The sequence below is a fragment of the Pristiophorus japonicus genome, chromosome 12, assembly GCF_044704955.1.
Source record: "Pristiophorus japonicus isolate sPriJap1 chromosome 12, sPriJap1.hap1, whole genome shotgun sequence".
In the NCBI taxonomy this organism is placed as follows: Eukaryota; Metazoa; Chordata; class Chondrichthyes; family Pristiophoridae; genus Pristiophorus; species Pristiophorus japonicus.
The window spans coordinates 190,274,060-190,481,477 of record NC_091988.1 but is presented as its reverse complement, the minus strand read 5'-3'; the positions used below and the strand labels follow the sequence as shown (position 1 = coordinate 190,481,477).

At 46.9% G+C, this 207,418-nt stretch overlaps 1 protein-coding gene across 1 annotated transcript; it reads left to right on the top strand.

The window, feature by feature from the left end:
* The first annotated feature begins 20,543 nt into the window (after window positions 1-20,543).
* plcg1 (phospholipase C, gamma 1) lies at window positions 20,544-206,124 on the top strand. Its single transcript, XM_070896334.1, has 32 exons — window positions 20,544-21,295; window positions 90,716-90,880; window positions 91,673-91,766; window positions 102,026-102,073; window positions 104,923-105,007; window positions 108,315-108,398; window positions 111,768-111,790; window positions 114,537-114,609; window positions 116,127-116,228; window positions 124,901-125,019; window positions 128,278-128,363; window positions 129,783-129,903; window positions 134,489-134,657; window positions 142,576-142,695; window positions 145,003-145,104; window positions 148,168-148,355; window positions 149,311-149,511; window positions 156,218-156,337; window positions 157,106-157,286; window positions 159,161-159,238; window positions 169,836-169,939; window positions 171,837-171,933; window positions 174,661-174,730; window positions 176,391-176,554; window positions 178,315-178,411; window positions 181,203-181,427; window positions 183,293-183,441; window positions 186,743-186,857; window positions 191,462-191,623; window positions 192,267-192,361; window positions 196,601-196,782; window positions 205,624-206,124. The coding sequence occupies exons 1-32, from the start codon at window positions 21,061-21,063 to the stop codon at window positions 205,661-205,663; spliced, it is 3,894 nt and encodes a 1,297-aa protein (XP_070752435.1). The 5' UTR covers window positions 20,544-21,060; the 3' UTR covers window positions 205,664-206,124.
* Window positions 206,125-207,418: the final 1,294 nt, after the last annotated feature.

Below are 207,418 nucleotides of genomic sequence, written 5' to 3'. Positions count from 1 at the left end.
GGGAAAAAGTCATTAGTGGGCGTAGTTTATAGGCCCCCAAATAATAACCTCATGGTGGGGCGGGCAATAATCAAGGGAATAATGGAAGCATGTGAAAAAGGAACGGCAGTAATCATGGGGGATTTTAACCTTCATATCGATTGGTCAAATCAAATCGCACGGGATAGCCTGGAGGAGGAATTCATAGAATACATACGGGATTGTTTCTTAGACCAGTATGTTACAGAACCTACAAGGGAGCAAGCTATCTTAGATCTGGTCCTGTGTAATGAGACAGGAATAATAAATGATCTCCTAGTAAAAGATCCTCTCGGAATGAGTGATCACAGTATGGTTGAATTTGTAATACAGATTGAGGGTGAGGAAGTAGTGTCTCAAACGAGCATACTATGCTTAAACAAAGGGGACTACAGTGGGATGAGGGCAGAGTTGGCTAAAGTAGACTGGAAACACAGACTAAACGGTGGCACAATTGAGGAACAGTGGAGGACTTTTAAGGAGCTCTTTCATAGTGCTCAACAAAAATATATTCCAGTGAAAAAGAAGGGCAGTAAGAGAAGGGATAACCAGCTGTGGATAACCAAGGAAATAAAGGAGAGTATTAAATTAAAAACCAATGCGTATAAGGTGGCCAAGGTTAGTGAGAAACTACAAGATTGGGAAAATTTTAAACGCAGCAAAGAATGACTAAGAAAGCAATAAAGAAAGGAAAGATAGATTACGAAAGTAAACTTGTGCAAAACATAAAAACAGATAGTAAAAGCTTTTACAGATATATAAAACGGAAAAGAGTGACTAAAGTAAATGTTGGTCCCTTAGAAGATGAGAAGGGGGATTTAATAATGGGAAATGTGGAAATGGCTGAGACCTTAAACAATTATTTTGCTTCGGTCTTCACAGTGGAAGACACAAAAACCATGCCAAAAATTGCTGGTCACAGGAATGTGGGAAGGGAGGACCTTGAGACAATCACGATCACTAGGCGGGTAGTGCTGGACAGGCTAATGGGACTCAAGATAAACAAGTCCCCTGGTCCTGATGAAATGCATCCCAGAGTATTAAAAGAGATGGCGGAAGTTATAGCAGATGCATTTGTTATAATCTACCAAAATTCTCTGGACTCTGGGGAGGTACCAGCGGATTGGAGAGCAGCTAATGTAACGCCTCTGTTTAAAAAAGGGGGGCAGACAAAAGGCAGGTAACTATAGGCCGGTTAGTTTAACATCTGTAGTGGGGAAAATGCTTGAAACTATCATTAAGGAAGAAATAGCGGGACATCTAAATAGGAATAGTGCAATCAAGCAGACGCAACATGGATTCATGAAGGGGAAATGTTTAACTAATTTATTGGAATTCTTTGAGGATATAACGAGCATGGTGGATAGAGGTGTACCGATGGATGTGGTGTATTTAGATTTCCAAAATACATTCGATAAGGTGCCACACAAAAGGTTACTGCAGAAGATAAAGGTACGCGGAGTCAGAGGAAATGTATGAGCATGGATAGAGAATTGGCTGGCTAACAGAAAGCAGAGAGTCAGGATAAATGGGTCCTTTTCGGGTTGGAAATCGGTGGTTAGTGGTGTGCCACAGGGATCGGTGTTGGGACCACAACTGTTTACAATATACATAGATGACCTGGAAGAGGGGACAGAGTGTAGTGCAACAAAATTTGCAGATGACACAAAGATTAGTGGGAAAGCGGGTTGTGTAGAGGAAACAGAGAGGCTGCAAAGAGATTTAGATAGGTTAAGCGAATGGGCTAAGGTTTGGCAGATGGAATACAATGTCGGAAAGTGTGAGGTCATCCACCTTGGGAAAAAAAACAGTAAAAGGGAATATTATTTGAATGGGGAGAAATTACAACATGCTGAGGTGCAGAGGGACCTGGGGGTCCTTGTGCATGAATCCCAAAAAGTTAGTTTGCAGGTGCAGCAGGTAATCAGGAAGGCGAATGGAATGTTGGCATTCATTGCAAGAGGGATGGAGTACAAAAGCAGGGAGGTCCTGCTGCAACTGTACAGGGTATTGGTGAGGCCGCACCTGGAGTACTGCGTGCAGTTTTGGTCACCTTACTTAAGGAAGGATATACTAGCTTTGGAGGGGGTACAGAGACGATTCACTAGGCTGATTCTGGAGATGACAGGGTTACCTTATGATAATAGATTGAGTAGACTAGGTCTTTACTCGTTGGAGTTCAGAAGGATGAGGGGTGATCTTATAGAAACATTTAAAATAATGAAAGGGATAGACAAGATAGAGGCAGAGCGATTGTTTCCACTGGTCGGGGAGACTAGAACTAGGGGGCACAGCCTCAAAATACGGGGGAGCCAATTTAAAACCGAGTTGAGAAGGAATTTCTTCTCCCAGAGGGTTGTGAATCTGTGGAATTCTCTGCCCAAGGAAGCAGTTGAGGCTAGCTCATTGAATGTAATCAAGTCACAGATAGATAGATTTTGAACCAATAAGGGAATTAAGGGTTATGGGGAGCGGGCGGGTAAGTGGAGCTGAGTCCACGGCCAGATCAGCCATGATCTTGTTGAATGGCGGAGCAGGCTCGAGGGGCTAGATGGCCTACTCTTGTTCCTAATTCTTATGTTCTTATGTAACGATCTGAGATTAGCCTGGTCCCCGTATTATGATGAGCAGCTAGCTCGTATCTGTCGGCCTCGGTCGGTGGGATGCTCGCTCGCGCAGTTTACAACCTCGCTAACACTGCTGTTACCTTGTAGCCACTAGCACTTGGCAACTGCAGATTAAGTGCATCTGTAGCAACATTGTATCTGGCAACTGCTGTGAAAACGCAGCAATTTAAGGGAAAATCTCCTGGGATTTACATAGCTTGAAAACACCATCACCTACAGGGGGCGCAGTTGTCATTTGTGGTCGAGAAGGGAGTTCAACGAAATGCCAGGTGATCAATGCCCTGATCTGGGTAGAATTTACGGCTCTCAAGGAAACTATTCGTATTTGTGCCAGCCGAAGAGCTATCCAACCTAATCCCACTTTCCAGCTCTTGGCCTGTAGGTTAGGGCACGTCAAGTGCATATCCAAGTACTTTTTTTAATGTGATGAGGGTTGCTGCCTTTCAGGCAGCGAGTTCTTCCAAATGGGTGAAAAAAAACATTTCTCCTCCACTCCTCCTACCAATTACTTTAAATCTATGTCCCTGCTTATTGATCTCTCTGCTAAGTGAAATCGGTCCTTCCTATCCACTCTATCTGGGCCTCAAAGTGGGGGAACTTGTCTGGGAAGCAGGCTCAGAGGTTTGGGCCACCTGCTTTGTATAGCCAGACTTTCTACTTTAGGTGTATATAGCATCAGGTCATGTCCTTTCCACAGTTAACCACTACTTTTTTTATATACGTTCCTGGGATTTATTGCCCACCCTAATTGCCATCGAGAAGGTGGTGGTGAGCTGCTGCTTTGAACCACTGCAGTCCCTTTGGCCAGTTTTATTCTTATTATTTTTGTTTTATTCTTGTTTTCTGCAGCAGTTTGGTACAACTGAGTGGACACAGTGGCTTGCGAGCCCATTTCAGAACATTGCTGTGGGTCTGGAGTCACGTATAGGCCTGACTGACCAGGTAAGGACGGCAGATTTCCATCCCTAAAGAGCATTAGTGAACCAGATGGGTTATTATGACAATCCTGTAGTTTAACCATTACTGATACCCCTGTAATAGATTTGCATTCCAAATTTTTATCTAATTAATTGAATTTAAATTCCCCAGCTGCCGTGGTGGGATTTGAACTCGGGTCTCCAGATTATTAGTCCAGGTCTCTGGATTACTAACCCAGTAACATAACCATTATGCTACCGTACCCTGCCAATTGATCAATTACTATCAATGTTCCGAGACTGCAATAACCCCAGTAGCTTTCCTGGATAATGTTTCTCTTCTTAAATCAGTCTTGTTGCTGTTTTGTGATCCAGGGGCACAAGTGTGTGTACTCCCAGCCTCCATCGATGGTAAATTCCCCCTACCCCCCCAATGTCTACCTATCTGCACTTTGTATTAAGATGCTGCTCGGGCAACACTATTTAAAAAGCTGCTCAACCTCTCACCAACGTCCCATGTTTGGGAATTTGTGTAAAAATAACCAAATGGAAAGGAGCATGGCTGTGAAATATTGCCCTTTCCACATTAATGACATGGGCATCGCCATCCAGTTGATGACTTACATAGAAACATAGAAACAAAGAAAATAGGTGCAGGAGTAGGCCATTCGGCCCTTCGAACCTGCATCGACATTCAATGAGTTCATGGCTGAACATGCAACCTCAGTACCCCATTCCTGCTTTCTCACCATACCCCTTGATCCCCCTAGTAGTAAGGTCTACATGTAACTCCTTTTTGAATATATTTCGTGAATTGGCCTCAACAACTTTCTGTGATAGAGAATTCCACAGGTTCACCACTCTCTGGGTGAAGAAGTTTCTCCTCATCTCGGTCCTAAATGGCTTCCCCCTTATCCTTAGACTGTGACCCCTGGTTCTGGACTTCCCCAACACTGGGAACATTCTTCCTGCATCTAACCTGTCTAAACCCGTCAGAATTTTAAACGTTTCTATGAGATCCCCTTTCATTCTTCTGAACTCCAGTGAATACAAGCCCAGTTGATCCAGTCTTTCTTGATATGTCAGTCCCGCCATCCCGGGAATCAGTCTGGTGAACCTTCGCTGCACTCCCTCAATAGCAAGAATGTCCTTCCTCAAGTTAGAAGACTAAAACTGTACACAATACTCCAGGTGTGGCCTCACCAAGGCCCTGTACAACTGTAGCAACACCTCCCTGCCCCTGTACTCAAATCCCCTCTCTATGAAGGCCAACATGCCATTTGCTTTCTTAACCGTCTGCTGTACCTGCATGCTAACCTTCAATGACTGATGTACCATACTATAGATGAAGTCCTTACTACTAGGGGAATCAAGGGGTATGGTGAGAAAGCAGGAATGGGGTACTGAAGTTGCATGTTCAGCCATGAACTCATTGAATGGCGGTGCAGGCTAGAAGGGCCGAATGGCCTACTCCTGCACCTATTTTCTATGTTTCTATGTTTCTATGACACCCAGGTCTCGTTGCACCTCCCCTTTTCCTAATCTGTCACCATTCAGATAATAGTCTGTCTCTCTGTTTTTACCACCAAAGTGGATAACCTCACATTTATCCACATTATACTTCATCTACCATGCATTTGCCCACTCACCTACCCTATCCAAGTCACTCTGCAGCCTCATAGCATCCTCCTCGCAGCTCACACTGCCACCCAACTTAGTGTCATCCGCAAATTTGGAGATACTACATTTAACCCCCTTGTCTAAATCATTAATGTACAATGTAAACAGCTGGGGCACCAGCACAGAACCTTGCGGTACCCCACTAGTCACTGCCTGCCATTCTGATAAGTACCCATTTACTCCTACTCTTTAGTTCCAACTGGTTGGCAGACAGGAAGCAATGTTGTTTATTAGTTCAGTTTCTCGTGTCTCGCGTTCTCCCTTTTCCTTTGGTAGGAGAAGCGGTCAGGCAGCCCACTCTCGGCTATCTGTCAGCAATCACGGAGAGGGAGCATTCCAAGGGATCCCATAATCCCTTGGGAGCACAGGTATTTAAGGAGGCTTCACAGGTTGGAGAGGCATTCTGGAGACCTGCAATAAAAGACTATGGTCACACTTTATTTTGAGCTCAGTGTTCAGTCTGACTCTTTCTCCATACACAACAACTGGCGATGAGATACGGATAGCGAACCCAAAGATGCAGAGAACAGTGGGCATCCTGAAGAAATTCTCGGAGGGAGATGACTGGGAAACTTTGGTGGAGCGACTCGACCAATACTTCGTGGCCAACGAGCTAGATGGGGAAGAGAGCGCTGCCAAACGAGGGGGATCCTCCTCACCATCTGTGGGGCACAAACTTATGGCCTCATGAAGAATCTGTTCACTCCAGCGAAACCCACGGAGAAATGGTACGATGATTTGTGTACACTGGTCCGAGAGCATTTGAACCCGAAGGAAAGCATTCTGATGGCGAGGTACCGGTTCTACACCTACAAAAGGTCTGAAGGCCAGGAAGTGGCGAGTTATGTCACCGAGCTTAGACGCCTTGCAGGACATTGCGAATTTGAAGGACATTTGGAGCACGTGCTCAGAGACTTTTTCGTACTTGGCATTGGCCATGAAACCTTACTTCGCAAACTTTTGACTGTAGAGACCCCAACCTTGAGTAAGGCCATAGCGATAGCCCAGGCATTCATTGCCACCAGTGACAATACAAAGCAAATCTCTCAGCACACAAGTGCTGCTACAAGTACTGTGAACAAAGTGATGTTGTTTTCAAATCGTAACGTACAGGGCAGGTCACACATACCTGCAGCTGCACGTCCGCAGATGTCCCAGAGTCCACCATCAAGGTTGATGAATGCAAGGCCATTAACACCTTGTTGGCGCTGCGGAGGTGATCATCGTTTCCATTCATGCCGATTCAAAGAGTACATTTGCAAGGGCTGTGGAACAATGGGACACCTCCAATGATGTGCAGGCAAGCTGCTAAGCCTGTTAAACCTGCAAACCACCATGCTGCAGAGGAGGACAGATCCATGGAGGATCACGACGAACCAGAGCCTCAAATCGAGGAGGCAGAGGTACATGGGGTGCACACATTCAAAACGAATTGTCCCCCGATAATGCTGAATGTTGAACGAAATGGACTACCGGTGTCAATGGAGCTGGACACGGGCGCGAGCCAGTCCATCATGGGCAAAAAGACTTTCGAAAGGTTGTGGTGCAACAAGGCCTCAAGGCCAGTCTTAACTCCAGTTCGCACGAAACTAAGAACTTACAGGAAAGAACTGATTCCTGTAATCAGCAGTGCTACCGTGAAGTGGTGCACAAGCTACCACTCTGGGTGGTACCAGGCGATGGTTCCACTCTGCTCATCAGGAGCTGGCTGGGAAAAATACACTGGAACTGGGATGACGTTTGAGCGCCATAGTCCGCTGATGACACTTCGTGTGCCCAGGTCTTAAACAAATTTCCTTCGCTGTTCGAACCAGGCATTGGGAAATTCCAAGGAGCAAAAGTGCAGATCCACCTAATTCCGTGGGCGTGACCCATCCATCACAAGGCGAGAGTAGTACCATACATGATGAGATAAAGGGTAGAGATCGAGCTAGACTGACTGCAAAGAGAGGGCATCATTTCCCCGATCGAGTGGGCCAGTCCTATCGTCCCAGTCCTGAAGAGAGACGGCACCATCATAATCTGTGGCGATTACAAAGTAACTATCAATCGTTTCTCCCTGCAGGACCAATTCCCACTACCAAAGGCCGACGACCTCTTTGCAACGCTGGCGGGAGGAAAGACGTTCACGAAGTTGGATCTGACTTCAGCCTACATGACGCAGGAACTGGAGGAATCATCGAATGACCTCAACTGCATCAACACGCACAAAAGTCTTTTTGTTTATAACAGATGCCCGTTTGGAATCCGATCGGCGGTGGCGATATTCCAGAGAAACATGGAAAGCTTACTGAAGTTGGTCCCGCACACCGTGGTCTTCCAGGACAATATCTTGGTCACAGGTCGGAACACAGTCGAGCATCTGCAGAACCTGGAGGAGGTTCTTAGTCGACTCAACCGCGTGGGGCTCAGGTTAAAATGCTCAAAGTGTGTTTTCTTGGCGCCTGAAGTGGTGTTTCTGGGAAGGAGGATTGCGGCGGACAGCATCAGGCCCACCACCGCAAAGACGGAGGCAATCGAGAACGCACTGAGGCCACAGGACGTGATGGAGCTGCGGTCGTTTCTGGGACTCCTGAACTACTTTGGTAACTTCTTACCGGGTCTCAGCACACTGTTAGAACCACTACATGTCTTACGACAAAAAGGGGACGAATGGGTTTGGGGCAAAAGCCAAGAAAATGCCTTTGTAAAAGCGAGAAAATTGTTATGCTCAAACAAATTGCTTGTGTTGTATGATCCATGTAAGCGTTTGGTACTAGCATGTGATGCGTCGTCATATGGTGTCGGGTGTGTATTGCAAAAAGCTAATGATTTCGGGAAACTGCAACCAGTTGCTTATGCATCAAGGAGTCTGTCTAAGGCTGAGAGAGCCTACAGCATGATTGAGAAAGAAGCGTTAGCGTGTGTCTATGGGGTAAAGAAAATGCATCAATACCTGTTTGGGCTAAAATTCGAATTGGAAACTGACCATAAGCCACTTATATCCCTGTTTTCTGAGAGTAAAGGGATAAATATCAACGCACTGGCCCGCATCCAGAGATGGGCGCTCACATTGTCCGCATACAACTATGCCATCTGCCACAGGCCAGGCACAGAAGACTGCGCCGATGCTCTCAGTAGGCTGCCATTGCCCACCACAGGGGTGGAAATGGTGCAGCCAGCAGTTCTAGCCATGGTTATGGAAGCATTTGAGAGTGAGCAATCACCCGTCACTGCCCAGCAGATCAAAACCTGGACAAGCCAGGACTCCTTATTACCTCTAGTCAAAAGCTGTGTGCTTCACGGGAGCTGGTTCAGTGTCCCAGTGGAAATGCAGGAAGAGATAAAGCCGTTCCAGCGGCGCAAGGATGAAATGTCTATACAGGCAAACTGCTTTCTGTGGGGCAATCGAGTAGTGGTCCCCAAGAAGGGCAGAGACACCTTCATCAATGATCTCCACAGTACCCACCCAGGCATCGTAATGATGAAAGCGATAGCCAGATCCCACGTGTGGTGGCCCAGTATCGATGCGGACTTAGAGTCCTGCGTTCACAGATGTAATACATGCTCGCAGTTAAGCAATGTACCCAGGGAGGCGCCGCTAAGTTTATGGTCTTGGCCCTCCAAACCGTGGTCTAGGGTACACGTCGATTATGCAGGCCCGTTCTTGGGTAAAATGTTCCTTGTGATTGTAGACGCGTACTCCAAGTGGATTGAATGTGAGATAATGTTGGCTAGCACGTCCGCTGCCACGACTGAAAACCTGCGGGCCATGTTTGCCACACACGGCCTACCCGATGTCCTGATGAGCGACAACGGGCCATGTTTGACCAGTGCTGAGTTCAAAGAATTCATGACCCATAACAGGATCAAACATGTCACATCTGCCCCATTTAAACCAGCATCCAATGGTCAGGCAGAGAGAGCAATGCAAACCATCAAGCAACGCTTGAAGAGGGTAACTGCAAGCTCACTGCAGACTCGCCTATCCCGAGTCCTGCTTAGCTACCGCACGAGACCCCACTTACTCACTGGGATCCCACCTGCTGAACTGCTCATGAAAAGAACGCTCAAGACAAGGCTCTCGTTAGTTCACCCTGATCTACATGAACAGGTAAAGAGCAGGCGGCTTCAACAAAGTGCATACCATAATAGCGCAAATGTGTCACGCGAGATTGAAATCAATGATCCTGTCTATGTATTAAATTATGGACAAGGTCCCAAATGGCTTCCCGGCACAGTCGTGGCCAAAGAGGGGAGCAGGTCAAACTTTCAAACTTTCGGGTCAAACTTTCACCGGAAACACTTGGACCAAATCAAACTCAGATTCACGGACTATCCTGAGCAACCCACCTTGGACACTACCTTTTTTGATCCCCCAACATACACACCAGTGGCAACCGGCACCACGGTTGACCACGAAGCAGAACCCATCATCCACAGCAGCCCAGCAGGGCCCAACACGCCAGACATCCCAGCAAGGCCAGCTGTACAGCAGCCCAGCGAGGGCCCAACAAATGATTCAACAACACCAGCTTTCACACCGAGACGATCAACCAGGGCAAGAAGGGCCCCAGATCGACTCACATTGTAAATAGTTACACTATTGACTTTTGGGGGGTTGGGGGGGTAGTGTTGTTATATATGTGGACTTGTATTTACTGTGTACAGAGGCACTCTGGAGACCTGCAATAAAAGACTACGGTCACACTTTACTTTGAGCTCACAGTGTTCAGTCTGACTCTTTCTCCATACATAACAAAGGTAAGATTATAGTTGTTGCTCTACATCTCCATCAGCTATACGAAGGAGTAGTACAGGTACAACATCCCGAATCCGGGATTCAGAAAACCGGACATTTTTGAGGCGGCCAAGATGGCGACATCAAGGGATGAGGAAACCGGTAAAAACGCAGCGGGCGAGGAGCGGAGGATTGCCGGCGGCGAGGAGTACCAACAGCGAGGTCTGAAATCTGGCAAAACCTGAAAACCGGCACGGACTCGGTCCCGAGGTTGCTGGATTTCAGACGGTTTACCTATAGTAGTATTAATTCTCTGATGGGGTGTTTTTTTCACTTCTATTGCACATGGACTTTAAACCTGGTGGGGAAGGACAGCTATCAGCGTGTGTTTGTGGTGCAATGCCTAGTTTCTATCCTGTGAAAGCATAAATTATTAGCACGGATGTTCTGGTGTTACCTCATCGGCCTCTGCTCGGTAATGACAAATAAAGGGCCTTTTTGTTATAATGGCAAGTTTGCATTTTTATCGCACCATATCACCCCTCGTAGCACACCCAAAGTGCTTCACATACATGGATTCCTTTGAAGTTGCCTTGTAGGTAAATGTGGCTGCCATTTTGTCCACAACAAGGTCCCACTACCAGCAATGTGACAAATTACCAGTTAATCTGTTTCTGTTGGCGTTGGTCGGGGCAGCACGATTGGCTCCGAGTTCCTGCTAAGCCGTGTGGCCACACGGTGGTCTGGAGGTTCCGCGCAGACCGCTCACCGGCTTTTCAATGCAAGAAATCACGGGTGCGGGAAAGTTTGAATGGACCGCACAGCCCGTTAAAGGGACCATGCACCAACAAGTAATTATTGGGAGCATTGGCTCCTCTAACCGATTTTTGGGGCTGTTTCCCATTGGCTGCAACAATATCCATAGGTACGAGTAATCTGGGTTTAAGGTAAACCTGCTGCTGAACATTAAACTCTATGTAGGTAGTGTTTTGTTAGAACAAATAAGGGGAACTATTTCCTCTGGTTCGAGGACTTTGTGACCGGGAGTCATTCATTTAAGAAAGTGTGCAAAGAGATTAATAGAAATTTCTTTACACAGTGGTTTGTTGGAGCATGGCGAGCTTTGCCACAGAGCGAAGTTAAGGCAGCTTCCTTTAAAGGAAACTTGTCAAAGTATTTGGAGCAGAGGAGATACAGGGCCATGGGAGAGTATGGGACAGTAGGAGTAGTTTTGGACTGCTCTATTAGAGTGGCATAGACATGATGGGCAGTAAACCTTTATGGCCTATTTTCGACAAGTGAACTATTTTGTTTTGATAACGTCTTGACATCTTATTTCCTGTCTTTAAACCCCCAGGAAATGATTCTGAAACAGAGACACAGAAAAAGTTATGCATCTGACCTTTTATGATTTGGAAAAAGAAAGTGCAGCATAGTGAAACTCTTGCGATCAAATCCCATTCAGCAGCGATGTTATCTTGATGACAATGCTGCTTCAAAACTGCCATTAGCCATCACCAGCTCACCTAATACTCTAAAACGTTTGAACCTTTCCATAGCCTCCCTGTCGATTCCCTGTCTCTGAAGGATCATCCTCGGGTATGTTTCCACTGATGCTATTAATCCTCCAATATTGCAATCAAATGACTATTCTTTGTGCAAGAGTCAGACAGTGCATGTTTTTATTACATTCATTCTCGGGATATGGATTTCGCTGGCAAGGCCGGCATTTATTGCCCATCCCTCGTTGCCCAGTATAAGGAGCTGAAGGCACAATATGATTCATGGTGCACGGTCACTGTTGTAATGTGGGAAATGTGGCAGCCAATTTGGGTGGGGAAGAGAAGGGGGAAAAATCAGTCAGGATTCCTTCTCCTGAGACGATCTATTGCCTTGTGGACATTGGGTGAGGAGAGAATAAGGCTTGGCTATGATTTTCCCACTCCACAATCACATAGCTTACAACATTTAATGTTCGCTGAGTCAAAATCCTGGACCCACCTACCCAATGAGAGCATCCTCACCACACGGACTGCAGCGGTTGAAGAAAGTGTCCGCGCAGAGGTCTGGAGGTTGTGCGGTCCATTCAAATTTTCTCGCACCCGTAACTTCTTGCATTGAAAAGCCGGTGAGCGGTCTGCACAGAACCCACCCAAATTGGCTGCCACGTTTCCTACATTACAACAGTGACTACACTTCAAAAGTACTTCATTGGCTATAAAGTGCTTTGGGACTTCCGATGGTCGTGAAAGGCGCTATTTAAATGCAAGTCTTTCAGAGCAGACTGTTTAACTTAGTTTAATGTCATATCCGAAAGACGGCACCTCCGACAGTACAGCACTCTCTCAGTACTGCATTGGGAGTGTCGATCTGGATTATGGTCTTAAGTCTCTGGAGTAGGACTATGAACCCACCAACGTCTGACTCTCAGGTGAGAGTGCCACCAACTGAGCCAAAGCTGACACCGATCAACTTAAATGTCAACTTAAATCTTGTATAAAATGTAGATATCTGATATCTGCAGATTCTAATCAATGGAATCTTCGTGCAGAACCAACCTCTACGCTTGAGGAGCATGAAAGGCTGATTGATCTCTCTTCATTCCAAAAAGTCTTGTATTGTATTGTTATATCCGCCCGTGAGTTATGGAACTATGTTCACCTGCGTCACAATCCACGTGGTCTTCTTGCAATGAAAATTTACCACCTCTCTTTAGTGTGGGTGTAAATTGTTGGAAAGTTAAAAGGGATTCAGTAGATGCACTGTAATAAATTTTCAGAAGGCATTTGATAAGGTGTCTCACAGGAGGCTTAGGTATATGATGCAAGAAGAAATATAGCAATATGGATAGAAAGACATAACTGTTACTCATTGGAGAAAGATTGGAAGTGATGTACCCCATGGGTCAGTGCTGGGCCCACTTTTGTTCTCACTGTATTTGTGTGCGTGTGTGTATGAATTTGCGCTAGGGTATCAGAAACACAATCTTGAAATTTGCTGATGCACAAAAGTAGAATGTATGGCAAACAGCAAGAAGGAGTTCAGACGGATACAGGTGAGCAGGATAGGCAGAGCAGGAGGGAGATGCAATTTAATGTGGAGAAATGTGAGGTCATACACTGTGGGAAGAAAAACCAGGAATGTGAGTATATATTACAATGGAAGGACACTTAAGGGTATGGATGGACAGAGAGACCTAGGGGTTGGAATGCATAAATCTCTGAAAGTGCAGCGAGAAATGGCTATAAAAAAGGTCAACAGTATCTTGGGTTTTCTAATTAGAGGCATAAGAATAAAGAAGTAGTGACACAAATCATTGATTAGGCCACAGGTAGAATATCGTGAGTAGTTTTGGGAACTCCATTATAGAATGTACAGAACACAAAAGGAACACATCTGGTCCATGCCGGTGTTTATAAGAACATAAGAAATAGGAACAGGAATAGGCCATATGGCCCCTCGAGCCTGCTCCGCCATTCAATAAGATCATGGCTGATCTGATCATGGACTCAGCTCCACTTCCCTGCCCACCCCCCATAACCCCTTATTCCCTTATCGTTTAAGAAACTGTCTATTTCTATCTTAAATTTATTCAATGTCCCAGCTTCCACAGCTCTCTGAGGCAGCGAATTCCACAGATTTACAATCCTCTAGAGAAGAAATTTCTCCTCATCTCTGTTTTAAATGGGCGGCCCCTTATTCTAAGATCATACCCTCTAGTTCTAGTCTCCCCCATCAGTGGAAACATCCTCTCTGCATCCACCTTGTCAAGCCCCCTCATAATCTTATACGTTTCGATAAGATCCCCTCTCATTCTTCTGAATTCCAATGAGTAGAGGTCCAACCTACTCAACCTTTCCTCATAAGTCACCTCCCTCATCCCCAGAATCAATTTAGTGAACCTTCTCGGAACTGCCTCCAAAGCAAGTATATCCTTTCATAAATAAAGAAACCAAAACTGCACGCAGTATTCCAGGTGTGGCCTCACCAATACCTTATATAGCTGTAGCAAGACATCCCTGCTTTTATACTCGATCCCCTTTGCATTAAAGGCCAAGATACCATTAGCCTTCGTAATCACTTGCTGTACCTGCATACTATCCTTCTGTGTTTCACGCATAAGTACCCCCAGATCCCGCTGTATTGCGGCACTTTGCAATCTTTCTCCATTTAAATAATAACGCTCTTCAATTTTTTTTCTGCCAAAGTGCATGGCCTCACACTTTCCGACATTATACTCCACCTGCCAAATTTTTGCCCACTCACTTAGCCAGTCTATGACCTTTTGCAGATTTTTTGTTTCCTCTTCACACATTACTTTTCCTCCCATCTTTGTATCATCAGCAAACTTGGCTACGTTACACTCAGTCCCTTCTTCCAAGTCATTAATATAGATTGTAAATAGTTGGGGTCCCAGCACTGATCCCTGCAGCACCCCACTAGCTACTGGTTGCCAACCCGAGAATGAACCATTTATCTCGACTCTCTGTTCTCTGTTCGTTAGCCAATTCTCTACCCATGCTAATATATGCTCCACACATGTCTTCTCTCACCCTTCTTCATCTCACACTATCAACATAATGTTCTATTCATTTCTCCCTTGTGAGTATCTACCTATCCCTTAAAGACATCTATGCTTTTCACCGTAACTATTTTTTGTGGTAGCGAGATCCACATTTTAACTACTCTCTGGATAAAGAACTATCTCCTGAATTCCTGATTTGATATATTAGTGACCACCTCGTATTTATGACCCCCAGGTCTGGTCTCCCCCCACAAGTGGAAACATCTTCTCTACGTCTACTCTGCCAAACCATTTTCTAATCTTAAAGACCTCGATCAGCCCACCCCTCAGCCTTTTTTCCAGGGAAAAGAGCCCCAACCACTAGGTATAACCTCTCAGTTCTGATATAAACCTAGTAAATCACTTTTGTACCTTCATCAGTGCTTCTATATCCTTTTTGTAATATGGACACCAGAACTGTGCACCATACTCTGGGCTCAAAATTGCCCAGGAGTTGCTCCGTTTTTTTTTTGGGAGCAACTTGATTTTTCTGGAGTATCTTAAAAATTTCCATTTTGCACATTCAATTTGCGCCAGTGTAAGCGAGTTAGTTAGGATTGTTTTAGTTTAGTTTTTTTGTTCAAAAGGGGACGTTACCAGCCACCTACACCTGTTTTGGCCATTTAGGCCACTTTGGACAGCTGATAGTTGCTCCAAACTAACTTAGGCCAGCGTATGTGGCCACACAGAAAACCCTTGCCGAGAGTTAAGAAATCAGCGCAGGTAGTTACATCAGAGACCATTCTGCCAGAGATAGGGACGGGGAGGGAAGCGGAGAGGACCTTGCAAAGCACTAAACAAAGCACAACAAGTGGTAAGCATTCAAGAAGACATAAAAACATTCAAGAAGAAATAAAAAATAAAACTAAGTCCGACCTTCATATCAAAACTCCGCCCGGGAAGTCAGCGGGCCGGCCAGTGCAACAGAAGTAAATCAGTCCACAATAACTTGCATTTATACCTTCAGTCCAGATTCCAGTCCCAGGGAGCCCTATCTCAGCCCCAGCTCCAATCCCTTCCCAAAGAATCCTCTCTGTCTGACCCCATTCCTGTCCCTACTCAGCTTATCTAAAGCTAGCTTTAGGATGTCTTGCCTGGCACTTTTTGTTTAAAGAAGTGAGGAACATTGACGAAGTCTTCATTTGAAACACTTTTGTAGCATTGTTTTTCATATTTTCTGTTATGAAGAAAGCCCCCGGCTTCATAACCCTCACACTTGTAAACATCGGGATCAACCTCAGTCCGTTCCACAGCGGGCCTGGCCGGTGCGTGAGACCACTCAGCCAGGGATCGGGGCGGCGAGTATCGGGTCCCTCCCACACAAGCTGCAGGACGCGCTGGGGGCGAGGAGCTACTGCGCATGCGCGCACACTCCAATGCGCATGTAGAGAGCTGCCGGCACTGTTTCTCGCACAGGGCCCTAGTTCCGCCCCCCAATCGACTGGCCACGCCGCGCCAAGCCCCGGGAGAGGCAACACAGCAGCCAGAATCAGGGGACATTTTTTCAGTGCCATTTTCAGCTCACAAAGTCGGCACATCTTTGGTGAGTGCGCCGAAAAAAGGGGTGGGCCAAATTTGAGCCCTCTGTGTGGTCTAACCAAGGTTCAATACAAGTTTAACATAACTTTTCTGCATTTCAATTCTATCTCTCTAGAAATGAACCCAGTGCTTTGCTTTTTATGGCCTTATTAGCTGCTACTTTCAGTGATTTGTGGATCTGTAGCCCTCGATCCATTTGCTCCTCTACCCCATTTAGACTCCTATTATCCAAGCAGTGTCTGGCCTCCTTTATTCCTCCAACCTAAATGCACCAGCTCATCCTTATCTGTATTGAAATTAATTTGCCAATTACATGCTCATTCTCAAAGTTTATTAATGTCTTCTTGTATTTTGCCACAGTCTTCCTCAGTATTAACTGTACCCTCAATTTGGTGTCATCTGCAAATTTTGAATTTGTACCAACGATTCCAGAGTCCAAATCGTTTATATAAATGGTGAACAGCAGTGGTTCCAGCACCGATCCTTGTAGAACACCACTTCACACCATTTGCCAGTCTGAGTAACTGTGCTTAAGCCCAACTCTCTGTTTTTTGTTTTATCGCCAGCTTGCTAATCAATCTGCTACTTTTCCCTTGATCCCATGCTCTGAATTTGAGACATGAATCCAAAAGACGGCACCTCTGACAGTGCAGCACTTCTTCAATACTGTGCTAGAGTTTAATATATTAATGACTTGGATGAAGGGACCAAGTGTAATATATCCAGGTTTGCTGGCGATACAAAGCTATGTGGGAAAGTAAGCTGTGAGGGGGACACAAAGGGATAGAGACAAGTTAAGTGAGTTGGCAATGGAGTAAAATGTGGGGAAATGTGAGGTTATTCACTTTGGATGGAAGAATAGCAAAACAGAATATTTTTAAATGGTGAGAAACTATTAAATTCTGGTGCTCAGAGAGACTTGGGTATCCCTGTACATGGAACACAGAAAATTAGCATGTAGGGTACAGCAAACAATTAGGAGGGCAAATGCATGTTAGCCATTATTGCAAAGGGTTGGAGTACAAGAGTAAGGAAATCTAGCTGCAATTGTACAGGGCTTTGGTGAAACTACACCTGGAGTGCTGTGCACAGTTTTGGTCTCCTTATCTGAGGAAGGATATACTTGCCTTCGAGGCAGTGCAACAAAGGTTCACTAGATGGATTCCTGGGATGAAAGGGTTATCTTGTGAGCAGAGATTGAGCAGATTGGGCCTATACTTTTCAGAGTTTAGAAGAATGAGAGGTGACCTCATTGAATGATATTAGATTCTGAGGTGGATTGACAAAATAGATGCTGAGATTGTTTCCCCTGGCTGGAGAGGAGGCACAGTCTCAGATTAAGGGATCTACCATTTAAGACCGATGAGGAATTTCTTCACTCAGAGAGTTGTGAATCTTTGGAATTCTCTACACCAAAGGGCTATGGATGCTGAATCTCTGAATATATTCAAGGCTGAGATCAATAGATTTTTGGAGAATCAAGGGATATGGGGATCGGGCGATAAAGTGAAGTTGAGGTTGAAGATCAGCTATGATCTTATTGAATGACGGAGCAGGCTCGAGGGGCCGTATGGCTTACTCCTGCTCCTATTTCTTATCTTCGTACATTCTTAGAGTGTCAGCCTAGATCTTAGTGTCAGCTGTGGCTCAGTGGGTAGCACACTCGCCTCTGAGTCAGAAGGTTGTGAGTTCAAGTCCCTGGAGTGGGCACATAAATCTAGGCTGACACTCCCAGTGCAGTGCTGAGGGAGTGCTGCACTGTCGGAGGTGCCGTCTTTCGGATGAGACGTTAAACCGAGGCCCCGTCTGCTCTTTCAGTTGAAATAAAAGATCCCATGGCACTATTTTGAAGAAGAGCAGGGGAGTTATCCTCGGTCTCCTGGCCAATATTTATCCCTCAATCAGCATAACAAAAACAGATTATCTAGTCAGTATCACATTGCTCTTTGTGGGAGCTTGATGTGCACAAATTGACTGCCGCATTTCCCACATTACAATGGTGACTACAATCCAAAAGTACTTCATTGGCTGTAAAGCGCTTTGAGGCGTCTGGTGGTCATTAAAGGCGTTATATAAATGCAAGTCTTTCAAGTCTCTGGAGTGAAACTTGAACCCACAACCATCTGACTCTAATAATAGCGAGAGTGCTACCCACTGAGCCTTGGCCTGACACTACTATTACTACAACCACTAAATTCCAGTCCCTCAGCTCACCAGCAATGATGGGACCGAAGAATTCATTCCAATCTTGTTACCTCTGAGTTAGCCGGGCCGCTTCAGTCATCTGTCTCCCTTTCTGTGCCAAGTGACTCGCGACATTGTCCAGCCAGCGCTGCCTTGGCCATTTGTTTCCTGTCGCTCTGTGTGCACGGGCCGTGAAAAGCATTCAGACTGTTTCCGTTCTTGAAACGTGCCCAAACCATTGCAGCCGTCTTTCTTGGATCCTCTGTATCCGTGTCGTTTCTTGTGGTCAAAGTTTGGAACTCTCTTCCGCAAATGACCATTGATGCTAGATCAGTTGTTAATTTTAAATCTGAGATTGATAGAGTTTTGTTAACCAAAGTTATTAAGGGATATGGGGCAAAGGTGGGTATATGGAGTTAGGTCACAGATCAGCCATGATCTCATTGAATGGCGGAACAGGCTCGAGGGGCTAAATGGCCTCCTCCTGTTCCTATATCCCTATGTCCAAGCCATGTTTTTATTATACAATTCTTGATTCTTTGCATCCTGGATACTCCCAATATTCCTCTCAACCAGCTCATCTCTGCTGTTAATATCTTTTGCTCGTCAACTTTTCTTTTATGTCCAAACTTCCGATCCGTTTTGCTGGATTTGTTAAGGGATATTGCACCCTGCCCTACTGATGGGCTATCTTTATTTTTATTCATTCACATCATGTGGGTGTCGTTGGCAAGGCCAGCATTTATTGCTCCATCCCTAAGTGCCCTTGAGAAGGTGGTGGTGAGCCGCCTTCTTGAACTGCTGCAGTCCGTGTGGTGAAGGTGCTCCCACAGTGCTGTTAGAGAGGGAGTTCCAGGATTTTGAACCAGCAACGATGAAGGAACGGGCGATATATTTCCAAGTCAGGATGGTGTGTGACTTGGAGGGGAACTTGCAGATCGATGGTGGTGTTCCCATGCGCCTGCTGCCCTTGTCCTTCTAGGTCGCGAGTTTGAGAGATGCTGTCGAAGAAGCCTCGGTGAGTTGCTGCAGTGCATCCTGTAGATGGTACACTCTGCAGCCACGGTGCGTCGGTAGTGCAGGGAGTGAATGTTTAAGGTGGTGGATGAGGTGCCAATCAAGCGGGTTGCTTTGTCCTGCAGCATGGAGGACCTGACCTGCATGAGAACACCAGCGGCAGGTCGGGGCCATAAAAGGAGCAGAGGTGCAGCGGCCTGGGAGCAGTGCGGAGGCATACTACTTCCGGGAGCAGTGCGAGCTGGTGCAGGAGGGCGACAGTAGCGAAGAGTGACATCATCAAGGTCCAGGTCGGTGATTGGAGCGTGGGCAGGTACAGCAGGAGCGAAGGAGCGGCGAGAGACTGTGGAGGGACGTGATCGGGGCCCAGTGAAGGCGTGAGTTTCAGGGCCAGGGGCCCAGGGGCAGCACGGGCCCAGCCCACACTGCGATATGTGCACGCACTAGGTCCGTGCAGCAGTGCAGCAGAGCAGGACTCCAGTCGTCTTGGTTAACCCTTGCCACTGGACCAAGACCTAGCTCTGTCAAGCCCGTGTGGTGGCTGGCGTGCAAACAATTCACGCACAGGCATCTTCCACCCTTCAGGATGTAGTTCGGGACCTGGAATATTAGGCCCTTCACTGAAACACCTGTGAACTCATCCCTTTATTGGTGTGGAATCAAGTCATCCTCGCTTCGAGGGGACGCCTATGATTTGTCCTGGATGGTGTCGAGCTTCACAAGTATTGGTGCACTCATCCAGGCAGGATGGAGAGTATTCCATCACACTCCTGACTTGTGGCTTGGAGATGGTGGAAAGGCTGGTGTGTATAGGTGTATGCAGCTTGAAAAGTTCAAAAATGCACCGTGTCATGTGTTGCATTCCACCTCCTCCCTGCTAATGCTGCTTTGGATGTGTCACTTGATAAGGAGGAGTGTCGGGGTGGGGGCGGAGGACTGTAGTGGAGAGGAGGGGGTGGGGGTGGGGGTGGGGGGGTTGGTGATCGATTTGGTTGAGCTGTGCTTGCAGTGAAAATCCTGGTGATGCAGGGCTGGTGAGCGCTCGCAGAAAGCGAGATCTGAAGTGCGGCATTCATTGTTAGGACGTGGTGGGGGCGGGGGAAGAGTGGAACGTATCGCATTTGTGAATCATTTGGGCCGTACGGGTTGTGAATGCAGGCTCCTTGGCAAGATGCACGCAGCAATCGGAGTGCAGTGAGGATACCAAAACACGCTTGGAAAAGGAGCTGATTTTTGTGTGTGTGTGTGTGTGTGGTGGTGGTGTTGTTGTTGCTGCAACAAAAAAAAATCATTTGAGATTTCCAGTCTGGAGGGCAGACGGGGAGAGAATGTGAAATCACCAAGAAACTGCCATCAGCCATACTTCCGGACCCGTCGCCTTTTGCATTTTAATATATATATATACATATTTATATGTTGCTGCAGAGAGCTGTATCTTTTATATATATATATATAATCGATAACTACAGCGGAGATCGAGGAGGAAAGGGTGGTTGTTAAAATCAAGGCGTTTTGTGAGGTTTAAAGGGCGCTCGGTGCACACAGCGAAGTTTGAAGACGAGCTTTGCGGCTTTTCTGGAGCTTTGTCTCCCGGTCCTTGGATCGCGTGTACCGGACAATAGAAAGTGACGCTGAAATCTCACTGTTGCAGTGCTCCGGGCTGCGTGTGAAATTGAAAGGGTTTTAACAACAACAAAAATCAATCTTTTTTGGTATTTCCCCCCAAATTTTCTTTTTTTGTGTATTATTATTTTTTTGAACACACACACACACACAAAGAGAGAGGGAGAGAACATGGCTGTTGCAGGGGGGCTATTCCACAACGGGTTGCTGCAGCAGCAACAGCCGGATCATGGAGTCCAGAGCGAGTCGCAGATCGCCGAGCTGTGCAGAAGTTTGGAAGTCGGCACCGTCATGACTTTGTTCTACTCCAAGAAGTCGCAGCGGCCCGAGAGGAAGACGCTCCAGGTGAAGCTGGAGACACGCCAGATCATCTGGTGTCGGGGAGCCGACAAAGTGGAAGGTGAAAGTAAGTGACCGGTTAATGCACTGTGTGTGTGTGTGTGATCTGGAATCCTCACAAAGGGTGGTGGAAGCAGATTCCATAGTAACTTTCAAAAGTGATATTATATTGTATGAAGACTTGCATTTAGATAGCGCCTTTCGCCACCAACCGGACATAAGAACATAAGAAATAGGAGCAGGAGTAGGCAATTTGGCCCCTCGAGCCTACTCCGCCATTCAATAAGATCATGGCTGATCTGATCATGGACTCCCTGCCCTCTTCCACATACCACTTGACTCCCCAAGGAGTGCCTCAAAGCACTTTACAGCCAATGAAGTAATTTTGGAGTGTAGTCACTGTTGTAATGTAACGCGTCAGCCGATTTGCGCACAGCAAGCTCCCACAAGCAGCAATGTGAAAATGACCAGATAACTGTTTTTTTAATGTTGATTGAGGGATAAATATTGGCCAGGGCACCAGGGAGAATTCCCCTGTTCTTCTTCGAAATAGTGTAATGGGATCTTTTACGCCCCTCTGAGAGAGCAGACGGGGCCTCGGTTTAGCATCTCATCCAAAAGATGGCACCTCCGACAGTGTAGTGCGCCCTCAGCACTGCGCTGGAGTGTCAGCCTAGATTTTTGTACTCAAATCTCTGAAGTGGGATTTGAACCCACAACCTTCTGACTCAGAGGTGAGAGTGCTACCCACTGAGCCACAGATGACTCGTTTAGTTGAAAAGGGGAAAAAAAATTGCAGGACTATAGGGAAAGAGCAGGGGGTGTGGGAATAATTGAGCAGCTCTTTCGAAGAGCAGGCACAGGCAGTATGGGCTGAATGAGCTCCTCCTGTGCTGTGATTCTATTGCGGGGGAGGGAGGGGAAAGGCGGGAAACCATATTTTGGGGACCAAAAAAAAAGCATGGCAAAGTACCCACCTTTAAAAAAAATCCCCCACCGAATTTAAAAAGAGCAATGTTCATTAAAGAGGGAGAGAAGTAAATCTGTTCTGCCTTAAGTTTGTTGAAATTATTGTTTCCCACACTGTATAGGAGTTAACTTTTGATCCATTCATAGAATCATAGAAATTACAGCACAGAAGGAGGCCATTACGGCCCATCGTGTCTGTACCGGCCGTCAAGGAGCTATCCAGCCTTATCCCACCTTCCAGCTCTTGGTCCGTAGCCTTGTAGTTTACGGCACTTCAGGTGCATATCCAAGTAATTTTTAAATGCTATGAGGGTTTTTCTGCCTCTACTACTCTTTCAGGCAGTGAAAATAATTCTCTTCAAATCGCCTCTAAACCATCTACCAATTACTTTAAATCTATGTACCATGGTTGACCCCTCTGCAAAGGGGAATAATTTCTTCCTATCCACTCTATCTGGGCCCCTCGTAACTTTATACACCTCAATTAGGTCTCCCCTCAGCCTCCTCTGTTCCAAAGAAAACAAACCCAGCCTATCCAATCTGTGCTCATAGCTAAGATTCTCCAGTCCAGGCAACATCCTCGTAAATCTCCTCTGTGCCCTCTCTAGTGCAATCACATCTTTCCTGTGATGTGGTGACCAGAACTGCACACAGTACTCCAGCTGTGGCCTAACCAGTGTTTTATACAGTTCAAGCATAACCTCCCTGCTCTTGTATTCTATGCCTCGACTAATATGCCTTCTTAACTACCATCTACCTGGCCTGCTACCTTCAGGGATCTGTGGACATGCACTCCAAGGTCCCTCTGTTCCTCTACACCTCTCACTGTCCAACCGTCGTGTGTTCTTCAGTCACTTGGTGAGACTCAGCTGCAGCTCTGGGAGGTGGTGCATGTCAAATCGAGAACCCCACAGTCTGCTTGCAATTCTTATACCCTGCATGCAGTATTTTAATTGGAGCTGAACTTAATTCTCGTAGAAGAGAGCTTCTACCCACATTTACTCCCAATGTATAGCATTCTAGTGGGACAGCCACTCCATGGAGTTCTCGGGACCATTGTTTGCAGCGCAGATTTACCAAAGTGATACCGCAGCTAAAAGGGTTAAGTGGCAGTGAATTAAACACCAATACAAAAACAAAATACTGTGGAATGCTGAAAATCTGAAATAAAAACTGTTCTAATTAAAGATCTCGCTCCACAGATGCTTTCAGACCTGCTGAGTATTTCTGGCATTTTCTGCTTTATTTTAGATTTCCAGCATCTGTTTTTGTATTAATGTTAAATTATGAGTTTAGCTGGCATAAACTTGGGTTGTATCCCCTATAGTTTAGGTGATCTAATTGAGGTGTTTAAAACGATGGAAGGGTTCAATAAAGTCGGTACAGAGAAGCTATTTCCTCTGGTGGGGGAATCCAGAACAGGGAGGCACAAGCTTAAAATTCAGAGTTGGGCTATTAAGGAGTGAAATCAGGAAGCACTTTTTTCACCCAAAGGATAGTGGAAATTTGGAACACTTCTCGAAAAGGCTGCATATGCTGGGTCAATTGAAACTGTCACGACTGAGACTGATAGATTTTTGTTAACTAAGGGTATGGATCAAAGGCGGGAAAATGGAGTTGAGGTACAGCTCAGCCATGATCTAATTGAATGGCGGAACAGGCTCGAGGGGCTGACTGGTTCACTCCTGTTCCTCTGTACTAAACTACATTTTATTCACCCGCATTGTATAGACTTCAATGGATGAAACCACCTCCCGTTTGCGCCTTTTGTACAGATTTCTAATACTGTCGGCGATCAAACTAATTCAAATTCAACTCATTGTAAAGGATTCCTGTAAAAGTATAGTGCTTAAATGCCAGATCTGATGTAGGGTTACACACTTGAAACGTTAACCGATCTTTTCTCTTTGCAGACACTCCCTAACTTGCTGTGTGTTTTAAGTATCTTCCGTTAATTGTTTCTGATTTCCAGTATTTGTGATCTTTTTATTTGCATCCCCATTATCGTGCGTGTTTTTCTAAAGTACTGAACTCACCAACAAATGTAATTACTCCATTGCCACAAATGCCACCCAACACAGCAGCACGGTTTAAAAAATCTAAGCACCTTTTTTGCAAAATGCGAGGTTTTATACAGTGCTGGTCTATTAAGATTGAATTGCTTGAGCCCTGCTCGTTGGTCAGTGAGTAAACGCAATTGTCTGGTTTTATTATTAAGCCGTGCAGGCCCGTGGAGATCAGCTGGCCTCGAGGGTTGGCAGTAGTAGTGCAACGAAAAGAGAGGGGGAGAATCCATCGAGTTATTTGCAACTCATCACTATCCAGGGGAGTCCTGTTAGAAAATGTGCACATGGGAATGTTAGTTGGCATTACGATGGGGCTCCGCTGTGAAGACAGGCCTTTTGCCCCTCGGGCCTCAAACCCTGCTGGCATTCGCTGTGTAGGTTCAACCAGGGAGAATTGCTGAGGGCATCTTATTTCATTACAAGTTGCTCGGTACAGGAGAGAGGGAGGGGAGAAACTAAATTGTCGATTGTTCACTGTCATTGCTACTAGAATGCTAACGTTATATTTCTACCGCTAACGATCTGCCAAGAGAAAATAATACCGGTAGCTTTTAAATTCTGGTTCAAGCGTCTGATACCACATCCCGTGTTCTGATGAGCTCAGCATGCTCCTGCAGGCAGGTCCTGTGCCGTTGGCAGGAACGAGGCGCGGTTAACTTGTGTGTCTGTCATTCCAGTTAATCCAGGTGGGACAGGCTGGATTTGGTGACCGTGATTCCCAAATTGGGGGGAAAAATAAAACACGGCGTTCAAATGACCTGTGGACTGGAATTTGCAGGGGCGGGGTTGTTAATCTGTGGTGGATAGACATTATGATCCAAGAACATTTTTTTTGGCAAAGTAGTTGTTTGTGTTTACCAGGAAGTGATTTCAGCATTCTTAGCTAGCCTGTTCTAAAGAAGTGAAGTGCTGACCTTAAGTAGTACTGACATCCACACCTGTGAGGGCTGGGGACAGTAATGGTGCATCGCCTTTGGTAAATGGAAGAGGAATCTACTGATGAAAAGGTGGTTGTGGACGAGTGCTCCAATCGTTTATCATGTACTGCCGAGTTTTTGTTGCCCCGCTTTTACTCTGTGCCAGTGTGACCATGGGAGAAATAAGTCGATGGTTTGAGGGTGACCAAGGTTGTAGTGCAGTGCCTGAGCATCTGAAAGATGGATTTAATCAACTTGCTCTGGCTTTCTCCCAGCCCCGATGAAAGTGTAGCAAGCTGTAGGAAAAAGGGCACATCTCGGGCACAGTCTGAACTTTACATTTATTTATGTATGTATTTTTAACCTTCCCGTGTAACCTGATTTCCAACTCAATTTGGTTTGGCCTTTTTTTGCTGTTGTTAAATGTGGATGACCCTTGCCCTCTTGGATCCACCACTTTTAAAAGGCTGAAATACTTTACGTTGGTCACAATTAAAATGGCGGCCCTTTGCAAACAGTTCTGTCAGGGATCAATGATTCTATGATTCTATTCTATGAACGTATGCCTGTGTCCTAACTCGCGTCAAGTCCTTCTCACCCATCACCCCTGTGCTCACTGACCAACATTGGCTCCTGGTTAAGCAACGCCTCAATTTTAAAAGTCTCATCCTTGTTTTCAAATCCCTCCATGGCCTCGCTCCTCCCTATCTCTGTAATCTCCTTCAGCCTCGCAACCCACCCCGAAATGTCTGCACTCCTCTAATTCTGCCCTCTTAAGCATTCCTGATTATAATCTCTCGACCATCGGTGGCCGTGCCTTCTGTTGCCTCGACCCTAAGCTCTGGAATTCCCTCCCTAAACCATTCTACATCTCTTTTCTCCTTTAAGACGCTCCTTAAAATCCATCTGTCTGAATTTCTCCTTATGTGGGTCAGTATCAAATTTTGTTTAATAACCCTCCTGTGAAGCACTTTGGGACGTTTTACTACGTTAAAGGCGCTATATAAATACAAGTTGTTGTTGTTTGCGGAAGCAAAGGTGGAGAACAAGCGTCACAAACACTTGCACTGATTTCTGGCTCACGGTTGCGACTGTTTCACGGGATATGTTTCAGCTGTGGGTTGGAATGGGACGGAGAATTACCTTTATCTTTAGAAAATTTCTTTGGAGAAGCACAAATGGCTAAAGTTTGTGCCTAGAATTTCTGACTCTGGAGTAATTTGCTGTTATGTAACGTTCATCTTTGCTGTGTAGAAAGATGAACCAAAACTGCTTTCGCGTTGGCTGCCACATCTGGCATGGTGAATACCAATGACCTCACCATCTTTTGTTGCTAAGTGTAGGAGTGTAACAGCCTTTCCAGAATCCTCCCTTCTACATATCCCATGCCCCTTGTATAATGGTGCGTTGCAAATCGTCTACAGTTGCAAACCCTGTGCTGGTCAAGAGTGGTTTTAAAGAAAGCCTCATCATTGGAATCCATTACAGACATTCGTTTTTTTTTAATTAAAATCGATGTTGACGACCTTTTTGGTTCTATCTATTTTATTTTTTTGAAAACTCGTTTTAGTCAGCTCCTCTGATGAGCTTAAGTGATTTATAGCAATGAGTAGCTAAAGGCAGAGCCCAGCTTCAACCCCTGGCCTCTGCTGAGGTGGATGGGCTCATTAGGGGTGGTGCTGGAGCTGTTATAATTGCCTCAGCATCCCCCCCCGCCCCCCCCGCCCCGTGTTAGGTGGGGGGGGGGGATTCCTTGTCCGAGCATGTTTGTAGATATACGGTGAAGACATGATCAAGCTCGACTGCAATGTCCTCTGGGCTGTTCAATATCCTGGCCCAGACAGGAATAATGGCTTCATGTGGGATTACCAGAGTGCATGTGGTACCCGTGGGACTGTAGGCCAACCGGAAGGAAAACAAATTGGTGCAGAAAAAGGAATAACAACGACAACTTACATTTATATAGCGCCTTTAACATATAAAAACATTCCAAGACGCTTCACAGAGGTGTAGCCAGACAATAACTGGCACGAGCCACAGAAGGAGACATTCGCAGGGCTAGCTAAAATCTCTTGCCAAAGAGGTAGATTTTAAAGAGGGTCTCCGAGATGGAGGGAGAGGTGGAGAGACGGAGAGGTTTAGGGAGAGGATTACACAGCTTTAGGGCCCAGACGGCTGAAGTCACGGTGGGGGGCGAAGGAACTGGGAGATTAACAAGAGGCCAGAGTTGGAGGAACGCATAATTCTGGAAGGCTGTAGGGCTGGAGGAGGTTACAGAGATAGCAAAGAGGGGAGGCCATGAAAGGATTTGAAGACAAGAATGAGAATTTTAAATTGGAGGCGCTGGGAGGGATTTGAACACCGGGAGCCAGCGTAGATCAGCAAGCACTGAGCTGATGGGTGAACGGGACTTGTTACAAGTTAGGATGCAGGCAGCAGAGGTTTGGATGAGCTGAAGTTTATGGAGGGTGGACAGTGGGAGGCCAGTCAGGAGAGCTTTGGAATAGTTGAGTGTGGAGGCGACAAAAACGTGGATGAAGATTTCAGTATATATTTTGTTTAAACAGTTGTGAGCTAATGAGATCACTGGCCTTGAAGGAGTTGCTGAGCCCGACTGTGAGAGAACTGAATTATAATCAGTAGAGTTACTGTCATATATCGAAGGGAGTGATTCAGCAACTGCTCTGTGCACAAATTCATCTTGTTTCTGTCAGACTCGGTAACCTTTCCAATCATGTCATCTATTTAAACAAAAATATTAAATGAGAACATGGACAACAGCAAGGGATTTTTAATGTTTATCATGAATGTAAGTAACTGACTATTAAAGGAGGCCAGATGCTGAGCCTTCTCCTGGTAGGTTGACCAAGGGGTGACTGACTGTCGCAGTCTGTGCATTGCTTGACTGTCTCTCGGGTCAGAGTGTGGAGGGCATTGAGCGGAAAAGAAGGAAACGGCATTATGAATCATTTTCCGTTCCCTGTTTAATGGTCTTGTCTCTTCCCGTGTGTATGTGCTGGATCTTTTATCGTTTTCCTGTTTATTTTGTTCAATATTTAAGTATGTATCCTTTTTTCCATTCACGGGATGTGGGCATCGCTGGCAAGACCAGCACTTGTTGCCCATCCCTAGTTCCCCTGAGAAGGTGGTGACGCAACTGAGTGACTTGCTACGCCAGTTCAGATGGCAGTTAAGAGTCAACCATCTTGGCATGGGACTGGAGTCACATATAGGCCAAGCCAGAAAGGACATCGGTTCTCCTTTCCTGAAGGACACGAGTGAACCGACTGGATTTTTACAACAATCTGACATCTCCAAAACAACATTTCCAGACCTGTCATTAATGTACTTATTCATCTCACCACTGATCCCCTGGGTTGACTCCTATTTTCCTTCTTTTTCTCTCCCAGTTTTTCTTTCTTCACCCTCCTCCCCTCTTGGTTAGTTCTTTGAGTTGTGGTGGCCACTCTTCACGCATGAGGCTAGAGAGCGAGAGCTGTTGGGCTGTTTTCAATTTCATAGAATCACAGACATCTACTGCACAGAAGGAGGCCATTTCGGCCCATCGTGTCCACACCGGCCGACAAAGAGCTATCCAGCCTAATCCCACTTTCCAGCTCTAGGTCCGTAGCCTTGTAGGTTACGGCACTTCAAGTGCACATCCAAGCACTTTTTAAATGCGATGAAGGTTTCTGTCCCGACCACCCTTTCGGGCAGTGAGTTCCAGACCCCCACCACCCTCTGGGTGGAAGATGTTCTCCTCAACTCCCCTCTAAACCTCTTACCAATTACTTTAAATCAATGTCCCCTTTGGGCATAGGTTTGCCTTTGGGCTCAGCTTAGATCCCTGTAACGTCCACACATTTTCAGTAGGAAGGCACTGATAGTGTTTGGGAGCAATATCCCTTGCACCATGGTATTTATCCTGATCCCAGAAACTTTAGGTGAGCGTTCGGTGCGTAGAAGTCCTGTCCTGCCATACAGATAAGATCATCTAAATCTGCAGTGTCAGCATCAAGCACTTCGAGGTCTTGTGCAGCAAAGCTAGTTGCTAAAGTAAAGCGACTTCACTTCAGTCCCACCAATGTGCCTTAGTCCCAATCATAGAAATGCCCCTTCACTGTTCCATTGTGAGGTGTCCAGCTTCCGCATTATTACATCTCTGTGGCTCTTGAGAAGATTGGCAATTCTGTGTTTTTCTGTATTAAGGCTGCTCCAACTCATTTTATGTAGCATCTTTCGGACCAGTTGAGAGAGGCTATATTCATTCCATTGGTATATGGGGGTAGCCTCACTGCCTAGATTTCTTCATTCAGAACCATTTGATTTTAACTAAGAGTGAAACCTTAATTATCGATGTTTTCGATGATATTTTTCATGCCAGTGGCACTCAGGTCCACGAGATCCTTTCTTTTTTTGGTTTCTGAGCATGATCTTCTGCCGGCAAGGTTTGCCGACTGATCGCAAACTGCGCTATCAGCTGATCTGTTGGCTCAGAGCTTCCCTTGTGTCTCTGTGCACCAATCCCACCGCTGGGGACTGCCACTGACCCTGCGCAGAGCTGCCAACTCCCAAAACCAACCCAGAGCCATCAGCTCTAAGGCTGAGAGACCAGGTAGGTGGAATGGGAGAAGATCCATGTGGCGTATAAACACCAGTGCAGACAAGTTGGGCCGAATGGCCAACTGTGGCTCAGTGGGTAGCACACTTGCCCCTGAGTCACAAGGTTATGAGTTCAAGTCCCACTCCAGGGACTTGAGCACAAATAATCTCGTGCAGTGCAGTGCTGAGGGAGTGCTGCACTGTCTGAGGTGCCGTCTTGCGGATGAGACCTTAAACCCAGGCCTCTCAAGTGGATGTAAAAGATCCCATGGCACTATTTCGAAGAAGAGCAGGGGACCTGGCCAATATTTAGCCCTCAATCAACATTACAAAAACAGATTATCTGCTCATTATCACATTGCTGTTTGTGGGAGCTTGCTGTGTGCAAATTGGCTGCCGCGTTTCCCACATTACAACAGTGACTACACTCCAAAAAGCACTTAATTGGCTGTAAAGCGCTTTGAGACGTCCGGCAGTCATGAAAGGCCCTATATAAACCAAGTCTTTCTTTATATTCCAAGTTGACTCTAAAACCTACCCAGAGCTAGCCACCAGGGACGTTTTGGTTTAGATGCTGCCCAGTCTACTTTTTGTTGAGAAATTTTGCCCCTTGAGTTTTCAGAGAGGAGAAACAGCAAACCGGCATCTGCAGCTACTGACTAGTTGCGGGAGATTGTTGTTGCAGGTGAACTTTATTTACATGGGGCACGGAAATTGGAGCTGGGGAAAGAGCTGCATCTTCTGTTTACCTTTTTTAATGTAAAAGAAAAGATTCTGTTGTTAGTTATGGTGTGGTAAATTTAACCTGGAGTTGTTTTTTCTGAGCCAAGTGTATGCAGTTTAAAATAGCAAAATCTGACCTGCCCTCAGCTGATGCAGCAGTTTGGGGTACTCATTGGTCATTGGCTCCTGTGGATGCAGGAAGAGGGAAACACTAGTTTCATTCTGTATCCAGTGCTCTGTGTGAGTATACTGGCTTGTGGTGCCCTCCACTGTCCAATAGTCTGCCAACATTCCCTGAATAGGTTCACACATGAAGAGTGGCAGCTTAGACAAGGTACCATAGGGCTACTGGAGACCATGAAACTTTCCCAGACTTGCTGCCTTCGTGGGAAGAAGGTTAAAAATGAGAAGCCCTCACCAAAAAAGGTCATTATTGCATTTAGTGCTTAAACTTAAGGGAGCGTTTAAAAATTTCTTACTCCTACAGAAATGTACAGGCCTTTAAAAGCTGTTTATAGTTGCACTCTGAAAAGTGAGTTTGCTGTTGCTCAGGAGTCCAAATTGGCTCGATGCTATTTTGTTCTTCATAAAAGAAAGAAAGACTTCCATTTAAAAAGCACCTTTCATGACCACCGGATGTCTCAAATCACTTTACAGTCAATGAAGTACCTTTTGGAATGTAGTCACTGTTGTAATGTGGGAAACGCGGCAGCCAATTTTCACACAGCAAACTCCCACATACAGCAATGTGATAATGGCCAGATAATCTGTTTTCAGTGAAGTTGATTGAAGGATAAATATTGGCCAGGACACCGGGATTAACTCCCCTGCTCTTCTTCGAAATAGTGCCATGGGATTTTTTTTTACGTCCACTTGAGAGAGCAGATGGGGCTTCGGTTTAATGTTTCATCCGAAAGATGGCACCTCTGACAATGCAGCACTCCCTCAACACTGCACTGGAGTGTCAGCCTGGATTGGTTTTGTGCTCAAGTCCCTGGAGTGGGACGGGAACCCACAAAAAGTGCAAAGAGGGCACCTTCAGCCTGGCGGAAGTGGGTTCTGTATTTTCCGCAAAGCTGCTCCTGCCCAAGGCGCCTGATTCTGAGCCGAATGTGTCCGCAGACCCATTAAGATAAGTTCACTAGCTGTGCAAGAGCAGTTTTGTTGCTGCTGAATGAAGGAATTGATTGAGTGGCTGTATGTACAGTGCGGTGACATTGGTGCCACTCCATGAAATACATATCTACGTTGCTGCACCCGCAGTGTGTACCCTCGGTTTGGACACCTCTAGTACATGCCCCACCCTTTCCATCAGGCCCTTGGTTTGAATGCAGCCTTCACTATCAGGCTAATATGACCGACCGTATCTCTTGCTTTTGACCTTATCTCTGATGCTTTATGCAATATTATAGTACATTCATCATCGCATGCACCTTGTTGAACATCAAGTGCTTAGTGCCAGAGGGTAGTAATATATTTACTGACAATGTACCTGCCAAAACCACATTTTCCCAAAATAGTCACCGTCTGTATTTCTTGCATAATGCAGTGACGGTTATATTCCCAGGAAAGTAATACATGTGCCCCGATTGCCTTGTGCCATTTTGTAGTTTACTGCTGTGTGTTTTTTCCAACAATGGTTGAGTGAGAACAGAAGGCAGAGTCTGTGCGTGTAACATTGGGAGTTAATCTGTAAAGTATAATTGAATATTTAAAAACAAAGTTACCTGCGTAACAGACTTGTTTTGAAAATTAAGACACATGAAGGTTTTAAAGGGATTGGAGCTGAATGGATGTGTTTCCACAGTATTTACAGCACAGAAACAGGCCATTCAGCCCAACAGGTCCATGCCGATGTTTATGCTCCATACAGTCCTTCTCCCAACCCTTTTCATCTAACCCCAACAACATATCCTATTGCTTTCTCCCTCATGTGTTTAACTAGCTTCCCCTTAAATGCATCTATGCCAGTCAAACTACTCCTTGTGGTAGCAAGTTCCACATTCTAACCACTTCTAGGTAAAGAAGTTTCTCCTGAATTGTCTATTGAATTTATCAATGACCATCTTGTATTAATGGGCCCTAGTTCTAGTCTCACCCGCAAATGGAAACATCTTCTCTACGTCAACCCTATCGAACACTTTCGTAATCATAACGACCTGGATCAGGTCACCCCCTCAGTCTTCTCACAAAATCGTGGCCTCACCGGCTGCGTACGAAGTGCGCCGCTCCTGGCGAGGCCTAGCAAATGCCTTTTGACGGATCGAATGTCTCTCCGCAGGCTGGACATCCGCGGGGCAGAGATTGGGCTATTTACCCAACTCTTGCCCAGCGAATGTCCTTCAAACTCTTTCACCTGGTAAAAGCAGGCATATAGCTTACTTTTACCAGCGTAAGAATTTATAAACATAGAAAAATTAAATTTAATCATTCATTTTTATATTAACAACCCTGTCCATTAAGTTTAAGTTTATTTTTAAACCTATTAAAACATAGACACATAGAAAATAGGTGCAGGAGTAGGCCATTCGGCCCTTCGAGCCTGCACCGCCATTCAATGAGTTCATGGCTGAACATGCAACTTCAGTACCCCATTCCTGCTTTCTCACCATACCCCTTGATCCCCCAAGTAGTAAGGACTACATCGAACTCCTTTTTGAATATATTTAATGAATTGGCCTCAACAACTTTCTGTGGTAGAGAATTCCACAGGTTCACCACTCTCTGGGTGAAGAAGTTTCTCCTCATCTCGGTCCTAAATGGCTTACCCCTTATCCTTAGACTGTGACCCCGGTTCTGGTCTTCCCCAACATTGGGAACATTCTTCCTGCATCTAACCTGTCTAAACCTGTCAGAATTTTAAACATTTCTATGAGATCCCCTCTCATTCTTTTGAACTCCAGTGAATACAAGCCCAGATTGATACAGTCTTTCTTGATATGTCAGTCCCGCCATCCCGGGAATCAGTCTGGTGAACCTTCGCTGCACTCCCTCAATAGAAAGAATGTCCTTCCTCAAGTTAGGAGACAAAAACTGTACACAATATTCCAGGTGTGGCCTCACCAAGACCCTGTACAACTGTAGTAACACCTCCCTGCCCCTGTACTCAAATCCCCTCGCTATGAAGACCAACATGCCATTTGCTTTCTTAACCGCCTGCTGTACCTGCATGCCAACCTTCAATGGCTCATGTACCATGACACCCAGGTCTCGTTGCACCTCCCCTTTTCCTAATCTGTCACCATTCAGATAATAGTCTGTCTCTCTGTTTTTACCACCAAAGTGGACAACCTCACATTTATCCACATTATATTTCATCTGCCATGCATTTGCCTACTCAGCTAAACTATCCAAGTCACTCTGCAGCCTCATAGCATCCTCCTCGCAGCTCACACTGCCACCCAACTTAGTGTCATCCGCAAATTTGGAGATATTACATTTAATCCCCTCGTCTAAATCATTAATGTCCAATGTAAAACACATTAAAAAAATTCTAAAAAATATAATTTTTTCTAAAACATTTAATTACATTCAATTTCAATTAGTTTTAAATATGTGTGATGGTTTTTTAAAATTTGTTGTGTATTGTTTCGGTGTTTTAGAGTGTATTCTCATTGATAGTAATGGGAGCTCGTAAAAACAGAGCTCCCATTATTACCAATGAGAATACTACATAGTGATTGGTGGTCCAGGCTCACGTGACTCCAGCATATGCGCCCGTATCTGGAAGATGTGTTCCCGTACGCTGCGCAGCGAATGGAGGCCTCCGTCTGGAATCCTACGTTCCTCCGGGACCACCAGGTATTTTCGTAGATTTTTTTCGGGTTGGAGGCGTTCGTCCGAAGGAAACCTCCGACCGCAATTTTCCTCCCAATAATTATTATTGAGTCATAAAGACATAGAAGGTGCCACATTCAATTCCCAGTGTCAATCAGGGCAATAAATTGGTGTCAGTGTCAACTTGGCAACGAGAGAAAAAGAAAGACTTGCATTTATACAGCGTCTTTCACAACCATCGGACGTCCCAAAGAGTATTGGCGAGGGGCAGAAAGCAAGGGGTAAGGCTACATGGATGTTTTTCAGATTGGCAGGATATGGACAGTGATGGAATTTCCTTTAATTTCCACTGCATAGATGACTTGACTATAAACACAAGGGAATGATAGTGAAATTTGCCAGAGATACCACATCATGGATCATGGCAAACTGGAAGGAAGGTTGCAAGATGTAGACAGATTAGAGGATTGGGTATGTAGGTGGCAGATGCAGATCACTACAGAGAAATGTACGGCATATACTCTGGGAAAAGGCAGTAAGGTATACCTTAATTGGTAAGATTTCGAGTGGAGGAACAAAGGATGTTGTTACGAGGTGAAGTCCAGGCTGAAAAGGCCATAAACAGGCAAATGATGCATAGGGACATTGAATATAAAAGCAAGGAAGTGATTTAATCTTGGAAATGGCATTGCTTGGGCCATAGTTGGAGTACCACAAGCAGTTCTGAGCGCTCACTATAGGAAGATGCACCGAAATGGATGGCATTCTCCATGACTGAGACTAGTGCCTTTTCCCTTCCAGTTGCTCTTTAACCATTCATCCAGCTCTGTGGAACTGCCCTTGCACAGTTCCCCTCCTATCTGTTCATCTAAAGAATTCTTGTCCGAGTTCCCCGGTTTTTAACCTCGGCCCTGCTTTTCGGCCTTTATGTGCTGCTCCTTGCTTATATTCGCGACAGGTACCTGATCAGTTTCCGGATATATACTGGGGACATCCAGATCTCCCACTCCTCTAGACCTCTCACGACCGGACAAGAAGCCGGGGTTGGGGGGAACTAAGCGCTACTGCTCTTTCAAAGAGCCAGTGCAGGCGAGACGGGCTGAATGGCCTCATCCTGTGCTATAAGATTCTAACTCGGAGAGGTGTGAACATTTTTTCCAACTGAACAGTACGAAGACCAGAGCCATAATTTTTGGCCACCACAAAAAATTCCCCTGTCGTCGATCCAACTTCCTCCCCGACCCCTTCCTTGGGCTCAGTCAGGCCAGGTGAAACCCTGGAATTAGGTTGAAACCAGAACTGAGCTTCAGCCCTTACATCACACCCTTACTTTCACTTCCAATTCACCGCCCACCTCTTTCCCTATTTCACCTCTACCGCCACTGAAACTCTTCTTCACTCATGAGTTGCCATTGGATCTGATTTCCCCTCCGCCCCCACCCAATGTCCTCCTCATCTGCCTCCCAACCCTCACCTTCCATAAATCTCAACTTGTGAAAGATGCATGTGCGAGTACCTGGTACCGTTTTAAGTCCTGCTTGTCCTTCATCCCTGATTATAATTGCTAAACCATCAGTGGCCGTGCCTTCAGCTGCCTGGGCCCTAAACTCTGGAACTCCCTCCCTAAACCTCTCCGCCTCTCTACCTCTCTTTCCACCTTTAAGACGCTCCTTAAAACCTACCGCTGTGACCAAGCACCTACCGTAATTTCTTCTTATGTGGCTCGGTGTCAAATTTATTTGTTTTATCTTATAACACTGCTGTGAAGCGCCTTGGGACGTTCTTACTTTAAAGGCGCTATACTAATACAAGTTGTTGTTGTTGCCCTGATTGATCTCCCTATCTCCCGGTAAATCATTTGTCTTCATCGTTAAGTACCTCATAGTCTCAGCCTCCTTCAGCCTTACAGCTCCCCCCACTTTGGCCCTCCAATTCTGGCCTTCAACTGCCTCAGCTCGAAGCTCTGCACCTCTTCTCTACCTTCAGAACAGCTCCCCACCCCCAAACTGCTCCACTTCTCCCTTCACCTTTTAAAAACCTTCCTAAAACCCATTTTAACCAACTTTATGTCACCTTTCCTAGCTCTTGACCACTGTGACTTGGTGTCTATGTTCCTTTTTATTTATTTACTTCCCTGTAAAGCGCTTTGGAACCTTTCTACATTAAAAATGCTTAACAAATTGCCCCCCCCCCCCCCCATCCTGCTGCGGTGCCCCGAGCCACCCCCACCAGGAACTCTCCAGCTTTGATCTGATTGCTGCGATCGGCGCAATACCCAGTTACAGATATGCCTTGCCGTGTGCGTTACTGTACACGGATAATCCGATGGCATGCTCTTGATTAACTGTGTGCGCTGCAACACAGATCAATCCACGACTCCATCTATATCGCAGAGGAGTGAAAGCCGACCCGGGAATATGTTTCAGTATTAATCACTGGTGGTGTCGCCTGAATGTTCTTACATTGTTGAGGATCAATATGTGCCGAAACCTGCATCCCTCCCACTCGTTCAGTAAGTCTGTGAGAACAGGGCAGCTTTCCGGGCATTGTGCGCCTTATTGATCTCACTTTTGGTACCTTGTGAGTGTATCTTCCAGGGTTTCCAAGTGCTAAAACGCACTGGCCCTCATGGGAGTCTCGACAGGATGGTCACAAGAAGGCCCCAGACCAATATCAGGTACACAGGCGCAATGATTTGGGGGTTGCGGGCGGAAAGCCAGCTGAAATGGTTCCCAATCCAATTTGTAGGCCTTGAAATTGGGTTACAGCAATTCTGTGTCAGTGTCTGTGGGGATGAGCAACTTTCCCTCATTCTGATAGGGAGAATGATAGGGCTGTGGGAAAGTGCACACGCACACTTCCCTGCTCAAAATTTATTTCGGCATGTCTGCAGCTGCGGCGAGGGATTCGTAGCCTTGCTGGGCTGTTGGCATTTGACCCAGAGGGGAGGACGTGGTACCTGCCACAATATCTGCAAGGTTGGCACCATTCGCGGGTTCCAGGAACGCACAGTTCGGGGGGGGTGGTGGGACAAACTTCAAATCACTAGCTGCAAGGCTTGGAGACAATGGGCGTGATTTGAAGAATCGAGGGATTTTGCAAACACAATGGGACAGCAGAGCGAGGCTCTACTTAACTCTAGAGGGCTGAGATTGTGTGCGACCTTGCAATGTGCCATTCCTCTCACCGGCTCTTCCCTCCTCCCCTTCTTAAGGTGCCGTTACTGCTATATACATATCGGTCCCCGAATTTATTTGCTGATTTTGGCTTTTCGGCGGCCCGGAATTGCTGTAATCCAATTTTAAGGCCTGCACATTGGGTTGGGAGCAATTTCAGCTGGCATTCCGCCACCCCCCCTCCCCCCCCCCCCCCCCCCCCTGCAACCCCCCAAATCATTGCACCTGTGTACCTGATACTGGTCTTGGCCTTATTGTGACCATCCTGTCGAGGCCTCATGCGGGCCAGTGCGTTTTAGCACATGGAAACCCTGGAAGATCCACTCGCAAGGCACCAAGAGTGAGATCAATAAGGCGCCCAATGCCCGGAAAGCTGCCCTGTTCTCACAGACTTACTGAACGAGTGGGAGGCGTGCAGGTTTTTGCACGTATTGCTCCTCAACAATGTAAGAACATTCAGGCGACACCACAGTGCTTAATACTGCAGCACATTCCCGGGTCAGCTTTCACTCCTCTGCGATATAGATGGAGCCGTGGATTGATCTGCGCCGCCCCTCAGGGCCAGTGCGTTTTAGCACGTGGAAACCGCTGGAAGATACACTCGCAAGGCACCGAGACTGAGATCAATAAGGTGCGCCGGGCCCAGGCGACAGCGTGAGTGAGGGCCTTTTGGGCCCAAAGAGTGCAGAAAGTTTGATTACGGATCACCGGAGCTGGGACAGAGATTTTGCAGTGTTTCATTTCGCACCTAGACCATGCTGGACTTGCCTCTGACTGACTGTGAGACCACAGAGATATTTTTCCTCCACCATTGAATGAATAGTATGAAGGAGCAGGGATTCCCAATGGGCAATGATTCCTTTGTTTGTCTTGTGAAGGGTTACAGCGCAGATGCACCAGAATGTTGCCAGGGCTTAAAGGGTTCAATTATGAGGACAGGTTGCACAAACTTGGTGTGTATTCCCATGTTTATAAGGTTGTGGGGTGATCTAATGGAGGTGATTAAATAGAGTACAGAGAAGCTGTTTCCTCTGGTGGGGTGAATCTAGAACAAGTGGGCACAATCTTAAAAGTAGAGTTAAAGCATTCAGGAGTGAAATCAGGAAACACTTTTCACACAAAGGGAAGTGGAAATGAGGAATGATTTCCCACAAACGGTTGTGGCAGCTAGACCAATTGCAATTTTCAAGGTCGACAGATTTTTGTTAGATAAGGTTATAAGAGTACGAGAAATAGGAGCAGGAGTAGGCCATTCGACCCCTTGAGCCTGCTCCGCCATTCAATAAGATCATGGCTGATCTACCTCAACTCCACCTTCTCGCACCATTCCCATATCCCTTGATTCCCTGAGTATCCAAAAATCTATCGATTTCTGTCTGAGCATGCACAGCCCTCTGGGGTAGAGAAATCCAAAGATTCACCACCCTCTGAGTGAAGAAATTGCTCCTCATCTCAGTCTTAAATGGCCTACCCCTTATTCTGACCCCTGGTTCTAGACTCCCCAGCCAGGGGAAACATCCTCCCTGCATCTACCCTGTCAAACCCTGTAAGAATTTTGTATGTTTCAATGAGATCACCTCTCATTCTTCAAAACTCCAGAGAATAAAGGCCTAGTTTAGTCATTCTCTCTTCATAGGACAATCCCCCCATCCCAGTCTGGCGAACCTTTGTTGCAGCCCCTAATAAAGGGATCAAGGGCAGATAAGTGTATTTGAGGTACAGATCAGATGTGATCTAATTGAATGGCGGAACAGGCTGAATGGCCAACTTCTGTTCCAGTGTTCCTACTTGTTTATCTGAGAAAAGAAGTTACTTTCTTGAGTCCACCTCCGGCACAGAAATTAAATTCCTGTCAGAAATCAATTTACCCTTATCTGATCTTGTCGTGAGATGAGCCATTCTGTGCCACTGTAACGTTTTGATCGTACTTTTATTCAAACTTGGCCATAATTCTTCCACTCTTCGGGGTTGGGGGGTGGGAGGGAGAGGTTGAACCATCAACTTCTCTTTAAGAGAGCGGCCACGTGTACAGCATCGAAATGAATCCCAGGCGTTGGATTCCAACACAGGCGTTGGACTACGCCCACAGTAAAGGATGCAGTCACCAACCCGTTTGCATTCCAGGAAAATAAAAAGGAAATGGTTTAAGGAATACTGGGCGAGTCTCGTAGAAGGGTGTATGTTGAGCAATGGCCTAGTCTCTGGCTGATTCTGGGGTTAATGATTAACCATAAAACTACCCACATAATGTTTTTCAAGCATCTATACCAACCCCCGCTCCCCAATTACATTCTATTCCTGTGCTAAGTGCCTGCGAGTGTCGGATCATGTCTCTTATCAGCAGAGAGCCAAGTGCATTGGGCCAATGTATATGTGACTTCCTTCTTGTCCTCCTCCCCACTCTCCCTCCCCCAATAAGGAGCAACTCTTTTACCAGTTTCTTCCGATTGCAAATGAGTCATGTCAGCTGTGTCACAAATTCTCACTCGCAACAGATACCCTCTTTTTTTATTCGTTCGTGGGATGTGGGCGTCGCTGGCAAGGCCGGCATTTATTGCCCATCCCTAATTGCCCCTTGAGAAGGTGGTGGTGAGCCACCTTTTTGAACCGCTGCAGTCCGTGTGGTGAAGGTGCTCCGAGAGTGCTGTTCGGGAGGGGAGTTCCAGGATTTTGACCCTGAAATTCCACTTATGGGGGAGAAAATCCCTCGACATTCTGCTGTTGTTTTCATGTGGAAATCTGGTGTTCTGGGAGCAGAGGGGCAAGGAATTGGGGCGGAGCTTATTTGCACCAGGTTTCCGTCCCCTACTGGCTCCCATGAGAACTTTGAGCGGGAAGGCGAGGGGACCCTAACCCTAAATGCAGGCCTACTGCCTGCTAACCCTCCCCACCCCATCATGATGTCACCTTTGATGGTGTGTCTGGCCAGATTCCAGGCTCCTGTAAGACCTACTTGCAAGCCTCCCAGACCAATATGTGACCCCATCCACTATGCTGGACTAAAATGGCAATCGAACCGAGAGCGATCGATTCCGGTTTGAATATGGGCCTACCAGCAAGGGTGCAGAGGGGATAAAGCAACTCCAGGCCCTCAAATCTTTGACCAGACTGGTCCGAGCTCCCTTATCCTCTCAGGTATTGGTGCCGATGCCGGCCCTGGAATATTTTAACCCAGGATTTGCAGGGTCACAGTGAGATCAAGTGGTTGCCAGCCGCACATCTGGCAGCACAATAGCGCATCCAAAATTCCTAGGCTTGTGTCTTTTTTAAAAACGATTTGTGCTATAAGGATGTGGGAGAGCCCCTGCGTAAACACACTCTTCAGTTTGGTACGGGTCTCGGCTTCGAAACCTGCTCTTTACCCGGTTGGATGAGCTCAGCCATGGATTGTGGTTGGGGACCTAAAATTGACATCCGCCATCTTGAGCGCAGGAACGGGAAAAGTCAGCCAGGGGTTCCTCCTCTTGAATGCCACCCTATGACGAATAGGAAGTGAGTACGTGTGATGGGATGTAACCATAGACGTTTAAAGCACTGAAGTAGGCCACTCGGCCCATCCTGTCTGTGCTGGATCAAGCCACCACAAATCCCAAAGCCCTGTATCCTTCTCCGCCTGAAATATTGATTCAACCTTCCCTTAAATGGGGCAATGTTCTCTGCCTCAGCCACTCCCCGTGGCAAAACGGCCCACGCTCCAACAACACGCTGCATAAAATACATTTCTGTCCTGCTGTGGTACCTTTTCAATGATTGAATAGCCCACTGGCACTTTCTGACCCGGATCACAATGGTGTGGAATTGTGCCTTCAGGAGAGGAGGAGAGGGAACAACGCTACGGGGTTGAAGAGCTTACTTGCGGCAAAGGTCAGGTGGCCAAGCCATTTGGCACTAAACAGACCCTCAGCATTTACAGAGTGTGCTGGTGGAGCTAGTTGGCACCAGCCAGCAACTTGCAGTCACCTTTGGAAGCTCTGTATTTACCTTTAATTACATGTTATCCGAGCGGGTTGTTGTAGTTCTGTGTTCTCTTGCTGAAGAATAGTCGTTACCATGACAACGTGTGCGACAAGATGCTCTGATGCTGTGCTCATGCATGGAGGAGCACGCAGTGACGCAGGAGGTGCCATTATAGAAAGTCTTGACTTTGTATAGCGCCTTTCATGCCCACCGGATAACCCAAAGCGCTTTACAGCCAATGAAGTTCTTTTTGAAGTGTAGTCACTGTTGCAATGTAGGAAACGCGGCAGCCAATTTGCGCACAGCAAGCTCCCACAAATAGCAATGTGATAATGACAAGATAATCCATGTCTTAGTGATGTTGATTAAGGAACAAATATTGGCCAGGACACTGGGGAGATCTCCCCTGCTGTTCTTCGAAACAGTGCCATAGGATACTTTCCGTCCACCTGAGAGGGCAGACGGGGCCTCGGTTTAACGTCTCATCTGAAGGACAACACCTCTGACAGTGCAGCACTCCCCTGGCACTGCACTGGAGTGTCAGCCTAGATTTTTGTGCTCAACTCTCTGGAATGGGTCTCTGCATGTTGTTTAGTGTAACAGTTTAAACTAAAAGATGAGAGTTGCCACACAGCTTGTAACTGAGCGATACGAACCAGAAAAGCTCCAGGTTCAGTCTCTCATTCCTGTTGAGTTAAGCTAGTTGGACTACAAATGGGCTATGGAAGGATGAATAGGAATCAGCTAAGTTTTCCACTCATTGCTGTCCAGGTCCAGCACCTGCTGGAAGGTGCTTCTGTGTAAAAGACACGACCAAGCTTGGCTGTGATACCTACCGACACTCACTGAAGAATGACAACTAGGCCGCAGCCTGTACCTTTTTTGGGTGAAGTTCTTGGCAGTGGATGACATTTTACTAAGTCGTTCTGTATTCATGTTCCACCTCACTTGATAAATAGTTCAACACAACAGGAGTGGACACTTGATGGTTAGTTTGTGAGCGGTAATTTGAGTTACACTTAAACGCCAGTGTATTGTAGCACCATTTACATCATCTTGGAGCAAGTCCTCAACTGGAATTTGTTACAGTGAGATCGCCGCTTTCTGTATGGCTCTTGCACGATAACTCATTTATTGAAAAACCTTGATAGAATTGAGAGCGTCTTGGGGCTTCCCTCACCAGATAAATGAAAAGCAACAATAACAGCAAAGATTACTGCCACTGTCGTTGGTGATATGATGATGCCTTTTGTTTGTATGTAAGGAGAACGTATGACATTTTCATATCACGACAACGTGCACTGTTGAAACACCCTTGCAACATGATAGATTTTGTCCTCAAATTTCTTGGGTTGTGTCTGAAGAGAGATGTGCAACACTGTGGGGAATTACTGGGCCACAGATCGACCACCAATGTGAGAATATGGAGAGCGTTTCACACAATCATATTGCACAATATAAAGTGTACTAAGTGTGAATAGTTTCCTAGAGTGGGTTGGTACCAACACTGAAGCAATCTCTCTGCCCTGCTTGCTTCTGGAATTTTTTGAGGATGTTTCCAGTAGAGTGGACAAGGGAGAACCAGTTGATGTGGTGTATTTGGACTTTCAGAAGGCTTTCGACAAGGTCCCACACAAGAGATTAATGTGCAAAGTTAAAGCACATGGGATTGGGGGTAGTGTGCTGACGTGGATTGAGAACTGGTTGGCAGACAGGAAGCAAAGAGTAGGAGTAAATGGGGACTTTTCAGAATGGCAGGCAGTGACTAGTGGGGTACCGCAAGGTTCTGTGCTGGGGCCCCAGCTGTTTACATTGTACATTAATGATTTAGACGAGGGGATTAAATATAGTATCTCCAAGTTTGCGGATGACACTAAGTTGGGTGGCAGTGTGAGCTGCGAGGAGGATGCTATGAGGCTGCAGAGTGACTTGGATAGGTTAGGTGAGTGGGCAAATGCATGGCAGATGAAGTATAATGTGGATAAATGTGAGGTTATCCACTTTGGTGGTAAAAACAGAGAGACAGACTATTATCTGAGAATGGTGACAGATTAGGAAAAGGGGAGGTGCAAAGAGGCCTGGGTGTCATGGTGCATCAGTCATTGAAGGTTGACATGCAAGTATAGCAGGCGATTAAGAAAGCAAATGGCATGTTGGCCTTCATAGCGAGGGGATTTGAGTACAGTGGCAGGGAGGTGTTATTACAGGTGTACAGGGCCTTGGTGAGACCACACCTGGAATATTGTGTACAGTTTTGGTCTCCTAACTTGAGGAAGGACATTCTTGCTATTGAGGGAGTGCAGCGAAGGTTAACCAGACTGATTCCCGGGATGGCGGGACTGACATATCAAGAAAGACTGGATCAACTGGACTTGTATTCACTGGAGTTCAGAAGAATGAGAGGGATCTAATAGAAACGTTTAAAATTCTGACGGGTTTAGACAGGTTAGATGCAAGAAGAATGTTCCCAATGTTGGGGAAGTCCAGAACCAGGGATCACAGTCTAAGGATAAGGGGTAAGCCATTTAGGACCGAGATGAGGAGAAGCTTGTTCACCCAGAGAGTGGTGAACCTGTGGAATTCTCTACCACAGAAAGTTGTTGAGGCCAATTCACTAAATATATTCAAAAAGGAATTAGATGTAGTCCTTACTACTAGGGGGATAAAGGGGTATGGCGAGAAAGCAGGAATGGGGTACTGAAGTTACATGTTCAGCCATGAACTCATTGAATGGCGGTGCAGGCCCGAAGGGCCGAATGGCCTACTCCTGCACCTATTTTCTATGTTTCTATGTTTCTGCTCTCTCTGCCAAACTTGTGGGCTGTGATGCATGACCTGAAAGAAAACCTTTGGGTTCATAAGAACATAAGAAATAGGAGCAGGAGTAGGCCACCTGGCCCCTTGAGCCTGCGCCACCACTTAATAAGATGATAGCTGATCTGATCCACTTCCCTACCCGCTCCCCATAACCCTTCACTCCCCTTATCGCTCAAAAATCTGTCCATCTCTGCCTTAAATATATTCAATGACCCAGCCTCCATAGCTCACTGGGGCAGAGAAGTCCATAGATTTACAACTCTCTGAGGGAAGAAATTCCTTCTCATCTCAGTTTTAAATGGACGGCCTCTTATTCTGAGACTATGTCCCCTAGTTTTAGTTTACCCTATGAGTGGAAATATCCACCTTGTCGAGCCCCCTCATTATCTTATATGTTTCGATACGATCACCTCTCATTCTTCTGAACTCCAATGTATATAGGCTCAACCTATCTTCTTAAGTCAACCCCCTCATCTCCGGAATCAACCCAGTGAACCTTCTCTGAACAGCCTCCAATGCAAATATATCCTTCCTTAAATACGGAGACCAAAACTGTACGCAGTACTCTAGGTGTGGCCTCACCAATACCCTGTACAGTTGTAGCAGGACATCTCTGCTTTTATACTCTATCTCCCTTGCAATGAAGGGCAACATTCCATTTGCCTTCCTGATTACTTGCTGTACCTGCATACTCACTTTTTGTGTTTAATGCACAAGGACCCCCAGGTCTCTCTGTACTGTTCATCTTGCCCCTCCCTTCCCCCCATGATTACTCTCCCTCTTTCTCTCTCACACGCATTCTCTCTTGCTCGTGCACGCTCTTTCACTCATTAACTCACTCTCTCTCACTCTCGCACTCTCTCTCTCTTACACTAGTTTTCTCTCGTTCTTACACTCACTCTCTCTCGCTCTTTTTCACTCTGTCACTCTCGTTCTCTCTCACACTCACTCACAATGTAAAACTATCATTTTTACAACATTCAGCTCTGCAAATAGAAGATACATCTGATTTTTTTTTTAAAGGTCCTTTTTAACAAGCATATAAAGCTGCTTTGTGAGATGTGCAGGTAGAGCTAACCTGAATCTGCTTTTCTGACTCATCCTGCTCATATTTGTGGTTTGATGTTTGGTATTTCTCATTCTTCTGCTCACCGACAGGATGTAGCTGCTTAACAATGAAGTCGAGGTTTTAAAAAAAACACGTTTTGCTTCTCTGGTTTTGAGAGGAAGAACTTTACAGGGGATGCACCAAAGACGGGGTGATTAGGTGGACAACCACGTGCCCATGTGCTCCTAAGCTTAAATAAAGGGGACTACAAAGATATGAGGGCAGAGTTGGCTAAAGTAGACTGGGGAAAATAGACTAAAGTATGGGACGGTTGAAGGGCAGTGGCAGACATTTAAGGAGATACTTCATAACTCGCAACAAAAATATATCCTAATGAGAAGGAAAGACTGTAAGAGAAGGCTTAACAGTCTGTGGCTAACTAAGGAAATAAGGGAGGGTGTCAAATTGAAAACAAAGGCATACAATGTGGCGAAGACTAGTGGGAGGACAGAGGATTGGGAAATTTTTAAAAGCCAGCAGAGAACAACTGAAAAAATGATTGAGAGGGAAGATAGATTATGAAAGTAAACTAGCACGAAATATAAAAACAGATAGCAAAAGTTTCTACAGGTACATAAAAAGGAAAAGAATAGCTAAAGTAAATTTTGGTCCCCTGCAGGATGAGACCGGGGAATTAATAATGGAGAACAGGGAAATGGCAGAGACGTTGAACAAATATTTTGTATCAGTCTTCACGATAGAAGACACTGAAAACATCCCAATAGTGGATAATCAAGGGGCTATAGGTAGGGAAGAACTTCTTACAATCATGATCACAAATGAAGTAGTACTGGATAAAATAATGGGACTAAAGGCAAACAAATCCCCTGGACCTGATGCCTTACATCCTAGGGTCTTAAGAGAAGTGGCTGCAGAGATAATGGATGCATTGGTTGTAATCTACCAAAATTCCCTGGATTATGGGGAGGTCCCAGCAGATTGGAAAATCGCAAATGTAACGCCCCTATTTAAAAAAGGAGGCAGACAAAAGGCAGGAAACTATAGACCAGTTAGCCTAACATCTGTCGAAAAATGCTGGAGTCCATTATTAAGGAAGCAGTAGCGGGACATTTAAGAAGATATTTCATAACTCACAACAAAAATAACAGATTTGGAAAAGCATGATTCAATCAAACAGAGTCAGCATGGTTTTATGAAAGGGAAATCAAGTTTGACAAATTTGCTGGAGTTCTTTGAGGATGTAACGAGCAGGGTGGATAAGGGGGAACCAGTGGATGTGGATTTTCAGAAGGCATTTAATAAGGTGCCACATAAAAGGTTACTGCACAAGATAAAAGCTCACAGGTTGGGGGTAATATATTAGCATGGATAGAGGATTGGCTAACTAACAAAAACAGAGAGTCAGGATAAATGGGCCACTTTCCGGTTGGCAAACAGTGACTAGTGGGGTGCCGCAGGGATCAGTGCTGGGTCCTCAACAATTTACAATCTATATTAATGACTTGGATAAAGGAACCGAATGTAATGTAGCCAAGTTTGCTGATGATGCAAAGATGTATGGGAAAGCAAATTGTGAGGAGGGCACAAAAAATATGAAAGGGGTATAGACAGGCTAAGTGAGTGGGCAAATATTTGGCAGATGGAGTATAATGTGGGAAAATGTGAGGTTATCCACTATGGCAGAAATAATAGAAAAGCAAATTATAATTTAAATGGAGAAAAATTGCAAAGTGCTGCAGTACAGAGAGACCTGGGGGTCCTTGTGCATGAAACACAAAAAATTAGTATGCAGGTACAGCAAGTAATCAGGAAGGCAAATGGAATGTTGACCTTTACTGCAAGGGGAATAGAGTATAAAAGCAGAGAAGTCCCGCTACAACTGTACAGGGTATTGGTGAGGCCACACCTAGAGTACTGTGTACAGTTTTGGTCTCCGTATTTAAGGAAGGATATAATTCATCGGAGGCTGTTCAGAGAAGGTTCACTAGGTTGATTCCAGAGATGAGGGGGTTAACTTATGAAGATAGGTTGAGTAGGCTGGGCCTATACTCACTGGAGTTCAGAAGAATGAGAGGTGATCTTATCGAAACATATAAGATAATGAGGGGGCTCGACAAGGTGGATGCAGAGAGGATATTTCCACTCATGGGGGAAACTAAAACTAGGGAACATAGTCTCAGAATAAGTGGCGCCCATTTAAAACTGAGATGAGGAGAAATTTCTTCTCAGAGGATTGTAAATCTATGGAATTCTCTGCCCCAGCGAGCTGTGGAGGCTGGGTCATTGAATATATTTAAGGCAGAGATAGACAGATTTTTGAGCGCTAAGGGATTAAAGGGTTATGGGGAGCAGGCAGGGAAGTAGAGCTGAATCCATGATCAGATCAGCCATGATCTTATTGAATGGCGGAGCAGGCTTGAGGGGCCAAATGGCCTAATCCTGCTCCTATTTGTTATGTTCTTATGTTCTTATGAATTGCCTCAGGATTGGTGTGCATGTGCAATGAGGAGATGGGTTAACGCACATGATGGGGTTGCTTTATTTGTGGCTAGCTGTAGTAATAATCTTGTGAGCTCCTGCTGCTCCAACTAAGAATTGCGCTTCTTGGAAATTTGGTTAACGGTTCAACAATGTGTGAGACTGGCTCAGTTGGTAGCACTCTCGCCCTCCTGAGTCAGAAGGTTGTGATCTCAATCCCCACAGTCAGGATTTCAGCAGATCGAACTGCCCAGTGCCCAGGATTTTGCTACACTATCGGAGGTGCTCAACCGAGCCCTGTCTGCCTGTTCTGATGGTTCAGGCTGGAAATGGAACACTTCAAAGAGCAGGGAGTGCTCCCAGTTTCCGCGCCACCACTGCGTAACTAGCCATTTGTCTCCTGGATGTCTGTGGGATCTTGCTGTGCACAAATATACCGCCACAACAGCCTCCACAACAACCATTGCACTTCAAAGCCAGTCTATGGGGGGGCCTTTGTGAGGTTTCTGAGAAACGTCATGAATTTCTGTGTAAATTGAGGCTTTCTTTTCTTTATTGAAAAAAACCACGAGGATGTCGGGGGTGGGGGGGTGGGTGTGGTGCGGGGGGGAAGGGGTGGGAGTGGTGGTGGTGGTGGAAAGAGGCCAATACTCAGCACACGATGCGTGGATATGAATCTCATTATATAACACAGGATCTTAAAACCTCCGAGATCTCTTTCACTGATGGGCCTCTCTCGAAACCACTTTCTCTTCTCCTTCCTGATCCACATCCCCTTGACAGTCCAAACCCAATCTGTGTTCTGCCCTTGGGAAAACCTCTCTGAGCAGCACTTGGCAAACTCCAAACTTTCACTTCTGGGATGTGAAAACTGCACGATATTAAACCCCTTGTTAATCACCTCCATGACTGCCTCACCACCATCTTTCATGGACTTGTCCCCATTAGATTTTGCACGGCCTCTCACTGTTCTTCTCGATCTCTCCATTTCAACTGATTGATATGGAGTCTGAGATGAATCACAATTTCCTACACTTTAATATAACCATCCTTTTCAGCTGTTGTCAGCTCCCTTGTGCCTCCGCCCTCGACTCCATTCACCTCCCCAAGCGCCATCTCTGGCCAGGCTGGCTGTTGCGGGTCAACCCTGTGTTGTTTGATCCAGCGTTGAGATTCCTTCTCCACTTCTACTTTGTTAATGAGAATGCTGCCTTCAACAATGGAGCACTGCCAGAATCCATCCCTAATTCTTTCCCCAGCAGTCCAGACTCTTATCCATGCCGTGGATATCAAGGCTCCAATCCCCGATATTTATCGCTCACCCTTGAACAGCCTTGCTCTGATTTTAAGCTTAACCCCCCCCCCACCCCTTGTTCTGGACTCTCCCAATTTCCCAAAGATATAGGTCACAAAGATAAATCAATTTGGGAAGGGAGGATGATGAATTCTCTCTCGCTCCCAACTGCTTCCGCAAGAGGCTGAGCAGACGCCCAGGTCATCATCGTAGGCAGTCCCTCGGAATCGAGGAGGACTTGCTTCCACTCTAAAAATGAGTCCTTAGGTGGCTGACAGTCCAATACGAGAACCACAGTCCCTGTCACAGGTGGGACAGACAGTCGTTGCGGGAAAGGGTGGGTGGGACTGGTTTGCCGCACGCTCCTTCCGCTGCCTACGCTTGATTTCTGCATGCTCTCGCCGACAAGACTCGAGGTGCTCAGCGCCCTCCCAGATGCACTTCCTCCACTTAGGGCGGTCTTTGGCCAGGGACTCCCAGGTGTCGGTGGGGAGTGCCCAGGTAGTGAAATGAGGATACTGCACAGAGCTTTCCACTGGGCTGGCCCTCATGGCATTGCATGCAAGCCAGTCTGGGGAGAGGTGTTGGGGCAAAGGAAGAGGATGAATATGTGCATCCTCACAAGAGGGTATATGCACTCTGTGTTAAAAAAACTGATGATAATTGCTGCCCCTCTGATTCATTGGCCTCTCTTTCCCCCAAACAGCTCCCCGCGGGGGCTGCGCTGGTACCTCTTCCCCTGAACGCAACTGCTGCCGGCTGACAGGAAACAACCCAGCCCACAGCCAAGTGCTGACTACAGCTGGCTCGCACAGAGCTTGCTGACATCTTGCCCGCCCTGCGCTTGCAGTTGTTCGCACCTCTCGCGTTCACACACACCGCAGAGCAGCCATGCTGCTTACCAACTTCCTTTCGGTGCTGCTTGAAATATGACTTACAAAGTTTCATAACCAAACAATTTGCTGCCGTACGAGAAACCATCTTCCACTGTTCTTAGAAACCTGTCAAAACACTCCGTTTACTGTGGAGAAGATGTCTCACAGTGCACCTGCTAGAAACTGAAGAGCACAGAATGAGACAAAGCCATTCAGCCCATCACTTGGTACTATTTTGAGACTTGAAAAAGCAGCTTTTCATTGTTTCCCCCAGCTGCGTGCCCATATCCCACCAGCTCCCAATGGATTAGAAAGAAGAAGAAAGAAAGACTTGCATTTATATAGCGCCGTTCACAACCACTGGATGTCTCAAAGCGCTTTACAGCCAATGAAGTACTTTTGGAATGTAGTCACTGTTGTAATGTAGGAAACGCGGCAGCCAACCTGCGCACAGTAAGCTCCCACAAACAGCAATGTGTGATATTGACCAGATAATCTGATTTTTGTTATGTTGATTGAAGGATAATTATTGACCAGGGCACCGGGGACAATTCCTCTGATCGTCTTCGAAATAGTGCCAATGGGGTCTTTTATGTCCACCTGAGAGAGCAAACGGGGGCTTGGTTTTACGTCTCTTCCGAAAGGCACCTCCGACAGCACAGCACTCCCTCAGCACTGCACTGGGAATGTTGGCCTGAATTTTTTTTTATTATGTGCTCAAGTACCTGGAGTGGGATTAGGAACTTTTCCAATCCCTTTTGAAGGCTCCCCTGATAAATTGATCAAATGAGATAAAATGCCTGGTATAATACTAACCAGCAGGCTTCGAAACTGGATCCCTAATTTGATGCTGAGTTAGCCAATCTCCGTTGGGTTGCGACATTTGATCTCAGTGGTCCTGCCCAAGGAAGGAAGGAAGGGCGAACTGGCTCCTGCTGTTGATAAATGTCTCCTTTCTAGAAAGGACATGGGTGCGTGTCGTGCCAGGGCAGCAGGCAGGCTCATCCTCGATGGGGTATGGCGAGAAAGCAGGAACGGGGTGCTGAAGTTGCATGTTCAGCCATGAACTTATTGAATGGCGGTGCAGGCTAGAAGGGCCGAATGGCCTACTCCTGCACCTATTTTCTATGTTTCTATGTTTCTATGCCCCTCACACGTGGGAAAAGCCTGCTGCTGCTCACTGTCTGGGCTCAGGCGTGGAGAGCAGGCGCTCGGGTGAAGGTACCCGTGGAACTATAGCTCCAGTTAAACTCAGCACCTCTTCGGGAGAAATGCAGCTCTCTGTTCTGCAGCACATAGGCTGTTCTCAGACGGTGAGCATTGACATGGACCTCCTGCCAGCGGTCCCTGGATAACGATCGTGAATGGGAATATCTAACTGATCTTTACTCCACACAGCCAATTTCCTAAGGAAGGATAAACTTGCCATACTTGCAACGAGGGTTCACCAGACTGATTCCTAGGATGGGGGAAATGTCCTTTGAGGAGAAATTGAGTAGACCAGACCTATATTCTCTAGCGTTTAGAGGAATGAGAGGTGATCTCATGGAAACATACAAAATTCTTACAGGGCTTGACAGGGTAGATGCAGGGAAGAGGTTTCTCCTAGCTCGGGAGTCTAGAACCAAGGCTCACTGTCTCAGAATAAGGTGTTGGCCATTTAGGACAGGGACGAGGAGAAACTTCTTCATGCAGAGGGTTGTGAATCTTTAAAATTCTCTAGCCCCAGAGTGCTGTGGAGGCTCTTTCTTTGAGTATATTCAAGACAGAGATCAATAGATTTTTGGATATTAAGGGATATGGGGACAGTGCAGGAAAGTGGAGTTGAGGTAGAAGATCAGCCATGATCTCATTGAATGGAGGAGCAGGCTCGAGGAGCCGAATGTTCAATTGTGGTCAATTGTATTTTCTTCACCATTGCAAGTTTCCGTTCAACTGTTGTAGGATATTGAAGGATAGATTCTAAGGGCCCAAGTTTCCACACGCGCCTAGAACGGCGCAGTCCCGACCTGGACGCCCGTTTTTCACGCCACAAAGTGCGCCTAAAAAAATCCTCCGTATTCTCCACCTCCCTGCAGGTCCTCTGGCCCTCGGCGCAGCCAGCACGAGCTGTGGGGGGGCGGAGCCAGGTCCCTGCACTGAAAACAATGCCGGGACCTCTGCACATGCGCGCTACAGTGGGCACGCAAGTGCAGTAGCTCCAGGCGCCGAACTGTGTGGGAGGGGCCCGAAGCACGCAGCCCCTAGCCCTGACCCAATGGCCTCACTGGGGCTGCGTGAATAAGGCTCCTCCCACGGCCAGCTCCTGCTTCCTCCCCCCTCCCCCGACCAGACCCGACACCCGCTCCCCCCCCCCCCCCCCCCCACTGCCTCCGGACCAGATCCGCTCCCCCCCCCCCCCCCCGACTGGACCCGGCTCGACCCGACCCGCGCTCCTGTTCCCGCTCCGCCCCCCCCGACTCGACCTGACCTGCGCTCCTGTTCCCGCTCCGCCCCCCCCCCCCCGACTGGACCCAACCCGACCCGCACTCCTGTTCCCGCTCTCCCCCCCCCCCCCCCCCCTTGACTGGACCCAACCCGACCCGCGCTCCCGCCCCTCGACCCAACCCGACCCCCTCCCCCACTGGACCCGACCCGACCCAACTCCCGCTCCCGGACTGGATCCGACCTGACCTCCCCCCTCCCTCCCTCTTCCCCCCCCCTCCCTCCCTCTCTCTCCCCCCCCTCCCTCTCCCCATCCTCCCTCCCTCTCCTCCCCCCTACCTCCCCCCTCTCCTCCCCCCTACCTCCCTCTCCTCCCCCCTCCCTCCCTCTCTCCCCCCCTCCCTCCCTCTCTCTCCCCCTCCCTCCCTCTCTCTCCCCCTCCCTCCCTCCCTATCTCTCCCCCTCCCTCCCTCCCTCTCTCTCCCTCTCCCTCTCCCTCTCTCTCCCCCTCCCTCCCTCTCTCTCCCCCTCCCTCCCTCTCTCTCCCCCTCCCTCACTCTCTCTCCCCCTCCCTCCCTCCCTCTCTCTCCCCCTCCCTCCCTCTCTCTCCCCCCCTCCCTCTCTCTCCCTCCCTCTCTCTCCCCCCTCTCCCTCCCTCTCTCTCCCCCCCTTCCCTCCCTCTCTCTCCCCCCCCCCTCCCTCTCTCTCTCTCCCTCCCTCCCCCCGAACCGAACCGAACCTCCCCGATCCGACCCAACGCCACCTACCTGTAAATCTGGTGCTGGGGACGGGCCCTGCCTGAAGTCTCGGGCCGGCCCGTTCAGCCTTCGGTCCCGAAAGGCCTGCCTGAAGCACTTTCACACAGGTCGGAAGATGGTTTATTTAATCTTTTCTTTGCTTATAAATGTTTATTCAGGTTGGATTTATTTGTATAATATTTGTATAAGTATAAATAAGGATTTATTATAGAATTTAATGAGTTCCCTTCCCCCCCCCCTCCCCCCACCTCGTTCTGGACGCCTAATTTGTAACCTGCGCCTGATTTTTTAATGTGTAGAACAGGTTTTTTCAGTTCTACAAAAATCTTCACTTGCTCCATTCTACTTTAGTTTGGAGTACGTTTTCACTGTGGAAACTTTCAAATCAGACGTCAGTGGCCGGACACGCCTCCTTTTGAAGGAAAAATTCTGTTCCAAAGTAAAACTGTTCTACCTGACTAGAACTGCAGAAAGAAAAATGTGGAGAATTGCGATTTCTAAGATAGTCCGTTCTCCACCAGTTGCTCCTAAAAATCAGGTGCAAATCATGTGGAAACTTGGGCCCTAAATGTCATGTTAAACAAGTCCTCTTAAAAAATCCCCAGTCATCACTACACTAGTGTATATGTCAAGTGCATCAGAGGACACCTTGACCATAAGGCCACAAGTTCTGATTCTTGTGGTGTGTTTCAGCAGCAAATGAACTGAGGCAAGTGCGGAGATTGTGCAATGTTATGAAGGTGGAAATAGGCAGTCTGGTGATGGGGAGGATATGGGGTTCGGAAACTCGGCTCGGGTTCAAAACGGGGCATCACGGTTGCGGGGAGTCTGCTTCAGCCTCAGATAGTGGCCAGGGAGGGGGATGGAATCGGTGGCTGGAGAGCGGAGTTTGTGGCGGGTCCCAATATTTAATTGGAGGATACTTCTCGTCTAATACCAGATGGTGGACAGGCAGCGTGACAAATCCGAAGCAGTGGAGGGGTTGAGTTAGTTAGAGCTGCAGTTAGGGCCATCGGCTCTCAACAGGCAGGTCTGGCATGTCTGGCACAGCCACTGGTGACCTCAGGGCAAGCTTGTTGGATTCAATAAGGCCACCCGCCTTGAACACCCAGTTTAAAAATAAAGGCTGTCCTTGGCAAACGTGGCAAGTTAACTCTGAAGATAATCCTGGGCGCGTGGGACCCTTGTGTTACTTAGAACGTGCCTTTGGTCAGTGTCTGTAGGGTACATGTTTCCCATAAGGCATACCTCACGTCAAAGGTCCCTTTAAGCAGTGTGGCCGCGCAGCGCTCTGGAGGTCCCACTCAGCCGGCTCGCCGGCTATTAAATAGAATAAAAACGCGCATGCGCAGAATTTTGAATGAGCCACACAGCCAGTTAAAGGGGCCATGCAGACCCCCAAAAATTTGAGGGAACTTTGCCTCACGAAGAATTGGATTGGATTGAAGGCAGCACAGACAGGCAAGTACAAGGTCTCCGTTGGGGAGGGCAAAAAAATAGTAATATATAAGATGATATACTTAAAACAAATCATATAATAAAGTACTTTTTGAAGTGCAATGCTTGCTATGTAAGCAAAATGGGATGATGCTTATCTGCTTCTGCGTTTTATGTTACTATATTAAAACAGGAAGGCTGGCTGGGTGGGGGAAGGGATGGTATTTAGGAGCTCGGAGTCAGAGGTCACCAGCTTGAGTACACAGTTAGTGCACTCCTGTATTCCATCACTGCTACAGGCTAACCTGAAAGAAGAGAGTTGGGATTATCGACAGCTGTAAGCTGCTTGCTCACCCACAGACACACCAGGCAATGTGCATCGCTGGGGGGAAGGGAGGGCAGAGCGGGAGGCAGGGCCTTTTGAAGGGCTGTAATTGCTGTTTGCAATGGATGGGGATTCTAAGGATCTGACGGCCAGTCGCTGTTATGTAGATGTTTGGTCAGAAAATTATGTTTTGGGAAAAAGGGTAAATCTTGGCATCAGTTGACAAGCTGGCCCGACGATTTATAACTTCACATCGATGGTGCCACTATCACAGATCACGTAAAGGTGAACCAGCAGGCCTATCGACCATCCCAACCCCCTCATGACCCTCAGTCCCTAACCCAATCCTCCCTACCCCTCCCGACCATCCCTACCCTCCCTAACCCTCTCCCAATCCTCCCTACCCTACCCAACTATCGTTACCCCCTCCCTACCCTTTCCTAGCACTCCCTACCCTTTTCTAACACTCCCTCCCCCTCCCTCGCCCCTCCCAGCCCTCCAGTTGCAAAAACTCGGGACGGATCAAGCTGCACATTATAAGACACGTGCACTTCATTTTTTGTCACCAGACTAACCACAGTTTAATTACTTCCTCCTTGAGCTGCTTCTGTCTCTCAGAATGTGCTCAATTAGAAAGTGTTGAATCTCTAACGACTGGAGTTGAATTTCTTCCTTCCTCTTGCAGACTAGAGAAATGGCTGCATTTGTTAGTTTTAAGTTATTAATATGTCAAAGTCACTGTGGATGGTTTTAAATAGAAAGCACCTGGATTATTCTTGAGTGCCCTCTCACCACCCGCCCCTGAGGCGGCAGGGAGTTGGGGCCCAGCCTATCTATTTGGTAACTAAGGGCATGATGTATTTCGTAACTCAGGGCATGACTGGGGCACAGGGAAGAGAGAAAAATGCTAATGTGGTGGTGAGGCTCACTGGAACTGAGCTTTCATTTCAAGAGGAACCAATGGTACCGGGGATAACTCTCCGGCCCTTCTTCGCATTGTGCCATGGGATCTTTCACACCCAGCCTCAGTTTAACGCCCCAGCCGAAAAGCCTTCAAGATCAATTGCACTATGAATCCCGACCCCACCACATTACAGAAATGGCCCTTATTAAAAGTCACAAATGACATTCCTTGTGACTGTCGCCGTGATAAACTATCCCTCCTCACCCTTCTCGACCTGTCTGCAGCCTTCAACACAGTTGATCACACCGTCCTCCTCCAACGCCTGTCCTCCGTCGTCCAGCTGGGTGGAACTGCCCTTGCTTGGTTCCATTCTTATCCATTAATTGTAGCCAGAGAATTGCCTGTAACGGCGTCCCTTCCCATTCCCACACCGCAACCTCTGGAGACCCCCAAGGATCTATCCTTGGCCATCTTCTATCTCATCTATCTGCTGCCCCTCGGCGATATCACCTGAAAACACATCAGATTCCACATGTACGCTGATGGCACTCAGCTCTATCTCACCTTTAGACCCCTCCACTACCTCTAACATTGCTTATCTAACATCCAATATTGGATGAACAGAAATTTCCTCCAACTAAATATTGGGAAGACTGAAGCCATTGTCATTGGTCCCCTGACAACTGTTTCCGTCCCTGGCAACTGTCTAAAGCTGAGCCAGACCGTTTGCAACATTGGGTGTTGTGTTTGACCCTGAGATGAGCTTCCGGCCACATAGCCTACTTCCACCCAGTAACATCGCCCGACTCCGTTCCTGCCTCAGCTCATCTGCTGTTACCTCTAAACTTGACTACTCCAATGGTCTCCTGACCGGCCTCCCATCTTCCACCCTACATAAACTTGCGCTCATCCAAAGCTCTCCTACCGTATCTTAACTCACTACAATCTCGTTCACCCATCACCCCTGTGCTTTCTGACGTACACTGGCTCCTGGTCCGGCAGTGCCTCAATTTTAAAAACCTTATCCATTTCAAATCACTCCATGGCCTCGCTCTTCCCTGTCTCTGCAACCATCTCCAGCCCTACAAGCTTTTGAGTTCTCTGCGCTCCTTGCATTGGAGGCTGTTCAGAAAAGGTTCACAAGGTTGATTCCGGAGATGAGGGGGTTGACTAATGAAGATAGGTTGAGTAGGCTGGGCCTATACACATTGGAGTTCAGAAGAATGAGTGGTGATCTTATCAAAACATATAAGATAATGAGGGAGCTCAACAAGGTGGATGCAGAGAGGATATTTCCATTCATAGGGGAAACTAAAACTAGGGGACATAGTCTCAGAATAAGGGGCCGCCCATTTAAAACTGAGATGAGGTGGAATTTCTTCTCTGAGGGTTGTAAATCTGTGGAATTCTCTGCCCCAGAGAGCTGTGGAGGCTGGGTCATTGAATATATTTAAGGCGGAGATAGACAAATTTTTGAGCGATAAAGGAGTGAAGGGTTATGGGGAGCGGGCAGGGAAGTGGAGCTGAGTCCATGATCAGATCAGTCATGATCTTATTAAATGGTGGAACTGGCTCGATGGGCCAAATGGCCTACTCCTGCTCCTATTTCTTATGTTTTATTCTGGCCTCTTGCGCATCCTTGATTTTAATCGCTTCATCATCGGTGGCCGTTAGCTGCCTGGGCCCCAAGCTCTAGAATTCCCCTCCTAAACTTCTCCGCATCTCTACCTCTCTCTCCTTTAAGATACTCCTTAAAACCTACCTCTTTGACCAAGCTTTTGGTCATCTGTCTTGATATCCCCTTCTGTGGTTCGGAGTCAAAAATGTTTTTATTGATATCGCTGTCGTTAAGTGTCTTGGGATGCTTTGCTACATTAAATGTGCTATATAAATGCAAGTTGTTGCTACTAACTGAGCCACGGCCTATGCTACCATTTACTTTGGGTTAATGGGCTCCTTCCCACAGGCATTTGCATCGAGTAAAAGGTGGAGCCGGCCTGGTGTGTCTTTGGGATTAGGGAAACTAAATTGAGAAAATTTTCTTACCACAGAGTCCAAACTGATGCAGTCCTGATTCTGAGTCTAGCTCACATATTGGCCCCTGTTTCATCAGAATATGAATTCTAATCTAATTCTGAAATCATATGAGGAGGATTTGGTGACATAAGAACATAAGAAGAGCAGGAGTAGGCCATTTGACCCCTTGAGCCTGCTCCGCCATTCAATAAGATAATGGCTGATCTGATCTTGGCCTCAACTCCACTTCCCTGCCCGCTCCCCAAAACCCTTGACTCCCTTATCAGTCAAAAATCTACCTCCACCTTAAATATTTTCAATGACCCAGCCTCCACAGCTCTCTGGGGTAGACAATTCCAAAGATTCACGACCCTCTGAGAGAAGAAATTCCTCCTCATTTCTGTTTTAAAAAGGCGACCCCTTATTCTGAAACGATGCCCCCTAGTTTTAAGATTCCCCCACGAGGGGAAACATCCTCTCTGCATCTACCCTGTTGAGCCCCCTCAGAATCTTATATGTTTCAATAAGATCACCTCTCATTTTTCTAAACTCCAGTGAATATAGGCCCAACCTGCTCAAACTTTCTTCATAACACGGTGACACGGTGGATTAGTACACAGGTCTTTCAGTTGTGGGACCTGCCTTTGATTCCAGTCCAGGGCAATGGGATGAAAGTTTTCTCTGTCTATAGGCTATAATGATCCTATTTGAAATGAGTTTAACAAGCCTAGACCGAGTCCCCACTTGGGTCCATTGCATTTAACGACCCCTAATTTGGGACTAAATTGGCAATCTCACTCCGACATGACAGGATGGCTGATGTGTGTGGGGGGGAAGTGGGGGGAAATGGAAAATGTTGCATCAGAGCAATAGGAAGTGCCTTTCTGACGTAAAGGGCTAAGGCACATCGTTGGGGCTGAGTCGATGGAATTTAACTGTTTGTGCTCAACTCATGATGTTGACCCTGAGCACCCAGTGTTCCATTCCCTAATGCACGTGTCGCTTATCTTGATGAGCACAGAGGAAAAACCGAGCGTGTCTTTTCTTTGTAAAGGCCGCTTCTTTGCTCCTCGTATTTTTAGGCCGAGTCGACGTTTTGGATTTCCGTGGTGGGAAGACACTGCCTTTATTGGGTGATTCAAAGAAAAACCTCCTGCGTTTCGAAAGGCAGGCGCTCTCAAAGATGTCATAGAAAATTGTGCCTTTGCTTACATCATCAATATTAAGTCACGTTTTGATCGGGCAGGAAAACAGAAGGGACTTTCTTGCAACTGTCCCAACGCATTCCATTAAAGATTCATTATAACTCATGGAATCAGGAGGCTCCGTCCCACATTACTATATCGGGTGAAGCCCCCTGTGTCGTCACGATGTTAAAATATAGGAACGCGGGGGCAATGGGCTGACATCCAGTAAAGTACTGATAAACCGTTCGATTAAGAATGGCGGAGCACGCCTTGGGGACAAAAAGGTTAAGGAGGTACGAGAAACCACAGATGACGGAGAAAGGGATGGCGTAGATGAGGGAAAAGAAGAGATCATGGCTGTGGGGTGACATCCTCAACCTGATGAGGGAAAGAAAGAAAGAAAGACTTCGATTTATACAGCGCCTTTCCTGACCACCGGACGTCTCAAAGCGCTTTACAGCCAATGAAGTACGTTTGGAGTGCAGTCACTGTTATAATGTAGGAAATGCGGCTGCCAATTTGTGCACAAGCAAGCTCCCACAAACAGCAATGTGATAATGACCAGATAATCTGTGGAGGAAAGAAATGGGTGAATGTGTTACTGTGCCTTTAAGAATGCACTTTCAATGTGGTGAGTTTGAGTTGGTCTGCAAAGTGTTCTGGTTGTACCCGACCGGTTTCTTTGGAAGCAAGTCATCAGGAGGAGCCAAGTCTGCTCTCTTCCGATGCAATCCGATCCCGTTCCCTTGGTGAACGGTTGTAAGTGCCAGATGTGATAAAAGTATAATAGCACCGATATCTGGCCCCCTAGGTGATGGTGGAACTTGTTTGTTTAAGGGCTCACCTTTCTCAAATATTAATTTATCTGCTGCTCCAAATTAGGAAGGCCTGTAGGTAACATTAAGGAGAAGGCCTATCTTTGTGAACGACGGATGACACTAAGTTGGGTGGCAGTGTGAGCTGCGAGGAGGATGCAATGAGGCTGCAGAGTGACTTGGATAGGTTAGGTGAGTGGGCAAATACATGGCAGATGAAGTATAATGTGGATAAATGTGAGGTTATCCACTTTGGTGGTAAAAACAGAGAGACAGACTATTATCTGAGAATGGTGACAGATTAGGAAAAGGGGAGGTGCAACGAGACCTGGGTGTCATGGTACATCAGTCATTGAAGGTTGGCATGCAGGTACAGCAGGCGGTTAAGAAAGCAAATGGCATGTTGGCCTTCATAGCGAGGGGATTTGAGTACAGGGGCAGGGATGTGTTACTACAGTTGTACAGGGCCTTGGTGAGGCCACACCTGGAGTATTGTGTACAGTTTTGGTCTCCTAACTTGAGGAAGGACATTCTTGCTATTGAGGGAGTGCAGCGAAGGTTCACCAGACTGATTCCCGGGATGGCGGGACTGACATATCAAGAAAGACTGGATCAACTGGGCTTGTATTCACTGGAGTTCAGAAGAATGAGAGGGGATCTCATAGAAACGTTTAAAATTCTGACGGGTTTAGACAGGTTGGATTCAGGAAAAATGTTCCCAATGTTGGGGAAGTCCAGAACCAGGGGTCACAGTCTAAGGATAAGGGGTAAGCCATTTAGGACCGAGATGAGGAGAAACTTCTTCACCCAGAGAGTGGTGAACCTGTAGAATTCTCTACTACAGAAAGTTGTTGAGGCCAATTCACTAAATATATTCAAAAAGGAGTTAGATGTAGTCCTTACTACTAGGGGGATCAAGGGGTATGGCGAGAAAGCAGGAATGGGGTACTGAAGTTGTATGTTCAGCCATGAACTCATTGAAACATTTAAAATAATGAAAGGAATAGACAAGATAGAGGTAGAGAGGTTGTTTTCACTGGTCGGGGAGACTAGAACTAGGGGGCACAACCTCAAAATAACGGGGAGCCAATTTAAAACCGAGTTGAGAAGGAATTTCTTCTTCCAGAGGGTTGTGAATCTGTGGAATTCTCTGCCCAAGGAAGCAGTTGAGGCTAGCTCATTGAATGTATTCAAGTCACAGCTAGATAGATTTTTAACCAATAAGGAAATTAAGGGTTACAGGGAGCGGGCGGGTAAGTGGAGCTGAGTCCACGGCCAGATCAGCCATGATCTTGTTGAATGGCGGAGCAGGCTCGAGGGGCTAGATGGCCTACTCCTGTTCCTAATTCTTATGTTCTTATGAATGGCGGTGCAGGCTCGAAGGGCCGAATGGCCTAATCCTGCAACTATTTTCTATGTTCTATGACTCCTTTCAAAACCTCCAATAAGCAAATGCACTGCGAACCTAACTTGTAATAGTTCCCCTGTTTAGTTTGTGGTTTTATCGGGTTTGGTCATTTGTGGAAACCGCAGTCCTAATAGTGTGTCTGTGGTGTTGTATTTTTACATTTTATAATGATTGAGAAATATATTATCTGTTAATGTGACAGTTTCACAGAGTGAGCCTCCAAGCGCGTGTAAAATGGAGACATGCTAAACATCGGCATTTTGTGCTGATACTCCTCGTTGTGAGGCCCCGGGCAATGTTTGCTGATACAAATCAGGGCAACTAGGCCCCCCTTGCCAGCCTCCCCCCTCACTCTCCTGCTCCATCTGTGTCTGCTGGCTCATTCACTGGACCATCCCACTCCCCTTCTCAACACATTCTCAGCACTAATGGCCCCGATTGCTGCCTATATATAAACATAGAAAACATAGAAACATAGAAAATAGGTGCAGGAGCAGGCCATTGAGCCCTTCTAGCCTGCACCGCCATTCAATGAGTTCATGGATGAACATGCAACTTCAGTACCCCCTTCCTGCTTTCACGCCATACCCCTTGATCCCCCTAGTAGTAAGGACTTCATCTAACTCCCTTTTGAATATATTTAGTGAATTGGCCTCAACTACTTTCTGTGGTAGAGAATTCCACAGGTTCACCACTCTCTGGGTGAAGAAGTTTCTCCTTATCTCGGTCCTAAATGGCTTACCCCTTATCCTTAGACTGTGACCTCTGGTTCTGGACTTCCCCAACATTGGGAACATTCTTCCTGCATCCAACCTGTCCAAACCCGTCAGAATTTTAAACGTTTCTATGAGGTCCCCTCTCACTCTTCTGAACTCCAGTGAATACAAGCCCAGTTGATCCAGTCTTTCTTGATAGGTCAGTCCCACCATCCCGGGAATCAGTCTGGTGAATCTTCGCTGCACTCCCTCAATAGCAAGAATGTCCTTCCTCAAGTTAGGAGACCAAAACTGTACACAATACTCCAGGTGTGTGGCCTCACCAAGGCCCTGTACAACTGTAGCAACACCTCCCTGCCCCTGTACTCAAATCCCCTCGCTATGAAGGCCAACATGCCATTTGCTTTCTTAACCGCCTGCTGTACCTGCATGCCAACCTTCAATGACTGATGTACCATGACACCCAGGTCTCGTTGCACCTTCCCTTTTCCTAATCTGTCACCATTCAGATAATAGTCTGTCTCTCTGTTTTTACCACCAAAGTGGATAACCTCACATTTATCCACATTATACTTCATCTGCCACGCATTTGCCCACTCACCTAACCTATCCAAGTCACTCTGCAGCCTCATAGCATCCTCCTCGCAGCTCACACTGCCACCCAACTTAGTGTCATCCGCAAATTTGGAGATACTACATTTAATCCCCTCGTCTAAATCATTAATGTACAATGTAAACAACTGGGGCCCCAGCACAGAACCCTGCGGTACCCCACTAGTCGCTGCCTGCCATTCCGAAAAGTACCCATTTACTCCTACTCTTTGCTTCCTGTCTGACAACCAGTTCTCAATCCACGTCAGCACACTACCCCCAATCCCATGTGCTTTAACTTTGCACATTAATCTCCTGTGTGGGACCTTGTCGAAAGCCTTCTGAAAGTCCAAATATACCACATCAACTGGTACTCCTTTGTCCACTTTATTGGAAACATCCTCAAAAAATTCCAGAAGATTTGTCAAGCATGATCTCCCTTTCACAAATCCATGCTGACTTGGACCTATCATGTCACCATTTTCCAAATGCGCTGCTATGACATCCTTAATAATTGATTCCATCATTTTACCCACTACTGAGGTCAGGCTGACCGGTCTATAATTCCCTGTTTTCTCTCTCCCTCCTTTTTTAAAAAGTGGGGTTACATTGGCTACCCTCCACTCGATAGGAACTGATCCAGAGTCAATGGAATGTTGGAAAATGACTGTCAATGCATCCGCTATTTCCAAGGCCACCTCCTTAAGTACTCTGGGATGCAGTCCATCAGGCCCTGGGGATTTATCGGCCTTCAATCCCATCAATTTCCCCAACACAATTTCCCGACTAATAAAGATTTCCCTCAGTTCCTCCTCCTTACTAGACCCTCTGACCACTTTTATATCCGGAAGGTTGTTTGTGTCCTCCTTAGTGAATACTGAACCAAAGTACTTGTTCAATTGGTCTGCCATTTCTTTGTTCCCCGTTATGACTTCCCCTGATTCTGACTGCAGGGGACCTACGTTTGTCTTTACTAACCTTTTTCTCTTTACATACCTATAGAAACTTTTGCAATCCGCCTTAATGTTCCCTGCAAGCTTCTTCTCGTACTCCATTTTCCCTGCCCTAATCAAACCCTTTGTCCTCCTCTGCTGAGTTCTAAATTTCTCCCAGTCCCCAGGTTCACTGCTATTTCTGGCCAATTTGTATGCCATTTCCTTGGCTTTAATACTATCCCTGATTTCCCTAGATAGCCACGGTTGAGCCACCTTCCCTTTTTTATTTTTACGCCAGACAGGAATGTACAATTGTTGTAATTCATCCATGCGGTCTCTAAATGTCTGCCATTGCCCATCCACAGTCAACCCCTTAAGTATCATTAGCCAATCTATCTTAGCCAATTCATGCCTCATACCTTCAAAGTTACCCTTCTTTAAGTTCTGGACCATGGTCTCTGAATTAACTGTTTCATTCTCCATCCTAATGCAGAATTCCACCATATTATGGTCACTCTTCCCCAAGGGGCCTCGCACAATGAGATTGCTAATTAATCCTCTCTCATTACACAACACCCAGTCTAAGATGGCCTCCCCCCTAGTTGGTTCCTCGACATATTGGTCTAGAAAACCATCCCTTATGCACTCCAGGAAATCCTCCTCCATCGTATTGCTTCCAGTTTGGCTGGCCCAATCTATGTGCATATTAAAGTCACCCATTATAACTGCTGCACCTTTATTGCATGCACTCCTAATTTCCTATTTGATGCCCTCCCCAACATCACTACTACTGTTTGGAGGTCTGTACACAACTCCCACTAACGATTTTTGCCCTTTAGTGTTCTGCAGCTCTACCCATATAGATTCCACATCATCCAAGCTAATGTCTTTCCTAACTATTGCATTAATCTCCTCTTTAACCAGCAATGCTACCCCACCTCCTTTTCCTTTTATTCTATCCTTCCTGAATGTTGAATACCCCTGGATGTTGAGTTCCCAGCCCTGATCATCCTGGAGCCACGTCTCCGTAATCCCAATCACATCATATTTGTTAACATCTATTTGCACAGTTAATTCATCCACCTTATTGCGGATACTCCTTGCATTAAGACACAAAGCCTTCAGGCTTGCTTTTTTAACACCCTTTGTCCTTTTAGAATTTTGCTGTACAGTGGCCCTTTTTGTTCTTTGCCTTGGGTTTCTCTGCCCTCCACTTTTCCTCATCTCCTTTCTGTCTTTTGCTTTTGCCTCATTTTTGTCTCCCTCTGTCTCCCTGCATAGGTTCCCATCCCCCTGCAATATTAGTTTAACTCCTCCCCAACAGCACTAGCAAACACTCCCCCTAGGACATTGGTTCCGGTCCTGCCCAGGTGCAGACCGTCCGGTTTGTACTGGTCCCACCTCCCCCAGAACCGGTTCCAATGCCCCAAGAATTTGAATCCCTCCCTGCTGCACCACTGCTCAAGCCATGTATTCATCTGCGCTATCCTGCGATTCCTATTCTGACTAGCACATGGCACTGGTAGCAATCCCGAGATTACTACTTTTGAGGTCCTACTTTTTAATTTAGCTCCTAGCTCCTTAAATTCTTTTCGTAGGACCTCATCCCTTTTTTTACCTATGTCGTTGGTACCAATGTGCACCACGACAACTGGCTGTTCTCGCTCCCATTTCAGAATGTCCTGCACCCGCTCCGAGACATCCTTGACCCTTGCACCAGGGAGGCAACATACCATCCTGGAGTCTCGGTTGCGTCCGCAGAAACGCCTATCTATTCCCCTCACCATCGAATCCCCTATCACTAACGCTCTCCCACTCTTTTTCCTGCCCTCCTGTGCAGCAGAGCCACCTACGGTGCCATGAACTTGGCTGCTGCTGCCCTCCCCTGATGAGTCATCCTCCCCAACAGTACCCAAAGCGGTGTATCTGTTTTGCAGGGGGATGACCACAGGGGACCACTGCACTATCTTTCTTGCACTGCTCTTCCTGCTGGTCTTCCATTCCCTATCTGGCTGTGGACCCTTCTCCTGCGGTAAGACCAACTCACTACACGTGATAAGTCCGGAACCCATGCGACTTTTGGGTGTACCTGCGGAGACAGTCCCGGCCATTATTACCGGGAGTGTGCGGAGAGGAGCAGGACCTACGCAGCTAAATTCGAGTAGTAAACTTGAGGTCATCCAAAACTATGCTGCCGGTGTCCTAACTTGCACCAAGACCCGTTCACCCATCAGCCCTGTGCTCGCTGATCGACGAGATATCTGCACTTCTCCAAATCTGGCCTCTTAGGCATTCCTGATTTTAATTGCTCCACCAATGGCAACGTGCCTTCAGCTGCCTCGGCACTAAGTTCTGGAATTTCCCCCCCTAAACTTCTCCACCTCTCTACCTCTCTTTCGTCCTTTAAGATGCTCCTTAAATCCTTCATCTGCCCAAATATCTCCTTATGTGGCTCAGTGTCAAATCTTGTTTGACAACACTCCTGTGAAGTGCCTTGGGAGGATTTACTACGTTAAAGATGTTGTTGTAATCCTAGCGGCCAAGGAAAGGGAGAATGGCTAGCAAGGGGAGAGGACAATGCAAGGCAACAGGAAAGGAAGGGAGCAGAAGCCATGGCAAGGGAGGAAACGGAAGGGAGGCAAGAGCAAAATGCATGGCAATGCGAAGAGGAGCTGGTCAGCAAGGGGATGGAGCAGAAGGCGATGAAAATCGGGAGAGGTTTGTAACTAGCAGCTGATCCGATATCACCCAAAGTCAAAATGACCCCCAGTGAGTTTTGATGTCTCAGGTTGTTGTGAGGAGATGGCAAGCAGATGTCAAATGACAGTACTTTTGCCACATGCACTTCATGTAGACATAAAAACATGACTTGCATTGGAAGGTCCACACTCGGGAGTATTGGCCCGAGTTTATTAGGTCATGGGACCTCTCTTGTGATCCTTCAGTGTTGTTTATGTCGTCAACGATACCAATGAAAGACAAAATGGCCTTTATCAGGAAGATGAGATGACCAAAAGCGACCTTTTTGGAACTTAGTTGATAGTGGGAAGCATTTCTGAAAATGATGGATGGTGCAGGGGAAGAGACATAAAGAAAGACGTGCATTTATATAGCGCCATTCATGACCTCAGGATGTCACAAGGCGCTTCACAGCCAAAGTAGTACTTTTTGAAGTGTAGTCACTTGTTGTAATGTAGGAAACGTGGCAGCCAATTTGTGCACAGCAAGCTCCCACAACAGCAATGTGATAATGACCAGATTTTTTTTTAGTGATGTTGATTGAGGGATAAATATTGGCCAGGACACTGCGGATAAATCCCGTGCTCTTCTTCGAAATAGTGCCATGGGATCTTGCATGTCCACCTGAGAGAGCAGACGGGGCCTCGGTTCAATGTCTCACATTCAGCGTCACCCCCTCAGCACTGCACTGGAGTGTCAGCCTAGATTTTTGCGCTCAAGTCTCTGGAGTGTGAATTGAACCCACAACCTTCTGACTCAGAGGCGAGAGTGCGACCAACTGAACCACAGCTGACGGAGGGGAAAAATCAATGCCTTATTCAGAGAAAGGATGTGTTTCAGATATTAAACTATTAAGGCTGGTGTTTTCAGGACTTCTATTGTACTTTTTCTTTTGTGTGGTGACTCAATTTTGCAGTAAAACATTTTTCTCGGCTGGGCACATATTTCAAAAGCAGAATGATCTAGTTGGGATGTTTATCGGTTGCTATCTCGCACTTGGGGGGGGCAGTGGTTACAGAGCAACACCAGGGGAAACATAGAAAATAGGTGCAGGAGTAGGTCATTCGACCCTTCGAGCCTGCACCACCATTTAATAAGATCATGGCTGATCATTCCTTCAGTACCCCTTTCCCGTTTTCTCTCCATACCCCTTGATCTCCCTAGCCATAAGGGCCATATCTAACTCCCTCTTGAATATATCCAATGAATTAGCATCAACAACTCTTTGCGGCAGAGAATTCCACAGATTAACAACTCTCTAAGTGAAGAAGTTTCTCCTCATCTCAGTCCTAAATGGCCTACCCCTTACCCTAAGACTATGTCCCCTGGTTCTGGACTTCCCCAACATCGGGAACATTCTACCCGCATCTAACCTGTCCAGTCCCGTCAGAATCTTATACGTTTCTATGAGATCCCCTCTCATCCTTCTAAACTCCAGTGAATAAAGGCCCAGTTGATCCAGTCTCTCCTCATATGACAGTCCAGCCATCCCTGGAATCAGTCTGGTGAACCTTCACTGCACTCCCTCACAGCAAGAATGTCCTTCCTCAGATTAGGAGACCAAAACTGAACACAATATTCCAGGTGGGGCCTCACTGAGCCCCTGTACAACTACAGTAAAACCTCCCTGCTCCGAGACTCAAATCCCCTAGCTATGAAGGCCAACATAACATTTGCCTTCTTCACCGCCTGCTGTATCTGCATGCCAGCCTTCAATGACTGATGAACCATGACACCCAGGTCTCATTGCACCTCGCCTTTTCCTAATCTTCCACCATTCAGTTAATATTCTGCCTTCGTGTTTTTGCCCCCAAAATGGATAACCTCACATTTATCCACATTATACTGCATCTGCCATGCATTTGCCCACTCACCTAACCTGTCCAAGTCACCCTGCAGCCTCTTAGCATCCTCCTCACAGCTCACACCACCATCCAGTTTAGTGTCATCTGCGAACTTGGAGATTTTACACTCAATTCCTTCATCCAAATCGTTAATATATATTGTAAATAGCTGGGGTCTCAGCACTGAGCCCTGCGGCACTCCATTAGTCACCGCCTGCCATTCTGAAAAGGACCCGTTTATCCCGACTCTCTGCTTCCTGTCTGCCAACCAGTTCTCTATCCACGTCAGTATATTACCCCCAATACCATGCGCTTTGATTTTGCACACCACTCTTTTGTGCGGGACCTTGTCAAAAGCCTTTTGAAAGTCCAAATATACCACATCCAATGGTTCTCCCTTGTCCACTCTGCTAGTTACATCCTCAAAAAATTCCAGAAGATTCGTCAAGGATGATTTCCCTTTCATAAATCCATGCTGACTTGGACCGATCCTGTCACTGCTTTCCAAATGCGCTGCTATTTCATCCTTAATAATTGATTCCAACATTTTCCCCACTACTGATGTCAGGCTAACCGGTCTATAATTACCCGTTTTCTCTCCCTCCTTTTTTAAAAAGTGGTGTTACATTAGCTACCCTCCAGTCCATAGGAACTGATCCAGAGTCGATAGACTGTTGGAAAATGATCACCAATGCATCCACTATTTCTAGGGCTACTTCCTTAATACTCTAGGATGCAGACTATCAGGCCCCGGGGATTCAATCCCATCAATTTCCCTAACACAATTTCCCACCTAATAAGGATATCCTTCAGTTCCTCCTTCTCACTAGACCCACTGTCCCCTAGTACATTCGGAAGGTTATTTGTGTCTTCCTTCGTGAAGACAGAACCGAAGTATTGGTCTGACATTTCTTTGTTCCCCTTTATAAATTCACCTGAATCTGACTGCAAGGGACCTACATTTGTCTTCACTAATCTTTTTCTCTTCACATATTTATAGAAGCTTTTGCAGTCAGTTTTTATGTTCCCTGCAAGCTTCCTCTCGTACTCTATTTTCCCCCTCTTAATTAAACCCTTAGTCCTCCTCTGTTGAATTCTAAATTTCTCCCAATCCTCAGGTTTGTTACTTTTTCTAGCCAATATATATGCCTCTTCCTTGGTTTTAACACACTTCTTAATTTCCCTTGTTAGCCACGGTTGAGCCACCTTTCTTGTTTTATTTTTACTCCAGACAGGGATGTATATTTGCTGAAGTTCATTCATGTGATCTTTAAATGTTTGCCATTGCCTACCCACCGTCAATCCTTTAAATAACCTTTGCTAGTCTATTTTAGCCAATTCACGCCTCATACCGTCGAAGTTACCTTTCCTTAAGTTCAGGACCCTAGTTTCCGAATTAACTGTCACTCTCCATCTTAATAAAGAATCCTACCATATTATGGTCACTCTTCCCCAAGGGGCCTCGCACAACAAGATTGCTAATTAGTCGCATCTCATTACACATCACCCAGTCTAGGATGGTCAGCTCTCTAGTTGGTTCCTCGACATATTGGTCTAGAAAACCATCCTTAATACACTCCAGGAAATCCTCCTCCACCGCATTACTACCAGTTTGGTTAGCCCAATCAATATGTAGATTAAAGTCGCCCATGATAACTGCTGTACCTGTATTGCACTAATGCCTTATTTCTTGTTTGATGCTGTCCCCAACCTCACTACTACTGTTTGGTGGTCTGTACACAACTCCCACTAGCGTTTTCTGCCCTTTGGTATTCCGCAGCTCCACCCATACTGATTCCACATCATCCAGGCTTAATGTCCCTCCTTACTATTGCATTAATTTCCTCTTTAACCAGCAATGCCACCCCGTCTCCTTTTCCTCTCTGCCTATCCTTCCTAAATGTTGAATACCCCTGGATGTTGAGTTCCCAGCCTTGGTCACCCTGGAGCCATGTCTCCGTGATGCCAATTACATCATATCCGTTAACTGCTGTCTGCGCAGTTAATTCGTCCACCTTATTCCGAATACTCCTCGCATTGAGGTACAGAGCCTTCAGGCTTGTCTTTTTAACATACTTTGCCCCTTTAGAATTTTGCTGTAATGTGGCCCTTTTTGTTTTTTGCCTTAGGTTTCTCTGCCCTCAACTTCTCCTATTCTCTTTTCTATCTTTTGCTTCTGCCTCCATTTTATTTCCCTCTGTCTCCCTGCATAGGTTCCCATCCCCCTGCCATGTTAGTTTAACACCTCCCCAACAGCACTAGCAAACGCTCCCCCTCGGACATTGGTTCCGGTCCTGCCCCGGGGAGACCTGGGAGTAGGCCTGACAGCCACTCTGCCCTTGTTACCAGGGTTACCAACTCTGGATGAATTCCTGGAGATTTCATCACATGACCTCCTATCCCCATGTTCCTGCCATTGGTCGCCTGATACGTCCATCCTCGTGACGCACGGCCTTCCCAAGTCAATTGGAAAGTGGGTAGACTCCTACTTACCAGATTGAATGATTTTTGATTGCTGCTGGTCATACAGCTTTTTAACAATCTCCAATGACTGCCAAACAAAAGTGGTCAAACAAAATAAAATAAAACACCCAATTTTATTCATGGACCTCTCCTGGGATGCTCACGGCAGTATCCTGGAGATTAAACTTTAATTCCTGAGGACTCCAGGACCATCCTGGAGGGTTGGCGACCTTAGCTGTGACATGCGGTGATGTGGCCTAAAGGAAGGGATTTAAAGGAGCATCACCATGTGTGGTGATGAGCTGTACAAGCCAAGAGAAGGTTCACGAGGTTGATTCCTGAGATGAGGGGGTTGACTTATGAAGAAAGGTCAACCGGTTGGGCCAATACTCATTGGAGTTTAGAAGAATGAGAGGTGATCTTAGTGAAACATTTAAGATTCTGAGGGGGTTGATCGGGTAGATGCAGAGAGGATGTTTCCCCTCGTGGGGGAATCTTAAAACTAGGGGGCATAGTTTCAGAACAAGGGGTCACCCTTTTAAAACGGAAATGAGGAGGAATTTCTTCTGAGGGTCATGAATCTTTGGAATTGTCTTCCCCAGAGAGCTTGGGATGCTGGATCATTGAATATATTTAAGGTGGAGATTGACAGATTTTTGAATGATTAAGGGAGTCAAGGGTTATAAGGAGCAGGAGGGGAAGTGGCGTTGAGGCTAAGATCAGATCAGCCATGATCTTATTAAATGGCGAAGCAGGCTCAAGGGGCCAAATTACCTACTCCTGCTCCTATTTCTTATGTAAGAGCGTCCCAAGTTCTAACCCTGGTTGAGTTGGGCTCACAGCTGAAGTGCTTCCATTAACTGAGGCTCTTTGAATGCAGCAGCGATTTATTCAGCCAAGATTCATCCTCCCTGAACATTTTCTAGTGAACCGTGATACAGAGTGTGCCTCTGGGCATCGGGTGAGAAGTGGATTGGGCTCGGCTGTAATGCTTCTCATGGTTAAATAGCCCACCGACCATCACTGTCCAGGCCCACGTGAGGAATGTCGGCTTGGCCGAGATACAGGGAAGGCAGTCGACAGCCATGGGAACCGTAACCCTAGCAACAGCCAGAAGAAATAATAAATTGGAAAAAAATAAACTCTTTGTTATCTCTTTGTTCTTTGAAGGATGACCTCATTGTGACCCAGGCAGTAGAGTGGAAGTTACGTTTTCTGGGACACATTTTAAGAAGAGAATCACAGTGCACAATGTATGTAACCTTGCAGGCTAGCTGCTGCACCAGTGATTGGACAGTGTCAGACACAGGAGGCCAAAGTAATTATCCTGTGTTCAGCCTTACTGGTGATTTTATTTCTCTCTGGTACTGCTTCTGTAATGTAGCATCGATTGTCTTATACCTGTAACCTGTGCCCAGCACGGTTCCTTCCTGTGCCTGCTGACCCGCCTGCCGCAGTGTGAGGCTTGCTTCTGTATTTGTTACGAGTTTCCTGTATCTCAGGGCGTTTCAACGCAGCTCCTTGGGATACAGCGAAACCCCGAGCTTTGTGCTGTTGCTTTAAGGTTAAATGTCGGAACTTTAGGAGATCCTCTGTGGGGGAAGATTCAAGCAGTCTTGATTCGCACCGGTGGGGAGACCACAAAGTGGCTCGAAACCCAAGCAAGTGAACACACGGGCAGGGGGGAGGGGAGCAAGGTGAAGTTTCTGCTTATCGATTCCGCAAATTCCCAGGCCCGGTCCAAAGTATGTGGGAGAGGGGGGGACACGACTGTGGAGAGGGTGGGCTGATCAGTCACATCACCATGCCATTCTGTCGTGGCCCACATGTTAAGTTCTGATCTTGAAAATTCACAATAGTGTAATTTTCTCTCTCTCCTGCTTTCCTTCATTACTTCATTCAAGTGGCAGATTTTTTGCGCAGCGAGTGGTTATGATCTGGAATGCACTGCCTGAAAGGATGGTAGAAGCAGACTCAATCGTAACTTTCTAAAGGGAATAAGAAAGAAAGAAAGACTTGGATTTATATAGCTCCTTTCACGACCACTAGATGCCTCAAAGCACTTTTGAAGTGTAGTAATGTAATGTGGGAAATGCGGCAGCCAATTTGCACACAACAAGCTCCCACAAACAGCAATGTGATGAGGACCAGATCATTTGTTTTTCTGTTATGTTGATTCAGGTATAAGTATTGGCCAGGACACCAGGAAATATGGCCCTTACAGCTAAGGGGATCATGGGGTATGGAGAGAAGGTGGGAAAGGGGTACTGAAGGAATGATCAGCCATGATCTTATTGAATGGCGGTGCAGGCTCGAAGGGCCGAATGGCCTACTCCTGCACCTATTCTCTATGTTTCTATAACTCCCTTGCTCTTCTTCGAAATAGCTCCATGGGATTTTTTATGTCACTTGAAAGAGCAGACGGGGCCTCAGTATAATGTCTCATCCGAAAGATGACACCTCCAACAGTGAAGTGCTACACGCACTGGAGTGTCAACTTAGATTTTTTGTGCTATTAGTTCCTATTGAACCCACAACCTTCTGACTTAGAGGTGAGAGTGCTGTCCACTGAGCCACAGCTGACACCTTGAAAGGGAAAAAATTGCGGGCTATGGGGAAAGAGCAGAGGAGTTCAAAGAGTCGGCACAGACATGATAGGCCGAATGGCCTCTTTCTGTGCTGTAAGACTTTATGAATCTTCAAACAGGAATGTCAACAACCAGTTTGGCAGGAGGCAGACATCGAAGCCAAGCCCGACCCATTTTTCTTTTGTTGCTCAAATGCATGCACTTTAATCAGGGATCAATGGATAGCAAACAGGAGTGGGAACCTTGACTGGTTTTTCATCGGCTTAGCTCAGGGACACAAAGGTCAAAGTGCACAAATGGTGGCCTGGCCAAGGGACACTGAGACCAGTTGGAGTGCTGAGATTGAATAACTCAGCACAGAATGCAGATTGAACCTGAATCCGCCCTAATCTACATGGCTCAGCACTGATCCATTAGAAGCTCAAATGGGTTTTACTATGTTTTGGGGTTTGCTTTTATTTTGATGCTAATTGTATATGCCATGTTATCTTCACACAGAAGTAATGACTGTAAGATCATTTTCGCTACCATTAATTAAATCTGTTTATGCCGTGATCATTTATATTTGCATGCTAGTTCTTCTTGCATGTTCTCTGTATTGTATGGCCTCACTAAACTACAAACAACACCTTTACAGATAGTCACTCAACCATTCATGCGTGACTGGAGTCACAGACAGTGAATGTGAATAAATATTACAGTCTTTCCATTACTATCTCAAGGATTGAAGGCAACTGGTAAGAAAGAAAGTCTTGCATTTATATAGCACCTTTCAGGACCACTGGACATCTCAAAGCGCTTTACAGCCAATGAAGTACTTTTGGAGTGTAGTCACTGTTGCAATGTAGGAAATACGGCAGCCAATTTGCGCACAGCAAGCTCCCACAAACAGCAATGTGATAATGACCAGATAATCTGTTTTTGTTATGTTGATTGAGGGATAAATATTGGCCAGGACACCGGGGGTAACTCCCCTGCTCTTCTTCGAAATAGTGCCATGGGATCTTTTACGTCCACCTGAGAGGGCAGACGGGGCCTCGGTTTAACGTCTCATCCGAAAGACGTCACCTCTGACAGTGCAGTGCTCCCTCAATACTGCACTGGAGTGTCAGCCTGGATTTATGTGCTCAAGTCCCTGAAGTGTTGAACCCACAACCTTCTGACTCAGTGGCGAGTGTATTACCCCCTGAGGCACAGCTGAACAGGAGGCAGATCTATTGTGGCAGATTTTGTTTGACTGACTTTAGAATAAAATAACCCTGTAGTGCTCCAGTGAATTTAAATGTTGAGAGCCTTCTCTTGTCAGCTGGGCTAATATTTCTTAATTGCACTGTAGCAGCAAATTCTAAAGCAATCTGCAACAGAGGAATGTTTCTAGGTTTTATTGTGGCTCACCCTGGTGCACCAACCCCTCCTAGCAGGTAGGTTATAGAGTGGCCTTGTATGCCCTGTGGAGGTTGGGCATAGAGTGGTTTTGGACAAGAGACCGGGGACATAAGTAACATTCGTGCCACACAAGTGCCAGGCAATGACTATCTCCAATAAGGGAAAATCTAACCACCGCCCCTTGACATTAAATGGCATTACCATCGTTGAATCCCTCACCATCAACATCCTGGAGGTCACCATTGACCAGGAGCTTAACTGGATCTGCCACATAACTACTGTGGCTACGAGAGTGGGTCAGAGGGTAGGTATTCTGCGACGAGTGTCTCAGCTCCTGACTCCCTAAAGCCTCTCTACCATCTACAAGGCACAAGTCAGGAGGGTGTGGGAATACTCTCCACTTGCCTGGATGAGTGCAGCTCCAACAACTCAAGAAGTCTGATACCATCAAGAACAAAACAACCTGCTTGATTAACATCCCATCCACCACCTTCAACATTCACTCCCTCCACCACCGGCGCAACGTGGCTGCAGTGTGCACCATCTACAAGATGCATTGCAGCAACTCGCCAAGGCTTCTTCGGCAGCACCTCCCAAACCCGCAACTTCTACCACCTAGAAGGACAAGGGCAGCAGGTGCATGGGAACACCACCACCTCCACGTTCCCCTCCACGTCACACACCATGCTGAGTTGGAAATATATCGCTGTTCCTTTATTGTCACTAGGTTAAAATCCTGGAACTCCCTCCCTAACTGCACTGTGGGAGCACCTTCACCACATGGACTGCAGCGGTTCAAGAAGGCGGCTCACCACCACCTTCTCGGGCAAAAAGGGATGGGCAATAAATGCTCGCCTTGCCAGCAATGCCCACATACCATGAATGAATTTTTTTTAAGTTATAGAGTGGTGTTTTGGAGAGATTGGGGAGGTAGGATTATAGAATGGAGCTGGTAGAGACTTGGAAGAAGAATGTTTGCCCGATAACTTGACCAGGGAATGGCAGGTGGCTAAAGAAGACGTAATAAAGTTAGGGAGGGGGAATGAAAGTGAACTACCTCTATGACTCTCCCCAAGAATAATGGAAGGTGAGATTTAGGAGTAAAATGATAATTAGTGTTAACACCTGTCTGTTTTGTTTAGTGCACTGTCAAGAAGTTTCTAAATTTTAATCCAGAAACCAAATTTTTGAAATAAGTCTGCTATTCTTCTGATTGGTTATTAAAGTTTTAAGTTCATTTTTTTCATCAGCAAAGACAATGATCCCATCCCTTATACCGCTTCTGTCGAGCTTTGGACGTGACCAATATAGCAGCTCCAGTGGGTGTTATGTCTTTCCTCCCTCTTTCCTTTGCTAGCTTGGAGCAGGAACAGTCAAGAGAATTTATGCACTCTCGGGCTGCCTCGGCCTATAGGGACCCCGAAGCTGGGTTGAAGCACTCGGTTAAGGGACACAACAGCCAAGCATGCCATCCAAGAGAACAGCAGACAAGAGGCCTGGATCTTTTCTGCTACTCTTTCCCCCCCGCCCCCCCCCCCCCCCACCACCACCACCACTGAGCGATAAATGGGCAGTAAACATGTTTACGCATTGTATGGTTCAATTCACACAAGGCATGTTCTGAGGGGGAGGGGTTAGCTGGCTCAACTGTAAATCCTTTCCCCCATGCAATGTAATTTTCCAGTATTCGCAGAGAAGGCAAGAGGGGTTTCTACTATTTCCATTTTAGCAAAACTTCTGCATATTTTCTTTGTGGGGGAGGGGGAGAATGTGTATATAATATCTATATGAAATAGTAAAAATCTTGCTTCCGTGTACACCTCCCGTCAACATTTTCCACTCGAGCTTCCAATTTTCACATTTTTAATGGGAACAGCTTATGTAAACATGTCACGCTGTCACGACACACTTTCTCCAGTGGTGTTGCTGCATTGCCACAACTGGTGAGAGGGTGTAATTACAGAATGTCAAGGTTCGCGAAGTATTTTTTTTCTATGATAAATGTCGACCTAGCAATTTATAATGGAAATGTAACAAATTTACATCTGCGCTCTCAGGACCATTATGGTGCCCCACCTTTTAACCCCGCTTCACCAGATGTTTACATTTGATGTCAGCCAGTGGGTAGCACTCTCGCCTCTGAGTCAGAAGATTGTGGTTTCAAGTCCTACTCCAGACCCATAGAAACATAGAAAACATAGAAACATAGAAAATAGGTGCAGGAGTAGGCCATTCGGCCCTTCTAGCCTGCACCGCCATTCAATGAGTTCATGGCTGAACATTCAACTTCAGTACCCCATTCCTGCTTTCTCGCCATACCCCTTGATCCCCCTAGTAGTAAGGACCTCATCTAACTCCTTTTTGAATATATTTAGTGAATTGGCCTCAACAACTTTCTGTGGTAGAGAATTCCACAGGTTCACCACTCTCTGGGTGAAGAAGTTCCTCCGCCTCTCGGTCCTAAATGGCTTACCCCTTATCCTTAGACTGTGACCTCTGGTTCTGGACTTCCCCAACATTGGGAACATTCTTCCTGCATCTAACCTGTCTAACCCCGTCAGAATTTTAAATGTTTCAATGAGGTCCCCTCTCATTCTTCTGAACTCCAGTGAATACAAGCCCAGTTGATCCAGTCTTTCTTGATAGGTCAGTCCCGCCATCCCGGGAATCAGTCTGGTGAACCTTCGCTGCACTCCCTCAATAGCAAGAATGTCCTTCCTCAGGTTAGGAGACCAAAACTGTACACAATACTCCAGGTGTGGCCTCACCAATGCCCTGTACAACTGTAGCAACACCTCCCTGCCCCTGTACTCAAATCCCCTTGCTATGAAGGCCAACATGCCATTTGCTTTCTTAACCGCCTGCTGCACCTGCATGCCAACCTTCAATGACTGATGTACCATGACACCCAGGTCTCTTTGCACCTCCCCTTTTCCTAATCTGTCACCATTCAGATAATAGTCTGTCTCTCTGTTTTTACCACCAAAGTGGATAACCTCACATTTATCCACATTATACTTCATCTGCCATGCATTTGCCCACTCACCTAACCTATCCAAGTCGCTCTGCAGCCTCACAGCATCCTCCTCGCAGCTCACACTGCCACCCAACTTAGTGTCATCCGCAAATTTGGAGATACTACATTTAATTCTCTCATCTAAATCATTAATGTACAGTGTAAACAGCTGGGGCCCCAGCACAGAACCTTGCGGTACCCCACTAGTCACTGCCTGCCATTCTGAAAAGTACCCATTTACTCCTACTCTTTGCTTCCTGTCTGACAACCAGTTCTCAATCCATATCAGTACACTACCCCCAATCCCATGTGCTCTAACTTTGCACATCAATCTCTTGTGTGGGACCTTGTCGAACGCCTTCTGAAAGTCCAAATATACCACATCAACTGGTTCTCCCTTATCCACTCTACTGGAAACATCCCCAAAAAATTCCAGAAGATTTGTCAAGCATGATTTCCCTTTCACAAATCCATGCTGTCTTGGACCTATCATGTCACCTCTTTCCAAATGCACTGCTATGACATCCTTAATAATTGATTCCATCATTTTACCCACTACCGATGTCAGGCTGACCGGTCTATAATTCCCTGTTTTCTCTCTCCCTCCTTTTTTAAAAAGTGGGGTTACATTGGCTACCCTCCACTCCATAGGAACTGATCCAGAGTCAATGGAATGTTGGAAAATGACTGTCACCGCATCCACTATTTCCAAGGCCACCTCCTTAAGTACTCTGGGATGCAGTCCATCAGGCCCTGGGGATTTATCGGCCTTCAATCCCATCAATTTCCCCAACACAATTTCCCGGCTAATAAGGATTTCCCTCAGTTCCTCCTCCTTACTAGACCCCCCGACCCCTTTTATAACCGGAAGGTTGTTCGTGTCCTCCTTCGTGTGACCGAACCAACGTACTTGTTCAATTGGTCCGCCATTTCTTTGTTCCCCGTTATGACTTCCCCTGATTCTGACTGCAGGGGACCTACGTTTGTCTTTACTAACCTTTTTCTCTTTACATATCTATAGAAACTTTTGCAATCCGTCTTAATGTTCCCTGCAAGCTTCTTCTCATACTCCATTTTCCCTGCCCTAATCAAACCCTTTGTCCTCCTCTGCTGAGTTCTAAATTTCTCCCAGTCCCCAGGTTCGCTGCTATTTCTGGCCAATTTGTATGCCACTTCCTTGGCTTTAATACTATCCCTGATTTCCCTTGATAGCCACGGTTGAGCCACCTTCCCTTTTTTATTTTTATGCCAGACAGGAATGTACAATTGTTGTAGTTCATCCATGCGGTCTCTAAATGTCTGCCATTGCCCATCCACAGTCAACCCCTTAAGTATCATTCGCCAATCCATCCCAGCCAATTCACGCCTCATACCTTCAAAGTTAGCCTTCTTTAAGTTCTGGACCATGGTCTCTGAATTAACTGTTTCATTCTCCATCCCAATGCAGAATTCCACCATATTATGGTCACTCTTCCCCAAGGGGCCTCGCACAACGAGATTGCTAATTAATCCTCTCATTACATAACACCCAGTCTAAGATGGCCTCCCCCCAGTTGGTTCCTCGACATATTGGTCTAAAAAACCATCCCTTATGCACTCCAGAAAATCCTCCTCCACCGTATTGCTTCCAGTTTGGTTAGCCCAATCTATGTGCATATTAAAGTCACCCATTATAACTGCTGCACCTTTATTGCACGCACCCCTAATTTCATGTTTGATGCCCTCCCCAACATCACTACTACTGTTTGGAGGTCTGTACACAACTCCCACTAACGTTTTTTGCCCTTTGGTGTTCTGCAGCTCTACCCATATAGATTCCACATCATCCAAGCTAATGTCCTTCCTAACTATTGCCTTAATCTTCTCCTTAACCAGCAATGCTACCCCACCTCCTTTTCCTTTTATTCTATCCTTCTTGAATGTTGAATACCCCTGGATGTTGAGTTCCCAGCCCTGATCATCCTGGAGCCACGTCTCCGTAATCCCAATCACATCATATTTGTTAACATCTATTTGCACAGTTAATTCATCCACCTTATTGCGGATACTCCTTGCATTAAGACACAAAGCCTTTAGGCTTGTTTTTTTAACACCCTCTGTTTAAGAGCTGGGCAGGCCAGTTGCATTGAACCTATCCGATCAAAGCGAGTGAGAGGAAATGCTGTCCGATCCTTGCACACAAATCAAGCTGTGATAAACTATTTTTGTTTGTGGTATATTTTGATTTTAAATAGCAAGGACAGCTAAAATAAAAACGTGCATTTGTTCAGCGCCTTTCATGACCTCAGGATGCCCTAAAGCGCTTTTCATTCAATGAATTACTTTTGAAGTGTCGTCACTATTGTCATGTAGAAAAGGTGGGCGCCCAACAAGATTCCACAACAGCAATGTGATACAACCAGATAATCTGTTCTTTCAGTGATGTTTGTTCAGGAATAAATATTGGGCAGGGCACTGTGGAGAACTCTCCTTCGAAACAGTGCCTTGGGATCTTTTAGATCCACCTGAGAGGACAAATGTCTCATCCAAAAGGCGGCACCTCTGACAGTGCAGCACTCCCTCAGTACCGCCCTGGGATCGTCAGCCTAGATTTTGTGCTGAAGTCTCTGGAGTGGGGCTACGAACCCACAACCTTCTGACTCAGAGGTGAGGGAGCTACTCACTGAGTCACAGCTGACACTGGCAGGAACCTCGGCTAGGCCCATTCATGTTCAGGGAGCCGAACTTCTGCACACAGTTAAAAGTGAAGCAGAGGAAGAGTGCAGGCTCTTGTGGTTGTGAAGTATTTTGGTTTTAATTCAAGTGCTGGCAGCAACTTCACGCATCTCCATACCCGAGAGGGCCAAGTGTTCTCCCCCATCTGGTGCTGACACGCTTGTACACATCGAGCCTCGTGTATCGCTCACCTCTCGGGACTCTGTATAAACAGCAGTTTCCTTGTTGGAATCCCATCCCTATCTATAGCATCGGAGCGTCTCGGAATGCTCCACTTTAATGATCCTCTGTATAATCTATTGGGGGTAACATAGAAACATAGAAAATAGGTGCATGAGTAGGCCATTCGGCACTTTGAGCCTGCACCACTATTCAATATGATCATGGCTGATCATGCATTTCAGTACCACATTCCTGCCTTCTCTCCATACCGCTTGATCCCTTTAGCCGTAAGGGCCACATCTAACTCCCTTTTGACTATATCTAACGAACTGGCCCCAACAACTTTCTGTGGTAGAGAATTCCACAGGTTCACAATTCTCTGAGTGAAGAAGTTTCTCCTCATCTCGGTCCTAAATGACTTACCCCTTATCCTTAGACTGTGGCCCCTGGTTCTGGACTTCCCCCACATCGGGAACATTCTTCCTGCATCTAACCTATCCAATCCCAGGGATATGAGATGCCGGTGACTCCTTTCGTATATTGGTGGCCGACACCCTTGTGGAGAAACCGGGCCAAGAGCGCCTTTCTCGCCACTGACTGGGTGTGATGCCCTTTTATTAAGTTGGGCCCAGATGTGAGCATGGGGTCCAGAGAGTGCTGCACAACTGCCCAGCAGCCCTTGAATAAAAGCTGATACTGTAACCGCGCCTGGCATTCAGCATATCCTGACTGGCCGCCGTGAGGCAGAACAGCCGTGGGAGAAGGACTCCACATATCACACATTCTCCGTTTCAGCCTTGCAGTTACACGGGGTGAGGGAGGGTACGAAAGGTAGTTTTCTTGATAAAATATTGCAGCCCGTGGGAGTGAGAAACCGTGCAGCTCCACTTCTATCAATGCCCCGCTATCATTCTGCCCATACCCCGCCAGTATATCGCCCATCAATGTTTCCTCTAATCTTTGGAGGGCTGCACGAACCATTCAAAAATCTATGCCTGTGCGGGGTTTGCATATAAAAGCCGGTGAGCGGGCTGCGTGAGAGCCCCAGAGCGCTGCATGGCTGTGTTGCCAGGCAACAACGCAGCTTAAAGGGAACATTGCGCCCAATTCCCCTCCATTGTACCGTCCGTACCCCTCTATTATACCTTCTTCTTTTGTATGGTACTAGCAACGCAAATCAAATGTCAATATCTATGTCAGATATCCAGGCCAAAGCTTCCAGTGTAACAGCGTGGATATCTTGCAGGCTGCCTGCAAATTGCCTCTGAGGGCAGTGCTCGATGATGTGCTCCGGGGTCTGATTAGGAGCTCCATGTCACAGGATGGGGATGCTTTAATCTTCCACCTATGAAGAAGATGGCAGCATCAACAATTCTGAGGCGGTTGATGGTTGTCCACTGTTTGCGAGGAAGGTTTGATCCTTCAGGTTGTACTGTGGGGTCCTCTATAAGGAATCCTATTGTACCGATCATACCGTCTAGTGTACAGCATGCAGCAGAGCTTCTTGGGTAATCCTTGCCACTGGACCAAGACGTAGCTCTGACAAACCCGTGTGGTGGCTGGTGTGCGACAGTCAACCCACGTTAAAAAAATTCACGCACAGGCATCTTCCACCCTTCAGGATGTAGTTCGGGTCCTTCATTGAAGCACCTGTGAACTCATCCTCTTTTTGGCATGGAAGTAAGTAATCTTCATTTCAAGGGACCGCCTATGATAAGTATATAGCCCATACCCCTCTCGTGTACAGTTCATACCCCTCTAGTGTACCGATCATACCCATCTAGTGTATCAATCATACCCCTCTAGTGTACCAATCATACCCCTCTAATGTACAGCTCATACCCCTCTAGTGTACCAATCATACCCCTCTAGTGTACCAATCATACCCCTCTAATGTACAGCTCATACCCCTCTAACGTACAGCTCATCCCCCTCTAGTGTACCAATCATACCCCTCTAATGTACAGCTCATACCCCTCTAATGTACAGCTCATACCCCTCTAATGTACAGCTCATACCCCTCTAGTGTACCAATCATACCCCTCATGTGTACAGCCCATGCCCCTCTCATGTTCTGCACATGATGGAGTCCCCAGCCATGCTGATGTAAAATCTCTCAAGAAAGCAGTTTGAGTTCGATGGCTTGACTGACCTGTCTGCCTTGCAGTTTGACTGGAGTCTCAGTGAGGGTGTCGATGGCTGCGCTCGTCATGGCTCTTCCTTTAGTGGCACATTGAAAGAACTTACACCGTTAATACAGTCCCCATCACTTACACTATCCTCACTTATCACAGTCGCTTATAATCAGGCAAATGGCGCCAACCATTAATCGTTCCCATAGGCTTCAATGTATTAAGCGCGCCGCCTATTTCATGCAGTCCAGTACTTACTGACTTTTTAAAATACATGTTTGTTATTTTATGGATGCACCTAATCAACACCCACTTTGCAACATAAACAGCGGATGTTAGAACCACGGAGACCTGTTCTCGCGTTGAACGTATCAGCTGAATGAAGCTGCCCGAAGTCTCCACTGCCTCCTCCTCAAAATTCTCATCCTTATTTTCAGATCCCTCCATGGCCTCGCTCCTCCCTATCTCTAAGCCCCCCCCCCGGGATATCTGCGCTCCTCTAATTCTACCCTCTTGAGCATCCCTGATTATAATCACTCAACCATTGGTGGCCGTGCCTTCTGTTGCCCCAAGCTCTGGAACTCCCTGCCTAAACCTCTCCGCCTCTCTGCCTCTCTACCTCTCGTTCCTTCTTCAAGACACTCCTTAAAACTGACCGCTTTGAAGAAGTTAGTCACCTGCCCTAACTTCTCCTTATGTGGCTCGGTGTCAAACCTTTTAACTTATAATACTTCAGTGAAGCGCCTTGGGACGTATCACTATGTTAAAGGCGCTATATAATTACAAGTTGTTGTTGTAGTTGTTCACAGTGCGAACAACTGAGGGAGACTTGGGGGTAGTTTCAATCGGCTGATGCGTTTAAGATCAGGTCAATCTCTGCTACAATGTCTTGGATTATTCAGATGGATTTACCGGTCACCGCGTATAGCGGGCGAATTGCGTTTGCACGAACGTGCCCACTCGATGTTGTGGGGACTATAGAAACTTTGCCAGATAATCTTACACCTTGCCTTCTTCCATCAGCCTTGCTGCTGTTGGACAACTGTGAACAGTTATTTTGTTAGCTGAGATCTTCAGTTCTCCTGAATGTAAGATGACACTGCACCTTTGAAGTGTACGGCTTTTGGTTTGTCCAGACAAACATTGGGAAATAATTTTTTCCAATTTCCTGTCTGGATTTATTTTCTCTAGCAAAGAGAAGGCTGAGGGCAATGTTAGCTGTGTTTCTTTTCATCGTGCGTGGGCCCTTCAAGTGGCTGCGTGGCCAATTCAATGTTTCGCGCACGCGCGGTTGTTTCCACGGTAAAGCCGATGAGCGGCCTACACGGTCGCGCAGCTTAACGGGAACGTTGCTGCGGGATGGCCTGATCGAGGTCTTTGATAGGATAGGTGTAGAGAGAAAGTTCTAAACTAGATATAGGTTCGTCACTAATAAATCCAATAGAGAATTCAGAAGACATCTTTAGCCATGGAGTAATAATAATGTGGAACACCCAAATACGTGGAGTAGTTGAGGCGAGTAGCATTGATGCAGTTCTGGTCACCACATTACAGGGAAAGCTGTGACTGCACTGGAGAGGGCACAGAGGAGATTTACAAGGATGTTGCCAGGGCTGGAAAACTTTAGCTATGAGGAAAGATCGATAGGCTGGGGTTATTTTCTTTGGAACAGAGGAGGCTGAGGGGAGATTTAATTGAGGTGTATAAAATTATGAGGGGCCTAGATAGAGTGGATAGGAAGGACCTATTTCCCTTAGCAGAGGGGTCAATAACCAGGGGGCATAGCTTTAAAGTAGTTCGTAGAAGGATTAGAGGGGAGTTGAGGACATTCTTTTTCACCCAGAGGGCGATGGGGATCTGGAACTCACTGCCTGAAAGGGTGGTAGAGGCAGTAACCCTCATCACATTTAAAGTACTTGGATGTGCACTTAAAGAGCCGTAACCTACAGGGCTATAGACCTAGGGCGGGAAAATGGGATTAGGCTGGGTAGCTCTTTTTCGACCGACAAGGACACGATGGGCCGAATGGCCTCCTTTTGTATCGTAATTTTCCATGATTTTATGATGCATTTAAGGGGAAGCTCGATAAGCAGATGCTGGAGAAAGGAATAAAATATGCTGACAGAGTTAGATGAAGAGGGGTAGGAAGAGGCTCGTGTGGAGCATTATTGCCAGCATAGAACAATTGGGCCGAATGGGCTATTTCTGTACTGTGGTGTCGATAACACTCGATGTAACATTGACTCCTGCGCCGGCTCTTTCGAAGAGCAACCAGTTAGTCCCACTCCCCCACTCTTTCTCCTTTTCCCTGCAATTTTGGTCTCCTTCAAGTACAATCAAGGACTGTATGGCTTGGCTACTTGCTGTGTAAATCGTCTGTGCGGGGGAGGATAACCTTTAACCAATTTAATGATGAATGCAGCCCTGGGGTAGGAAGGGAGAAATCAGCCAACTTTCCCACTCCTGGTACATTCCAGCAGGCATGATTGGATAAGAGTGTGTGTCTGCGAGTGTGTCTGTGTGCGCGTGAGTGTGCATGAGGGTGTGTGTGTGCGCATGTGTGTGTGCAAGTGTGCATGTGTGTGTGCAAGTGTGCATGTGTATGTGCGAGTGTGCGTGTGTGTGCGCGAGTGTGCTTGTGTGTGTGCGCGAGTGTGCTTGTGTGTGCGTGCGAGTGTGCATGTGTGTGTGCGTGGGTGCATGTGTATGTGCTTGTGTGTGCGTGCGAGTGTGCATGCGTGTGTGCACGCGTGTGTGTGCGAGTATGTGTGAGTGTGCATGAGTGTGTCTACGCGGGTATGAATGAGTGTGTGCGCGTGACTGTGTGCACGAGTGTGCATGCATGTGTGCGAGCGTGTACATCAGATAAGGACAGAATCAGACTCAGACGTGATGCCCGACAAGGGAGAAAAGCTGCCGATGCTCACCGTCTGACCCCACACATGAAGAATAGCCACGTGGATGAGCTAATAAATGATTGAATCTCAGAGGAGGCCAGGCACAGGCTTAACTGTGATGCCCCCATACGGTTAAACCACCTGTCGTAGAATTGTATCCCCTTATCGGTCATTATCTTTTGGAGAGGAGGAGGGCTGTAAGTTATAGACCTTCAAGAGTCTAAAATGGTTTGATATTTTAGTGACTTTCCAATGGTACATCAGACATAAAACATACACACTACTGAATTCCTGTCAATGAAATACAGTCGAAGAAACTAATGTTATTAGTTAATAAAATATTATATTTCTGGCAATTGAGTAATGGTCATATACTGTGTATAGAGTTACAGAACAGAAACAAGCCATTAAGCCAAGTAAGTCTGCTCATTAGATTTCCCTTTTTTCGAGCAACTATCTATATCCTTTTTACAAGTACTTTTGAACTCTGCTCCAACTGTGGTTTTGTGGGAGAGAATTCTGCATTCTAACCATGCTCTATATAAAGATTATTTTTTCTTCTAAGCTCCCCTTTAATTTGTTTTTGTGGTCATCCGAAATCTGTGCCCTCCGGTTATTGCCGTGCCCTCTCACTGTCGTTTCAGGGAACGCTCGGGCACCCATTTCTTCTCAAACCTTTTGCAAATGTGTTCAGGCCCATGTGAAAGAGGCAAGGGGGGAGTGGGGGGTGGGGAGGGTTCCCCTTGCAGAAGTAGGTTATGTATCTGGGGAGAAATCTGGCGGAGTTTCAAAGCTGCAGGGTTTGTCAGCTGACCCTGCAGCAGCAGTGGAACAAAGCTGCCTCTGTTGAAGGCGCCCAGACATCTGCCGAAGCGAGGGTGCCTGCCAGCCAGAGCCGTCGACGCGAAGCCTGCACTGGATGCTAATTCATTCCTTGTTGTGCTTGTCAATCGGGCGTCCCCTTACAGCCAGGGCCCACTGGTCAACGTACAAGCCAGCTGAATGTCCTCCAACCCCCTCCCCCCCACCCCCCCCACCCCCCACACCCCTCAGTAGTTGAGCTAAGCAGGAGGGCATCATCTCCGATTCATCGCATACGTTTTTGTACAGCTCTGCTCAGCACCTTCCAATTAAAGAAAGATAGTGCATTGGAATCTGAGCAACGCTGGTCCTCGTCTCTTCGCCATTTTTATCCGTGGAGGGAGTGCAGCGAAGGTTCACCAGACTGATTCCTGGGATGGCAGGACTGTCGTATGAGGAGAGATTGGGTCGACTAGAAACAAAGAAACATAGAAAATAGGTGCAGGGGTAGGCCATTCGGCCCTTCGAGCCTGCACCACCATTCAATAAAATCATGGCTGATCATTCCCTCAGTGCCCCTTTCCTGCTTTCTCTCCATACCCCTTGATCCCTTTAGCCATCAGGGCCATATCTAACTCCCTCTTGAATATATCTAACAGACCCATTTATCCCTACTCGCTGCTTCCTGTCTGCCAACCAGTTCTCTATCTGCGTCAATACATTACCCCCAATACCATGTGCTTTAATTTTGCACACTAATCTCTTGTGTGGGACCTTGTCAAAAGCCTTTTGAAAGTCCAAATACACCACATCCACTGGTTCTCCCTTGTCCATGCTACTAGTTACATCCTCAAAAAATTCTAGATTTGTCAAGCATGATTTCCCTTTCATAAATCCATGCTGACTTGGACCGATCCTGTCACTGTTTTCCAAATGCACTGCTATTTCATCTTTAGTAATTGATTCCAACATTTTCCCCACTACTGATGTCACGCTAACCAGTCTATAATTATCCGTTTTCTCTCTCCCTCCTTTTTAAAAAAGTGGTGTTACATGAGCTACTAAGCCTGTATTCACTAGAGTTTAGAAGAATGAGAGGGGATCTCATTGAAGTGTATAAAATTCTGACTGGGTTGGATAGACTGGATGCGGGGAGGATATTTCCCCGGGCTGGGAAGCCTAGAACAAGGAGGTCACAGTCTCAGGATATGGGGTAGGAAATTTAGGATCGAGATGAGGAGAGATTTTTTCACTCAGAGGGTGGAATTCCCCACCACAGAAGGCTGTAGAGGCCAAGTCACTGAATATATTTAAGAGGGAGAAAGATAGATTTCTAGAAACAAAAGACATCAAGGAGTATGGGGAAAAAGCAGGAATATGGTGTTGAGATAGAGGATCAACCATGATCATATTGAATGGCGGTGTAGGCTCAGATCCAAGCATTGTAAGGGGGATGGAGTATAAAAGCAGGGAAGTCCTGCTACAACTGTACAGGGTATTGGTGAGGCCACACCTGGAGTACTGCATACAGTTTTGGTCTCCTTATTTAACTAGGGATATACTTGCATTGGAGGCAGTTCAGAGAAGGTTCACTCGGTTGATTCCTGAGATGAAGGGGTTGACTTATGAAGAAAGGTTGAGCAGGTTGGGCTTATACTCCATCTTATTGAAACAAACAAGATACTGAGGGGGAGGATGTTTTCCCTCGTGGGTGAATCTAGAATTAGGGGGCATAGTTTCAGAATAAGCGGTTACCCATTTAGAACTGAGATGAGGAGGAATTTCTTCTCTCAGAGGGTTGTAAATCTGTGGAATTCTCTGCCCCAGAGAGCTGTGGAGGCTGGGTCATTGAATATATTTAAAGTGGAGATAGAAAGATTTTTGAGCGATAAGGGCGTGAAGGGTCATGGGGAGCAGGCAAGGAAGTGGAGCTGAGTCCAGAATCAGATCAGCCATGATCTTATTAAATGGCAGACAGGCTCAAAGGGCCAAATGGCCTACTCCTGCTCCTATTTCTTATGTTCTTATTGTATTCCACGTACTGCTCCTATTCAATCTGTCATCTGTGGCTCAGTGGGTAGCACCCTCACCTCTGGGTCAGAGGATTGTAGGTTCACAGACCCACTCCAGGGACTTGAGCAAATAATCTAAGCTTGACACTCCAGTGCAGAGCTGAAGGTCATCTGTCGAATGAGACGTTAAACCGAGGCCCCGTCTTCCGTCTCAGGTGGCTCCCTCTGAGATTCAAGAGCAGGGGTGTTCTCCCTGGTGTTGTGGCTAATATTTATCCCTCAACCAATACCACGAAAAATGGATTATCTGGTCATTATTACATTGGGAGCTTGCTGTGCGCAATTGCTGGCCATGTTTCCTCCATTACAACAGTGACTGTAAAGCGCTTTATACTGCACTACAGGGTGGGAATAGGATCATTTCAAGATAATTATGGATGAAGAAGGCCGTTCGGCCCATCTTAAAGTATCCATGTAGAAATCCCCTAAAGTCACCACATTGCAGAATCCAGTTACTTCTTCACGAACCATTTCCACCTACTTTTCTAGCGATACAAAAGAAGGGGAAGGTAGTTTGAGTTTGGAGGTTCGAGAATTACCATGAAGGGACACCTTGCCCAGCATTAGCGGGTCTTCCCCATACCAACATTCCCAGCACTGCTGCCCAACCTTATCTGTCCCACTGATTGCCCCTTCCCCAAACTCACAGCTGATGCCAATAAATGGGAAGAGAAGTTTTGAGAGAAATAAAGAGTATGAGTTTTTTTTTAAAGATTCTTTGCAAGTCAACCAAACAAGATACTGAAATAAAAACAGAAAATGCTGGAAATACTTCCCCCACCCCCATGCTTTCTCACTCTCTTCCTCCTCCACCCCCCCCCCCCAAGCTCTCTCTCTCTTCCCCCACCTCCCAGGCTTTCTCACTCTCTTCCTCCTCCCCCCCCAAGCTCTCTCTCTCTTCCCCCACCTCCCAGGCTGTCTCACTCTCTTTCTCTTCTCCCCTCCACCCCGCCCAAGCTCTCTCTCTCTTCCCCCACCTCCCAGGCTGTCTCACTCTCTCTCTCTTCTCCCTTCCTCCCCTCCGCAAGCTCTCTCTCTCCCCAACCCCCAGGCTCTCTCACTCTCCCTCTCACCCCCCATCACCTCCCAGACTATCTCTCTCTCTCTCTCCTCCCCGCCGCTCTCCCCCCGCTGCTGCGGCTCCGCGGGAAGCTCGGGGCCTGGTCGGTTCAAAATGAACGTGTTCGGGACCCATTTCCGGTTTGGTGGGGGTGGGGGGGGGCGGAGTCGGGAGGACGCATGCGCAGAAAGCGGTTAGTACAAATAGTTAGTCTGTAACAGTATACAAGGGTTGGTGTGTATGAAGGGAGGTAAATAAATGCTGGTATGTTGAATGACTAAGTATGGGGTTTAAAGTTGACCCCAACGATGTGTCACAGTAGCTCAACATTGATCATCTTTGTGTTTTTGAGCTTTCCTGCAAATGATTAGAACAGTGCGGAGGAGCGGAGTGTAGCTTTAAAAAAAAGTTCTCAACAAAGTAATATTCTGGTTTAGGTAGCCTCTTAAGAATCTAGTGCGGTGTAGGCCATGGCTCAGTGGGCAGCACTCTCGTCTCTGAGTCTGAAGGTTGTGGGTTCAAGTCCCACTCCAGGGACTTGAGCACAAAAATTTAGGCTGACACTCCAGTGCAGTACTGAGGGAGTGCTGCACTGTCACAGGTGCTTTCATTTCAACGGAGATGTTAAACCGAGGCCCCGTCTGCTCTCTCAGGTGGACATAAAAGATCCCATGGCACTATTTCGAAGAAGAGCAGCAGAGTTATCACTGGAGTTATTTATCCATCAACTAACATCACAAAAAAAAACAGATTATCTTGTCATTATCACATTGCTGTTGGTGGGAGCTTGCTGTGCGCAATTAGCTGCTGTGTTTCCCACATTACAAGTGATTACACTTCAAAAGTACTTCATTGGCTGTAAAGCGCGTTGGTATGTCCTGAGGTCGTGAAAGGTGCTATATAAATGCAAGTCTTTTTTCTTTTTTTTTCTCTCATTCTCTTTTTTTTCTCCTTTATCTCTCTTTCATTCACTTTGTTTCTCCTTTCTGTCTGGCTGGTGCATCATTCTTCTCCTTCTCCAACCGAAGACCTCAGTATTTTCTCGATTGAGGATTGTGCCTGGCCACTATTTTGAATAGTAATCTGAACTCTAAAATGAAGATTTGCTGGCATGCATTGAAATAAAACCTGTTTAAGACAGTTTTCAGCTTTGCCAGGGCGGTGTTGTGCATCTTCCTTCCTCCTGCCCTGGAAAACCTGACCTCCGAGAACAGCTGCGTTAGCCCCTGCCCAACCAGGACACACACGAGCAGCCGTGCTGCGATTAAGGCCTGAACCTTTCAGTGTACAAACCAGGGCTGCACGGAAACAGATGTTCACCGAAAGGCCCAACCAGCTCTCCTGATTTGCTAAATCTGTCTCTCTTCTCTCTTCAGTTGATATTCGGGAAATCAAAGAGATTCGATCAGGAAGGAATTCCCGGGATTTTGAACGATACCAGGATGATGCAGCCAGGCCTGATTCATCCCGGCCTGATTTAGCTCACTGTTTCGTCATTCTCTACGGAACGGAATTCCGGCTAAAAACTCTCAGTCTGGCAGGTAATTCTGTAATTTGAGTCCCTCAAGGCTCCTGTCGACGCTTGCAATCGGTTCGCTATCAGGTCATTTTTTCCAGTTCTGACTCGTGCCTGACAGTAGTTTTACCTCAGTTGCCGCCTTCAACTTTGCATTTACATTCCTGAAGCATCTTGATTATTTTCTCGTCCTTTTCAGCTCATCCTGTGCCACGTGGTGCCCCTCGCTCAGACGATCGGCAAATGGCCTGATGCCCACCTTTGTGTGGCATTCTATCCAGTTGCCAGGCGATGGTCAAGGTCAGCTGATGGGGGGGGGGGGGGGTGGGAGGCAAGAGGGAATGGGGAGAGGGAAGACACTTGTGTAAAGATGCTCACTCGCTTCTAATTGCCTCAGCACGGCCAAACTTGGGAAGCCGCCATCCACGCACACCAGCTTCCAGAGTACAGTTTAATAGGAAGTTAATGGGACTTTTGGAAGTCTGATGCAATATCCTTACACTGCCAGTAACTGGCTCCAGTATGTTTTATACAAGAGTCAACAAAGTGTCACGGTTTATTAGTGAGAGATCTAAACTGCTATAGAAGGACAATTCTGTTCTAGCGAGCCAGCCAGCCAGTCTGGGGCAATTGTAAGTGCAGATATGAATGAACGATTCACTGACTTATGTTAAGTTGAATTGCTTGATTACATGCAGATGCTGCACGGATTTGACACCAGCGCGTCGTAAATCTGCAGGCAGCTGAGCGTGGCTCAGTTTTGAGGCTGGCTTTGTGCTCATTCTCATGCTTTCCTCTTGTCCCCGCTCTCTCACAGCTACTTCCGAAGAGGAGATGAACATGTGGATAACTGGGCTGAACTGGCTTTTGACAGACACCACAAAATCGCCAACACCGCTTCAGATAGAAAGGTAACACCCAGCAGCCCCTTGGAATGGCAGCAAGGCAGCAGAGTGTGTTTGCACCGGACAAGTCTTTTGGTTTCCTGTCGTGCACCATTGACAGTATCTCTTGACAATGGGGATACTCGATGCATCTGAATATTCACGGAGTGGATTGCCCCTTCTCGGTAACTTGTTCGTAGAATCATACATCACAGAAGGAGGCCATTTGGCCCATCAAGTCTGTGCCAGCTCTTTGAAACAGCTATCTATTCAGTCCCACTCTCCTGCTCTTTGCCCATAGACATGTACATTTCGGTTTTTGAATTCCCTTTTGAAAGTTGCTATTGAATCTGCTTCCACCACCCTTTCAGGCAGCGCATCCCAGGAAATCACCAGCAGTAATGATTAGAAACCTTCCTACCCCACCTTCACAAGCTGCCGCATGATCAGCCAGTCACACGTGCCTGATTCTAGGACTCTTTCAAGCCATTCTGCAAAATTGTTGGATGGTTTACACCCTTAAGTGACATTGCAACAACTTTCATGCAATGTTCCCTCCAATTATTTTTTTTCATGCATGGTCCCTTTAAGTGGCTGAGCGGCCCATTCAAATTTTCGCGCATGCGCGGTCTCTTCTATTTAAAAGCCATGAGCAGCCTGCGTGGGACCTCCAGAGTGCTGCGCAGCTTAGCGGGAATACTGCCTTCATGCCTTACATGTTTGCGTCTAAAAACTCTTGAAGGTAAGTAGTCTTTTAATTCAAGATATCGAAATAATCTGGTAATTCCGTTTATCTTACACTTACATTCCCACTTCACTGCACTATTTATGTTGCTGAAAATCAAATTATTAGATAATTCAAACTTTTGTGCATACAAATGACTTTAAATTATTATGAGCAGACTGTAATCTGACTACCAGTCACAAAATAACAGGATCTCTGTTTTACATGTTCCATTTTATTACATGGGAATCTGGGATTGTTACTTGTGTTTTCAGGATCGTTTTCCAATATGCCTTTTGAATTCGACCCACTAGTTTTTTGTGACGAATAAGTCCAAATTCAGCTTCAATTAAGCGAGATTATCATTTTTGACTCCCATATGCTCAGAAGAAATCTTACCCCCATATTGGATAACTCAGCTGCAAATGTTATCAGTAATGTTCCACAACGCTTGTGTCTGCAAGCACTTCCTATCACCTGAACTACACTTAGTCCTCACTCCCTGTGTGCAACACCTTGGCAGATCAACCAATTAATTTTTTTTAAGTTGAGAAATTCTTTCTTGCTATTGCTTTCTCTCTCTTCCCCTCCCACTCTTCTGTCTGTCTTTCTCTCTGTCATTTTGTCTCTCTTTCTTTCTGTTTCTCTCTCTCTCTCTCTCTCCCTTTCGATCCGTCTCTCTGTCTCTTTCTGTTTCTGTCTCTCTCTCTTTCTCCCTTTCTTTCTGTCTCTCTGTTTCTTTCTGTCCCTCTTTCTGTTTCTTTCTGCCTCTTTCTCCCTTTCTATCTCTCTCTTTCTTTCTCCCTTTTCTTTCTCTTTCTCTCCTTTTCTCTCTCTCTCTCTCTCTCCTTTCTCTTTCTCTCACTTTATTTTTTTCTATCTTTCTTTTTCCCTCTCATGCACTCTCATATTCTCTCTCTTTATCGCTAAGTGCCTGTGATGGCATTATGGGCTTCTCAGCAGAACTTCCTGCAGGTCCTGGCTGAAAAGCCCAAGGGTGGAGAACAGTGGTTTATCTGTAGGAGGAGTACGTGGCGTTTGCAGTTCCTGAAGATGTGCCTTGTGAGAGGTTCAGATCTCAAAACAGCTTTACTATTCTCTGGGAATGCTGGAAATCTCAGCGGGTCAGGCAGCATCTGTGGAGAGGAAAAACAGAGTTAACATTTCGGGTCGATGACCCTTCGTCTGGACTCGGCATTCTTTGTTTTTATTTCAGATTCCAGCATCCGCAGTGTTTTTCTTTTATATTACTATTCTCTGGGTTTGGGGTTTCCTGCCAATTACTTTGTGTGAGGAAACAACCTGCACCTTTAAAATGAAACGCAATAACTTTGGCAGCTTCTGTACATTGTGCGGGTTCCAGTAATCACTGTGCAAGCTCGGCTAATTTTCATTGTGCAAATTACAACTTGCTCAAGAGGTATAATCATTTTTTTGCCATTACGCAAGAACCACCTTCCAGCATGAGCCGAATGCTAGCTGGAAGGAATGAACACCAGGTGAGAGAATAATGTACCTAGTCGCCAAGTATGGGTCAGAGTTCCCACCTGATTTGCTCGTGACTGCGGGCTCTCGGATGTTCGCAACGTTGTGGAAAAAATACACTTTTTTTTAAATACACAGTTTTCCCTCCTCTACCGAGGATACCGACTCGAGCTGAGGTGCAGTTCCATTTGGGGCGGCCAGTTGTCATCTGGTACCTTGCCCAAGTGACTGCTCTTCATGCAGAGGCCGAGACACCGAGCATTGGCAGCCCATCGCAACCAAACCTATCGTTATCCTCGTGCCGATCATCCCCAATCACTTCGGAACAGGAGTGGAGCTAAGATACACATCAGCCATGCTCTAATTGAATTGGTACAGGCTCGAGGGGCTGAACGGCTGTATCTTAAGTCCATTTTAATCCGTCTTAGTTCTGTACCCCTTAATAACCATGCCTGACAAAACCCTGTCGGTCTCAGCTTTGACATTTTCACTTGAACTGAGCCATTGGAAAGTAATCTGAAGCAGAAGCCATGGCTGATTTTTAATCACCCCTGGCCCAGAGGTTTTTGAGGCCAGTTATAGCACTCCCGACAGTAGCTAACTCAGCACAGGTGAGGGATCAAAGATGGGACCTAATTTAAAGAAGATGTCCCCTTGTTCTGCATTCCTCCATCAGAGGAAATAGTTTCTCTGTGTCTACCCTGTCGAATCCTTTTACCATTTTAAACACCTTGACCAGATCACCCCCTCAAACCTCTATACTCTGGGGAATACAAGCCTAGCTTATGCAACCTGTCTTCAGAATTTAAACCTCTTCGCCAAATTCAAATAATTTATTTACTTATAGGTTGGTTTCCATTATCAGAAGATTATTTCAGCATTCAAGTTTTTTTATATAATCACTGATGCACTTGCCGTCCCTAAAGTATTGGGCAGAATTAGCAGAGAGTCCGGAAGGGATGAAATGCGCTGACGTGGTAAGAAATGTGCACTCATGACGATTTTACAAGCCTAAACACATTTCCCAGGGTTTGAAGTCACGATGCGCTAATCTGCACGGGCTTGTGTTCACATCCTGGGAGATCTGCACAAGCCCGTACAAACCTATCACTTGTACAGACTTCCTGTCACACCAGCACTACTACTTTGAATCACTCACACAGCCAGACAGTTCATGGTCAATGCAGATATATTGTGTGAGCAACATTTGCACTAATTTTGCCGGCATCTTGTAAGGAAAGAAAGACTTACATTTATATAGCGCCTTTCACGACCACCGGACGTCTCAAAGCACTTTACAGCCAATGAAGAACTTTTGGAGCGTAGTCACTGTTGTAATGTAGGAAACAATGCAGACAATTTGCACACAGCAAGCTCCTACAAACAGCAATGTGATAATGACCAGATATAAATATTGGCCCAGGACACTGGGGAGAACTGCCCCTGCTCTTCTTCGAAATAGTGCCATGAGATCTTTTACGTCCACGTGAAAGAGCAGACGGGGCCTTGGTTTAAAGTCTCATCTGAAACACGGCACCTCCCGCAGTGCAGCACTCCCTCAGCACTGCACTGGAGTATCAGCCTAGATTTATGTGCTCAAGTCCCTGGAGTGGGACTTGAACCCACAACCTTCTGGACTCAGAGGCGAGAGCGCTTCCCACTGAGCCACAGTTGACACAGGAATGCAAGAGAGAATTTTTTCAAGCCAGCGTGACATCTCAATTTGATGGCAACATGATTACTGGTTCTGTAATCATATATTGCAATCAATAGTGTGATTATATGCCTCCCCACTCTCATTAGATTAAAAATGTGTGTGAGGTGAATTGAGTTAGAGTTTGAGGAGTCTCAGCCCTAGTTCCTAGTGGGCTTCAATTTGCAGTGAATGGCATTAAGTTGTCCAAGTCACCTAAAGATGGCTGGTGTAGAAAATGGAACTGACGCACTGCTCCAGTAGCATTTCGAGTACTTATGATTCTCATCAGGAGTCCCAGCACAGCACCCAAGTGAGGGTCTCGAGTTAGGGCTGAAGTGGTCCGAACAAACTGAAGTAGGACTGTTCCGGCTCAGCTTTGCCATTCTCTCCAGACTCCCACTTGGCTGTTGCCAGTGAGAATCAAGGGCTCCCGTTGTCAGTCACAGGTGTCTCCACTGCCCCCACACCAATGTCTCCAGCGCCACATCTTTAAAACATCTGGCCCTCTCCTTTGAAGGGGAATTCGCAGCAGCCATTTCAGAACAGGTCTCAGAGTTGCTGAGATGCACAGATCACTGACTCGAGTGCAGCAATGCTGAAAATGAGCAGCAGCAGGTTCAAATGGCATCCCCTTTTAGAGCCAGGTCCAGCTGGAGTCAAGGATTGAAGTCTGAATGCTGATTGGAACTCCGCTGAAATTGGGTAACTGTCTATGAATAGTGCCCCTGCAGTGCCCAGCTGAGGCATTAGTACCTCATTTACTGCCCCGCCCCCCTCCCCCCACCTTCACTGCTGGGCCAAAAATGCATAATTTCACAAAATTTGGCAAGGCATCTAACTGGACGCTAAATTTTCTAAATATGAAAAGTTAACGCCCCAAACGGATAGCTCCCAAATTTTGTCCCCTGAGGGGCTGAAATTGGTCGACATACCGCACGCGTACCAGCGACATACCGCCCAAAAATGGGATTTTGGTCAAAAAACATCAACATACCGCTGACATATCGCGCGGCGGATTATTCATCATTGACATACCGCCGAGCGGTATGCACACTGTCCGCCGTGCAGGACCGCCCGCAGACCACCCAAAAAGTCCGATTTTCATCGCATACTGCCGACATACCACCGGAGCTGCATACTGTCCTGGAAAAGGTGGTTTTACACGTGGTAAGTGGGCGGGAATGGGCGGAGTCCACGGAGCCGCCATTTTGGAAATCGGAAAGCTAAAGCAGCACCTCTGTATCTCTGAGGTGACCAGTGATTTTACAGTGCGATTTTGATTGGAAAAGGTATATTTACGATTGCTGAGTAACTTACTAAGATAGAAAGGCATTTTAGTTCTATTTTTTTCATCAAAAAATATTGTGGAGATTTAACAAGAATGGGGCCTGTATTATGTCAGCCTGTATTGCTGACTACTTGCCTAATGGAAGAACCAGATGTGAGGAAGTTTATTGAGCAGAGATATAAGGGTAATGGAAGAGGTCGCAGAATGATCAGGAGGAGGAGGAGGCCTTACCCACAAAGGATCTTCAGGGAAAAGTTTGACACTGTACAAGAGTGCTTAAATTCAATTCAAACGTTTATGTAAAAATGTAAAAAATATACAACAATTTTAAAACTTTGTAAAATTTCTAACTATAAAACAACTGTTACAACTTTAATAACAACTTTAACAAAACTTTTACAACTTTAATAAAAGACCCTTTGCTTTCCCCACCCACACCCTCTGGCCCTTACACACCCGTGTGCTACACCACCTTTGGGATTATTCCCTCCTTTCTTACTCCCACCCTTCCTTTTCCCAGTGCCCATGGGCATGGACCTCCCCGGGTATATACCAAGCCGGCATGCAACACCGCACCCCCCGTGCCATTGCTGTCGTTGGGGTGGGGGGGGGGGGGGCGTGGGGTCAGACATTGCAGGCGCAATAACTGGGGCCTCAGGAGATGCTCTTGATGTGGAAGGCGAGGCTTCAGGGCTGGGAGATGATGTCAGCTCCCGATCTTCAGGCACTGTCGACCTGACTACCACAGCACCGGTGGGATTCCGCGCCATGGACAGATCCCGTCGATCGCCGCATGGCGTTGGCAATCCGCTCCATCGTGGTGATCATATATGACATATCCTCTGACTGCCGCTCTGGTAGAGCCGCGATGTTTGTGGCTATTGTAGTCATGGCCTTGAGCAGCTCTTGACCTGTGTCGACGCTGGCCTGTGACAGACGCAACATGTCCTGGTACACGCCTACAGCAACCGACCTTTCCTGCACCAGCCTCTGTCGCTGCGGCAAAGGCGCTGCAACACTGGGGGTGCCTTGATGCGCACGGCCTGGTCCGGCAGAATCAGAGGAGCCACGGGGGGAATCCCCTGAATACAGACTCGGTGGTGGAGGATGTTCCAGCTGTCCCACATGAAGCTGGTGTATCCTTCTCCGTCTCCACCCCCCACCCCCACCTCCACTGGCTGCCGGATCAGCGGCTCTTCCTCTTTCTCTTCGTCTTCCTCGTCAGGAGAGGGCTGGCTGACGCCAGACGTGGAGGCAGTGGGTCTGTCGTCTGTGTCGCTGTGGTCTGAATTATCCGAGTCTGGAAGTATAAAACAACATTTAAAAATGCTTGGCACCATGGGAGGGGTCAGGGTTACATTAGTACATAGTACAGTGACTTATCGCAGTCTTACTTAAATGTTCACCACTGCTACAGTACTGCATTACATATTGCAGACAGAATACATATATGCATTGCGTTACATGCTCCCAGCATTCCAGTACATCACATAAGGCCAACATTACAGTGGAATAAACTTGCATTACATTACATCAGGCCAACATACAATTACTGTTACATTACATGACATGAGAGGACTGCAACACAGACTGTATTTTATTCAACTTCCCATCCTGTGTGGGTGGGTCAGCTCCAATGCCGGTGGTGGCATGATTGCTATCCCCAACCAGGGACAGGGCACGGATCTCAATATCAGTAAGATGTTCCTGGGTTGTGGATCCTCCCCCTGAACGACGCTGATCGGCTGCTATTGCAGATGTCTTCTTCTGCAGAAAGTAAAGTAAATCAAAGTAAAAATCTTCAATCCATTTAACATCGCACGGACACAGACGCATGCACACACACACACATACACACATAAAAAAAGCACTGGGTTGATCCTCTCGTTATTGCCTGAAAAGCACAAATACATCGCCGTAACCTTAAGATAAATAACATCATCCGGGTGACACTGAACCTACATTTACATGGTACATGGGGGGGCGGGGGGGGGGGGTGCATAAATAAAATCATTACTACCCATTACTAATCATTGCTACCCCCACCAGGTCTTTCCACCTATTATGGCACCTTTCCCCGGTGCGTACCATTGTACTTTTAGAGGACACAGCCTCCCCGATCTCGTCCCATATTCGGTTGTACTTCTTTAAGGGGGGGGCGCTTTCCATCACCATCCTTGGTTAGCTCGGAGCGCCTCTCTGTTATGTGCTGCAGAAGGGCAGGTAACTCCGTCTCATCGAAGGCAAGCGCCCTCAACCTCCCTTCCTTCTCGATGTTCCTGCGCTTTGATGTATTTTTTAACATTGCCATAATATTTTTACTGGTATGAATTTTGGTTTGTTAAATATCTCTTCTTGTCTTCAAAGTGAAGAATTATTAGTTGTTAGCAATATATTTTCACTGTGCTATGTATTTTTAAACTCGCTGCCCATCGACTATCTTGCCGCTCCTTCTCACTCTCGCTCTCTCCTCTTCAACTCACTGCGCATGCGCGGGTGACCCCTGACCCCCGAAATTGTGGGTAAAACGCTTGCGTAAAAAAAAAAACGGGAAAAAAAATTTGCGCATGCGTAGTTCCGTGCCGCACCACCCATCTGGATCGACTACTGAGATACATACCATCCAGTGCAGACCGTCAACATACCGCTGCCATACCATTGAAAACATTTTGACCAATTTTGTCCTCTTCGGTCTCAGCGGTATGCCAGCGGTGTGAAACGACATACCGCCGAGAAATGGGCAGACGTTAGGTATCGACCAATTTCCGGCCCTACGTGATTTATCTCTTGCTGTTCAATGCCAGGAAGGGAAGGCCTGCCAGACACAATGGGTGTGAGCCGGTTATCGATGACCGCGGCAGACTCACAAACTGATCATTATCCGCATGCCTTGGGGAAACAACACCAAAGCTGGCTCACCAATGTCTTAATGACCTATCATCTCCGGGAAATTAAAGCTTGGGCCCCACAGCAACTGCAACTGACTCCATGCAGAAAAGCTCTGCAGTTTGATATGTTTCTTTAATGTCATCTCTCTCCGCCCACCTCCTCTCCCCCAAGGCGTGGGTGGGCAACATTAATGATCTTCAGGAAGAGAATTGCGAGGCGCTGTGATCTGATTGCAGAGCCTTTACTTGGAGTTGCTGGCAGTCCTAAGCTTTAATTTCCCGGCGATGATGGATAATTAAGACATTAATGAGCTAGCTTTGGTGTTGTTTCCCCAAGGATTGTGGATAATGATCCGTTTGTGAGGAAGATGGTAAAAGACTTCAAGAGGACATGGACAGGCTGGTGGAATGGGCGATCACATGGCAGATGGAATTTAATGCAGAAAAGTGTGAGGTGATACATTTTGGTAGGAAGAATGCGAAAATAGAAAGTCTTGCATTTATATAGCGCCTTTCACGACCTCAGAAGGTCCCAAAGCGCTTTACAGCCAATGAAGTGCCTCTGAATGTAGTCACTGTTATAATGTAGGAAATGCAGCAGCCAATTTGCGCACAGCAAGCTCCCAAAACAGCAATGTGATAATGACCAGACAATCTGTTTTAAGTTATGTTGATGGAGGGATAAATATTGGCCAAGACACTGGGGATAACTCTGCTGTTCATCTCAAATTACTGCCATGAGATCTTTTACATCCACCTGAGAGGGCAGAGGGGCCTTGGTTTGTCTCATCTGAAAGATGGAAAGAGAGGTGAGACAGCACATGCTAAATGGTACAATTTTAAAGAGGGTGCAAGAAGAGAGAGACCTGGGGTGCTTGTGCACAAATCTTTGAAGGTGCCAGAAAAGATTAACGAAGCAGTTAATAAAGCATGTGGGATCCTGGACTTTATAAATAGAGGCGTAGAGTACAAAAGCTAAGCCTATCTAAAGCACTAGTTCAGCCCCAGCTGCAGTATTGTGTCCAATTCTTGGCACCACACTTTAGGAAGGACGTGAAGTCTTTGGAGAGGATACAAAAGAGATTTACTAGCATGGTTCCAGGGATGAAGGATTACAGTTACGTGGACAGACGAGAGAAGCTGGGGTTGTTCACTTTAGAGCAGAAAAGGCTAAGAGGAGATTTGATAGAAATGTGAGATAGAGTAAATAAAGAGAAATTGTTCCCAGTGGCTGAAGGGTCATTAACCAGAGGGCACAGATTTAAGGTGATTGGCAAAAAAACAGGCGACATGAAGAAAAACTCTTTTACACAACGAATGTTAGGATTAGGAATACACTGTCAGGTAGGGTGAAGCATACTGATTCAATTGTAGCCTTCAAAAGGAAATTGGATAAATAAATCATTGGAGGAAAAAATTGCAGGGATGTTGGGGAAGAGCAGGGGAGTGCCGGTGCAGATTCAATGGGCCGAATGTCCTCCATCTGTGGTGCACTATTTTATCACTCTACGATTCTGTCTAAGTCATGCTATTGATGTATTCCTGGACTGCTGTTACTGTTGGAAACGACTGTGCTTTTGGGGCTTAGTAGGGTTACTCACTTTGTGATTCCTAAACTCTGAGGTTTGTAAGATGTTTTTCACTCTATTTTTAATGACGGTTTACAGAATATTGCGAGTATTTCCGTGTGTGGAGCGAGATGTGATTTGCAGTCATAATCCCATTTATTGAACATCATCATCATCATAGGCAGCCCCTCGGAATCGAGGAAAACTTGCTTCCACTCTTAACATGAGTTCTTAGGTGGGTGAACAGTCCAATACGAGAACCACAGTCTCTGTCACAGATGGGACAGATAGTCGTTGAGGGAAAGGGAGGGTGGGACTGGTTTGCCGCACGCTCTTTCCGCTGCCTGCGCCTGATTTCTGCATGCTCTCGATGATGAGAATCATTTATGATTCAGAAAAGGCAGGAGCAATCTGGGCCATTCTAAAGCGCAAGTCACCATCTGCGGACTTCGCTGGCGTCCCATTATGCTGCACCGGACAAATTTACAAAAATGCATTGTGCTTGGTTTACCGTACAGTGCAGTCCTTGACTATTTTGGAGAGTTATTCCAATGTGGATAGAGGTTCTTTGCTCGGAGCTGAAACCAGAAGTGTGAAGAAGAGCGTGGCCGACTGAATTTGTTGTCTTCTATTGCAGGTGGCTGAGGAAGCAGTTCTACAACGTGGATCGAAATCGAGAAGACCGGTAACACCGACTAGTGTTTTTTTGGGGTTGGTGGTGGGGTGTGGGCGGGCCCCCTCCAGCCAGGATACTCACAGTCCAGGCTGAATACTTCGAAGATAATCGAAGATTATCGAAGATAAATGTTTCGATGGTGCTGCTGGGTTTAAAGATGCCCAGTTTGAAGAATCGCCCATCACTTCAGCCATGACTGTGCTTACTCTGGAACAACCTGAGATCCAACCTGATCGAAACAGCACAGATTGGGAAAGATGGAGAATAGATCCAAGTTATCATTGGGTTTCTGTGACTGTGTCTGACTTAATGTTCCAACACGTGCGTGAGATTGCAAGGCAGTGTTATTGAGCTTTATTAACATTCAGGACGAGAATTAAGAGGGGTGCAATCTGGCCTATGGGGGGACCATCACCAGGAATTTCACTGGGGTTCCTCTTGAGCGACTGCTGGATCTTCAGCAGGCGATCAGCGGAAATCTTGGCTAAGTCGCGCAAGCAGCCCAAGTTACAACAGCTGATCGGGAGAAGCACCGAGGAGATTCCCGGCCTGTGTGTATGTGGCTGTCCTGGCATAGAATCATAGAAGTTTCCAGCACGGAAGGAGGCCATTTCAGCCCATCGTGCCCATGCCGGCCAACAAGAGTCTATCCAGCCTAATCCCACTTTCCAGCTCTAGGCCCGTAACCCTGCAGGTTACGGCACTTCAAGTGCACATCCAAGTACTTTTTAAATGTGGTGAGGGTTTCTGCCTCTACTACCCTTTCAGGCAGTGAGTTCCAGACCCCCATCATCCTCTGCGTGAAGAAATTTCCCCTCAAATCCCCACTAAACCTTTTACATAAGAAATAGGAGCAGGAGTAGGCCATTTGACCCCTTGAGACTGCTCCGTCATTCAATAAGATCATGGCTGATCTGATCTTGGCCTCAGCTTCATTTCCTCGCCCGCTCCCCATAACCCCTGACTCCCCTATCATTTAAAAATCTGTCTATCTCCACCTTTAAATATATTCAATGACCCAGCCTCCACCGCTCTCTAGGGCAGAGAATGCCAAAGATTCACAACCCTCTGAGAGAAGAGAATCTCTTATGTTATAAGGTTGTGTAGCTCCCTCTTAAGGTTGCTCTTTGTCATATGGTAGTGTCTCATCCAAGGGGAACCATCCGGGACCAATGTCTGATGATTGGGGATTTGGTGGCCCCACAACCCATGAATGTGGGGCCAGGAATGTGGCTTTGGTTCCATGAGCCCATTTCTGTGAAGCGTGTGTAGTTCACAGCTCTGTGCTTTCCTATCTCCCACGTACTTCCTGCTCTTAATCCCCAAGTAGAGTGAGTAAGTCATTTATCAGGATCTGGCATCTTCTCAGACCAGCTTCCCAGATTACAATCCTCTGTGTATCCTACTTTTGAGTGATTATCTACTAATCACAGATTTGGATTGATATCTATCCAAGTCCAGATCATTGAGACAGCCAGTGATCAATTATGGAGTACCTACTGTACATGGTTTGATGAAGCGATAATTGAAGACAATGTCAAATATTTTTTTCTGGAGATGATTTCACTTTGTTCTATTTTCTTGCTTTTAAAATTCTCTTGCAAGCTGCCCGATAGTTCAGAGAATGGAGGTCTGGCACTGAGCCGCACAGATCAAAGAAGGTCCCAGGTTCAACCTGTGCTGAGTTAGCTGACCTTGACCGTGATAAGAACATAAGAATTAGGAGCAGGAGTAGGCCATTTGACCCCTCGAGCCCGCTCCGCCATTCAATAAGATCATGGCTGATGATCGATCTCAACTCCACTTACCTGCACTATCCCCATATCCCTTGATCCCATGATAGTGGTATTGTAACAGGCTCCCGGGACCCTGAAGTGGAGATGGGGGACAAAATTGGCCCAGGTTTACTAGTCCTGATCACTGTCCAGTGACTGTGGCTGAAAAGGTGTGTGTGCGCACGTGCGAATGTTGTGGGGAGCAGGATTGAGCTGGGCTTTGATACCCTTAGTCTCTTGCTTGGAAGTATTGGCCACTTGGTGGAGATACTAAAGGCCACCCCCATCCCGTGGATTCCTAACCTCAGCTTCAGGAAAGGAGGAAGGAGGAAATGCTGCAGCCTCCCCAGACAATAATCACACCTTGAGCAAGTGAGCACGGCACTGCGCCATCTATTTGCATCTTCATTTACGTGTAGATTTGTAAGCTTTGCATTCATGGCCGTGATGGTGGTGGGGGGATGGTGCCTAAGAAGAAGGAGAAGATTAGCTGCACTATAGATGATGTGGAAAACCCCTAACCGATGTTGTCTCAACAGGGCCCTCCCTTCCTGCACCACAGGTTAGACATTTAGCGGGCATGCGATATTATTATTTAATACAGAACGTGTTTTTAAAGAAAGGATGAGCCCACATTTTACCCAGGAGCTCGATGTCGGGAATGAAAAATAAAAGACGGCACCATTCTAAATTTTAAAAAAACGCCCCATTTTGTTACTTCTCGAACTGAAATGACAGAATATCTGTTCGCAGAACATCAACCTTGGTCACCAGCTGAGAGCTCCATCTGAGCTAACTCTGCCTTCGGCGTTTCTCTTGCTTTCTCTGAGGATGTGTTTCACTCATCAGGGCGACTTGGCTGGGATGGACCTGTGACCGGGCTAGGGTGTACAGGCCGTGCGCTCACCACGTCAAGCTGCCAGTCACGTGGCCCCCTTTTCCGGGTTCTTTCAAATAACAGGGGTTTCCTGCCTCATCTGAGCTGGGGGAAGTGACAATTCCCCAGTAAGCAGCCTTATTGCATGGTACACACCAAAGTTCACGAAGGACTTGGAGGGTAACTGTATACTTTTCCTCTCATAGGATCACGGTGAAGGATCTGAAGAGTATGCTGTCCCAGGTCAACTACCGAGTGCCCAACATGAAATTTCTGCGGGAAAAAATTACAGTAATTTGAATTCTTTCTGAATTTAATCCATTCGTCAAGGCAACATTTTTTATCTCGTCTATTTATCTTATAATCAGACTTTGTCTATAATGTAATGTTGCCGATTGGTGTATACTAACCCTGTGACACAATGGACATAAGAACATAAGAATTAGGAACAGGAGTAGGCCATCTAGCCCCTCGAGCCTGCTCCGCCATTCAAAAGGATCATGGCTGATCTGGCCGTGGACTCAGCTCCACTTACCCGCCCGCTCCCCGTAACCCTTAATTCCCTTCTTGGTTAAAAATTTATCTATCTGTGATAAACCAGACCCCAATATAATCCATCCAAACTATTTGATGCCTCAGACCAATAGGGTCCCTACAAAAGCAGCTTTTAAAAGAAATGCAACTCTTTTAATTATTTTCAGCTTTTCTACCTACATTTTAATTTATCTCTCCAGCACAGCCCTGCTCAGCTTCGCTGTCTGGCCTGAATCTCTTCTGCCCTCCGAGTCCAGCTGTACACTGATGTTGTGGCCTGCACAGCCTCTGTGGCTAAGCCAGCCTCTATGCCCTGCCCCTCCCTTGCTTGACCCGATCCTCTTGTCAACGAACAAATTGCTGGGCTATGTAATTAATCAGAAGATTTACCGGCTAGGATCCTATTATAAATAACTTTATCATCCAGTGCCTCCATATGATGCTGTACAATCCAGTGTCTCGGCTGTGATGCTGGATCTTGGGGCTCCTGATGTGATCCTGTGCCAGTTGATTCTACCTATGCAATCCAGTATCTCCGATATGATCCTGTATCAGCTGGAATCTCCGGTGAGATCCTGCATTGGCCTGTGTGATGTATGTACCTGTGAGGATGCTCACAAGGTGGGAGAACTATTGAATTTCTGCGATCTGGAGGAGTCAGTGTTCCAAGTCTATGTTCAATGTGTGAGGTTGCAACCCCATATTTGAAGTATAATGTGGATAAATGTGAGGTTATCCACTTTGGTGGTAAAAACAGAGAGACAGACTATTATCTGAATGGTGACAGATTAGGAAAAGGGGAGGTGCAACGAGACCTGGGTGTCATGGTACATCAGTCATTGAAGGTTGGCATGCAGGTGCAGCAGGCGGTTAAGAAAGCAAATGGCATGTTGGCCTTCATAGCAAGGGGATTTGAGTACAGGGGCAGGGAGGTGTTGCTACAGTTGTACAGGGCATTGGTGAGGCCACACCTGGAGTATTGTGTACAGTTTTGGTCTCCTAACCTGAGGAAGGACATTCTTGCTGTTGAGGGAGTTCAGCGAAGGTTCACCAGACTGATTCCCGGGATGGCGGGACTGACCTATCAAGAAAGACTGGATCAACTGGGCTTGTATTCACTGGAGTTCAGAAGAATGAGAGGGGACCTCATAGAAACATTTAAAATTCTGACGGGGTTAGACAGGTTAGATGCAGGAAGAATGTTCCCAATGTTGGGGAAGTCCAGAACCAGAGGTCACAATCTAAGGATAAGGGGTAAGCCATTTAGGACCGAGATGCGGAGGAACTTCTTCACCCAGAGAGTGGTGAACCTGTGGAATTCTCTACCACAGAAAGTTGTTGAGGCCAATTCACTAAATATATTCAAAAAGGAGTTAGATGAGGTCCTTACTACTAGGGGGATCAAGGGGTATGGCGAGAAAGCAGGAATGGGGTACTGAAGTTGAATGTTCAGCCATGAACTCATTGAATGGCGGTGCAGGCTAGAAGGGCCGAATGGCCTACTCCTGCACCTATTTTCTATGTTTCTATGTTTCCTCAAATTCTGGTTGCACTTCAGTCCCACACTCCAGATCTTTGGGTACCCTGTGCGGAGGGGAGCGGGCAGGTCGGAAGGCCTCCTCGTAGGACTGCTCCTGGGCACGGCCAAAGTGGCCATCAGCCGGTCCAGGCAGCGGGCGGTCGAGGGGGCCATTCAGCCTGACTGCCTGCCACTCTTCCACGGTTACATCCGAGCCAGGGTGTCCCTGGAGATGGAGCACGTGGTGTCCACCGGTATGCTCGCGGCCTTCCGCGAGAGGTGGGCGCCGGAGGGACTGGAGTGCATCATCACTCCTGGCAACCAAATTTTGATTTGAATTAAGTTTACTGCCAAAAGATAATTTGATTATTGTATCGGTTTTAGTGCCCCCCCTTTAATCAGGGGGCACTTGTATTAAAGTTTGCCATCTAATTTACCCCTTTCATAAGGGGGCATTTGATTTACAGGTGCAACTAAAATAGTTGTAGAACTGTTGAATTTCTGCGGCTTGGAGGAGTCCGTGTTCCACGTCTATGTTCAATGTGCGAGGTTGCAGCCCCTCTTTCAATATTTGAAGGGGCTGCTCCTCAAATTCTGGTTGCACTTCAGTCCCGCGCTCCTGATCTTTGGGCACCCTGTGCGGAGGGGAGCAGGCAGGTCCGAGGGCCTCCTCGTAGGACTGCTCCTGGGCATGGCCAAAGTGGCCATTAACCGGTCCAGACAGCGGGCAGTCGAGGGGGTCGTTCAGCCCAACTGCCTGCCTCTCTTCCGCGGTTACATCTGAGCCAGGGCGTCCCTGGAGATGGAGCACGCGGTGTCCACCGGTACGCTCGCGGCCTTCCGCGAGAGGTGGGCGCCGGAGGGACTGGAGTGCATCATCACCCCCGGCAACCACATTTTAATATGATTTAAGTTATGGTAAAAAGTTAATTTGTTTAATTGTCGGTTTTAGTGCCCCCGTTAATAAGGGGGCACTTGATTTATGGGTTTTACAAAAACAGTTGTAGAACTATTGAGTTGGGAGTGACTTAGCCAGTCACATGATGTAACAAGACTCAATAAAACCCCAGCAAGTTGGGTTCGGGGGATCCACTATGAGGCAGTGGTAATGTGTAGTGTGATTGTTAAAAATTTTGCTAATAATCCAACTAGTTTTTAATAGCAATGTGTTGCTCCGAATTCCTAAGCAAAGAACCCATGAAGCAAATACATTACAGCCTGTGACTCCGATATGATCCTGTATCAACCGTTGTCTTCAATATGACGCAGTAGTAGCCACTGTCTCGAAGTCTATTATTGTGATGTAGGACCAGCTGCTCATTTGGATGGGGTATTGGTTGTGACCCTACATTGGCCACTCATCACCTGGATCACTCAGTTCCACACTGTGAAGGGAAGCAGGCAGCTATGAGACATAGCAGCTTCCCCTCTCCCCTTCTCCAGAACGAGCCCGCTACCAGTGACATCAGGGCATATATTGTACTGGGAAGGAGATGGTTACTGGCCTAAATTGGGTGCCCTGATTCCTTCTCTTTATGCCCCCAGGACATGGAGTTGCGGAGTGGAGATGTCACGTACTGCCAGTTTGCTCAGCTTTATCGAAGTCTGATGTACGACGCTCAGAAACATGTAAGTGTCAAATGTGGTGGATGGGTTTTTAAAAATAAATTGCGATATACAGCATCTTTCACATCCTCAATGTGCCCCAAAGTGTCTTTCAAGTGTAGTCACTGTTGTCATATAGACAACTACAGCAGTCAGTTTGCGCACAGCACAGGTTCCCCAAACAGCAGTGAGCTGAATGACCAGCTCATCGCTTTAGATGGTGGAGGTTAAAGGATAAATGCTAGGCAGGAGATTGGGAGAATCATAGAATGGTTATAGCATGGAAGGAGACCATTCGGCACATCGAGCCCATGCCGAATTAGAAATATCTCATTTACATTAAACACCAAAAAACCCAACTGGAGAATTTCCATCCAATCAGCAAAAAGAAAATGAACCCCACAATCAGCTCAACGATAGAGACATTACAGATTACTATAAACACTGACAGCAGCCAGTGACAATCAATCAAACCAAATGGAGATACAGAATCGGAAATTGCTTCTGAATGAATCCTCCCAGTAACACAGCAAGTCCGGAATCCAGTTCCAGTGAACTTCATTGGGATCAGCCTCAGGCCGGGGCTGAGAACTCCCCTACTCTTTGAATAGTGACATGGGATCTTTTACAGCCATCTGGACAGGTTTAACTTCTCTGAGAGATGGGACTTCCAACAGTGTAGCACTGTTGTCTCACTACTGCACTGAATTATCAGCCTGCAGCTTGTGCTCAAGTCCTTGGATGGGGCATGAACCCACAATCATCTGACTTATAGACGAAAGTACTGATTGAGCCAAACAGCAGAAACCTAATACAATCACACTGGCGGAGCATAGTGCAATATATGAGTTGAAATCTCCCTTCTTTGTTCCAAATGGGTAGAAGTAACATTGATCCTATTTTAACTTTTGTGATATGAAATGATTTGTGCCTTTAGCAATCATTGGTGATCTAGCTGGACAGGTCTACAATGGAACAAAAACTAAATACTGGGAATCTGAAATAAAAACAGAAAATGCTGGAAAAGCTCAGCTGATCAGGCAGCATCTGCGGAGAGAGAAACAGAGTTAACATTTCAGTTTAACGACTTTTCGCCAGAACATGTCCATAATGGATCTGGCTGTCCTATTATTCACTGTGCCTATGATGGTGCCAACTTTCTTGGGTACAAAACATGAGTGAGTGTGTCTATAGCTCGACGGACTGTCCCATTGGTGACTGCATGTAGCGCAACTATACCATTACTGACTGTATGATACTTAAACAGAAAGAAGAAGGACTTGCATTTATATAGCGCCTTTCACGACCACCAGATGTCCTAAAGTGCTTTACAGCCGATGAAGTATTTTTTTTAAAGTGTAGTCACTGTTGTAATGTAGGAAACACGGCAGCCAATTTGCATACTGCAAGCTCCCACAACCAGCAATGTGATAATGACCAGATAATCTGTTTTAGTGATGTTGGTTGAAGGATTAATATTGGCTAGGACTCCAGGGAGAACTCCCCAGCTCCTCTTAAAAATAGTGCCATGGGATCTTTTGCGTCCACCTGCAAGGGCAGACAGGGGCCTCAGTTTAACGTCTCATCCGAAAGACAGCACCTCCCTCAGCATTGCACTGGAATGTCAGCATAGATGTATGTGCTCATGTCCCTGGAGTGGGACTTGAACCTGCAACCTTCTGACTCAGAGGTGAGAGTGCTACCCACTGAGCCACAGCTGACACTAGAACAAAGCAGTTCGCCTCTCGACTTTCATCCCCGCTACCGCTGTTGAGCTTCAGTCTCCACTCCGTCTGTCCAGCCTACTCTGCTGGAACTGATGTTAAATCTGCAGTCGGTGCTGGGAATGGGGGGGGAGCAGCTGCTACTTAAATATCACAGGATCTCTCCTATTCCAGAGGAGCAATCTGTTTAATGTTTATTTCCTTAGATTGAGCTCAATTTGCCATTTTGATCCCATGGAGCGGGAAAGGCATTTATATAGCGCCTTTCATAACCACCGGACCTCCCAAAGCAACTTACAGCCAATTAAGTACTTTTTGAGTGTAGTCACTGTTGTAATGTGGGAAACACGGCAGCCAATCTGCGCACAGCAAGCTCCCACAAACAGCAATGTGCTAATGACCAGATAATCGGTTTTTTGATGACATTGATTGAGGGGTAAATATTGGCCAGGACACCGAGGATAACTCCCCTGCTCTTCTTCAGGAGGAGCTGAATGCATATATAACTTTATAGAATCATTTTAACTTTGCCTGTGCAGGGATTTGGGACCCCTCCCCATTACTGGGGTAGGGTAAACAATTTGTTGTGACGCGGCATCCCAGGAATTGCTACATTTGCCACCTGTAGTGTGATTTGCTGCTTGAGAACTACGATCTTGCATTAAAAACCTGTCGAAGAAGAAGAGAATTTCTGGCTCCTCAACTGATCGGTGCAATGACAAATCACTTGCACTGACCGTGACTAACCGCCGATGTAACAGACTCTCTGTCTTGTTACGTCACCGTGTGATAAAGGTCTGCTTCTGCCTGATTTGCATAGAGTGCAGTTCACTGTACTGCAATTTGATTGCAAATTGAATCATAGAATCGTAGACTGACAGCACGGAAGGAGGCTGTTCGGCCCGTCGAGCCCGTGCCGGCTCTCTGCAAGAGCACTTCAGCTAGTCCCACTCCCTCTGCCATTTCCCCATGGCCCTACAAATGTTTTTCTTTCAGGTCCTTATCTAATTCCCTTTTGAAAGCCACGATTGAATCTGCCTCCACCACCCTTTCAGGCAGTGCATTCCAGATCATAACCACTTGCTGCGTAAAAAGGTTTTTCCTCATGTCGCCTTTGGTTCTTCTGCCAATCACCTTGTTATCATTCTACACAGCTTAGGATAATTACAGATAAAACTGATAAACTGACTGTCCCAGTAAAGTGCCAGCAGAACATCTACTAAGTACCACATTCCCTATGTTTTTCTGGATGTCACACCGTGTACCTGAAAGAATCTTAAATGCATTTATTAATGACGTTCTTCCTGCACTGGTTCCATGGTTAAAGCACTACCTGGTGTAGTACTCAGGATTGATCATTGGTCTATGCTGAGTTAGCTAATTCCAGTGCAGGATAGGTGAGGTCTGATTCTGTGCTGTTAAGTTCTATGTATGTGGCTAAACTGGCCACTGTTGCTGTGTTGGGATTGAGCGCCGAGTGACGTTTCCCCAGTGGGTCAGGCCTGGATGGGAATAAGAGAGGAATACCTCACAGAGGTGCAGCACTAAACAGTATGCGGGCTGTTCTGTTTCTCATTGCCGACAGTGTGAGCAAGGGGGAAAACTTTTTTATATATATCTTAAAAAAAAAAAATTTGTTTCTGATTGTGCTTTGTTTCTCCCTCTCCAGATGGAAGTCCGCTTTCTTCAGAGGTAAGTGGACAAAGCACTTGATATCGGTTTGGAGAATGTGATGTGGGAGACACTTTAATGTTTCTTCCAGGTCAGCAGGTACTTGGCTTATTGGCTGCTATTTCTGTTGCTATATTACAGATACAGTCCCCACCGCTTATACTGGTCCCGTTGGTCTCAATGGGGTTTACCCGTTATACACGGTTAAATAAAAACTCTTGTCTGTCTAAACCTTTAAAAGACATTTTCTGTCTGTGCTTACATCTGGTCCAGGTTCCTTGCTTTAAGAACATAAGAAATAGGAGCAGGAGTAGGCCATTTGGCCCCTCGAGCCTGCTCCGCCATTTAATAAGATCATGGCTGATCTGATCCTGGGCTCAGCTTCACTTCCATGCCCGCTCACTTCACTTCCTTATCGTTCAAAAATCTGTCTATCTCCACCTTAAATATATTCAATGACCCAGCCTCCACAGCTCTCTGGGGCAGAGAATTCCACAATTTGCGATCCTCTGAGAGAAGAAATTTCTCCTCATCTCAGTTCTACATTCTTAAACTATGCCCCCTAGTTCTAGTTTCCCCCACGAGTGGAAACATCCTCTCTGCATCCACCTTGTCGAGCCCCCTCAGAATCTTATATGTTTCAATAAGATCACCTCCCATTCTTCCAAACTTCAATGAGTATAGGCCCAACCCACTCAACCTTTTTTCATAAGACAACCCCTTCATCTCAGGAATTGTTGGCGCAAAAGCTTAAAGGATACTGCTCTTAAGCAGCTGGCTGTTAGACTGAAACAGGCTGACCACCAATGTTCCCGTTGAACCGCGCTGCCGTGCAGTCACCTGAAAGGTCCCGCGCAGAACGCTCACCGGCTTTCACGTTGTCGATACCGCGCACGCGTGTAGAAATTTGAATAGGCCGCACAGGGACCACCAAGTGCCACTGAGCATCCAGTACAGGTTCCCGTAGGAGACCTCTGCTCATCGCTCAAGGGACGATTGGCACTGCGCCCTTCTCACAGGCCTCCGTCAGAATGGCAATTAAAGCCACGTGCAAACTGGCCCCACAGGACTGAGTCACTCAGCCCCACTAGTGAAGAGTCGACTATAGTTAGTCACACATTAACGAGCTGCGAAAAGTTTATTGATCTCCCAAAAATAGCCGGGGCACTTTATGTGTTACAAACGCCTTTATAATTGGCTTCAGTGGAAATGGCCAACGGTTGCCGCCATTTTCCCCACACAACACGGTAAACGGTGGGAACTGTATGAACACAAAAGTACTTTTGTGGTAGCTCCTGTTGCTGTATGGATAGATGTCTTCCTCGATTTCGAGGGACTGCCTATGACGATGATGGATAGATGCCACCAGTGGCAGAAGTTAGGGCATGGGAGTTCCCAGAAGTCAGCCAATTTCTACCCAGCTAGTATTTCAAGAAATACGGTAAAATATTGGCCTTGGAGACCAGCTGGGAAATTCTTGCCGGCACAGTAAAGCGTCCCCCACGCAGGAGAAGCTTGAAAACCATCGCAGTCGTTTCCAAGGACAATAAGATCCTCCTGAGCTGTGCCAGAGCCTAGAGCTGTTTCTCAGACTTCAGTCTCTGGTGTTTGGCAGAAGTATCGTAATGCTGTTCTCCCGCTCGGAGTACCTTCGACACGCGCACTGCAGTGGCTCAAGAGGGCGGCTCGTCGCAACTTTCCCCAGAGCAATCGGGGATGGCAATCAATGCTGGGCTTACAGCGAAGCCCACAGCCCAGGAAATAATTTGCTTTAAACTGAAATCTTTCCAGTTATTTTATGTCGATTTGCCACTCCTTGCATTGTTCTTTCAGCATGTCAGCTCTGTATGTGCGAATCCCCAGGTATCTCTGTTCCTGCACCTCCCCCCCTCCCCCCTTTAAAATTGTACCATTTAATTTAGATTGCTTCTCCTCGTTCTTCCTTCACACTTCAGTACCAGTGTGCCCAGTGCACGTACCTCAGTGCCACACTGCCCACATCAGCACCATGCCACACGCTGTTCCGTCGGGAGTGTCGGGAAATGATTGCAAAGTCACGCTGTTCTGAACTAGTCGTTGGGATTTTCTTTTTTTGTTGGAGCTTAAGAAATAGGAGCAGGAGTAGGCCATGCGGCCCCTCGAGCCTACTCTGCCATTCAGTAAGATCATGGCTGATCTTTGACCTTAACTCCACTTTCCTGCCTGATCCCCATATCCCTTAATTCCCCAAGGGATCAAAAATCTAGCGATCTCAGCTTTGAATACACTCAACGACTCAACATCTACAGCCCTATGGGGTAGAGAATTCCAAAGATTCACAACCCTCTGAGTGAAAAAATTCTTCCTCATCGCAGACCGATGGCCGACCCCTTATCCTGAGACTGTGACCCCTGGTTCTAGACTCTCCGGCCAGGGGAAACATCCTCCCTGCATTTACCCTGTCAATCCCCTCCAGAATCTTATATGTTTCAATAAAATCACCTCTCATTCTCCTAAACACCAGAGAGTATAGGCCCAATCTACTCAAACTCTCCTCGTAGGGCAACCCACTCACCCCAGGGATCAATCTAGTGAACCTCTGTTGCACCGCCTCCAAGGCAAGTATATCCTTCCTTAGATAAGGAGTCCAACTCTGTGCAGGCAATTAAGTGCAGGCAAGGAGGAATAAGCCTGTAATCCCTCTCCCAGAGGGAGTGGTTCGACATCTGTTTCTGGTTTAGCCCAGGTGCCTGTCCTGGGCTAACGCTTGTGATCTTTTATTCTGCAGGAGCTGTGAGAGGCCTGAACTCAGCCAAGTCTCACTGCAGGATTTTCAGCAATTTCTTCTGGAGCATCAAAAGGTAAGCGTGATTGCCAGCTTCTGCGGAGAAACTAGTCGGGGCATGCCATCTGCACATACTTTCCAGACTTGTCAGGATTAAGGTTCACCCTGAGGTGGTTCCCAGTTAGCATTAACATAAGAACATAAGAAATAGGAGCAGGGGTAGGCCATTTGGCCCCTCGAGCCTGCTCCGCCATTCAATAAGATCATGGCTGAACTGATCCTGGCCTCAACTCCACTTCCCTACCCGCTCCCCATAACCCTTGACTCCCTTATCGTTCAAAAATCTGTCTATCTCCGCCTTAAATATATTAAATGACCCAGCCTCCACAGCTCTCTGAGGTAGAGAATTCCAAAGATTCGTGACCCTCAGAGAAGAAATTCTTCCTCATTTCCGTTTTAAATGGGCAACCCCTTATTCTGAAACTATGTCCCTAGTTCTAGATTCCCCCACGAGGGGAAACATCCTCTCTGCATCTACCCTGTCAAGCCCCCTCAAGAATCTTATACATTTTAATAAGATCACTTCTAAACTCCAATGAGTAGAGGCCCAATCTGCTCAACCTTTCTTCATATGACAACCCCTTCATCTCAGGAATCAACCTCGTGAAGTTTCTCGGAACTGCCTCCAGTGCAAGTATATCCATCCTTAAATAACCTATTTTTCTTTCCTTAAACAGGTTGTTCTCCTTTAATCAGGAGGGTAGGGGAGGGGGGGAGGCGGAACAAAGGGTGATGTAAATTCAAGAGCGAGAGAACGAAAAAGTGATCAAGGGTGGTGGTCCATTGGCGAGTATTCAGGCGCTAGCATTTTCAAACGCGGTTTCCACTGCTTACCCATTCTGTGTGCAGTGGAGCAGTTCAGCGCCAATCAGGGGAACCGCTACGTGAGAGTGAAGTAAAAAAGAAAGACTTGTATTTATAGAGCACCTTTCACGACCACCGGACGTCCCAAAGCGCTTTACAGCCAATCAAGTGCTTTTTGAAGTGCAGTCACTGTTGTAATGTGGGAAATGTGGCAGCCAATTTGCGCACAGCAAGCTCCCACAAACAGCAAGGTGATAATGACCAGATGATCTGTTTTAGTGATGTTGCTTGAGGGATAAATATTGGTCAGGTCACCAGGGTTAACTCCCCTGCTCCTCTTCGAAATAGTGCCTTGGAAATTTTTACATCCACCTGAGAGAACAGATGGTGCGTCGGTTTGATGGTCACATGCGAAAGACGGCACCTCCGACAGTGCAGCACTTCCTCAGCACTGCACTGGAGTGTCAGCCTGGATTTTTTTGTACTCAAGTCTCTGGAGTGGGACTTGAACCCACAACCTCCTGACTCCAAGGCATGTCTCCCATAAGGAAAAATCAATCGCAGCATGAATCAGGCTGGGTCATTCTTACGACCCCCCCCTACTGTCCTATTCCAGTCGCCTTTGATTGTGCCACCGTGAGCTTCTTGACAGAACATTCGGTAACGTGAGATTTGCAAGGATGTACATCATTCGTTTAACAGTTTCGATGTTCTGTTTTCATTGTCTAGGAATTGTGGGCGAAGGACACCCATCGAGTGCGGGAGTTCATGTTCAATTACCTCCGAGACCCTCTTCGAGAGATTGAGGATCCATTTTTCTACCTCGATGAGGTAAGATTGCCGCCAACGGTGAAGAACATCCCAGTCGTTGTGGGCTTCGGTTACTCGGCTGGGCCACGACGTCGCAGTGAGGCACAGGGGTGCCCAGCACCCCGGCTGTAAGCAGGAAGCCCTCACTAAAAGTAGAGGCGAGGAAGTGGTGGGCTGATAGTTGGGAGTTTGTGGGAGGGGGGGTGGGGTAGGTCTGAGCAGGTTGTGTCGTCAATGCAGGATTTACCGAAAACAAGCAAAGCCCAGGAAAACGGTCTCCTGATGGGTAAATACACCACTGGTACTGAGCTGTGTAGATCAGGAGTGGCTTCAATGTGATCCCCAGTCTGTATTGTGCACAGGAGGGCAGGAAAAAGAGTGGGAGAGCGATAGTGATAGGGGATTCAATTGTGAGGGGAATAGATAGGCGTTTCTGCGGCCGCAACCGAGACTCCAGGATGGTATGTTGCCTCCCTGGTGCAAGGGTCAAGGATGTCTCAGAGCGGGTGCAGGACATTCTAAAAAGGGAGGGAGAACAGCCAGTTGTCGTGGTGCACATTGGTACCAACGACATAGGTAAAAAAAGGGATGAGGTCCTACGAAACGAATTTAAGGAGCTAGGAGCTAAATTAAAAAGTAGGACCTCAAAAGTAGTAATCTCGGGATTGCTACCAGTGCCACGTGCTAGTTAGAGTAGGAATCGCAGGATAGCACAGATGAATACGTGGCTTGAGCAGTGGTGCAGCAGGGAGGGATTCAAATTTCTGGGGCATTGGAACCGGTTCTGGGGGAGGTGGGACCAGTACAAACCAGACGGTCTGCACCTGGGCAAGACCGGAACCAATGTCCTAGGGGGAGTGTTTGCTAGTGCTGTTGCGGAGGAGTTAAACTAATATGGCAGGGGGATGGGAACCAATGCAGGGAGACAGAGGGAATCAAAAAGGAGACAAAAACAAAAGACAGAAAGGAGATGAGGAAAAGTGGAGGGCAGAGAAACACAAGGCAAAGAACAAAAAGGGCCACTGTACAGCAAAATTCTAAAAGGACAAAGGGTGTTAAAAAAACAAGCCTGAAGGCTTTGTGTCTTAATGCAAGGAGTATCTGTAATAAGGTGGATGAATTAACTGTGCAAATAGATTTTAACAAATATGATGTGATTGGGATTACGGAGACGTGGCTCCAGGATGATCAGGGCTGGGAACTCAACATCCAGGGGTATTCAACATTCAGGAAGGATAGAATAAAAGGAAAAGGAGGTGGGGTAGCATTGCTGGTTAAAGAGGAGATTAATGCAATAGTTAGGAAGGACATTAGCTTGGATGATGTGGAATCTATATGGGTAGAGCTGCAGAACACCAAAGGGCAAAAAACGTTAGTGGGAGTTGTGTACAGACCTCCAAACAGTAGTAGTGATGTTGGGGAGGGCATCAAACAGGAAATTAGGGGTGCATGCAATAAAGGTGCAGCAGTTATAATGGGTGACTTTAATATGCACATAGATTGGGCTAGCCAAACTGGAAGCAATACGATGGAGGAGGATTTCCTGGAGTGCATAAGGGATGGTTTTCTAGACCAATATGTCGAGGAACCAATTAGGGGGGAGGCCATCTTAGACTGGGTGTTGTGTAATGAGAGAGGATTAATTAGTAATCTCGTTGTGCGAGGCCCCTTGGGGAAGAGTGACCATAATATGGTGGAATTCTGCATTAGGATGGAGAATGAAACAGTTAATTCAGAGACCATGGTCCAGAACTTAAAGAAGGGTAACTTTGAAGGTATGAGGCGTGAATTGGCTAGGATAGATTGGTGAATGATACTTAGGGGGTTGACTGTGGGTGGGCAATGGCAGACATTTAGAGACCGCATGGATGAACTACAACAATTGTACATTCCTGTCTGGCGTAAAAATAAAAAAGGGAAGGTGGCTCAACCGTGGCTATCTAGGGAAATCAGGGATAGTATTAAAGCCAAGGAAGTGGCATACAAATTGGCCAGAAATAGCAGCGAACCCGGGGACTGGGAGAAATTTAGAACTCAGCAGAGGAGGACAAAGGGTTTGATTAAGGCAGGGAAAATGGAGTACGAGAAGAAGCTTGCAGGGAACATTAAGACGGATTGCAAATGTTTCTATAGCTATGTAAAGAGAAAAAGGTTAGTAAAGACAAACGTAGGTCCCCTGCAGTCAGAATCAGGGGAAGCCATAACGGGGAACAAAAAAATGGCAGACCAATTGAACAAGTACTTTGCTTCGATATTCACAAAGGAGGACACAAACAACCTTCCGGATATAAAAGTGGTCAGAGGGTCTAGTAAGGAGGAGGAACTGAGGGAAATCCTTATTAGTCGGGAAATTGTGTTGGGGAAATTGATGGGATTGAAGGCCGATAAATCCCCAGGGCCTGATGGACTGCATCCCAGAGTACTTAAGGAGGTGGCCTTGGAAATAGCGGATGCATTGACAGTCATTTTCCAACATTCCATTGACTCTGGATCAGTTCTTATTGAGTGGAGGGTAACCAATGTAACCTCACTTTTTAAAAAAGGAAGGAGAGAGAAAACAGGGAATTATAGACCGGTCAGCCTGACCTCAGTGGTGGGTAAAATGATGGAATCAATTATTAAGGATGTCATAGCAGCGCATTTGGAAAAAGGTGACATAATAGGTCCAAGTCAGCATGGATTTGTGAAAGGGAAATCATGCTTGACAAATCTTCTGGAATTTTTTGAGGATGTTTCCAGTAGAGTGGACAAGGGAGAACCAGTTGATGTGGTATATTTGGACTTTCAGAAGGCTTTCGACAAGGTCCCACATAAGAGATTAATGTACAAAGTTAAAGGACATGGGACTGTGGGTAGTGTGCTGACATGGATTGAGAACTGGTTGTCAGACAGGAAGCAAAGAGTAGGAGTAAATGGGTACTTTTCAGAATGGCAGGCAGTGACTAGTGGGGTACCGCAAGGTTCTGTGCTGGGGCCCCAGCTGTTTACACTGTACATTAATGATTTAGACGAGGGGATTAAATGTAGTATCTCCAAGTTTGCGGATGACACTAAGTTGGGTGGCAGTGTGAGCTGCGAGGAGGATGCTATGAGGCTGCAGAGTGACTTGGATAGGTTAGGTGAGTGGGCAAATGCATGGCAGATGAAGTATAATGTGGATAAATGTGAGGTTATCCACTTTGGTGGTAAAAACAGAGAGACAGACTATTCGGCCATTCTGAATGGTGACAGATTAGGAAAAGGGGAGGTGCAACGAGACCTGGGTGTCATGGTACATCAGTCATTGAAGGTTGGCATGCAGGTACAGCAGGCGGTTAAGAAAGCAAATGGCATGTTGGCCTTCATAGCGAGGGGATTTGAGTACAGGGGCAGGGAGGTGTTACTACAGTTGTATAGGGCCTTGGTGAGGCCACACCTGGAGTACTGTGTACAGTTTTGGTCTCCTAACTTGAGGAAGGACATTCTTGCTATTGAGGGAGTGCAGCGAAGGTTCACCAGACTGATTCACGGGATGGCGGGACTGACCTATCAAGAAAGACTGGATCAACTGGGCTTGTATTCACTGGAGTTCAGAAGAATGAGAGGGGATCTCATAGAAACGTTTAAAATTCTGATGGGTTCAGAGAGGTTAGATGCAGGAAGAATGTTCCCAATGTTGGGGAAGTCCAGAACCAGGGGTCACAGTCTAAGGATAAGGGGTAAGCCATTTAGGACCGAGATGCGGAGAAACTTCTTCACCCAGAGAGTGGTGAACCTGTGGAATTCTCTACTACAGAAAGTTGTTGAGGCCAATTCACTAAATATATTCAAAAAGGAGTTAGATGAAGTCCTTACTACTAGGGGGATCAAGGGGTATGGCGAGAAAGCAGGAATGGGGTACTGAAGTTGCATGTTCAGCCATGAACTCATTGAATGGCGGTGCAGACTCGAAGGGCCGAATGGCCTACTCCTGCACCTATTTTCTATGTTTCTATGTTTCTATCTGAGATCAGCTTGGATGGTCTTTGAGGTGTTATAACTGTGCGCACTAGGTCCGTGCAGCAGAGCAGGTCTCCAATCGCCCTGATTAACTCTTGCCACTGGATAAAGGCTTAGCTCTGTCAAGCCCGTGTGGTGGCTGGTGTGCAACGGTCATCACACATTAAAAAAATCCACGCACAGGCATCTTCCACCCCCTTAACTGGAGTTCAGGACTGGAACTTCGAGTCCTTCATTGAAACATCTGTGAACTCTCGTGGAAGCAAGTCATCCTCGTTTGAGGGATCGCCTATGATGATGATAACTGGCCTTACTGCCTGAGGGTTAGGTACCAACAACCACAACTTGTCGAGAACTTAGTAAAACGTCCCAAGGCGCTTCACAGGAGTGTTATAAAACAACATTTGACAACAAGCCACATAAGGAGATATTAGACCAGATGACCAAAAGCTTGATCAAAGAGGTCAGTTTTAAGAAGCGTCTTAAAGCAGGAGAGAGAGGTAGAGAGGCAGTCAGGTTTAGGGAGGGAATTCCAGAGCTAAGGCCTAGGCAGCTGAAGGCATGGCCACCAATGGTTGAGTGATTAAAATCAATGATGTTCAAGACGCCAGAAATAGAGGAGTGTAGATATCTCGGCGGGGGGTGGGAGGGGGATTGTGGGGCTGGAGGAGATTACAGAGAAAGGGAGGGGCGAGGCCATGGAGAGATTTGAAAACAAGGATGAGAATTTTTAAATTGAGGCGTTGCTTAACCGGGAGCCAATGTAGGTCAGTGAGCACAGGGATGATGGGTGAATGGGACTTGGTGCGAGTTAGGACACGGGCTGCTGAATTTTGGATGACCTCAAGTTTACAGAGGGTAGAGTGGGAGGCCAGCCAGGAGTGTGTTGTGATAGTCAAGTCTAGAGGTAACAAAGGCAACCCGAGCAAGAGTTGGTGCCTTTATAGGAGAATTTTTTTTTTAAAAAGCAGATAATCACCAGTCTGTTCTTTGGGAGAAAAGTGGCACTATTGTATGGAAAGCTTCTGTCATGTTGTCGAGCAGTGGGCACAGCCCTTTGTGGCCTCATTTTCCAATCACGGCGGAGTAGAACCCAGGTCATTTCCTAAAGTACATAGGGACAGGAAGGAGTAGGCCATTGAGCCCCTCAACCCTGTTCTGCCATTCAATGAGATCGGCGAGCTAACTCCATATACTTGCCTTTGGCCCATATCTCTTAGTACCTTTGGTTAACAAATATATATCAATCTCCGATTTAAAATTAACAATTGATCTAGCATCAACTGCCGTTTGCGGAAGGGAGTTCCAAACTTCTGCCACCCCTTGCGTGTAGAAGTATTTCCTAATTTCACTCCTGAATGGTCTGGCTCTAATTTTTAGACTATGCCCCTAGTCCTAAATCCCCAACCAGCAGAACTAGTTTCTCTCTATCTACCCTATCTATTCCCCTTAATATCTTGAAAACTTTGATCAGATCACTCCTTAACCATACAGATTCTAGGGAATACATCCCTAATTTGTGTAATCTCTTATCATGATTTAACCCTCAGTGTAAACCTACACTGCACTCCCTCCCAGACCAATATATCCTTCCTCAGCTGCAGTGCCCAGAACTGCTCACACTGCTCCAGGTGTGGTCTAACCAGGGTTTTGTATAGCTGCAGCATAACTTCTACTCCCTTGTACTCTAGTCCTCTAGATATAAAGGCCAACATTCTATTAGCCTTTTTGATTAGTTTCTGTACCTGTTCATGACATTTTAATGATCCGTGTACCTGAACCCCAAAGTCTCTTTGGATTCCACTGCTTTTAGCTTTTCGCCATTGGCCTCACCCACATTAAAATCCATTTGCCACAGTTTGTCCCATTCATTAATCTGTCAATATCCCTTTGTAATTTTATGCTTTCATCTACACTGCCTACCGTGACGCCTATCTTTGTGTCATCGTCAAATTTGGATATATGCCTTTCTATATTTTGGTTTCCATATTTACGAAAAGATATACTTGCTTTGGAGGCAGCTCAGAGAAGGTTCACTCGATTGATTCCGGAGATGAGAGGGTTGACTTCTGAGGAAAGGTTGAGTAGGTTGGGCCTCTACTCATTGGAATTCAGAAGAATGAGAGGTGATCTTACCAAAACGTATAAGATTATGAGGGGGCTTGACAAGGTGGATGAAGAGAGGATGTTTCCAATGATGGAGGAGATTAGAACTAGGGGGCATAATCTTAGAATAAGGGGCCGCCCATTTAAAACTGAGATGAGGAGGAATTTCTTCTCTCAGAGGGTTGTGAATCTGTGGAATTCGCTGCCTCAGAGAGCTGTGGAAGCTGGGCCATTGAGTAGATTTAAGACAGAGATTGACAGTTTCTTAACCGATAAGGGAATAAGGGGTTATGGGGAGCAGGCAGGGAAGTGGAGCTGAGTCCATGATCGGATCAGCCATGATCGTATTAAATGGCGGAGCAGGCTCAAGTGACTGTATAGCCCACTCTTGCTCCTAATTCTTATGTTCTTAGGTTATATCATCATCTAAGTCGTTAATAAATTCCGTGAATTGTTGAGGTCCCTGCGGGACACCACTAGTCACATCCTGCCAATTAGAGTATCTACCCATTATCCCTACTCTCTGTCTCCTGCCGCTCAGCCAATTTTCTGACCAGGCCAATCATTTTCATTCACTTCCAAGGGCTTCTACCTTAGTTAACAGTCTCTTATGTGAGACTTTATCAAATGCCTTCTGGAGCCTGGTTCAGCTCTCTGTAGTCCAGGTACTGCCATCCCTGCTATCTCTAGAGTCTAGTGCTCAGCCGCCACACCTGGGTTATACTGCTGACTGCGCATTGTACTGGACGACAGCGGAGCTCTGCAGCCATGTGCTTGGGACACAGTGCAAGGCTCATCATGCCGGGAGGCTAATTTGTAATGTTCTGAAAGTGGTTGTGAGCGATGCTTCCTCTACAAAGAGTCACATGTAAAGGTCTAACATTTCCCCCAAGAGCTATTTCTAAAATATGACTTTGGAACATAGGCACAGCAGTGGGCCATTCAGCCCTTCGAGCGTGTTCCACCATTCTGTGAGTTCATGGCTGATCTGTACCTCAACTCCATGTACCCACCTTTGCACCAAATCCTTTGATACCTTTACCCAGAAAAAACATAGAAACATAGAAAATAGGTGCAGGAGTAGGCCACTCAGCTGTTTGAGCCTGCACCGCCATTCAATGAGTTCACGGCTGAATGTGCAACTTCAGTACCCCATTCCTGTTTTCTCGCCATACCCCTTGATCTCCCTCGTAGTAAGGACTACATTTAACTCCTTTTTGAATATATTTAGTGAATTGGCCTCAACAATTTTCAGTGGTAGAGAATTCTACAGGTTCACCACTCTCTGGGTGAAGAAGTTTCTCCTCATCTCAGTCCTAAATGGCTTACCCCTTATCCTTAGACTGTGACCCCTGGTTCTGGACTTCCCCAACATTGGGAACATTCTTCCTGCATCTAACCTGTCCAATCCCGTCAGAATTTTAAACGTTTCTATGAGATCCCCTCTCATTCTTCTGAACTCCAGTGAATACAAGCCCATTTGATCCAGTCTTTCTAGATATGTCAGTCCCGCCATCCCGGGAATCAATCTGGTGATTTCAGCCTTGAAAGTTTCAGTTGACCCAGCAGGCACAGCCTGTTGAGGGAAGAGAGTTGCACATTTCTGCCAAGCTTTGTTTCGAATTTGAATTAGATTTCACATAGTGCAATCTCAATTGATGTACGACCTGCGAGAGTGATTTCGCAGTGCATGGCAGTTGGGTCAACTGAAAAAAAAAAAAGGCACTTTATGACAACTCCTCGCACGCAGGTAGATGTCGCAGAGTGCTTTACGGTGAGGAGGAAAGTGGACACACAACATGAGGCTAGGAGGAACAAAATGGAGAGAGGACAAGATGGGCAACCAAAGGCAAGGTGCAAGATGGTTATTGATTGAGGAGGTTTTTTTGAAACGGGCTGGGTGGTAGCAAGGCAGAGGGAACTGGGTATACTTCCAGAGGGCAAGAACGTAGTGGCTGAGTGAGCAGCTGGAGTGATGAGGGTCAGGGAGAAGCCCAGTGCTAGGATGGCAGAGAATGTGACTGTATCATTATCATAGGCGGTCCTTCGAACTAGGATGACTTGCTTCCACATGAGTTCACAAATGCTTCAATGAAGGACCCGCTGTTCCAGTCCTGAACTCCAATTGAGAGGGTGGAAGGTGCCTGTGCGTGGATTTTATTAACGTGTGGTGGCCATCGCACACCAGCCACGACACGGGCTTGACAAAGCGAGGCCTTTATCCAGTGACGACTGGAGACCTGCTCTGCTGCACGGACCTAGTGTGCACACATATCGCAGTGTGGGCTGGCCCGTGCTGCCCCTGGGCTCTCGGCGCGTTTGGGCCCTGTACCTTCATTCACCGCACTCCCACCACAATCTCTCGCCGCTCCTCCGCCACAAACATTCGCCGCACCTCCACCACGATAATTGCAGTTTAAGTGACCTATTCCGCAGCTTGACTCGCACTGCAGCTGACGGAGCAAAGCGACGGGAGCGTTGCTAGGGTCCCTTGTTAAGAATGGTTGTAGCCCTTGTGTAGGGTGCAGTGTTGGAGAGCTAAAGGGGGAGGAGGGGGTGGTTCAATGTTGTTTAAAACCTTTGACTGTTTTATTTCCTTATCCTTTTAGTTCCTGACTTTCCTGTTTTCCAAAGAAAACTCCATTTGGGATTTGAGGTTTGATCAGGTCTGCCTGGAAGCGATGAGCAATCCCCTGTCTCATTATTGGATCTCCTCATCTCACAACACGTGAGTAATTGCCTCTACCCAGCCATAATCTCCACCGAGTGGAGCAGCTCTGAGCCGGTTCCACCCACATCGTACCAAACTCTTTCAAAGCACTTTGCCAGGTTTCGGGTGAATTCTTAAGTAACCGTGTCACCAGCGTGCATTTTAGTTAGTGCCTGTCCATTGGAGTTAATTTTCCGTTCTTAAACTGTACTCTATTCGCACCCCCCCCTCCCCTCTCGCTCTCTCTGCTATAGGGTACAGTTCCACAGGCACAAGGGTTATGCACGACCCATTCAAAATACTGCACGTGCGCTGTTTTTCGCATTGAAGAGCCAGCTGCACGGGAGGTCCCGAGTGCTGTGCGGTCACGTGGCTTAAAGGGAACATTACTTTCTAGTATCTCACCCAATGGCGTTTCCTAGCCAATCACGATCCTCCTTTTAAAGGGTTCACCAGACTGATTCCTGGGATGGGGGGATTGTCCTATGTTGAGAGATTGAGCAGACTAGGCCTATGTTCTCTGGAGTTTAGAAGAATGGGAGGTGATCTCATTGAAACATACAACATTCTTACCGGGCTTGACAGGGTAGATGCAGGGAGGAGGTTTTCCCCTGGCTGGGGAGTCTAGAACCAGGGGTCACAGTCTCAGAATAAAGGGTCGGCCATTTAGGACTGAGATGAGGAGAAACTTCTTCACTCAGAGGGCTGTGGAGGCTCAGTCTTTGAGTATATTCAAGGTTGAGGTCGATAGATTTTTGAATATTAAGGGAATCGAGGGATATGGGGATAGTGCAGGCAAGTGGAGTTGAGGTAGAAGATCAGCCAAGATCTTATTGAATGGCGGAGCAGGCTCGAGGGGCCGAATGGCCTACTCTTGCCCCTAATTCTTATGTTTTTACTTCCTTTACCTTTTTTATGTACACATTGTGCAACAGGAGTAGCTGGTTAGTGATCAAGAGTGGGGGAGCACTAGTCAATTTGTATTCCCTCCCTAGCTCAGGGATGCAGAGGAAGACTGTACGTCCATACCCAGTTAAGATCAGCTAACTCCGCATAGAACAGGGATCAAACTGCCGATGTTAGCGGTTATTTTTTTCTTAAGGGGCTTTGTGCATGAAACCTCAGGAAGTAGCACCGTGCTGAATCTGACTGGGTAGCATTGGGCTGACTGGGGAGCGAGGGTTGCTTTATAGGCTGTCTCTGGACTTTTGCCCCGTCAGCCTACTTTGTGTTTTTATTACTATACAGTTTATTACTGTCCTCCTGCTGGCAGTGATAGTGAGGAGCAGATTTCATGAGCTAGAGTCTGTTGTCAAAAGCTGCACCTGCGACTGTCACTTTCAGCATCGGGGGCAGAGATAGGACTGTCAACAGGAAGTGACACAACACAGCTTTGGACGCAAAGGTGATATAAAGAAGCTGTTTGAACTGTATGTCTGAGTCGCAGGAGGGAAAGACATTATTGTATCAAGCAGCTTAGAAACATGGAACATAGAAATTTACAGCGCAGAAGGAGGCCATTTTGACCCATCATGTCCGCGCCGCCGACAAAGAGCCGCACGACCCTCGGTCAGCAGCCCTGAAGGTTACATATAAACCTATGAACAATGGTGGAAAGGTAAAGAGCACCCAGCCCAACCAGTCCGCCCCACACAACTGCGACACCCCTTACACTGAAACATTCTACACTCCACCCCAAATGGAGCCATGTGATCTCCTGGGAGAGGCAAAAACCAGATTAAAAACCCAGGCCAATTAGGGGGGAAAAAAATCTGAGAAAATTCCTCTCCGACCCATTCAGGCGATCGAAACTAGTCCAGGAGATCACCCTGGCCGTATTCGATTCCCTGCAGTACTTGCCATCATATCTGCGCCAGCCAACAAGAGGTTATCCAGTCTAATCCCAATTACCAGCTCTAGGTCCGTAACCCTGCAGGTTATGGCACTTTTAAGTGCCCATCCAACCACCTTTTAAATGTGGTGAGGGTTTCTACATCCATCACCCTTCCAGTCAGTGAGTTCCAGACCCCCCACAACCCTCTGCATGAAGAAGCCCCCCCTAAAATCCTCTCTGAACCTTCCACCAACCACCTTAAAACTATGCCCCTTCGAAATAGACCCCGCCACCCAATGGAAATAGGTCCTTGCTTAGCTTAAGCATTCATTGTAGGAATGGGACATATGTCACCTTATAAGAACATAAGAAATAGGAGCAGGAATAGGCCACACGGCCCCTCGAGCCTGCTCCGCCATTCATTCAATAAGATGGTGGCTGATCTTCGATCTCAACTTCTCTTTCCTGCCCGATCCCCATATCCCTTGATTTCCTGAGAGTCCAAAAATCTATCTATCTCAGCCTTGAATATACTCGACTCACATCCACAGCCCTCTGGGGTAGAGAATTCCAAAGATTCACCACCCTCTCAGTGAAGAAATTTCTCTTCATCTCTGCCTTAAATGGCCAATCCTTTATCCTGAGACTGTGCCCCCTCGTTCTAGACTCTCCAGCCAGGGGGAACAACCTCTCAGCATCTACCCTGTCAACCCCCCTCAGAACTTTATACTTTTCAATGAGATAATTATCCAAACCAGCAGAAATTCAGATTGCAGTTCAAATGCAGGGAGACACTCTTTTCAGCTACATTTTCACCAAAAAAAATCACAGCAGACTGTCACTTTCCACTAACCTCGCCACCTAATATTATCATGGCAACACAATCACCACACGGACTGCAGCAGTTCAAGAAGTAGGCCCATCACCACCTTCTCAGGGCAACTAGGGATGGGCAACAAATGCCGGCCTTGCTTGCGTCACACACATTCCAGCGATCAAATAAAAATGTTTCGGCAAACTGGCCTGAGCAGCAGTATCATCAATGTCATATTATAGTGGTGTGGCGAACAGTGCAACATCTGGATGTGATGGTACTGAGGCATTTCTGTGTGTTGCACATGATATCTCCTAATCCAGCCCTCTGCGTGACGGATTGGTCTTAACACTCACATCGCAATCACGCGCACACAAGGTTTTCGGGAGGCCTGAATCTGGCAGCCAACTGCATGGTCACTTTCAGCTGCTGTGCTGAATGAATGAATGTGCCGTCCTTCCATAAAAAAAAGACCCCTCTGTTGAATGAATAATGTGCCATTTGAGAATCGCTGTGTTACTGCCTGTGGAATGACTTCCCCCTCTATGCACATCAACTTTGAACCGTACTGCTTGACTGTCTACATGCCAATACACGCCATCACTGACTCCTGCTGTCTCTGTTGCAGCTATCTAACCGGGGATCAGTTTTCCAGTGAGTCTTCGCTGGAAGCCTATGCTCGCTGCCTGAGAATGGGGTGCCGGTGTATTGAGTGTAAGTAAACCAAAATGTCTTCTTGTGACACGCCTGATTTGTTTTAGAGAACAACAAAACCATCGGGTGGACATCACTGGCGGGAGAAATAGAGATGAGGAGAGTGTAATAAGAACATACATAAGAAATAGGAGCAGGAGTAGCCCATTCAATAGGATCACGGCTGATCTGATCTTGGCCTCAACTCCACTGTCCTGCCTGTTCCCCATATCCCTTGATGAATGGTTTAGCACATTGTCTGTTCCTGAGCCTGAGCCCAGCCTGGACCAATGGCATGAGAGCCTTATCTCACTGTTGGTATTGAAGGCCTTGAGTCATTTTTCTTTTTTCATCGAAAACCAGTTTCCAGCGGACTTGAGCAGACAGCATAACATCCATTCACAAATTAGCTCAAAGAATGGAGGAAAAGTGCCTCGGCAGGCCCTGCCGATCAACGTTCCCTGTCGGCTGCATGGCCGCACAGCGCTCCAGGGATCCCACACGGCCAGCTTGCCGGCTTTTCAATGTAGAAACTGAGCATGCCTGGTATTTTGATTGGCCCGGTATTTTGCCCGTTAAAGGGGCTGCGCGGGCCAGAAAAAAATTCTCGGGAACATTGATGCGGAAAATGCACCCGTTTGTATTGAGTAGATTAAGGACATACATTGGCAGACAAAGACTTGAATCTAATGGTCTGCCCTCCCACCAAAGGAACATTTCAGTGGTGGGCATTTTCTGTCTGGACCTTTTGGAGGGTTGGATCGAAAAGGAGGAATTAAAGAAAGTATTTTATAAGATAATCACAATTAAAAGTTGATTTCTTTTTCTCTTGATCTTGTCTCTTAAAGGCACTGGCTTGTGTTTGGGTGCTGAGCATCTTCCACTGCTTCACCAAAGTGGGTGTCCTTTAAGGTGTGTGCCTCGACAGTCCGTGTCAGCAGGCCCGAGAGGACATTGTGGCCGAGCCTCCTCTGATGGTCTCACTTGCCCAGTAAAGGTCACTCAGTGGTGATGGGGAGCAATCATCTCCCAGTCTGCATTCCCGCTTCTGTCTGGTGTCCACTGGCCCCCTGCTGGGAAGAGCAAGCGTGTGGACGTCAGATGACGACAAAGCTCAACTGTGATAGGCTCCCATGGTGGATGACATGAATTGAGGGGATTACATTTGAAGATTGATCATTTGAAACAAAGTATTGGACAGTAGCTGGCACGCCATCTGGAGTCAGCACCTTGAGGAGAGGAGGAATGAGGTGGGGGGGGTGGGGGGGTGGGGGGAGAGATTTACTCAGAATAAGATGAAGATGGCCTTTATACCATTTCAGTATTTGGTAGAGGCGTAGGTGCGGAGGATGCTTGATGTAGTCGGCAGTGTGAGTGAGTGAGGGGAGCACAGTACGTGGTTGGATCAGGTTAATGAACCAATTGTAACCTTTCTTACAGTGGATTGCTGGGATGGACCTGAGGGAATGCCAGTTATCTACCATGGCCACACTCTGACTTCAAAAATCAAATTTAACGACGTTCTGACTACAATCAAGGAACATGCCTTTGTGACTTCAGAGTAAGATGCCCTTTTGTTATCTCCTTGTGCCGTCGTTCCCTTTAAACAGAAGCACTCGACCAGCAACATTATTACATCAGCCATTTGAAGTTAATAGTCTTCTGGTGGTATTGTGCATGTCAGTTTAAAGTGGTGAAAATCTGACAAAATTTAAACCATTCCTTTTCCGTTTTCTCTTTTCATTGTGATTTATTTTCAATCTTTCTAGTATTTTTATTCTGTGGAAAATCCCCCTCGACTTTGGCAACAGTCGGAGGTGCAGCTTTCCCCAGTGTCGCTCTTTAGTTATCTGAGCTCAGTGAAAGGTCATCTCCAATGCTGCCCTGCTGCCTGCCCTCCATTTGCACTGCCCCCTCCCCCACAGCTGTGTGGATCAGATCCTGACCCAAGTGACTGCAGAGATCAAGATCGAGCCTCCATGAGCCTTCACAATGCTGTGGGTCACCCTTCCAGTGCATTCCATCGCAGTGCCACCAGATCAAACAATTGTCAACATCTGTGGTGGAGCGAAATGTCCGAAAGCCATCATTTACTTGCCTCTTTGGGAGGTGATCAAGTCCATTAGTAATAAAAACAAAATGGCCTTCTTCAGTCCAATACTTCTGTCTGTGGTTTGTGTTGAGTTTGCTGGCTGACTTCCCTCACTGCTGCTATCACCATGTCCTCTCCCACTCCGGGGACTTTAGCACAAAAAAATCTAGGCTGACACTCCCAAATGCTGCACTGTCGGAGGTGCCGTCTTTCAGATGAGACGTTAAACCGAGGCTCCATCTGCTCTCTCAAGTGGACATTAGCGATCCCATGGCACTATTTTGAAGAAGAGCAGCGGAGTTATCCCCGGTGTCCTGGGCAATATTTATCCCTCAACCAACATAACAAAAAAACAGATTATGTGGACATTATCACATCGCTGTTTGTGGGAACTTGCTTGTGTGCAAAATTAGCTGCCGCGTTTCCTACATTACAACAGTGACTGCACTCCAAAAGTACTTCATTGGCTGTAAAGCGCTTTGAGGCGTCCGGTGGTCATGAAAGGTGCTATATAAATGCAAGTCTTTCTTTCTCTCCACAGTTCAAGCACAGTGTTTAAGTTCATTAAGCTCCAATCCGGGTTTCAATGTTGATGGCTCATTAAACACTGCCACTGTTGTACGAGATAGTTGTACAAAGGCAGCTCACTTACCCCAATATCTTACGCCAATATAATGTTAGAATGTTTCTTGCGGGAGTTCTCGGCTTGCTCCTGTTTTCCGCTCTTTAAGATTGGGGTCTGAGATCCTTTCACACCTGTCGAGTGCTTCACTAATGCCTGTACATCGAACCACAGCAAATGTTGGGCCTTTTTTCCTCAGCTCATCAAAACATCAGTGGGCCGGCCTTCCAATTGCTGTAGTTCAGATATAAATTTTTAACGTGCTGCTTTCCTCAGTGTGCAATTTTTACACAAGTACTAACAGATTTTAACACCTATGTGACAACAACACATGCAGGAATGTAGTACCAGCCTTTGAACGTGAGCTGTGCTGGTCTGAAATTCTACCCTCGTGTATATAAGGTGGGTGCATTGGTTACAACACTCAACACGACCAGCCAAGGCAGAGCACCAATCAGCAAAGCCAATAGAATGTTGAACTGTATTATTTGCTAATACAGTGGAATGGAAGTCAGAGTAAGTTACAGTGCTCTGGTCTGACAGCATCTTGTTGTATGTCCAACTCCAGTCAATGAGGCACGAGGGAGACATGGTGCCCTGGATGTGGTGCAAGGGGGCTCATTTCTCTAGAAAAGAGAAGCAGGGGGGGTGGGTGGGGGTGGGGGAGGAACCAAATAGAGGTCTTTAAAATTATGAAATGGTTCGATGGGGTGGACGTTGAGAAGATGTTTCCACTTGCGGGGGAGTTCCAAAACTAGGGGCCATCAATATAAGAGAGTCACTAATAAATCCAGTAGGGAACTCAGATGAAACTTCTTTACCCAGAGAGTAGTAAGAATGTGGAACTACAACAAGGTTTTATCGCAGTGCCACCTGACCAAATGATTGTCAACATCTGTGGTGGAGAAAAATGCCCCAAAGTCATCATTTACCTGCGGGAGGTGATCAAGTCCATTAGTAATAAAACAAAATGGCCACCACGGGGAATAGTTGAGGCGACTAGCATAGATGCATTTAAGGAGAAGCTAGATAAAGACGTGAGGGAGAAGGGAATAGAAGGATATGCTGATGGGGTGAGATGAAGAGGGGTGGGAGGAGGCTCGCGAGGAGCATAAACACCGGCGTGGAGCAGTTAAGCCGAATGGCCTGTTTCTGTGCCGTACATTCGACGTAATTCTGTGTAAGGCAGATGCTCAGTCTCAGATTATATGGGTTATGAGGAAAGACTGGAGAATCTTGACTGAGAAGTGTTCGTATAGTGGTATTTAAGATTATAAATGGTATTGCAAAGGTAAATATGGAAAATGCCTTCAAATTTCAAGAGTAGGGCAAGGGGTAACCAGTTCAAACGAGTAAAAAGGCAAATTTAGGGCTAATATCAGTGAATCACACTTGGATTGGACTCTCAGATAGAGTAGTGGATACAATGACTCCAGAATCATTTGAGATTCAATTGAATGCAGACTTCAGGGTCATTGTGGATGGATGAGCTGAGATGGATCAAATGGCTTTCCTCGTCTGTAATCATCTTGCTGTGACCAATGCAGGGTGCTTCCTCTAATCTCAAAGCATGCTACTGCAAGGAGACATCACACACACAAGAGTGGCATTGCTGGAGGCCTTGGCAGCTAGTCAGCCTTTGCTGCAGTCAGACAAGAGGCACAAATGGCACAAAAAACATCACACACATTGGTTTAGAAAACAGTTCTGCATCGCCTGTGGTGTGCAGAAGATTTTTTGACTTGCTTTAAAAGCCAGTTTGTCTTGTGTGGATTACGATTGTATAAGCTGTGCTACAAAGGTTGGCAGCTGCGTTGAAAGTGCTTGTAATGTATTTGCTTCATGGGTTCCTTGCTCAAGAATTCATAGCAACACATTGCTATTAAGAACTAGTTGGTTTATTAGCAAAAGGTTTAACAATCACACTACACATTACCAGTTCATCCACCAGGCTCACAACTGTATGCCTCATCGTGGATCCCCCGAACCCAACTGGCTGGGGTTTTGTTCAGTCTTGTGTACATCACGTGACTGGCTAAGCCACTCCCAACTCAACAGCTCTACAACTCTTTTGGGGACAAAAATGAACATTAAATCAAGTGCCCCCCGATCTGGGGGACACTCCAAACATTTTTCAAGGCCCTTTTTTGTGGGTTTTTTTGTAGTTTTTTGGGGGGTTTTTTGGCACTAAAATCATAATGTTTTACAAGTGCCCCCTATAAAAGGGGAGGGGGACACTAAAACCGGCATTTAAAACAATATAAAATCAAATTAAAATTTGTTTGCCGGGGGGTAATAATGCACTCCAGTCCCTCCGGTGCCCACCTCTCACGGAAGGCCGCGAGCGTACCGGTGGACACCGCGTTATCTAGAGTGGCATTGCTGGAGGCCTTGGCAGCTAGTCAGCCTTTGCTGCAGTCAGACAGGAGACACAAATGGCACAAAAAACATCACACACATTGGTTTAGAAAACAGTTCCGCATTGCCTGTGGTGTGCAGAAGATTTTTTGACTTGCTTTAAAAGCCAGTTCGTCTTGTGTGGATTATGATTGTATAAGCTGTGCTACAAAGGTTGGCAGTTGCGCTGAAAGTGCTTGTAATGTATTTGCTTCACGGAGTTCCTTGCTCAAGAATTCATAGCAGCACATTGCTATTAAGAACTAGTTGGTTTATTAGCAAAAGGTTTAACAATCACACTACACATTACCAGTTCATCCTTCAGGCTCACAACTGTATGCCTCATCGTGGACCCCCCGAACTCAACTGGCTGGGGTTTTATTCAGTCTTGTGTACATCACGTGACTGGCTAAGCCACTCCCAACTCAACAGCTCTACAAACCTGTGAGCATCCTCACAGGTGCATACATTTACAGTGCTGGATAAACTAATTTAGTAGCTATGTTCGAAGGGCTTGGTAAAAGAAATTGGCGGCAGTGCTGGTGGGACTCAGTAGCTGGAGAGTGAAATTTAGGGCGAAACGAGGCATCGTTGTGACCTGAGGTGTCATGGGAAGATGTTGCCATCTAGTCTATCGGATGACACATTAAACCCAGGCACCGTCTACCCTCTCGGGAGGACGTAAAAGATCCCATGGCACTATTTCGAAGAAAAGCAGGGGAATTCTCCCCGGTGTCCTGGCCAATATTTATCCCTCAATCAACACAACAAAAACAGATTATCTGCTCATTATCACATTGCTGGTTGTGGGAGCTTGCTTGTGCGCAAATTGGCTGTTGCATTTCCGACATTACAACAGTGATTACACTTCAAAAAAAGTACTTTGTTGGCTGTAAAACGCTTTAGGACGTCCGGTGGTTGTGAAAGGTGCTATATAAATGCAAGTCTTTTCTTTCTCTTGGATCAGCTGAACTCCTGCCGCTCATGTGTGCCAGCTCGTAGAATCTTACCCTTGTGCTCTGGTTTGCTCGGCAGGTATCCTGTAATCCTATCCATCGAGGACCACTGCAGTATCCTTCAACAGCGCAACATGGCCAACGTTTTCAAGAAGGTGTTTGGCGACATGCTGCTGACCAAACCCATCGACATCACAGCAGACGGGCTTCCATCGCCCAATCAGCTGCGGAGAAAGTTCCTGATTAAGGTCAGCTGGCTGTCACTAATGTCAGCTGTTTGCTTTGACGTGTTTGATGGGAAGCTAGATAAAGGAATGAGGGAGAGGCGACAGTTTCTCAAGCCACGTGCCCTCCTCCCCTTAAGACATGTTAACGTGACTCACACATCACATCTATCAAGAACATCGTTACGTATTATCAGAGCAAGTAAAGGCATTTCATAACTGAGTTTATTTAGTGTTTCGGCAGCAATAGCTCCAGGAAGAAACTCCCCGTCCCCCCTCCCTCTGTCCCGCTGTCCCGCTGTGCCAGTTACCTTCAGAGTTGTACCAATTTGCCGCTCTTTAATTCATCACTTAGAACTTTGACAAATCTGTAGCCACTTAGCACTTCACTCCAATATGTTATACAACTCAAACTGCTCTCCAAAGATACAACTTATGATTGGATCTAGTTGGAGATTGCAGTAGGAAATGGCTCTTGAGTTCGGAGTTCAGAGGTCAATGGAGCCATGGGCTGAGGATGTCATTACACATGCATCATGATATAAGCATTGTAATTCAAGGAAGATGTACCAGTGGTCTACTGTTTAGGAGCACAGGGATGGAGGCGGTCAATGGCTGCAGTGAGGGCAGGGGCCTGGACTCTGGTGGTGCTGCGGAGAGAGAGGTGGTCTGAAGATTAGCTGAATTTGGATGGGCTTTGACGGCACTAGGGAAGGAATTTTGGGGTTTGGGACGAGTGGGGATCCTTGGATTTTGCCACACTGTGTACAGGAGAGGCCAAAATTCAGGGTCTCGCTAAGGCCAGTTACCGCCCGTTTGCGGCGGAGTCCAATGGCCGTCGATTGGCCGCCACAACCGAAATTTAGGGCGGGAGGTTTTTGCAGCGGTGTGCACTTCCGCCCCGATCGACCGACATTCGTGGCGGTGTGGGACTTGCGGCAGTGATGACGTGATCAAAGTGCCACTCTCTCATTTTCAGGATAAAAAAGCCGGTCTGCTCAGTGACAGTGACCCCGCCCGCCTTTCAGGTCCGTGCACTGTTGGAGACCGCCAGCTGGTGTGTTGCGATCGGGTTTGTGTGCTTCAGAATTTTTCGCCGATTTTTGTGGAACATTCGAAAAACGACGGCGGCATTCTGAAAACCTTTGCTGAGTTATCAGACTTTTTCCCCCCTCTCTCATTAGTCGTGGCCAGTGGGAGTGATTCTCTGCTCCACAGAGGCCACCAAGTGAGGGTCGAGCCTGCAGCCATGGTGGGCTTAGTGTTGGCAGGGGAACAGCTGCTGCACGTTGTCAGAGGCAGGGAGGCACGCAGGAGGAGGTGTCGCCCTCACCAACGGGCACAGAGGCAGCGGGCAAGGGAGGCAGCAGCCATGGATGCCCAACATGGAGAAGGGCGGAGGGCCGCAGACGCCAATGTCCAGAGGCTGGGCAGCAGGGAGATGGCGTGAGGAGAAGGGTGAGGTACGCTGACCCCCCCCTCACCAGATAGCGGGCGAGGAGCCTCGCCAGCAGCCGCCTGCAGAGACTCCGCAACATCAGCAGCAAGAGGGACAAGGCGCTCAGCCAGCTGGTCTGGGAATGGCCCAGCACATACCTCTGGCAAGGCGGTCCTACTGTTCAAGGGTGCACTGGCCTCAGTTCTCCTTCCTACAGCTCAGCAATGAGCAATGTGTGCGGAGGCTGCGATTCACAAAGGACATCCTGACCGAGCTCTGCAATGTCCTTTGGCCAGATTTGGAGCCTCACATAAGGCTGAGGACAGTGCTCAGTGTGGAGACCAAAGTAACGATAGCTCTGAACTTATATGCAACGGGCCCGTTCCAGTCTGCGAGTGCAGACATCTCCAACATCTCCCAATTCTCTGCTCAGCGCTCCATCCGGCAGGTCACCAATGCACTGTACAAGTGAAGAGTGCAATAATATCTCCTTCCCCATGACCAGGGAGAAGCAGGTGGAGCGGCAGGCCGGACTTGTCTGGATGGCAGGGTTCACCAGGGTGCAGGGGGCCATCGACTGAACGCACGTTGGCCCGAGAGCACCACAAAGCTATCCCGAGCTCTTTATCAACAGAAAGGGGCACGACTCCCTGAATGTTCAGTTGGTGTGCGACCCACCAGCGAAGGATCCTGCCAGGTATCCAGGCAGCAGCACCGCTCTGGTGGCGCATTGCAGTACATCGTCTGAATGGGTCTCCATCTTTGTGGTCGTCTGCTGCATGCTGCATAACCTGGCTGTCAATAGTGGACGGTAGCTCGAGGTCAATCCAGCAGTTCCACCGCAGGAGGAGGCACAGCAGCCGAAGGGAGGGAGGGAGGAGGAGGATGATATAGATGTAAAACCAACAACTAACAGAACAATAAACAGTGCTGAAAAGTAACAGATATACATCAGCCACCCTTGTGCATTTCCATATAACCCCTCTTACCCGTGCCTACCCTACTATTGTGCCTCAGTGTCTCCCCTGTGGCTGCCTCATGGGTCGGGAAGGCTGCTGTGTTCCCTGTGTGGAAGCTGCAGATGTCCTTCTAAGACGCCCTCGAGCAGCTTTGGGCCTGGAAGGACCGGCTGGAGACTGGTCAACAGCCTCCTGGGAGGGTTCAGTCTGGCTTGGCTCGGGCGAGGCCGTGCGTGGAGGCAATGGCGGAGTGACAGGGCCAGGGCCGGGAATGCTGCGAGCCGGAGGGAGCGTATCATCCGTATCCTGGCCCGAGGAGCCTGAATAACTCACCGGGGGCGGCACAATACCACCACCACCAATCTGAGGGAGCTCAGGTCGGTGCTGTGGCACCGCACCGGAAGGTCCCCCGTGGCCCGTGGTGGACCCAGCCGCGAAAGCAACACTGAGGTCTCGGGGGGGGGGGGGGGGGGCATCCAGCTGAGACTGCATGCGAGCAACAGTCTGAAAGGCACCAGATATGACAGCACTTAGACACTCCACGACTTGTTGCACAGAGTGCGTAAGAGCATTCTGAGCTTCCAGGGCCGCGGTCATTTTCTCCAAACCGGCACCGATATGCTCGTTCCCTCGCGCCTATGCTGCAATGACAGCTGCCACATCACCTGCAGGTTGTGGCCTCACATCTGCATCCATACGGTTTCTCTGGGAATCCACCATCGCCTGCACACTGGCAATGCTGGGCTCCACGGAGTGCGCAGAGCGGTTGACGATGCCGGAGGCGGACTCCTCCACGCTGATCACCACTTCCGACAGCCTGTCCGGCAGTGCCCCTTGCCAGTGCCCCCAACACCTGGGAATGCATGGCCTCCACCCTCCTCTCGTAAGCCGCAACATCGATGGGCTCGTCTGAGTCCTCCTCAGCAGAACTCCGGTGCGGACTCTCCCTCCGGAGAGATGGCACCTGAGGTTGCCTGGCCCCGTCACCATGCTGCAGCCCGCTAGGCTCCGGTGCAACACCCAGTGCAGAGCCCTGAACTATCTGGACTAGACCGGACCGCGTACTCCCAATATCTGAGCTGGCGCGTGTGGGTGGAAGCAGTGACGCGGTGCTGCCAGCAGTGTCCTCCTCCTCCTCTTCCACATTGGAGAGGTCCCCAAAAGATGGAGTGAGATCCAGGGTGTCAGCAAGGCGCGAAAACTCAGTATCCTCAATGCTGTCAGGATGCTCATCTCTCTGGCTCTCATCAAGGGTCTCCTCCAGGCCTGGCGACTGTGCCTCATCATCCCTCTCAGGAGGATCCCCTCCTCGCCTCGGCTGCCACTCAGCCTCTGATCTGCAAGCATCAATGGGAGAAGGGCTGCCGTGAGGGGAAGGTAGGGGATTGACGCATGGAGGCTGAAACTAGCACACTTCGAGAGGGAAAGGCACAGTGTATGCTGTCGCTTTCAGGGAGAGAGAGTATTAAAGGAAGGCCTTCACTTACCCACGCTGCCCACATCGGCATCGCCAGTACCGGAGGCCACCAGGGGATGCTCATCCGCAAGCATAAATGGGAGAAGGGCTGCTGTGAGGGGGAGGCAGGGGATTGACGCATGAAACCTGCAAGTAGCAGACTTTCAGAGGAAAAGGCACAGTAGGAGCTGGAGCATTCAGGGAGAGATAGCATTAACGAAGGGCCTTCACTTACCCTCATTGGCATCGCCAGTGCCGCCCTGGGCCACAGGGAAGGCACCATGTCTGTCGACCCGCGCCTCAAAGGGTGTGAGGACTTGTATCTCGGCCTTGCCACCACCAGTCCTCCTTTGCTCAAAGCGATTATGAGCAAGTTTGGCCTGCAAAACAAAGAATGGTTGGTTTGTAGCACCGTGATGATGCATCAGAAATGAGAGCACAAGTGTGTGTCCCTGACGTGCAGCTGTAAATGTGAGATGAGAGGGCCTCCATTGCAAACACACACACACACACACATATATCTATATATAGAGGCCTCAGCAATGAAATGCTGAGTCAGTGACTAAAGAATGAAGGTGGAAATAAGAGAAGGCTGAAGTAGAGGCTCACAGATGGAAGGTGAGCAGGTGCTGGAACAGGTACTCACTTTCATCAAACGAACGATGTCGTTCAGCCTTTTCCTGCATTGGGTCACCGTCCGATTACAGATGGAGGTCCCCGACACCTCTGCAGCGATCTCCTTCCAGGCATTGGTGAACACTTGGTGAGTGGGTCTTCCTGCGGCTGGGTACAGGACCTGCCTCCTCCCCTCCACACCCTGCGTCAGTGTCTCCAGCTCCGCGTCCGAAACTCTCGCAGCCCGTCTTCCCACAGCAGCACCAGCCATCCTTGCACATCACCCCTTCCCTCCTCAGGGCCTCGCTACAAACCCCGGCTCATTGGCTGCAAATCACCCTAAGGGTGAGTTTCCCCGTGAGAATATTGCCCCAATCAACCCACCCACAACGCTGCAAAGTATTAAATCTGATGGGCATTTAGCGCTGGAGGATATTTTTGCCAAAAAAAAGCTGAATATGGATCCACTGGCCGCCGCAACCATAGAAACATAGAAACATAGAAAATCAGTGCAGGAGTAGGCCAATCGGCCCTTCTAGTCTGCACCGCCATTCAATGAGTTCATGGCTGAACATGCAACTTCAGTACCCAATTCCTGCTTTCTCACCATACCCCTTGATCCCCCTAGTAGTAAGGACTATATCTAACTCCTTTTTGAATATATTTAGTGAATTGGCCTCAACAACTTTCTGTGGTAGAGAATTCCACAGGTTCACCACTCTCTGGGTGAAGAAGTTTCTCCTCATCTCGGTCCTAAATGGCTTACCCCTTATCCTTAGACTGTGACCCCTGGTTCTGGACTTCCCCAACATTGGGAACATTCTTCCTGTATCTAACCCGTCTAAACCCGTCAGAATTTTAAACGTTTCTATGAGATCCCCTCTCATTCTTCTGAACTCCAGTGAATACAAGCCCAGTTGATCCAGTCTTTCTTGATATTGTCAGTCCCACCATCCCGGGAATCAGTCTGGTTAACCTTCGCTGCACTCCCTCAATAGAAAGAATGTCCTTCCTCATGTTAGGAGACCAAAACTATACACAATACTCCAGGTGTGGCCTCACCAAGATCCAGTACAACTGTAGTAAAATCTCCCTGCCCCTGTACTCAAATCCCCTCGCTATGAAGGCCAACATGCCATTTGCTTTCTTAACCGCCTGCTGTACCTGCATGCCAACCTTCAATGACTGATGTACCATGACACCCAGGTCTCGTTGCACCTTCCCTTTTCCTAATCTGTCACCATTCTCAAATAATAGTCTGTCTCTCTGTTTTTACCACCAAAGTGGATAACCTCACATTTATCCACATTATACTTCATCTGCCATGCATTTGCCCACTCACCTAACCTATCCAAGTCACTCTGCAGCCTCATAGCATCCTCCTCGCAGCTCACACTGCCACCCAACTTAGTGTCATCCGCAAATTTGGAGATACTGCATTTAATCCCCTCATCTAAATCATTAATGTACAATGTAAACAGCTGGGGCCTCAGTACAGAACCTTGCGGTACCCCACTAGTTATTGCCTGCCATTCTGAAAAGTACCCATTTACTCCTACTCTTTGCTTCCTGTCTGACAACCAGTTCTCAATCCATGTCAGCACACTACCCCCAATCCCATGTGCTTTAACTTTGCACATTAATCTCTTGTGTGGGACCTTGTCGAAAGCCCTCTGAAAGTCCAAATACACCACATCAACTGGTTCTCCCTTGTCCACCCTACTGGAATCATCCTCAAAAAATTCCAGAAGATTTGTCAAGCATGATTTCCCTTTCACAAATCCATGCTGACTTGGACCTATCATGTCACCTCTTTCCAAATGCGCTGTTATGACATCCTTAATAATTAATTCCATCATTTTACCCACTACCGATGTCAGGCTGACCGGTCTATAATTCCCTGTTTTCTCTCTCCCTCCTTTTTTAAAAAGTGGGGTTACATTGGCTACCCTCCACTCCATAGGAACTGATCCAGAGTCTATGGAATGTTGGAAAATCACTGTCAATGCATCCGCTATTTCCAAGGCCACCTCCTTAAGTACTCTGGGATGCAGTCCATCAGGCCCTGGGGATTTATCGGCCTTCAATCCCATCAATTTCCCCAACACAATTTCCCGACTAATAAGGATTTCCCTCAGTTCCTCCTTCTTACTAGACCCTCTGACCCCTTTTATATCCGGAAGGTTGTTTGTGTCCTCCTTAGTGAATACCGAACCAAAGTACTTGTTTCAATTGGTCTGCCATTTCTTTACTCCCTGTTTTGACTGCCCCTGATTCTGACTGCAGGGGACCTACGTTTGTCTTTACTAACTTTTTTCTCATTACATAGCTGTAGAAGCTTTTGCAGTCCGTAGCGGCGCTAATCGTGGGAAAAAAGCTGTAAGTGCGCCAGCTCTCTGTCGCCACTGAATTTTAGCCCCTCTGGGTTTTAAAGGACTAGGGGGCCGAAATAGCCCTGTTTTGCGACCACCGTTAGGGGGGGGGGGGAGAGGGGCTACCGGCTCCCACGAAATTGCACAGGAGTTGGTGGAGGTGCCGGCACGATAGCACCTCGGACTGTCGCGCATCCGCTGATGACGTCATCGCCGTGCGCTATGACCCCTTAGCGCGCGCACCGATCCCTTTCCGCCCAGCGGGTGGCGAACCAGGCTGACATCCGCTAGCGGGGCGGAGCTTTATAGGGAAGGCTGGGAACGCCGCGCGCCGCCATTTTGTTCCAGCCAACTCACCAGTCTGCCCCTTCTTTGTTTCTTTGGCGTGATCCGGGCTGCCATCGTATAGCCCGGCACTGCCGTTTGGGTGCCGGGCTGTGGGCTCGGCACCATGCCGCCCCCGGTGGCCGAATGGAGGCCATCAGAGGCCCGGCAGAGTACGCAGCGGCCCTCCCCTTTAACCGAAGGTGAGGGGCGCTGGAAACACGTCAGCGCTACGTGGAGCAGCCAATTAGCGCTGACAAACGCACAGGAAAGTCCCACCCCGCGTTAGTTACCCCCCCCCCCTCCTCCTCTGATCGGGGCGCTGAGAAATGTCACTCCTTACGTGTTAAAATGAGAAGTTTAGCTGACTTGCTGGCTGTGATTTGGAAGTACTGGTTGGGGTCCTAGGAGGTGGCGTTCGTCTGAGTTTGGGCTGAGACAGAGTGGAGGAACCTTTATTTTGTGTCTGTTGTGCTGTGCCTGAGCTGGGAGTGCTTAATGCTGGCAATGGGTATCTGAAATGGGGAGAGTTCGATTTTCCCAGCAATAATGCCCCTCATCTTAATGAACACAAAAATGACTGGTATTTATTTGAAATGTTCACCCTCCTGTGCATGGTAGGGATGCGTGCTCTCTCTGTCTGTGTTTGGAGGTCCTTGCTCTGCCCTGTACATCAGCCACCTCGCTGGCCCATGTATGCCCGAGTCGATCGCTCTGAGGTATATTTGAGTGCGAGCTGTTGCCCTACACATTTCTCACATCTCGCCCTTTCTCGCAGCACAAGAAGCTCGCCGAGGGCAGTGCCTACGAGGAGGTCTCGACCTCAACCTACTCGGAGAATGATATCAGCAACTCGATAAAGAATGGAATCTTGTACCTCGAGGACCCTATCAATCACGTGAGTGTCAGATTTGGAATTTCACTCCAACACTTTACATCCGTTTGCTGACTGGTAGAGCTGCAGATTCTCATCTATCCTGGTACAGGTACTTCTGCTGCAAAACTTAATGCTTCTGTTCGCCGTTGTCGATCCCTTACTCTTTTTTTTCTTCTAATTTCCACTCCTTACTCCCCCCCCCCCCCGCTTTTCTGAAGTTGGTGACTCAGTTCCACAGACAGCAGCCTTCCAGTACTTCACTCTAGCAGCCGTTCTTCATGCGTGAGCCTAGTAGTGAGTACTGATGGGCTCTTTGACCACAGGGGGCATCACACTTAATCCTAATCCTGGATGTCCATCTGTGCACTTCCAGCAGATGGCACGAGCTAGCAACCAAGAGTAGGAACCCTCGGATCATTTAACTCGGGGATTCAAAGTGGCCCTTTTCTCTTTGAAATATACAAGATTCTGAGAGGGCTTGACAGGGTAGATGCTGAGAGGCTGTTTCACCTGGCTGGAGAGTTTAGAACCAGGTGGCATAATCTTAAAATAAGGGATTGTCCATTTAGGACTGAGAGGAGAAATACCTTCACTCAGAGGGTTGTGAATTTTTCGAATCCTCCAACCCAGAGGGCTCAGTCGTTGAGTATATTCAAGGCTCACTTTAATAGATCTTTGGACTCTAAGGGAATCAAGGGATTATGGGGATTGGGTAGAAAAGTGGAGTTGAAGTTCAAGATCAGCCGTGATCTTACTGAATGACGGAGCAGGCTCGCTGGGCTATATGGCCTACTCCTATTTCTTGTGTTCTTTCCTGCTCTTTTACGGCTCAGTAACGCGACATCCAGTATATTCACCTACTGGAGCCTTGGAAGTGGTGAGGACAATCAGTCACTCCTGACCAACGGTTCACTGCACTGGGAAGTGTTTTGGGCCTCAGACCAAAGAGTGTATAACTGTCACTGCGTTTCATCCTTCCCAGCGTTCCGAAACTTTGTGTAGAAATAATCTTCCGATTGTCCCGTTTGCCTTTTTAAAAAACTAATTAGTTGGCATGCTTGTACGTTTCCCTGAGGTGGCATTTGCAGAAGGATGCATTCGCTATAATGTTGGTGTAATTGTGAGTCACAGATGCCAGGAGTTAGTTGACCACAAGGGGGCGTAGCTGGACTTGGCGCCATTACTTTTTCTGTGGAGCTATGAAACAGGGCTCACCTATCTGGGCACCGTGCCATTAAGCAGGGCCCCAGTTTGTGCTGGTTGAGAATTGGACACATGGTTGGTGCATGTCCCCCTCACACCTGTCTGCACCGGCTGAGAATTAAACCCATAAAACATTGCTTGTATAAAGAAATAGATGTTGTAGTAAAATTTCTGTCAATCTGTCTATAGCCCAGGGGTGTTTTTTAAATAAGCGTTTGAAACTCTCTTCCACAAATGACAATTGATGCTAGATCAATTGTTGATTTTAAACCTGAGAAACAAAACACCTTCGTTCAGTCCGTAAGCGTGACCCCGAGCTTCTGGTCGCCTGTCACTTTAATTCCCCGCTCCACTCCCACTCTGACCTCTCCGTCCTCGGTCTCCTACACTGTTCCAACGAAGCTCAACGCAAGCTCGAGGAACAGCACCTCATCTTTCATTTAGGCACTTTACAGCTTCTGGACTCAACATCGAGCTCAAAAATTTCAGAGCGTAACCGCTGCCAATCTTTGGCTCTTGCCCATCTCAGAGCCTGTCTCTTTTTTTTTCTCCTTGTCTCTAATGGCAGTTGGTCATTATTCCCACCATTCACACCCTATCTTGACTAATGTTTTTCTAACTCCTGGCATTACCATTTGAATTTGGGCCACCATCCCTTTTGTCTCTCTAATCTCTCCTGTCTTCCACCCTCTCACAGACCTTCCCTTTTGTTCTTTCTTCCCCTCCCCCTTTCAGTGCTTGTTAAGAATCTGTTCTTTTCGAAAACTCTCCAGTTCTGACGAAGGGTCATCGACCCGAAACGTTAACTCTGCTTCCTCTCCACAGATGCTGCCTGACCCGCTGAGAGTTCCAGCATTTTCTGTTTTTATTCCAGATTCCAGCATCCGCAGTATTTTGCTTTTGTATTGATAGTTTTTTGTTAACCAAAAGTATTGAGGAATATGGACCTAGCTCTATGGGGCTAGGTCACAGATCAGCCATGACCTCATTGAATGGTGGAACAGGCTGGAGGGGCTGAATGGCCTGTTTATGTTCCTATGTGTTGCTAATGACCGGGTCGCTCGTGCTACACTCGAATGTTTGGTGTCTATCGGTAACCTGTTTGTTTTCCTGTGGTCTGTCTAGGAATGGAATCCACATTTCTTTGTCCTCACGAGCAGCAAGATTTATTATTCCGAGGAGACGTCAGGAAATCAGGCCAATGAAGACGAGGAAGAACAGAGAGAGGTGAACGTCAAACAGCTTACCTTTGGACACAGAACACATTCAGAATGCCCTCGACAGCAGCTTATTGCGCCACGTAGTGGTACATGCGGTCTGAGGATGTGACCAGGGTCTGGGTAACCAAAAAGGAGCACAGAGTAAGCTAGAGTGCGCGCGCGACACAGCAGACCTCAGCTGGACTTCTTCCTCTTCTTAGGCAGTCTCATGGAGTCGAGGATGACTTGCTTCCACACTAATCTGAGTTCTGAGGTGACTGATGAGTCCAATGCGGGACCTACAGTCTCGGTCACAGGTGGGGCACACGGTGGTTGGAGGGACGGGTGTGTGGGGTGCTTGGGTTGTCGTGCGCTCCGTCCGCTGTTTGCGCTTGGCTTCCGCGTGCTCCCGGCGAAGAGACCCGTGGTGCTCGCCGCCTTCCCGGATGCACTTCCTCCACTTTGGGCGGTCTTGGGCCAGGGACTCCCAGGTGTCGGTGGGGATGTTGCACTTTTTCAAGGAGGCTTTGAGGATGTCCTTGAAGCGTTTCCTCTGCCCACCTGGGACTCGCTTGCCGTGTTGGAGCCCGAGTAGAACGCTTGTTTTGGGAGTCTGGTATCGGCCATGCGATACTAATTGTATTTAATTGATTATCACTCAGTTTAACAGCCACGTCTCGCAGACTGTTTCTGATCAAGATACAATTAAGCTCTGATTGACCTTCACACTCACACTTAAAAAAAGAGAGAATATCTGATCCGGAATTGATTTCAAAAACTTTTGCTGGTACAGGGCACGTCGGGCCTAATGGCCTCCATTTTTTTATTCGTTCATGGGATGTGGACGTCGCTGGCAAAGTCAGCATTTATTGCTCATCCTTAATTGTCCTTGAGAAGGTGGTGGTGAGCTGCCATCTTGAACCGCTGCAGTCCGTGTGGTGAAGGTGCTCCCACAGTGCTGTTAGGGAGGGAGCTCCAGGATTTTGACCCAGCGACGATGAAGGAACAGGCGATACATTTCCAAGTCAGGATGGTGTGTGGCTCGGAGGGGAAGTTGCAGGTGATGGTGCTCCCATGCGCCTGCTGCCCTTGTCCTTCTAGGTGGTAGAGGTCACGGGTTTGGGAGGTGCTGCTGAAGAAGCCTCGGCGAGTATCTCCTCTGCTGTATCACTCTATGAGTCAATGGTAAGAGAGTTGCACCGATCTATATGCAAATCTGTGTGCCGCACTTGCAATTGGTTGGTCCTTAACAATAAGGGAATAAGGAGTTATGGGGAGCAGGCAGGGAAGTGGACCTGAGTCCATGATCAGATCAGCCATGATCGTATTAAATGGTGGGGCCGGCTCGAAGTGCCGTATGGCCTACTCCTGCACCTATTTCTTATGTTCTTATGTTCTCAGATGCGGCACATCAACCACGAGAGTGAGGAGGTCTTGCTGCAATTGCACAGGGCTTTGGTGAGACCACACTTGGAGCACTGTGTACAGTTTTGGTCTCCGTACCTAAGGAAGGAGATACTTGCCTTAGAGCGGGTGCAACAAAGCTTCATTTCACTGATTCCTGGGATGAGAGGTTTGTCCTCTGAGGAGAGATTGAGTAGAATTTGCTTATATTCCCTAGAGTTTGGAAGTATGAGAACTGATCTCATTGAAACATGCAAGACCCTGAGAAGGCTTGACAGGGTAGATGCTGAGAGGGTGGAGAGTCTGGCACTAGGGGAGCATAGTCTCAGGTTAAGGGGTCAGACATTTAGGACTGAGATGAGGAGGAATTTCTTCACTGAGGATTGTGAACCTTTGGAATTCTCTACCCCAGAGGGCTGTGGATGCTGAGTCTCTGAGTATATTCAAGGATGAGATAGACATGTTTTTTGGGATTAGGGATATGGGAACAGGGCGTGAAAGTGGAGTTGAGGTCAAAGATTAGCCATGATCTTATTGAATGGTGGAGCAGTGGGCCGTATGGCCTACTCCTGTTCCTAATTCTTATGTTAGAATTGAACAGGTAGCAAATGTACCAATCAGCAAGTACCAAGAGTCAGGAAGTCCGAAAAGCCAACAGTCAAAAATGGGCAGTCAGCAGTAAGTACAAAAAAACAATGAACCAATCACAGAGAGTATTTCTTCACTATCCTTTCAGTTACCTCCCAGTCCTCTAATAAGTTGAGGACTTACTGCAGGAAGTAAGGTTTTTTAAACAAAATAAGGGCATAAAAATTGCAAGAAAGAAATATTTAAATTACTGGCATCATCTCTAAGCAAATCTCTTACAACATTCTTTGAGTGGAAATGTGTACCCCTCCCTCACCCTAGCACACTCGTCCCACTCCCCCATTTGCAAACCACTATCAGCAATGCCATGGGAGGTTGACTTGTATATGATAAAAAAATATTAAATATTGTGCAGCTCTGAATAGTTGAATGTTACACATTGACCAAGTGCAAGTTGTTACCTGGCTTAAATTGGGGGTGGGGGGAGGGGGCAGATATCCGTGTGAGTCCCTCACTCCATCCCCCCCTCCCCCCTCCCCTCCATCCATAAATATAACAAATAAAAGAAAGACTTGGATTTCTATAGCTCCTTTCATGACCACCGGACGCCTCAAAGCGCTTTACAGCCAATGAGTACTGTTGGAACATCGTCACTGTTGTAATGTAGCAGCCAATTTGCGCACAGCAAGCTCCCATAAACTGCAATGTGATAATGACCAGATAATCTGTTTTTTTGTTGTGTTGATTGAGGGATAAATATTGGCCAGGGCACAAGGTATAACTCCCCTGCTCTTCTTTGAAATAGTGCCGTGGGATCTTTTACATCCACCTGAGAGAGCAGACGGGGCCTCGGTTTAACATCTCATCCGAAAGACGGCACCTCCGACAGTGCAGCACTCCCTCAGCACTGCACTGGGAGTGTCAGCCTCGACTTTTGTGCTCAAGTCTATGGAGTGGGACTTGAACCCACGACCTACTGACTCAGAGGCGAGGGTGCTACCCACTGAGCCACAGCTGACACATTATTTATTACATAATATAAGGACAAAGTGTGAGCAGTTGCTAACCCCGCAGTGTTTATTGTTCTTCAATGTCTCAGCCCTGCAGTGGCACCGACCTCCACGTAGCGGAGAAGTGGTTCCATGGGAAGCTGGGTGCAGGCCGGGACGGCCGACAGATCGCGGAAAGGCTGCTCACCGAGTACTGCATTGAAACAGGAGCCCCCAATGGCTCATTCCTGGTGCGTGAGAGTGAAACCTTTGTGGGTGACTACACACTCTCATTCTGGTAAGTCGTGGCAAAATGTGCATTCGGGTCATGTGTGAGATAATAGGCATATGGCTTGGGTGGGGCGTGGTATACCGTAATGGGTTGTGGTACAGCGGGAGGTGTCGTTTATCAAAGATGGTTTAGTGGGATGTGCTATCGGGAGAGGTGTGGTATTTCAAAGATGGTTTAGCGGGATGTGCTATAGCGAGAGGTATGGTATATGAGAACTGGTTTCTTGGGGTGTGGTATATGAGAAATATCTTGTCGGGAGAAATGTGTACAACAAATTCTTTATAGGGACGAGCATAGTACAATAGAGCTGGTTCATAGAAAGAGATGTGGTATGTCCAAGATGATTTAGAGGACAAGTGTAGTATATAGAAGGTTTATAGGACCGGTGTGGTATATGAGATGGGTTATAGGAGAGGTGTGGTATAAGAGATGGTTTATAGGAGAGATTGTGGTATATGAGATGGTTTATAGGAGAGGTGTGGTAGATGAGATGGCTTATAGGAGAGGTGTGGTATATGAGATGGGTTATAGGAGAGGTGTGGTATATGAGATGGTTTATAGGAGATGTGTGGTATATGAGATGGTTTATCGCAACGGTGTGGTATATGAGATAGTTTATAGGAGAGGTGTAGTATATGAAAAGGTTTGTAGGGGAGTTGTGTTATATAAGAAGGTTTATAGGGCAGGTGTCGTATATGAGAAGGTTTATAGGACAGGTGTGGTATATGAGAAGGTTTATAGGACAGGTGTCACATATGAGAAGGTTTATAAGGGGTCTGTTTGTCAGAGATGGTTTATAGGGAGAGATGTGGAGCTATAGAATAAAGTATAAGTGCGGAGCTGGCTAATGAGTTTCTATTTGTCTTTCAGACTGTGAAGCTTTATTTCATGGTGAGCTTTACCGATAACACATTGAAAAGGTTTTAACTGTCCTATGTGCATGTGTTTCTGGTCCCCTCAGGCGCTCGGGCAAGGTGCAGCATTGCCGAATCCATTCTCGGCAAGAAGCAGGCAACCCCAAGTTCTACCTGACCGACAACCTGGTGTTCGACAGTCTTTACGCCTTGATCACGCACTACCAGCAGGTGCCGCTTCGCTGCAACGAGTTTGAGATGCGCCTGACGGAACCGGTGCCTCAGACTAACGCACACGAAAGCAAAGAGTAAGTACCACCTTGGCCCCTCGCCTGAAGCAAGGACAGTCAAGGACCGGCAACCAGTGCTGCACAAGCATTTGCTCGTAGAAAGGAACTGGCGCACAATAAGTATTACAACGCCCAAACATTTATTAAGATTGTTTCACGCTGGTAATTCCACAATCCGCCCAGTCGGGTGGGAGCTCTCCCCTTTAAGGGCGGACACGCCGCCCTGCCACACACAGCTTCCCACCAGGGAAAGCTGTTGGAGACACCAAGCGGTGGCTGATCCGCTCCCGCGGGGCAGTTTCCCGCGGGGCAGTTTCCCGCGCGGGGCGGATAGGGGTCGCCGCCGGTTAGTAAGGGGTCGGCGCGTGCCCGGCGGGATGGCAGTATGGGCGGCACGGTGACGGGCAACGCTAGGGAAAAAATGACGGGCAATTTATGAAATGTCGGCGACTCCGTGCCGACTAGGCAGTGAGTCCTTACCAGCCCATGTCGGCGGTCACGGCGCTTATAGAAAGGGGGACCTTCGGCCCCCTTGTCTCTTTAAAGTTAACTTTCATTTATAATTATTGCATATATTATTTAATTTTGTGTAATTATAATTAATCTTTATTACACTGATTTAACTATTGTACACTCATTGTATTATTTACAATGTCATTTGAATTTCTTTTTTTAAGTTTTTTCGCCTGTGTCTATCTGCGTGCGCATTTTAGCTGCTGCTTCGGACCCGGGCCTTTAACCTCTTTTACACTTCCTTCTGCCTCTTTTTCTCTCTTTCGCTCCCTTGTCAATATCGAACGTGTTGTAAGACTGTTGTGAAGCACCTTGGGACGTTTTACTACGTAAAAGGCGCTATATAAATAAAAGTTATTATTATTATCATCCTCGTTCGAGGGACCGTTATGATGAGTATTATTATTTAAAATCTGTATCCCATTTGTTTCCACCAGGTGCCACTGGATCAGCTCCGTGTGAACGGAGCAGTTTTTTGCCGGAGCCAGTAGGGGGCACTGCTGGCCTCTACAGTGTTTAATATAGAACTTAACACTGAAAACAGCCTCTGCTCTGTCATCAAATCCATTTGACAGGCAGCAATATTTGCTTGTGCGCCTTGCACAGCTATCAAACTGCTGCTCCCAGCCCACAGGCGTCTCCCCCAAAGACTGAATTTCTCAATGCCACTGAAATACAAGAGCATGTGTCCAGGGTAAAGGGAGGTGGGAGGATTCAGGAAAGACTTCATTTAAAAGCAGTGAGAGAAATGTCAAGGCTCTAGAGCAGAGCAGAGTTTTGGGTAAAAACAAGCAGAGTGGGTCAGGAAGGGACAGAGAAAGTAACAACAGGGCATCAGTGACTAAGGTGACATCAGAGAAAAATAGAAAAAAGTCAAAGCTAAAGGCACTATATTTGAATGTGTAAAGCATTTGTAACAAAACAGATGAATTAATAGCGCAGATTGAAATGAATAGGTTTGATCTAATAGCCATTACCGAGACGTGGTTGCAAAGTGGCCAAGATTGGGAACTAAATATTCCAGGATACTTAACATTCAGAAGCGATAGGCAGAATTTAAAAGGAGGAGGGGTTGCTCTGATAATAAAGAATAGGATAAAGACAATAGAGAGAAAGGATCATAGCTCCGAAAATCAAGAGGTAGAATCAGTTTGGGTGGAGCTAAGAAATAGCATGGGGCAGAGAACATTGGTGGGAGTTATTTATAGGCCCCCCCAAACAGTAGTGGTAATGTAGGCAGAGTATAAATCAGGAAATTAGAGGTGCACATAACAAAGGTAATACGGTAATCATGAGGAACTTTAATCTACATATAGACTGGGCAAACCAAATTTGCAGTAATAGTGTGGAAGACGAATTCATGGAATGTATACAAGATAGTTTTCTCGATCAGTATGTTGAGGGAACCAACTAGGGAACAAGTTATTTTAGATCTAGTATTGTGGAGTCAGAAGGGGTTAATTAATAACCTTGTAGTAAAGGGGCCCTTAGTGAAGACTGACCATAATATGATAGAATCTTATATTAAGTTTGAAAGGGGTTTAGTTAAATCCGAAAGTAGGGTCTAAACAAAGCAAACTACGTAGGTATAAGGGGTAGATTGGGAAACTAACTAAAAGGTTGATAATAGACAAGTAATGGTTGGCATTTAAAGAATTAATACATAATTTACAACAAATATACATTCCTTTAAAGCACACACGAAAAGTGGTCCAACTGTAACTAACAAGAGAAGTTAAAGATAGTATTAGATCAAAGGAAGAGGCTTGCCAAAAAGAGCAGTAAGCCTGAGGATTGAGAGGATTTAGAATTTAGCAAAGGAGGACCAAGTAATTAATATGAGAGTAAACTTGCAAGAAACATAAAAACAGACTGTGAAAGCTTCTGTAAGTATGTAAAAAGGAAAAGATTAGCAAAAGTAAATGTGGGTCCCTTACAGGCTGTGACAGGAGAAATTATAATGGGGAATAAGGAAATGACAGCAAAATTAAACAAATACTTTATGTCTGTCTTCATGGAAGATGACGCAAAAACCCTCCCAGAAACAGTGGAGTACCAAGGGTCTAGTGAGAATGAGAAACTGAAAGAAATTAGTATTAGTAAAAAAATAGTACTGGAGAAATTAATGGGACCGAAAGCCAATAAATCCCCTGGGACTGATGGCCAACATCCTAGGGTTTTGAAAGAGAGGGCTATAAAGATAGTGGATGCATTGGTTGTCATCTTCCAAAATTTCATAAATTCATAAACGGTTCTCAAGGGAGAGAGAAAATGGGGAACTACAGACCAGTTAGCCTGACATCATAAGAACATAAGAAATAGGCCATACGGCCCCTCCAGCCTGCTCTGCCATTCAATAAGATCATGGCTGATCTTCCACCTCAACTCCACTTGCCTGCATATCCCTTGATTCCCTTAATATCAGTAGTAGGGAAAATGCTAAAATCTATTATTAAGGATGTGGTAACAGGACACTTAGAAAATAATAATAGGATTGGGCAGAGTCAACATAGATTTATGAAAGGGAAATCATGTTTGACAAATCTGTTAGTGTTTTTTGAGGTTGTAACTAACAGAATAGATGTGGTGTATTTAGATTTTCAGAAGGCATTCGATAAGGTGCCACATAAGAGGTTATTAACTAAAATTAGGGCTCATGGGATTGGGGGTAATATACTAGCATGGATTGAGGATTGGTTAACGGACAGAAAACAGAGTAGGAATAAACGAGTTATTTTTGGGTTGGCAGACTGTAACTAGTGGGGTACCACAAGGATTAGTGCTTGGGCCTCAGGTATTCACAATCGATATCAATGATTTGGATGAGGAGACCAAATGTAATATATCCAAGTTTGCTGATGATACAAAACTAGGTGGGAATGTAAGTTGTGAGGAGAATGCAAAGAGACTTCAAGGGAATATAGACAGGCGAAGTGAGTGGGCACGAACATGGCAAATAGAATATAATGTGGAAAAATGGTGAAGTTATCCACTTTGGTAGGAAAAATAGAAAGGCAGAGTATTATTTAACTAGTGAGAGATTGGAAAATGTTGGTGTTCAGAGGGACCTGGGTGTCCTTATATACAAATCACTGAAAGTTAACATGCAGGTACAGCAAGCAATTAAGAACGCAAATGGTATGTTGGCCTTTATTACAAGAGGATTTGAGTATAAGAGTAAAGATGTCTTACTGCAATTATATAGGGCCTTGGTGAGACCGCACTTGGGAGTATTGTGCACAGTTTTGGTCTCCTTAACTAAGGAAGGATATACTTGCCATCGAGGGAGTGCAACAAAAGTTCACCAGACTGATTCCTGGGATGGGAAGATTGTCCTATGAGGAGAGATTGAGCAGACTAGAGTTTAGAAGAATGAGAGGTGATCTCATTGAAACATACAAAATTCTTGCAGAGCTTGACAGGGTAGATGCAGGGAGGATGTTTCCCCTGGCTGGGGCATCTAGAACCAGGGGTCACAGTCTCAGAATAAGGGGTCGGCCATTTAGGACTGAGATGAGGAGACATTTCTTCACTCAGAGGGTGGTGAATCTCTGGAATTCTCTACCCCAGAGGGCTGTGGATGCTCAGCCGTTGAGTATATTCAAGACAGAGAGCGATAGATTTTTGGATATCAAGGGATATGGGGATAGAGCAGGCAAGTGGAGTTGAGGTAGAAGATCAGCCATGATCTTATTGAATGGCGGAGTAGGCTCGAGGGGCCAAATGGCCTACTCCTGCTCATACTTATGTTCTTATAACAGACCATGTTCCCTGTATGAGCGCCATCTGTTGGCACATTCGGCGCATTAGTGGAGTGGCAATTTAAATCTGACCAAAATGTTGGAGATAAAATGCTTCCTCATACTCAGACCAACTGTTAACAGATTGCAGAGTGGGTGCCGTTTAGCCTTGTGTCCCCAGATCAGATGACCAGATGATGCCAGCTCGTACACATCAGAAAACTGACAATGTCAACATTTTCAGAACCACTGGCAGGAGGGCCGGTAACCAGAGGACACCGGTTCCAGATAAATGGCAAACAAACCAGGGGGACAATGAGGAGAATTTTTTTTATTTTACCTAGTGAGTTCTTATGATCTGGAATGCAGTACCTGAAAGGGTGGAGGAAGCAGATTCTATAATAACTTTAAAAATGGAATTGGATATATACATGTAAAGGAACATTTTTCAATGATATGATGAAAGAGCAGGGGTGTGGGCCTAAGTGGATAGCTCTTTCAAAGAGCTAGCCGAGGCACGATGGGCCAAACAATCTCCTTCTGTGCGGTATGATTCTATAGGGATGGTTTTTAAACTACTAGACTTCAGAGCAAGATTTTATTAAGGAATGAAAAGACTTGCATTTATATAGCGCCTTTCACTACCTCAAGATGTCCCAAAGAGCTTTACAACCAATGAAGTACTTTTGAAGTGTAGTCACTGTTGTAATGTGCAGCCAATTTGCGCACAGCAAGCTCCCACAAGCAGCAATGTGATAATGACTAGATAATCTGTTGATTGAGGGATAAATATTGACCAGGATACTGGGGCTAACTCCCCTGCTCTTCTTCGAAATATTGCATCCGCCTGAGAGGGCAGACGGGGCCTGGGTTTAATGTTGCATCTGAAAGACCTCCGACAGTGCAGCACTCCTTCAGCACTGAAATGGAACATCAGCCGAGATTATTTTGCTCAAGTCCCTGGAGTGGGACTATGAACCCACAACCTTCTGACTCAGAGGCGAGTGTGCTACCCACAGAGCCATGGCTGACAATCAGTTAAACTGTCGAGGAAATTTCGATCCATTAATGACCACCATTCACTCTGGGGAAAAGGGACACAGATTGGCCAGAGTTCCTTGCAACTGGAGGCAGTTGCGGAATGTTTAACATCACCTGGTGACAAAAGACTGCAAAGGAGCTCACCATGGCAACCCATGGCTGGTCTGTATAAAGCACACAGTGGGTAGCTGGGAATGAGTAATAATGCACACGCGCAACGACTTCCGGGTCGTTGGCAGCAGTCGCGACCAAAATATAACGGGCCAGAAATCCTGCTCGGCTGCTTCCCACGGGCGATCGGGCAAAAAACGTTTTAAAAATGCGCTTGTCTTGCTGCACCCACACGAGTTGCCGGTCCTGAGGCCTCCACTGACTGCGCGTCAGAGCACGTGCACGTCGGGACGTGCGCAGGGCTGGAGCTGGAGTCACATGGCTCTGGGCAGCCAATCAAGTTAAAGTATGTTCTCCATTCATAATTATGGGAACTCTGTAAGTTGGAGTTCTCATTATTATGAATGAGAAACAGCCGCCAAAACACACAATACCAATAATAAAAGATATAAAAAAATACACCACATATTTTTATTAATTTAAATTAAAGTTATTAATGGCCTGGAAATTCTGGTCTCCCTGGGTCCGTCTGAATGCATATTGGGAGCGAGGACATTTGCATGGGCAAGATTGCGGTATTTTTCCGATTTTTAAAGACGTTTTTTAAATTATGGTTTAAAATAAATTTACCATAGTGGGGAGGGTTTTTAACAATAAAATGTGTTTTGATCATTTTATTTTAAAATGTTTTGGTGTATTTTAAAACTCTTACGCCTGTAACAGTAGGCTATGCGCCTGCTTTTATCAGGTGCAAGAGTTTGGAGGGCATTTGCTGGGCAAGATATGGGTAAATCTCGTAATCTTGCCCAAGCTAATGTCCTCGCTCCCGTGATGCAGAGGATCTGTCAAGCTCCAGCTTGGCAGATTGAAAAAGCCGGTTTTCTGCACGTGCGCATTGTGCACTGCAAACTAGCTTTTGCGATGTCTTCCAGGGTCCGTAGACACTCCGTACGGACCCGGGAGGCTGGAATTTCTGCCCCAATATGAACACAGTGATGTTTAAATATCCCTCAAGATTTGAAATAGAAACAAAAAATGGTGGAAACATTCAGCAGGTCAGACAGCATCCGTGGGGAGAGACACAGAGTTAACATTTCACATCAGTGACCTTTCATTCGAGTGTTTCCAGCATTTTCTGTTCTTTTTTTTTCCAGACTTCCAGCATCCGCAGTATTTTGCTTTAGCCTCAGATTTTGATGCTGGATTCTGGTCATGGTGTATGCTCTGAGACTTACAGGCTGGGAAAATGGGCCTGGACTTTAATGATTAACGTAAGCTTTCGTTTTATGATTTTACCATCTTCGCTCTTTGTTGTCCAGGTGGTACCATGCCAACCTATCTCGTGCGCAGGCAGAGCACATGCTGATGAGGGTACCACGCGATGGAGCCTTCCTTGTGCGTAAAAGGAACGAACCCAATTCATATGCAATCTCATTCCGGTAAGTGTTTTTTAAAAAAAAATCATTCTTCAGACGTGGCCAACACTGGCAAGGCCCCATTTACTGCCCATCCATTGTTGTCCTGAGGGCATTAATTGTGGACTAGAGTCTCGTGTAGGCCAGAACGGGTAGGACTTGGCAAGTTTCCATCCCTGGAGGCCGTTAATGAACCACTTGGGTTTCAACGACCATCTGGCATTTTTCTTGAATATTTCTTCTGGTGCCAGCCCATAAATTGTCCTGATTTATTGAATTCAGTTTGCCAACTTGCTGCAGTGTGACTTGAACTCACCACCTCTGGGGAGGGGTGGGGTGAACTCACCTGCTCTTCTTATAGCGCCACGGGATCTTTTAGGTCCATCTGAGAGCAGACGGGGCCTCGGCTTAACGTCACATCTGAAAGACGGCACCGCCAACAACTGAAGCGTCAGCCTGGATTTCGTGGTCAGGCCTCGGGAGTGAGACTTGAACCTGCAACCTCGGACTCAGATGGGAAGGTAACACCTAGTAATACCTTTTCACAACCCTCTTCACTCAGAATTCTCTGCCCCAGAGGGCTGTGGATGCCGAGTCATTGAATATATTCAAGACGGAGATCGATAGATTGTTGGACTCCAGGGGAATCGAGGGATGTGGGGATCGGGCGGGAAAGTGGAGTTGAGATCGATAATCGGCCATGATCTTATTGAATGGTGGAGCAGGCTCGAGAGGCCATAGGGCCTACTCTTGCTCCTATTTCTTACGTTCTTTGCTGACTTTTCCTTACAGAGCCGAAGGAAAGATTAAACATTGTCGTGTCCAGCAGGAGGGTCAGATTGTCATCCTGGGGAGCTCGGAGTTTGACAGCCTCGTTGACCTGGTCAGCTACTATGAAAAGAATCCGCTGTATCGGAAGATGAAGCTCCGCTACCCAATAAACGAGGAAACCTTGGAAAAGATCGGCACAGCGGTAAGTAGGTACAGGCCGTATGTCGCCATTCCAAGGGAACGATCCCTTCATCGCGCGTACGTTACAACTACGATGACCCATCCAATAGGAAATCCCCAGCTTTGACTTAGAATATTTTTTAAACTTTGGTCAACGAAAGGATTCCTTTCTAAACCAATGGTCGAAGGCCAGGTCACGTGAATGTGGACTGTCAAAATGACACCGTGTCTTTTGAATCACGTCGCTGATGATGGGTTGGGACTAGAAAGAAAGAACGACTTGCATTTATATAGTGCCTTTCGACTAGACTCAGATACCATCAGGGGAACAGCCCATTGAGGATAGAGAGGAGCATCAGCATAAATTTATAAATAACATTGAATGTATATATCGTGGATTTTAAATTGTATAATAGATTCCTGTGTGTGTTGCTAATTTTATTTGGGGATTAGTTCGGAAGAGTTCCTTAACTTCCCAGCGAGCAGGCGCCAGGTCCCTTGGTCCCTCGGATATTGTGCTTTTAACTTTTAGACCACTCTGAAGGTGGCACTGCCATGGTGTGGTAGGATGAAATTTTATTCTAATTTGTTCTCGAGACGCGGACAATGCTGCCAAGTCCGCATTTACTGCCCGACCCTAGTTGCCCTGCGAAGGTGGCCGTGAGTCTTCTGCTTGAACCATTGCGTTCCTTGTGGTGATGGTGCTCCTACAGTGACGCTGGGTGAAGAATTCCTGGGTCACTGATCCAGTGACCAAAAACACTGGTGGTGTGTGACTTGTGAGGGGAACTTGAAGGTGATGGTGTTCCTGTGTTTCTTAGCTACGCTGCCCCATAAGGTGAATAGCTGATCTCGACCGGGTGTTGAGTCGGAGGCACTGAGGCTTTGCACTTTCCCATGGAAAGAAAAGAAAGACTTACCTTTATACAACGCCTTTCACAACCTCAGGATATAAGAACATAAGAATTAGGAGCAGGAGTAGGCCATTCGGCTCCTCGAGCCTGCTCCGCCATTCAATAAGATCATGGCTGATCTTCTACCTCAACTCCACTTTCCTGCACTATCTCCATATCCCTTGATTCCCTTAACATCTCAAAATTATTTTACAACCAATAAAGTACTTTTGAAATCTAGTCACTGTTGTAATGTAGCAAGGACCCACAAAGAGCAATATAATAATGACCAGATAATCTGTTTGTGATGTTGGTTGAGGAATAAATATTGGCCAGATGTCCCCTGCCTTTTGAAATAGTGCCGTGGGATCTTTTACGTCTATCTGAGAGAGCAGATTTATAATGTTTAATATCTCATCCGAAAGACGGCACCTCCAACAGTGCAGCGCTCCCTCAGCACTGCATGGAGTGCCAGCCTAGACTTGTGCTCAAGTCTCCGGAGTGGGACTTGAACCCACAACCTTCTGACTTAAGAGACGAGCGAGTGCTGCCCACTGAGCAAAAGAAGTTCAAATGAGCTGGGATTGTTTAGCTTCTAGGAGAAAAGAAGGGAGGACCGAAGAAGGAGAGGGAGGAGATAAAGCAAAGCGAGATAGTGGGGCAGTAAATCTGTCGGCCTGTCATGGCTGAGCTGAGCAGGGCCAGGCTGGGAGGAGCAAGGTCTGTGATTCTAACTACAGCCTCGAGATTCATTCACGGCTATCGGTGGGAACAACAATGTATCTCGCTGACAGCGCAAAGTTCAAGGCTGATTTATTCCTTGGTTATTTTTGGAAAGTACATGAAAATTCAATCTTAAAAACTGAGGGCGGGTTGTGAAGGGGTTCCTAGGCTTGGTTGGCAAGCTGTTGTTTTGGCAGGACTGGTCTACATTAAATCATGTTTGAACAAAAAAAAAATAAAGCTGGAACATTTTGACTTACTTTCCCCTTCCCTCCGACAGGAGCCAGATTATGGTGCCCTTTACGAAGGACGGCAGCCGGGATTCTATGTTGAAGCCAACCAGATGCCTACATTTAAGGTTGGGATTTACAAACGGATACTGCTTTTCACTCTGCGATAGCTCGGTTATAAAAAGCTATTCTGACTACTGTTTCCAGGTGACATTGCATTGTGTTTCATGTGGTGCTGCGAGACATTGTCTACGGTGACTAACTTGTTTGAACACTTAACAAACTGCATGGCTTCTGAGGGATGTGTTATAAGTAGGGCAACCGATTTGTTTTAACTCCCATCTGCTTCATGTACAAGCATTTTCACTGCACTCAGGGTTTTTTTATGCACACGGCGGATGGTGTGTGACTTGGAGGTGAGCTTGAAGGTGGCAGTGTTCCCATGACATTGCTGCTCTTGAGTTTCTTGATGGTAGAGGTTGCAGCAGAGTAAGGTGCTGTACTGCATCCTGTAGATCGGATATACTGTAGCCATGGTGGTGGAGGGGTGCATAGAGTCATAGAATGTTTGCAGCACAGAAGGAGGCCATTCGGCCCGTCGAGCCCGTGCTGACTCTCTACAAGAGCACTTCAGTTAGTCCCCCTCCCCGCACCCTTTCCCCTTGCTGTGAAAAAACATTTTTAACTCTACACTGTTCCCTGTCCTTTTCCATTGCTAATCTAAACCTATGATCACTGTTCCCTAAATGTTCACTTACTGACACTTGCTTCATTTGACCCACCTCATTGCCCAGAACCAGACTCACCAATGCCTCCTTCCTCGTTGGGCCGGAAACATACTGCTCAAAAAAGTTCTCCTGAACACACTTCAGGAATTCTTCCCCCTCTCTGCCCTTCACACTGTTACTATCCCAGTCTATATTAGGATAGTTGAAGTCCCCCATTATCACTACTCTATAGTTCTTGCACCTAATTCCTCTGCAAATTTGCTCCTCCATATCTTTCCCACTATTTGGTGGTCTATAGAATACACCTAGTAATGTAATGGCACCTCTATTATTTCTTAACTCTAGCCATATAGATTCTGTCCTTGACCCTCTCCAGCACTGTAACATTCTCCTTAACCAATACTGCACACCATCTCCTATCTTTTCTTGCCTATCTTTTCTGAACACCTTATAACCAGGAATAATTTGTCATGTATGTAACCTCTATGTAACACCACTGCAATACTGTATATACTTAAGCAATGCACACCTTGACCACAGGGGGTGAACTTGTGGGAGACACTCCTTACCTGGTCATCCAGGTATATAAAGGGAGGTCCCAAGCAGGGTCATCACTTCTTGGTCCTGTGAATAAAGGTTCAGGTCATAGAGTGACCTTGTCCATAGAAAGTGCCTCGTGTGGCATTGAGAAAGGACATTACATTGGCGACGAGAAACGGGGATCAATGACCCACGAGAATGGCCACCGATAGCACAGAGGAACGGTACTGTGTTGGTGAAGACTGGGACGATTTCATTGAGAGGCTCCAGCAAAGCTTTGTCACGAAAGAATGGCTGGGAGATGCGGCAGCCGACAAGCGAAGGGCCCATCTGCTGACCAGCTGCGGACCTAAGACTTATGCGCTCATGAAGGACCTACTAGCACCCGAAAAGCCGGCGGACAAAACCTTTGAAGAGCTCAGCAAACTAATCGGTGAGCACCTCAAACCGGTGAGCAGCATACACATGGCCCGACACAGATTCAATACCCACCGACGTCATGCAGGACAGAGCATACCGGACTTTGTTGCAGACCTCCATCGTTTGACCAGCCTCTGTAAGTTCAGGCGCCTGCAGGGGGGAGATGTTAAGGGACTTCTTTATTGAGGGCATCAGTCATATGGGGATTTTCCAAAAGTTAATTGAGACCAAGGACTTAACTTTGGAAGCAGTGGCGTTGATGGCTCGGACTTTAATGGCGGGGGAGGAGGAAACCAAAATAATATATGCGCGCAATTCTGCCTCCAATGCGGCGGGGGATCAGGGAGTCAATATCATAAATGCGACTCAGAGCCCCGCAGGCAGGTAAGGGCAGTTCGACACACCCCAGGCAGCAATAGACCCCAGAGTAGGTTTTCAACAGAGGCAATGGCAGGCTGAACGGACATTTACGCCATCACAGTGGACAATGCAGTCTGGGATGGGGCCATTGACACCCACTAACAGGGTACTCAAGAGCAGTCAAAGGGACAATCAGCGAGGAATGCCGGGTCATAGCTCCTTTGTTCACAACAATGGGAATCTCAGCTCATGCTGGAGGTGTGGGGGCAAACACTCTGCCAGGACTTGCAGCTTTCAACAATTTGTCTGCAGAAATTGCAACCTCCGTGGCCATTTAGCTGGAATGTGCAGGAAGCCTGTAACCAGGCTAATTTACGAGGTGGATGGACCAGAAGAGGAGTCTGTGAGGCAGGATGACTCTTTGGGCAAAGCAATGGATGCTGAAGTTCAGCGGGTTCATGTGGCAAATATTCACAGCTCATATACCAAAATGCCACCAATGATGATGAAGGTTTTATTAAATGGCATCCCTGTACGCATGGAGCTGGACACGGGGGCCAGCCAGTCACTCATGAGCATTTAACAATTCGAAAAGCTATGGCCACTCAAAGCCAGTAAACCCAAACTAGAACGCATTGAGACATAACGACGGACGTATACCAAAGAAATCATTTCAGTACTAGGCAGTGCAATGTTGGCAGTCACACACAATGGATCAGTGAACCGGCTGCCGCTCTGGATTGTCCCAGGCAATGGTCCCGCACTGTTGGGGAGGAGCTGGTTAGCTGAGATGAACTGGAAATGGGGGGATGTGCACACAATGTCATCTGTGGAGCGAAGTTCATGCTCACAAGTCCTACAACAATTTGAGTCACTATCCCAACCTGGCGTCGGGACGTTCAAAGGTACCAAAGTACTGATACGCATCACCCCAGACACCAGACCAGTGCACCACAAAGCCAGAGCGGTGCCGTATGTGATGCGGGAGAAAATTGAGAGCTAATTGGACCGTTTGCTGAGAGAGGGCATCATCTCACCCGTTGAATTCAGCGACTGGGCGAGCCCCATCGTTCCTGTCCTAAAAGCGGATGGCTCTGTCAGGATCTGTGGTGACTACAAGGCCACTATCAATCGAGTGTCCCTACAAGACCAATACCCGCTCCCGAGAGCGGAGGATCTTTTCGCCACACTGGCAGGCGGCAAGTTGGATCTCACTTCAGCCGACATGACCCAAGAACTGGCCAACGAATCTAAACTACTGACCACCATCACTGCGCACATGGGACTGTTCATTTACAACAGGTGCCCGTTTGGCATTCGATCAGCGGCTGCGATTTTTCAAAGAAACATGGAAAGCCTGCTTAAATCCATTCCTGGAACAATCGTATTTCAGGACGACATCCTCATCACGGGTCGTGACACCGAGGAACACCTCTACAACCTGGAGGAGGTGCTATGCCGACTGGACCGGGTAGGCCTGCGACTCAAGAAGTCTAAGTGTGTGTTTTTGGCTCCTGAGGTTGGGTTCCTGGGCAGGAGGGTTGCTGCAGATGGGATTCGGCCCACAGAATCCAAAACAGAGGCGATTCGACGAGCGCCCAGGCCCGGCAACACATCGAAGTTGCGTTCATTTCTGGGACTCTTGAACTATTTCGGGAACTTTCTGCCGAACTTAAGCACCTTGTTGGAGCCGCTTCACGTGCTCCTACGTAAGGGCTGTGATTGGTTTTGGGGGAACTGTCAAGAACGGGCTTTCAATCGGGCGCGGAACCTACTTTGTTCAAATAAGTTATTGACCCTGTACGACCCCTGTAAGAAATTGGTTCTGACATGTGATGCATCGTCCTATGGGGTTGGGTGTGTGTTGCAGCAGAGTAATACTGTGGCTTATGCTTCCAGGTCGCGCTCTCAAGCAGAACGGGGATATGGGATGGTTGAGAAGGAGGCACTTGCATGTGTCTATGGTGTAAAGAAAATGCATCAGTACCTTTTTGGCAGGAGGTTCGAATTAGAAACGGACCACAAGCCGTTAACATCCCTGTTGTCAGACAGTAAGGCTGTCAATGCCAATGCGTCAGCCCGCATACAGCGATGGGCTCTCACACTGGTTGCTTATGACTACTCCATCCGGCAATGGCCTGGCACCGAAAATTGCGATGACGCGCTCAGCAGGCTTCCACTGGCCACCACCGAGGGGGCAGTGGAACAAAGTGCTGAGATGGTCATGGCTGTCGATGCCTTTGACAGCGCAGGCTCCCCCATCACAGCCCGCCAGATCAAAATCTGGACAAACAGGGATCCCCTCCTATCTCCGATTAAGAAATGTGTCCTGACTGGGGATTGGGCGCCTGCACACGGAGCATGCCCTGAAGAGGTCAGACCGTTTCACAGGCGGATGGATGAGCTCTCCATCCAAGTTGACTGCCTACTATGGGGCAGCCGGGTAGTCATGCCCCAGAAGGGCAGGGAGGCATTCATCAGGGAACTCCACAGCGAGCATCCAGGCATCGTGCTGATAAAGGCCATTGCCCGGTCACATGTTTTGTGGCCAGGAATTGATTCAGACCTGGAACACTGTTCGCAGGTGCACGACGTGTACCCAGCTGGGTAATGCCCCCAGGGAGGCCCCGCTCAGCCCGTGGCCCTGGCTCACAAGGCCATGGTCATGCATTCATGTAGACTACACGGGCCCGTTCATGGGAAAAATGTTTCTCGTTGTGGTAGATGCGTACTCGAAATGGATCGAGTGCATCATTTTGAATTCGTGCATGTGTGGAGAGTTTACATGCGGTCTTTGCAACCCACGGCTTGCCGGACATCCTTGTTAGCGATAATGGCCCATGTTTCACGAGCTACGAATTGCGGGAGTTCATGTCGGGCAATGGCATCAACCATGTCAGGACGGCACCGTTCAAGCCGGCCTCCAATGGCCAGGCGGAACGTGCGGTCCAAATCATTAAACAAGGCATGCTCAGGATTCAAGGACCCTCCTTTCAATGCCGCCGATCGCGCCTCCTGCTGGCCTATAGGTCCCGACCGCACTCGCTCACGGGGGTCCCGCCCGCGGAGCTACTTATGAAACAAACACTCAAAACTCGGTTGCCCCTCATTCACCCAGTCTTGACCGACATAGTTGAGGGTAAGCGCCAATCCCAAAATGAATACCATGACCGAGATTTAAGGGGGAGATGTATAGAAATAAATGACCCCGTATTTGTCCTCAATCACGCCTTGGGGCCCAAATGGCTTGAGGGTACTGTAATAGACAAAGAGGGGAATAGGGTCATCGTGGTTAAACTTAACAATGGGCAGATATGCTGTAAGCATCTGGACCAAGTAAAAAAAAGGTTCAGCATAGACACTGAGGAACCCGAGGAAGATCATGAGACAGTGCTCACACCACCGCCAGTGAACGAGCAACAAGAACATTCAGCAGCATGCACAGTCCCGGTGGTCAGCCCAGACAGGCCGGAATCACCACAGGTGACAGATACACACGCCAAGGCTCAACAACCAGAGCCCCAACTGCGGCGCTCCACCAGGGAGCGTAGACCACCCGAAAGACTTAACCTATGATCCCAATAAGACTTTGGGGGGGGGGGGGGGAGGTGATGTCATGTATGTAACCTCTATGTGACACCACTGCAATACTGTATATACTTAAGCAATGCACACCTTGACCACAGGGGGTGAACGTGTGGGAGACACTCCTTACCTGGTCATCCAGGTATATAAAGGGAGGTCCCATGCAGGGTCATCATTTCTTGGTCCTGTGAATAAAGGTTCAGGTCATAGAGTGACCTTGTCCATAGAATGTGCCTCGTGTGGGTTTTGTGCCATTGAGAAAGGACATTACATAATTAATACCCAAACCTGCCCTTTTTTGAGCCAGGTCTCAGTTATTGCCACAGTGGCTATCCCATGTGGCTATTTGTGCCTGCAGCTCACTTATCTTGTTTACTACGCTTTGTGCGTTCACACACTGTAAACCCATCTTAGACCATCCTGTATTCTCTCTTAGATTGACCCCACCTAATACCTTACTATTTCTTACTTTAGTGTTCTCTGCCTCTCCCAATCCTTTGAGCACTTTATTTCCCCTTTCTAATGTTACATCCTGGTGCCCATCCCCCTGCCAAATCAGTTTAAACCCTCCCCAATGGCATTAGCAAAACTCCCAGTGAGCAAATTGGTTCCGGCCCTGTTGAGGCGCAACCTGTCTGGCCTGTACAGGTCCCACCTCCCTCAGAACCGCTCCCAATGCCCCAGGAATCTGAAGTCCTCCCTCCTGCACCATCTCTGCTGCCACGCATTCATCTGCTCTAGCCTCCTATTTCTATACTCACTAGCCCATGGTACCGGGAGTAATCTGCTTTTTAATCTCTTTCCTAGTTCCCTAAAATCTGCCTGCAGGAACTCATCCCTCTTTCTACCTATGTCATTGGTACCAATATGGACTACAACCTCTGGCTGTTCACCCTCCCACCCCATAGAACCTCCTGCAGCCGCTCAGAGACATCCTTAACCCTGGGACCAGGGAGGCAACCTACTATCCTGGAGTCACGCCTGCGGCCGCAGAAACACTTACCTGCTCCCCTGACTATGAAATTCCTTAACATTCTTCTTTTCCCCCTGTTTAGCTGAGTCACCCGTGGTGCCGTGGACTTGACTCTGGCTATACTCCCCAGAGGCACCATTGCTCTCCACCAGTACTCAGAACAGAGTACAGATTGGAGAGTGAGATGCACTCCTGCAATACCTGCCTGGTCCTCCTCTTCTGTCAGGTAGTCATCCATTCCCTCTCTGCCTGCACACTCTTAAGCTGCGTGGTGACCACCCTCTGAAACATGCTATCCACAAAGCTCTGAGCCTCACGGATGCACCCCAGTGACTCCAGCTGCTGCTCAAACTCCGAAACCCGGAGCTCGAGCTCCTCCAGCTGACGACACTTCCTGCACACGAGGTTATCGAGGACACGAGAGGTGTCCTGAAGTTCCTTCATGGCACAGGATGTGCACTCCGCAATACTGAGCTGACCTGCCATGCCTCTATTTAATTGACTAAGAACTAACTTAGAAGAAATAAACTTAAATCTTAAAAAAAAACACCACCAATCAGCTCCTTCCAGGTTTATTATCCAGGTCCTGCTGACATCATTTTAGTTTTTTTTACTCTTGACGTCACTCTTTTAATTTCAACCTGTTTTGAGTTGCTCCTTTATCCCAGCTCCAGCCCCTCACAGGTCCGCACGTGGACTCCAGTGGCAGGGGCATTGATCAAGTGAACTACCCTTCCTGGATGTTGAATTTCTTGAGTGTTGTTGCGGCTGCACCCACCCAGATAAGTGACAGGTATTCCATCGCACTCCTGACTTTGAGGGCTCAGAGATGAGCCACCTGTTACAGAGTACCCAGCCTCTGACCTGCTCTTGTAGCCATGGTGTTGATATGAATGATACAGTTAAGATTCTGGTCAGTGGTAACCCGCACAATGCTGTTGATGGGGGAAATCGGTGATGGTAATGCCATTGAAGGTCATGGGGAGATAGCTGGGCTTTCTCTTGCTTGAGATGGTCACTACCTGCCACTTTTGCGGCATGAATGTTATCTCTACTCGTCAGCCCAAGACTGGATATTATCCAGGTCCTGCTGTAAGCATCATTATCTGAGGAGTTATGAATGGAGCTGAATATTGAGGAAACATTAGCGAACAGGCCCACTCCTGAGCTTGTGATGGAGGGAAGGTCAAAGATAAAGCAACTGAAATTAGTTGGGTCGAGGCCACTTGCCTGAGGAACTGTTGCAGCGATGTCCTGGGGCTGAGACGCCCTGGAGTCTAACAACCACAACCATCTTACTTTGTGTCAGGTGGAACTGGACATTTTGATGGGTTTTCCCTTTGATCCCTATTGACCTCAGTTTAGCCAGGGTTCCTCGGCACCACAGTTGGTCGAATGCTGCCTTGATGTCAAGGCCAGCTACTCTTGCCTCTCATCAAGCATTCAGCTCTTGTACCCATGTCTGGATAAAGGCTGGGATGAGGTCAGGAGTTGAGCATCAGTGAGCAGGTTATTGGTGAGTAGGTGCTGCGTGATGGCATCATAGAAACATAGAAAATAGGTGCAGGAGTAGGCCATTCGGCCCTTCGAGCCTGCACCACCATTCAATATGATCATGGCTGATCATGCAACTTCAGAATCCTATTCCTGCTTTCTCTCCATACCCTTTGATCCTTTTAGCCGTAAGGGCCACATCTAACTCTCTTTTGAATATATCTAATGAACTGGCCTCACCAACTTTCTGTGGTAGAGTGAAGAAGTTTCTCCTCATATCGGTCCTAAATGGCTTATCCCTTATCCTTAGACTGTGACCCCTGGTTCTGGACTTCCCCAACATCGGGAACATTCTTCCTGCATCTAACCTGTATAATCTCACCAGAATTTTATATGTTCCTATGAGATCCCCTCTCATTCTTCTAAATTCGAGTGAATATAAGCCTAGTCAATCCAGTCTTTCTACATTTGTCAGTCCTGCCATCCTGGGAATCAGTCTGGTGAACCTTCGCTGCACTCCCTCAATAGCAAGAATGTCCTTCCTCAGATTAGGAGAACAAAACTGTACACAATATTCAAGGTATAGCCTCGCCAAGGCCCTGTACCTATATTCAAATCCTCTCACTATGAAGGCCAATATGCCATTTGCCTTTTTCACCGCCTGCTGTACCTGCAAGCCAACTTTCAATGACTGATGTACCATGACACCCAGGTCTCGTTGCACCTCCCCTTTTCCTAATCTGTCACCATTCAACTAATGTTCTGCCTTTCTGTTTTTGCTACCAAAGTGGATAACCTCACATTTATCTACATTATACTGCATCTGCCATGCTTTTGCCCACTCAACTAACCTGTCCAAGTCATCCTGCAGCCTTTTAGCATCCTCCTCACAGCTCACACCGCCACCCAGCTTAGTGTCATCTGCAAACTTGGAGATAGTACATTCAATTCCTCCTTGATAGCTCCTTCCATCACTTTATTGATGATGGGGAGGAGGCTGGGATAGGTCAGGGAATGGGTGAGTTAGATTTATCCTGGGCTTTTGTGGGTAGGACATACCTCGGCAATTGTCCACACTGTTGGGTAGATGCCAGTGTGAAAACAGCACTGTGTTCTTGATCAAGAAATTGTGACTTTTGTCTTGTTGCTGGGGTCTGTCATTCTGCCCACCAGGTGGCAGTATAACTATTGGAACAGTTTGTACGTAGTAACTGGTGGCAGCCATGGTCGGAGTCTGTGTGAAGCCACCATATGGTAGGAATTATACACTGCAACAATCAGGCTGGCGTGGCAGGCTTGTAGCTCATTGAAAGGGTGAGCTGGCAGTCGACCCACGAGAGGAAAGGTCGAGTGGCCCCCAGCCCTGGGATGTCTTCTGGCCCCGAAAGTGATTATTCTGCACAATGTAAAGATTGAGAACAATTTAGGTGTTGCAGCCTCACTTTACAGTGTAATTCTCTTAGTTCAAAGTTGCTTAATTCAAATTATTTCAATTGAAATCGTGCTGTTTCATTCAAATTATTTAATGCAAACTACTGCAAGATTTGTTGGGTTTTTTTCACACCCAAACATTAACAAGGGTAGATAATCCTTGTCCATTTAGTTTTTATTTTGGTCTGGGTGGGGCAATGATGAATGTCTGAATTTTACATGCGTATCATTTGGTTTGGCCTCCGTGTGCATAGACTAGAGTAGCTGAGAGGTGGGAGCTTAGGTTACTGGCTTAATATAAGTGGATGCAGGAAATGCTTTAACATTCAAGGGGGGTGACGTTACCCCTTTTTTGTGCCCCTGTTAGCGCTGCCAGGTGGCGCAATTGCCTTTTCGCCTGGGGGCAGGCGGCGGTTACATCTGGGGCGAAATTGCTCCCGAGATTTTGGAGGCGATTTGAAGTTAGCGCTGCGCCCCACGATTTGCATTCCAGGGCGCTAACGGGGTGATACGCACGGCGATGACGTCACGATCTGCGGGCACAGGAGATCGGGACGCAACGCTGTAACGCCGCCGCTAAACTCCCTCCCAATATGGCAGAAGTCAATGTCAGTGCCGCGCCAGGTCGCAAAGCCATTTGCGCCCCATTAGCGCTCCCCGGGGCCGGGAACGGGAGGCACAAATGCACCCAATTTCTAGCCCATATGATTTCAATGTAGGAGCTGGTTACAGCGCCACATTCTGGGAACCATCTGGTACTACAGCACCTATGTCAATTGTAACTTCGATGTTGAAGAATTGATTGTTGACCTAACATCAACCTCATCACCCCCATCTCCCAGAACTTATTTCAGGAAATATATGCTAGTGTTTCCCTTCTACACAATAATTAATGAGTGTGTCAAATTAACTCTCAAACCTCCTTCCCCTTGGCCCAGATTACTTCCTCAACAGGCAGTGTTGACACAGGGGGCTGGTATGTTGTGCAATGCGATTGAGTCAATAGCTAGATTACTCCAAGTAGCCACTGTTTCTGTTTATAGTGAGCATGAAGGAGGACGGAGACAAGTGTCACTGTATCGTTGCTGCGGCTTTTATTTATATGTACGCCTGTGCGGTCTGTACCAGGGCCCCTCTGAGGACAGTGGTCAGTCAGGGATTGTAACGTGGCCTCTTGCTGATTTTGTGTTGCAGTGCACGGTGAAAGCGATGTATGACTACAAGGCACAGCGGGATGACGAGCTCTGCTTCTGCAAGCACTCCATCATCCAGAATGTGGACAAACAGGATGGGGGATGGTAAGCTCACGGCATTTACAATGCGACGCTTCATTTTAACTGAAGTAAGGCCTGGAATAGAAACAGAAAACGCTGGCAATACTCAGCAGGTCGGGCAGCATCTGTGGAGAGAGAAACAGAGTTAGCGTTTCAGGTCGGTGATCCTTCGTCAGAACTGGGAAAAGTTAGAGATGTAACAAGCTTTAAGCAAGTGCAGTGGATGCTCAGTCGTTGAGTATATTCAAGACAGAGGTTGATACATTTTTGGGAACTAAGGGAATTAAGTGATACGGGGATGGTGCGGGAAGGTGGAGTTGAGGTAGAAGATCAGCCATCATCTTGTTGAATGGTGGAGCAGGCTCGAGGGGCCAAATGGCCTACACCTGCTCCTATTTCTTACGTTCTTATGTACAGAAGCAGGAAAAGTTGGGGGGGGGGGGGTGAGGGGGTAGAACAAAAGGGAAGGTCTGTGATAGGGTGGAAGGCAGGAGAGATTAAATGACAAAAGGATGATGGTTGCAAGATGAAAGGAGATGGTACTGGGACAAGTAAAGAAGCAAAAGATGGGTCTAGAGGAGGTGTAAGTGGAAATATCAGAATCATCAGCAACAGCAGCCATCTGAAAAAATGGGGCCAGAGGTTATGGTCTGAAATTGTTGAACTCGATGTTGAGTCCAGAAGGCTGTAAAGTGCCCAATCGAAAGATGAGGTGCTGTTCCTCGAGCTTACGATGAGCTTCATTGGAACAGTGTAGGAGGCCGAGGTGGGAGTGGGAGTGGGACGGAGACTTAAAGTGACAGGCGACCGGAAGCTCGGGGTCACGCTTGCGGACTGAACGCATTCCAGAACGTTCTGTGGCTACCAATTTTTTTTCTCTCGTAAGTCTTACTTTTTTTTCTCAGACACTAGTTTCAGTCCATTTGGGCCTGAGCATGTTTGATCTTCAGATGATCCCTCGGCCTACTGCAGGCTGTGGGAGTGTTATCGGGCTGCGTGTAAAACAATGACTGTACTGATTGTGGACAATTTCTAAATATTCCATTGTTTGCTGTGCTTGGCCACATTCAATAAAGTTTAAAAAAATGTTATGTTTGGCGAACCTCCTTGTTTGGTTAAGTGTGCAATGTATACATAACTTTTAAGATCTTGGACTGAACAATTTCAAAATGATCTCAGTTTAATATGTAAGCAGTGTAGAGGTCTGAGTACAGAAGGATTGACACCTTGACCTTTCACCTCCAGAACCAAACTTCAATTCTAGTGCTTGCTAGGGCCTTAAAAAGAAAGAAACAGAGACGCGCATTTATTGGGCGCTATATAAATGCAAGTCTGATTGTCTGTATATAGCACTATTCATGACCACCGGACGTCTCAAAGTGCTTTACAGCCATGAAGTACTTTTAAAAATGTAGTCACTGTTGTAATGTGGGAAACGCAGCAGCCAATTTGCGCACAGCAAGCTTCCCTCAAACAGCAATGTGATAATAACCAGATAATCTGGGTTTTTTTGTTATGTTGATTGAGGGGTAAATATTGGCCAGGACATCAGGGATAACTCCCTTGCTCTTCTTCGAAATAGTGCCATGGGATCTTTTACGTCTACTAGAGAACCAACAGGGCCTCAGTTTTACATCACACCCGTAAGACGGCACCTCCAATAGTGCAGCACTTCCTCAGTACTGCACGGGAGTGTCAGCCTAGATTTTTGTGCTCAAGTCCCTGGAGTGGGACTTGAACCCACAACCTTCTGATTCTGAGGCAAGCGTGCTACCCACTGAGCCACAGCTGACACTTGACACTTTGTGGTGGGGGGAGGGTGTTATCCAACATCTGGAGGGCACGCGACGACCCGTAATGACACAAATTGACCTCTCCCCAATTTATATCCTGACTGATCTCTCCCCAATTTATTAACCAGGTGGAAAGGAGACTATGGAGGTAAACGACAGCTTTGGTTCCCTGCTAACTACGTGGAAGAGATAACGAGCCCAACCACGTCGGAACCAGACAGACTGGTAAGACGCTTTGATCTAGCTTCGCTCGAGACCATGTGCCTCTGAAACAAAAGAATTGCGATATTTCCATTGATATTTGCATTCCAAGCAAAATAATAAGTGTTGTCCCATGAGGTTAGCATCTTTAGGCTCCATATGTGATAGATTTAAACCCTGTTGCATTTGCGTACAGGACAGGATTTTCATAACATAAAAAGAAAGATGTACTTTTATCTAGTTCCTTTCACGACCACAGGATGTACCAAAGTGTTTTGTAGCCAATGAAGTGCTATTTGAAGTGTAGTCACTGTTGTAAGATATGGAAAGGGCAACCAAATTGTGCACAGCAAGGTCCCACAAACAGCAATGTAATAATGACCAGATAATCTGTTTTAGTGATGTTGATTGAGGGATAAATATTGGCCAGGACACCGGGGATAACTCCCCTGTTCTTCTACAAAATAGTGCCAAGGGATCATTTACGTTCCTCTGAGAGGGTAGACAGGACCTCGGTTTTAATGTCTCATCCGAAAGATGGCACCTCCGACAGTGAAGCAATCCCTCAGCACTGCACTGGGGTGTCAGCCTAGATTTTTGTGCTCAAGTCTCTGGAGTTTGCCTTGAACTAACGTTGTTGTGATTCAGAGGTAACTGTGTTACCCACTGGGCCACTAATGCAAAGCTGGAAGGTAGCGGCTGGGCTGGGGAAGGGAGGGGAGCAGTGAATGAGAAGTGGGAGAAAGGAGATGTCACTGTGACTATCTGACATGTCAATGCTTTGCCACTTGGTTGTTGTTGCTTCATGAAGACATACAAAGGACCGGTCTTATCTTTTATGCTGGAGGAAGCTTTTACTTCTTTCTGGAGGGCATGTACCCTTCCCCCCCCCTCCCGACCTCCGGTAATAGTAGACGTGAACAATCGCACAGGCAAGAATTGTCACTATTATGGACTGCATGTATCTGTGCACAACCCTGGAAACAACTGTTGAGGATGTGGTTGTGCTTCTTGGTACAATATACATTGGATTCACAGAGAAAACCAATAGTTCCTGTGACCTTGCCAGGTAGACACGGACCTAAACCAGTGCCATTTGTAGCATCAACCTGATCTAATTCCATGCAGAGTGGGGCCTTGGCATCCTAACTACGTGAGCCCTAATTTCTCGAAAGCCAGTATTGGGTGGGTGAAATAGCTCTCCCATTGGTTGTTGATTAACTGTCAGTAACAACCTGGAAGATCTCGCTTTTAATCCTTTATAAAAATTGATTTATTTTTCTGTTTTAAAATTATTTTCTGTTCCTGCTTTAAGGTATTTGTCTCCCTTCCACCGCTTTCTCCGTGCAGAATCGACTCTAGTTATGAGGTCTGCTCTCGGGCCTTGGCTGATATAACTCGATCTCGACCTTATGTAAATGAGCAATTCCTTATTAATTGGGAGTTTTTTTTTTAATGTTTATCTAGGTGAACCATTTTCATTCTGAAAAATGGAACACTTTTTCAAATTTTGGGGCCCAGTGTCAGTATAAGAACATAAGATTCTGAGGGGGCTGGACAGGGTAGATGCAGAGAGGATGTTTCCCCTCGTGGGGGAATCTAGAACTAGGGGGCATAGTTGCAGAATAAGGGGTCGCCCATTTGAAACAGAAATGAGGAGGAATTTCTTCTCTGAGGGACATGAATCTTTGGAATTCTCTACCCCAGAGAGCTGTGGAGGCTGGGTCATTGAATATATTCAAGGTGGAGATAGTCAGATTTTTGTATGATATGGGAGTCAAGGGTTATGGGGAGCGGGCGGGGAAGTGGAGTTGAGGCCAAGATCAGATCAACCATGGTCTTTATTGAATGGCGGAGCAGGCTCAAGGGGCCAAATGGCCTACTCCTGCTCCTATTTCTTATGTTCTTATAGGAAATAGGAGTACGAGTAGACTATATGGCCCCTTGAGCCCACTCCACCATCCATGGCTGGATTTCTACATCAACTCCACTTTCCCGCCTGATCCCCATAGTCTTTGATTTCCTTAGTGCACAAAAATCTATCGATCTTAATCTTGGATATACTCAATGACTGAGCATCCACAGCCCTCTGGGGTAGAGAATTGATTCACCACCCTCTGAGTAAAGAAATGTCTCCTCATCTCAGTCTTAAAATGGCCGACCCCTTATCCTGAGGCTGTGACACTTGTTCTAGACTCTCCAGCCAGGGGAAAAGGGCTTCTCAGCATCTACCCTGTCAAGCCCTCTAAGAATTTTATATGTTTCAAGAGATCACCTATCATTCTCCTGAACTCCGGAGAATAGAGGCCCAATTACTCAATAGAATATCCAACACTCCCTGGTCGAGTGGAGAGTAAAGCTCCTCTGTCCCAACAACTTGCCTCAGTCCCGACATCAGGGGAGCACTCGTACTGCAAAATGCGATACTGTTCCCATTCCCTCATCAGCCTTTTTGTCACCTTTCTGGGTGAGGTTGCCAATTTAGTGCTGAATTAGGGACAGAGTTGTTCCGTAGAAATTTGTTCGGTCGAAAAGACCAGGGGGAATTGAAACGAGGCTGGAAAAACGCAAGTCAGAGTGTTTTAAATGGAGAATTTCTTTCTCTGTTTAAAACTCGAATTTGACGCAACAGAAATTTCCACAAACTGTAGAAAAGGCATCTTTGCTGCCGTGAGCTTGCGCAGCACAAAAGGATTCCAGTGAGTTGACTTGCACAGTACTCATTCTCTCTGTTCTTGCCTCCACCTGCAGCCCCTTAGTGAAAACAGCCCTCTTGGAGACATGCTGGGCGGAGTTCTGGATGTACCTTCCTGTCAGATTGGTGAGTAGTGCAGATCACGTTACTAACTAACCCCTCACCCACCTCCTTCAGACACTGCCAATAACGCTGGCTGGAGTCCGTCTGAAGGGCAGCTTTGCTGGTATAATGAGAAATGGGAGTGTCATCTGAGAGGAGGTCTCCAGTTCCATTGAAATAATGAATTCAGCCTCTGACCTTGAGTGGAAATCGAGCACTTCCTCAGAGCGAAGGGAGAGAATGTCAACCCATAAAGAAAAGAAAGACTTGCATTTATATAGTGCCTTTCGCACCTCGGACATCCAGAAGGGCTTTACAGTCAATGAAGTATTTTTCAAGTGTGGTCATGTAAAGAAAACACAGGGGCCAATTTGCGCACAACAAGGTCCCACAAACAGCAATGTTAATAGATGAAGTGTAGCTTAGATAGAGGGCTGTAAATGAGACATCAGGCTTCTAACTTAAGCCCAAAAGATATGCACTTAAAGAAAGAAAACTTGCATTTATATAGCGCCTTTCATGACCACCAGATGTCTCAAAGTGCTTTACAGCCAATGGAGTACTTTTGGAGTGTAGTCACTGTTATAATGTAGGAAACGCGGCAGTCAATTTGCACACAGCAAGCTCCCACAAACAGCAATGTGATAATGACCAGCTAATCAGTTTTAGTGATGTTGATTGACGGATAAATATTGGCCCAGGACACCGGGGATAACTCCCCTGCTCTTCTTCAAAATAGTGTCACAGGATCTTTTACGTCCACCTGAGAGAGCAGACGGGGCCTCGGTTTAATGTCTCATCTGAAAGACGGCACCTTCGACAGTGCAGCACTCCCTCGGTACTGCACTGGGAGCGTCAGCCTAGATTTTTGTGCTCAAGTCCCTGGAGTGGAACTCGAACCCACAACCTTCTGACTCAGAGGCGAGAGTGCTACCCACTGAACTGTAGCTGACACTGTAATTTAGCGGAGTGGCGCAGTTACAATTCATGATTCCCACGTGGCGAATTCAAATCTTGGTTGCCTCATCATGGGAAGGCCCTGAGCCAGATACTTCCATGAAGGCCAGTGGAGACAGTTGCATCCATTTTGAGAGACCGCTGTTGTACATCTGCCAGCCGATTACAGGGCAGCATTGGCAAGGACCCACCTTTCCAACCTCTCAGCCAATCAGTTGCCTGGCACTCAGAGTTAAATGGGCAGACGACGAGGGCGAGCAGTTACTGGCCTCATGTCAAGAAGATTTGTGCTCCTTCCAGAACCCGTCGTCCGTATATATTCAGCATAGTGCTTGGGCTCTTTCAGCCCGGGATATTTGGAGCATCAGCTTAACGAGCTTAAGAGTCTTTGGAACAAGAGAGAGAGAGAGGATTTGATTTGGCTACAGGACTGGCCATTGTTCTGAAAATCAAAGCAAGTTTCCGCGCTAATTGGAACTAAATCGTTTTTATTGAAAGAAGAAAGAAAGACTTGCATTTATATAGCGCCTTTCACGACAACCGGACGTCTCAAAGTGCTTTACAGCCAATGAAGTACTTTTGGAGTGTAGTCACTGTTGTAATGTGGGCAGAATTGGTGTCGGGAGGTGGGATGTGTTTCTGTAATCAATTTCTTTCAGCCTGTCGGATATTGGAGCTTTGGATGGGTGGCATCGATACCTTATTCCCTCCTCTTGCCTCATTACAGCTGTCCATCCGGATGGGAAAGGCAGTCGTCAGTATGTTTTTAAAATAAATATGGGCTCGTTCGCCCGTTCGGGCGGAACGATGGACCTGGCAGCAGAAACGCCGGAAGACCTGAATGATTGGGTGACCAAGATCCGGGAGGCAGCACAGACTGCAGATGCCAGGGTAAGTTCACCCACTGAACGGAAACAGCGCCACAGTTGGCTTCTCCTCTCCTACTTTAGGGTCCGTGGACTTTTTTTCTTACAGCCCTCCATTTGGTAACTGGGATCTCACTCAATTAACTTTCACATTCAGGGGTAGGTTTTCCCCTTCTGGGTTGGCCGCGATGATTTTAATGGATGTACAGACAGTGGGTTTTCTCTCGCACGCTGCCTGGTGCCAGGGGAGCTGCCTGTATAGACTCGGAAAATGTATGCTCCACTTTTCCCTCTCCTCCCCTTCCGACTCAAGCTATCTGCAGGATACGCTGCAGCAACTCGCGATGGTATCTTACCCCAGTAAAGATTGTCATCGCAGAACCTGTACCCCAGTAAGAACAGACGTCCCAGAACCTGTACCCCAGTGAGAACACACCTCCCAGAACCTGTACCCCAGTGAGAACAGACGTCCCAGAACCTGTACCCCAGTGAGAACACACCTCCCAGAAACTGTACCCCAGGGAGATCAGACCGCCCAGAAATTGTATCCCAGTGAGTACACACCTCCCAGAAACTGTACCCCAGTGAGAACACACCTCCCAGAAACTGTACCCCAGTGAGTACACACCTCCCAGAAACTGTACCCCAGTGAGAACACACCTCCCAGAAACTGTACCCCAGTGAGAACACACCTCCCAGAAACTGTACCCCAGTGAGAACACACCTCCCAGAAACTGTACCCCAGTGAGTACACACCTCCCAGAAACTGTACCCCAGTGAGAACACACCTCCCAGAAACTGTACCCCAGTGTGAACACACCTCCCAGAAACTGTACCCCAGTGTGAACACACCTCCCAGAAACTGTACCCCAGTGAGAACACACCTCCCAGAAACTGTACCCCAGTGAATACAGACGTTCCAGAACCTGTACCCCAGTGAGTACACACCTCCCAGAAACTGTACCCCAGTGAGAACACCACCTCCCAGAAACTGTACCCCAGTGAGAACACACCTCCCAGAAACTGTACCCCAGTGAGAACACCACCTCCCAGAAACTGTACCCCAGTGAGAACACCACCTCCCAGAAACTGTACCCCAGTGAGAACACCACCTCCCAGAAACTGTACCCCAGTGAGAACACACCTCCCAGAAACTGTACCCCAGTGAGAGCACACCTCCCAGAAACTGTACCCCAGTGAGAGCACACCTCCCAGAAACTGTACCCCAGTGAGAACACACCTCCCAGAAACTGTACCCCAGTGAGAACACCACCTCCCAGAAACTGTACCCCAGTGAGAACACACCTCCCAGAAACTGTACCCCAGTGAGAACACACCTCCCAGAAACTGTACCCCAGTGAGAGCACACCTCCCAGAAACTGTACCCCAGTGAGAACACACCTCCCAGAAACTGTACCCCAGTGAGAACACACCTCCCAGAAACTGTACCCCAGTGAATACAGACGTTCCAGAACCTGTACCCCAGTGAGAACAGGATCCCAAAAACTGTACCCCAGTGAGAACATGTATCCCAGTAACTATCCCAGTAAGGATTGTCATCCCTGAAACTGCATCCCAGCGAGAACTCAAAAGTTTTTGGGGGGTATGGAAGGCAGGTGGGGGAGGGGGTGGGGGTGGGGAGGATGGTCTGGGTTGAAGAAAAAATAATAAACAGAGCCTTTCGTTTAATGAGGTCACGGAGGTCATGGATAATCAGTGTGTTCAATAAATGTGTTGGAAAATCTTATTGTAAAGCTATTGACATGTGGTTTGGTCATTCCTTAGAAGGAAGAAGGGAAAATGATGGAGCGTAGAAAGAAGATCGCCCTGGAACTCTCTGACCTGGTTGTATACTGCAGACCTGTCCCCTTTGATGAAGAAAGTAAGTGATGTTAAGGAAAGCGACCAGCCAGTTCGCTGTAGGTCACAGGCACGGTTGACTGGTGCCCCAGTTGAAATTCTGGTGTTCTGTTGATTTATGATTTGATTGCAAGCCCTCTCTCACTGGACGAGCCCCTGCCCTCTGGGCTGGGCAGAGTGCTGCCTGGACACAAGTCCTTGTCTTGTGAGTGGGCAGTGTGGGAGGGGAGAGCTGTTAGTGTCATCATCATCATCATAGACAAGACTTGCTTCCACTCTAAAAGTGAGTTCTCAGGTAACTGAACAGTCCAATATGGGAATCACAGTCTCTGTCACAGGTGGGACAGACAGTCGTTAAAGGAAAGGGTGGGTGAGGAGTCTGGTTCTTCCACTGCCTGCGCTTGTTTTCTGCATGCTCTCGGCGAATAGACTCTAGGTGCTCAGCGCCCTCCCGGATGCACTTCCTCTACTTAGGGCGGTCTTTGGCCAGGGACTCCCAGGTGCCGATGGGGATGTTGCATTTTATCAAGGAGGCTTTGAGGATGTCCTTGAAACGTTTCCTCTATCCACCTGGGGCTCTCTTGCCATGTAGGAGTTCCGAGTAGAGCGCTTGCTTTGGGAGTCCTGTGTCAGGCATGCGGGCCCGCCCAACGGAGCTGGTCGAGTGTAGTCAGTGCTTCAATGCTGGGGTTAGTGTAGGTTTGAGGAGGTGGAACACTCTACTCTAAAATCAGGACATACCGAATAGTATGGGGTGAACAGAATTACTGGAATGTGTGCTATTCTGGATTGGTTCGTTCAGTGTGAGAGTTACTCTGCCACGAACATTGCTAACATGACCAAACCCTCCTTCAGTCAGTATAACTCTGTAATCAGAAATGCCTATCCCATAATGGATCACTGCCAGTGTGTTACTGGGCCACAGACATCAGACAGTCCTAAATAGATCCTTGATCAGCAGTTGACCAATTGGCTATTATCTATTGGCTTAAATGCCCCCAGGCTAGAGAGAGAGAGAAAACAAAATGGAGTTTTGCTCCTGCTTTCTATCTAGTGAAAACTACACTTCTCACCTCCTCCCCCCACTCCCCCCCTCCCCCCACCCCCACCCTACCAAACCCAGCCAGAATGTCAGGGCATGTGGCTGTTAACTAAAAGCAGAATTGTGATCGCCCCTATGGTCAAACAATGATCTGACTCTCAAAACTATCCTAATAGCAATTACCACTCAGGACCACGTGGTGGATTTAAATTTTTATTGTGTGCATGGTGACAACAGAGCTGCGGAAGGGACTAAAGTAACTCGGCCCACAGAGCCACCTAGTGGCCATAGCCTACAATTATATTGTGACCGTTGACAGTGAAAAATTGAATGGGGAATGTTGACACAGCGATTTAGACTGATAAATGTTGACAGAAAAAGTGTGAGCAGAAATTGTAACAGCAGGAAGTTTTGTTCCCAATTGGATCAAAGGTACAGGTCTAATGGGGATCGGTGTGGCGGTTAAGTTTTTAGCAGAAGAACTGAGAGGGGCCATTAGCAGAAGAACTGAGAGGGGCCAGGTGGTGCAGAAACAAGTGGGACAATTGTGGCCGTTAAGGAGCTACAACTAATCATAGAATCATAAAAATTTACAGCACAGAAGGAGGCCATTTCGGTCCATCGTGTCCATACCTGCCGACCAAGAGCTATCCAGCCTAATCCCACTTTCCAGCTCTTGGTCCATAGCCCTGTACGTTACGGCACTTCAGGTGTAGATCGAAGTACTTTTTAAATGTGGTGAGGGTTTCTGCCTCTGCCACTCTTTCAGGCACTGAGTTCCAGACTCCCACCACCCTCTGGGTGAAGAAATTTCTCCTCAAATACCCTGTAAACCTCCTACCAATTACTTTAAATCTATGCCCCATGGTTGTTGACCCCTCTGCTAAGGAAAATAGGTCCTTCCTATCCACTCTGTCTAGGCCCCTCATAATTTTATACACAATAAGATTTCTCCTCAGCCTCCTCTGTTCCAAAGAAAACAAACCCAACCTATCCAATCTTTCCTCATAGCTAAAATTCTCCAGTCTAGGCAACACCCTCGTAAATCTCCTTTGTACCCTCTCTAGCGCAATCACATCTTTCGTGTAATGTGGTGACCAGAACTGCACACAGTACTCTAGCAGTGGCCTAAATAGTGTTTTATACAGTTCAAGCATAACCTCCCTGCTCTTGTATTCTGTGCCTTGGCTAATAAAAGCAAGTAATGCCTTCTTAACCACCTTAACTACCTGGCCTGCTACCTTCATGGATCTGTGGACATGCACTCCAAGGTCCCTTTGTTCCTCTACAGACTCAATGTCCTACCATTTAATGTGTATTCCCTTGCCTTGTTAGCCCTCCCCAAATGTGTTACCTCACACTTCTCCGGATTGAAATGTAGGAGCTCGAATCGCAAAATGTTGGCGGGATCTGGGATCTTGGGGCTGGTCATGGCACAAGCAAGCTCGGGGATGAGTGGAGTACAGACAGGCCTTGGACTAAAGAGCAATCTGGTCGTGTTGTGCGTTTTTCTAGAATTGTTTCTCCAGGGATCGTCAGTTCATGCTAACCACGTGGTGTTGGTCACATGGTCAGCACGGACCAATCAGCAGCATGGCCGGGATCGTACAGTCTTCCAGACACGAAACGTGAGGACTATGATCGATGGACAAGGTGCATGGATTCTGAGTAATGGCAGTGACTGTCCCTCCCGCTGAGAACGATGAGTGAGTATAGAGCGTGCAGGAAACATTGAGGCAATAACCTTTCCCCGTAATTCTTTGTGATGCAGAGATTGGGAGTGAGCGGGCCTGCTACAGGGATATGTCGTCGTTTCCCGAAACCAAGGCGGAGAAATACGTCAACAGAGTCAAGGGGAAGAGATTCCTGCAGTACAACCGTCTGCAACTGAGTCGCATCTATCCCAAAGGCCAGCGCCTCGACTCATCCAACTATGATCCCCTGCCCATGTGGATCTGTGGCAGCCAGTTAGTGGCGTTGAACTTCCAGACCCCAGGTACCTACTACTATTCTACTTTTGTCCTCTTTCTATACAGCTGCACCTCCTGCTCACACACTCCCAAACACACACACACACACACACACACATACACACACTCACACATTCTTCTCAGTTTTCTCATCGGTCTCTGATTCCCTACCCAATGAAGTGTCCCTCATTTCACCAGCAAGGTCCCCATAGCATGACCACACTCACCCGAGGCAATCCCACAACATTCATATGCAATCACACGGAAGGGACGGACGGCAGGGTGACAGGGCCAGGGGCGGAGAGGCTCATGGGAGGGAGCACAGAGATTGTCCCCATGACCCCTTTCTGAAAGTTTGAATTATGTCTGGAGTGTCCTTATGAATGACTCCACGAGGCAATGTGTTGTACTCAAAACTGTAATGACCTTGGTCCTTTATATCAAACTCCAGAGTGAGGCAGCCACGTGGTGGCTCCCCTTTTATACAGTCCCTGCCACCAGGGCAGGAAACCCCGGTCTCCACCAGTTGCACCCTCTAGTGGTGCCAGCATAGTATATGCACAGTGTAAACCTTATTGATAGTACATTAGGTAAACAAGTCTCCATCTTATGTAACTATACAGTGACTACACAGTGAGTATATCTATAGCCTGCATATATAACAGTTTGCATCAAGGACTCTGTGCAGTAATCGGGGGCTTAAAGGAAAACCCGGCTTCCCGGATCACAACCGGTATCTAGTATCTTGTTTCCAGTACTCATTTCTTTTTTGGATTTCATCTGCACTAGTTTCACGTAGCGTGTTGGTCGCGGGCACTGCTTTTGATTGTGGCAGAGTGCGCACTGAATTAGTTCCTCTTTCTCAGCACGGCTCGGTTTGTAGCGTTACACTGGCGCAGAATCTCATCCCTCACTCGAGTCTCGCACTGGATTAGAAATAATAGGTAATAAAGCTGATCGGATACAGGCTGTACGCAATGTTCCCTCCAATGTTGTTTGGCCCTGTGCGGCCTGTTTAAGGGGCCATTCTAAATACCGTGCATGCGTGGTGTCCATATTGAAGAGCCGGCTGCACGGGTTCCCTGCAGCGTTGCACGGCGGCGCAGCTTACAGGGAACATTGGGGGCGGTAACCGAGGAGAGGCCGGACTTCCTGCGCCCGGCTGCAAGATTCCGGTTACAGCCCCTCGCAGGAAGTGGATCGCAATGTCGCACACTCCACTTCCTTTAGGGGCGGGTTCGGGAACTCTAAGCGATTCAATGCCCCTCCCCTTCCATTAAAGGGGAGGGGTGCTGCGAGCTCTGCAGGCCTTTTGAAAGCCTCCGCTGGGCCACCAGGGCCAAGGGGTGCCATGGCCACAGCCCGACACCGAGACGGAGCGTCGGGCGGCACAATCGCGGCCCGGACCACACGAAAGAAGCGGCGGACGGCTCGGCCGGTGGGGAGGGGGGAAATAAAAGATGGCGGCGCAGCGCGCAGCCCCTTTATAGTTCGCCCCGCCTTGGCTGACCAGCCTGGTTTGCGACCCACGAGGCTGGCGCGAGCAGACGCAGGGTGGAAACCAGCCACCACGGTGCGAAAAGGGGTCACCGCATACGGCAATTACGTAATCGCTGGAGGCGCAGAGGCCCAGGGCACTACCGGTGCGGCGCCTTCGCTAACTCCCATGCAATTTCGCAGGAGCCAGTAGCGTTCCCCCACCACAGGCCAAAATAGTTTTTCGCCCCGTTAGCGCCCCCAGAGGCGTCAGCGGGAGGCACAGAACAGGGGACTTTCGGCCCCATTTTCTGTAGGCCAGTTGCCGCCGAAAAAGGGTGTAAAACGGGCCGTTTGTCTTTGGTATCTTGTCCTAATCTTTATTCCTTGTGCTTTTTTATCCCCCCTCTCTCAGACAAACCCATGCAGATGAATCAGTCCTTGTTCATGTTGAGTGGAAAGTGTGGGTATGTCCTGCAGCCGCCCATCATGAGAGACGAGCAGTTTGATCCCTTTGACAAGCACTCGGTGAGGCCGACAGAGTCACTCGTCATCCAGCTACAGGTCAGTCATATCGTCGGCATCAATACTCTGCTTTCTGCTTCCTTTCATGTGAGTCCTGAGAGTGGGCACTCTCAGGTTGTCAGGCTCTGGAACAGAATTAAAGGGGCGGTTTTGCAAACACGTTGCTGTGTTTCTGTACAGAGGAGGGTATGATGCAGTAATCCGAGAGACAGTGATAACATAAAACATCAAAATGAAAATAGTGTAAAAGTAAGAAACTCCTGCTATAGCGTTTAGCATCTTCAGTAGCGAACTTTTAGGAGGAGGGATCGTTTGCGAAAGGAAAACTTTCATTTATATATCACCGTTCAACACTTCGGGACATCCCCAAAGCGCTTTACAGCCAATTAAGTACTTTTGAAGTGCAGTCACTGTTGTAATGTAGGAAATGCAGTAACCAATTTGCGCACAGCAAACTCCCACAAACAGCAATGGAATAAATGACCGGATCATCTGTTTTAGGTCTTAGTGGAGGGATAAAAGTTGGCCTGAACACTTAAGCACAAAATCTAGGCCGACACTCCCAGTGCAATACTGGGGGAGTGCTGCACTGTTGGAGGTGCCGTCTTTTGGATGCGCCATTTAACCGAGGCCCCATCTGCTCTCTCACATGGACGTAAAAGAATCCACGGCACTATTTTGAAGAAGAGCAGGGGAGTTCTCCCCTGTGCCCTAGCCAATATTTATCCTGCAACCAAAATCCCTGCTGTTATGTATGTAAACTTCACCAATGTGTAAGGCTTGCCACCAGGGGGCGCACATGTGGGAGACCCAAGGGTCACCTGCACACCCTGGGCAAGCAGGTATAAAAGGCAGCCTACCATGCTGCTTCCTCACCCTGGAGTTACATTAAAGAGACCAAGCATACAGTCTTGTGGAGTTATTCTGAACATAACACCTGCAACAGATTATATGGTCGTTATCACATTGCTGTCTCTCTGAGCCCTCTGAGATAATCTGTCCCTATGGATTGCTTTGTTTTGGGCTTTTTTAGTCTGTCTAGGATTTCTGTCTCATTTATATCGAAGTCATTAATGCTACGTAAGTTATCACTATTTAAGGAGGGCATGTTGCTGATTTCCCCCTTGTGAATACTTGGAACTAATCAGAACTTATGCCAATGTTAAAAACAAAAGATGCAATATTACAGCTTTTGGGTTTGAGAATTCTTGCTAAGTAGCTGATTGTCTGACGGGTCCCTATCTGGGTCCATCTGGTTTAAGTGTGGCCAACGGGAATTCAAACTCTACCTTCCTTTTGGTTTAATAAAATATACAAAGTGACCATCAGATGTTGCTGTTGATTCTTTTCCTGTTAATTTCTCCTCGCTTTCGCTGGCGCGACTACCACTTGAGTTAAAAGTAAGCTGCTGTCCCAACAACTTACACTGAGTGCACAGATCATTTCTTCATGGAAATTGAACAGCATCAACATGAATGATGGTGACCTGCGCAGCCAGAAAGTGTGAATTAGGATGTTGGACTGGAGGAGATTGCGGAGGGCGGGTGGGAAGGTGATTTTGGTTTGAAGTCATCTCTGTGGGGGATGGGGAGCCACTGTACAGAGGTGCAAGCGGGATATAAGCGGTGTTTTTAGAAATTCGTTCACGGGACGTGGGCATCGCTGGCAAGGCCAGCGTTTACTGCCCATTCCGAATTGCCTTTGGGAAGGTGGTGGTGGTGAGCCACCGCCTTGAACCTCTGCAGTCCGTGTGGTGGGGGTGCTCCCGCAGTGCTGTTGGGCGACTTGGTGTTAATGTGCGATGGATCGCAGAAGGCCAGCGTAGAGATAGTTGGAGAAGTTGTGGATGAGGGTAGGGCTGGAGGCAGGCAGTATTACGGAGCTGGAAATAGAAGGTTTTGACGGTGGATTTTGAAGCATCGTTCAGATCGCACACCATCAGTCTCAGCCTGGGTAAGCAGCCAGGAAGGGGGGGGGGGTTGAATCGCAGGGTAAGGTACAGTGCCTCCAGCAGAATCAGAACCAGATGGGTTCAGTGTTGCCAATGTTAAGTTACTGAAAGTTCTGGCTCATCCACAACTTGGTGTCGAGCAGCGTAGTAACAGTGCAGATTTTGAGGGTGGTGGTGGAATGATAAAGCTGGCTATCACCAGCATACATATAGAAGCTGACCCCGTGCTTATGGATCCCGTCACCAAGTGGCAACAGTTCAATGAGATATAGGTGGCGGGGGCCAAGGATGGAACCTTGGCCCGATCCTGGAGGTAACCATGTGGCCTTGGAAGATAATGGCCCGGATTTTCCAGGGCCTAAGACTGTGTACACATAGCGTACGTGGTTGTAAGTGCCGCGCAAGTTCTGAGGATCTGCATGCAATGCACTTGCGCGAAAACCCAGAACTTGCGATCTGTCAAGTTTCAGCTTGACAGATTGTACGAATCCGCATGGATTCGTTGGCAGAGTTTTGAGCTATCTGTCCAGCGAATGCCCACAAAACCCTTACTCCTGGTAAAAGCAGACGTAAGGCCTCCTTTTACCACCGTAAGGGTTTAAATAAATATTAAAATAGATTTTTTTTTAATGATTTAATCATACAAAAACCTTTAAAGTTAGTTTAGATTATTTTTGGCCCCTTGAAAAATGTTTACATTTATTTTTCAAAAAATTAAATTTTTGTTTTGAATGTTTAAATTGTATTTTAATTCCTTTTGAACCTGTGATCATTTATTTTTATTTAAGTGCTGAGACATGTATTTTTCAGGGGATTCCTATTATGCTTATGGGGATTCTGTGTGTAAATGGAATCCCCATAAGCATAATGGGAATCCCCCCCTTTGTGATTGGTTGGGCTGGCCCATGTGATCCCAGGGATGCTTGTGAACCGCCTGCGTCCCTGGGATACGTGGGCCTTTACACAGGCCTAGCCTGCAAACCCAGGAGCGCGAGTCTTCGAAGGTCCGGAGGCACCAGGTAGGTGTGTACTTTGCACGCGGTTCAGAGGTATTTGCCCGCGGAAAGCCTCTGACTGCAATTTCCAGCCCGATGAATGTATGTGATGAGTGTAGAAATTCCTGGAATGTGTTGCAGTGCGCCACAACACTTACCTTGCAATGATTCCACTCTTTGCCCCTGTCTGATTTGGACTTGACGGAAGGTGGCAACTCTTAAGTGTGTGCCCATGACAGTTAATGGATACGCTCGAGACCTGAAATACATCAGGGTCGGGGGACCTCAGTATTGGAGGTGCGCGCGCAAGTTGTTTGGAGAAACAAGTCACTGTGTGACAGAGGTGCAAGAGGTGGTTAACTTTTTTACCCCCCCTTAAAATCATTTTCACCAGGTCTTGGGGGCTCGTCACTTGCCTAAGAATGGAAGAGGCATCACCTGTCCATTTGTAGAGGTCGAGGTCTGTGGAGCCGACTACGATAACTGCAAATACAAGACTGAGATCGTAGGTAAGAATGTCTTTCTTAAATCTAATCCTGGGACAGCCGAGGCCCTGCCCCAGTTCCTGTGGTAACTTCCGCAATGACACTGGTGTCACATTTTCGCCAATTATTTCCCTGTCTGTGGTGTCGCTGCTATTGTGGATCTCTTTCCGAACAGTCTCACCAGCTGCACTTTCAGATTTCAAGTAACAGCACACAAAGGCAAGGCTGCCGTTCCCTCGAGTTCCGTTCTATAGTTAGTCCTGGATTATGGTTACACATGTAGAGGGCATTGCTGTAAAACCGTGCCCCTGCAGTTGTCTGTTGGACAATCTGTTGGGGCCTTCCAATCAACTTTCATAGCTCCAATGTTACAGGAAGTGCTGGGATGCAATGTCCCCCCTAATTTTGGGGGGGAGGGGGGGGGGGGTGGGGGTGGGGGTGGGGGGGCACGGCCCCTTTAAGGAGCTGCACGACCCAGTCAGAGTTTCACGTTTGCACAATATTTAACATTAGAAAAGCCGGTCCCGGCAGAGAGCCGTTCAGCCGTGCAGCTTACAGGGAACGTTGCTGGCATGTCATTTCATGAGCACAATTTTAATGAGACAGATCAAATAGCATTGCCTGGCATTGCTTTCTACATGAGCGTAGGACACTTGAAATAATCTTTTGCAATAAGAGAAAGAACTCGTATTTATAACCATTTTGTTGAAAACTTAAATCAAATGCCCCCTTTTTGGCAAGGGCACTAGAACCCAAACATTAACAATTTTAAACTTTAACGAAACCTTAAATCAAATTAAAATTTGGTTGCCAGGGGTGATGATACACTCCAGTCCCTCCGGCGCTCACCTCTCGCGTACTGGTGGACACCGCGTGCTCCATCTCCAGGGGCACCCTGGCTCGAACGTAACCGCGGAAGAGAGGCTGGCAGTCGGGCTGAATGACCCCCTCGACCGCCCACTGCCTGGAGAACTCGTAGTTATATAACGTCTTTCACATCCTCAGAACGTCCCAAAGCACGTCATAGTCGATGAAGTATTTTGGGATATGTAGTCACTGTTATGTACCATATTAGAACAAGTCCTTTGTAGATTTAACATATCAACCATCGCCCCACCCCCGTGATATCTGCGCTCCTCCAATTCTGCCCTCTTGAGCATCCCTGATTATAATCGCTCAGCCATTGGTGGCCGTGCCTTCTGTTGCCTGGGCCCCCAAGCTCTGGAGCATCCTCCCTAAACCTAGGATGAGTTTTGAACCCATAACCTTTTGACTCAAGGCATGAGATTGCTTCCGCTGAGCCTGGGCTGATATGTTGAAACATAAATCTAAACCTGCAAAGGACTTGCCCTCATATGGTATGCCCTGATGGACCACTCAGACCACGAAGGTTACAGGTTCGATCCCCAGTTTGTGCTGAGTTACTAGATTTCACCCAGGATTTTGATAAGGAGTTATCCTCAATGCCCCTTGGGTTAAAGAGGAGAAATTGGCCGGGTCCATGCCTCCAATTGTTATCCATCGTCTAATGTTCCCTCTAACCTGTGCGTGTGTGCCGGTATGCAGCAAACTTGCAGGTACCATGCGGGCTGTCCACAAGCTGTCAAATACCTGCATTGAAAGAACTAGCCGCGCACAACAACATTTTTGAGGGAACATTGCCGAGTCTCATGCTGGAAAATTTGTGTGTGTACGTCAGACGAAGACAGGCGGTTCTGGACTTGGTTTTGGGGAATGAAGTTGGGCAGGTGGAAGGGGTATCAGTGGGACAGCATCTTGGTGCGAGTGATCATAATTCAGTTAGCTTTAGGGTAGTTATGGAAAAGGACAAAGATAAATCAGGAACAAAAGTTCTCAATTGGGGCAAAGCCAATTTTGCTGAGCTGAGATGGGATTTGGCCAAAGTGGACTGGAAACAGTTACTTGACGGTAAATCAATGTCAGAGCAGTGGGAGGCATTCAAGGAGGAGATCCTGAGTGTACAGAGCACATATGTACCCTTAAAGAAAAAGGGTGGGGCTAACAAATCTAGAGCCCCCTGGATGTCAAGGGACATATAGGGTAGGTTGAAGAAAAAAAGGGAGGCTTATGACAGATACCGTGGGCTCAATACAACAGAAAATCTAGAGTATAGAAAATATGGGGGTGCAATTAAAAAGGACATGAGGAAAGCAAAGAGAGAGCATGAAAAAATATTGGCAAGTAAAATCAAGGAAAACCCAAATATGTTTTATAAATACATTAAGAGCAAGAGGATAACTAGAGAAAGAGTGGGGCCTATTAGAGACAAAAAAGGTCATCTGTGTGTGGAGACAGAAGACATGGGTATGGATCTGAATGAATACTTTGCATCTGTTTTCACAAAAGAGAGGGGCGATGTAGACTTTGCAATCATGGAGGAGGAGTGTGAAATAGTAAATGAAATAAACATAGTGAGAGAGGAAGTATTAAGAGGCTTAGCAGCTTTGAAAGTGGATAAATCCCTAGGCCTGGACGAAATGTATCCCAGGCTGTTAAGAGAAGCAAAGGAGGAAGTAGCAATTTTCCAATCGTCTCTGGCTACAGGTGTTGTACTGTTGTTTAAAAGGGGAGAAAGGGTTAGACCAATAATTACAGGCCAGTCAGACTAACTTCAGTGGTGGGAAAATTATTAGAAAAAATTCTGTGGGACAGGATAAACCTTCATTTAGAAAAACATAGATTAATCAAGGACAGCCAGCATGGATTTGTTAGGGGTAGATCGTGTCTGACTAACTTGATTGAATTTTTTGAAGAGATAACACGGAGGGTCGATGAGGGTAGTGTGTCTGATGTGGTGTATATGGATTTTAGCAAAGCTTTTGATAAGGTCCCACATGACAGACTGGTTACAAAAGTAAAAGCCCATTTGATCCAGGGCAAAGTAACAAGTTGGATCCAAAATTGGCTCAGAGGCAGGAAGCAAAGGGTAATGGTTGATGGGTGTTTTTGTGACTGGAAGGATGTTTCCAGTGGGGTTCCGCAAGGCTCAGTACTAGGTCCCTTGCTTTTTGTGGTATATATTAATGATTTGGACTTGAATGTAGGGGTTATGATTAAGAAGTTTGCAGGTGATACTAAAATAGGCTGATTGGTTGATAATGAAGAAGAAGAAAACTGCAGACTGCAGGAGGATATCAGGTCAGGTGGGCAGAACAATGGCAAATGGAATTCAATCCGGAGAAGTGTGAGGTAATGCATTTGGGAGGGCTAACAAGGCAAGGGGATACACACTAAATGGTAGGACACTGAGAAGTGTAGAGGAACAAAGGGACCTGGAATGCATGTCCACAGATCCCTGAAGGTAGCACACCAGGTAGATAAGGTGGTTAAGAAGGCATACGGAATACTTGCCCTTATTAGTCGAGGCATAGGATACAAAAACAGGGAGGTTATGTTTCAACTCTATCAAAACACTAGTAAGGCCACAGTTAGAATACTATGTGCAGTTCTGGTCACCTCATTACAGGAAATATGTGATTGCACTGGAGAGGGTACAGAGGAGATTTACGAGGATGTTACCTGGTCTGGAAAAATGTTAGCTATGAGGAAAGATTGGGGTTGCTTTCCTTGGAACAGAGGAGGCTGAGGGGTGATCGTATTGAGATATATAAAATTATGAGGGGCCTAGACAGAGTGGATAGGAAGGACCTGTTTCCCTTGGCAGAGGGGTCAACAACTAGGGGACATCGATTTAAAGTAATTAGTAAGAGGTTTAGAGGAGATATATGGAGAAATGTCTTCACCCAGAGGATGGTGGAGGTCTGGAACTCACTGCCTGAAAGGGTGATAGAGGCAGCAACCCTCACCACATTTAAGGGGTGCTTGGATGTGCACTTAAAGTGCTGCAGGGCTACAGACCAAGAGCTGGAAAGTGGGATTAGGCTGGATAGCTGTTTGCCGGCCGGCGCGGACACAATAGGTTGAAATGGCCTCCTTCCGTGCTGTAAATTTCTATGATTCTATGAATTGGGCTAAGCTGTGATACCCTTTCACAAGGTTAATAGGCTGCTGTCAGTCACCATCTAGACATACCCACGAAGAACAACCATTTGAGGTACTGGAGAATAGTTAAACTCCTTAGAGGCTCATCCCAACAAGGAGTCGATATCTACCAAAGAGGAGGGCAGAAAATAAAATGACCAAGAAAGTAGGAGAAATAAAAAAAAATTCTGAATCCAGAGTGAAGCTTATTATAATTGAATATGGTGGTTCAGTATTACTAGTGAACAACAACTTGTATTGTATTTATATAGCGCCTTTAATGTAGTAAAACGTCTCAAGGTGTGTCACAGGAGCGTTAACAAACAATATTTGATACCGAGTTACATAAGGATATATTAGGACAGGTGACCAAAAGCTTGGTTAAAAAAAAAGTAGGTTTTAAATAGCATCTTAAAGGAGGAGAGAAAGGTTTAGGGAGGGTATTCCAGAGCTTGGGGCCAAGGGAGCTATAAGCATGGCCGGCAATGGTGGAGCGATGGAAATCGAGGTTGCGCAAGAGGACAGAATTGAACATGCTGGGCTCAGTGAGCTGAGCCTTTTGCGGTTCCTAAAATTCCTTTGCGTCAAATAGTGTAGAAAATAAAGGTTTTGATATTCCTTTATAGCGGTGAATGGATTAAACCCCACCTGGACGGCAAAACCATTTTCTATAAACATCAACAACCCTGACTTCAGCTTCTTGCGATTTGTTGTCTATGAGGAGGATGTGTTCAGCGACCAGAACTTTCTGGCAGAAGCAACTTTCCCTGTCAAAGCCATAAGGACAGGTAAAAAAAAAAAGTTATTTCTCCTCTCCCCATCCCTCATGCTGTTTAACGTCGGTCCCTTGTGCTGGTTCACTGCTGTCCTCTTTTTGACACCTGTTCCCCGTGTTATTTTGGTGACCATCCCTTGTGATGTTCAGCCGCCCCGCGCCCCCTGTTGTCTCACCGTCGTCATTGTTCGTCTCGTTTTCTTTGAACACCCATCGTCCCTTGTGTTGTTTCCTCACTCCCTGAGTTGCTTCACTGGCCATTCCCAAGTGGTTTCGTCCCCCTGGGAATCCCTGACCAAAGACCGCCCTAAGTGGAGGCAGAGCATCCGGGAGGGCGCTGAGCACCTCGAGTCTCGACGCCGGGAGCATGCAGAAATCAAGCACAGGCAGCAGAAGGAGCGTGCAGCAAACCAGACTCCCCACCCACCCTTTCCTTCAACCACTGCCTGCCTCACCTGTGACAGAGCCTGTAATTCCCGTATTGGACTGTACAGCCACCTGAGAACTCACTTATAGAGTGGAAACAAATCTTGATTTCGAGGGACTGCCTATAATGATGACCTGTGTTGTCCCATTGCCTGTCCTCGTGTTCCCCTCCTATCCTTAGTGCTATTTCCTTTCTAACTTTTTTGCCATTGTCTCCCATGTTGTCACAGGTTACCGATCCGTGCCTTTGAAGAACAGCTACAGTGAGGACCTGGAATTGGCGGCATTGATGATCCACCTAGAAGTCTTGGAATCAATGATTAAGGTAGAACAGACTTGCAATTCAACTTGGTTTATCCAATGTAAAATGGGGGCGCTGTGGTTCACCCAGTATAAGGATACATTTTTGATCAATTACCCAATCTGCTTATATGCTGAATGAGATCATAGAATCATAAAATGATTACAGCACAGAAAAAAACCATTCGGCCCATCGAGCCTGTGCCGGCTCTCTGCAAGAGCACTTCAGCCAGTCCCACTCCCCTGCCCTTTCCCCATAGCCCTGCAAAATGTTTTCCTTCAGGTACTTATCCAATTCCCTTTTGAAAGCCACAATTGAATCTGCCTCCACCACCCTTTCAGGCAGTGCATTCCAGATCCTAACCAGTCGCTGCATAAAATGTTTTTTTCTTATGTCGCCCTTGGTTCTTTTGACAATCACCTTAAACCAGTGTCCTCTGGTTCTCGACCCTTCTGCCAATGGGAGCAGTTTCTCTCTATCTGCTCTGTCTCGACCCCTCCATCAAATATCCTTTCAACTTTCTCTGCTCTAAGGAGAACAACCCCAGCTTCAGATGGTGCTGAGTTATGGAAAATCTAACTCACGATATCACAGGAACAATGAGGCCCCTTGGGGGAGAGTGACCATAATATGATAGAATTCTTTATTAAGATGGAGAGCGACATAGTTAATTCAGCGACTAGGGTCCTGAACTTAAGGAACGGTAACTTCGATGGTATGTGACATGAATTGGCTAGAATAAACTGGGGAATGATACTTAAAGGGTTGACAGTGGATAGGCAATGGCAAACATTTAAAGAGCACATGGATGAACTTCAACAATTGTACATCCCTGTCTGGAGTAAAAATAAAACGGAGAAGGTGGCTCAGCCATGGCTAACAAGGAAAATTAGGGATAGTGTTAAATCCAAGGAAAAGGCACATAAATTGGCCAGAAAAGGCAGCAAACCTGAGGACTGGGAGAAATTTAGAATTCAGCAGAGGAGGACAAAGGGTTTAATTAGGAGGGGGGAAATAGAGTATGAGAGGAAGCTTGCTGGGAACATTAAAACTGACTGCAAAAGCTCCTATAGATATGTGAAGAGAAAAAGATTAGTGAAGACAAATGTAGGTCCCTTGCAGTCAGAATCAGGTGAATTTATAATGGAGAACAAAGAAATGGCAGACCAATTGAACAAATACTTTGGTTCTGTCTTCACGAAGGAAGACACAAATAACGTTCCGGAAATACTAGGGGACAGAGGTTCTAGCGAGAAGGAGGAACTGAAGGAAATTGTGTTAGGGAAATTGATGGGCTTGAAGGCCGATAAATCCCCAGGGCCTGATAGTCTGCATCCCAGAATACTTAAGGAATTGGCTGTAGAAATAGTGGATGCATTGGTGATCATTTTCCAACAGTCTATCGACTCTGGATCAGTTCCTATGGACTGGAGGGCAGCTAATGCAACACCACTTTTTAAAAAAGGAGGGAGAGAGAAAACAGGGAATTATAGACCGGTTAGCCTGACATCAGTAGTGGGGAAAATGTTGGAATCAATTATTAAAGATGAAATAGCAGCACATTTGGAAAGCAGTGACAGGATCGGTCCAAGTCAGCATGGATTTATGAAAGGGAAATCATGCTTGAATTTTTTGCGGATGTAACTAATAGAGTGGACAAGGGAGAACCAGTAGATGTGGTGTATTTGGACTTTCAAAAGGCTTTTGACAAGGTCCCACACAAGAGATTGGTGTGCAAAATTAAAGCACATGGTATTGGGGGTAATTGACGTGGATAGAGAACTGGTTGGCAGACAGGAAGCAGATAGTCGGGATAAACAGGTCCTTTTCAGAATGGCAGGCAGTGACTAGTGGGGTGCCGCAGGGCTCAGTGCTGGGACCCCAGCTATTTACAATATATATCGATGATTTAGATGAAGGAATTGAGAGTAATATCTCCAAGTTTGCAGATGACACTAAGCTGGGTGGCAGTGTGAGCTGCGAGGAGGACGCTAAGAGGCTGCAGGGTGACTTGAACAGGTTAGGTGAGTGGGCAAATGCATGGCAGATGCAGTATAATGTGGATAAATGTGAGGTTATTCACTTTGGTGGCAAAAACACGAAGGCAGAATATTATCTGAATGGTGGCAGATTAGGAAAAGGGGAGGTGCAACGAGACCTGGGTGTCATGGTGCATCAGTCATTGAAAGTTGGCATGCAGGTGCAGCAGGCGGTGAAGAAGGCAAATGGCATGTTGGCCTTCATAGCTAGGAGATTTGAGTATAGGAGCAGGGAGGTCTTGCTGCAGCTGTACAGGGCCTTGGTGAGGCCTCACTTGGAATATTGTGTTCAGTTTTGGTCTCCTAATCTGAGGAAGGACGTTCTTGCTATTGAGGGAGTGCAGTGAAGGTTCACCAGACTGATTCCCGGGATGGCAGGACTGACATATGAGGAGAGACTGGATCGACTGGACCTATATTCACTGGAGTTTAGAAGAATCCGAGGGGATCTCATAGAAACAAATAAAATTCTGACGAGACTGGACAGGCTAGATGCAGGAAGAATATTCCTGATGTTGGGGAAGTCCAGAACCAGGGGTCACAGTCTAAGGATAAGGGGTAAGCCATTTAGGACTGAGATGAAGAGAAATTTCTTCACTCAGAGAGTTGTTAACCTGTGGAATTCTCTTCTGCAGAGAGTTGTGGATGCCAGTTCGTTAGATATATTCAAGAGGGAGTTGGATATGGCTCTTACGGCTAAAGGGATCAAGGGGTATGGAGAGAAATCAGGAAATGGGTACTGAGGTGAATGATCAGCCATGATCTTATTGAATGGTGGTGCAGGCTTGAAGGGCCGAATGGCCTACTCCTGCACCTATTTTCTATGTTTCAATTATGTTCCTTCTGCTTCTTGCAGTGCTGCAGGGAAAATCCAACTCAACGCTCACAAATTCCTCCTGGTGAGGGATGTAAATCGGACCGCAAATAATTGACTGCAGGGCGGTCTTGTGTATCGCAGCACTCTGAGAAAAATAAAGGCCCGATATTTGCGGGGTGGGTGAAAACAAGTTGTTATGATCTGGAATGCGCTGCCCAATTAGGGTTACAGTAGCAAAGTGGTTATGTTACTGGGCTTGTAATCCAGAGGCTGGGCCAAGGGTCTAGTCATGAGTTCAGATCCCAGCATAGGCAGCTGGGGAATTTAAATTCAATTAAATAAATTGGGAATAAAAATCATCATTGAGGATGGGGAGATTCTGGGAGCCTCCTCCTCCCGTTAGCTGCTTAATTATCCACCAGCATTCACAACTGGATGTAGCAGGACTGCAGAGATTTGATTTGATCTGTTGATTGCGGGATTGCTTAGCCCTGTCTGTAGCATGCTGTTTCCGCTGTTTAGCATGCATGTCATCCTGTGTTGCAGCTTCCCCAGGTTGGCACCTCATTTTTAGGTATGCCTGGTGCTGCTCCTGGCATGCCCTTCTGCACTCCTCATTGAACCAGAGTTGGTCCCCTGGCTTGATGGTAGTGGTAGAGTGAAGGATATGCTGGGCCCTGAGGAACAGTAGCATAGTGGATATGTTATTGGTCTAGTAATCCAAAGGTCTGGACTAATGATCCAGAGACCTGTGTCCAAATCCCATCACCGCAGCTGGGGAATTTAAATTCCGTTAGTTAAATTAACAGAATAGAAATCTAGTGTTAGTGGTGACTATGAAACTGCCGGATTGTCATAAAAACCCATCTGGTTCACTAATGTCCTTTAGAGAAGGAAATCTGCCGTCCTCACCTGAGTCTGGTCTACACGTGACTCCAGACCCACAGCAACGTGGTTGACTCTTAACTACCCTCTGAAATGGCCGAGCGAGCCACTCAGTTGCACCAGACCGCTACAAAGAAGTATACTCACCACACGGACAGCAGCGGTTCAAGAAGGTGGCTCACCACCACCTTCTCAAGGCCAAGTAAGGGTGGGCAATAAATGCCAGTGAAGCCCACATCCCGTGAATGAATTTTTAAAATTGTGACTTTCAATGGGGAACCGGATCTCTACTTAAAAAGTAAAAGATTTGCATGGCTATGAGGAAAGAACAGGGGAGTGGGACTAATTGGATACCTCTTTCAAAGAGCCACAGGATGGGCACTATGGGCTGAATGGCCTCCTTCTGTGCTGTACAAATCTACAGTTCTATTTACTCCTTCTGTGCTCCCTCTCTGTCTAACGTGCCCTTTGTCCTCTGGCCCATTCCCCTCATTAATTTTAACGACTGTTCTCTACACCCAGGAAAATGGTGACACCGTTCTGTGTGCTTCGAATCCGTCCCTCCGGGAGCGCAATGCTGACCATTGCAGCCAGCTGCTGGCCTACAGGGGCAGGGAGGGCTCGTTCGATGCCCGGTACCAGCAAGAGGACCTGCGGCTTTTCCAAGAACAGCAGCTGGAGCAGGCGGAGACAAGAGAGAGGAGGTAAAGCTTGCTTCAATTAGAAACGCAGCAATAATCCCAGGAAGAGAACTAACTCAATTCAGCTGCCTGAGGCCCTGTCAAAATGGTGGTGAAGACGCAACACACTGGCCCAGAAATCCCGGCCTCCGTGGGTCCGTACGCAGTTTCTACGGACCTCGGAAGGCATCGGCAAAGCCGATTTTCAGCTCACAATGCGCATGCACTGAAAACCGTTTTTTCCAATCTGTCAAGTTTCTGGCTTGACTGATCTTCCATATCTCGGGAGCAAGGACATTTGCCTGGGAATGATTGCTGGATTTACGCATATCTTGCCCAGCAAATGTCCTCATAACTCTTGTGCTTGATAAAATTTTACAGGCGTAAGAGTTTTAAAACACACAAAAACATTGTAAAATGAAATTTTAAAAACATATGTTATTGTTAAAAACCCTCCCCACTACAGTAAGTTCATTTTAAACCATAATTAAAAAAACGTTTTTAAAAATCAGAAAAATATGTATTTTTTTAACTACATAAATAACTTTAATTTAAATTAATAAAAATATGTTGTGCATGTTTTCTATCTTTTATTATTGCATATTAGTGTTTTGGGGGCTGTTTCTCATTCATAATAATGGGAACTCCAACTTACGGAGTTCCCATTGCTATAAATGTGAATATACTACACCTGATTGGCTGCCCAGAGCCATGTGACTCCAGCTCCAGGCCGACGCACGTCCCAACGTGAACGCGCTCCATTGCGCAAGAAGAGGTGGCCTCGACTCCAGGATCTCTGGCGCACATTTGACCAAAAGGTAGGTGCGCATCTTCTGTCCTATTTTTAGTTGAATGCCCGCGGGTAGAAGAAACCGGGATTTCTGGGCCAATATTACTAATCTGGTGCAAATAGCATAGAATCATACAGCACAGAAGGAGGCCATTCGGCCCATCGTGCCTGTGCCGGCTCTTTGAAAGGCCCATCCAATTAGTCCCATTCCCCCCACTCTTTCCCCATTGCCCTGCAAACTTTTCCTTTCAAGTATTTATCCAATTCCCTTTTGAAAGTTATTATTGAATCTGCTTCCATCACCCTTTCAGGCAGCGCAGTCCAGATCTTAGCTCGCTGTGTTTAAAAAAAAAAACTCTCGTCACCTGTCAGGTTCTTTTGCCAATTGTCATAAATCTATGTATTCTTCTGCCAGTGGAAACAGTTTCTCCCTATCTACTCTCTCAAACCCCCTCATAATTCTGAACACTTCTTTGGAATAGAGAATAATAGGATCACAAAAATCTTCCACAGTTTTTTACCGGCAAGTCGCTGAACCCAGTTCTTTGAACAGTCGGGATAATCAGATAGAGTGTGACTAAAGAGGTACTATCAAAAGATGGTGATGGGGTTGGGGGGGAAATCGTCAAGCTGCCTCAGTTCAGTAATGGCCCTCAATGTTAACTGAGCTCTGACTGAGCCATGCCAAACCCCTGCTGCAGCATCCTTGTGATCTTGCCCAATGTGGTTCAGCTTCTACCCCAAACATCAGTGACTCCTATTAGGATCCAGTTTGATTGGACCCAGTCGCCCATCAGCACGTTGCCAAAGTGCCCATTCTTTTCTTTTTTATTCGTTCATGGGATGTGGCCGTCGCTGGCAAGGCCAGCATTTATTGCCCATTCCTAATTGCCCTTGAGAAGATAGTGGTGAGCCGCCTTCTTGTACCGTTGCAGTGGTGACTGTACTCCCATAGTGCTGCTAGGGAGGGAGTTCCAGGATTGTGACCCAGCGACGATGAAGGAACGGCGATATATTTCCAAGTCAGGATGGTGTGTGACTTCGAGGTGAATGTGGAGATGGTGGTGTACCCATGTGCCTGCTGCCCTTGTCCTTCTAGGCAGTAGAGGTCGCGGGTTTGGGAGGTGCTGCCGAAGAAGCCTTGGCAAGTTGCTGCAGTGCATCTTGTAGATGGTACACACTGCAAGCCTGTGATGGAGGGAGTGAATGTTTTAAGGAGGTGGATGAAGTGCCAATCAAGCGGGCTGCTTTGTCCTGGATGGTTTCGAGCTTCGTGAGTGTTGTTGGTGCTGCACTCATCCAGGCAAGTGGAGAGTATTCCACCACACTCCTGACTTGTGCCTTGTAGATGGTGGAAAGTCCTTGGGGAGACACTAATTGCAAAATACTCAGCCTCTGATCTGCTCTTGTTGCTACAGTATTTATGTGGCTGGTTCAGTTAAGGTTCTGGTCAATGGTGGCCCCCAGGATGTTGATGGTGGGGGATTCGGCGATGGTAATGCCATTGAATGCGGTGGTTAGATTCTCGCTTGTTGGAGATGGTCATTGCCTGGCACTTGTGTGGCGTGAATGTAACTTGCCACTTATCAGCCCAAGCCTGAATGTCGTCTAGATCTTGCTGCATGTGGGCATGGACTGCTCCATTATCTGAGGAATTGCGAATGCAACTGAACACTGTGCAATCAGCGAACATCCCCACCTCTGACCTTATGATGGAGGGAAGGTCATGAATGAAGCAGCTGAAGATGGTTGGGCCTTGGACATTGCCATGAGGAACTCCTGCAGCGATGACCTGGGCCTGTGATTATTGACCTCCAACCATCACAACCATCTTCCTTTGTGCTTCAGCCACTGGAAAGTTTTCCCCTGGTTCCCATTGACTTCAGTTTTACTCAGGCTCCTTGGTGCCACACTCAGTCAAATGCTGCCTTGATGTCAACGGCAGTCAATCTCACCTCCCTTGAATGTTCTTATGTTCGTACCAAGGGCGTTGTACAAATTCTAATCTCTCATACTGGAATAATATATATATACATATATTCTCCAACATTCTTAGGGCTCAATTTTCCCGGGTCATTTGCGCCATTTTTTCTGGTGTATTTATTTTTTTCAAAGTTTCCCCCTGCGATCTGCAGTTAATTATGATTTTTCTAGGTGAGGTTTTTTTTGACGTAATGTCTGCGCCGGTTTTCATAATTTTTCGCAGTTTAGCCAGAAGTTATTCCTCCTAGGTCAGCGTATCTGGCCACTCCCGAAAAACCTTCTGGTAAGTTAGCAGAAAGCAGCGCACATTGACAAATCGGCGCTAAACGAAGCCATTATTTTTAATCGAAGATTTTGGAGGGAGTCCAGAACACTCTTTAAAAAAAAAAATCAATAATAAAGTTCAATTTTTTGTACCTGTCAACGTAGTAAATGGAAGTTTTTTAGATTTCAGAAGTTTTCATTTTTTTTCCAACTCACACGCCACCACCGAACGTCTTCAAGAAGGGCTGGAGGATCGTAGCTTTGGCCGGCAGAATCGACTCCGCGCCCGGACACAGGTGCTTGGGGCTTGGCTGGAAAACAATCCCGGGAGGGTGGGGGGGGGAATAGAGACGGAGATGCTGACCGATCAGAAGGCATATGCACTGAGCCCGGGGAGCGAGGTGCCAATCGGAAGCCTTCTGCACTAAACCCGGGGGCGAGGTGCCGATCGGGAGGCTTCTGAAGACTGCAATGGGTTTGGGGGGGGGGGGGGAGCAGAGCGGCGGGAGGGGGGTGGTGGGGAGAGTGAAGGGGAGAAGTCACAAGACTGCAGTTAGTTGGGGGGGAGGAGAGGGGAAGTTTTAATAATCGAACAAATAATAGAAACATAGAAAATAGGTGCAGGAGTAGGCCATTCGGCCCTTCTAGCCTGCACCGCCATTCAATGAGTTCATGGCTGAACATTCAACTTCAGTACCCCATTCCTGCTTTCTCGCCATAGCCGTTGATCCCCCTAGTAGTAAGGACTTCATCTAACTCCTTTTTGAATATATTTAGTGAATTGGCCTCAACTACTTTCTGTGGTAGAGAATTCCACAGGTTCACCACTCTCTGGGTGAAGAAGTTTCTCCTCATCTCGGTCCTAAATGGCTTACCCCTTATCCTTAGACTGTGACCTCTGGTTCTGGACTTCCCCAACATTGGGAACATTCTTCCTGCATCTAACCTGTCTAACCCCGTCAGAATTTTAAATGTTTCTATGAGGTCCCCTCTCATTCTTCTGAACTCCAGTGAATATAAGCCCAGTTGATCCAGTCTTTCTTGATAGGTCAGTCCCGCCATCCCGGGAATCAGTCTGGTGAACCTTCGCTGCACTCCCTCAATAGCAAGAATGTCCTTCCTCAGGTTAGGAGACCAAAACTGTACACAATACTCCAGGTGTGGCCTCACCAATGCCCTGTATAACTGTAGCAACACCTCCCTGCCCCTGTACTCAAATCCCCTTGCTATGAAGGCCAACATGCCATTTGCTTTCTTAACCGCCTGCTGCACCTGCATGCCAACCTTCAATGACTGATGTACCATGACACCCAGGTCTCTTTGCACCTCCCCTTTTCCTAATCTGTCACCATTCAGATAATAGTCTGTCTCTCTGTTTTTACCACCAAAGTGGATAACCTCACATTTATCCACATTATACTTCATCTGCCATGCATTTGCCCACTCACCTAACCTATCCAAGTCGCTCTGCAGCCTCACAGCATCCTCCTCGCAGCTCACACTGCCACCCAACTTAGTGTCATCCGCAAATTTGGAGATACTACATTTAATCCCCTCGTCTCAATCATTAATGTACAATGTAAACAGCTGGAGCCCCAGCACAGAACCTTGCGGTACCCCATTAGTCACTGCCTGCCATTCTGAAAAGTACCCATTTACTCCTACTCTTTGCTTCCTGTCTGACAACCAGTTCTCAATCCATGTCAGTACACTACCCCCAATCCCATGGAAATGATTCAGTTTTAATGTAAAGTATATTTTATTCAAAAGTTTAACAAACAGTTTGTATTTAACTTTAATAAAATGATTCTTGTATCAAACTTTAAAGTTTTCAGTTACGATCACTTACAAACTTTAAAATCACTTACTAATAAATGTGTAAATTTACATCACTTACAAAAAACTTTTAATTTGAGAACAGTTACAACAGTAACAATAATAATAACAACAGCAGCAGCAAAGAAAGGCTGCACCCATCTCTCCTCTACCTTATTCTAAGACCGCCCGCCACACTCGTTTTTGGTGACTCCACCACCCCTGCCCGCAGGCGTTGGCGCAGTGTTTCCGGGGTTGGTACCAAGTTTATTCTTCCTACGATCTCGTGTAGTGCGCACCTGTTGAAGGGGGGGGCGGGGGGTGGAGCGGGGAGCGGCAATGTGGAGGGCCCAGGAGGCAATGTGGAGGGCCCAGCTTGGGGCCCTTCAGAGGCTGGTCTGGGGATTGGAGTGGGTGAGGCAGTTGATTCTGTCAATGGCCACAGGGTCTGGGCGTGTTCCCTTATTGCAGCAGCTAACTCCAACATGCCGTCCCTCATGTGCCCTGACAGTGTCTCAACTGCCTGTGACATTCCCCCCCTCATGTTGAGCAAAACTGTCTCAACTACCTGCAACATTCCCTCCCTCATGCTCAGTGACAGTGTTTGCACTATCTCTCACATTCCCTCCCTGATGGTCACTGACAGCGCATCAGCTACCTCTGACATTCCCTCCCTCATGGTCACTATTCCCTCACTGATGGTCCAGGACATCGTTCCCATTTCTCGTGTCATAGAAACATAGAAAATAGGTGCAGGAGTAGGCCATCATTGCTGTTACTTCTCCCGACAGTCCCGCTACCTCACCACTCACCCCACGGATGGTGTCCAGGAGCGATCGGGTAAGGTCAGTGGTCTCCACACTCAATGACATCATGTGACCACATGTGTTAGATCCTGCACCCCAACACTGGATCCGCAGCCTCGGAAGGGTGGGGCCCTGGGTGTGCTCTGCTGCACCACACCACTGAGACCCGCAGACTCGGACATTCGGAAACAATAGATTGTCCCAACACCACTCAAACCACTAGCCACGGAAGGGGCTGTCACCGCAATGAGCAGCACCTCCTCCAAAGTCAGTAAAACAATGGGGGCTTCATTCAGCTCCATCCCCTCCCCCTCCCTCCCATGTTCTTGATCTGGAGGGTTGGATTCAAAGATGTTACCCTGTTCAGGCTGGTCCTCGTCTGAATTTTCTTCTACATCGTCAGGGTCGGCCTCAAGTTCTGCAAAATATAGCAGAACACAGACAAATGGTTAGCAGCGGAAGAGGGGGCAGGGTGGGTGGCATAAGTAGGCTCACACAGCGCAGGTCAGGCAGCAGGCTGATTTGAAGGACCACGATGAATGATAGCACATTGCACCAACGGAAGCGTAGCTGACGGAGACATCCCCATGAACCGAAGCATGGCTAGCCCTTGCAGTACTTAACATTTAGCAAAGCCAGACTGTGGAATTTGCAGGACTTACCCTCTCCCTCCAGTGTGGGCCCAGCTTGTGCAGTACTGATTGCTTTTCTCCAGGTAGGATCCATCAAAGCAGCGACCCTCTCTTCCAAGGGTGTCAGTGGGTGCAGATTTGCCGGGCCTTCTCCTGTTCGGGTTTTTTCTTGTTTGTTGTGTGCCACTTTCCTCTGCAAAAATGAAAACATAACTTTTTAGCGAGGGTGCCTTTCTGCTGGGTGGGACATATACAGATGGTCACATTTACAATTGCAGTTGCATTGAATAAATGAAAATATTATTTACACTAACTACTTGACCAAGATCCTGCCACTTCTTTTTGCACTGGCCTCCAGATCTCGGATGGTCACCATTGCACAGTAATCGTCTGCAAGTTGGTTCCAGCGGTTCTTCATTTCTTTGGGTGGAACTTTTATGTGACCTCTGCTGGTCTCATTCACAGTAACTAGTGCCTCCACTTCATCCTGCAAGAAATTCTTGGTCCTTGCACCGCGTTGCACCTTGTATTGCTGCAGATGCGATTTTTCCAATGCTCTCACATAGCACTCAACGTTCTCACACACACAACTGGCTCTTTAAAAATGGCCGATTGCCCTCTCGGAGCTGTACTGCGCATGCGCGTCCATTGCAACGACGTCAAAAACGTCACTTTTTTTGTCGCGCATGCATGTGATGAAAGTGCGGCATCGTTTTATCGGGGAAACTTTAGCAAAATATTTCCAGTGCTTTTCTGGCCTAGAAAAACGGGCGTAACTCTGGCAATAGGCCAGAAAACGGGCTTGCGCAAAATTGAGCCCTTAATCTGTGAGTCAAGGCGGTGAGTATTGGCAGGCTGGTGGTGACTGGGACTAGGAGTCTTGGACTCATTGTGTTTTCCTCCTTCTATCAGCACTAAAGTCAATTGTCCATCGACCAGTTTTGGCTGTGATCAGCTAACTCAGCACAAAGGTTGGAACTTGGAGCTTTGGTGGCTCAGTAGCACAATGTGAAGTTTCTAATACCCTTGAGCTATTGAGACAAGGCAGTTTCGTATTTTTAAACCAAAATGTGATTTTTAACAAATGGTTGGACTGGAAAGCAGCACAATAATGTGATTGCATCATCTAGGTCATCGCGACATCGTCCTGTGTGGAGAGGGAGTTATGTTGTCACGGCAACTCAACCCTTTCAATTGTAATGGAGAATGTTTGAGTCAGAGGCTCACACTCAGCACTGCAAGCAGCAAAGCAGAACATTAATTTACCACAACTATTAAGCATATGCTCCTGGTGCATGGGCTCACCTAGAAAAAACCTTTGACTTGAGTGGAAATAAAAGGGTTACCAACTCTGGTTCAGCGCATCCCAGGAGGCTTCATCACATGATTTCTCATCTCCAACTGCCCATTCAAACATCCTTTTTGCTTCATTTCCAGTATTTTTATAACCAATAAATAAAAGCGTTGAAAGAAAATGAGAAAAAAACCACTGCATTTTTTTGTTAATGCCCCTATGATTTTTCTCCCAGGCTTTTGCTCACAACAGTGTCCTAGCAATTAATCTTCAATTCCTGGAGACTCCAGGGCAATCCTGGAGGGTTGGCAACCCTAGAGTCCAGGGACAAGGCCTATAACTGATGCTGGAGCTGACAATGGGGAGGGAGCAATGGAAGCAAACCTGGGTAACCATAGATATACAAGGCTGCTCACCCATGCTGCTTCAACAAAATGACTTCTAAAGTCAGAAGAAAAACAGACTCTATTGTCATTATTGTTGATCAGTAACTGCACTCATTGCACCTATTTCTTTTATACCTGCCGTGCTTTGTATTCCATAGTGCCCCTTCTATACCCTGCTATATGTGTTATACGATGGGCTACATTTATTTATATACTGTTTGTACCTAGTCCATATGTTGTCTTCTGTATCTCCGATGTGCATATGATCTGTGTGTGTTCCATACAATGTACTTCATTTTATATACTGCTTTTTTTTTAGTATATTAAGCCGTCCACATTCCTTTGTGTGTATGTATTCAATCTAAGAACTGTGCCGTGTATATTTATTCTGTGCACTGCTTTTATTTATTTATATATATATATAGATAGATAGATAGATGTGTGTTTGTGTTTTTATATGTGTGTTTATATATGTGTGTTTATAGATATATATATATATATATATGATGTGTGTGTGTTTATATACATTCAGTGTGCATGTGCACTCAGTTTTGCAATATTATTCCAGTATGAGACATTAGAATTTGGACAACTCCCTTGGTACGATCATAAGAACATTCACGGGTGAAGAAAGGCTGTTCAGCCCACCAGAGATTGCCTCTATATTATTCTAGCTTTCTCAGTCTAAGATCTGACTATGTTTTAAAGAGTCTAGCATCGGTGTACATACCGTCCTGTCTGGAGGATTATTCCAGACAACTACTATCCTGTGTGTGAGGATGATACCCGTCTGGTATCTGTTCTAAATTTATTTTTCGCTGGTTTATTCATATAATCTGTTCCCCACCCCGCCTTCAGTAGCCATCGACTACACCATTTCTTTTCTTTCACTCAGATTGTTGAGAAGAACTAGGATCAGCGGAGACAACAGATGAAGGCTGGCGGAGATGGACTGCGCGGATGCCCTGTCAGTTCTAGGGATGTGGACTGCTGCAATTTGGTTTCTATGGAAACTCTTGCTGCTCTGGCCTACTTCAGGCAGCTTCTCCAGTAGAACTCATAACCCTTGTATTCACAGGAAAGTATGTTTTAACCTCGGAAAAAGTGGCATTTTTTTTAATTGTGTTGTCAAAAATAGTTTGAAAGAAAATCTGCAGCAGGCAGAGATGGGAGCTGGCCACTGTTTTATCTCTGTGATTACTTTCTGTTGAAGTGTGAGACCTGGTCAGTCATTCATGAGCTACTGCTTATTAAACTGTGAGAATTGTTCTTACTTAAAGAACACCGCAAATATACAGTGTGCCTGTGCTAGTATAATGTAATATAAGGGTAAACAGCCTTTTTCACCCAAAGGCATAGTAAACCATGAAGTAGAGCGTGTTTATTAAATACTTGTCCATGATGTAAGATTTTGTCCTGTGCACTTTATTTGGACTCCGATGTCGGTAGGAGACACTGCCGTTGGGATGCTGGTTCACCGGGGCCCATTGGGGGCTTGTGCTCCACAGGGTGAAGATGACCTTCTGCAGGCCACTCTTGGGCAGCCCCCTATATCCCAGGGATCAATCTGGTCACTGCTGGTAGTGGTCTGGTACCAAGGTAACAAACTCAGGACTGGCTTGGGCAGGATGCCCACGATGCAGAAACATCCAGGCACACCAAATAGATAGTTCATAGAATGATACAGCACAACACGAGGCCATTGAGCCAATCCTGCCTTTGCCGGCTCTTTGAAAGAGCTATCCAATTAGTCCCACTGCCCTGAATTTTTTTCCTTCTCGAGTACATATCCATTTCCCTTTCAGGCTCTGCATTCCAGATCATAACATCTCACTGCGTTAAAAAAATTCTCCTCATCTCGTCTCTGGTTCTTTTGCCAATGATCTTAAATCTGTGACCTCTGGTTCTTGTAAAAAAAAATTCTAAATGTCACAGGCATAAAAATTTTATTAAGCCTGCTTGATAAATCAGCGTAATAGCTCTGGTGGCAGCACATTAGTGCTGTGCTGTAATTCAGGGGGCCCGGGTTCAAGCGCTGTACTTTTGATACCAGCTATCCATTGTGGGAGAGTTGTGTAGGTCTTGGGGCTATGGAACCAGAGGCTATCATTCCTGTCTCTCAAAGCACAGCACCTCCCGCTGAATTGTCGTGGCTCAGTGGGTAGCGCTTTCACTGCTGGGTCAGAAAGTTGTGGGGTCAAGTCCCACTCCAGGGCATTGAGCATCAAATCAAGGCTGTCACTTCAGTGCAGTACTGAGGGAATATAAGACATATGAGCAGGAGCAGGTCATTCGAGCCTGCTCTGCCAGTCAATAAATTCATGGCTGATCTTCAACCTCAATTCCACTTTCCTGCCTTAATTCCTTGGAATCTAGCTATCTTAGCCTTGAATATACTCAATGACTGAGCATCCACAGCCCTCTGGGGCAGAGAATTCCAAAGATTCACAACCTTCTGAGTGAAGAAATTCCTCCTCATCTCAGTCTTAAATGGCCGGCCCCTTATCTTGAGACTATACCTCCTAAACATAGAAACATAGAAAATAGGTGCAGGAGTAGGCCATTCGGCCCTTCTAGCCTGCACCGCCATTCAATGAGTTCATGGCTGAACATTCAACTTCAGTACCCCATTCCTGCTTTCTCGCCATACCCCTTGATCCCCCTAGTAGTAAGGACCTCATCTAACTCCT

What these genes read in the sequence shown, in the direction of transcription:
- plcg1 (XM_070896334.1), top strand. Translation starts at nt 21,061, where the DNA reads ATGGCTGTTGCAGGGGGGCTATTCCACAACGGGTTGCTGCAGCAGCAA. An exon ending in CATGCCTTTGTGACTTCAGA is followed by an intron (nt 129,904 to 134,488) that starts GTAAGATGCCCT and finishes TTTGCTCGGCAG; the next exon opens with GTATCCTGTAATCCTATCCA. An exon ending in CACTCGTCATCCAGCTACAG is followed by an intron (nt 183,442 to 186,742) that starts GTCAGTCATATC and finishes CATTTTCACCAG; the next exon opens with GTCTTGGGGGCTCGTCACTT.